The 288,358-nt window shown below is 39.2% G+C and overlaps 10 protein-coding genes, 1 long non-coding RNA gene and 1 pseudogene across 14 annotated transcripts in view; 6 read left to right on the top strand and 6 right to left on the bottom strand.

Moving 5' to 3' along the window:
• Window positions 1-23,897, bottom strand: part of nell2a (neural EGFL like 2a) — a 187,781-nt gene extending 163,884 nt beyond the window's left edge. The window contains exons 1-2 of the mRNA XM_088340362.1: window positions 23,487-23,897; window positions 23,211-23,339 (exon numbers count right to left, since the gene is read on the bottom strand). Coding sequence (XP_088196488.1) covers window positions 23,211-23,339; window positions 23,487-23,571 — 214 coding nt within the window. The 5' untranslated portion in view covers window positions 23,572-23,897. The remainder of the gene's footprint in view (window positions 1-23,210; window positions 23,340-23,486) is intronic.
• Window positions 23,898-30,380: 6,483 nt separating this feature from the next.
• LOC148362797 (uncharacterized) lies at window positions 30,381-74,941 on the top strand. The gene is made up of 3 exons (XR_015850898.1): window positions 30,381-30,424; window positions 73,026-73,222; window positions 74,809-74,941. It is a non-coding gene; the product is annotated as an uncharacterized LOC148362797 (long non-coding RNA).
• LOC148362796 (ras-specific guanine nucleotide-releasing factor 1) lies at window positions 33,857-95,156 on the bottom strand. The gene is made up of 27 exons (XM_088340361.1): window positions 94,441-95,156; window positions 79,563-79,669; window positions 79,162-79,309; window positions 74,786-74,878; window positions 73,042-73,295; window positions 67,984-68,063; window positions 67,714-67,907; window positions 65,257-65,366; window positions 64,204-64,322; window positions 62,960-63,120; window positions 58,610-58,673; window positions 58,305-58,447; window positions 58,096-58,178; window positions 56,358-56,606; window positions 49,434-49,804; window positions 48,184-48,303; window positions 45,738-45,908; window positions 45,546-45,652; window positions 43,910-44,022; window positions 42,983-43,043; window positions 42,506-42,609; window positions 42,347-42,431; window positions 39,262-39,459; window positions 39,109-39,188; window positions 38,917-39,034; window positions 38,763-38,831; window positions 33,857-38,104 (listed from the first exon to the last, which is right to left on the bottom strand). The coding sequence occupies exons 1-27, from the start codon at window positions 94,714-94,716 to the stop codon at window positions 38,012-38,014; spliced, it is 3,771 nt and encodes a 1,256-aa protein (XP_088196487.1). The 5' UTR covers window positions 94,717-95,156; the 3' UTR covers window positions 33,857-38,011.
• LOC148362798 (U2 spliceosomal RNA) lies at window positions 69,536-69,792 on the top strand (annotated as a pseudogene).
• A 35,803-nt stretch (window positions 95,157-130,959) lies between the features above and the next one.
• LOC148362795 (kelch domain-containing protein 10-like) lies at window positions 130,960-145,693 on the top strand. The gene is made up of 10 exons (XM_088340360.1): window positions 130,960-131,258; window positions 134,444-134,536; window positions 134,612-134,833; window positions 137,635-137,789; window positions 137,850-137,998; window positions 138,078-138,162; window positions 139,780-139,846; window positions 139,928-139,975; window positions 142,575-142,714; window positions 144,582-145,693. Exons 1-10 carry the CDS (start codon window positions 131,174-131,176, stop codon window positions 144,789-144,791), a joined length of 1,254 nt encoding a protein of 417 aa, XP_088196486.1. The 5' UTR covers window positions 130,960-131,173; the 3' UTR covers window positions 144,792-145,693.
• LOC148362794 (uncharacterized) lies at window positions 145,597-163,036 on the bottom strand. Of its 3 annotated transcripts, none has more exons than XM_088340355.1 (20): window positions 162,896-163,036; window positions 157,180-157,362; window positions 157,010-157,116; window positions 156,683-156,797; window positions 156,261-156,377; window positions 155,565-155,626; window positions 155,177-155,332; window positions 154,905-155,096; window positions 154,726-154,825; window positions 152,897-153,038; window positions 152,476-152,659; window positions 150,964-151,063; window positions 150,757-150,890; window positions 150,647-150,678; window positions 150,327-150,439; window positions 149,955-150,109; window positions 148,825-148,919; window positions 148,671-148,749; window positions 148,487-148,595; window positions 145,597-146,605 (listed from the first exon to the last, which is right to left on the bottom strand). In XM_088340355.1, the coding sequence occupies exons 1-20, from the start codon at window positions 162,978-162,980 to the stop codon at window positions 146,532-146,534; spliced, it is 2,334 nt and encodes a 777-aa protein (XP_088196481.1). In that variant the 5' UTR covers window positions 162,981-163,036; the 3' UTR covers window positions 145,597-146,531. The 3 variants fall into 3 exon arrangements, with proteins under 3 accessions (XP_088196481.1, XP_088196483.1, XP_088196482.1); XM_088340357.1 differs by having other exon boundaries at window positions 148,719-148,749; XM_088340356.1 differs by having other exon boundaries at window positions 162,908-163,036.
• Window positions 163,037-166,429: 3,393 nt separating this feature from the next.
• Window positions 166,430-175,729, top strand: LOC148362793 (zona pellucida sperm-binding protein 4-like). Its single transcript, XM_088340358.1, is given in 9 exon segments — window positions 166,430-167,551; window positions 168,987-169,171; window positions 169,263-169,360; window positions 171,185-171,372; window positions 171,441-171,633; window positions 174,677-174,824; window positions 174,892-174,967; window positions 175,040-175,121; window positions 175,123-175,729. Coding segments are annotated over 9 exon segments (2,100 nt in total). The 5' UTR covers window positions 166,430-166,464; the 3' UTR covers window positions 175,166-175,729.
• A 2,832-nt stretch (window positions 175,730-178,561) lies between these two features.
• On the top strand, window positions 178,562-181,457 carry LOC148362792 (zona pellucida sperm-binding protein 4-like). The gene is made up of 8 exons (XM_088340353.1): window positions 178,562-179,446; window positions 179,536-179,720; window positions 179,800-179,897; window positions 179,981-180,141; window positions 180,211-180,403; window positions 180,493-180,640; window positions 180,851-180,929; window positions 181,006-181,457. Exons 1-8 carry the CDS (start codon window positions 178,585-178,587, stop codon window positions 181,095-181,097), a joined length of 1,818 nt encoding a protein of 605 aa, XP_088196479.1. The 5' UTR covers window positions 178,562-178,584; the 3' UTR covers window positions 181,098-181,457.
• Window positions 181,458-181,552: 95 nt separating this feature from the next.
• On the bottom strand, window positions 181,553-185,541 carry tmem263 (transmembrane protein 263). The gene is made up of 3 exons (XM_088340354.1): window positions 185,374-185,541; window positions 183,453-183,518; window positions 181,553-182,750 (listed from the first exon to the last, which is right to left on the bottom strand). Exons 2-3 carry the CDS (start codon window positions 183,514-183,516, stop codon window positions 182,452-182,454), a joined length of 363 nt encoding a protein of 120 aa, XP_088196480.1. The 5' UTR covers window positions 183,517-183,518; window positions 185,374-185,541; the 3' UTR covers window positions 181,553-182,451.
• Window positions 185,542-186,534: 993 nt separating this feature from the next.
• LOC148362790 (NAD-dependent protein deacetylase sirtuin-3) lies at window positions 186,535-201,309 on the top strand. The gene is made up of 8 exons (XM_088340352.1): window positions 186,535-186,705; window positions 197,016-197,208; window positions 197,282-197,434; window positions 197,502-197,734; window positions 197,811-197,911; window positions 199,123-199,284; window positions 199,358-199,570; window positions 201,080-201,309. The coding sequence occupies exons 2-8, from the start codon at window positions 197,024-197,026 to the stop codon at window positions 201,170-201,172; spliced, it is 1,140 nt and encodes a 379-aa protein (XP_088196478.1). The 5' UTR covers window positions 186,535-186,705; window positions 197,016-197,023; the 3' UTR covers window positions 201,173-201,309.
• ric8b (RIC8 guanine nucleotide exchange factor B) lies at window positions 201,286-222,354 on the bottom strand. The gene is made up of 10 exons (XM_088340351.1): window positions 222,171-222,354; window positions 221,801-221,848; window positions 216,047-216,679; window positions 213,978-214,072; window positions 211,138-211,288; window positions 210,954-211,049; window positions 210,745-210,889; window positions 210,524-210,668; window positions 209,459-209,578; window positions 201,286-203,912 (listed from the first exon to the last, which is right to left on the bottom strand). The coding sequence occupies exons 1-10, from the start codon at window positions 222,252-222,254 to the stop codon at window positions 203,804-203,806; spliced, it is 1,626 nt and encodes a 541-aa protein (XP_088196477.1). The 5' UTR covers window positions 222,255-222,354; the 3' UTR covers window positions 201,286-203,803.
• Window positions 222,355-225,016: 2,662 nt separating this feature from the next.
• On the bottom strand, window positions 225,017-278,671 carry rfx4 (regulatory factor X, 4). Of its 2 annotated transcripts, none has more exons than XM_088340349.1 (18): window positions 278,397-278,671; window positions 257,591-257,677; window positions 257,422-257,482; window positions 257,163-257,286; window positions 253,527-253,588; window positions 250,772-250,985; window positions 247,977-248,054; window positions 247,732-247,895; window positions 243,360-243,460; window positions 242,969-243,027; window positions 242,710-242,854; window positions 242,513-242,607; window positions 240,429-240,546; window positions 238,782-238,901; window positions 236,595-236,744; window positions 236,299-236,482; window positions 234,282-234,420; window positions 225,017-228,527 (listed from the first exon to the last, which is right to left on the bottom strand). In XM_088340349.1, the coding sequence occupies exons 1-18, from the start codon at window positions 278,437-278,439 to the stop codon at window positions 228,249-228,251; spliced, it is 2,223 nt and encodes a 740-aa protein (XP_088196475.1). In that variant the 5' UTR covers window positions 278,440-278,671; the 3' UTR covers window positions 225,017-228,248. The 2 variants fall into 2 exon arrangements, with proteins under 2 accessions (XP_088196475.1, XP_088196476.1); XM_088340350.1 differs by having other exon boundaries at window positions 236,299-236,443.
• Window positions 278,672-288,358: the final 9,687 nt, after the last annotated feature.

Raw genomic sequence — 288,358 nt, 5'->3', positions numbered from 1 at the left:
AATCAGGTTGAACATGGTACTAGAAACAAGACCTCACTATCTGGCAAATATGAGCTGTGATATTTGGACTAAACCCAAGGTAATTTAATATAATACAGAAGCGAGTAAACTACTGCTTCCAATCCACATGTGGCTTTTAAGGCCATTTTCACACTGAACATAGCAGGGCACAGATATCAACCGGAAATTTCCAAAGGGGCTTTAACTTTGCAAGAACAAGTTGCTCACTTTACAGGTCAAGCAGAAAATAAGAAAGAGTAGTTCCCTAGATTTAATGGAGAGAGATAACGAGATTGGCCAGTGGGCAGTTTATTCGTGTGCAAGTAAATGTTCAGCCTTTTGCAGTCAAGACAGTAAAAAATTCTAATTAGTTGACGACATTCTGCTGCAGTAGCACATATCAGTATACATTCCAAATTTTTTTATCCTCTTGCTGGTGACTTCTTAAACAGTTTACTTGTAATTCCCTAAGGGTGCTTTGCAAGCAATCATGACTGTCTGTCTTAGAACAAAAGTCTGTTTATGGCACTCTAACTTGCTATTCTTTTCACTTTTTCAACTGAATATATAAAAACAACAAAACACAATCCTAAAGTGATTCTTGACTGACTGCAGCGATATTATATAAGACTTTCACTTGATGACTAAAAACAATTTGTTTGGGGCATGCATCTTTTACGTCGGGCGTACAACTTACACAAACGTCTCCGCCCGGGTGGCCGACACTTTTTCAAGGAAAAAAAAATCGAAAGTTTTTTTGTTTTTGTTTTTTTCAAATCAAACGTTTGCTTTATTCTGATTTCGAAATCTTCGTTTGGTTTGGAAGTTTCGGAATTTCGGTTCGTTTAGCAATTCTGCATATTCGGCAGCCGATCAGAAGCCCGCGTCGGATAACTTCGTGCTTTCGGACTTTCCCGAGCGTTATAAGGCCGCGCATTTGCATATCATTTACCAAAGTAGATGCACAGAGAACACAAGAAAAATGGATAAGTGGTTAGGAATCAAGCCAAAACCTCAGCCCCAGAAGAAAGATTCGAAAGAAGATATCAAAATTTATGACGCTACAAAATGTAAACGTGCATTAAAAGCATCGTGGAAGGAGGAGTTCTCGTGGCTTGTAGCAGATGACGCAACGCAAATATTGCATGAATGAAGATGAGTTAATAAAGGTACATACTGATGGCAGATGGAAAACAGCGATGTCATATACATGCAATGAATATTATAAGTTATTTATAATAAACTTAATTTTAAAGTGTTGTTCTGTAATAAATTCTGATTATCAATCCTTAATACTTAAAGATGTTTTTTGTTTTTTTTTGTGCGATTCTTCGTCTTGTTGTGTTTCAAGTTAGGAAAAATGGGGCAGACAACTTTATGACTGGTCAGGCAACTTTTTAGAGTTGTCTGCACTGGTGTCCGGTAACTTTTTGTCACGAGTTTCAGACACTGATGAAATGCAAGGGTGTGCAGATAGAGGGTGAGTGGTGCTTGACCACCTGTCTGCCATTTCTCCAAAAGGTGTCATGATCCAGCAAATCACCTTTCTTCAGGGGGTTCTGAAGAATCACCACACCTGCAGCCCATTGTCCACATTCCTTGCTTATCAGGGACTGCGCTGGCAATCTTGTTTGTCAGATCGTTGCGCTTCAAGCATTTCCTGCCTGCCGAAGTTTCTACTCCTTGTCGCCTCCGTCATGCTCCCAAAAGACTGCCATTTTTCCTCCAGCCAGCCTTGAGTTGTCCGAACTGTGCTTTGATTTGTGACCATCTGCCTCTTTCTCCCTGTGCAGAGGACTTTTTCGTTTAACTCCTATTTTCCCCCAAATAAAACTGTCAATGCTGCTCGTGTGTCCACATTTGGGTTCAACTGCCAAACTTAACACATGGCTTTCCATTTGTACTTTTTTAAAACACGTTTAGTGAGGTCAGTAATATATGATTATCTATCTATCTACCCTGGTCATATCCCTCGAGAGGGGTGACCGACAGCAAGGCAAACACATGCAAAAACAGAGAAAATAAAAAAGGTGAAAAAATTACCAAAAAACCCACAAAAAAATGTTTGGACTATGGCCAACCCAAATGCCCAAACACCCAAACAAGTTAAGCACCTCGGCACCCAAGTTGGTCATGCTTTCGTCCTTCCAGATGAAACGGGACACAAGTAAGCGGCCATGTCACTCGGGTCAGGGTGACACAACACACTCTTCTGTTCAACAGCAGTGCCTGCCAGCTTTCACAGGTTTACCCCTGCCGCATCATACGGGTGCCCTGCCCATCCCTTAGAACGCGTCTAAACATCCCACTATCATTTTACAACACCTCTCTACTCATTCCTATCACCAACAAGCGCTCTAGCTTCCAGTACATTTAGACAGGGTCTTGAATTTACCCTTTTCCCAACTCTCTGTATATTTTATAAATTATTTCATATATAAGATGATAAAATTGCTGAAGCTGAATTTTTCCAGGCAGTGAGTAAAAAGTGTTGATGGTCAAAGGGGGTGCCATGCTGTTTTTTCTGCAAGAAAATATTTTTACGGCGCTTACTCGGGAAAACCTAAAATTCTTGTAGCATGGACTCCCATCGCCATTTGCATATATTGACAAAATAACCTTTCCTATAAATATAAAAATAATAACATGTTACGAGAATTTTACAGATATTAATCAAATTACAAAGTGACTAATGAATTTTATATTTTTGTACTGTTAAATTGACCCTTTTAGAAAGAAATTACATGAGCGCAAAAGCACCATTTTTTCCCATCCCTAAGTCCCCTCAAAACGTCTTTGCACGCCAACTATGATATTTATCTTCTTTTATACATTTTAATGTAAAGCACAGTGCACGTATGTTGCAGTTTGTCGCAGCTACTGTCTTCCAGAGATACAGTCACGTGAGCTCGCGTGACTCCCTGTCAAAGAGTGGCAGTGTCAGCTTGCAACAGAAACCCTGCAGCCGGGGGGTTATTCAAACTTAATGCCTTTGATCTATTATTGAACCAAAAGAAAAAGTAATTATCAAAAATATATTATTGCATCTGACACGTGACAAAGCGTTGCTCAGATTTACTTGAAATGACTTAGAAAGACGTAAAAATATGCCATCGAATGCATTTTTCTATGGGGATTTCACCAGCTATGAATATTTGACAGCCTCTTGATCGTAACTGTTGAAGAATATAAATTTATAAATGAAAAATCAATCCCCAACTGATTTTAAGAAATCCATTTGTATTAGTGAAAAAAATGTCATAGCTTAAGTAAATACTTCATGCGCTTTAGCAAATAGTTTACTGGCTTGAGTAATTTCATTGTCCAAAAGCGATTGAAGAGAACAAGTCAAAGAGGTTGCGGTTCTACCGTCGGCAGGTCTTTCTTTGAGCACAGTAAGATCGGAGGCTGCTCCTCCCACCAGCGCCCAAATCTATTCCGACTTCTATGCTACTTTAATGGAGACATCAATAAATGATGGCGTTTCTCGGAAGCCATCACATCAACGGCTTCGCTTGCAGCCACGAGATGCATGCAAGATGCCACGGAGCTCAAAGAAGCTCGCATCAAAGCTTGCAGATGGTGACTGGTGCTTATTAGCACAAATACGGTAAAAATTTCAAACACACAGGACCAAATTCCTATAACCCTTTCTGTCAAATCAGGAATTTCACAGGATCCGTGACAGGCACAGTATGACCTTTTTCCTCCATTTTCTTATCAAGAATTGGATCGCGGGGGAAGCAGCCAAAGCAGGGAAGCCCAGACATCCCTGTACCCAGCCTTTTCATTCAGCGGGATCCCGAACCATTCTCAGGCAAGCCGAGAGACGTAGTATTTACAGCGCGTCCCCGGGTCCTCATGCCAGTGGGGCATCCAGGCGACTGCCCTACCAGATGCCCAAGCCACTTTAACTAGCGCTCAATGCACAAGAGAAAAGCCTCATTTTCTCTTACAATTGTATTTCGTTAGATATCAGACTCCACTTAAGCTGCCTTTTGGCATTGCTTATGTTCAAAACCTTTTCTAGGTGCAGTTGAGGCATGTACAAGGGTTACGGTTTGGCGGCCTTAGCATTGCAACACTGTTTTTGCAGATGATGTTAGTTAGACAGTAGTATTTAATGTAGAGGTAAGATCGGGTCTAAAAAAATTCAAGCCGACCTGATCCTGGCTGCGGGTATATGAGCCCGAACCCACCTGACCCTAACCGATAAACTTAATTTGAAGGACTTGGCCCGAAGTAAACGCGAAGCTTTACTTCAGTGCCAGAGTGTGCGTTTCGGCTGAAGTACACAGCTTTGGGTCAAGTGTGCAATTCGGAGTGCAGCGTCCGAATGAACAAAGTACGCATTTTGGCGAAGTGCAGCAAAATGAAACTGGGTGGAACAGCACTGAAAGTAAACTATTTTTTTGCAGATTACAAGACTCAAATTGCTAAATATTTGGCTGAAAAGCAAAAAGAACGTTTGGCAAGATTGTAAGCTATTGGCGAGAAGCAGAAATGACGTCTGACGTAACATACTTAGAGGTGGAAAAAGGAAGCGGCAATTCTTCTACCGTGACACAGAGAATGAACATTTCTGACAATTTTGTGGTTTGGAGGTAAAGGGATAGTTTGGTAAGCATGTTATTTATGATAGATAAATTTGAATAATATAACTTCAGCAGCGAACTGCAGCTCCGAACTGTATTAAAGAAAAGTACTGTTACTTCAGAAAAATATGACTCAAGTAGAAGTAAAAAGCCATCAATAATTACTTGGGTAAGAGTAAGTGCATGCTGTGCAGATCATCCACTAGGGAAAAACTTTTTGATGTCAACATTTATAGTTGCTTGTAAAGTTCTGGCTGTTATAATACAATATATTACTTGTCATCGTAGAAAGTGATACCATACATCAGGGGAGACGCATCCTGCCTCCACAGTTAAAGGTCGGCCCCTTTTTTAGACTGGACTTTGCTACAGATATTGAAAATGAAAGTTGAAAAACTACTTTTCAAGACATTGAAATTACTTTTGGGGGACTAAATTTAGACCATATTGGCTGAAGTAAACACAAACGACTAATTTAGAACTAAATTTGGACCACTTTGGATGAGCTAAACACAACCGAATTCTTGGCATCAATTTTAAGAGTAAATCAAGTCTATAAATGACAATGCAAAATTTAGCCTAAAACCTTATATTCTCACCAACTGATAAGGAAAAGAGATGGAAGTTCTTCTTAACCACAAGTTTATGTAGTTATATTTCCAGTTCAGTGTCATTCAAGTGTCATTGGCTACAGTAGGACAGATGGTCCAGCTACTGCAACCGGAGTTTGGCTTGGCAATAATTTGCTGCGTCAAAACAGCCTGCTTAAAAGCTCTATGCAAATCACAGAGAATTTGCCCCAAACGTGAAAAATGGATGACTTCGTGTCTATATCTCAACGGTTTTACACTCTTTCAGAAACTCGCCAAAAGGTCAGACCAAGTGAGCCAATATGCTTCGTTCAGCGTGTCGCCGCACCACGTGTTTAGCAAGCCTTGAGGCCGGCTGACATGAGAGAACCAAGCACAGCGTGAGCAGGTGTCAGGGCGGGTCTGTGCGGTGTGAAGGTTGATGAGGCAACCGGGGAAGTGATAGGGGGGATGGCGGGGAGGAACCATGAGCATTGGGCGGTTCCTCAGATTGGCAGCCACCAGCCTTTGATCAATGAGTTGATGACTCTCATAAGCAGGTTGAGAAGGAAAGCGGGGAAGTAGTGGTCGGGAAGGGGGGGTGCATGACAAGGGAGTTAACAGGGTCAACGGGTGAAAGCGTTTTCATGATGTTTGATGAGAGTGAACAAAGGAGCTGTGGACAGTCGTAACAAAATGCATGTAAGGGGAACTCATGGAATCTTGGACCGCTGTATCTGGGCACCATGCCCAGAATCATAAGATAATAGACCCTCATCAAAGGCCTTAATTGGTAGCATAGCAAAGCGCATCACAAAGCTAAACCCAATCAATGAGCTAATCAATCTCTGTTGTCCTGTGATTGATTGGCGATCGGTCTGCCTTTGAGTCAGCCAGGACTCTGAACCTGAACGAGAATAGCAGGAAGGAAAACGGATGGAGGGATTTTGTTGTTCTACATAAATTTGCTTCGGTCATTAGCTTTTAGCTTCTTTTCGGTGATCCAATCTGAAACAATTTTGTGGTTTTGACCAGGAATAATGAAGAGGAGCTTTGTCCGTTTTTATTTGCAGCCTCCTGTCGGTACAGTCAGTACAGCAATGGTGCCTGATCAATGGGTCTCTACTGAGGACAGCATTGTTTATCTATTGGCAGGGGTTTAAACGGCGCAGCCACCTGCCTCTTTACAAGCCTTCTGTGGAGCAATACTACCGCTTGGAAATAACCTTTTCCAGTAAGATTACATTGCACTTCTGTTTACAATACAGGCTATTGGTACAAGGTTGTACAAGCTAAACCATAGTCTCAGATTTACTGTAAGCAAGGTTGACTTTAGATTATGGCATTAACATATGGCTCTAGGGTCCTTTAATAGTTACACTGGGAAGCAATTTCCTTCCGTTTGCAAAACTTCCAATCCCAAGTTATGCGGTATTATTTTGTCAAAAGTACCTAAGCTTGCCATCCTTGCATCCCTGCAGAAGCACGTTAGCAACGCTGGGTCAGGCGCCTGCACTCACATTTAGCATTTAGAGCAGGTGCCCCGCAGCACAGCTTGCGAGTCCAGATACACCGGGCTTTGCAACAATCCCTTTCTCACACATTGCTGCCGCCTCTATGGCTATTTACAGCACAGAGGCTTTGTACTAAAGAGACGGAGAGAATCAATCTTAGCACTTTTTCGGGAGGAGTTTGCTGTCCCAAATGGGAAGATAAGGTTTACATTTGTAATCCAATACAAACGTTTGAGGAAACCAATACATTTGCATATAAGTTATATTACAGGTTTGGACTGATCATTAAGAATTTCCCGATTGGATTGTCCATTTTTGGGCAACCCAGCTTTGTTTTTTGAAATTAATCCATTACGAACTACAGTTGAAATTTTTGAACGTAGCCATTGTCGAACCAATTTTTTCTCAATTTCGTTTCAGCCAAGAAACACTTTCAATGAAAACATATTTAAGCTCACCACCAGAAATGTAAAAAGAAGAGAGGGAATCCACATCTATTGTTAACTGTGAGAATATAAGGCTATGCTTTTATCTAGATTTAGTTCAAAAAGTCACATGTACCATTCATTATGTTGGGCAGCTGTTTCATCAAAAAGCAACTAAATAGAATAGAATAGAATAGAATAGAATAGAATAGAATAGAATAGAATAGAATAGAATAGAATACAATACAATACAATACAACACAATTACAATACAATATACCTTTATTATCATTGTTACAAAATAGGTTGAACACATTGTGACTACAAAATTGGACGTGGCACTCCAGGTTCACATTTTAATGAGAGAATTAAAAAAATACGATAATTTACACGATATTTACACAAGAAAGTGTGGGCGTGTAGAAGCAGAAGATATTTACAAACAGTTTTGGGATAGTGCAATATGCGGTAGTGCAAAATAGGCAACATTGTGCAAAGTAAGCATAGGCATGAATACAATTTTACATCTGTATGAGGTAGTGTGTTTGCAAGAGTTTCAGTTTTTTGTGCAGTGTGTTTTTAGGGTGATGATGGCTCTGGGGAAGAAACTGTCTCAGAGTCTGTTTGTTTTTGTTTCGTGTCACCGGTAGCGTCTGCCGGAAGGCAGCAGGTCAAAGAGGTGGTGCCCGGGGTAAGAAGAGTCCTTGATGATGTTTTCTGCTCTGCTGAGGTAGCGAGAGCAAGCAATATCCTCCAGACTGGGCAGAGAGCAACTAAAGATTCTCTGGGCTGTGTTGATGACCCTCTGAAGTGTTTTCCTGTCTGCTGCCGTGCAGCCAGCATGCCGCACCGTAATGCAGTATGTCAGAATGATTTGGCAGTGGATTTTTTACAAAAAATTTTATGTTGTTTTTTTAGTTTAAGAAAGAAATGCTGCTTAAAATGATCGAAATAATTATCCAGAGGGACAAAATGTATGTGAAAATGTCATTTTCAAGCAAAAGTAGTTACCAACGTTATATACCAGCTAAGCAGATTTTTACATTTTAAAAAATATAATTTCATGCATTTTAGCTACTTGATCAGAAAGTACAGATTCTCCACAACAACAGACCTTTGTGAATAATTAACAATTGTGTGACACCAATTATATTATATCAAACAATTTACCATTTCACACCAAACAAGGTCTTGCAGAAAAACACCAAGCTAATTTTTCTCGTTTTATTCTTATTTTACTTACTTAACAAATGCATTTCAAGAATTGTTTTTTAACTATGAAGACAATACTGGAAAAAAGTATAACTTTATTGTTTATTTTTGTTAAACTATTTTTTTTTAATTTAAAAAAGAACTCATTTAAAATAAATTGCTAAAAATAAGTCCAAAAACAGTTTATTTTATGAGGAAAATGAAAATATAATCAGATATTAGAAATGAGCAAAATATCTGCATGTGCACATTTTTTGCAGTGTGGTTGGTGTTTATTGCTCTTCTCCATTAATAAATCAATACTTAAAAGTGACCTAGTAATTTTGTGTAGTAAAAATACTATCCTTGACTTTTAAAGACGGACGTTATAATTTTCAAGACCACCCTCTCTTTCAAGCCAGCAAAATGCACTTAAAGAGGCCAAGAGGGTTCGGGGAGAACATCGACAATCCAAACGGCAGTTGCGAACGCATCACTTTAATGAACCCGGCCGAGTGCAGTCTTTATTGTGTAATGCCGTTCATTCTAAAAATAACCGTGTATTTCAAACATCATGTTTTATGTGTCAGCCTGAGCAAAAGGCGATGATGCGAGTGGGAGGGTTCGGCTGGGGAACATCTCTCCAGAGGGATTAGAGTAATGATCATCTACTCCACCCGCACCCCGCTCAAAACCATTCATTTTACCCAACGAGAACACAGGTGTGGATAAAGATTTGGCTAGCCGGAGCTTGTGCAAGGAGGTCACACAATCAAGCACATGTTTAGAACAGATCCACATCCGATGGTACGACCTGCCCCTGCTGTGCCTTGACTTTCCTTGAAACGAACTCTAAACACAAGAAAGGGCACCTCCAGGATTGCTTGGGCCAGCAATTCTTAGTCGAGCTGCGCTATGGCTTTCCTCGACGGCCGCCTGGCTTGACATTCACACACGCGTCACACACAAAAGCTTGACACTGGGCCGGCCCGGCTGCGCCGGCGCCCCGGAGGACGGGGTAATGCTGGTGCGCGGCGGTCACCAGAATGCATGATTAGTCTTGCCTCCCAGGGCAGCCGGCTAAACAGACTTTGACCTCAGGCTGCGGTGCGTAATGTCACAGAGCAGTTTGGAAAGGTTGGCTAACTTTAGGGAGCAGTGAACAAAGGGGGCAGCGGCAGTTAAGGGAGCGCTATATTTCCTTGAAACAAGAGGATGGAATTTCAACCATCAACCCTGAAGCCATAATGGCCTAGTGCGGGGTTTGGGAACCTATAGCCCGTGAGACACATATGGTTATTTTCATTATTAAAATAAAAGTGATACATACATTTTCTGCTTCGTTTTAATTACAATTTTTGCAATGCCTAACTTTGCAATTACGAAGCAGAGACCCCACTGGATTAAGCAAAGTTCAGTCCAGTATATATAGGGTACAGTCCCAACTAAAGTTTGGATAGATAGATAGATAAAACACAGCACACTGGACTCCCTGTACGCTTTGATGTTTTTCACCAGCACAGCCAGTTCATCGGTCTTATTTGGCAGAGAGTTCACATTTACCATGATTACGGACAGTACCAAAGACTTATAACGCCGCCAGCCGCTTAGCCTTAGCTTCGGCTCTGCACCCACGATAGGGCCCCCTCATCACGCCGGCATGAGAATTCTTCAGGGCAAGGAGTTGATTCCTTGAATGAACACATTTTTGTGCAATAAAACCCATAACAATAGGATAGAAAGTAATCCAAAGTGTAGTTGTCAAACGGGAAGATAGGAGCAGACACTTAAAACAATAAATCACAAAAAAGAGCGAAATAACATGGAGCCGCTGGAAAGGCTGCCGCTGGAAAGGCTGCCGCTCGCGGCGGCGCCTATGATGTATGTACAGTATATTGATATGGGACACATGCACTGGCATTATTATTTCATTTGTTTTAGTAAATCATTAAATGTCACCCAGTGAAATAAAATGCGCTGAATAATTAGCATTTGTCTGGAGAGCGGGTTAGGTGGTTTTGTTCAATTTTGTCTTGCAGAAATATCTCTCAAAAAAAAAAAAGAAAAAAAAACATTTTTCTTCTATAGCTCTTTGAGTTAAAAAGGTGCCCGACCCCTGAATTAGGTCCACCACAAAATATACTCAGGATTTAGTAAAAATTACCAAGGGTATATGTGAATATGGGCAGCACGGCGGCGCAGTGGTTAGCGCATGTGCGGCACAGTTCTGAGGTCATGTGTGGAGTTTGTATGTTCTCCCCGTGCTTGCGTGGGTTTCCTCCGGGCACTCCGGTTTCCTCCCACATTCCAAAGACATGCATTTCAGGTGAATTGGCCGGTCCAAATTGTCCCTAGGTGTGACTGAGCGAGTGAGTTGTCTGTCCCCGTGTGCCCTGCGATTGGCTGGCAACCAGTTTAGGGTGTCCCCTGCCCACTGCCCAATGATTGCTGGGATGGGCTCCAGCACCCCCGCGACCCTACTGAGGATAAGCGGTGCAGCTAATGAAATGAGATGAGATATGTGAATATTACGTATATTCAGGGTTCTTTGACCTTTTTTCATAGCCGAATTCAAGCACTTTTTAAGGACTTTTAAAGCCAATTTACCATTATTCATTGATCCATCCATTATCTGCAAGGCTTATCCTCAGTAGGGTCGCCAAAGTATTGGATCCGATCCCAGCTATCCTGGGGGCAGTGGGCAGGCGACACCCTGAACTGGTTGCCAGCTAGTCGTAGGGCACACAGAGATGGAAAACTCACTTGCTCATTCACACCTAGGGACAATTTGGACCGACCAATTAACCTGACAAGCATGTTTTTGGAATGTGGGAGTAAACCCGAGTGCCCGGAGAAAACCCACGCAAGCACAGGGAGAACATGCAAACTCCACAGAGGAAGGTTCGATCTCATGACCTCAGAACTGTGCCACACACGCGCTAACCACTGCGCCGCTGTGCTGCATTTACCATTATTGTCTAACAAAATAAATTGTTTTTTCACAGAGGTTTAAGACCATTGCCTGCTTAGACATGGTCTCAGTGAGACAATAATAAAATATATTATAAGTAGAATAAATGATTAGTTGTTTTTCAAGTGCCCATTAAATATATACTTTAAAAATCAATTAAAAAAAAAAAATAATAAGTCAACGCACACTCAACTATAATGATACAATAAAAAATACACTTACAGTTACATTAACAAGTGATGTCGTGAATTAGCAACGGTTGACAATCCTTTAGCGATTTTTTCTTTAGTTTCTGATTTGTTTCACCATCTTGTATTTCAATGTTTGCATTTGGGAATTGAGCTAGGCAGAAAACAAAACATTTTGAAACAAGGGGGGGAAAGTTACTCAGTGCTCTTATTTCGGCTGTGGCTCCCTTCCCAAACAATTAAAAAACATTTGTAGAGCGGCAATGTGGACTCGCTACAAGACAGAGAGCATGACAAGCTTCTCTAAATATCATCGGGAAAAAATAAAAAAAAAACTCTACATTCTTTGTTTCGGCAATCTGCAAAACAGCCGATACGCAGCAAAAATTTTTTATAAAACGTATCTCAAGGGCAGAAAATGTTGCTCAATTTAAGTATACTTTTTCTTACTTTGAGGCGAGATGCCTCATTTGAGGTGTCCTCAAAAAGTGTTTCTTTTTCACTACTAAGTATGTGGTCATAATGCCCAACTGAGTTCAAGGAGCAATTATATATATTTTTTACACCACGCCTATCTTCATTTGTTTACCAAAGCTGTTCAGGGCTTAACACATTGGGTAGGAGGAATGGGGGCGACCAGAGATGGATAAAAAGTAACTCCATGCTCGATTCCACGTATTTATTATGTTTAATGAAACATGAAAATGGTGAAAGTAAGAAAAGGCCTGTTTTAAGTACAGTCCAAACGCAAACCCAAACTCCAAGATGAAAAAAGAATAGTTTATCTGAGCGCATCTAATAAAAGCATGCACTTGCACGTGCAACATAAGGAGTTCGACAGAAGGTGCAATGATCACACAAGATGGCGGCAGCGAGTAAAGTGGTGCCAAATTTTGTACAGCTCCTTTAAAAGTTACGCATCTGGGTCCTCCTCCTGTTCTGGTTCTGACATTTGGAAATACCAGCGATGATATGAAGCAGACAATGAATATCCATCCATCCATTATCTTCCGCTTATCCGGGGTTGGGTCGCAGGGGCAGCAGCCTTAAAAGGGAAGCCCAGACGTCCCTATCCCCAGCCACCTCCTCCAGCTCACCCTACGGGACCCTGCGGCGTTCCAAGGCCAGCCTAGAGACATAGTCTCTCCAGCTTGTCCTGGCTCGTCCCCGGGCCTCCTACTCGTGGGACATGCCCGGAGCACCTCCCAAAGGAGGCGTCCAGGAGGCATCCTTATCAGATGCCCGAGCCACCTCAACTGGCTCCTCTCAATGCGGAGGAGCAGTGGCTCTACACAGAGTCCCTCCCGGATGACTGAGCTTCTCATCTCATCTCTAATGGAAAACCCAGACACCCTACGGAGGAAACTCAGTTCGGCCACTTGTATCGTGTTCTTTTGGTCATAACCCAAAGTTCGTGACCATAGGTGAGGGTAGAAAAGTAGATCGACCGGTATATCGAGAGCTTTGCGTTTTGGCTCAGCTCCCTCTTCACCACGACGGACCGGTACAGGGTCCGAATGACGGCAGAAGCAGCAACCGACCCGTCTGTCGATCTCCCGTTCCATCCTACCCTCACTCGTGAACAAGACCCCAAGATACTTGAACTCCTCCACTTGGGGCAAGATCTCATCCCGAACCCGGAGGGGGAATGCCACCCTTTTCCGACTGAGTACCATGGTCTCGGACTTGGAGGTGCCTATCCTCATCCCGGCCGCCTCACACTCGGGTGCGAATCGCTCCACCAAGAGTTGAAGATCACGGCCCGAGGAGCCAACATCACCACGTAATCTGCGAAGAGCAGTGACGCGAAGCTGAGGCCCCCCAAACCAGACTCCATCCCCACCAAGGCTGCGCCTAGAAATTCTGTCCATAAAAGTTATGAACAGAATCATGAAAAAGGGCAGCCCTGGCGGAGTCCAACCCTCACCGGGAACAAATCCGACTTACTGCCGGCAATGCGGACCAGACTCTGGCACCGGGCATACAGGGACCACACAGCCCGGATAAGACTGTGTGGTACCCCATACTCCCGAAGCACCCCCCACAGAGCCTCCCGAGGAAGACGGTCGAATGCCTTCTCAGAGTCTACAAAACACATGTAGGCAAACTCCCATGCACCCTCAAAGATCCTGCAGAGTATGTAGAGCTGGTCTAGTGTTCTATGGCCAGAACAAAAACCACACTGTTCCTCCTGAATCCGAGATTCGACCTCCTGGTGTACCCTCCTCTCCAGTACCCCTGAATAGACCTTACCAGGGAGGCTGAGAAGTGTGATTCCCCTGTGGTTGGAACACAGTGTCAGTGAGATTGAGGAGGTCTTCGAAGTACTCCGCCCACCGATTCACAACGTCCCCAGTCGAGGCCAGAAGCGCCCCATCGTCACTATACAGTGTCGATGGCGCACTGCTTCCCCCCCTAAGACGCCGGATGGTGGACCAGAATTTCCTCGAAGCCGTTCGGAAGTCGGCTTCCCTGGCCTAATGGTAATAATTTCTGCCATAATAAATAAATAAATAAACAAAAAGACGAGCTAGATGAAGCAACATTCAAGTATAACTTAGAAATTTTAAATTTGGAAAAATCTACTTAAAATAAACAAAGCAATTTGCCAATGTGGTAAGATTCTTTTTCGCATCAGAGCTGAAAACATCCCTATCAAATGATCTTTTCCAAACACATTGAAGCATTGAATCAGGAAAAAAAAAGCTTTGTAGCACACACACGCACACACACTGGACTCTTTTATTATAAAATTGTCTCTTCCTTTCTGCAGCGCTTCAGAGAGCCGTCAGGGACACGCATACACTAAAGCGTGCGCACGCTTGGACACGCAACTACAGAGGATCCTTGACAACAGCCCAAAGGATGCTCTTGTGATGTTTGCACCTTGAATGAGTTCAGTCTGCGCGCTTGAAGCCAGCGCCGAGTTAATAATCATGTGGCTTGCAATGGGGGAGGGAGAAAATAATGGGTGTGGCTCCTATGCTTTTACTTTGTCCTCTTAATAGACACATAAGCAGCACGTGGGGGTGGAGGAACAGTGCTAATGTTGAGATGGTTTTGTATCGCTGGGGAGGGGCCGAGCATGGTTCTGTAGCTTGAGGGCTTTCTCCACATAGCCCATCCCTAAGGTCCAGATCTGCACTGTTGCCCTGACAGCTACTTGAAAACGCATCAGCGGGGGTGTGTTAAACAACTGTGCGCCCCCACTCAACAACATACACGGCCCCTTCTATCATAAAAAGCAAGTGCTAAAACTAAAGGAAATATAACACACATGAGCAATGCTGGAATGACTAACTGGGAAAACAAGAGACCTCCAGAAGGTCCGGCTCATGTCAAGGTGGAGTTTGGGCTGGATAGGAAAAATTATTTAAACATGTATCTATTTTTCAATCTTACTCATGCATTCATTCTCTAGTCAGTTATTTGTCCACATTCAGCACAACTCCAACATCATCTGGAGGAATTTTCCCCTCCCAAATTTGAAGTTGGTTTGGCCTTCCACTACTCTTCTTTGATATGAGTCAGGTATGATGGAGGGTAGAAAGGTGGTAGGTAGCATGGAGCCATATAGGCCAGGAAAATAAAAAGAAATGGGTCAAAAGGGACTGTTAGCATTTATTTCAGTCATCTTGCAGATTTTGCCTGTCAACTGTGTGTTCCTGGGTGTGTTGTGCAATGTGTCTTCAGAAGTTAGCAGTTAAACTGCCTTTACTGGGTAGCTCAATTAAGTTTCTAGTGATGGGAATTCTGTTTATTTTTCGAGAAGTGGCTGTTTCAACTCCGCTCACTAAAAAGAGCCTGCTTTTTCAGCTGCCAAAGCCTCTTCAAATTGTTTTTGTTGCTTTTATCCATACAGACACTCCCCTACATACAAACAATCGACTTACGATAAACGGTAGATACTAACAGTTTTTTCGGGATGTCGAAAAAAATCCGGACAGTGCTGTAAGTTAGATTGTGTATTGTGTGCACGTTTTTCCGAGTACAGGACATTACTGTCGTACTTCTTTCCGCCGCCACTGGTGTGTGGCACTGTGAGAGACCACCCAGCATCCACCCGGAAGAAACAAAATCCGCTTCCTCTTCCTGGTTCGTGTGTAAATATTCTATACTGTCTATACTATGTCTATACTGGCTTGACATTTTTAATTGTTTTAATATCCCGTGCATCCATTCAATATGGTTGGTGCAAAGTGTAAAGAAGAGGCGTGTCCTAATTACCGATGTGATGCACCTCTTTGGCGACAACTGCCTCGGACTCTGATTGGCTCCCTGTCACTATTTAAATCCACATCTATCTGTCATCTTTTGACAGTCCGTCTGCGAAACTCAGTTCACTCTAAGCAAGCTTTTTACAACCCTGACTCACACGTTTCTGCTCCCGTCTGTTCCCTGGCTTTGACCCGTTTTTGATCCTGACCTCGTCTACTCTCCTCTCTTGGCTTTCGACTCGTTTTGACCACGTTTTTTGCTCTCCTGTCCCGGCTACTGACCCGTTTTTTTCTGTTCCCGACACCGTCATTGCTCGCCACGGAGGTCCCACTCCGGCGTTCAGAGCAACCTGCTTCCCGCGGCCAGCGATCACCGGAACGTGGGTGCAACCCTTTCCTTTCTTCCAATAAAACTGAGAGAAACGTAATGCAAGTGGTGGGTCCTGTCTCCGTTCTGGTCTTGACAAGGCGAGCCGTTTCTTTTGAAACAAAAGTGGAATAAAAAAGCTTGAAGCGGTTCAGAAAATGGTTGGATCGCTTTTTTTCAGCTACTCTCTTACACGGTTGGTAAAGTATTTTCTGTTAACTTGTCAACATGTAGCTACAATTCTTCCTGTAGAAAATGCATCATATTAGCTCGCTGTTGCTCCATTCATCCAAAGTCCTCTATAACTAAGTGGGCAAGCTTTGGGTGTAAAACTCCTGGACTGAGAAAAGTGCCCCACTCCGGCTCTGCACATGAGCTAAGACAGTGTTTTTCAACCATTATCTGATGAGGCCTTGTCTGTTGTCCCTCAGAAATTGTATTTATTTCATTTATTCTACTGTATTTATTAAATCAGGTTGCACGGTGGATGACAGGTTAACACATCTGCCTCCCTGTTTGGAGTTTGCATGTGCTCCCCGTGCCTGTGTGGGTTTTATCCGAGTAAACATGTGTCCTACCCCATATAAAAAACACGCATGGAAGGTCAATGTGATTCAAGATTGTCATTAGGAATGAGTATGTAAATGAATCGCCGTCTGTCACTGTGTGACCTTTGATTTTCTGGCTACCAGTACAGGGTAATACCTGCCCACTGCTCGAAGTCAGCTGGGATTGATTTTAGCACCCCCTGAAACCCAAGTACCGGTAAGTATAAAGAGCTGGAAATGACTCAATTATTTTATTTATTTCCTTATTTTTCAAGAAAAAAAATCAGATAATGTGAAAAAAAGGGAAACTATTTTAAGCATATGTTTCCCCATGTTACAATAAAGCATGAAAGTATTATTAGAATAACTTTTTAATAACAACAAATAGAGTTACATTTTTTTCCTGTGAAGTACTACCTCCTGAGCTATGGCTACCTAAAATAGAAAAAATATATTCATGACACCTTGATCAAAAAAACGATTAAAAAAAAAAGTAGCCAAGAATTATTTTCTTTTAAAACATTTAGTACGCATAGCGTACCTGGAGATTTTGGTGAAGTTTGCCTTTGTTAAAAAAAAATAAAAAATAATAGCACTGAAGTAATAGCTATACCTCTGTAAGAAAAGTAAATAAACCCCATAGTTAAAATACTAAAAGTATATATTTGTTTGTGCGTCAATTACATTTTCCATTGGGTAAAAAGTTCACATTCTAAAAAAAAATACTCTCCTAAACATACATTAAAGGTCTGCAACATATGATTATTTAATGTTTGACTTATCTGGTGGTTATTCGTTGATGAAACAATCATTAAAATCAAATAAAAAAGCCTTTATTTCAATTCCTGAATTCTAAAAATGAAATTAATGTCAGAACCCGAACAGACGAGGGACCCAAACGCGTAACATTTTCACAACAAGCTTTACTTTACGGAAACAGGGCATTCATGCGCGAGAACACAACGCCAGCGATTCAGCGATCGCTGGGCAGACGAAGTGAGACAGAGAAGTCAGACGCGGGAAATCAGGAAGCCAGGGGCAGACGAGATCGAAACCGGACAGGACAAACGGGATTGATACCAGGTGCAGGATACACGAGCAGATACCGGACAGGACGGGATCGATACCCGATACAGGATGCAAGAGCAAGATACCAGGCAGGACAGGACAGACGGGATCGATACCGGATACACGAGCAAGAATCCGGACAGGACGGGACAGCCGGGATCGATACCGGATGCACAAGCAGGATACAGGACAGGCGGGATCGATACCGGATGCTGGATACACGAGCGGGATACCAGACAGGACGGGACAGACGGGATTGATACCGAATACAGTATGCACAAGGAAGATACCGGACAGGACGGGACGGACGGGATCGATACCGGATACTGGATACACGAGCAGGATACCGGATGGATTTAAAATGCTTGTCTTGCAAGTGCAGATGTTCGCTGATAGACTGACAAGGAGTGAATGAGAGCACTGAGTTTAAATAGCAGTGGAGCCAATCAGGCAACGAGCAGCAGCTGGTGCCAAACGAGCGGGAACAGGTGAGGGCTATGGGCAATCGTGACAATTATTTAAAATCAGCATTTCAGCAAATGGTAAAATTTCTGAAACCTCAAAAAACAGTGAAATTGCATGTTAAAGGTTTCCAGCTGTTAATGTTTAAAGATCATGTAGGTTTGATCACAAAAAATGGAAATTGTGCTAAATGAGGTTTCATTTCATCATTTTATTACTATTCAACGCAAAATTATCTTGTCTTATGTCATAGAAATCTATGAATATTTCCTGTTGAGAAGCTAAAATTCTGTGTATGTGGTGAATTTCCAATCCAAAAGGTACTTGATTGATTTATTTGGTATGATTAAGATTTGGAAACGTAATGATAATTGAGTTTTAATTGAGTAATGGGGGAAAAAAACAACAGAAGCTACACAATTCTTTGCCATTAAAACTAACGACGCTTTGCATACACCTCATCCCACACAAAAAGACAAGCATAAAAAGAAGATGTGTTCCAGCCAAATTTAGAAAACTTGAAATGAACATAAGTTTATTTTCACTAACGATAATAACCTTAATCACCTTCGTGAAGACCTTACCCCAGAAAAGAAACCATTACAGTGACAGTGCATAATAATTCACCACTAGAGCCTAACCTTGGTAAATTGTCTTTCTAATTGAGTAATAGTAACCGTATTCAATCTTGTTAGTCAGCACTAATAAACATTGCAATGTAATTAAATGACAAGTGCTTTATCCACAAGAGAGGAATGAAACTCATTGGACATTTTGGATATCTCTCCCACAATAACACCACAAACTATGCACATAGGTAAAGAAACTACAGTCAAGGGTCCTCTCTTTGCCTCCAGTCAGCATCAGCCTTCCCTTAAGGCAGGCGTCACAAGACAGGACACAGCCATGGAGAAATGTTGCCGGCCGTCTAATGAGCGCTTGAATGTCACCGTGGGCTGCCAGACATTGCTACTTCCTCATCCCTCCCTTTGCTATCCCGTTACCTCCTCCCCTCCCTTCCCACCACCGCTCTTCACCATTAAATTAAAACACAGACGCCATGAATATCTGCTATAAATAAAACGTCTCACATCTGGATGCAAGCGGAGGACGTAGAAGATGAGGAGGGATTAGAATTTGGCTTTTTAAAATATCGTAAAAAATGACTATAAGCCACACTTGAGTGTAAGCCACACCCATTACTTTTGGAAGGGAAAAAACATTTCGTACATACACACCTGACTACTGGACACAAGTGCCCACATAGTAACATGAACTATATACCAAGACAGACAGTACGCAGATATTATGTCTTAAAAACAGAAATTTTATGTAAGATGTTTGAGTGTAGTACCAAATCATTCTTTCATTTTATATTCAGTTTTTTTTTTGTGTCTATTTATTTATATATCTGGACTGTTGTCATTTATTCTTGTTGATTGGCGGCAGATGTGACAGGTTTATTACTTCTTTCTGTTATCGTTTCATTCATTTTCATTTTCGAATGAACTGAACATGGCAGTAACACAGCAGTAACACAACAGTAACAGAGTATTGACAGTTGCGTTGTTAAAAGAGCAAAGTTGTTATTTGTCTATATAGTTAAAGCACCCTCTGGTGGTGGGTTTTTTCATAGCATACCATTTGTAACGGCTATGTTTTTGCCCACCTGTAGTTGTTTCCAAGACCTGCTCACAAAAACGAGCAGAGAACGTTTTTAGTGAAGCACTCAAATTTCCCTACCAAATGAAATCCCGAGTTTACGGGTGAGGTACGTCGTTCGAAGGGTCCTTTAAAAGGTGAAATTTAAATCTGTACTCTATTAGGTATGTGCATTTTTTAGTGCAGCATGAAAATAGTAAAAGTAATTATGCCTTCTGCAGTGCAGTCCAAAAGCCAACCCAAACCCAAAGAAAGATTAAAAAAAAACAAATGTTTATTCAAATGCAGGTACTTTCATGCATCATGAACGAGCTGACAAAGGCTGCAATGATGACACAAGCCAGGAGATTGCAGCAGCAAGTAAATAAGTTCCAAATTACGTACAGCTCTTTTTAAGTATTATTAGTTATAAGAAAATTGAAAATAAGTGATGCATATTCGATTCAGTCAATGTTGCTGTGGTTATTCAGACATTATGCAAAGCCCATGCCAAAACACCCCCCACCCCCTTCTCTCCTGGGCCATTCTTCCTCCACCAGCACAGGTGAGAAGAATATCATCTGCAGCCGCCTTCAATCAAGGCAGCCTTCAAAAGCTGCTGGAGACAAGCAACCGGTGCTTAAACGTTGACCATTGTGGTTTGTAGAAGCCAATCCAGACTTCCTCCATGCTAAAAAACTGTCTCCAGCATCACCTTCACCCCACCTTTGCCACCCCTGTTTTTCAGATTCTTAAAGACCCCCTTTGGACACTGGCCTCCACCACTTACTCGTACCAATTCCTTCAATCTTTTCTTTTCAATAGATCCTCTCTTGTGACATTGACCTGTGAATAGGTTCCTTTGTGCTTGGCACATTTGACTACTTGTACCAGTCAGGCCTAACAACTTTATCCACAAAAATGGTCATATCATTGTATAATGGTTTAAAATCTATGAAAAAAGTCACGCCCTCTCATCAATTATTAATACTATTAGTGCTTTGGAATATCCAGCGCCTCGCCCCACCTCCTCTCCCCAACTCGCTACACTTGCACAAATAGAGGGTTTTCATGATGCCTGGTTTCAGTCTCCAAAGAGAACATCAATAAAGCTTGTCTTTGCAGAGCCATCTGGGAAAAGAAACTATGAAGAAGAACGACATAAAAAAATAAAGGTCCAGAGACAGCGTTCTAACTTGAAGCTGTCAGTATGGACATCATTCCAGTGAAGCCCTAAAAAATGGCACATTCTTTTTTTCCGGTTGCTGGTTCTTTGACAGATAACATTGTCCTTCCTGTGATGGATCATCAAGCTAGGAGGTTTTTATCAAAGTGCGTCCGGGCCTCCTGTTGACATTTTTTTAATCAACATAGATTTCTGTTGATGGATGAAGCTGGCCTTCCAGGGATAATGCAATTGGATAAGAGTGGTGCTGATGTCATAATGAAGGGGATCATAGACAGCCCACAAGGTCAGCCAATCCCGATTTGCATTTGAATCCTAGACTGACCCATTCTTGAATCTGTGAGTTCATACCAGACCTAGACGACAGATTATCTAAAACTGTAGAACAATTTTAAAAATGAATGATTAACCGAACCAAAATCATGTCACAAATCTAAATTCTGTTCGAGTTTCTGGTTGAATTAAAGCAAAAGGTGAAAGGAAATCAACCACACTTACAAAACGCATTTATTCAGTGGCAACCACTGATCTTTCAAGCCGCCTTTAACCAGTGCCATGACTAAAAGTTACCAGACACCAGGGCAGACAACTCTCAAAAGTTGCCTGCCCCATTTTTCACAACTTGAAAGACAATAAGAAGACTAATCGCCAAAAAACTAATTGTTGCAAAGTATCAAAGGATTGATAATAACAATATATAACAGAACTATTTATCTATCGATCTACCTTGGTCATATCCCTCAAGAGGGTTGACCGACAGCAAGACAAACACATACAATAACCAAGAAAATAAAAGGGGAAAAAAAATAAAAAATAGCAAAAAAACACACACAAAAATGTTTGGATCATGGCCAACCCAGTTGCCCAAACACCCAAACAAGTTAGGCACCTCGGCACCCAAGTTGGTCATGCTTTCGTCCCTCCAGATGAAATGGAGCACCAGAAAGCGGCCATGTCACTCGGGTCAGGGTGACACAACACACTCTTCTGTTCAACAGCAGGGTCCGACAGCTTTCACTGGTTTACCCCTGCCGCATCATACGGATGCCCAGCCCATCCTTAAGAACGCGTCCACAAGCCCACTATCCTTTCACAACACCTCTCCACTCCTTCCTATTTATATTTCAGAACAACACTTTAAAATTAAGTTTATTATAAATCTATTTATAACATTCATTGCCTGTATATAACATCGCTGTTTTCCATCTGCCATTAGTATGTACCTGTATTTACTCATCTTCATTCATGCAATGTTTGCGATGCGTCGTGTGCTACAAGCCACATGAACTCTTTCTACAATGCTTTTAATGTACGTTAACATTTTGTATCATAAATTTTGTTAGTTTCTTTTGAATATTTCTTCTGGGGCTGAGGCTTTGGCTTGATTCCTAACCACTTATCCTTTTTTTTTCGCATTCTCTCTGTGTCTACTTTGGAAAAAGATATGCAAATTTACGACCTTATAACGCTCGGGAAAGTCCAGAAGCACAAAGTTATTCAATGCAGGCTTCTGATTGATTGCCAAATTACTAAAAGAACCGAAATTGAAATTCCGAATATTCCAAACCGAACAAAGATTTTGAAATCGGAATAAAGCAAATGTTTGATTTAGAAAATAAATTAAAAAAACTAAAAAACATTTTTTTTTCTTGAAAAAGTTGTCGGCCACCCGGGCAGAGACATTTTGTAAGTTGTACACCCGACGTAAAAGATGCAGGCCCCCGCATCCAGGCAGACGTTATTTCAGACACTGCTTCAACCATTTAAATAAGCAGAGGTCCAAAAACCTATTAAATCCAAAATTGTGCTTCTTCTATTTGCCCATTGAGGGAAGTAAAACTATGAGACAGACATAAAAAAGAAGAGTTATGCAAAAGTTACTGAGAATTGTTATATTCACTGTCTATATGTGCTGCTGCACCAAAAAACAAATATCCACTGTGTAAAGGGAGAAGGCCAGTAGCCATTTTCAGAGAAAAAAAATACTCGTTAATTGTCAGGTTTATATATTTGTGACTATCAACATTATTTGGAGAAGCCCAAAACTCTAAAGCATCTGACAAACAGGATGGCAACTGTGCGTCCATCAAAATATTTAAAATACTGTATTCGTCAATTTGATTCCTGACAACAATTTTCTAGCGCATTGCCATTTAACGAGCTTATCTTTCAGCCAGGAATCTGCACAAAAAAACATGCACCAGTGGTTGTTCCACATCCACAACTTGAGTCTCAAACCCCCCAGAGCAATTTACAGAGTAGCCATACCTTGGAAGTGGAACGCTCTTGATTCCCCATGGAAGCCTTGGACTTGAGTAACTCCATCAAATCTATCTTCAGGCATGAGTTCATCCAACACGCTGATGCGCAGAGCTGGGTTGACCCCAAAACCTTGCACTAATTTGCAGAAACACAAACATTTTTGTCAATGCGGGTTGTCGTGAGTGTGAGCGAGCTTGCTTGGGAAATCAATGCAAAATTAACATGAATTAATAATGAGAGGTAACATGGAAGGATCATCGACGCAGGCAACGTCCTCCTTACCTGAGCAAGCCCAGAATAACCCGATGACCAGAAATAGCTGTAACAATTCCATTGTAAACGTATGCTTGAAAAAAAAATATTCCATATTTTTGTGTCCGTTTCTGACGTTCTGAGTTTGATGCTCACAAAATCAGGGATCCAGGATGCTGAGCGAGGTCATTATCCAAACTTTACATCCTCGTCAATCAAGAAAAATAAACGCTGGAACTCCAGTTAATATGACTCCATGAGGGTTGTGTGGAATGACGTTATCCACGAGCGCCGTCCAGGGCGCACAGGTGGATGAGAGGAGAAAGCACAAAAGGAAACGCTGCCTCTGCCTTTGCCTTCGCCAGCCCGACAGAAGGTCCTGCCGCGCGATGCTGCTGCCGTCCAGGATTGAGCGGAGAGCGAGGGAGGGAGGTACTGAAGAACTCCTTCTAACCTGATTGGAAAGCGAGGAGGAATGTGATGAAACCGCGCCCTCTAACGGAGAAATAATACAAAACGTCTGCTCGCCCGATACAATAAACAGGATTTCAGGTTTTAGGAATGTTTTAAATATATTTTTTCATTAAAAACACAAACACAAAATTATCAATTTTTCAATTATTTGTTCCTTGGAGGGTAGTTTGAGAGTTTGTTTCTTTTTCTTGATAACACTGACAAAAAAATAAATCAGCCCTTATTCTGTAGATACCGTACAAATGGGCCCCTATGCTTTTTAATAGAGATTGGCGGATAACAAGGTGTCAATGGTAATACTAGCCTGTCAAAGGTATCAATGCTCGATAGTTGTCAATAACAGAGTATGCCAAGGGACTCTAACCTTTTTCAAGCCAGACCTACTTTTTGTTACTAGTTAGCGCAATGTGCACCCAATTTGATATGCACTTCTAAAACAACATAACATGTTAATACCATGTTGTTACTATGTTATAAAAAGGTTAATTATTGGAAGTGGGGTTTAATACTCAATCAACCACAAAAAAACATGTACAGTACTAGAAAAGTACAACCCAGCACTGGTGAGTTATTTTCATTATAGGTCCGCAGGCACCTTAGCTGTCCATAGGGAGGGCGTGGGACTAAACTTAGCAATTGTAAAATACCATTAAATGGAGGCAATGTTGAAAAAACATAGTATGTTTGGATTTAAAGACAATTCCATATTAATGACTTTTCAACATTTGGGTATTAGTATTGATAGTGTTAATCACAATGACACATAACGTGTAATGATTACTGATGTGACTCAGCAGTGCCCGCTCTTTTGGCGCCAATCGCCACGGGTTCTGATTGGCTCTCTGTCACTATTTGAACCCAGTCCTGTCTATCCCCTGTTGTCAGCCAGTCTGCCAACCTCAGTGGATACTAGGCAAGCCTTTTTCGACTCTGACTCTCACCTGTCCTGTTTTTGCTCCCGTCTGTCCCCGGCTACGACCTGTTTTGCTCCTGACCACGTCTGTTCTCCCGTCCCGGCTTACGACCACTTTTGTCCCCGACTACGTCTACTCTCCCATTATGGCTTACGACTTGTTTCCGACCCCGACCACGCCTTGTTCTCCCAGTACCTACCAGTTTTTCCGTCCCTGACACCACCATCGCTTGCTACGGAAGATCCACTTCTGTGTTCGGATCACAATCTGAGTACGAGAGCGACTTGCTTCCCGAGTCCAGGGATCGTGGGCGCAGCCCTTCCGCTTCCTGCCTGATACCTGTTGCCGACCTCTTTTCTGAACTCGATACCACCGTTGCTCTCCCGTCCCGGCTAGTGACCAGTATCCCTGCTGTCTACGATTATCCTCGCTCGACACGGAAGTGCAACTTCCGCGTTCCAGCCATCTGCTACCTGTGTCCGTCGATCATCAGATCGTGGAAGCAAGCACTACTCTCCCTCTTTTTTTCAACAAAACTGAGTAAACGAACGCTACTGGGTCGTGTCTCTGTTTCTAGTCTGTGACACAAGAATGAGAACCAAAGTATCAAACAAACAAGTGGGTACTATACGACTAACAAAATGTTCAAACAAAAATCTAGAAACTTAAACCAAAACTTAACAAAGTTTAAATTAGAAACAACGAACAAAGGAACGATCGAGTAAATGGAAACGAGGATTAAAGTAACAAAGATACCGGAAAACACAGAAACCTGACATAGAAGTGAAAATGACACAAGGAGGATAACAGGAGAACTCAAAATTACCGGACAGGTCTTGCTGAACAAAATTGACCTTTTAAAGGGTTTAGTATGATCGGGCATGTGATAATTGGACACACCTGTACCCAGTTTAAAGCACCAGTTGGGGCCCTCTGGTGGTGGGAAGTATACCAGACCCTAACATGCAAGCCCCTTTTTGATGAACCTTCACTCTGGATAGTAGGAGGATAAACGTTATAGAAAATGAATTACCTTTGTTCCTCTTCTTTCAAAATACTGCTCAAGGACAGTGTAAAATTCACAATGCAGAAGGTCGTCCCGTCATCACTTCTGTTCTTTGACGAGTCATCATCAACCACTGTCAGCTGAGCTGTCTTTTATACACATGGCCATAATCTCGATTAAAATGGGCCCCTAGCCTATCTCTGTGACTCATCCTGGCAGAGATACTTTAATTTGAATTCAGTTGTTAGAGTTGCATCCCCCCGGTCCATGCATGGGTACACTAACCTTTCAGTGAGAGCCCTTGTGAAGGTTCTTGCAAGGAAATAAGGTTTCTCTCTGTCCTCCATGCTGAGAAATTATCCGGCCAGATGGACGGGAACAGAAGTGTTTCTTTCCGAGATTGTTTTCCGAGGCCATCCTAAATTGACAACAGGCTTCAGCCAATCCCTGAATGACTTGGAAAGACTTTTGTTGGCTCTTCTGGCTGTGTTGGAGGGGCTTGTCAAGTGATTCTGGGGAGTGTTCCAGATCTCTTCCCAAGCTCTTTTTTTTCTTCAGAACCCCCACGAGACCAGCATTTGGATCTCCGTCCCACACCACATTGTTTTCACTCATGCCAGCAACATGCTCTGTGATCGCTGTGTTTTAAAAATAGATGATAAAAAAAAAACAAGGAAGGCTCCGCCGCATCTTGCATTTTTGTGGCCCTCCTGCACTGTATACATTATTGATATATAACATTTCTTCTTGGTCCCCACAGGGAAATGTAATTGCTTTGTACTGCCCACAAGTTGTCAATTTCCGCGGTGCCATGGGAATAATAGAAGATATTGAAGCAAATCCCCAGCCAAGAATGAAAAGCGCACACCAAAACAGGGGTCAGCAAATACAGAAACATCTCTGGAGCACAGATTAGATCAACGCTATAACTAATGCATACAATCAATTATTCATTAATTCTGTGACCCTGATAACACGATAGAAAATAAGTGAATTTATATATATAATTGGACTACAATCAGCATTTTAATCTGATTTTGTCAGAACCCGAACAGACGGTGGACCCAGACGCGTACCGTTTTCACAAAAGCTGTATTTTACGGGAATGGGGCAGTCATGCGCGTGAACACAAACGCCAGTGGTTTGGCGATCGCTGGGCGGAAGAATTGAGATAGAGAAGTGAGGCGCGAGAAAACAGGAAGCCAGAGGCAGACAGGATCGAAACCGGAACGGACAGACAGGATTGATACCATCTACAGGATACACGAGCAGATACCGGACAGGACGAGATGGACGGATCGATACCGGATACTGGACAGGACAGGACCGATACCGGGTACTGGATACGACAGCAAGATACCGGACAGGACAGGAGAGACGAGATCCATACTGGATACTGGATGCACGAGAAATATACCGTACAGCAGTGATTTTCAACCACTGTGCTGTAGCACACTGGTGTGCCACGAAAGATCGTTAGGTGTGCCGTGAAAAATTATCCAATGTCACTTTTTAAAATTTAAATTTTTTTAAAACATTTATGAAACATTTTCTGCAAATATGATGTCATTATCAAGTGTCTTTGCTGTAAAACAGGGGGTATTATAAATTATATTGTAATTAAACATACTGCTCAGTGTCATTTTACAACATTTTTGGTTAGTAATGTGCAGCAAAATTTTTCCTATGTAAAAGAACGTGCCCTGGCTCAAAAAAGGTTTAAAATAATAATAATAATAATAATAATAATTTCCTTTGTATTGTCATTCTTTGTAACAATGTACACAGAACGAAATGTCGATACACCTGACCCGTTGTAGCGAGTCGATGCAGCCGCAGCCAGAGGGCGCCGCCATTATACCAATTAGGTATGTCTCGGTCGAGGCGCGAACCAGCGACCTCCCAGTCTCAAAGCGGGCACACTACCATCTAGGCTACTGAGCTGACACTGCCGCACAGGACGGGACAGACGGAATTGATACTGGATACACAAGCAGGATACCGGACAGAGTCAAAATACACGTCTTGCCAGTTCAGAGGTTCGTTGACGGACTGACAAGGACTGAATGAGAGCACTGAGTTTAAAAAGGAGGGAAGCCAATCAGACAACGAAAAGCAGCTGGCGCCAAACGAGCGGGCCCAAGTGAAGACAATGGGCAACCATGACAGATTTAACATAATATAAATACAAATAAATATTTAACGCATTTTTATAAATATAAATCTTTTCAAGCAGTATCATCTTCAAATTCCCAATAACCCAAGTGTAAGTAAACATAGAAAGAGGAATATCTTTACTTAGCTCCTCCAGATCTTTATAATAAATAGGCCTTTTGAATCATGTGAGAGGGGAGAACCCTCAAATATTAACAGGACTGTGGGCTCCCAAAGCACTCCAGTTGCCTAGTTCTGGCTTAATTACTGCAATTACCGTAATGCATACCTATGATTTGGTCAAGCTACAGGAGAAAAATCATTAATAGCTCCTGCAAAGCTTGCAAATGGATAGATAGATAGATAGATATATAGATAGATAGATAGATAGATAGATAGATAGATAGATAGATAGATAGATAGATAGATAGATAGATAGATAGATAGATAGATAGATAGATAGATAGATAGATAGATAGATAGATAGATAGATGGATGGATGGATGGATGGATGGATGGATGGATGGATGGATGGATGGATGGATGGATGGATGGATGGATGGATGGATGGATGGATGGATGGATGGATGGATGGATGGATGGATAGATAGATAGATAGATAGATAGATAGATAGATAGATAGATAGATAGATAGATAGATAGATAGATAGATAGATAGATAGACAGACAGACAGACAGGCAGGCAGACAGACAGACAGACAGACAGACAGACAGACAGACAGACAGACAGACAGACAGACAGATAGATAGATAGATAGATAGATAGATAGATAGATAGATAGATAGATAGATAGATAGATAGATAGATAGATAGATAGATAGATAGATAAGCCAGTAATTGTTTTCATCCCTTCGCACACCACCTTCATGTTGTTGTTCTGCAGCTTTTTCTCCAACTGCCTCCTGTACTGCTCCTTCCCTTTCCGGAGCTGGACTTTGAGCTCCTTCTGTACTCGTTTTAGCTCCTGCTGATCACCATTTTTAAAGGCCCTCTTCTTTTGGTTCAGAAGGCACTTGATGTCGCTCGTGATCCAGGGCTTGTTGTTGGCATAGCAGCGTATAGTCTTTATAGGAACAACATTGTCCATGCAGAAGTTAATGTAGTCAAAATGAAAATGTATCCTTTTTTAAATATTGTTTTTTAAAAGCTTGTATTTCCAAGCTGCCGGAATAACCTTGAAATTATGTTTTTTTTTGTTTTATTATTTGTATTTTAGCACACTTGAGCTTCCATTTTCTCCATTCGATTTTGATGCGAAATCGTGTAAAATTTTTACTCCAAAAACACACGATAATGCCGAAAGATTAGTTAAAAGCCTCACCTTTAAAAGAGAGCAAAATATTCTCCAAAACAGTTCAATAACAGCATTCAATTTACATTTGTTGTATCCATCCATTTGCCATCTCCTCAATGTCCCCACTGCTGGACCCTAGCAGGACATGCCAGTCCGTACGTCCAAAGCAGTCTCTCAGAGCCTGCTCTGCCTCGGTGGACCATTTTCTAAAAGAGCGTGTGGTTGTTGGTAGCCTCCTCACTTTTGGTATAAATCAGCCGTGTCAGATGAGCAAACGTCACATATGGATAGGACAGTGGCCGCCAAGATTTGCAAAATTCTGGCTTTACTATTTACTTTCAGTTGGCTCCCTAGAGTCGAAGGGGCACCATTTCCTGTGGGGTGTCTTGGGATAGTACAGTCTCGTGGCGCCCATCCCTCTCCAAGCCAATAAATGTTTCCACCCGGTCTTGAACCATTTCGCATGTCAATATATTGCATACATCTCATTTTGGCAAAGTACCCCAGTGACACTCATCTCAAAAAGCAGTCCAAGTTGACATCAAAAGCATAATATTGTTAAAGAAAATCCGGAATCTCTTAGTTTATGTTGTGATGTCTGAAGAATAATTTAGAAAAATACTTTTGAACTTGGCTGTGCGTTTTGGGCATTCATCAATAATGTCAAGAACAGGAACAAATAAAGGTATTGTATATTAATAAATGTATGATCATGAACATGGATAAAATAAACACATTTTTTTCATTGCCTACTTGTCAGCGCCATCTTGTGTCGGTGGTGGTTGATTCACCTTTTTGGAACTCGAAAACCTGAGAATGTAGAAACGATGAAACACCACGTTTTTGTAATCCGTCAAAAACAACCATATTCATACACAAAGAAAGACACGAACTTTTTTCCAAATTATGTGCAAATATGCAAACTAAGAGAGGATATTTTCCGATTTATTTGCTAACGTATCTGCCATGCCACCCCTTGTGAGAGCAATGGTATTGTCCGCCACCCATAATAGCGTCATCCACGAAATATTGGTCTACGTAGTTTTTGTAATTTGTATTTCTTTTTCTTCATTTTCCTCCTTTAATGCTTAAGGTGCCCGAATAGTAAGTAAGTGTTTTTGTTTTCTTATAATCAAACGCATAGCAGTGATGGTTTCAAGACAACCAATAAATTTAAAAGTGCCGTATTGTAGTTATAGTTTAAAGTTGAACGTTTACGCTTCATTAACATTGACAAATTAGCATTGAGCTAGATAGTAGACGTGCTGCTAGTTGTAAGAAGAAAAAAAAACGTTTACCATTGAATTTTATTTATTTATTTTACAAACGCATTGTAAAAAAATATTGTCCAATTGACACAGACCTTTACGAATTTCAGCTCTATTTTTCTGATTGTACATTTTGGGAAGTTCTTGAAAATTGTCCAACATAGCAGAGTTCCTCTTTTTTTACCAGAATAACAAAAATAATGTGGATACTCTTTCTTTTTCTCTTTTTTTAACTTTTTGGTTGGTAATCTGAGGTGAAACTGTCGCATAGCGGGGATAGAAACTGGTAATCATCTAATGCGTTACGGACCCAAAACTCCAGATAAAAGCATTAAAAGAAAAAATATTATCTTGTAGGCTAAGCACTGTTACTGTGGAATTCAAGTGCATACGAGTAAATAACACTAGAAATTCATGAACATATAAAGGGAAAATGAAATGTTATTTACCTTGTGTGACGTAATTTGAGCTGGTTCAATGGAGTAGTGGTTGAATGCAGATTAGTGGGAAGACTGTGTTGGTGGATTGAAAACAAAACTGATATAAACCCCTCTCTTGCGGGGATTGTCATGACCCTAGATGATTCCCTTGCTTTAATCTCCTCTTTATTTTATAATAATCCCGCTCATCAATTGCTTATAGCCATACAATTTACCAAAAGGAGCGATTTGTGTGCCCTCCTTCTATTTCCTGAGAATCGCAAGCTCTGTTTCCATAGTTATCATGTTTTTGCTTCTTCCCATAGAATCACTGGATGCCTTGGACCGATATTGAAAAAACACAGTACCAAAAACTTCTGTATTTTATCGCAGACTTGCAAAGTTTTAACAAAGCACATACGATTCTGAACTAAAGGAAGAGAGAGAAAGGCTTTGTGGGAGGTAGTTCAGTCAATATAGCAATGTATCAATATAACATGTCTGCATTTTCATGATGCCTTGACACAAACCAATAGCAGACCAGCATTTTATATGACGTTGACCCGTTACTTGCAGCTTGAATCTTATGTTTTTAGGCATGCAAAATAATTTATTTTTGTCGTCGTATTGTAGGGAAACAAAACATATTTTTTCACACCATAAATTGAAAACATTGTAAGTTGGACACGCCTTATCCAATTACGGTAGTCTACTTTTATATATTTTATTTTTTTCTAGTTTTATTTAATAACTAATACTAAATTATCTTGCATTATGTCACGAGAACACTATCATTTATTTATTTATACTGCAAAATCATCCCTAAACTCTAACTTTTTTTATTTTATAGTATGTTCTTGCAGGATGGAGGACTGCAGGATGCACAGATCATTCTTTTACCTTGTCTGAGTCTCCAAGGAAGGCATTAAATCATGCCACCAAACTTGCCTTGCACTAAAGTAAATACAAAAAACACGTATGCAAGCGCTGCCTATTCTGCTACAAGTTTTCAAAGTACGTAAATAAAGTAGGCATTGGGTACTTAAAGTAGCTTGCGAAACTATCTGGCCCCCTTGAATTTTGTGAACCTTTACCACATTTCAGACTTCAAACATCAAGATATTAACCTGTAATTTCTTGTGAAAAAACAACATTAAGTGGGACACAATCATGAAGTGGAACACACTTTACTGGATATTTTAAACTTTTTTAACAAATAAACGAAAACGTGGGTGTGCAAAATTATTCAGCCCCATTGAGGTAATACTTTCTAGCGGCACCTTTTGCTATGATTACAGCTGCAAGTCGCTTGGGGTATGTCTCTATCAGTTTTACACATCGAGAAAATGATATTTTTGCCCATTCCTCCTCAGTGAATGTTGGATGGAAAGTGTTTGTGAACAGCAGTTTTCAGTTCTTTCCACAGATTCTCGAATGGATTGAGGTCTGGACTAACAGTCTGTCATCACCACCAACCTAACACCTTGATATTTTTGGGGGGTCAACCATTCCATTGTAGCTTTTGCTTTATGTTTTGGATCATTGTCTTGTTGAAAGACAAATCTCTGTCCCAGTCTCAGGTCTTTTGCGGACTCCATCAGGTTTTCTTCCCGAATGGTCCTGCATTTGGCTCCATCCATCTTCCCATAAATATGAACCATCTTCCCTGTCCCTGCTGAAGAGAAGCAGGCCCAAACCATGATGCTGCCACCACCATGTTTGACTGTGGGGATGGTGTGTTGAGGGTGATGAGCTGTGCTGCTTTTACGCCAAACATAACGTCTTGCATCGTTGCCAAAAAATTGATTTTTTTCTCATCTGACCAGAGCACCTTCTTCCACATGTTTGGTGTGTCTCCCAGGTGGCTTGTGGCAAACTTTAAACTACACTTTTTATGCATATCTTTAAGAAATGGCTTCCTTCTTGCCACTCTTCCATAAAGGCCAGATTTGTGCTGTATACGACTGATTGTTGTCCTGTGGACAGATTCTCCCACCTCAGACGTAAACCTCTGCAGTTCATCCAGAGTGATCATGGGCCTCTTGGCATCATTTTTTTCCTTGTATGAGCTAAAAGTTTAGGGGGACGGCCTGATCTTGGTAGATTTGCAGTGGTCTGATACTCTTTCCATTTCAATACTATTGCTTGCAAAGTGCTCCTTGGGATGTTTAAATCTTGGGAAATCTTTTTTTATCCCAATCCAGCTTTAAACTTCTCCACAACAATATCTCGGACCTGCCTGGTGTGTTCCTCGTTCTTCATGATGCTCTCTGCGCTTTAAACAGACCTCTGAGACTATCACTGTGCAGGTACATTTATACAGAGACTTGATTACACACAGGTGGATACCATTTAGCATCGTTAGTCATTTAGATCCACATTGAATCATTCAGAGATCCAAACTGAACTTATAGACAGAGTTTGCTGTCCTGAAAGTAAAGGGGCTGAATAATTTTGCACAACCACTTTTTCGTTTATTTGTTAAAAAAAGTTTCAAATATCCAATAAAGTGTGTCCCACTTATTGTTGATGCTTCACAAGAAATTACAGTTTTATATCTTTATGTTTGAAGTCTGAAATGTGGCAAAATGTCTCAAAGTTCATGGGGGCCAATCGTTTTGCAAGCCACTGTACTTCTCCTACAAAAAAATAACAATGAAATCTTCATTAAGTAGCATTAAACATGTGACCATTAAATGTACATAAATTTAGTCTTTTTTTTCTGTCAAATTAAAACTGTTACTTTAATTTTACGTTTTCTTTTATTACTTTAAGAATGAACTCCCACGTAGAGCCATATACCTAAAAAAAAAAATCAAATAATTGCTACAAAAACACTTGAGACAAAATGCCCCTGAGACAAAATGGATTTATTAGCAAGAGGTAACTTGGAAACATAATTGTTTGTTAAAATCAGCAATATCTTTGATTTTATATGTATTTTTATATCTATTTAATTGTCTTACAAAATGGGGAACACGTCATTAGGTGTGGAAACATGAAGGTTGAAAGATAATTTTCATACCAATGGGTATTGCTAACAGCAAAAATGTTTATTCGTTCATATATCTTATAAGAGTATGTATGTGCGTGTATAAGTGTCTACAGTATAAGTATAGAGTATTATTTTGTCTGTGTCGCATGCCTGCCACGTGAGCTTCAAAAGTGTCCTGTACATACATAGTAAAAATACATACAAATATTCACAGAATAAGCACTACATTACTATAATTCCTGCTAACAGAAATGGTTATAAACAGGATTACAGTATAAATGCAAAACACTTTGTCAATTCCTACTCTAAAGTCATGGTTTCAAGACCACACCATTGTAGCGTTTTTGTACCGAAGCTTGTTATATGTGTATAATATTTGAAAGGATCACAGCGTTCCACAATGAGGGATAGCATGTACAAAATGTACATGACATGTCAGAGAAGTGAATAAGCAACAAGGTACAAAATACTTTCTCATGTTTATATAAAGAGCATGTCACTCTCAGAGACTACTACAAAAATAGTGTTTGAATGCTGCAGGCAGAGGTCATTCACTTACATTTTTTATCATGTTGTTAATAAACAGCAATGCATATAACAGAGTGCTATACTGTCACGTTCCACAACCACTGGAACAGCAAGATGGACAGATTGTCTTTTAATTACAGAAGAGCAACAACCTTTTTTTTACTTTTCACAAGTATCGCTGAACACTTACCGCCTTTTTATAAGGTATTAAAATAAACGTTAAAAAATGAATTCCTTTTTCATTTGAAACAATGGTGTTATACTCAAGTGGTGCAATCGGCTATTAACAGAAGAAGTGTGACTTAATGGGAGCCTAAGAGTGCCAAAATGCAGTGAAAAAACAGAACTGTTTAAATGAAAAGAGGTTAATATGAAATATTTAGATTTTTAAAATTGGGTGCTAATATTATGAAATATGTAACTGATTCTTTAAAATATTTTATTAAAATTGTTTCATAGTTGAATATTTGATAACTTATACCAGTGTCTGAAACTCGTGACAAAAAGTTACCGTAACTCTGAAAAGTTGCCTGCCCAGCCATAAAGTCGCCTGCCCCATTATTCACAACTTAAAACAAAGTAAGACGACTAATCGCAAAAAAAAAACATTGTTGGAAATTATTAAGGATTGATAATCAGAATATATAACAGAACAACACTTTAAAATTAAGTTTATTATAAATCTACTTATAACATTCATTGCATATCTTCCATGTGCCATCAGTATGTACCTGTATTTACTCATCTTCATTCATGCAATGTTTGCGTTGCGTCATCTGCTACAAGCCACGTGAACTTTCCACGATGCTTTTCATGTACATTTACGTTTTGTTGCATCATCAATTTCGTTAGCTTCTTTCGAATCTTCTGGGGCTGGGGTTTTGGCTTGATTCCTGACCACTTATCAATTTTTCTTGTGTTCTCTGTGTGTCTACTTTGGAAAATGATATGCAAATGCACGACCTTATAACGCTCGGGAAAGTCCGGAAGCACAAAGTTATTCGATGCAGGCTTCTGATTGGCTGCCGAGTATGCAAATTGCCAAATGAACCGAAATTCTGACATTTCCAAACCGAACGAAGATTTCAAAATTAGAATAAAGCAAATGTTTGATTTGGAAAAATAAATAAATAAGACATAAAGATTTTTTTTTTCTTTCATGAAAAAGTTGTCGGCCACCCGGGCAGAGACGTTGTGTAAGTTGTACGCCCGACGTAAAAGATGCACGTCCCGGCGTCCTGGCAGACGTTATTTTAGACACTGCTTATACATTCAAGAACACCAGACTTATTCATAATAATGTATTTTTTTGTTATTATATTGTTCAGTAAATTAAGTTCTGATTTTATAACCTCTTTTTCCATCATGACCTTGTTTTCCCAGAAGGCTGTATTTAGGTAGAATGACTCCTGCTGTCAATCAGAGTTATTGGGTTTGGCCTTTACTTGATCCTTAAGACCGATTAGTTTTCCTGGACATTGTTTTCATAACAAAGTATTTTATTATTATTATTATTATTATTATTATTATTATTATTATTATTATGTTTAATAGAATACATTTTATTTCTTACTGTGTTTTTCCATAATCGCCTGTTTTTACAGAAGGCTGTATTACGACAAAATGACTCCGGCTGTCAATCAAAGTTGGTGGATTGGGCTTAGGTAAAATAGGGTCTAAAAAATCCAGCCAGACCCTACCCGGGCCCTTAGGTATTAAAGCCAAGATCAGCCAATTGTCTTGATCTAAGGAAAGGTGCCCGGAGCAAACCCATCCATTATCTGCACCGCTTATCCTCAGTAGGGTCGCGGTGGTGCTGGAGCCCATCCCAGCTATCTTCGGGTAGTGGGCAGGGCACACAGGGACAGACAATTCGCTCGCTCATTCACACCTAGGGACAATTTGGACCGGCCAATTAACCTGAAATGCATGTCTTTGGAATGTGGGAGGAAACCGGAGTGCCCGGAGAAAACCCACGCAAGCACGGGGAGAACATACAAACTCCGCACAGGATCCCATGACCTCAGAACTGTGCCGCTAGCCACTGCCCAGCCGTGCTGCCCCCGGAGCAAACCTGAATTTTCATATTTTATTTTTAAGGACTTAGGAGAAGGAAGCGTGATTTTGTCCGACTTTGCTCCCCCTGCCGAGGGTGCACATTCGGATGAGTACGTTCTGCGCTGCGCAGCTTCTCCACAAAGAAAAGGAAACAATGAACAATGACGGGTGGATAATTTATGTTTGACATTTTTGGGCCCGACCTGAATTTCGAGCCTAAGATCTGGGCTTGTGCTTGATCCCTACGATCATTTAGTTTTCCTGAATATTGGTCTGTTCTGTAGCCCCGCCTCTGTGGTTTGTGAAAAAAAAAGTACTTTGTTCGAAAAATGATCTTTTTTTCTTTTTATTTTTAAATAAACCCCAAAAAAAGTATTATGTTTTGAAATTTAAAAAATGTGAAATATTTATTATGATAAAATGTCTCTTTCATAGAGTTTAGGTAATAGTAAGAAAATATTTTACAATAATGTCTCAGTGTTTTAGAATGAATCGCTAATTTACATGGTTTCCTTTTTTAGCTCATTTGATCTTTCCCCCAAATGTTTATTAGTTGTTTTTTTTTATTATCTCATTTTGGCACTCTACGGCTTCCATCTAACTTTTCTTGTTTGAGCGACATCTGACACTATATTTGCACAGTCAAGACAAGAAAACAAGAAACAGATTTATACAAACATAAACAACAAAAAGGTTGATAGCAACTTGAAAATATCGATGAGCATCACTTACCAAAGCTAATCTGCAGTTGCTGCCACAGACCCAACTGTAATATATATATATATATATATATATATATATATATATAAATTTGATATGATCTTATAACTGGTCAACTCAACAAAGTTACTAGTTAACAAGTTAACAGTCTGTCATCACCACCAACCTAGATTTTTTTTAATGTGACCAGGCACAATAGCTTTTGTTTCTTAATTTCTTTTTTTAAATCCTGGATGCTGTCAGTATAAAAATAGTCTATGGTGCAAAACATTTTGTTGCAGCTCAGAAATGAAGAGACAAACGTTTTTGTTTTGGTTTTGGAAGCATAGAGATGGTCGGCTTATTACCGAATGTCGTTCTCGGGTCTTCCTTGTTCTCTGTGCTCTTTGACCTGATTTGATGCGCTTTGTACAATGCTACATTGGTTGTGAAAGAACGAATACCGATAGATAGAACAGAAGTAACAAGATTGGCGGGTGTAAAGTTTGCACAAAACAAAATAAGGTCATCAGTCACGTTGATTTGATCGTGACTCAACAAGGCGACCTCGGTTATTATGCTTTTAAAAAAATGTCGAACATATCATCTGTCATAAAATACGTTTAAACGTCTACTGTACAGAAGGTCAAATATCTTGTACAACAATGTAAAAGTGGATGTGAACTGATAGGGATGATCATAGAAGACCTCTCCCTTTGTCTTTTCAATTGGAAACTTTGGGCTCGATTCTGAGGGATGCTTCGTACATGCTTTCTTCGTCCAGAACGCAGCTCCTATCCAGTAAGTACTGGGCTACCTGGATCAGAAAAGAAATTGGGCCAAATTTAACAGCAGAAAAGGCAGTAGTAGAATTGTTAGATGTAATGGATTACAGAGACCCCTCGCTACTTCGTACTACAATTATCTCTGGTTCACCCCTTAGCAGGGAAAAAAATGTTATTTAACAAAAAGATTAAAATAAAAAAACAACGAATAATATTGATAGAAAAATATGTTATAAATTGAGCAACCTTATTTGCAGCATGCATTGTGAGATAATTTCACAAAATCTGGATATTTGTTTTCTTATTTTAATATCAATTCATCTGTTTGAAATATACAGTATTGTATAACTTAAACTCATGCAAGAGGGTATTACATATTGAAAACCAATTGAAATAGAAGCATTTTATATAAAATGTGCAGCATTATCTGCAGTGAACTATGTCAGATAAATTTACTAATTTTATACATTGTTTTCTTATGTAAAACATTAAAATACTTAACAACTTAAATGTTTTTAAACCCCAAACCTAAAATCAGAAACAATGATATTTAAAAGGAGCAATCGTATCTGTTTATATGACAATACATATTTTTTTGGATAAATAATACTGCAGAAAAATGTATAATACTGTAATTTGTTATGTGAGTGGTTCAAATAATCCACCAAAGTTAAATTGTAATGGTCTAACCTTTGGTTGAAGATCAAGCTTGTATGCTGTCTGCTGAAACTGTCGTATTTCTCTGATGATGTGCGAAATCTGAAGATGAGCAAAATGGAAATAGTCATTATTTTGTCAACACAAAAGCTAATGCAGAGATTGAATATCAGTAGTAGCACCTCACCATCCTCATCTTTGAAAAGTTGACCAAATTGTCTTCGGTGTAGTTGGGTGTTCCCTCCTCTATGAAGGCCAGGTCAGTGAGGTACATCCCCAAATATGGCACACATGGAGGATCGCAGCTAGAGTTAGAAAGGAAAAAAAAATCTTTGTGAGAACAGTTTTTATGAACAAGTCAGTGGAAAGTCTTACTCACTTCTTCAGAGCCTCTCTCAGGTTTTTGAACCTCCCCTCTGAAGACACCAGCTTCTGCAGCTTGTCAATCAGCCCTTTTGTCTGCAGGACCATTGGATTTGCCATTTCACAAAACAAAAACCTACTGACGTCAATGGGGTCGCAAAATTGCTACCTGCTTGGACACTTTGAGCCAGGTCTTTTTGAGACGGAAGACGGAACTTCGGTTGAGAGATGAAGTGATCTCCAACACGGCGTTGTAATTATGGAGACAGCGGCAAATGTCGGCCACGGCAACCCATTTCTCAATTACAGCCACTCGAGGGACCACGTCATCAGAGCGCAGGATCTCTGTGGCGATGAGGTTACTTATCTAATGAAAGAAGCACCAAAAATTAAGTTTACCTTAGCCACTTTCAACTTAGGGCAGTGTTGAAACACCACCTTGTAAACACAGTATCCATCCCTCCAAGTATTCTTTATTTCATTTGAATAATAATGATACATTTTATTTCAAAGCACCTTTCAGGAGGCCCAAAGTTGCTGCACACAGAATATAAAATAGTAATATCAATAGAAACGATAAAAACAGACAGTAAGTACAAAAACCTGAAACAAAGTACAGTAAAAGGAAGCAGGGGAGACCATGTGAGGCAGTTTATGATGTAAAGGTAGATTTGGAGAGTATTGAAATACAGAATTTGACTGCATTCTGTTACAGTTACAGAAAAAATTACATAATCAAATCTTTTGCTAAATGGGAAATACGTTGCTGTATAAAACCATTATTGAAAACCTAGAATTACATATAATGTCACAGTTGCCATGGCACCCAATTGGCCCCTCCCGTGTGGCGCCAGCTGCGGCTCATTGACAGATTGGCTTTTCGTCTATTTAAGCTCAGTGCTCTCATTCATCCTTTGTCAGTCCGTCAACGAACCTCTGCCCCGCAAGACGTGGGTTCTGACTCGGTCCTGTTTTGCTGTTGGTATTTCCTGTCCGGTATTGTTCCCGTTTATTTCGTCCTGTTTGATATCGGTTTCCAGTTTCGTTCCCATCTATTTATGTCCTGTTTATTATTTTCTCCAGTTTAATTTTAATATCCTGTTTCATTATCAATCCTGTCTGTCCCCTCCTGTCCGGTATCGACCCCATCTGTCCGATATCTGCTCGGGCAATTGGAGTCAATCTCGTCGGTCTCTGGCTTCCTGTCTTTCCACGCCAGACCGCTGCCTAACATGCATGACTCCCCATTTCCCGTAAAATAAAAGCTTGTGTGAGAAAGGTCACGCATTTGGGTCCTGATCCTGTTCTGGTTCTTGACATATAAATAATGCACAGATAGACGATCTGTGTCTATCATCATTTCAATCACTGGCACGTGAGAGACAGAGAGAGATTTAGTTTGCACGTGACGTGCGCGAGCTGTATCTGTTTGTGTAGTCAGATTGTACAGACGGCCACTTTATCCACTGTTTGTCAAAGTGTGTTCCAGGTAAAAGCTCTTTTCTTTTCTTTTTATATTTTATTTATCCTACAACATAGCACTCATTTTGTTGAATTTGCGCAAGCCTGCAGTTTTGTGAGTCTGCTAACGTGTGTGTGCGCCTCCAGCACTGGGCAGCGCAGTTGCTCCCTAATGATGATTATTTCCTTATCCGCCATTAGATCACTGTATTGTTATGTTGTGAGAATGTTTTACTTAGCCTAGTAAATCCGAAAGTTGTCAAGAGGTTTGGCATCCCCACATCAAACAAGTCATTAGTAGTAATTGAAATAATAGTTACTTTTCTAAAATATTATTGTCTTCTGATTGCGTTGCTTATTCCATTTGAACAGGTTATTGGTAACTGTATTGTAAAGGCAAGTCTGAAAGCGCGGATTTTGTGTCACATTTTGAGGTATGTTTTGTTCTACTTGTTTATCTTAGTGTGCCATGTCTAATGTTTTGAACATTGTATATACATTACAACATACAATGTTGTAATCAATTATAATTAAGACTTTTCTATTTTAATTGTTTTGTGTATCGTATTAATGTTTTTAACATTGCCATTGTGTAAATTCCACATCTGTTTTATTCTTGTTAAAATTGTATAAGAAATTTCTGATTTCACCTATCTAACTTTATTCCCCTTATTTATTAGATTTAATCTTTTTCTCATAAACTGTACCGTAAACATGCAAAATATTCTGGTTTTGCAGATAGCAGATAAAGTTTTATTTTTCCTGGGTTCCAAATTTGAAAAATGACATTTCAAATAAGAAAGTTAATATTGCAGCTCATCTTGCTTACTTTATGTATATTTTTGGTAGAATAACACTTCAAATGAGTATTATCTCTGTTTTTTTCTTATTTTATTAATGTATCAAATGTATTCCTAGTAAAATATGAATCGTTCTATTATAAATAGATATGATTATGTAAAAATATTGTATTGATACAATATTTAAATATTACATTATTTATATATGAGAATATGTGTGTAATGACTAAAACAATGTATGTTTCTTACGTTACCATATAAGGTTGTTCTGTGGTAAAATAAAATAATTAACATTTTAAACCTTTTTTTTATTAAAAAAAAGAAAAACACTGTAAGATTAGCGGCCATTTTAAGTATTCGCTTTTTGTGTTTCAATAAGTAATTTTTTATTAAATTATAAAATAAAACGATATGGAAAGTGACAAAGTCATCTGGCTGTGGAACAAGAAAATCCAAATATTATTATTATTATTTTTTTACTTTTGATGCTACTTTTTTTCTAACTGGACTTGTCGCAAAATGCGTAGCTGGGACACCATGATGCATTAACTGACCACACAAATCAGTACTTTATTTTTATTTATTTGCATCTGATATGTATTGAAGCAATATAATTAAATAATTTATTACTGGAGTGGAGTTACTATGTTTGTATAATTAGAATCACTTAAGAAGTCTTGCGAGATTAAGATTTCCTTTAATTCTGAAAAGCGTGTTCACTGGAGTTTTAAACTGACATAACTCAGATAACACATCTAGAATGTCAGTGGAAATGTTTAAATCTAGGCTTAAAACACACTTTTATTCTATATCATATGAATAACCCATATTTTATGTTGCCAATATCTGTGTATTATTTGCCCTATGTAGGTTTTGGATCAGGAGATTGTGTCATAATACTCTGTGGTTTGCAATAATCTGTGGTCCCTGCAGCCCTTTGCGACTCTTTGAGATTAAGGGCGTCACAAATAAACATGACTTGACTTATCATACATCATTGAAGTGCTTTGTGGTCCTCATAATGAAGGGAGTCTTCTCATTCTTATCATTCTTCATCCAGCCTTGACCAAAAAATTCCCTATTACAATGAGAAATACAATGTTTAGAACAGTTGTATTCTTTATTAGATTGATACAAGGTTCTTGCACTCACTCATAAGGGATGACTTTAAAGACAAGATGGTCCAGCAGAGTGAGCTGCTCAGCAACCTCCAAGGCTGAATGGTTCTCGAAGGGGTCGGCCCTTCCTGATCCCACCTGAAAGGAATAAAGTACTCATCTTGATGATGCAACTTCTGCATATTAAAAGTTTGAGGTCACTTAGAAATCTTCATTTTTTTTACAAAAGCAAGGTTTGGAGGATTAAAAAAAAAAAACAGTCTTTCTAACCTTCTCAATGGTGCAAACGTCTTTTTTACATTGCACCTCATTTTTGAAAACACTAATATCTGGGTGACCCCGGACTTTTGAATGGTAGTGTATGCAGATTATTTTCATGCTGGAGCCCCGATGGTAAAAGGTAGATATTTTACAAGCATGGTATGAATGAAGGAAAAATATGAAATGGAAAAGGGAAAATTGGAGACAATAATCAGTGAAAAAAACAAAAGCTTATCTAATTTCAACTCACTAGTTGTGTCACATCTTCGAGGGCAATTTGATTATCACCGTGATCATCCTGAGTCAGCGTCCTAAAATTGGAAAGAAAAAAAGGTTACTCAAATAATTTCAATTTCGACTGACCGATTATTAAATTATTCATGTTTTTGAGAAAACTAATAACTCAATCATTGTTTGATTGTTTTTTTATTCTTATTTTTATATTTTCTTATTTTAATTAGAAAAACTAACAGTCAAATTTAAAAAAATCCAATACATATCATTATATTTTTGCGTACTTTATTATTATTTCTATTTTCTTAAACATTTTATTATAAGGATTATTTTGTTTTAAGCTTTATAATTATATATATTTTTTAATTAACTATATAGAATAGAAATACAGGAAAACAGAAACATAAGTCTACAGAATAAGTATCATCTGTGGAAGGAAACAGAATTCAATTTACACAAGTTTTATAACATGTTTTATAATAAAATAACAAAAATAATACTTTAAATGAACAACTTTATCTAAAAGAGGAACAAGCTTTTATTTTAATCTGTTTATATAGTGTAATAATCTGTGAAGCCCTTTGAGACTCTTCGTGATTTAGGGCTATACAAATAAAGATGACTTGACTTGACTTTATTTCTATTTATATAAGAAAAGTAATACTTGAAATAAGCAACAGCAAATCTTGTATGGCAGAGGACAGAATTGTATTCAGTATATTTTAACATTTTACTAAAAGATTTAAAATCACAAAACTTAGCTGGCAGTAGTAAAAGACAGAAAAACTTGATGATGATTTTACTGGTTTTACTAAATGTTTTCATAAATGTATTTTCCAATTTAAAAATAAATAATGCATGAAGGACTTTTTGCAGCATGTTAGGGGATGGCAACTGTGCAGCCTTTTAGAGTAAACATTAGCTTGACCATGAAATGACCCACCTGATGATATTGGCGGCTGCTTTTCTCTCTTGAGTCAGCAGCTCAGGATCGTGCATCACTTCCTCCAGGAAAGCGATGACTTTCGTTTTCAACTCGTTGTTACTCTCAAAGTCCTGCAAATGTTAATCAGTACCCAAATCCACTTGTTCAGGATTTTTTTTTATCGCGTTGATAATTGTAAGAGTAATCAAAAATAAGGATTTATATGGAGAGCAAATACTCTGTCTGCCAGGGTTTTTCAATAGTCTGAGACAAACTGGGTGCATAGGGAGGAGGAGACTATGGATCAAAATGAAAACAGATGATAAAAACATCCATTTGCAAGGATCACCTTGTCCTTAAAATAATTTGTCTCCTCAATTGCCTAATTTTTCTTAATAAATGTCACAATCAACAATTGGGTTATGATGTATGTTCCTTTTTTGCATTTCCTCAGAAGCGCAATCTTTATTTCCATGGTTATCATGTTTTTGATTCTACCTTTAGCCCCACTGCAAGCCTTGTTACCCATAGCTAATAAAACAGTACAAAAAAATACAATAGTACGTCACAGACTCGCAGTCTTTATAAAGCACGAGTTTCTGAACTGAATGAAGAGAGAAAAAGGCATTGTGGGAGGGAGTTCACCCTATGGCAGGTCGGGATATTTATGATGCTGTGACACAAGCCGATGGCAGACCAGCATCTTATATGACGTTGGTCAGAAGCAGACAGGCATCTTAGAGACTTAAGGCATGGTCACACAGCCTTTCACGGGCGTATCGAGGCTAAATCACGGCCAGAAATTTCTGCCCGTGAAGCAGACGCTGTTGGACGCTTTGAGATCGCGATACAGACGAGATACAGCCGTGCTTTACACGTGGTAAGAAATTCACACGCAGGCTGGCCGCGTGAAAAAGTTTTGCGCTGCTCAAAACTTTAGACCACGGGTAACCGCCGGCGGCACACGTGGTACACACGAGGTAAAGACACAGTACGAACGTGCTAGGACGTGCTACGGCCGCGGCCAAGACGTGGTTACACGCGGGTAGGACGCGAAATTTTAGCGGGTAATCGCAGGTGGAGCACGGTCATAGCACGTTTGTTCTGCGCCTGTATCGCGGTGTTATCACGTGCATTAGCGTGTGTACCGCTTGTAAGCACGGTCAAACGTGATGCAGCCGCGGTTACCAGCGATAAGGACACGGAACAGTCGCCGGCGTCTGTTTCGCGGGCATACCAGCGGGTTTAGCCAATTTTGCACATTTTCCACCACTTCTGGCTGTGATTAAGCTGCGATACGCCCGTGAAAGGCTGTGTGACCATGCCTGTAGGAGGCACATTAATTACTTGCACAGTCATACTCACAAACACCGCAAAGCTTGAATTTTGTAAAGTTTTGGTCATCAAATAGGTTTTTTTGTTATTATAGTCGTGAACATAGTCAAATAGTGAGGGTAGATAACAGTGTGTGCCACACTGTAAAGTGAAAACAGTTACGTAGGGGCGTCATATCCCGAGGCTCTACTGTATTTCTACAGGTCAGTAATAATACAATACGGAAGGACCATTACTGCTACATGAATTAATGTTGTTGGTTGAAACTTGTCTTAAAAGCAAGCTACGTCTACAGTCAATTTTGTGTAGAGGGACTTACAGGTGAGTGTTTGGACACCCAGTGTCTGAGAACGTTCAGAACTCTATTGGTCGCTGCTCGTCTGATCACAAACTCTTTGTCGCCATTCCTCTGATCCGTCGGGAAGCCTGTGTGAAATATTCAAACAGACTCATAGAATTATTCTTTGATGGAGGATGTGAGAGTTTAGGTCAAAGCATGTTGGATGCACACCTGTGCTTGCGAGCGACATCCTTCGATACTTTTCCTTGGTGGGGGTACCCTCATTTGCTCCGGCTGTAGCTATTGCAAAGGCAGAGGCAGCCGACAGGGCGCTTCGGTTGTTGTCCAGTTCTCGACAGGAGGACATCACCATCCCGTTGTTGTAGGAAAACAAAGAGAACTCTGGGGCAAGATTCAAAAAGCGTTGCGCTAATTTTCTTATACAATTCAAATACAATTGCCAAAATAAGCAGATCAAAAATCATATGACTTTTTTGCAAGTCAAATTAAGGACTATTCAATTCCAAAGCTTATAACTGTGACTATGTCAGACAGATGAAATTAAATGCATCTGTACTCTTCTGGTTTGCGGTATTTAGTGACATTTTTACGAAAGGACTCTGCTCGCACCTTGTTTTGTAACCAATATTCACACACATTAATTGAATTTCCCTGTTTATTTTCTGTACAGCCCTTTGAGACTTCTTGTGATTAAGGGCTATACAAATAAACATGACTGGACTGGACTATTCTCTTTTTACACTTACACTTGCAAAAGAGATTGCATAGGATGCCAGTACTCAATTCAAATACAATCGCCACAATAAGCAGATCAAAAATCAAGTTTATTCTCTTTTTAATATTGGACACTTGCAAAAAGAGATTGCATAGGACACCAGTTGTTTTACGTTGACTATTATACCTCACTGTTGTTTGTTAGTATGACTACATCATTGCCACTATTGCCCAATAATCTTGCTGTTTTTTGCTAGACACAACGAATTTGCTTTTTGTGATGTAGGAAATTTAACATAAAAGACTTTGCTCAGTAGAGGGCTTTTAGAACAGGTTGAAATTTCTTCTTAAGGGTTTGTGGCCTTCCTTGTTTGCTTTGCAATTTCAAAATCCATTTTGAGTGTCTACTAAACTTTAAACTTATTACGTCGACATTTTTGAAAGCCATTGCAACTTAATTGAGAAAATTATTTTCTTAAATTACATTCTTGAATAAATATCGACTTAAAATCTGCCTCGCATGAAATAAGTGTCTCGCAAATTAAATGCACAGTTTTGTTCATAAAAACATAAATGTCAAACCACAGCACTAAAGGGTTTAGTTTATTTGTATTTACAAATATCTATGTATATCGACATTATGCTTAAACATCTAATTTTGCACTATTTTACTCGCCGCTAGAGAGAGCCCAAAAACCAGCAGTGGAAAACAGGATGGCTTTGAGAAAATAGAAATTCTAATGAAATAAATATTGAATCAATTTACCATTTTGTTCACGGTTGATTTATTATTTGAATGTCTTTCAATAAACATATTATAAATTTAATATATATTTTTTACTTTTGTTTTTTTAAATGCACGTTTCTTTAAAATTTGAGTATTACATCTAAAAAGTAATTGTTATTAATTATGTTGTTATTATTAAATACTATAAAATAATGTTTGAGCCATTATTTCCATATATGTGTTCAAAGTCATCAGTATTGATGTTATTTAAAGTTAATTCATTAAACTTGGGGGTTGCGGGGTTATTAATAAGTGTCAAGATAAAGCAAATCAATTGAGGTAATTCTTAATACTCAGCCTACATAAACAATGTTTATATAGTTGAATTGTGAACAAATAATTTTTGTGTTCAAAACAAAAAACTAAATAATATCTATTAGTTTTTCAAAAATGAGCACTCCTTTGGATATGCAAAACATATGTCTAATATTTTTGGTGCAAAGTGACTGCAAGCTCTTTCTAGCGTCGCCACCAGGGGGCTTCACAGCCCAGCGTAGGCATCCTCCAGCCTCTCCTCTTTGGAAGCCTTTGGTATTCAAGATGGTTGCAGCTAAATATAGCCACAAAATATCAGCATAAGAGAGGAATCAACAGATTCTGCAATTTGCTATTTTCATCCCGAGAACATAAACGCCTCTCAAGAGGTGAGAAATCTTACATTGTGAAGGGGCACACGCGCTTTCACTCGATTCTAGGGAGATTTTGCGTTTTAAGACACATTTTCTTCCCTCCCCCTGCAAAGTGGTGCTGAGATTTAGGAGGCACAGATAATCTTGGCTGCAGTGAAACAGCCTTATTATCCGTGGGTGGAAAGGGAAAACACGCTCTGGATGTAGTTGCTATGACACAAGTTTCCCTGACACCTACTCAAGCCAACACTGGTTTCCCTTGCTTGTTTCTCACCGTCGACTTGTTACTTAAGCTTTTGACACGGTGCCACGTCTCCTTTGCGCTTGCTTTCGCACTAAGAGACGATTAATCGAATTGGGTTCGGCCGCCCAATCCCGAAGAGCCAAACTCATGCGTCTCTTTGTATTCTATTTATGTCTTGAGCGCTCCTGGCTGCTGAGGGTGAGTCGGGGTGAGGTACGCGCGTTTGTATAACACGCCGTCTTGTCGCCGTGACGTCACGCTACTGTTTGGAACAAAATGTACCTGAGGAGTTTTTGCATTTGATGTTTTTAGGGGTGGTCGGCGACTTGGTAGGCGAGGCTTCGGGGTCGGCGTCATCGCTCTGGTTTTGATCGTTGTCGCTTTCTTCACGCACGGAAAGATCTGCGTCGATAAAATCGAGAAAGTTGATTTAGGTTAGGTTCGGATCGATATTTGAATCAAATATTTCATCCTCATTACAGACACTGGTTTAAAATAGAAATGAGTACTAAACTGAGCTCACACATTCTGACAGCCTTCATTTTCATCCAAATTTAATGAATATTGTGAACCTGAAAATAAGCCAAGTCCTCCTTTGAAACCAGACTTGAAACATTCGAAACTGCTGGATTTTTTTTCATGTTAAAAATTGTTACCCTACTTGGAAGCCGCTGCCTTATTTAAAAGCTAACTTTAAAATCCTTATGCAACAGCTAAAATTGTGACATCTACCTGGAAGTGAACTCCTTTAAGGAAACCAAGCCTTGAAACCTTGAACCCTTTACAATTAGAGATCACAAATTCTGACAACTGCTAATAATAATTCATGTTTTAAACTTAACCTTTCAAACCCAGAATAAAATCATCATCAAAAGCTGTGACTCCGCTTGGAAGCCAAACCAAGATTTTAAAATGACTTGAACCTGAGATTAAACATTCTGACTGTTAAAACCTTTCAACGCCCTTTTAAAAGATTACATTTAATTTAATGGTCCCCTTAGGGAAGTTTACTTCCACCGACTGTACCGGGGGGAAATTTCAGATATTACATTACACAAACAGCAAAAATGACAAACATATACAACAATCTGGGACTATGAGGGTAGACTGATTGAAAGGGTCAGCCTGGCCTGTTGTTTAGGAAGTTGAAGTGGGGATCAGGTTTTTCCCGAGGCGGGTTATCCTGAATATTAGTGTTCTGTAGCTGCACCCTGATGGCAGTGGGATGAATTTTTGGTGTAGTGTGTGAGTGATATCCTGGACCTGTTATTTCTGTCAGAAATTTTCGGTCTGGGTAGGCCAGTGATTTTAGCTGCTATTTGAGTAAAACTGTTAAAAATCGTGACCCCCTTTTAGAAGCCAAACCCTCTTTTGAAACTATGATTTCCATACTTGAAAAGTCTTTCAAAATGAACTATATTAAAGGCCCTGGGCAGCTGAAACTAACAAGATGGAAATCTGATTGAACCAATCAATGTAACATCTGCATTATCCATTGGAAAAAATAGACAGTAGTATACTTTGAGGCTTACCCTGTTTGCATGCCGAAGTCTCCTCCACTTTGTCTTTCTTGTCCTCTCCCTCGTCGGCTATTTTGCTGGCAACGGGGCTGGACACGTAGAGTTTGTTGATGTCTAAGGTGGTCTTGCTGAAGGGGGACATGGACGAGTACATGCTTGCATAGCCGTTGGATGAGCAGCTGAGGGCGGCCAGGTCGAGCGCTTTGCCCCCAGTGATGATGGGGATGTTGAGGGAGAGCTTGCGCCTCCTGTTGGGCGACGAGTTCTTGGCGATGGCCAACGGTGGAGGGGAGGAGAACTTCCTGCTTGCCCTCGGGGAGCTCGGCGGTTCTCCGTACAGGAGTTTGTTATTCTGGCTGCTTGCGAAGAACAACTCCAGGGACCTGCACAACAGCCACAAATGCATTCCTTTAAAGCTCCATTGTATATTGCGTAGAGAAAACACTTCAATAAAACATTATTATTTCAAATAATATGCAAAGATTCATGTACTATTCCATGAACATGATTTTTTTAAAGACTGATAAGTTTCAAAAATGTCTAATTATCCAGTTTAAGACTCCCTTTGTAAAAGCCCTTAGGACCGTTCTGCAAAGCTACTTTACTTACATTACACAACTGAGCTGCGATGTTAAAAGAGTTCCGTGATCCAGGCGTGTTCCACTTTCCACTGTTTATACCCGACTTTCTACATGGTACCTATTTATTCATGTGTAATGTGCAACCCTAATTTTTAATTAGAAATTGTTTCAAAAAATGTTCCCATTTTTCTGATCCCAAACTTTGCATTTTGGTGCAACGAGATTCCCACCCAAGTCGTAACAGTGAGAACACTGTATTCTAACCACTGGACCACCGGTGGTATAGACGATACCTAATGCACTGGTGATCCAGTGGTTTGGGTTTGGCATTTTTACCTTGGGTTTGAATCCCGATCTTACCAATGTTTTGCAATGATATGGTAAAAACTCGTGTATATTGTGCGCTTAAACAAAATTTTTTGGGGGGGGTAAGAATAAATGTGCGTTAGACATGAGCACTTATATTAATTTTTACTGTAATTTTAGATTTGATTACGAGTTGAATGTGATTTTAGTGATCAGGAAGAGGTTTTATGGCTATTAAGGGTTAAATTATTAGCTTTAGGGAGGCCGGAACCGATTGGTTTTCAATTATTTTTCTGCTTGTTACACGGGCAATTCGAGGTACAAGCACTATCCTGGAACAAATTAAGATTGTATGTTGAGGTACCACTTTATATTGTTGTTATTTGCATGGATTAACACAAACTGTAATTTTCTTTTGCTGGCTGAAATTTATCATTGGTCATGCAAGAAAACATGGAAGACTAAAAAAAGTTGGGTCAAAAATAAAAAATTGGCCAGTCCAATATGCGGGTGAATTGAATCCAAAGCCCAATGTTTTTTTGCAGAAACACAAAATTGGTTGTATTAATTAATTAATTTTATTTACAACAACCAACCCGAAAATTGTGTAGTGTTGCACAAAATAATTCTGCAAAAAAATTACATATATATATTTTTAAATCCCTCCACAAAATTGATTCATTTTGTAGATAACAGTCTTCTTTAGAACAACCCAAACAATTGTCTTTTTTTTTTTTTTGTAAAACGACCTAAAAATGGTTCAAATTGATTAAAGTTATGAGATTGTCCAATACTTATTTTAAAGTGAAGTAGGCTTCAGAATTTTGCAAAGTGGTATCTTTTAAGCTTTTATAGTGTGTCTTCTTTGATTGCACATGCTTCACTTTAGAGATAAGCTCTTAAACCCAAGCCTGAGTCCCAGCCCAACCCGACCTGAATTTTGGCCGGTTGGGCAGAGCTACACTACGTAAAAATTACAGTGCGCTGTTTCGAGACCGAGATTAGTTTTGGCCACAAAAAACATGGTCGGCAAAAAAATAAAAGTTGCCCCATCACAACACTACTTTACTAGACTCTTGCAATCTCAATTCAAAGAACTCCTTCCTGTCTCTTCAATTATCTACCTGTCCTTTTTTCTTCTTTGTCTCTCTGCCTCTCTGCCTCTTTCTTCAAGAGCCTTACTCAATTCTTAAGAATGTACTGCTGCTGTGGTTTATGACTCAGTTTTCAACCCGAAAAAATGAATAATGGTCCGGTCAGTTCTCTTAAAATCCCGCAATAATGGCAAATTGTCGGTTAATGAAACCTTTACAGTCACAAAAATATAAAAAATGCAATCGCTTCTACTGTCTTGTTGAACTTGGATTTCGTTACAAAAGACAGTCTTTAATATGTTATCATAAATCACCTTTCTTTCTCCCGAGTCCTCACAAATAAAGTATTAAGTTTCGGGTTTCTTCTGGGCTCAGACCGGCAAATCAAGTTATTTGGTCGTACTCGGTCTGGGTCAGGCTGTTTTTACTCCCCTCCATACTGCTGCATCAGCTCCATTCTAGGCTAAAATGACCTCTAATGGTGAATTATTGCACACTGTTTAAAATTCCTCGCTTGGGAACGTGTCTGAGGTAGCTTTGCTAAATACACATCCCTCCTGAATTATGTATGCAAACCCAGTCTATTTGCCTCTGTGTCCGGTCGATTTGGAGCAACATAGGGTACAAGCTGCAGTGTTGCTGGAAAAGGAAGAGAAAAAAAACTCTCCCACTCTCTGCCACCCTCCTGGCGACCTCATGGGTTCCCATAAATAGCACCGCGAATGATAGCGCGCTTGGCCGCCGCTGACACAAGCAGTGGAGTGGAGGTGTCTCATAGTGACATGACAAGTGCTGTGGGGTAGGTAATGCTGCAGGGCACCTGAGAGGTGCCTGATCATAACCCCGCAGTGGGTGGTATGGGTGGGAGATACCGGAAATTTTCGTATCGATCCAAGTAAATACAGTGCCATGAAAAAGTATTTACCACGTTCCTGAATTCTGTGATTTTTGCATGTTTATCACTTACAATGGTTTAAGATTATCAATCTTATTTTAAAATTACACAGGCAACCCAAAGAAATACAGTGCCGTTTTGAGATGTTTATTCCATTTATTAAGGCACAAAAATCTGGCTCTATGTTAAAGAGTAATTGTTCCCTCCTTGTTAATTCACAACTTATCTGTGACTGACCACAGTTTTTGAAAAGCTGAGGGCATAGTCAAAATCGATTCCAGTCGTCTGTATTGAATCAAGAAATACCTTAAATTGAACCTGTTAGAAGGGTAGCACGGCGGCGCAGTGGTTAGCGCTTGTGCGGCACAGTTCATGTCATGGGAACCTGTCGTGGGTTCAAATCCAGCTCCAGAGTTCCTGTGCGGAGTTTGTATGTTCTCCCCGTGCTTGCGTGGGTTTCCTCCGGGCACTCTGGTTTCCTTCCACGTTCCAAAAACATGCATTTCAGGTGAATTGGCCAGTCCAAATTGTCCCTAGGTGTGAATGAGCGAATGAGTTGTCTGTCCCTGTGTGCCCTGCGATTGGCTGGCAACCAGTTCAGGGTGTCCCCTGCCCACTGCCCGGAGATGGCTGGGATGGGCTCCAGCCCCCCCGCGACCCTAATGAGGATAAGCGGTACGGCTAATGAGATGAGATGAGATGAACCTGTTAGACCAAGTTAGCTACAACATTTCAAGAACACAAATGAAGAAGAAATTGGTAAAAAAATGATAGAAATCTATCAGTCTGGAAGAAGTCACAAATCCATTTCCAAGGCTGTAATGGAGAAAACTGGGAGCAGTGGCAAACCTTCCCAGCAGTAGCTGACCAACCAAGATTACTCCAAGCGTGCAACAATGGTTTAACCGAAAAACATCCAAGGAACTGCAGGCTTCGCTGGCCTCAGTTAAGGTCGGTGTTCATGACTCCGCTATGAGAAAGACACTGGCCAGAGAGGTCCCAGGCAAAAACCACTGCTGTCACCAAAGAACACAAAATGTTGTCTGACATTTGCCAAAAAGCATCTTGATTATCTTTAAGACTTTTCGACTGATGAGTAAAAACATTAACTTTTTGGAAGGTGTGCAGCCCATTACATCTGGCCTACAAATAGCATTTGACAATAGCATTAAAGAAAAAGAACATGCCGCCAACATTAAAGCATGCTGCCTCAGGAATAGGACAACTTTCTGTGGTTGACAAACTAAATAATTCTGGTGTTCATAAAGAGATCCTGAAGAACAACCGGCCATTAGTTCATGCCCTCAAACTCAAGCGCTCCTGGATTACGCAGCGAGACAACAATCCGAAACACACCAGCAAGTCCACCTCTGAATGGTTCGTAAAAACAAAATGAAGGCTCTGGAAGGGCCAAGTCAAAGTCCGGATTAAATTCTGATAGAGTTGCCGTATTATGACCTTAAACAGACAGTTCTTGCTAAGAAGAAGAAGACAACTACAGAAGATTAAAACCATTTTTGCAAAGAGTTGGCAGAAATTCCTCCGCAGTGTTGTTAAAGACTCATAACCAAATGTTGTAAACTTTTCATTTCTGTTATCGCTGCCAAAAGTGGCCCAACTAACTATTTGTTTTAGGGGGCAATTACTTTTTCAGATAGGTTTTGATGGGGTTTTTTGTGCGTGTTCGGTAAAGGTAGTGTCCATGACTTCAAAATATTCTACTTGGTTACCCCATCTGGCTCAAATCATCATTGCAGTCTCTGTCAATCTATTTTTGTTGCTCAAGCAAGTATGTAAAATTCTTAGATGCACTTGAATAAACTATTTCATCTTTTTGGAGGTTTGAGTTGGCATTTGGACTGTATTTGAGACGGTCCAGCGTAATGGGCTCAGTGGCTGAACAGGGGAAAAAAACGTATATAAAGGGTCTTTGAACACAGTTGGGGTTTAACACATACTTAATAGAGATAAAATTTTATTTTAAACTTTTTAAGAACACAGGTACCTCACCTTTAATAAATGACATCAACATTTCAAAACTGGATTTTGTATTTCCTTGAGTTTTCTTTGTGTGATATTAAAATTGCTCTGATGATCCGAAACCTTAGTGAGTGATGAATATGCTAAAAACACAGAAATCAGGAAGAAGGCAAATCATTTTTCACGGCATTGTACATCAAGAATTGGCCTTTTTGTGAAATGTGTGCAAGAGCGAACTATCGATCCAATGACAATAGTATTCCGGGACAAAAAGAGTCAATCTGTTTCAAGTATTTGCTCCGTATCGATATTTGGATCGATCCCCGCATCCCTAGTGGATGGGTGTGGGGAGATTCTTCTACTTGTGGCCTCACAGTTAGCGGTGAGCCCCACCGCAACGCTCCATCAATATTTCACGCCCGCCGCCGAGCTTTTCACAAGGAGGCGAGGGTGGGTGGGGTCTTGCAGCAGTCAGCTTGGTTGCCATAGCGTGAGGGGAGACCAGTCCAGACACTCCCAGACAGCGGAGAAACCGGGCCTAATTAGCGGCTTTGTTTCCTCTAATTAACTCTTCCTTTTACTTTCGTTTGATCATTGTTCGCTTTTGTTATTCGATATGAAAACATCACTGAAAATCAGTTTGGGGATTTAATCTGCTGGTATGACTTGCATAATAGCAGATTTTCATAGACATTTTCTTTGTACTGCTAAAATAATATTTACCCATGGCCAGACAATTTAGCTTATTTTATTCGTGATTTTCTATTCTTAAGATGATCATTTTGACATAATTCTTAGGAGAAAACAGTTCTTAAAATGAGCAAAATAATCTTTTGATAGCGATATAAATAGACAATTTATTGTATTTCAACAAATTATTTTTCTGATTTTCGCAAGAAAAAATATCTTGAAATAACAAAAATTACAATTCAAATTAGCAAAATTATATACCATCCGGTCGATTGATTGAAAGTTTTGCCTCTTCTAAGGTGTTTTTGCAACAAAAAAAGTAAAATTAAACCTAAAATGAGAAACTGTTAACCATCTTCTGAATGACTAGAATATTTTTCTGTTTTTTTAAGGATCTTGTGTTTTGCAATAAACTAGATAAAATATCTTGAAACAAGATAATTATACTTAAAATGAGCAAAACTATACTATCTGCTAGGTAATTTTAAAACGTAGCAACAAGATATCGCTAATCAATAAAATTATACTTAAATTGAGCAACATTATATACCACCTGCTAGATAATTGTAACATTTTACTTGTTTTGAGGATATTTCTTTTTTCTTTTCTTTTTTTTTTTTGCTAAAAAACGGATAAAATATCTTAAAACAAAGATAGATGCTTAATATGGGCAAAATTATCTTCGAGCTATTTGATCATTTGACCATTTAGCTTGTTTTAACGCTATATTTTCATAATATTTGCTTAAACAAAATAAAACATCTCAAAACAAGAAATGAATACTTAAAATGAGCAACTGATCCACCATCTGTTAAAACATGCTTGATTCAATAATATCCTTTTTTTTTGCAGGAAATAGAATAAAATACTTTCAAACAAAAATAAGTTATACTTCAAATGAGCCCAATTACCATGTGCTTATCAGAAAAAAAATGCTAATTTTAAGGACACGGCTTCCTTTTTTTTCAAAGAACAATAGTAATAAATTCATTTTAAACAAAGAACATTCAAATTAGAATTACGAAATCATCTTCCATCCAGTTAAATTTCATTCCCAGTTTATCTCATCCCTGAATGCCAGGCTTAACAAGTTTTCTGGTGGAAACCCTTGCTGCTTAGTATATTCAGACACTTTGTGTACTTTTAGACGAGCAGAATCGTTTGGGAATTTTATTAAGACGGATGGATTTTCTATTTTCACCATGAGTCATGAAACATCTTTTTTAAGTAATTATTTCCTCCCGGATCACATAATTTCTCCTATGTGGCCCATTACTCCTCCCACTCCACCCTAATTTCAGATCCGATCAAGAAGGATGTCAAACTTTACGACGATTCCATTCGCTATTTATTAAAGCTCTCGATAATCGAGCGAAGTTGTGTGACTCACCGAGCAGGAATGGCGCTGATGGGTTTCTTGTAGATGGTGATGAGCTTATCCAGAACCACGTCGGCCGTGGTGAACACGCGGTAGGAGTGCAGGAATGTATTGAGGAAGTCAATGGATAAGAATCTCAGGTCGGTCAGTCTCTCCAGTAGACGTTCTACACTAGCGTAGCGGATCTGCAGTACTTTGCAGGAGTTCATCATCTTGCTGAAGCGGATGTCCACGTCATCGCAGTATAGGCTGGAATCGGACCTGCGCACGAGGATTTAGTTAGTTTGGGATTATGATTCGAAAAACTGGAACAAAGGCAATGAGGTAGAACCAAAAGAGATCGAGATTAACCCCCAAATTATTGTTGAAAATATGTGGTGTTTTATGCCATCCACCAGTTCAAATGCACTAGTTGGTTACATATTATATTACTAAAACATGGGAAATTATATTCAAGTGGTGAAACCTGAGCCACCTATAGTCTATTTCAACTCCACAAGTGGCAAAATGTAAGCCGAAATGGAAAAAATGTATGCATTATATTGCCCAATTTTATTTTAACTAAGACGGTTGAATATTACATAAAACTTGAAATGTTTGGGTTGTACCTTGTTACTATTTAAAAAAAAAATCACTGGAAGATTAGTTTCCTAATATATACTGTTTTTCTATATTGAATTTTATCCCCAAATATATTTAAAATGGGCATAATTTTCTGCCAACGGAATAAATTAATTCATTGATATTTACATTAATTATAATAAAAATTCAATCAAATGCAATTTGCCCCAAAAGCTTTAACTGTGTCTTTAAATTGTATTCACTCTGTATTTCGAGTTAACTTCCATCCATCCATCCATTATCTGCACCGTTTATCCTCAGTAGGGTCGCAGGGGTGCTGGAGCCCATCCCAGCAATATTTGGGCAGTGGGTAGGGGACACCCTGAACTGGTTGCCAGCCAGTCTCAGGGCAGACAGAGACAGACAACTCACTTGCTCATTCATACCTAGGGACGATTTGGACCAGCCAATTAACCTGACATGCATGTTTTTGAAATGTCAGAGGATACCGGAGTGCCCGAAGGAAACCCACGCAAGCACGGGGAGAACATGCAAACTCCACACAGGAAGGTTCGATCTCATGACCTTAGAACTGTGCCGCACATGCGCTAACCACTGTGCCGCCATGCTGCCCTAGAGTTAACTTGAAAGTTAAAAACAAAAGTTAGAGCGTTAAAGCTTTACCTTTAACTGTATGCTGACAGAAGCTTTACAATTTTCCCCCCGGGGCCATTACCACACTAAACAAGCGCACAAAACTGAAAAAATTTATGAATTGTGACTTAGTTGGGATTTTTTGTTGCTTCTAAATAATTCAGCACTGCTTTTCATTGCACCATTGTAATGATGCACTATTTTTTCATTGCACGATATTATAACTTACTCCAGTTTCTGAGCACTTACGTTGTAGATATTTTGTCCTTTTTATCATGACAGTTTTTTATCTTCATTTCTCTTACAATTCTTTATTACATGTCTTTCCTGGATTGTCGTGTCTAATCTTGTTGCATACAATGTATCACCATGTTGATATCAATGACAATAAAGACAATTCAATATAACTCAAAAATTAAGTTTTTAAGCTGTATTTTTGGGGAGTTTAACTTTTGAGTCAGAGCTTTAGCTTTAAATCAACTTTGGCAACGGTGTATTATGGATTATTTTATGTTAAAAGTACGTAAGAGCTTACTTGATCATCTGCGGGACAGTGACTTTGGAGTTCTCCTCAAAGGCATTCATCATGAGTCCATTGCACCGGATGTTGTCGATGCACTGTGAGACACAAGAGCAGATCACATGACAGGTTAAGCTGTGCAAGAACATTACCTTTTAAAAAAAATAAATGATGATAATAATAATAATAATAAAAAGGGCCGCAATGGATGCCCGAAGCCTTGCCTGGCTGATGTCGCTGGTCCAGGCAGACTTTTCCTGCCTGGACGAAGCCACCAAAATGACTGTAAATGACTGACTATCCTTTGGCTCCACCACAATCTTGAAATCCAGGTGTTCCATGTCTTGGCCACCTTTGTCTGATTTGGCTAGAGAGGTTATAGTAGATGGTATAGTCAGATTCTTTTGTTTGTTTTGTTTAAAAACAAATGTAAAACTGTTCGTTAGTGTAAAACGTCATGTTTTTAGGTCATAGACAACAATCACCATATTACTACATTCCAGTAATGTGTTATAAACACCACACTCACACTCATCATCAGTCCCTTCAGGCTCTTCCATCAGAGTGCAGTCTATAAGGGAGACTACGCCATTCTGCAAACACATCACATACATTTTTCTTGCGATGGATCTGTTTACTTTCATCTACCACAGAAGGTATGGCTCTCATAGGTCTACACAATGAGATGTAATAAAAGTGATGGACGTAGTATTATGAAAAAAATACAAACAATCTTAAAGATAAATGAGATTTATCCGAAAGCTTTTAGTCCATTTTAGCTGCACTAACATCAATATCCTCTTGAATGTTCAATAATATAAAGTAGAGTGTTCCCTCGCTTGTAAGCAGTTTGACATTCGTGTCTTCAGTGTATTGCAGATTCTTTCTAAGAATAGGTTCCATGAACAAAAACATAATGATAAGCAAATCATTTGGTGTTTGTTGGCATTTATTTCTGTTGTGGTTGCTTACAATAAAGAATGACTTCTGTTTTTACCATCTGATCAGGATGTTGCTTAGGATGCCACTGTTGTTCATATTTTTGACTATTATTGTGCACAGTTGTTCAATATTCTTGGCTCACTATTGTTTGTTATTTCAACTATTATACGCTGTTTACATCATTGACACTGTTGGCCAATCATGTTGTTGTTGTTTGAGTTCCAAACCATTGATCTAATTTTGTTCTACCTTAAATTTTAATAAAGACAAAGGGCTCTGGGGAGGACCTTTAGAACGGGTTGGAATTTTTCATATTGGCCGATTGTCCTCTCAAAACAATCGAAGAACTTCCTTCTGTGTCCTGTCCACTGATTGGAACAATCAGAATCAATCCTTTACCTCAAGGGTCGGGAAACTATGGCTCGCGACCCACATATAGAATAGAATAGAATAGAATAGAATAGAATAGAATACAATAGAATATACTTTTATTGTAATTGTTACAAAATGGGTTAACATATTGTGACAATGAAATTGGGCATGACACTCCAGTTTCACACATTTACAGTGAGGTAAATATATATGCCTCTTGTCATGAGTACGTACGACTCAGAGACAAAATTGACTATGCAATTTTTCTCCATGTTGTTCCTAATTGAGTGAGTGAGTATATATATATATATATATATATATATATATATATATCATCTCATTAGCTACACCGCTTATCCTCAGTAGGGTTGCGGGGGTGCTGGAGCCCATCCCAGTATTCATCAGGCAGTGGGCAGGGGACACCCTGAACTGGTTGGCAGCCAATCTCAGGGCACACGGGGACAGACAACTCACTCGCTCATTCACAACTAGGGACAATTTGGACCGGCCAATTCACCTGAAATGCATGTTTTTGGAATGTGGGAGGAAACCGGAGTGCCCGGAGGAAACCCACGCTAGCACGGGGAGAATATACAAACTCCGCACAGGAAGTATGGAGCTGGATTTGAACCCACGCAGGAGGTTCCCGAGACATGAACTGTGCCGCACATGCGCTCACCACTGCTCCGCCGTGCTGCCCATACATATATGTATACATATATGTATATATATATATATATATATATATATATATATATATATATATATACACCGTATTTTCCGCACTAAAGGGCGCACCGGGTTATAGGGCGCACCCCCAAAAAATAGTTTTTGGTCCTATATCTTCCGTAGATAAGGCGCACCGGATTATAAGGCGCTACAATGGGAACGTCGACAAAACAGTCAGATGATTCAGTCCAACTGATTACCCCCTTAACATTCCCAAAGCTTGCAAAGAAGCAGATACACGTCATAGACACGTGCGGATGCGGTGTCTGTACGATGTCACTCAAATGCATCATTTCAAATATCATTCGGAAGGTTAAAGTCTTGGGATTCAAGAAATGCCAACCATTCCTTAGTTTCTATTTTCTTTTTCGTTCGCAACGTTACTGTGCATATGACAATAAACACTTGGAATTGAGTTTAATTCACTCAACTCATTACAGCAACATCAAGATCGTTCTAAAACAAGATACCGGGAAAATATAAAGCCGCATAGCTCACCTAAGTTCTCACGTTCAATAATGATACGCAATCATGGTCTTCTTACAACCGTGAGTGTAGTAAATCCAGGAGAGTAAAATGTTTACAAATACAGACTAATGAAACATGTTTCTTTATGGCGTAGTTTAGCAAGCTTGCTATTCAGTCATCTTTTTCGGCCAATTGCAGGGTTTGTTTTGGCCCTCTAGCCTATCCGAGGCTCCGAATAACTTCAGCCAATAGCGATCGATTTAACGGATGATTGACACATCTTTTTCAGCCAATTGCAGGGTTTGTTTTGGCCCTCTAGCCAATCCGAGGCTCCAAAAAACTTTAGCCAATAGCGATCGATTCAAATGATGATTGACACATTGGTTAGCCAATGAAACGCCGGTATATAAATCCCAGCATACACCGCGGACTACTCCACGTTCGGGGGAAAATCGAATCGGCGGCTGTTGCGTAACTTGCTAGACCTTGCGATTTAATATTGAGCTATATATAAGGCGCACTGTATTATAAGGTGCATGGTCAGCTTTTGAAAAAAATTAAGACTTTTAGGTGTGCCTTATAGCGCGGAAAATACAGTATATATATATATATATATATATATATATATATATATATATATATATATATATATATACATACACACACATATACATACATATATATATATATATATATATATATATATATATATATATATATATATATATATATATATATAGATAGATAGATAGATAGATGGATAGAATTATTTTCAAATTAGAAAACTGCTTAACATTTAATAATACAATTTAATAGCATAGAAATATCTGTTTCATCCGTACACAACATTTCCCCCGCTGAAGTTGAATATGGTCACTTGACGGGGCTGCTACGTTTGATTGGTTAAACATGGTAGAGCCTGGCGGACTGTTGAGTCAAAGTAAAGGCGCCTTTCGGAGACAAACAGACGCGTACATACGCGAAGGGGATTAATTAAGCAACGAAGTAACGACAAGTAAAAGTACAATTTTTCTTCACAAATTTACTCAAGTAAAAGTAAAATTTATAAAGATTTAAAAATACTCCTTGAGGTCCAAAATTTTCGAAAATTTACAAAAGTTAATGTAACGGAGATTATGTACTCTGTTTCTACCCACCACTGCACTGAAGCATTGAGTGGTACTGTCCAGTATATATAGGGCACATTTTGAACGACAATTTACAGTCTAGGTGTAACATCAAAAAACTCGTTATGGCTGTACAACAATAAAGTATCCTTTATATGGGAGCTCATGAAACAATCCGTGTTCACTGTTGAGACACCTTATGATGAAAATCCACATAACAAATTGTAAATACGCCAAAACACCAGAAGTGCACCCAGAGCAATTTAATTGGGTAAGCGGTAGGGAAGGGTGGAGCTATGCAATGAAGGCAACCACCCCCTCCTGTCTCTCGCCATGCGCCATCTGGGCCAAAAATAAATACGTTGTCATCCTTGTTTGCCGAATTTTGCGACGCTTGCACCATGTTGGGAAACCATTATTTATGAAGAAAGGTCAAAATGAGCCTCAACAATCTTGAGTAATTGTGGGAGGGAGACAATTTTAAGTCAAAAAGGTTCCCGACCCCAAGTTTACATGATCAGTACCCCTGTATTTATGCTGTTTGCCAGCAATCGAATTGGGGGGCAATTATGAGCGACGTCATTACGCAAATAGACTTCTGTTTTTCAATTAACCTTTGAGATGGACTATATGGTGATTAAATTTATGTTATTCTCAAAAATCACCAATTTACCGTGGCTTTCCGGAAGCATATTTAGATTGATACAACTGTAAAGTCCACTATTTGCATAGATACAACTAGCATTTTCTTGAAAGGGGTAGAAAATACAAAGGAAATGTCCCAGAGAAATAAACCAACACACATGAGTGCATGTATCATTTTTCCACATAGCGTCACGGTATACAAACATCTCAGATGAGGGAAACTGCACATGCGCAGTAATTCACACTACTAAACATATTAATTGTCTTATGCTATTAATTGAATATATATGGTTCCTATTTCATGAAAACTTGCTTAAATAATGTCTTTCAAGAGCAGATTAACCGCCAAAATCAAGGAATTACTGTAAAACTGTAATTCTCTACTGCACTGCCAAAATTAAAGTGACACACCTTTAAATGCGAAACGTCACTCAGCGAGCGTTTAATAGGAACACTCACGTCTCCTCAGTGGTCACCCGTACTGATAAAAGCCATACCTTCATCACCCAACCTTCTGATGTCCCGTAATCCGCTCAATCTGAGCTCACGGGACGATTGGGGATATTGAGAAAGCTCGGTCAGCATTGGAGGCCCACCTTGGTGAGATGGAGCTTTCCCCCGGACCCTCGGGTGCAGATGATTAAATGCTTAGAGAAGAGAAAGCACTGCCTCTCCCCTTCCTTCTTCAAAGACAGAGAGCCCAGGCGCCCACGAGTGATCTTGCCCTTCTCGCTTAACGGAACCTGGATGAGAGAGCCTGGGATTGCAATTCAGACACAGGACAGAGGCATGCATTGCTTGTTAATACATGTCATAGTACAAATCTACAATTTGATAACCTAAAATCAACCACTGTCACCTAAGAAAGCAGTGTATTGTATAACGGGGAAGGAAAAACATTTTTCATGGCCGCTGTTAGAATTCTGATTTGGGGGTGAGAGTCTTTTTTTTTTTTTTTTTAGGGGGATTTTTTAAAAAAAGATCTTTTTCAGAATATGATCAAAATTTTGAATTTTTTCAATGTCTTTTCTGTTTTTTTTTTTAAATGGGAAGACAAGTACCAAAGACATACCTAAACCTTTGATAAAGACGGGTAGACATAAATAGACAGTGTGGGACATACAGAGAATATAAACACACACACACACACACACACACACACACACAGAACAAGATAGGACTCAGAAGAGGGAGAGAGACACAGACAGACAGACACAGGGAAAACAAGAAAGACAGGGACAGAAAGATAGGTACAGACAGAAAGAGACAGACTGATACAGAGAAGAGAAAAGGGGGGAGGGGGGATACAAACAGAGGAAGACAGAGACACACAAGAGAAAGGCAGAGGTAGAGATACGGATGGACAGGTAGATAAAAATAGAGGCAAATTTTTGGTTCTATAATCATTGCTATCACTTCAAGTGAGCCGGATTGTACCTATTATAATTGTGTTTCTTATTTGAGTATCCCTGATTTGTTATCATTTTGCCTCTCACAGGGGTGGCATTAGCTCAGGAGGTAGAGCGCTCGTCTTGGGATCAAGAGATCACAGGTTCGATTCCCGGCTCCTCCGTGTTATATGTCGAAGTGTCCTTGGGCAAGACACTAAATCCCTAATGCCCCCAATAAGCAGGTTGGCAGCCTTGCATGGCTGCATGGCCGCTATTGTGTGAGTGTGAATGGGTAAGTGTGAAGCACATTGTGAAGCGCTTTGGGAGGTCATCATTGACTTGAAAAGCGCTATATAAATGCAGACCATTTACCATTTACCGGTACTTTATATTCAAACATTTTCAGTGTGGTGTACAATCTTTCCATCAATCATTTTTAAGGGTTTTACCTTGTCTTACAAAGGTCTGGCTGGTGTCTAGGAGGATTTCGCAGCCCTCTACGATCATGCGCTCAATGGCAAGGTTCTTCCGGATGTTCTCCGTCTCGCTCACTTCATCGTGCATGATTCTGACAAAAAGAACAATTGTTTTAAACTTGAGTATTTTACCGTTACATGTAATCATATCCGAAAGAATTGTGTAAGTTGAATGCAATTTTTGTCATGATGATGATAAAAATAACCATATTTAACAAAATAATTCATTATATAATTGTAAATTATAATTTCACAGATAACTGTGTAATTATAATGTATGCAAAGGCTTATATTTTAAGGTTATTCATTTTTATTATTTGATTTTAAGCAGTTTTTCTAATTTGGCACAATAAATATCAAAATAATATATATATATTTTCAATGAATAAAGTGATCTCACTGCTATGTCTGCCTTTAACTTCTGCCAGTTTCCTGACTACTTGAGTCAGCTAGGAGTCAAAAATAGCCAGGAATGGCCAAAGTTCTCAAAAAATTTATTTTCTAGAGCACGAATACACTCACTAACATGCAAGCACAATTTATATTATTTTAGTTCATTTTATTATTTTTTACAAAAAAAGAAAGAGCAATGATGCTATGAGAATCAATCGCGGATCAGATTTTGAGCTTCTGATTTTTTTTTTTTTAAACTGAGTAGAATAAGTTTATGTATGCTTTTTCAGAAAAACATATGTCATGTGTCTCTTGTATAGTACAACAAAAATAAAATGTTGAATATAAGTAGCAATTAAAATGAGCTAAATTATAAGCCAGTGGAAAAATAGGTTGTTTTCTGCGATGTGAGTCACTTTTCGTCCATTGGAAGAAAAATGTTTTTGTTTTGTGTATCTTACTTTTCTAATAAAATGGGAAAAAATCGAATTAGCTAAATTAACTAAATAATCAAGGAAAAAATATTATTATTTCGTCACATTATTCACTTCATTTATTATCTGCACTTCTGGTATTTATAGATTCCCTTTTATTCTCATCCAAATGCATCTGCATTGATTTCCTCGATTTTACCTGGAGAGTTCTTCCAGTTTGGATTTGGCGTAATCCAAACTGTTTCTCTCTATGTGTTCATGAGGCGTGTGGGCCAGAAGTTCGTGAAGTGTCAGGATGTAGCGGGGAATCTGCAAAAAGCAATAGGGTAATCGCTCAGCTATTACAGCCAACCTGTGAATTCGTGCACTCCCGAGCGCACCCATGCAAAGGTGCGCAGACGTTTAATGAGAGGCGAATCGGAGGTGAGCGTAATCTCCGCTCATCAGCAAAAAATATGATTAGCAAAGCAGCGCGCGGCCCCAGCAGAGCCGACCGTTGGCATAGTGCACATCTTGCCGAAGAGGCAAAATTAATAAAGAGCTCCAAAGATAAAACTCTAAATAAACACAAAAAACAAATTGACATTAGGTTAGGGTACTAATGGCATCCTTTTTTGAATTTACATTAGTATGATAAAAACAACAACTAAAATAATTATCCTTGTGGATAGTAATTAAGATGTAAAACATTGAGATACGTTTAGGGGAGGCGGGTGAGGCACAAACTTAAACTATAAAATATAAAAATATATAAAATGGTTATATTTATTCAGTGTTAAAGTTCTTACTCTTTTGACTTCACAATTTGTATATTTTATTTTCTTCAAAATCGCTGAATGTTCACGATTTATTGCAATTATTATTAAAACAATTAGTATGTTGCGTATTACTGTGCTGAGGGTCTGCAGATGCAGAGTGAGGAACGCAATGTCACGACCAGAATAGAAAGAGGACTCAGATGCGTAACGTTACTCACGAGTTTATTGAAATATAGAGGAAAGGCAGCGTATCAGAGCGTTTTCCTTAATGCGGAAGTGGATCTTCCGGAGCGGGATTTCGTAGCGTAGTTAGACTTAAAAACAGGTCATTAGCCGAGACGAGAGATCAGATCATGGTTGGGGTCATAAACAGGTCGTTGGCCGGGACGAGAGATCAAAACGTGGTCGGGGCCAAATACGGACGAGTGGAAAACGGGTGAGAAAACGGGATTGACGGGATTCAGAGTCAAAAATGCTTGACTTGTGAAAACAGAGGTTTGCTGACGGACTGACAAAGAGCGAGGGAGAGCGCTGAGCTTAAATAGAAGGGGGAACCAAACAGGTAACCAGCAGCAGCTAGCGCCAAACGAGCGGGCACAGGTGAGTGCCATGAGTAATCATGACACGCAATTATCTTGCCTCGTAGCAGAGGGCGGTAGTAAGACCAAGGATTCTGATTTGGAGCTCAATTACAATAATAGAATAAAACAAACAATATAATTAGTTATAGTATTAGCAAGTCAAGGCATCCAGTATTTTTTTTTTCTTATTGCAAGGACCTTCTTTCATGATGGAGGATTACTTATCTATTGATGCTTTTATTCAAAAGGAGCAGTGCATAAACTTCGTTTCTAAGTTTGTCACGGTTGCCATGGTGCCCAGTTAGTCCCAGCCGGGTGGCGCCGGATTCTGTTGCGGTTGCCACGGCGCCCAATTGGCCCCGCCCATGGTCACCGGCTGAGACGCATTGACTGATTGCTCCCTGGCAGTACTGAAACGCGCTCCTTTGAGCTGTTAGGTGTCTGAGCGTTTGTGAAACTTCTGTGATACTTCTGTAAGACTTCTGTTAAACTCTGTTAAATGCCTAGTTCTGTGAATCTGCCTGTGTTTGATCCTGTTTTATTTTTGGCCTGATCCGTTTGTTTTTGACAACTTTTCTTTTTCGAATTTGAATCCAGTGTGCGCGCCCCCCTCCTCTCCCCAATAAGTTGTAAGTACGTTAGGCGAGTGGGTTCTAAATTCTGTTTCCTGTCTTGGTCCGTGACAGAACGCTCAGACCAGACATGAACCCAGCGAACGCTCACACAAGCGCGGATTGGGGGAAGCTAGATACTCCCTACGCTCTCCAGCTGAAAAACTCAAATAATTGGAGTAATCAAAGTTGGTGTAATTGGGTAACTATAGCACCTTGCGGGAGAAGCTCCTCAAAAGCAATGAAGCACTATTGATTCACAAGGAGCAGCTAACAATAACAATGGTGGTTAGCAGCGAGCCGTAACTTGCAGCCAACTGGCTAACATGAGTGGCTAGAAAAGGAAATCGTGGAAAAAAGTGTCAGAAGTCTGAATCACTGGACTTATCAACATTCATATGCATGGCTCATCTGTGTAATGTTAGTGGTCACTGGTTGGTTGGGACAAGCTACAGTCGCAAAATGGTCATTTAGGCTTCCGTCGTAGCAAGATGGCGGCCAAATATGTCAGCTTCTTTAAAGGGTGTGTCAAATTGTGTAATTTAATTATGTATTTCTAAACTTAGAAATCTTAAAGCAATGATATGGTACATGCCTTTTGGCTTATTATTTGTTTTATTTAAATGAATGAAGTATTGTTACATCACAGAGTCACTGATTAATACACACTGGGGCCTCATTGATAAGGAAATTTAAGATTGGTCACCTGGAACATGGGGTAAGTGAGGAAGGTCTCCAGGGTTCTCTCCTCGCAGTCGGGCTTCGCTTCGTACTGCTTCAGTAGTTTATCGAAGTCTCTGTTCTGCTTGCAGTGGGCCAGGATCTGGAGGCTGTACTGGTGGTTCCTTACAAATTCTTGGTAGATGTTAAGCATGGGCAGCAGGATGTCGAACAGGTCGGCTGGCCGAGGAAATTTTCGTTTGTAGCGTGGCGGCCAATCTCATTACGTTTTCAACGGAATAAATGTTGTCCTTACCCAGTACCAACGTTGGCCAGCTGGCTATTCTGGCTTTCAACCCCTGGTAGAAGATTTGATGTAGGAACATGATAGTTTCACTGGAAAGGAAAAATAATAAGATTCAAATTAGTCTGTAGTCAAGCAATTTTCATCAGTTTTCCAACATCCTGTGAAGTTGTACTGCAGTGCTGATTGAGACTGGCTCCGTGTGAGCATGAATGTGCGCCGATGAGCATGTGGGTGGATTTCCATTAGGTCAATGAGGGGTACATGCAGATTAATGTGCAAGATGAGTATCCAATGTTTGTCTGAAAGGATAGGAGGACCAAAATATAATATGATTCAGGACATAGTACATTAATAAAAGCGTAAAATCTGCCTGTTTAGAGGCCTCAGGGTACAAGGCAAAAACTCCTCGTAATTAGCATGACTAGTAATTCTGCTCCAGTGTGTTTCCAAGGTTCAGGTATTATGTGAAGTTGGTGAAATCAAGTGAAAAGTGCTTCTGGGGAAAGTGTGGATTAGCAGTAACAGGGGGTAAAAGAAAACAATAGATTAATAAAATGAGGAGCATCTGTGTATATATATATATATATATATATATATATATATATATATATATATATATACATATACATATACATATACATATACATATACATATATATATATATATATATATATATATATATATATATATATATATATATATACATATATATATATATATATATATATATATATATATATATATATATATATATATATATATATATATATATATATATATATATATATATATATATATATATATATATATATATATATATACCTTAAAATCCGGACTATAAGCCGCTACTTTTTTCCCAAATGTTCAGCCCTGCGGCTTATTCAGCGAAGCGGCCAATACATAGAATTTTTCTAACGGCCACCAGCGGCGCTGGAGTACAAAAGGTAAGATTAAGACCAGTAGAATATGTGCACCAACTAAGACTGCAAACTCTATGTTTAAGCATGCATTGTCTGTAAAGTTAAGGTATCTTCTGACAATGAGGATGACACCCTTAATGGCAATAGTTATGAGGAGGAAGTTGAAGACTTTCTTCCGTGAGGGGGGTATATTTTTGTAATGTATTTATTTTAGAGATTTATTCTGTTATGTGTTCTACGGACGAATCAAAAAGAAGAGGCGGATCAACCGCGGGCTGATGGGAATGAAATGAAATGAAATGATGATGGAAATTGAGGTAAAGCTGAGTTACCGGTAGATCTGTCTGTTGTCGCAGCGGACAATAGTGGATATATATTTTTCCCACCCTTAACTTTGGAAATATACATTTTGTTTCCTTGGATTTCAACGGGACCCGGACTTTACAAGTCTGCATCATACCTTAAGTACGGATATCATTTTCAATTGTGATGTCACAAGTAGTTCGAAAATTATGTACCAACTGTGACGGTTCTGAATTTGTGTACCATTTTCTCTGTCCACTCCACGTATCGGCTCGGTATTGCAGTACCTCCGGGAACGGTGCATTCGCAATGAGCGCAGCAAGGCTTTAGGACTAGGACCTTAGCTTGGCCTTTTGGCTGAGAGTAAGTGTCCCGGCTCCTAGGCTTTGTAGCGTATTATGAACTGACGGATAATGGATAATGAATAACGAAGATATAACAATAACCCTTAAAAAACCCCGCATAGGTAGTTACAATCGTGGAACTTAAATGTTATGATTGATTTTTGCAATGCGGAGATGGAATAAGAGCTTGCTCTGTCCACTCCATGCATCAGCCCGGTATTGCAGTACCTCTGGGAACGGTGCATTCGCAATGGTCGCAGCAAGGCTTTAAGGCTAGGACCTTAGCTTGGCCTTTTGGCTGAGAGTAAGAGTCCTCCTTGGCTTTGTAGCGTATTATAAACTGACTAATAACGGATAATGGATAAGTAATAAAGAAAATAGAACAATAACCCTTATAAAATCCCCCCCCTACGGTGGAAATTATGGTCTGGCCTGCGTGAAACTTGTGATTGTGTCACAAGTGTTAGTGCGGGTGCCTGCGGCTTATGCATGGGTACGGTTTGTGTAAGTACAAAAGCAGTAAATCACCTTTAAAATGGTGGGTGTGGCTTATAATGAGGTGACCTCTATAGCCCGGAATTTACGGTATATAGTGTATGTGTGTGTGTGATATAGCTGCAAATAAGTATTTGAATGTTAATATTTAGTACAGTAGCCTTTGTTTGCTATTACTAAGGTCAAACCTTCCCTGTAGTCTTTCACCAGCTTTGCACACACTGCAGGAAGGATCTTGGCCCACTCCTCCACACAGATCGTCTCCAGATCAGTCAGGTTTCTGGGCTACAGCTGAGAAACACGGAGTTTCAGCTACCTCCAAAAATTTTGTATTTGGTTCAAGTCGGGAGACTAGCTGGGCCATGCTTGAACATTGATATGCTTCTTAAGGAGCCACTCATTTTCGTTTTCCCGGCTGTGTGCTTCGGGTCGTTGTCGTGTTGGAAGACCCATCTTCAATGCTCTGACTGAGGGAAGGAGGTTGTTTCCCAAAATTTCACAATACACGGCCCCAGTCATCTTCTCTTTAATGCAGTGCACTCGTCCTGTCCCAAGTGCAGAAAAACAACCCCAAGCATGGTGATACCATCCACATTCTTGAGAGGAGGGATGTTGTTCTTCGGAGTGTACTCTTCATTCTTCTTCCTCCATACACGCTTAGTGGAATTATGACCAAAAAGTTCTGTTTTTGTTTCATCTGACCACAAAACCTTCTCCCATGACTCCTCTGTATCATCAAAATGGTCACATGCAAATTTAAGACGGGCCTTGACATGTACTGGTTTAAGCAGGGGAACTTTTCGTGCCATGCATGATTTCAAATCACGACGTCTTACTGTATGACCTACAGTAACCTTTTCAGGTCATTGACAAACTCCTGTCCTGTAGTTCAGGGCTGATTCCTCACCTTTCTTAGAATCATTGAGACCTCACGAGGTGATATCTTGCATGGGGCTCCACTCCGATTGAGATTGATCCTCATGTTTAGCTTCGTCCATTTTCTAATGATTGCTCAAGCAGTGGACCTTTTTTCACCAAGCTGCTTGCCAATTGCTCTGTAGCCCCTTCCAGCTTTATGGAGGTGTACAATTTTGTCTTTGGTGTCTTTGGAAAGCTCTTTGGTCTTACCATGTTACAGGTTAACATCTTACTGATTTTATGGGGTGGATAGGAGCCTTTATGTAGCTAACAACCTCAAACAGGTGCATCTGATTCAGGATCATACATGGAGTGCAGGTGGACTTTGAATGGGCGGACTAACAGGCCAGAATTCTAGTTGATACACAGTTGTTCAAATACTTGTTTGCATATCTATCACACAAATACATTGTTATAAATCATGCATTGTGATGTCTGGATTTTTATTTTTAGTTTATCTCTCTCACAGTGGACATTTCAGACCCCTTCATGACTTCTAAGTGGGAAAAATACCAGGGTGTTCAAATACTTATTTTCTTCACTGTGTGTATATATATCCATCAATCCATTATCTGCACCGTTTATTCTCAGTAGGTTTGCGGAGTGCTGGAGCCCATCCCAGCTGTTTCGGGAAGTGGGAAGGACACACCCTGAACTGGTTGCCAGCCAGTCGCAGGGCACATAGAGACAGACAGCTCACTCACACCTAGGGACAATTTGGACCACCCAATTACCCTGACATGCATGTTTTTCGGGAATGTGGGAGGAAACCAAACTGCCCGGAGGAAACCCACGAAAGCAGGGGGCTAAGTGGTTAGCAAGCCCACAGCACAGTTCTGAGGTTCTGGAGTTTGCATGTTCTCCATGGCTTGCGTGGGTTCCCCCGGGCACTCCGGGTTTCTCCCACATTCCAAAAACATGCACGTCGGGTTAATTGTCAAATGGTCCCTAGGTGTGAATGAGCGAGTGAATGGTGAATGAGCTATCATACCAATGTTAATATGTATCGATCTATACATAGGTTGATAAATTTGTACTTCTTTTACAATACTTAGTAGTAGTTACTGCCATGTTCGTCTGGCATCTTGCTGATACGCTGTGCTCATTTGGCAGTTTTTTGTTTGCATTAGACAATACAGTGCCATCTTGTGATCAATGTACCTTTCAGAAATTACTCGCACTTGTTGACCAGGAGATAGAAGTGGTCTATTTATTTTCATTTTTATAGTGTAGTTACAAATACAAATAACTGAGAAATTAAACACATTATGGAAAATTCAATCGCTTATGAAGTGCTCCCAATAACCTTAAATCAATTGAACTAGTTTTACAAAAATTGGAACAAAATTGAGACAAAAAAGAAACCAGGGGTCACCACGCTTGTGGGCACCAGGTAGTTGCCTAAGAACAGCTGTGGAGTTACTGGTAATGGGTCATTGTAATTTACTGGGAAATTTTAGTTTTCTAATTGTCAAGAGAAGTAATTGTCATGATTGCTGATTCGGGGCACCTGCGGCTGCCCCGTTGGCGCAAGAGCCCTGAGCGCTTATTGGTTCAGAGACTCTTTTTAAACCCCGGCTTCCAAGAGGAAGCCGTCAGACCGTTTGCGAACCTATGCACCCAGCCAGGCAAGCTCATAGCTTCCGACATTTTCCTGCCCTGTTTTCTCCTGTCTGATACCTGTTGCCGACCCGCTTCTGGACCCGTTTCTGCCCTGCTCTGCCATCCCGATCACCGACCTGTTTTGCCCTGTTTCCTGCCTGATACCTGTTGCCGACCTCTATTATGGACTCGATACCACCCTGGCTCTCCCGTCCCGGCTAGCGACCAGTATACCTGCTGCCTACGATTATACTCGCTTGACACAGAAGAACCACTTCCGCGTTCCAGCCACCTGCTACCCGTGTCCATCGATCGTCGGATCGTAGAAACAAGCACTGCTAGTAATATGATGATATTATAGAAACCAAACTGGTAGCCCTTGTTGCTAAATGGTAACAAAAAGATATGCTCTCAGCTTCTATAAGGTTGGTGACCCCGATTTGAATAAAAATTAAGTTTGAATTCCAGCTAGAGAGGTTCCAACCTGTTGAGGAATATACTGCTGACGTCGTCGTGGGTGATGGGCGGCTTCTTGGAGCTGGCAGCCATGCGGAGCGGTCTCAGAAAGTTGTTGACCAGGATGTGCAGCTGCTGAACGTACTCTGCCTCCGAGTCCAACATGCTGAACACGACCTGGTTCCTCTTCCTCATGCTCTCGGCATGAGGTGAGCGGATGTAATCCTGGATAATGGTCTTCCACTTTCTCCTGCAGATCCAGCCGCGCAGGAAGCTCTGGACCTACAGCCACATGACAAACACGCAGAAATGTGATTGTTGTTTACAGTGCAGTGCTCCAGCCCGAATCTTTGTTTTTTTGCATATTCTTCACTCACGAGGTTCCAGATAATCAAACCAATTTTAATATCATACAGCGACAACCCAACCAAATACAAAATGCAGTTTTGAAATGTTGATTGCATTTATTAAGGAACAAATAACTAGGCCTATGTGGCTCTATGTAAAAAGTAATTGCTCCTGTTTGTTAAATTACAAAGTAACTGTGACTAACCAAAGTTTTGGGAAAGCGTGGTTCAGGCCACACCCAAAATTGATTCCCACCACCTATGTTGAAAAAGTGAAGTTGGTTAAAGAATCTCAAGAACACAAGTGACTACGATCCCCAAAAAATCCAGAAAAAAATGGCGGAAAAAGTGATTGAAATCTATCAGTGCAGAAAAGGTGGCAATGCCATTTCCAAGGCTGTAGGGCTCAAGTGAACCACTGTCAAAGCCATTATCCACAAATGTAGAAAACCGGGAACGGACGAAAACCTTTCAGAAAGTGGTTGACCAACTAAGATAACTCAAAAAGTGTGATGTCCGCTCATCCAGGAGGTTAAAAAGAAACTCGGAAAACATTCAAAAAACTGCAGGTATCGCTGGTCTCAGTTAAGGTCAGTGTTTATGACGCCACCAAAAAAAAAGACAAAATACACTGGCCAAAAATAGTATACATGGGAGAGTTCCAAGACGGAAAAGAAAACTAAGAGTTTCCTTACATTTGCCAAAATGCATCTTAATTACCCTAAAGTCGTTGGAAAAGTGTGCAGCCATTTAAATCAGGCGTAAAAAGACACAGCATTTGTCAAAAACAACATAATGCCAACAGTAGAGCATGGTGCTGGCAGTGTGATGGTCTGGATCTGCTTTGCTGCCTCAGCACCAGGACAACCTGCTGTGGTTGACAGAATAATGAATTCTGGTAGTTCCCAGAAAATCCTGAAGGAGAACGTCCGGCCATCAGCTTGTGCCCTAAACTTTAGCAATCTTGGATCATGCAGCAGAACAACTTTTCAAAACCCACCAGCAAATATACCTCTGAATGTTGAGGCCAAAACAAAGTCCAGATTTAAATCTAACAGAGCAGCTATACTGTGACCTTAAACGGCAGTTAATGCTAGAAAACTCAAATATGGCAGATTTCAAACAATTTTGCTTAGAAAAGTGGGACAAAGGTGGCCCAACTTTCTATTAGCTTCAGAGGACAATTACTTTTTGACATAAAGTCAGATAGGATTTGATTTTTTGTGCCTTATTAAACGAAATCAACATTTCAATACTGCATTTAGTATTTCCTTGGGTTGTCTCTTTGTGATATCAAAATTGGTTCGATGATCTGATTTTATTATCTGTGAGTGATAAAGATGCAAAAAACACATATATCAGTACTTTTTACTGTTGTGTATTTAAAAATAATATTAAAAAAACAGCCATAAAAAAGAGCTATACCTTTTTGATCTTTTTGATTTCAGAATCATCTTCAGTCGGAGCAGCCGTGGGACTGGCATGGATTTTCACATTGTCTTTTAACAGCCCACCAATCTGCCGAAGGATAATTATCATCATTGGTATTTGAGCATTTGAACAAAAATGTTTCTTCTCCAAGTGGATTTCTTACTCTTTGTCATGATTAACTGTATTGAAGTAGGTGAAATGTTGAAAGGCAGCTTTACTTAACTTATCATTCATATTATTTTTTTGCAAAAATATTCCAATATAAATGTATTTAGATTATTAATACGGTTTTCATCAAACACAATTAGCATATATATGTATATATATATATATATATATATCTACCTCTGAATGTTATGTTTTATATATATATATATATATATATATATATATATATATATATATATATATATATATATATATATATATATATATATATATATATACTAATTGTGTTTGATGAAAACCGTATTAATAATCTAAATACATTTATATTGGAATATTTTTGCAAAAAAATAATATAATTGATAAGTTAAGTAAAGCTGCCTTTCATTATTTCACCTACTTCAATACAGTTAATCATATATATCTCATCTTCTCATCTCATTAGCTACACCGTTTAGCCTCAGTAGGGTTGCGGGGGTGCTGGAGCCCATCCCAGCAATCATCGGGCAGTGGGCAAGGGACACACTGAACTGGTTGCCAGCCAATCGCAGGGCACACGGGGACAGACAACTCACTCACCCATTCACACCTAGGGACAATTTGGACCGGCCAATTCACCTGAAATGCATGTTTTTTTTTGGAATGTGAGGGAAACCGTAGTGCCCGAAGGAAACCCACGCAAGCACGGGGAGAACATACAAACTCCGCACAGGAAGTCTGGAGCTGGATTTGAACCCAAGCAGGAGGTCCCCAAGACATGAACTGTGCCGCACATGCGCTAACCACTGCCGTGCTGCCCATATATATATATATATATATATATATATATATATATATATATATATATATATATATATATATATATATATATATATATATATATATATATATATATATATATATATATATATATATATACAGTATATATATATATATATATATATATATATATATATATATATATATATATATATATATATATATATATATATATATATATATATATATATATATATATATATATTTTTTTTTATTTCCACTATCTAAATTTCTCCGCTCTTAAACATGCTGTGCCTTTAGGAAACAACTTGATGTCAATGCTTTTCCTTTGGACATGCATGTTGAGTCCTGCTGAATTCTTGGCCCGAATGATTCAGCATGTCTCAAACTATCCGCCTAACCTCTTTTGCAGCGTGCAAGTACACTAGTGCTTTATCTCTTTGGTCTGTGGGAAGTATTTGGGAAATGTGGAGCACATTGTAAAGCGCTTTGGGAAGTCATTGACTTGAAAAGCGCTATATAAATGCAGATCATTTCACTTCATTTATTTTCTTTTAAAAAATGACTTTCTGCCTTTCCTTAGTTTAAAGAATCAGTTTGGATTTGTTAGTTTATACAGTAGTGTGGCATTTTTTACTTTCAGTGTAAAAGTAAAGCAGAAATCAAATGGATTAAAATCTGACTTTAAGAGAATCTCTCTGCATCTGGTTGGGTATGATATTATACAAACTTGATGTTAGCAAAAAATGCTGAATCTCAGGACAGCTTCATTCCTAGGGCCATCACCAACTGTGAAAACATATATTGGTTCTGTGAAATTGTATACCCTGTAACTTATTTTGGGGGCGTTGTTTCTGCTAAATGTTATTGCATCTCATTATTGCACTAATATTATAAAGCACTATTCTTTTTCATTCACAAATATCATAACGCCAGTCTCTAAGCACTACCTTGTCAATGTTTTTTCTGCCTTTTATCCTCATAGTATTTTTTTTTTCTTTAAAGTCTTTACTACGTTTCCTCTGGAGTGCCATATCTAATCTCATTGCAAACAATATATCAAAATGTTGATATGAATTACAATGAAGACAATTTAGTTCAACATAACAGATCCTAGACTTGCTAGACTAAAGTGGATTTCTATAGTATACAGTGTGTAGTGTAGTATGTCTTTAGCAGCTGTCCCTTTAAGATTAAACCTGTAATTTATTTTTTTTAATTCCCTCAAAAATCATTTTTTATACTATACTATATTATATACAAATACTGACTCTTGATCATTTTAGTCACATAGTGTGATTTCATTACAGTGCAGAGTAAGTATTTTCACCTCATACGGTTAAATACATTATGTTAGAATTGGTAACTGTTTGATACCTAAGGGCCTCCATTTATTTTCTAGCACAGCAAAGAGGAACTAATTGCTGTTGCATTTTATTGAAGAGATGCGATATAAAACAGTGTTCATGCATATTCCCCTTCTCCTAATTCCATTTCACAGGCGTCACATTAGCACATGAAAGCAAAATGACTATTTGATGTGAAGAATGGGAAAGGCAGCCCTGTTGTTGTTGAGAGGACATGCAAAGTGAAGAACTGAGCGCTGCGCCCACCCATGACATATGCTCCAGTCTGGATAGTAAATTCAACCAGAATCATGATCGCTGAGTGACAAAAACAAGTACAGGTACATCTGAAAATTGTTTTTCTAGCCTTCAAAATTTTTAATTTTTTTGAAGGTTAATTTTTCAAACAATAAATTTATTAATTAATTATGGGCCCAAATCAGAAAGACGTACTTGCCAAACCTGTGTGACTGAAAATCTGTACAGGTCAAGCTGAAAAATTGGATGGCAACCTATGACACGCGTGCAAGCAGTGGCACGCGAGGGGTTAACCCGTGGCACGCGAGCGCACGGCACAATAATCATGATTATATTTTAAAAATGCGCATTTTTCCTGAAATGTAGACATTTTCTGTTGCGCGCCGTGTTATTTAGAGGTTCTACGTTAGCGCCTCTCCTCCTCTGCTTCGTGTGTGTGAGTGTGTGTGTGTGTGTGTGTGTCCACGCTGCGCTGAGGAGAGGAGAGATCCGTGTTTTAACCCAGCCAACGAAACACACGCTCGTGATAAATGGACGAATCATGACGGCTCCTCTTGCGAAAAAATCACGTTTTTTCCAGCCAGCGTGGACAGATGAATGGGGCTTTGCGCAACAAATGACCATGCTGTTTGTGCATTATGCTTCGAGAGCGTTGAACCTCGCACAGCAAGTGTTAAACGTCGTTACGAGACGAAACATGAACATGAATTCAAGGATGAGTCTGACAAGGCGGAGACATTAAAACGCGCTGTGTCTAAGTATGGCAAACTAACACGGAACCTGAAAACCTTTGTCATTGCTAAAAACACCACCCCTGAAGCAAGTTATCACATTGAGTACTGCATAGCAAAGCACAGAAAACCATTTACTGATGGTGAATATTTTTAAGAGGCGCGTGTGTGCGTGTGTCCGCACGCGTGCCTTATGCTATGCTGCTTATTTCAAGTTTTGATATTTTCTGCAAGAAGATATCATTGATGAATGGTATGGTAGCTGTCCATACCACTTGTTTTCTGATTGTAGTTCATTGTTATTGAGAATGGTTGATTCTGGTTCATTCTTGTGGCAAAAAGTTGAAGTCGTGGATGGCTGCAGGCCTTTCCACTTGTTATTCACATTCCTTTTTTAGTTGATTGACGAACAAGAATAGTGGAAGATAAATTGGTCAGTTATACGATTAAAATGTATATCCATGTTGTATGTTTGGACTGGTGTAAAATGACAACTCTGTTGGATATTAAAAAAATGTTGGGCGAGTCATTAATCTTGGTGTAGCACACTGATTTACAAGGAAATTTGAAAGTGGCACTCCACACCAAAAAGGTTGCTGACCCCTGCTCTATAACAGCTCAAAAATGGGACCAATCCAATACTTAAGTTAATTTGACTAATTTCTCTGGGTCGTTTTATACAAACCAAGCCAATTGTTTGGGATGTTTTGAAAAAAAGTGAACCAGACTCTTTAATATAAAAAAAAACAATTTTAAGTATGGTTATTTGAAGCAAAAATAATCTTTTTTTATGTTGAGTTCTTTTGTCCAACAATTTTAAAACATTGCACATTTTTGTCTGGTTTGTTTCTGCAAAATAACCCATGGGGTTGGTTCAATTCTAACCCAAACTTGGTTTATTTTTAACTGTTGACTGTTTTTATGTGACATGTATAAAAATGGTTTATCCGGGGGGGAAAAACACTAATTATTGCCTTTATTTTACATTAAAAAAAAACCTTTGAGGTCATGTAAAAGGAATGCATATTGACCAATGGGTTTTTCCTCTAAATTTTGCTTCACTGACATTGAAAAACGAGTTGACTTTTACCTCTGACTTAAGCCTCTCGATCTCGATTTCCCCATCCTCTATCTGTTGTCGAAGTTGCTTGGCAACCGTTTTCTCCGTCTCAACAATTTGAAGCAGATGAAGATACTTCTGCATGAGGGTCTCGTGCTCGGTGGCCAAGTTTCTGTAACTGTAAGCGGCGCGCAGGCGCACAAACACAAACAAGCAGAAGGAAGGTCCCGTCACTCCATTTCACATCTCCCGAGTGTCGCTCTTCAAATCGATGCAATCAGAATTTCCTGTGAACAAAGCACTCGCTCCGCCATAACTTGTAACCATGGCAACGCCGCCTCCCTTACATCTGAGCACATCAGTCAAATATGACTGGCCTCCGTCGACAACTTCTAATTTTACATTTCACGGACATGATACTTTTTCTTTACCTGGCGTGTGATATGGCAGCCACCCATTCATCGCAGTCCTTCACGTCCTCTGTGCGTAACTCCAGGGCCTTTTGGTTTTCGTGAGTGAAGCTGATGGTGAAATAATACTGCAAGAAAACATGTTTTGCTGGTTAAAACACAGATCCACAGTGGAGAGCATACTGACAAACGGCAACACAGTCTGGTAGGCCAGGTGCACGGTGGCAGACAGGAAAATCGTACAGAGAGTCATCAACACAGCCCAGATTATTGTAGGCTGCTCTCTGACGTTATGGGTGTCGCGGTTGCCATGGCGCCCAATTGGCCCCGCCAGTGTGGCGCCAGCTGCAGCTCGTTGACGGATTGGTTTCTCTTCTATTTAAGCTCAGTGCTCTCACTCACCCTTTGTCAGTCCGTCAACGAACCTCTGCACCCGCAAGACATGGGTTTTGACGCTGTCCGGATTCCAGCTTGTGTTTCCTGTCCGGTATTGTTCCCGTCTATTTTGTCCTGTTTAATATCGATCTGCAGTTTTGTTCCGGTCTAGTTTATCCTGTTTAATTTCGATATCCAGTTTTGATATCAATTCTGTCTGTCCCGTCCTGTCCAGTATTGCTCCATCTGTCCGATATCTGCTCGAGCAATTGGTATCGATCTTGTCGGCCTCCTGTCATTCCACGCCAGACTCGTGCCTTACGTCTTCCGCCCAACAAACGCTGAATTACTGGCGTTTGGGTTAACATGCATGACTGCCCCATTTCCCGTAAAATAAAAGCTTGTGTGAGAAGCGTCACGCATTTGGGTTCTACTCTAGTTACGGTTCTTGACAATAGGTCCCTCAAAACAAAGACTAAAGCTAAGAGATTTCTTCCTCAGGATTATTGCAGCAAAAAAGAAAAAATAAATAAAAATATCTTGACCGTGTTAAGAAAAATCTATTTTTAATCATTCATTCTTTTATTTATTTTTGCACAATGTTGCTGTTTATTGTGCTATTCTCTGACAAATACATCATTTAGGTCAGTCTACAACTGCTACCTTGTGAATGTTACCTAGCTACCCTTTTATTATTTCTTATTTGTATTTCTGTCTTTTAAGTATTTTTTTACATGTTTATCCTCTAGTTGTAAACAATGTAAGTAATCAACGACAGGAAAGACTTAACCCAAATCTCTTGTTATAAAAATAAATAACAGTTGACCTGGATGAATGGAGTTGGCGAAGTGGGAAAACAAACCAGTAGATCTTACGTACATCAAAAGAAATAATTTCCAAAACTTGTTATTGGTGGAAGGATAAAATTACACTAGTGTCCACCAAAAATGAATTCAGGAGATAAATATTTATATTTGGGCAGCACGGCAGCGCAGTGGTTAGCGCTTGTGCGGCACAGTTCATGTCATGGGAACCTGTTGTGGGTTCAAATCCAGCTCCAGACTTCCTGTGCGGAGTTTGTATGTTCTCCCCGTGCTTGCGTGGGTTTCCTCCGGGCACTCCGGTTTCCTCCCACGTTCCAAAAACATGCATTTCAGGTGAATTGGCCAGTCCAAATTGTCCCTAGGTGTGAATGAGCGAATGAGTTGTCTGTCCCTGTGTGCCCTGCGATTGGCTGGCAACCAGTTCAGGGTGTCCCCTGCCTACTGCCCGGAGATGGCTGGGATGGGCTCCAGCCCCCCCGCGACCCTGATGAGGATAAGCGGTACGGCTGATGAGATGAGATGAGATGAATATTTATATTTATTTTTTACAAAAATAATTGACATATTTTGGCAACGATACATGTTTTAATTGACATATTCAGATAGCAATTTCTCGTTAAATACCATTTAAAACCTCCAAAGTTGAAAATTTATTGGTCCATTTTATATTATTGAAATCTATTTAATATTTTATTAAATTCATTGACACATTCATTTTTTTCTTAATGTGAATCTACTGCAAAAAGTAAAAAAAAGAAATGAATCAATCATCATATCAATCAAATCATATTTCTGGGTAACCTTTATTTGTTTAGATCGGTAAAAACATTTCTTTTGTTTTTGTTAATTGAATGACTAATTTTTTTCCTATTATGTTTGAAAAAAATTATAATCCTATAAAACTTGCAGAACAGTGCTCAGATTATGTCCTTTCAAGGAAGGAAACGAGACGCGTGATATTTTTCCGCTGAACATGGAGATCTTCTTTATCTCTTCAGTAAACCTCAGTAATGTCAATCACTCTATGCAGGCGATAAATAAAATCTCATCTCATTAGCTGCACCGCTTATTCTCAGTAGGGTCGCGGGGGTGCTGGAGCCCATCCCAGCAATCATCGGGACATGAATTTCAGGTGGATTGGCCGGTCCAAATTGTCCCTAGGTGTGAATGAGTGAGGGAGTTGTCTGTCCCTGTGTGCCCTGCAAATGGCTGGCAACCACTTCAGGGATAAATAAAATGTTTTTCAAAATATTTCTTGCTTAAATGCTTGGAATTTATTTTGATTTTTGGTGAGCATTAATACAGTGCCCAGCAAAAGTATTGCTATAAAGGCTTAAAAAATGTTTGATAATGGAAAAATAAGCAAAGGGTGAATAAATTATATTTTAAACACAACTAACACATGACTAATCTTTCACTTAAACCAAAAACTAACCGTCCAGGAAATAAACTTGGGCTTAGCAGCAACTCGTATACAGTTACATGAAAACTTAAATAGCTCCCTCAAGCAAAAATTAATTAAAAGTTCATGGACCTTTTAAGGAGGGGAGGAGTTGCTCCTTTTACCCAGTTTTAAATATAGTTAATCGGTCGGGTGAATGAATAAGAAAGCCATTACCGATATCCGTCAAACTCTCGGTTGACCTCTATAACAAAGTATTAACTTAATGGGGGGCAATATTTTTGCAATGCCTACTTTTCAATGTTTTTATTAGCCCATTATTAAATGTCGGTTAAGTTTGATTTCTTTTAATAATTGTGTCTCACGATTCTAAAAGAATATTTCGAGTTTTTCGTTTTTATCTATACGTTTGGAGCCTGAAATATGGAAATGTGTTAAAAAGATCTTGAGGGGGGTCAATACTTTTGCAAGGCACTGTATAACATGATCCTCCAGATGTCAGGACCAGAACGGAAACAGGACCCACTTGCGTGACATTTACCATAAGTTTTATTGAAAGAGAGAGGAAGGACTGCGCCCACAATCCAGTGTTCGCCAGGCACGGTAAGCAAGTCACTCTCGTACTCGGATTGTGATCCAAACACGGAAGTGGATCTTCTGTAGTGAGCGATGGCGGTGTCAGTGGCGAAAAACCGGTCGGTAGCCGGGACTGGGAGAGCAAGACGTGATAGGTGTTGGAAATGAGTCGTAAGCCAGAATGGGAGAGCAGACGTGGTCAGGATCCAAACAGGTCTTAGCCGGAGACAAACGGGAGCAAAAACGGGACAGGCGAGAGTCAGGGTAAAAAAAAGGCTAGCCTAGTATACATGGAGATTCGCAGATGGACTGACAATAGGGGATTGACAGGACTGGGTTTAAATAGGGACAGGGAGCCAATCAGAACCCGCAGCGGTAGGCGCCAAAATGAGCGGGCACATCGGTAATCATGACAGAAATATGTACAGTGGGACCTCGCTACTTCGCTCTTCGACGTTCGCGGATTCAGAGCTTCGCGGGCCTAAAAAATAATAATAATAAAATAAAATAATTTATTATTATTTTTATTCTTTAGCATTTTTGAAGGGGCGTTGCTACTTCGTGGTTCCATGTTCGCGGGTTCAGAGCTTCGCATGTCTAAAAAATAATAATAATAGAATAAAATAATTTTAAAAAATAATAATAATAATTTTTAAGCATTTTTGAAGGGGCGTCGCTACTTCGTGGTTCCATCTTCGCATGTTCAGAGCTTCGCAGGTCTAAAAAATAATATTATTAGAATAAAATAATTTAAAAAAAAAAAATTAAGCATTTTTGAAGGGGCGTCGCTACTTCACAGATTTTCACTTATCGTGGGTGGTTTTGGTCCCCATTAACCGCGATAACCGAGGTCCCACTGTAATCCTTTATTTTCATGTTTATCATGTCAGTAAATTCCAAGCGTGACATTGCTAGATCAACAAACTCCCACTTGAAAAATCTTGTACTTTAAACATAGAGAAGTTGCCAAAGGTTGGCTACGCAACAGATTTCGAAGAGTAAGAGGGCCTGGGGATGCCTTGTGCTCTTCTTCTTCTTTATGGTCGCCCACCCATGCAACGATGAGGGAAGCCTCCCCCCAGCTTCGATGTTGCTGGGAGGGATCACGAGAAACTGAGGGCGGATCTGCCAGCAATTATGTAACTGTACGACATCTGTTTCCTAGCAACTCAGCTCCACGTGAACGTCGCGTTTTTGCAGCGTCACTCGAGTCTCCACGGGCGCATTTTTCTCCTCAGGTATATCTATTGGTATTAGGGTTGTTCGATACCATATATTTTTGAGACCAGATACTCACATCTTGAAGAGAGTAAATAGAGGATGTGTTTGAATACCTTTAAATCGAAAGAGAACATTTCACCTGAATACTTCATTTATCTGATTCATTGTTCCTTTAATTTCAGGTTCCTGAATGTTTGATTTTACATTTATTCTCTGTGAAGACGAGAATGGAGACAGGACCCACTTGCGTTACATTTCTCTCAGTTTTATTGGAAGAAAAGAAAAAGTTGCTCCCACGATCCGTTGATTGCTAGACGCGGGAAGCAGCTCGCTATGAACGCGAAAGTGGGACTTCCGTGGCGAGCGAACGCGATGTCGGGAACGGAAAAAACGGGTCAGTAGCCGGGACAGGAGAGCAGAAAACGTGGTCGGGATCGGAAACAATTCGAAAGCCAGGAGAGGAGAGTAGACATGTTCAAGATAAAAAAACGGGTCGAAGCCGGGAAACAGACGGGAGCAAAAACATGTGGGATTCAAGGTCTAAAAAGCTTGCCTAGAGTACACTGAGGTTCGCAGACGGACTGACAACAGGTGACAGATAGACGTGGATTTGAATAGTGACAGGGAGCCAATCAGAGTCCGAGGCAGTTGGCGCCAAAGGAGCGGACACAGGTGCATCACATCAGTAATCATGATAATTCTCCAAAAATTAATTGTTGAAGACTTTTGACCATCGTTTTAAAAGTTAGATATCATGTACCTGTTTATTACATCGTTATAATAGTAACTTGGAAGTCACCGCAGAAAAAGAAATAGGTTCAGTTACAATGCATGTTTGAGATTTTAATTTTTTTTTTAACTTTTTTGTAACCCTTTTTCCTACTGACTTTCAATCAAACATTATATAAAATAATGTCCCTATCATATGAAACCATATGAACCAGCTCGGTGGCCACAGGGGTAGGGCGCCTGCCCCAAGACTGGGAGGTTGCTGAAATCCCCTCCTCTGTATCAATCTCCAAAAAAGAGTCAAAAATGTAAATGTGTTCTTGACTGTAGCCACCTCCCACTAGGGGGATATGGCTCTGGTGTACAGTATGTTATATATAGTGGCATGCGAAACTATTTGGCCCCCTTGAACTTTGTGACCTTTTGCCACATTTCAGACTTCAAACATAAAGATTCAAAACTGGAATTTATCGTGAAGCATCAACAATAAGTGGGACACGCTCATGAAGTGGAACACATTTTAAACTTTTTTAACAAATAAAAAAACGAAAAAGTGGGTGTGCAAAATTATTCAGCCCTTTTACTTTCAGTGCAGCAAACTCTGTCCAGAAGTTCAGATAAAATCTCTGAATGATTCAATGTTGATCTAAATGACTAACGATGATAAATGGAATCCACCTGTGTGTATCCAGATCTCTGTATAAATGCACCTGCACTGTGATAGTCTCAGAGATCTGTTCAAAGCGCAGAGAGCATCATGAAGAACAAGGAACACACCAGGCAGGTCCGAGATACTGTTGTGGAGAAGTTTAAACCTGGATTTGGATACAAAAAGGTTTCTCAAGCTTTAAACATCCCAAGGAGCACTGTGCAACCAATAATATTGAAATGGAAGGAGTATCAGACCACTGCAAATGTACCAAGATCGGGCCGTCCCCCTAAACTTTCAGCTCATACAAGGAGAAAACTGATCAGAGATGCAGCCAAGAGGCCCATGATCACTCTGGATGAACTGCAGAGGTCTACAGCTGAGGTGGGAGAATCTGTCCATAGGACAACAATTAGTCGTATACTGCACAAATCTGGCCTTTATGGAAAAATGGCAAGAAGGAAACCATTTCTTAAATATATCCATAAAAAGTGTTGTTTGCCACAAGCCACCTGGAAGACACACTAAACATGTGGAACAAGGTACTCTGGTCAGATGAGACCAAAATTGAACTTTTTGGCAACAATGCAAGACGTTAGGTTTGGCGTAAAAGCAGCACAGCTCATCATCCTCAACACACCATCCCCACAGTCAAACATGGTGGTGGCAGCATAATGGTTTAGGCCTGCTTTTCTTCAGCAGGGACAGGGAAGATGGTTAAAATTGATGGGAAGATGGATGGAGCCAAATACAGGACCATTCTGGAAGAAAACCTGATGTAGTCCGCAAAAGACCTGAGACTGGGACGAAGATTTGTCTTCCAACAAGACAATGATCCAAAACATAAAGCAAAAGCTACAATGGAATGGTTCACCAAAGACATATCAAGGTGTTAGAATGGCCAAGTGAAAGTCAAAACCTCAATCCAATTGAGAATCTGTGGAAAAAACTAAAAACTGCTGTTCACAAACGCTTTCCATCCAAACACACTGAGCTAAAGCTGTTTTGCAAGGAGGAATGGGTAAAAAAAGTTTCTTTATGTGCAAAACTGATAAAGACACAACCCGAGCGACTTGTAGCTGTAATCGCAGCAAAAGGTGGCGCTACTAAGTATTAACTCAATGGGGCTGAATAATTTTGCACACCCACTTTTTTGTTTTTTATTTGTTAAAAAAGTTCAAAATATCCAATGAAGTGTGTTCCACTTCATGACTGTGTCCCACTTATTGTTGATTCTTTACAAGAAATTACAGTTTTATATCTTTATGTTTGAAGTCTGAAATGTGGCAAAAGGTCAGGAAGTTCAAGGGGGCCAAATAGTTTCGCAAACCACTGTATGTATGTATAATTTATATATATATATAAATTATAATTTGCATTAGTCATTTGCAGTCCAATTATTCTTTACATGACCTGAGTAAAAGTAACCAGGCTAGTTAGTTATACATGCTTAACATTTATATACTGTTAAATTTTTATTTTGTTTAAAATGAGTATATTGTGACTGTCATGTGAAAAAAACCTTTGAGTTTTCTATCATTAAATATTTCAATTTTAAAGGGACAGATATATAATTTAGCCCCTCTTAGTGGTAAAAAAAGACCTTCGTTATAAAAAAAAAAACATAAATGTAAATAATAAGCAAAATACATGAACTATCATATAAATGTGCATTTTTTAAATACTTGTAGGTCAAGACAATTGGATTTATATTAATCTAAGATGAGGCTCACCATCTTGATGCTAAGGATACCCAAAAACTAAAAGAATTGACCGTAGAAGATGTCAGATACCGCTGTATCGCTACTTTTAAGAGGCTGGTATGGGCTTTTACTGCATATCGATATGCGTGTTATCGGAACTCCTTATTGGAAATTCTTACAAACTGTTTCTGATGTACAGAAAACCCACGTTTATCACAGTTTGTATGTGATAGGCGGAATCCATGAAGTACAAACCTTTATAATTTTACGATCAATAATCAATTTTATACTTTTGTCGGTGCAGGATTTTTTGACATTATAGGTTTTAGATCATCTTGAAACTTTAGAGAATGGTAACGTATGTAACTTATATTTGATGGGTGCTAGGACAAAGGCAATTTTCAGAAGTGAAATTGACAAAGATATCGGCTCCCTTTGAAAATGCTATCTGCACTGATATCGATACCTGATATCAGTACTCAGTTTAAAGTTAATAAGGAGAGAAAATCGATTTTGAACTTGCAAGACGAACAAGGGAGCCCAAACATGAGATAAGAATTTCCAACCTGTTCTAAAGGCCTTTGCTTGTGCCCTTTCTTTTTTTATTAAATCTCATAGGTTAGAATAGCAGATCCTCCTTAAGGGTGTTGTAATCAGTAGCATAATTGGCCGGAATTGACAATGATGCAAACAGTACATAATCGTAAAACCAATTAACAACCGTGCGTAATAATAGTCAAAATAATAAACTGGCATCCTATGCGATCTCCTTTGCAGGTGTCGAACATTAAAAACAGAATACAATTATACAGCCAAACGCTTACAAACCGCCTTTGATGTATGCATTTGCAATCTCCTTTATATAAAAACTTAGAAGAACCCTAGTGTGTTAAATGCTATCAAATTTGACTTTTTAAGGTCAGCGCCACCTGAAAGCGTCATCTCCAGCAATATTTAACCCTGAATGTCTTCAACAAGCACCTCTCAACCTACGAACGCTCGCTATTTGTGGCTGGTTGCTCCTCTGTCTTCCATTAGGTATTCATTCTAGTGTCAAAGAGAAGCTATTTCTGGCAGACATTCACGCATGTTGTTGTACTTTTTCCCTCCTCCAAGTGTGAGCTTGGAAGGAAAATGCGCGCTCCGCTACCCGATTCGCTTTTACGGCTGAGTCACGCGTCTTTAAAATCATTACGGGCCCTCAAGAGTCGGAGATGTGCGAAAGAAGACGATGGCGCAAAGTCTCCGTGCTGAAGTCGTCACAGGCCATGCTATTGTTGATAGCCGTGAAAAGCGTAATTGATTCTGAAAGGCTTTTGGTGACTATAATCAAAGGAAATGGAGGATTGTGGGCAAAAAAAAGGGGGACGGGGGTAACATGCCTTTAGATGTGTGGATATCTCAGCCCTGTTGAGGTCAAATGTATGTAATTTTAAAAAAAAAAAGAAAACGAAAACAGTAATGGTTATTGCCACTGTGAGAAAATAGTCTCCCCAAATTTTGGGGGTTGATCATTATCAAAATCATCCCTGAATTGTTTATTAAAAGCATTTTTTCTAAATTCGTAAATATAAAATGCATTCAGCTTCTCACGGTTGCCATGGCACCCAATTGGCCCCGCCCGTGTGGCGCCAGCTGCGTCTCGTAGACAGATTGGCTTTCCTGCTATAATATACCCAGTTCTATCACTTTTGTTTGTCGGTCCGGCTGCAAACCTCTGTTATTCAAGGGAAGCCTTTTTTTTCGACCCCTGACTCCCGCCGTTCTTGCTCCCGTTTGTCTCCGGCTACGACCCGTTTTGATCCCGACCACGTCTGCTCTTCCGTCCCGACTTACGACCCATTTTTGTTCCTGACCACGTCTGCTCTCCCGTCCTGGCTTACGACCCGTTCCTGTCCCGGCAATCGACCTGTTTTTCTGTCCCTGACACCGCCATCTCCCGCTACGGAAGATCCACTTCTGTATTCGGATCACAATCCGAGTGCTAGAGCGACTTGCTCCTTGCGTCTAGCGAGCATCGGATCATGGGCGCAGCCCTTCCTCTTTCCTCCAATAAAAATTGTGAGAAACGTCACGCAAGTGGGTCCTGTTTCTGTTCTGGTCCTGAGACAGTTTTCATGTAATATATATTTCCAATGGCTGGAATATTTGTGTTTTTGTCATTCTTGGGAAAAAAAAGATCTTTTTTTTTTACAGTGTCGATATAGTTTAGTGTTTTATATCTACACTATGGTAGTAGTTTAATCAGGTTACAATTAGTTTACCTCGCTATTGAGAGGCAAGCAGTTGGCCAGTAAATAAAGCTGCGTGCAGATTGTTACAATATTGATAATATTTAGACAAAATTGTATATTTGTTCCATCTTTGGTTCTAGTTTTTTAATTTTTTGTTTTTTTCTTTACTTTCGGAAAAGGACAGGGTTTTTTTGTTTGTGTTTTTAACATTCACAATATTTTGAAATATTTTTCATGAGGGATGTTGGATACCACTTTTCTATCAGGCCGTTACAGATACCAATTCCGATACTCGCCACTTGACTAATCATGGATACGATTAACGCTAGTACATATTACTTAGTACATGGGTCATCCGTATAAATCACCTAGTGCCCTTATAAAAAGTATTTTTAGTGGTTGACTGGGCCTATTTTAACCCTACTTCTAATGATTACAACCCGGTAATAACTTGGTAAAAACATTGTAATAAAGTAAGTTGTTATTTAGGTGTCATATTTGACCCCAATCCGTCCTTTCAAACACATGTTAAGAATATTACTAGAACAGCTTTTTTCCATCTTCGCAACATTGCTAAAATTCGCTGTCTCAGTCCAATGCGGGTATTATAATTCACGCGTTTGTTACCTCCCGTCTCGATTACTGTAATGCACTACACTCCGGTCTCCCAAAGTCCAAAATCAAGAGCCTTCAGCTGGTGCAAAATGCAGCAGGGAGGCTTTGAACTAAGACAAGAAAGTTTACTCACATTACCCCGATTTTAGCTAACCTGCATTGGCTCCCTGTTGGCTTAAGATGTGATTTTAAGGTTCTGTTGGTCGTATACAAAATCATGCATGGACTTGCTCCCTCATATCTTTCAGATTTATTCTCCCACTATGTTCCGGTCCAGAGCCTTTGCTCTGAAAATGCTGGTCTACTATTTATCCCAAGAGCCAAGAAGAGATCTGCAGGTTGGAGAGCGTTCTCCATTCAGGCCCCAATGATGTGGAATGCTCTGCCCTCTGAAATTCGATCTGCAACCTCAGTGGAACTGTTTAAATCTAGGCTTCAAACCACTTAAATTCTATAGGTTATGAATGACCTATATTTTATGTTGACAATAGCTGTGTGTTATTTGTTATTGCAACATCCATAGCAGCCTGGTCATCCTTGGAAGGGGGATGACTTCATGTGTGGTCCCTTCTCAAGGTTTTTTCATTTTCCTCATGTTGAGATTTTAGAGGTTTTCCTTCCCCTGATGTAGGTTTTAGATCAGGGGATAGTGTAATAATAGTCTGAGGTTTGCAATGATCTTAAAAGTACTATATTGGTGATACCAGTGTTGGCATCTACTTGTTATCAAGAGATATCAAGGCGAGATTTTTTCTGTACATAAAAACTAAAGTGAGAAGTATTAACATGCTGCACTCAAAATATGCCTGCTACTATAACAAACATAATAGGTAGAACATAATTCCCCACTTGTGCTATATTGTGCGTGTCCTTTCAGTTTCGCTTATATCAGCCTCATGCAAAAAACATTGGGACTTGTCATGTAAGTGTATTTTTATCCACCACAATATGACTCATAATGGCATTCTCACAGCATGACATAGAAATCATTTTAAAAAGAGTTGCATTAGTTTAAATAGCCCTTAAGAACACGAGATATCAAGCATAAGAGTCATTTCTGCATAGTGCCAAAATGGATTTTTTAAAAAGCCACTTTTTGAACACTGTTCGCAATTTTTCTGCAAGTATACCAAGCTTCAACTCTCTCCGTGCTTTGTGTTCAAGTCCAATCTAATCGGTTGTTAAGTGCAAAACGTGAGGAAAAGCACACCAGCCTTTCCCGCCGAATCGTTCTTTAGGATGCAAGTGAGCGTCGCCATAGAAACCGTGAGCTTAAATGTCTTTTCCGGTAAGGGAAAAAAATGTGCAGGGACGATGATGAAGGAGATGAGTGAAATAGGAAAACGTTGTACAGCGTCATAAAAATTTGTTGCAAAACTGGGACTGCAATGTACTCACTTTTGGATCTCAGCGTCATACTAGCCTGACGTCAATGATGACCACGCTTTAGTGGTCATGTTTAAGGAATGTTAATTTTGTTAAATGCTAATACTAACATTTATTTATGATTTTTGTCATTTTTGAAAGAAAAAAAGGTTATGAAAAATATGAGAAATAATAATTACAAATACTAAACATATTATAATTAAACAGCTAAAATGCCATCATGTGATTTTTTGCAAAATGAGAACATACTAGCAGAGTGCATTTCTTATCCCAATGATGCATTGCTTAAGTTAGCATTGAGCTCTTATTTTTCCTATTTTACTATCATGTGACTTGTTTAATGCATTTTTGTGACATACTAATCGTTGCATTGAGTTCTTATTTTTCCCATTTTCCCAAAAACAAGTTTAATTATTGTCAAATAAAACTAATAATGACTACAAACACAAACAAAAACAAGTTAATGTCAGGACCAGAACGGAAACAGGACCCAATTGTGTTACGTTTCTCACACGTTTTATTAAAGAAAAGAGGGCTGCGCCCGCGATCCGGCGTTCGCTAGGCGCGGGAAGCAAGTCGCGGGAAGCAAGTCGCTCTCGTACTCAGTTTGTGATCCGAACACGGAAGTGGCTCTTCCGTAGCCAGCGATTGCAGTGTCAAGGACGGAAAAACAGGTCGATAGCCAGGACGGGAGAGCAAAAACGGGTCGTAGCCGGAGACAGACGGGAGCAAAACGGGACAGGTGGGAGTCAGGGTCGGAAAAAGGCTTGCCTAGTATACACTGAGGTTCGCAGACGGAATGACAACAGGGGATTGACAAGACAGGGTTCAAATAGTGACAGGGAGCCAATCCCAGCTATCTTTGGGCAGAGGGCAGGGGACACCCTAAACTGGTTGCCAGCCAGTCGCAGGGCACACAGAGACAGACAACTTACTCGTTCATTCACACCTAGGCACAATTTGGACCGGCCAATTAACCTGACATGCATGTTTTTGGAATGTGGGAGGAAACCAGAGTGCCCGGAGGAAACCCATGCAAGCACGGGGAGAACATACAAACTCCACACAGGAAGCTTTGAATACTCAAACATATTGATATGAATACGTCTTTGCTAACTTGCTATACAATTCTTATTTGCTAGTGTCAGCTTTGAGTTTTTATTTTCTCATTTTACTTGAAAAATAAGTTTAATAATTGGAAAATAAGAAAAAAAAGGTAAATGAAAACACAACAAATAAAGTTAACTTATAATGAAATAAAAATGTGAATAATAATAATAATAAAAGTAAAATAGCATCAAGTGATTATTTTTTTATGATTTTATTATAGTTTTACTTGTTTTTACTCAAATAAAATGAGAATGACTTTGTTATGGTACTGCAATGCAAAGTTTAAGGATTACAAAAAATAACTAGAAATTCCCCAAAAAATAAATTAACAACAATCCAGTTAATAACAAGAATAACTAAAACAAACATTGTGTGATTATGTTTCTTATTTTATCCTTTAAAATCCTAGTGGAAAGTCTTTGAAATGTTAATGCTATGCTAATGCTATTTATCATTTTATTGTAATTTACCTTGTTTTATAATGAGAACAAGTTAAACAAAGAAAATAGAGATATAAACAGTAAACAGTAAAAGAGTACAATTATAGTAAAGTAAGAAAAATGATAGCTCAATGCCAACAAGGGGAATTTTATTTTCTTAATGTACAGTAAATGTTTTACAGTACTTTGAGTGGCAATTCATTGACTGGAAAGTGCTTTACAAATGCATTTTAATTTGATTGGATGAACACTACCTCAACCAGTAGGGCAAGAGATTATGTTCAGATTTATTTTTAGTTTTTCAGTCAAACGAAAGCATCCCGCATGATCGAAGCCTACTTTTGTTTGAAAACTTACGTCATCTTTCATAAGGTGCTTTTGTTCCGCAGTTTATGTTGGCGGACATGACCTATTTTATTTCACGGAAAATCCATTTGAGGTGCTTAAATCAGAGCTGATCAACGGAGCCCTGCTGTTTACATATTCTTGTAGTCCTTCAATCAAATATTTTGCCACACAATAACACTGTTGCAACTGCAAACCCTCCATTTTTTCATGAAGTGCCCAACCAATGCAAAATATATCACACAATTGAAGAATTATGATAGAATGAGAGTTTCAGGCCCCTGCAATAAAATGAAAGTGAAAGACAGAGTCTGTATTATTTGACCACTAGATATCACTGTTTTCTGCCGTGCAACTGAAAATGAGTGTCAAAATTATCAAGAGAGAAAACAATCTACGGAGACCATTCATCTTGTTTATCTAAAACTAATCCAAACTACCACATTAATCCAGATTTCTGTGTGTGTGTGTGTGTGCGTGTGTGTTTGTATGTGACATATAGACTCCAAGACGGCTAAACCGATATTCGTGACAGCTTACCCAGTTGAACTTTTAGCCTCCACAAGTGTCTTTAGCTAGGTTTCATGTCAAGGCAACACAATAAATTCCAGCAAAATCAATAAACGTCTGCTTCTGTGGGGTCTGCTTTTTTAGATTCTCTAACGCCCTGGCCTTCAAATTGGGTACTCCACCTCCTGACCACCAACTATTCTAAGCAGCCAAATCCAACACATTGATTGATGCAACTATTTTCATGCATATGTTTCAACAAACCATGACCCGCAACTTCAGGCACGTTCTATTTGGGGTAAGGTAATTATATTGATTCTTAATGTTTTTATTTTTATATCTTATTTTGTGTGGGGAATTAAAAAAAATACTATTTGAGAACAGTTAAGTGTTTTATCAGAACTTTTTTGGTTGAAAACCTGATTTTGTGAGGTTCACTCAGACCCTCAGTATATTGAGTTTAGAACCCTTCTTTAATTAGTTATTTTTGTTTTTGCGTCTTTATAGACAGAAAGGATGAACCGCTGGATTGATGCTCACAAAAATAGCAGAAGACTGCAGCAGGCATTGGCTTTATATTGTTACCTCATCATTAATGTGATGCGTGGATTACACAACGCGCAAAAAAACAAGCTGCAAACGCGTGCTCTCACCTTCATTTCATTTTTTATTAATTTATTTTGAGGAGGGGGCACTATATTGAGGTCATCATGCATTTGACGAGACATGCACGTGTAACGGCGTGCACGTGTGTTGCGTGCGTGGTGTTTTTGCGCGCACCTGCTTTTCCAAACACTCCTTGGCCGAGAGCGACGGTTTGGGCGAAGGCGCCCTGTCGCATATGCATCCCTCCAACAGGTACAATCCCGAGGGACGAGAACTGGACTCGTTCTCGAAATAAAAGAGCACGTTCTGCAAAAGCGCAAACCACTTGGTGTGCCATTTGGTGTTGTCCGAGCTCTTCTTGCTCAAGCAGCCGCGTCTTGTCCCGTCTTTCTTGGCCAAAAGCCCCAAATAGGTGACATGACCGTCGTTCAGTCTTATTCCCTTCTGCATTTTCTTTCTTTTTTGGGGGTCGTGGGGGGTAGAGAAGAGAAGACTTGAGGCGCGCTGCGCTTTCGCGGTCCTTACATCATCTTTCCGACGAGGGTGAAAGAGGAGAGTCGCAGAAACGAGACTTTGAAGTGAAAAAGCGAGCGCTGCATTGTGAGAAGGAGCCCTCGCAGGTCCACGTTGTCCGCGGGTGACGGAGAGACGAGATGAGGAGACAGAGGGGGGGAGAGAAGGCAGGAGGTTGTGCGCTCTCCTACCATGGAAAGAAAAAGGGAAAAGAAAGAAGACAATCAGGGGGAGAAAAAAAAGATCTCCAGAAAGCAGCAGCAGCAGCGGCGGTAGGCTGCTGAGTGAGGCAGAGCTGGTTTAAATCACGTGACGCATGCTTGGAGAAGCAGATTTTCAGCACCTTGGACAGCGAGCGCTCCACGCCGTGCTGCACCAAGTCCTCCTCTCCTCACAACCCCCCGCCCCCACCCCCCTCCAGACAAATTTGAGAGAGAAAAACGCCTTATATTGCTTAACACAGTTAAATGACCGTTTAAGACAACCTTCATAAAGCTGAGAGCTACTTTTTTGTTACTGATAAGCGCGAAGGGACCAGTTTCATGAGCATTTCCAAAATAACTTATTATGTAATTACTATATTATTACCATGTTATAATTATTAGAAATATAAATAAAATCGGCTTGTCAACAACTAAAAGACCTGTCGTCTATAAAGACACTGAGTGATGTACATATGTTAGTTATTAGCTAATTTTAGAAGAGATTTTGGAAGCAGATATAAAGACATTGATCATATCAATGATTTCTCATGACAGTTAGAAATCAAATCTCCTAGAAAATTGCAATGACCCATCACTGGTGAACTGTTTTCAGAACTAGTCGGCAGGCTATTCATGTGTTCTTAGGAGGCTACCTGGCACCATGTTGGTGACCCTTGGTTCAAACAATACTGTACTTCAGGGGCACCATTGTAGTAGCCCCCTAGGAACCTGCGAAAATATTCTGAAAATAACTATTTGATTGTTGTGATTTTCAAGGTAATTTGCGAAATCAGTTACTTTGAATACATGCCCATAATTTATACATGTTCCCTGGCACAAGACGAAGGTTTCAGTGGTTGCTCATGCCTATTTGAACCCTACTTCAAAAATAAATTACAGCCTGGTTATAACAGAACAGTAACATGATAATGTTATAGTAATTACAAGATACATTATTTTAGAAATGCATATCAATCTGGTTGGCAGCACGGCAGCACAGTGGTTAGAGTGTGGGTGGCACAGTTCTGAAGTTATGAGATCGAACCTCCTGTGTGGAGTTTGCATGTTCTCCCCGTGTTTGCATGGGTTTCCTCCGGGCACTTCGGTTTCCTCCCACATTCAAAAAACATGCGTGTCATATTAAATTGGCCGGTCCAAATTGTCCCTAGATGTGAATGAGTGAGTGAGTTTTCTGTCCCTGTTTGCCCTGCAACTGGTTGGCAACTATTTCAGGGTGTCTCCTGCCCACTGCCCGAAGATAGCTGGGATGGGCTCCAGCACCCCCGCGACCCTACTGAGGATAAGCGGTGCAGATAATGGATGGATATCAAGCTGGTAGCCCTTCACGCTAATCAGTAACAAAAAAGTAGCTTTCAGCTTTGAAAAGGTTGGTGACCTAAGCCCTACACCCTTTTCCTGTGCGTCTATTGTGATTTATTCCAAAAATAAATAGATTATGTGCTCCTGGCCTTTTGGTGGGAGGGTGCTTCCCTCATCAATTGGTGCGGAGTGCATTCCGTTTTTACTTTCATTCCAGTATACTTTATTCAGTTTCAACTTTTATTTATTTTGAAACTTTGTAATAAATTCCTAAACTAAACTGCTTCTCTCCACCTCATTTTTCCTTTGTCCGAATGCTCAGTCTGGTCTCGCAAATGAACACGCGGCGAGACACGAATTGTCTCCACTTTATAGGTTGCAGCTAGCCCGGAACGGTAACTCTAAACACAAAATCTAATCTTAGAAGATGGTTTTGGTTACAGAAAAGTAATTGAATCATATAGTGTAAAGAAACAGATGACCAAACATTACTAGGATATTCAGACATCAAAGCTACTCTAACACAGGTTTGTCAACACATATCTGCTACATAATGCTACATAATTAACGAGATATAAGTAAAAAAAAGTTTATTTTGGATGATTTCTAATGTGTTTCTTATGAAAAATCTATGCATTTTACAGATTTTATAATCCGGATCTTTGGACATTCCGGGTCGAAATCCTAATAATTTTGATCCACTCAAATCCATTTTGCCATGTCTATTCCGTAGTCGTATTCCAAATCAATATGTGTCACCGTTGCCCATTTCCCTCACTTGGGCCTGCCCGTTTGGCACCAACTGCTGCTTGTTGGCCGATTGGCTTCTCTCCTATTCAAACTCTGTGCTCTCATTCACTCCTTGTCAGTCCGCCAGCAAACCTCTGCACTTGCAAGACTTGTATTTTGACTCTTTGACTTGTCCAGTATCTTGCTCCAGTCTCTAGTATCCGGTATCAATTCCGTCTGTCTTGTCCTGTCTGGTATCTTCCTCTAGTCTCCGGTATCCGGTATCGATCCCATCTGTCCCGTCCTGTCCGGTATCTTCCTCGTCTGACCGTTATCGATCCCGTCTGTCCCGTCCTGTCCAGTATCTTCGTGCAGTATCCAGTATCGATCCCGTCTGTTCCGTCCTGTCCGGTATCTTGCTTGTGTATCTAGTATCCTGTATCGATCCCGTCTGTCTTGTTCTGTCCGGTATTCTGCTTGTGTAACCAGTATCCGGTATCGATCCCGTCTGTCCCCTCTTGTCCGGTCGCTTGCTGTTGTATCCGGTATTTATCTCGTCGTCCCATCCTGTACAGTATCTTGCTCGTGTATCCAGTATCCAGTATCGATCTCTTCTGTCCCACCCTGTCCGGTATCTGCTCATGTAGCCTGTATGTCACAACCAGAACATAAGTAGGACCCAGCGGCGTAATGTTAATCACAAGTTTATTGAAATCTGGAGGAAAGGCAGTGCCCGCGATCCGGTGCTTGCTGGACGTCGGAAGCAAGCCGCTCACGGGATCGAAACGTGTTCCGAATGTGGAAGTGGATCTTCCAGAGCGGGAGATCGTAGCATAGTAGACGGAAAAACAGATAGTTAGCCGGGACGGGAGATCAAAACATGGTCGGGGTCAGAAAACGGGTCGTAGCAGGAGACAAACGGGGAAATCGGGAATGGACGAGTGGAAAACGGGTGACAAAACGGGACCGACAGGAGTCAGAGTAAAAAATGCTTGCCTTGTAAAAACAGGTTCACTGACGGACTGACAACAGGCGAGTGAACGGACTGAGCTTAAGTAGGACGGGGAACCAATCAGGCAGCCAGCAGCAGCTGGCGGCGAACGAGCGGGCACAGGTGAATGTAATGAGTAATCAAGATAACATCGGCTAATCCGGATAATTTTCCCGGTCCATTTGGAACTGTATTAACCGAGTTTTATTGTACAAAACAAGGCTGTTTGATTCAAAAGTAACAAGACCAAAACGGATGACAAACATTTTTATACTAGGAGGGGGATGAGCCTATAACAAGAGACACAGCGACCACAAGAAAGCAATGTACAGAGAGAAACAAAATCTTACAAACCTGTGGAAGCTGTGGTTGCTCCAATATACTCCTAATGATTCTCCATGACAACATATCTTTAAGATTTCAAAGAATAAAATACCACTAAAAGCATCGAAACACTTGACATGACAAAATAGGAAAAGAATTTTGAAGAAAACAAGGTTGTAATGTAGGATTTAAAAAAAAAGACAAAAGTATTAGCACAGTTACAATACATATAGAATAAAAAAAAGCAGATTTTAGTAGAATTTAACAAAAAGAAAAAAAGAATCAGTGAACAAGCTGAAGAGCCAATCTTGCTCCGTGAGCATCCAATTTGTTTAAGAGCAGCGTCTCTGATCTGCTGCTGTCAGTCCTTGGGCCACTTCTTAGCAGGCTTTATTTACGACCGCATCTCCATTGTTATCCTTTCAGTCTTCAATCTAGCTGGCCATAAATTCGGCGTTCTGCTGTGATTCAGCCAATAAGTCCCTTATTTTCATTAGGTTAGTTGCGCCCCGTGGTTTAAAATGTTACACGCCAAGAATTTGCAGCCGGGGAGTAAACTAAGTGACTGCGTTGTCTTCATTGTTTGGGTGAAACTTAAAAGGTGCAAAAATATTACATGAGAAAATTCAGTTAGTCGACCCCATAACACTGCAAAATTAAAAAAAATAATAATGTTGCCAAATTGGCAAATAAATGAGCGGATTCTATTACTTTTATTTTTTCTTATTTTACAAGATTCGACTGCATTGGTAAACTGATATTCCAGTGAATTCCCAAAAAGTTCCTAACATTTTTTACACGCCTAATTATTGAAACATAGTCTTTGCTAACATGTCAATGCTTATTTTGTAAATGCTAGTGTTAGCATTGAGTTTTTTCTCATTTCACTGAAAAAAACACGTTTATTTAATAGAAAATAAGAAAAGTAATACTACAAACACTACAAAAGAAGGGTACAATGAATAAAACAATATTATTAAGGATGATAAAAGTAAAATAGCATTGAGCTATTATTTAGAACTTGTTTTACTTTATTTCAACTAGTTTGCAGTAAAATAAAAAAGATATTAGCAGAACGCTTTTGTTATGCTAAATGCTGAACTCTTATTTGTCTCATATTTGTCAGGACCTGAACTGACGGCAGACCCAAACACGTAACGTTTTTCACACCAAGCAGTCAGAAGTCGGAAGTGAAGCAGTCAGGGGGCAGACGAGCAGGATACCGTACAGGACAGGACAGACAGGATCGATACAGGATAAGGGAGCTTGGATCAGGGATCTATACGGAATACGGGATCGATACTGGATACAGGATAACGGATAACGGGGCTTGGATCAGGGATCGATACAGGATACGGGACAGACGGGATCGATACCAAATACAGGATAATGGGGCTTGGATCAGGGATTGATGCAGGATCAAGGACACGTGACAGACGGGATTGATACAGCATACGAGACAGACGGGATAACGAGCAGGGTACCGGACAGGATGGCACACATGGGATCGATACCGGATACAGGATAACGGGGCTTGGATCAGGTATCAATACGGGATACGGGACAGATGGGATCGATACCGGATACAGGATAACGGGGCTTGGATCAGGGATCGATACATGATACGGGACAGACGGGATCGATACCAGATACAGGGCGGGGCGGGAACAGAACGGGAGCCAGAGTCAAAATGCATGCCTTGCAAGTGCAGAGGTTTGTTGAAGGACTGAGAAGGAGTGAATAAGAGGCACAGGTTAGGGTAATGGGCAAATCAAGACAGTTTTATGGTAATTTAACTTTTCAAAACGTGTCTTATTCTGCCAAATATTTTTGCAAAAATGGAAGAATAATACATTAAAACCCTAAAAACAAGTTAAAAAATAATGATAAAATAATTCAAAATATTGCATTATTATTTTTTTACTTTCTTTTGACTTTCAGTAAAATGAGAAAAATACAGTACTAGCAAAGTACCTTTAACATGCTAATACCAAACAATGCTAATGTTAGCATTGAGCTTCTATTTTCCTTATTATATTACTACTTAACGTGTTTTGTGTGGGTAAAATATAAAAGATAATAGCAAGAAAAATAAAAGCGAACCCTTTTTTTATGCTAATGCTTTGCTATGCCAATGTTAGCATTGGGCTTTTACTCATTTTAACTAAGAGTTTCAGGAGTGAAATAAGAAAGATTACGCTAACATGAACGTGTAAAAATAAAACAATCAGGTCGTTTACAAGTCATTTAGCACCCGACTCTCCACAACAAGTGGTGAGCGGTTCATTGGAAAGGGGGCTCCGTTCCAACACCCTGAATGTTGGGCTCCGTTCCAACACCCTGAATGTTTACCTTAATGTTCAACGTAAACATAATGCTAACCCAGGCTAATCGTACGTTTGCGTTATCGTAATCTTCCATACGAAAGATTACGCTAACATGAACGTGTAAAAATAAAAAAAAGGATAAAGAAAATAATGATGTTTAGGATTTCTTACCTTTGTGGTGGTCAGCAGAAGGCGCAGGTGGACGCTCGGGTATTCCCTAGCAAGATCAGACACTCCACCTCCTTCATATTTTGCTATTATTTATTTCTTAAATGCAATAGTTGTACGCACTACTTTTCTTTTTTCACCTGTAGCAACTTTGCTGCTTGCACTGACTTCCTTCGGAGGCATAATTAGGGGCTAAAACACTTTGTACACCTATATTAAACACCTATATTAAAAGCGAAAGCAAAATGAAGCACGTCCGCACGCGATAACAGTTGGTCAAGAAAAGAGCGATCTACACCTGTACGCCGCTCAGCATCGCACCCTAGCAGACCCACTCATGCATTACCGGCGTTCGATTTTTTTGACCGAACAGCGAAGCAAGAATTTCTCGAAATTTTTTGGTCGGACTCCGATTTGTTCGAACTGAGAGGCGTTCGAAAACCGAGGTTCCACTGTATTAAGAAAAAATATGTAAGAGAAGATAATTGTCTTTATTGTCATTGATATCAGCGTGGTGAAACATTGTATTCCTGAATAAACATGTAAAAAAGTCTTAAAAGAAAAAAAATATATATATAAGATTGTCAGAATAAGGTGAAAATACATTCTCAAGTACAAAACATTACGCAAATTTCTCACTTCTTTGGCTCGTTACCAAGTTTATCAATTTCAAACACCGTCACCCGATACTGCGAGTATCAGATATCTAAGACCATCATTAATTCTCTGTGTTAATTAATTGTGTGTGCTATTTCAATTATCCTGGTTCATTGAATCCATTTTCTTGGGATTATTAATTCATATCAGAACTCAAGGAACTCAAAGTAATAATGTGATTTAATTTTCATCAGTGTAGGAAATTCTATTATCCTTTAGAGACAAAAAGGATTTATGGTAGAGCACATGCAACACCCAGAGGCAAATTCGGTCACTGACTGCAATAAACAATAATTCGTTTCAATCCTAACGATTTTCGAAATTAAAGCTAGAAAAATCCCTACACTGGACAGAGCAACGAATGGTCTTCTTTGCTGCGTTGAGTCCTGTATGTTTTTCCTGTCTGTTTTTGCCCTGTTTAATTGCATTATTCTAAGTACATTTTGTATGTGGTAATTTCCTTCGGGCGCTCTTCAGCCTAAGTTCATCCGTGCTTGTCGTGGAAGACTTGGGGAATGTCTTTTCTGAAGAATGATTCATTGCGGCTTATTGTGAAGCGAGTCGAATGGAGGAGACAAGCGTCCCTGTCAGTCTTGTTTGACGCTCTGTGATCGCTTCTGCGTGCATTTCGTGCGCATATAAGCCAGCGGGAATGTCTTTCTGTCACTGTGCATGTATTTGTGTATGATTGTGTTCAAGAGCGTGTGTCATGCGGTGTTTTCCGCTGCTGTCACGTAGGACATCGCCTTCCGTGGTGTCCTTTCCAAAGTCGGAAGCTGACATCCTAATGACATGATCCGGCACGCTTCTAATTCGCCGTCTCCCTCTCAAATGACATTTACTAATGACTCTTTTCTTTTTTTAGAAACACTCTCTTTGTTTTTATGCAAACGGGAGCTCCCCTTAATACTTGTTGTGGCAGTCACAGCCCGCTGGAAAGGAAAACGCAAACAGGCGTCTTAAATCCTTTTAAAGCATGATGGCGTGTTTAACAATCTGGATTAGTTTGACTCGGGATGAATTTGTGTGTTCTGTGTGTGTGTGTGTGAATTTGATAGGGTGGGTCAGTGTGGCTCTGCAATGCAGTAGAGTCTAAAAAGTTGCACTGCAAAAAAATCTAATCTCACCCCATTGGCGAAAAATTGTGCTTTATTTCAGGTGTGTTCTTACTACTTTTAATCTCTTACTTGTTTGCCGAGTACTAGATTTGCCCCCTCATATCTTTCAGATTTAATTTGCCCTATGGTCCGGTCTGGAGCCTTCGCTCTGAAAATGCTGGTCTACTGGTGATCCCAAGAGCCAAGAAGAGAACCGATGTTGTGGAACGCTCTGCCCCCTGAGATTCGATCTGCAACCTCAGTGGAACTGTTTCAATCTAGACTTAAAACACACTTCTATTCTATAACTTATGAATGACCTAGATTTCATGTTGACAATATCTGTGTATTATTTGTTATTGCAACATCCATTGCAGCCTGGCTTCCTGGAAGGGGGATGACTTCATGTGCGGTTCCATCTCAAAGTTTCTTCATTTTCCTCATGTTGAGGTTTTTGAGTTTTTCCTTGCCCTCATGTAGGTTTTAGATCAGGGGATGGTGTAATATTAGTCTGTTATAGTCTGGTTTCTGCAGCCCTTGGAGAGAAAGGTTATACAAATAAATCACTTGACTTGACTACTGGGGTCAGGAGCTGCACGAGGCTCTATAGCTATTGGCTCTCTGGGACTTTTCCAAAAATGTTTACAAATTGAAAAAAAGGGAAATATATTTTATATATGTTTTATAATATGTTTTCTATAAGACAAGCATGAAACAAACAAACGTTTCCAATGCTGTAAAAACGTGTACAATGAATACTCCGATTCAACTGCGGGTGTTACCACACAACTGAGACGAGAGGGGATTCAGCTCCTTTGCTTGTATCCTCTCTCCCGTCTTTCCTGTTTGAGCCTTTTAAAGCGGCAGCGTCACAATTTAATGCTGCACTCCTCAATTCAACACAAAAGTCACGTTAAATGGGTAAGAGCACCACGCTGTCATAAACACTTTTTAGTAACAAAGTATGTGTTTTTATTAAGTGAGTTCTGATTTTTGTCAGTTAATCTTTTAAAAAACCTTGTGGATATTATTTATGTTTTGTTGCTGAGGCCTAAGGATGGCTGCTTTTGGTATCAAAAGAGAAAGAGAAGAGTATGTTGCTTTGTTTTACCCATGCACTGAAATCAATCTTAAACTCCGTAATGTGATTTTATTTCCTTCACCTTGTCGAAAGGCTGTTTTTTGTTTTTTTTATAAATGCATGCTATGTTTTATTCCACATTTTTAGTTGCCCAGATAAGCGGCACTTTATTATGGTTCGATTCTGTTTTTGTTTTTATAATTCTCCGAATGAAAATGTCATAAAAAATTGGATGTCTTTATTTGATTTCTTTAATTTTATCAAATAAATGAAACATACTCAAACCCATTAATATTGTAATGACTTAAAACTTGAGGAGGTATTGAATAATAGAGAAGTCACGTGAGGCACCATTGTTCATTGTAATTTTAACAGAGCGGAATAGAATATAATAGAATAAAATCTTCTTTTATAATGTTAAATGCCCTATTAGGATATCGCAAGCCAGCAATGTCTTCTAGACTGGGCAATAGTAGTGAGCTAATTTAGCTAATTTACATACGCAGAGTACATGTTTCATTCATTATAAGGCTTATTGTAGGCTAAATGGAACTATAAATGTGTGTCTTTTTACGTTATCAATTCAGATCGAGGGTGATGGGACCTTATATTCAACCCATAATAACAATGTATGGTCTCCCTGGCCTTCTGCTGATAAAACCCAAGGTACCAAACATATCCTGCTGTCTTCAATAATATACTTTCTAGTTAAAATTGCCTCAAGATAGCAAAACGACATCCGGCCATTTGTGCTTGAGTTTAAATGCGCTGGCTTGTTCTCAAAATGGTATCTCTTGTTTCACACCTCTGTGAAGGTCACCATTGTTCATTGTGTTTAAGGTCACGATTCAGCTGTCTTCAATAATTGATTTCCTAGTTAAGTTTCAAGTCATATCCTGCTTCGCACTCTCACGACTGGAAGTGCCAAAAAAGGCAGAACAGAGACTAGTTAATATTCGGCAGGCTGCATTATTTTGGTGTCCTTCTTGCAAGAAGCTAAATGAGTGTCACTCCGATCCGAACTCAGACTTCTGTCTTTATATTTTTGTTAAAGTAATAGGTTCGGATCCCACATTTATAACCATCCATCCGTTATCTGCACCGTTTAACCTCAGTAGGGTCGCGGGGGTGCTGGAGCCCATCCCAGCTATCTTCAGGCAGTGGGCAGGGACACTCTAAACTGGTTGCCAGCCAGTTGCAGGGCACACAGGGACAGACAATTCACTCGCTCATTCACACCTAGGGACAATTTGGACCGGCCAAAAAACCTGAACTGCATGGTTTTGGAATGTGGGAGGAAACCGGAGTGCCCGGAGGAAACCCACGCAAGCACTGGGGAGAACATCTAAACTCCACACAGAAGGTTAGATCTCATGATCTCAGAACTGTGCCGCACACGTGCTAACCACTGCGCCGCCGTGCTGCCCCCACATTTATATAAAGGTTTTAATTATTTTACTGCTACAGAGAAATTCGTTTGTTTGTTTGTTTTTTGGTCCAATGTCACATAAATATATCTATAAAGCACTTTTCAGGCAATACTATGCCACTCGAAGTGCTGCATAAAAACATGCACTGTAAGATAAGACAATAAAATCCCAGCCCAACAACCCAAACACCCAAAATACGGACAAACACAATGGTTGAAATACAATAAAAACAAAATAAGCAATAATAGTAGAAAATGTGATAATGACAAGGCACAGATCAACCATGTGAGGAAAGGGACCTAAGGGAAGGTTATCCCTGGCAGCAAATGGCCTCAGTATTTCAGCCATTGAACCACACCCAACCAGTGTTGGCCTCCAGCACCGCCGCAACTCCAGTGAGAATTGCGGTGAAGATGTTGGATCTAATATTCGATATTTTTGAAATCACAATATTCTTCAAGTCCTCCAGGATTAGATATGGTTTTACCAACCACCCCTCCGTTTAACAGGAACTCACCATGTTTTGATAATGTTTTAACCATTCTTCGATAGAAGGCGAGTTCCTTGGACTAAGAACGGGGGTGGGGCTCTCTAAAGGACTGAAAGCGTACTTGTGGCTTTCTCTGTCATGTGTCAGTTGCACACTGAGATATTTTTCCATCCCGCTCTCGATGTGACACAGGCAGCGATGAAAAGGATGCATTGTGCCGAAGTCGGCGTGAAGTGGCACTTGAACTCAGCACGGTGCACTCGGGGCCACTCGGGCCCCTCCCGTCCTCCTCTGCTGTGCAGCTGACACCGAATTTGTGGGTGTACACTCTGAGCTGATGAGAACTATTGAGTCTAAGTTTTTGAGGCTTGTCAATAGGAATGATCTCTCTCTCTCTTTTTTCATGTATTTTGTCACATACAGTGGAACCTCGGTTCTCGACCATAATTCGTTCCAGAACCCTGTTCGAAAACCGATTTGTTCAATCACCGAAATCGTTTTTTCCCATTAAAAACAATGTAAACTCGTTTTAATCAGTTCCAACACCCTGAATGTTTACCATGAACGTAAACATGAAGCTAACCCAGGCTAATCGTACGTTCGCGTTAGCGTAATCTTCCGTACGAAAGACTACGCTAACATGAACGTGTAAGAATAAAAAAAAGGAATATGAATAGGATTTCTTACCTTTGTGGTGGACGGTGGGGAGAGAAATATCATCAAAAGTTTTTCAACCTCTTCCAAAACTTGCGGCAGTTGCTTGCTTATAGCGCTAACTTCCTTAGCCGCATCACTCGATTTCACAGCCTCCTTATTCTTTACTATCGTACTGATAGTAGATTTAGCCATGCTGTATTCACTAGCAAGATCGGAAATACGTATGCCTCTTTCATATTTAGCTATTATGTCTTTCTTAAAGGCAATAGTTGTACGAACATCTTGTCTTTTTTCACCTGTCTTGCTTGCACCGACCTTCTACGGAGGCATAATTAGGGGCTAAAACACGCCACTCAGCATCGCACCCTAGCGTACCGGCGTTCGAACTCCGATTTTTTGACCGAACAGCAAAGCAAGAATTTTTCGAAATTTTGGGTCGATTACCTATTTGTCCGAACTGAGAGGCGTTCGAAAACCGAGGTTACAATGTATTGTGTCCCATATTATGTAATGAACTGTTTTTTGTATTTTGTTGTGTATATTGTGGTGTATTTTGTTATGTCCTTTTTGTGTAATTGGTCAGGTATTTTGTCATGTATTCTATCGTGTATTTTGTCACATGTTTTGTCCCATATGAAGTAATGTACTGTATTTTGTTTTTTTGCAGTGTATTCTGATTTGTATTCTGTCATATACTGTATTTTGTCATGTATTTTGTTGTGTAATTGGTCATGGAATTTGTCGTGTATTTTGTCACATATTGTGTCCCATATTATGTTATGTACTGTATTTTGTATTTTGTTGTGTATTTTGTGGTGTATTTTTGTATGCATTTTTGTGTAATTGGTCAGGTTATTTTTTTTGTTGTGCCTTTTGGTATTTCTTTTGTCATCTATTTTGTTGTGTAATTTGTAACATATTGTTTACCATATTTCGTCAGGTACTGTATTTTGTTGTGTATTTTGTTTTGTATTCTGTTTTGTATTTTGTCATATATTTCTTTGTGTATTTGGATGTGTGTAATTGTTCTGATATTTGTTGTGTATTTTCTTATGTATTTTGTCGTTTATTTTGTTATGTATTTTGTCATGTATTGTGTCACATATTGTGTTTCCGTATTTTGTCATGTACGGTGTTTTGTTGTGTCTGTTGTTTTGTATTCTGATTTGTAATTTGTCAAGTATTCTGTCACATCTTCTGTCCCGTATTTTGTCATGTATCTTCTCGTTTATTTTGCCATGACTTTAGTGGTTTGTTTTGTCATGTGTTTTATTTTATATATTTTATCATGTTGAGTATTTGGTCATGTATCTTGTTATGGTATTTGTTGTGTTTATTTTGAGTATTTGGTTGTGTCCTTTTTCATGTATTTTATCTTGTACTGTATTTTGTCGTGTATTTTGTCATAACTGTCATTTATTTTAGTATTTGTATTTGATATTTATGGTATATGTCATGTTTATCTTAAGTATTTTGTTATGTTTTTTTGTCGTGTATTTTATCACGTACTGTAATCTGTCATGTATTTTGCCATCTTGTGTAATTTGTCATATATCTTCTTATGGTATTTGTCGTGTTTATCTTCAGAATTTTTGTGTGTTTTTTGACTTGTATTTTATCATGTTCTGTATCTTGTCGTGTATTTTACCGTGTATTTTGTCATGTATTTTATGACGTACTGTATTTTGTCGTGTATTTTGCTATTTTGTGTATTTTGTCATATCTTGTTATGATATTTGTCGTGTTTATCTTGAGTATTTTGATGTGTCATTTTGTCGTGTATTTTATGATGTACTGTATTTTGTGGTGTATTTTGCCATGTATTTTGTCGTATATTTTATTTGTTTTGTCGTGTATTTAGCTATCTTGTGTATTTTGTCATATATCTAGTAATGGTATTTGTCGTGTTTATCTTCAAGTATTTTGTTGTGTTTTTGCAGTATATTTTATCATGTACTGTATTTTGTCGTGTAATATGATATTTTGTGTATTTTGTGATATATATTCTTATTGTCACAGACCAGAACGGACTCATGACTCAATTGCATACGTTTCTCAGATTTTATTGAAAGAGAGTGAGATTTTAGGCTTGCTTGATTGCTTGATCCAAAGACTGGCGGAGAGCGGAATCGAGCAAGGCGGGGATGACACTTCCGTGTCGGAAGAAGGCAGGCTGGAATGTCACGTAGTTTGACCAGGGCTGGAGATCAGAGACGATGTCGAGTTCATAATAGTGGTCGTAGGCAGGCGGCAGGCAGAACAGACGTAGTCAGGTTCAGAAATGGGTCTAAGACGGGAATCAGGCAGAAAACAGGTTTAGCAGGGATGGAGTCGAACAAAAACGCTCACTGAGTGAAAACACAACAGCTCGCAACCATCTGACAAAGTTTGAACAGAAGACAGGGGCTTAAAAAGGGTGTGGCCACCAATCAGCTTGTCCTGGCTGTTGGCGCCAATCAAGCTGCCACAGGTGTGCCAAATAGGGCAATCATGACACTAATGGTATTTGTCATGTTTATCTTGAGTATTTTGTTGTGTTTTTGTCGTGTACTTTATCACGTACTGTATTCTGTCATGTTAGTGATAGGAATGAGTGGAGAGGTGTTGTGAAAGGATAGTGGGGTGATTGGACTTGTTCTAAGGGATGGACCCGTATGATGCGGCAGGGGTAAACCAGCGATAGCTGTCGGGCCCTGCTGTTGAACAGAAGAGTGTGTTGTGTCACCCTGACGCGAGTGACATGGTCGCTTTCTTGTGTCCTGTTTCATCTGGAGGGACGAAAGCATGACCAACTTGGATGTCGAGGTGCTTAACTTGTTTGGGTGTTTGGGCATTTGGGTTGGCCATGGTCCAAATATTTTTGTGTGTGGTTTTTTTTTTTTTTTGCTAGTTTTTCCTTTTTTATTTATTTTTTTTCTGTCGGTCACCCCTCTTGGGGGATATGACCAGGGTAGAATATAGATAGAGATAGATAGATAGATAGATAGATAGTATTCTGTCTTGTATTTTGCTATCTTGTGTTTTATGTCATATGTCTTGTTATGGTATTTGTCGTGTTTATCTTGAGTATTTAGTCGTGTGTTTTTGTCGTGTATTTTATCATGTACTTTATTTGGTCTTGTATTTTGCTATTTTGAGTATTTTGTCATATATCTTGTTATGCTATTTGTTGTGTTTATCTTGAGTTTTTTGTTGTGTTTTTTTGTTGTGTATTGTCGTGTATTTTGTTGTGTATCTTGTCATATATTTTGTCACAACAAAATGATATTCAAATGAGGGGGCAGGCAAACTGGCTAAGCTTTTTACCTACAGCTGATTTGTTATTGTGACAAAATACCCAACAAAAACACACAAAAATACACAATATCATACATAAAAAAAAATACAGAAAAAATGACAAATAAATGACAAAATGCAAAAATAAATAAATAAATTGCATTTATGACATATTTATAGGGATTACACAATTTTGTAAGGGTTTATTTATTTAAATGGCATATATTTGTACTTATTTATTTATGTACACATCTATTTCTACAGGATCGGTCCTCCTTGGGCAGGCGGATGCTATCAACTCGCCCTCTTTCTGTGCTGTCAAGATTTGTTAGTCGGCCTGTCAATCACAGTTTACGACGGCTGAGGGAAAACTGGACACGCCAGACATGATGTTCTGACAGTAGCGTGACTGTATGGCCGCCGCTTTCTAAAGTACCTGGTTCTATTTATGTTTCGAGCATGGTAATTGCTACAAAACTCACATCTCCACTGTTTTTATTGTAGACCAATGCGCCCACGTATCGTAGCACGGTTGTGTAACAGCGCCGAGACGTTCTGGCGTCCCCAGAGGATGCTGAGTCTTGGCCAATTCAAGTGAGGCTTGTTAAGCAAGATTAGCTAGTTCGCGTGTATGATTTGTTTCTCACGGGAGGCTTTCAGCAAGATAACCGGAGTTAGTGTGTATAATACATTTTTTATGAGAGGGTCATTTGACAGATTAGTCAGAGTTAACATGTGTAATTTATTTCTGTCACTAAAGCAACGAAAAAGACAAATACAAGAAGGAAAACACTACACAAACTAATTCAAGTCGAGTCATGCACAGTATATTTGTATAGACCTTATTAAGAGAAAAACTCAAAAAGCTGCACAGACCACGATTACAGCGTCCCGGTTTAAACCATTAGGGTTTGTACGGGCACTTGATATCTTGAATTCTAATGTTGTTTTTTCCAAGGATTGAAAATGCTCGAATTTTGGGTAAAGTGCTTGTAAATGCTTGCGATTGGTTTACTTGAGAAGTATTAGTATGACTTTAAATTCTGTTTTCGTACATTTGAAATTTATAACGTAAAACAAAAATCATTTCTTTTAGCTTGTGTCATGTACCTCTGTGCATTTATATATTTTTTTAAAAGTATTTGAGTTTAAATTCAGTTTTTGTACATTTGTTGTTGCAGTTGTCTATATATATATATATATATATATATATATATATATATATATATATATAGATAGATAGATAGATAGATAGATAGATAGATAGATAGATAGATAGATAGATAGATAGATAGATAGATAGAGATATATATTTGCTTTCGTTTCGAAAACAATAAAATAGTATAGCAATACTACGAAAATACTACTACAGTAATACTAGAATACAAAATACTACTACAGAAGTATTACCCCAGAAATACTACAAATATACAACTACAGTTATAATACAAAAATACAAAATTAATATAACAAAATTACTACTATGGAAATACTACAAAAACATAACTAAATACTGCTTGAGGAACATATAAAAAATACTTCGACAGAAATTCAACAAAAATACCACTAAATATTATAGTACAAAACACTACGTAAGAAATATTACTCCAGAAATGCTACTGCTACGCCTAAAAACCTAAAAAAAAAAATAGTAATAATGTACTACAAAAATACTACAGATATACAACAAAAAATCTACAAGTGAAATACTACAAAAATACTCGGAAAAAATAATACTAAAGTAATACAACCAATGTTAGGGTCTGGCATGTCTCCTTCCACCAGGGGGCGCTTAATTAATTTGTAACTAGGACAGGTGTGTCCAATCACCCCACACCTGTCTCTTATTAGCCTTACCCTTCATGAGGACATTTTCGGACAGTTTTCAGTGTCAGGTGATTTTTATTTACACCTTAGTTTTTTACCATCGTATTTTCTAGTCCATCCTGCTTTCTGAGGTTCGTTTTATTGTTGTTTTTTTATTCAGACAGTTTTCTTGTTTTTGTTCGTTTGTTACTTTATTGAGAATTTTTGGAATTAAATACATATTTGAGTACTGTGAGGTTCCTGCTTCTTGGATATGGGTCCACCACAAATAATAGAATAGAATAGAATAGAATTAACTTTTATTGTCATTCTTTGTAACAATGCACACAGAACGAAATAAGAACAAAATGCTAAAATCATACAACTACTTACTTCAAAAAATACCACAGATTTACAACAAAAATACTACCAAAAAACCCCAGAAAAACAACACACATAGAGCTACAATGATACAATAATACTAAAAAAAAATGACAGAACTTTGACCCAAGAAATACTAAAGATAAAATACTAAAAAATAAAACTACAATAATACTTAATATCAATGAAGTGCTTAAAAGAGGGACCTAATAAATGATTTGTCTTTGACTTGCCGTTTCAAAACCAATTTGATGAGACCAATCTATTTAAAAAAAAGAAAAACACACAATAATGTAAATACTACCAGGCCTCCCTACTGATGAAGAGTTGCATGACGCAGTAACTCAACTCTTGTTTTGCTGTGGGCTTAAGGTTCGGTGACAGCTTGGGAGGAGCAAAGTGGGATGAATGTGAGTGTGTTCTTGACTATAGCCAACTCCCACTAGGCTGATATGGCTTCGATCGATCGATACTGTAGATAATGTATTTGGATACTGTAGCTAGATAATGTAGGTAATGTACAGTGCATCCGGAAAGTATTCACAGCGCTTCACTTTTTCCACATTTTTTTTATGTTACAGCCTCATTCCAAATTGTATTAATTTAATCTCTTATCTCAAAATTCTACACAAAATACTCCATTATGACAATGTGAATTTTTTTTTTTTTTTTTTAATTTTTGGGAATTTATTAAAAATAAAAACTAAGAAAGAACATTTACATAAGTATTCACAGCCTTTGCTTAATACTTTGTGTATCCACCTTTGGCAGCAAATACAGCCTCAAGTCTTTTTGAATATGATCCCACAAGTTTAGCACACCTATCTTTAAACAGTTTTCCCATTCTTCTTTGCAATAAGTCTCAAGCTCAATCAGGTTGGATGTGAGAAGTTTGTGCACAGCCATTTTCAGATCTCTCCAGAGATGTTCGATCGGATTCAAGTCTGGACTCTGGCTGGGCTATCCAGGACATTCACGGAGTGGTTCTGAAGCCAATCTTTTGACATCTTGGCTGTGTGCTTTGGGTCGTTGTCCTGCTAAAAAATGAACCTTCGCCCCAGTCTGAGGTCAAGAGCGCTCTGGAGCAGGTTTTCATCCAGGATATCACTATATATTGCTGCATTCATTTCTCCTTCTATCCTGACTAGTCTGCCAGTTCCTGCTGCTGAAAAACATCCCCACAGCATGATGCTGCCACCACCATGCTTCACTGTAGGGATGGTATTGGCCTGGTGATGAGCGGTGCCTGGTTTCCTCCAAACATGGCGCCTGGCATTCACACCAAAGAGTTCAATCTTTGTCTCATCAGACCAGAGAATTTTGTTTCTCATGGTCTGAGAGTCATTCAGGTGCTTTTTGGAAAATTCCAGACGGGCTTCCATGTTCCTTTTACTAAGGAGTGGCTTTCGTCTGGCCACTCTACCATACAGGCCTGATTGGTGGATTGCTGCAGAGATGGTTGTCCTTCTGGAAGGCTCTCCTCTCTCCACAGAGGAACGCTGGAGCTCTGACAGAGTGACCATCGGGTTCTTGGTTACCTCCCTGACTAAGGCCCTTCTTCCCCGATCGCTCAGTTTAGAAGGCCGGCCAGCTCTAGAAGAGTCCTGGTGGTTCCAAATGTCTTCCATTTACGAATAATGGAGGCCACTGTGCTCAGTGGGACCTTCAAAGCAGCAGCAATTTTTCTGTATCCTTCCCCAGATTTGTGCTTTAAGACAATCCTGTCTCGCAGGTCTACAGACAGTTCTTTTGACTTCATGCTTGGTGTTTGTGCTCTGACATGCACACTCAACCGTGGGACCTTATATAGACAGGTGTGTGCCCTTCCGAATCATGTCCAATCAACTGAATTTACTGCAGGTGGACTCCAATTTAGCTGTAGAAAGTTCTCAAGGATGATCAGTGGAAAAAAGATGCACCTGAGCTCAATTTTGAGCTTCATGGCAAAGGCTGTGAATACTTATGTAAATGTGATATCTTAGTTTTCTATTTTTAATAAATTCAAAAAAAGTTTAAAAAAAACGTGTTCACATTGTCATAATGGAGTATTTTGTGTAGGATTTTGAGATAAGAGATTAAATTAATACAATTTGGAATGAGGCTGTAACATAACAAAATGTGAAAAAAGTGAAGCGCTGTGAATACTTTCCGGATGCACTGTATAATGATACATACTGTAGATAGATCAGACCTGGGCTCTCCGGTCGTGGAGGGCCGTATGTTCTGCATGATTTTTGAGGTTTCTCTGATCCAGTACAGGTGATTCCAATCACCAGTATTGTTAACAAGCACTTGCTAGCTTGCTGACGAGGTTATAATTTGTATCACCTGAGTTAAAGAAGAGCAAACTTCAAAATCTGGCAGGACGTATGGCCCTCCAGGACCGGAGTGCCCAGGTCTGAGATAGATGATACTGTAGATGCATAGACTGTAGATAGCTAGATAGATAATGTAGATGGCTACTGTAGCTAGATACTGTAGGTAATGTATAATGAGAGAGAGAGAGAGAGAGAGAGAGAGAGAGAGAGAGAGAGAGAGAGAGAGAGAGAGAGAGAGAGAGAGAGAGAGAGAGATAGTTTCCACCAACTCCAAATACACTTGCCCACCCCTGGACTAGGACCCATCTCCAAGTAAATTCTAGTCAAAGGTGTCACGGCGGTGTTTCCTATTTGCTCAGAAAATTTCAAATACTTTGACACACAACATCTTTTTAAAGTCACGGAAAAACTTTCCCAGGCAACTAGTTACTTTAACTATAGAGTAATTCACTTACTAAGAAATAGTGAGTCATTATTACTACAGTGGAACCTCGGTTCTCGACCATAATCCGTTCCAGAACCCTGTTTGAGAACTGATTTGTTCAATCACCGAAATCATTTTTCCCATTAAAAATAATGTAAATCGTTTTAATCCGTTCCAACACCCTGAATGTTTACCATGAATTTTTAACGTAAACATGAAGCTAACCCAGGCTAATCATACGTTCGCGTTATCGTAATCTTCCGTACGAAAGATTACACTAACATGAACGTGTAAAAATAAAAAAATCAGGTCGTTTACAAGTCATTTAGCACCACAAATGGCTAGCGCTTCATTGGAAAGGGGGCTCCGTTAGAACACCCTGAATTTTGGGCTCAGTTCCAACACCCTGAATGTTTACCTGAATGTTCGACGTAATCATAGAGCGCACCCAGGCTAATCGTACGATCACGTTATCGTAATCTTCCGTACGAAAGATTACGCTAACACGAACGTGTAAAAAAAAAAGATAAAGAAAAGAATTATGAATAGGATTTCTTACCTTTGTGGTGGTCAGCAAAAGGCGCATGCGGTATTCCCTAATAAGATCGTAAACTCGCACACCTCTTTCATATTTAGCTATTATGTCTTTCTTAAAGGCAATAGTTGTACGAACAACTTTTCTTTCTTCACCTGTCCTGCTTGCACCGACCTTCTTCGGAGGCATAATTAGGGGCTAAAACACTCCGTTCACCGATATTAAAAGCAAAAGCAAAAAGAGGCAAGTGCGCACGTGATAACAGTTGGTCACGAGGGGTGGGGGCGATCTACACCCGTACGCCACTCAGCATCGCACTCTATCTTACGCAGTCGCGCATTACCGGCGTTCGAACTCCGAATTTTTGACCGAACAGCGAAGCAGGAATTTCTCAACATTTTTGGTCGAACACCGATTTGTTCGAACTGAGAGGCGTTCGAAAACCGAGGTTCCACTGTATTACATTTTTATGGTAACATACTGATTATGAATAAATGTGTTTCGAAAGGATCCCTTTGCGTTATATTATCTAGAGTAGGTTACTAATGTAGGCTGAATGATAAAGCACAGTATTAAGACACAAAGCTCAAAATTAGGAGTTGACATTCTTTTGCTGATCTGGGCCCCTGAGAACAGAATGTCTTTATGCGGCCCCTGGAGCCAAACTGAGTGTGACATCCCCTGTTCGAAAGCTTCCGTGAGCTAAATAACTTGGTATTTTCAGATTTGACTAAGTCCTTGTTGTAGTGTGTAAGTTTTTTCCTCCATTTTTTTTTCATGCCGGATGAAACAGTGTGTACTGTTGAGTTTGCTATTCTTAGAGCGGGACATGAATAATAGAGCAACGGGGCCAACATTGTGTGTTACTTTCCCTTTTCGGCTGACCTGAGTGCGCTGACAAGATATCTATGTATAAATAAATACACACATTCGTTAATATATACAAATGAATACTGTATGTATATATTTATGATAAAGCTTTGAAATTAAGCATTTCATGCGGATTTATCTCTCATCCTGCTTTGTCTTTCTTTTGTATTTTTGTTCAGTGAGTGTTCTGGCAGTTAGGTGGACGGGGGGTTAGCGCGCAGCCCTAAGGTGCAGAGGTTCAGGGTTCAAGTCTCCGTGTGGAGTTTGCATGTTCTTCCCGTGGTGCCTGCGTGGGTTTCCTCCGGGCACTCCCACATTACAAGTCAAGTTAATTGTCCCGAGGTGTGAATGAGCGAGTGAGATGTCTGTCCCTGCCTGAAGATAGCTGAAATTGGCTCCTGCAACCTCGCGACCCTACTGAGGATAAACGGTGCAGATAATGGAGGGATGTTCTGACATATTGTCAAATTGTCTTTTTTGTTCTGTTTTGATTTTCAGTTAGAGTTAGTAAATATTCCAAAATAGTCTACATTGTCTTGCTTCCTCTTTTTTTGTTTTTGTTTTTTTCCAATTCGACCATACCTTATCAATTATTTTCTGTCACGTCCTCCTCGGAAGAAGAAATCCTCTCATGACCTCCAAAATTGATCGTATTGATAGGGGACAAAACGACAATTGCTCGGTATGATGGTAACACGTCACCTCCAACCAATTTATTCGGCTTCAAGCTGTCTGCTTTTTTACTTAGCAAGTAATCCAGTCTTTGTTCGTCTCCCTCCTTGGTCGCAGTGAATTGCTACAGGAGGACTTTTATTTCAGGCTATGGCTCTGGAGTATAACTGCCTAAAATAATGAGTTATACTCTTCCTAAAAAACACTACTAAATCATCAAGGAAGGGGGATTACCTCATGTGTCCCTTCTCAAGGTTTCTTCATTTTCAGTTTTTGAGTTTTTCTTGCGCTCATAGAGTTTTTAGATCAGGTGATGATTTAATAATAGTCTGTAGTTTGAAATAGTCTGGTCTGTACAGCCTTTTGAGACTTCTTGTGATTAAGGGCTATACAAATAAACATGTATTATTATTGTATTGACTTGTGGGGGCTAAATGTAAACAAAAACACCGAGATGGCCAACGCCCCCTAGTGTTGTGGAGATGCCATTGCACTTTTTTTCTGGGAAAAGTTGAGAAAAGAAGTTCCCCGGAGTCAAGCATGCCTGACAGTGCCTCATGCATCCCCTACTCTTCTTTTGGTTATGTTCAGTTAGAGTTAGTCAGTGATTCAACATATCCTGCCTTTAGTTTTAGTGTTCCAACATAGTCTTTGTCGTCTTTCTTTCTTTTTTTTCAGTTAGTTACTGGTGCTGCACATCCTGCTTAATCTTCCTTTCATGTTTTTGTTCAGTTAATCAGAGTTCCAACATGTCCTGTGTTTTCTCACGTTTTTGTTTAGTTAGTCCCAATATCGGCAAGTGTCCTTTCTTTTTTTGTGTGTGTTAAGTTAGACTTAGTGTTCCAAAATATCTTGTTTTCGCCCTCTTTCATGTTTTGTTCCTTTAGACTAAGTCAGTGTTCAAAAATATCCTCCGTTGTCTTACTTTCACTTTTTTGTTCAGTTACATCTAATGTTCGTGCGTGTTCTCTCATTCATGCTCAGTTACACTTCCTGCTCAAAATATCCTCCCTTGTCATTATTTTACCACTTCAGCTATAGCCGGTTAGTGTTCCCATGTGTGCTTTTTTTCATGTTTTGTTCATTTAGATCGAATGAGTGTTTTTGTCACAGGGTTGTGTTATCAAGCCCTATTGTAGAATAGTTTTGATGTCTTTGAATTCTGACACTTTTCCTATTCCTCTGATCTATTCAATACTGATTCTTTTTCTGTAAAGCAATCTTTTCCAATATCAAATAGTTTAGAGTTCATCAGAGGGTGAATAGTTGTGCCTTTGGCCCCGGGTTCAGGGTCGCGATCTTCCAGGTGGGGGATGCCGGCTGTGACTGTCACAGATTGAAGGCAAAATCTGCATGCCTCACAGGGAAAAGTCCTCCCGTGATTAAACATTACCAGCTGTCCTATGCTGAGTGTTGTCAACTTTTCGAGGCGTGAGATTCGGGTCAGCCTCACCTTGAAAGTCGATGGCCCGACACTGTTGACTTTACGAATCATTTCAGGGAGTTACGGGCCTATTAATTTTCATTGAGATTATTAAATATTGTATATCGAGAGCAATGAGAGTGGTTGTTGATTCGAACCAATAACCTCCATATTTTTAATACTCAGACAAAAAAAACAAAAAGACTAATTACAGTATGTCCAAGGGAAGGAAATAACCGATTCCAGCATTATTTTTAAGTATTGAAATTCTGCTTCTGATGACAAAGTGTCAGCTGCTTTTTTTCTGTTCATTTTGTGGTGTATGTTGCAAAATACCTACAAATGAATGATAAATGTGAAAAAAAAATTAAAAATAGCACTCCCACCAATGCGCGACAACGAGGCAGTCTAATGAGGCCCTCTCACCTTACTATCCCAAAAAGTATTGCTAACTAGTATGTTGACAGTGGATACGTTTACATGTAAGCAATAATCTGACTTTTAACAGTTTAAAGATTATATAGTTATGTAAACATGCACAGTAATCCGATTACGTTCTTAATACGACTATGAGTTTTCGGGTAAGAATAGTTGGGTTAGTCCCTTTATTTTACAACTACTCCCGAAAGTTTACACATTTAAGAAATCCAATTGTGCACACCTCCTGGGTATTTTTAAACCCCAAAGCACTGAAGTACTTATACAGAGATGAGTGATACAGGCAAAGGCTTGTTTCTATTGGTTGGTTTTGAAAATGCCACAGTTGTGTCCATCCATGTAAAGTGTAAGTCTATGCAGCAATGGAGCACACTTTTAGAGTAAGGTCAGTACTTTGTTGAATTGTGTGAGAGACATGAACCATGGCAGCTTTTATTTAATGTCTTATGTCAAAAATGGATACAGCGTTCATTTGCATAATGACTTCACATTCACTTTTTGCATTGGGAATACTGTCAAACGCGATGTATCCGGGGTTATTCGTTTGTCTATACGGCAGGGGGTGTGAAACCCATTTTCACTGAGGGCCGCATCTACATAAAGTTAGTCTGCAAAAGGCCTAATGCAACATATGAATGTAAAAAATGTATGTAAAACGACCAACTCTTCCTTTGTGTGAAAACACTCAATCTGTTAGTAACTTAAGACACAAATATTACAGTTACATTGACAGAATGTCTCTACACACATACTCTATGAAATGTTATAAAGTAAATACATCGAAATAACAAAATATTCCGGGGCATTTTTGGGATCATTTATTTCTCAATGCCAACCTTTAGCAATTATATAAACCCACTGCAGTTAACTGGCGCTGGGCCATCAATTTGGGGGTATTGCAGTCAACAGGCCTTGCAGGAAATGTAGTCTTTGGTCAAAAACCTCTTTTAACTTATTGATTTTTGCACGCAGCTCTCACGGGCCACGTAAAATGATCTGGTAGGCCACATCGGGTCCATAGGCCATGAGTTTGACGCATGTACTCGAAGGAAACTGTTTGAATTCCTTCAGAAATCTACTATTCCATTTTGGATTATTGCCTGCATGTAAACAAAGTCATTGCTAGCTAACTGTAGCTAGCTACAGAAAACCATACCATAATATAACAGACCATTAAACACATGTTTTTGATTAAACTCAACATATGTGTAACGTATTTTCAAACATTTTGAACTGTATTGAATTTAGAACCGTTTTTTACATGGTGCTGCCACCCCCTGGTTTGGATTAGCATTGCATCCTCTCTCAAGGTCCTTATGTTGCTCGTGCAAGTAAAAGCATTTCTTAAATAAGGTATTCTTTTATGAATCTTTTTACTAGTCTGGGTTTTCGTTTGAACTGTACGTCAAACAAGCCTTTTCTTTCTTTTACCGTTTTCATCCTACTAATCTCCTTCTTAAAATAAACCTTCCTTTTGACTCCACCTGGTGTTGGTATGATTCACAAAGGATAAAAAGCCCAAACTAGACAAGTATTGGTGAGTTTGTCTCAAGTCAAGTCACATTTATTTGTGTAACCCTTAATCACAAAATGTCTCAAAGGACTGCACAGGTTGTAATTACACCATCCCCTGATCTTAAACCAACATGCGGGCAAGGAAAAACTCAAAACCTCAGTACGAGGAAAATAAGAGACTTCAAGAAGGGTCCTTACAAGTGTTCATTTCTCTATGTCCCTCTCGTCTTAATAAACTGGTGAGGAAAGCGAGCTCTGTTGTGGGCACAGAGCTGGACAGCCTGACATCGGTAGCTGAGAGACGGGCACTGAAAAAGCTGCGGTCAATCATGGACAATTCATCACATCCACTACACAGCATCATCTCCAAACGGAAGAGCAGCTTCAGCAACAGACTGCTGTCACAGTCTTGTTCCATGGACAGACTGAGGAGATAATTTCTTCCTCATGCCATGAGGCTCTTTAACTTCACCCGGGGGAGTAAAAGCCCACATTAAACCTTACCTTCACATTGCATAATACCATATTTTTATTACAGTGTGTATTTTATGTAGCACTATCTAAATACCCTATATCAACACGTTACATTGGGTATGTATGTATTATATTCCTTTTACTTTATTATTGTTTTATTTCCAACACAAAGATATTGCTGGAAGTGTGAATTTCCCTACGGGGATGAATAAAGTATCTATCTATCTATCTATCTATGTAGTTTTAACAACTAGAAAGAAAATAAAAACTGTGCAGGCAAGCATGTAGTGTATCTCCACCGTAGCTTCATACACACATTCTTTCTACCTTTTGTGTTTGGCTCCAAACAGCTACAATTAAGATAAGAGCAGATAGAATGTAGGGCCTCTTTGAACTCAGTTGTGCATTGTTAGCACATACTAAAGAGAAAATATTCTACTTTTAACTTTTTGAGGACACCTTTCCTATTTCTAAATTTGTGGTCTTCCTGCTACTGTACAAATTCACGAGTAGAACGAAAGCCGGACTAAAAGTAGGCTGATTACGAGTCCCCAAGAATAAGGACAGTAATGCATTGTGGCAGAAGCCAAGAAGAGCAGCGAAGGCAGGGTGTCTTCTATCAGCTAACATGAACTCATAGGGGACACATAAACAAGCCCCCTCCTTTACATTACATAACTGCGATCTTCCTCCAGGAAGCATCTCTTATTTTGTAGACCCACCCACTCTTTCTCAGCCTTTCTGGCACGGAAAATGTTTTCCTTATCCAAAACATTCAACAGACCTCCATAGGTTAACAATCACTCGATCAATAGATCAAATTCAGTGCCTCGTCCCCCTCCGCGTCAATTTCCGGGTTCCCAGCAACGACAGACGCTTGAACAAAAATCCGAGAGCGAGGCGGAGGGACACGCCGCAGGAAGTATTTGCAACAGGGGCCCCCCGTGACTCAATCAATGTCCAGATAAAATGCGAGCGCGACGGATGCTGCCGGTGCAAGGCGGGTTAGGGAGGTCAGATTAAGATCCATATGCTGACCTTCTCCTTCGGCTCCTTCCTTGTTGATGCCGGACTGGTCGTCAAGGCTATCAATAGGAACTAATGAGCTTTAATGGTCCTACACTCCGTGGAACCGTAAGTCGGGACAATGCGGACCGTGGTAGTGCCGTCATAAGCCGTTGTTTTTTTCTTTTGGAGTTGAATAGAATTGTCTTTATTGTCATTGATATTAATGTGGTGAGACATTGTATGCAATGAGCTTAAACTTGGCACTTCTGGGTAATTTTATAAAGACTTTAAGGATAAAAAAAAAGGTAAAAGACTTTCAGAATGAATGCGCAAAATATTTAAGACGTAGTGCTTAGAGACTGGCCCAAGTTGTAATAATAGTGCAAAAAAGAATAGTGCACCATAACAATAGTGCAAAGAAAAGTAGTGCAATAACATTACCAGCAACATGAAGTGCCAAATAAGTCACAAGATACAGCGATCCCTCAGGTTTTGTGGTCAATGGGACCATGAACCACCCGCAAAAATTTAAAATCTGGGAAATGGTGTCACATCTTTTTTCATTTTGGGGATATTTATATATATATATAAGGTGGCACGGCGGCTGAGTGGTTAGAACTGGTCCGGGGAACAGTTCTGGGTTCAGCTACTGGCCTTCCTGTGCAAAGTTGCATGCTCTCCCTGGGCCTGCGTGGGTTTCTTCCCATATTCCAAAATTAAGCATGTCAGGTTAATTGGCCAGTCCAAATTGTCCCTCGGTGTGAGTGATTGAGTTGTATGTATCTGTGTGCCCTGTGACTGGCTGGAAACCGGTTCAGGGTGTCCCCTGCCCACTGCTCAAAGCAGGGATGGGCTCCAGCACCCCCGCGACCCTACTAAGGATAAGCAGTGCAGAAAAAAAAAATATATATATATATTATTGTTATTATTATTGGTCTTGAATTAAATTCCAAATCATTTGTCAACTGAAGTAATTCAAATCATCTTGATGAAACAAAGGAGAATTTATTTTTGGGAAAAAATAAAAAGCATTTTTGGTTCATTAAAAGTTGCTGCATTCCTAAATAATATTGCTATTTTATGAGGTTATTATTTTATATGTGACACAGCTTTAGCTGCAGTAATGTTTTTATAGCCATAAAATAGTTTGTGAGAGTTGGATTGATACTGAAGGCCTAGGTGTGAAATCCATACACATATACCTGTATATACATATACATACATACACATATATATACATATACATACATACACATATATATATACATATACATACATACATGTACATATATATATATATATATATATATGGGCAGCACGGCGGCGCAGTGGTTAGCGCTTGTGTGGCACAGTTCATGTCATGGGAACCTGTCGTGGGTTCAAATCCAGCTCCAGACTTCCTGTGCGGAGTTTGTATGTTCTCCCCCTGCTTGCGTGGGTTTCCTCCGGGCACTCCGGTTTCCTCCCACATTCCAAAAACATGCATTTCAGGTGGATTGGCCGGTCTAAATTGTCCCTAGGTGTGAATGAGCGAGCGAGTGAGTTGTCTGTCCCCGTGTGCCCTGCGATTGGCTGGCAACCAGTTCAGGGTGTCCCCTGCCTACTGCCTGGAGATGGCTGGGATGGGCTCCAGCCCCCCCGCGACCCTAATGAGGATAAGCGGTACGGCTAATGAGATGAGATGAGATATATATATATATATATATATATATATATATATATATATATATATATATATATATACATACATACATATACACAAACACCTTATATATATATATATATATTTATATATATATATATATATATATATATATATATGTAGATACACACACACACACACACACATATATTTTATATATATATATATATATATATATATATACATATATTCACTGTAATTCTGAATATTTCAATAAGCCTGTTATGAACAGTAATGAGCAGTGATTAGTGAATGATGGGATTGAAATCAAAGATCACGTAAAATACCAAAGAGAGAAACGGCCGACGTGTCGTAGAGGCAGGGGGGGACATCTTTTTCGCAAAACCGTCACACCCTCACATCGACTTGTCCGAGTGGATCAGATTTGGAGGCGTTGTTGCGCACTGCGGGCGGCTGCTAGTCGCCTTTGAGTCTAACCCAGGCAGACTGAGCGAGGCTTATTAAACCCTGGGCTGGCTGCCCTATTCCCAGGCAGCGCAAAAGTACACTCCCTGACATAAATAGCCAGCTATAATGTTTACCGTCATCTAAATATACAGTAGCAAGTGCACACGTTAAGATGTGGCAGGCTCTGCGCACAAGTGTTATTAATAGGGGCTGACATTTTCACAGTTCATGGCTGAATCACTCTTTGCAAGCCTTGGTGAGCCTGCACATTTTGTAACACGATGCATAAAAGCTCACCCAAGGCTCCCGATGTGCTCATAATTGCGTTCAGGAGAATAGACAAAAGATGACCAACTGAGGCGGAAGTGCAATTGGACTTTTTTTTTTCTATCTATCTATCTATCTAGTATCTATCTATCTTGGTCATATGCCTCAGGAAGGGTGACCGACAGCAAGACAAACACATACAATAACAAATAAAATAAAAAGGGAAAAATAGCAAAAAATAAAAATAAATAAAACACACGCACAAAATTTTTGGGGACCAAGGCCAACCCAAAATGCCGAAACACCCAAACAAGTTAAGCACCTCGGCACCCAAGTTGGTCATGCTTTCGTCCCTCCAGATGAAACGGGACACAAGAAAGCGGCCATGTCACTCGGGTCAGGGTGACACAACACACTCTTCTGTTCAACAGCAAAGCCCAACAGCTATCGCTGGTTTACCCCTGCCGCATCATACAGGTGCCCAGTCCAAACATCCCACTATCCTTTTATTTTTATTTTTTCTAATGTCACTTATTTCATTTGCAGCTGGAAAAATGAGGGAAGCATCGGTATATGTGCTCGTTACATTTTGCGGGTGGACCCAAATTCAGAGAACAGAGGCTGGCTTGCTCAAATAGGGACGGTACAGTGGTACCTCTTTATATGAGAACCTCTAAAAACGAGAAGTTCGTTATGTGAGTTTTTTCAACAAAAAATCTTGCTCACAATAATGTAGGAAAATCCAGTTCACGAGCAGTCCCTTAAGCCACTCCTGAGGACGGCTCACCACCTGTGACTGCTTACTGCCAGCTTCAGCTCGTCCAGTTTGCGCATGCAAACTACTACAGGCAAAAAAATACTGTACTTGTATTTAAACTTATAGTAGCTACATTTTCAAGTGTGCAGTAAGTGCTTACTTATCATCAACAGTCTCTTGATCTCAGAGAGCACAGAATTCAGGAAGGGGGAAATCATTTTTCATGAGACTGTAATTACCATCCTTTGTTAAGCACACCTGCCTCCGTTCCAGCTTCCACGGATTTGGATCCACCCGCAAAATGTGACAGAATGCCCAGAACACCTAAAATACCCCGCAAGAAACTTCTGCATCCCAGTCCCTGTGGGGAGGAGAGCGTCACTTGGACACTTCTCTACCCTGTCCCGGCGGTGAGGGGAGGGTCCCTCGGTCACTTCTGCATCCTGTCCCGGAGGCAATGGGAGGGTCCCTCGGCCGCTTTTGATGCCTATCCTGGTGATAAAAAGGTCACGCGGCCGCTTCTGGCCCTGTTTCGGCAGGGACGCTGTGGTTGATTTGAGATCCGGTTAATTTGAGTTTGTTGTTCCTGGTTTGTTGTCAATGAATACCATACCCACTGGAAAAACATGACAGAAGGCCTGTTTTGTTCACATTCACATCATACAATACACATTGCATTACTTGAAGGATTCGTATTTTTCTTGGAAAATATCAACTCTATGGCGATGACGGTATGTCTGTTGCGATTGCGTCATATTTTAGAATCAAAGGCAAAATACAGTCATTAAAAATACAGAAAGCAAAACAAGAGTTATTTCCGGATTCCTTGAAACAACGAAACCCTCTCAGTCGATTGCACGTCCGCTAGCAATCTGGACTCATGCAGCCATTTATTTGCACGCCTTGCCTGAGGCCTAATTCCATCTGCACAATTCACAAGGTCCTCGGTGATCTTCGGGACAGGGCTCCCGAGCGGAACGTGGAAATGTGAGGCACGTGAACGCAACACGCGTGGATCGAAACGACTTCTAACAGAAGCTTTTGCGTTTGCACCTCGAGGCTGTTTTGCGCCAGGCGCATTCATGTGCACGTGCACGCCAACAGCGTACAGATGAGCATAAAGAGACAGAGAAGGAAGCACAGTTGACTTCATCCGCCGTTCCTCACACCTGCAGTAGGATGCAATCTCCATAGCAACAAGACTTGGCAACAGTGTGCAGAGTTGATATTTGAGGTTGTGATCTTCAATAACCCCTACTATGCTCTCCTTTTCTCCCCCAATGCAATATTTGGCAGAAATGTGTTTTCCTAGCGTAACACTAAAGTTGCTTTTGTTCTCATCATTAAATATAGCGTTAACACTTACTAAAATCTGGGGGGGGGGGGGTAAAGTTAGAGTTTAAGGGCCACATCCAGGCTTTTTAACGAAAATGGTCTAAGTTTATAGTCCATCCATCCATCCATCCATTATCTGCACCGCTTATCTTCAGTTGGGTCAAGTGTATAGTGTTGCAAAATAATGTTATAGTATTTGAAATGTAAATATCACAAAAAGCACATGATTACGTCAAATGAAATTAAAATGTATCAATGTTGAAGATATTTAAATTCAAAAGCATGAGGATTATGTTAACAGTGTCTCGGATGTTTAATATGCGCACCGTCTGAAACATAGCATACGTCAAAATCGGTTAATCTAGCTCCTGCCATACACGCTGAAGCATATCTTGGGTAACAGTCTCGGGGATTACTATTTTTTTTTTTCTTTTTGTATAGAAATGGTCTGCTCGTGAGTAGCTACAGGGAATTACATATATTTAAGTCAAGTCAAGTCATATTTATTTTTATAGCCCTTAATCACAAAAATTTCTCAAAGGACTGCACAGGATTACAATTACCTGATCTTAAACCAACATGCCAACCAATATTTATTATTTCTTGATATTCAAATGATAGCCATTTATGATGTATACTATATACAGACTGAGAGAGAGAGAGAGAGAGAGAGAGAGAGAGAGAGAGAGAGAGAGAGAGAGAGAGAGAGAGAGAGAGAGAGAGAGAGAGAGAGAGAGAGAGAGAGAGAGCGCAATCCCACGGTACGGAGGACCAGGGTTCGATTCCAGCTACCGCAGTCTCCGTGTGCAGAGTTTGCATCTTCTCCCCGTGCCTGCGTGGGTTTCCTCTGGGCACTCCGGTTCCCTCCCACATTCCAAAAACATGCATGTCAGTTTAATGGGATGGTCCAAATCGGCCCTAGGTGTGAAAGAGTGAGTGAATTCTATGTCTCTGTGCCCTGCAACTGGGACAATACAGAGATAGAGAGACAGATAGACACACACAGACAGACAGACAGACAGACAGACAGACAGACAGACAGACAGACAGACAGACAGAAAGAAATGTATGTCAGGTTGATTGGCCGGTCTAAAATTGTCCCTTGGTATGAATGAGCGAGTGAATTGTCCGTCTCTGTGTGCCCTGCGACTGGCTGGCAACCAGTTCAGGGTGTCCCCTGCCCACTGCCCGAAGATGGCTGGGATGGGCTCCAGCACCCCCGCGACCCTACTGAGGATAAGAAGAGAAAATGGATGGGCTATTTTCCCCAGATTTCTCCCCATTATCCCTTTGTGTGTCTACTTCAAAATGACTACAAAGCTAATGATCAAATTAAGTGCATAAAATCAGTTACTTTATGTATTGTCTGGCTTACATTTTAAAAAGAAATACTACATACAGTATTCGTTTGTAAAAATACCACTACAAAACGAGAGAGTTACTACCAAAATACTACTAGAGATATACTACAAAACAAATCAAAAGAAATACTACCGAAATAATATATTCTGATATTACAGAAATACGAGAAAAAAATGCTACAAAAACTACAAAAATAAAATTACAGTCATACTACAAAAGTAAATATCAAATTAAGTGCTTGAAATAAGGACCTAAAATATTGATTTGCCTTCATTGCTTCTAAAACCAATGTAGTGGTACTAATTGTATTTTAAAAAAAATAACAAAATGTAGATACTGCTCTTATATTCATTTAGAAATGAGAAGGATTTGATAGGTCACCAGGAGGACAGGCCCCTTGGCCAAATTCTTAAACCCGAGCGGCCCCCGGTTCAAAAGGTTTCCCAACCCTGTATTAATGCAAAGTAAAATTGTTTTAGAGGCCTTGGGCTCTTTAAATCCACAAGAAAATACATAAATTAGCCAAACTGATCGTATTGAATTGTGTACAAAACGTGACGCTTGATAGGGGGAAATATGCTGTGTGTTGTTTTTGCAATGGCCGACTCAAACAAAAACGATTATAAAGATTCTTAATAAACAGCTTCAGCGAAATCTTTACAGCAGGTTTGAAAGTCATATTTAGTTTTTGTACAACAACCTTGAATTTCTGCTAGCTTTCGTCTTTTCCTCAATCCTTTTTCAATATTCTTTAGCTGGACTATGTTTGGAGAAATGCAGCCTCATCATGTGCTAATAATGAGACCCGCGGATACAAATCCCACAGCTACCAGTGGATGGCTTGACAGCGTCCTCTAGTGGCTATTGGCGTGGAATTGTTTTTGTTTTCCGTTGGCCTCTTACGGGCAGGTGAGAAATTCTGGAGAAAGGTCGGCTTACCTTGATTTGCAGAGGACCCCAAGGAAAATTTTCCGAGTTGGGAAATGCAATGTGAACTTATCGTAAAGCGGGGGGTAGAAGCCTGTGGTAATGTGTTCCAAAACCCTGATACTTCAGATAATAAAGTCATGTTCATTTTTTAGACCTTAATCACAATTCAGATTCAGATTCAGATTCAGATCTACTTTATTGTCATTCTAGTACACGTGTATACAGAACGAAATGTCGATACATCTGACCCGCACAGTTTCCTTCAATGTACAGATATAAGTGAAAGTTGTATTGTATTATGGCTACGTATAGTATTTTACCATAGTGCCGATAGTGCAAGAGGAGTAGCTAACCGGATGTGCAAAATGGGCAGTCAGGTTAACAAGTCAGGTAAACAGTAACATTAACACTGTAACAATAACGCTGTAAGTACAATAGTGCAGAGAGCAAATGTGCAAGGAGTGGCAAGCTATAAAGAACTGCCAGTAGTGCAAAAAGTCAGATTAGCAGCCTTTTAGATTTAGGTTAACTATATGTTAGATTGACCATTTAAGAAGTTTCAAATAAAATTAAAGTTTCAAAATATCCTCTTAATACTGATTTTGAATTGTAAATCGTTGTTCCAACGAGTTTCTTAAATACAGTGGTTTGTAATTAGTATAATTGATCATAAATGATTCAAATAATAATTTAAATTTGTTTTAATAAATTGTTCGTGATTTAAAAAAAACGCATTTTTAATTTTTGAATTAGTTGACGTTAACAAAAAAAGTTACTTGCATGAAAATCGGTTGAAAAGTGATTTATTATCAATGTACTTATATTGGGTTAACGGTGACCGGTTCGACCAATGTGGCCGCCACATAGCACGCTAGTTAGCAGGCTGCTGACGTATTAGTCTTCGATTGACCCTTTCTACACACGTGACCTAACCACGTGACGACACCATGACGGACGGTAGTATATTAAACAATGGGCGAGGCCGTAAACTGTGGATGACAACAAAAAAAGGCATCATTGGCAATTACTAGTCAAACGAGTATTGTGCAGCTGTCAGATGAGGTGCCTTACCTTGGAGGATGCTGCTTGGGAGGGTGGGATGGAATCCCACTTGAGAAGACAGAGCTATACCCTTGCACAATAGTATTGCCCTTTACACATTGGTTAACTGCTGTTAAAAGTGTCGATAAAAATTGTTCAAACCTCATATTGTTAGAATATGATATAATGAAATTGTGAATGTATTTAATTGCTGTTAAAAGTGTCACAATTTCGTTACATCTGACAATATGACGTTTCAACAATCCTTTCCGACATCTCCAATAGCAACCAAACACACAATTTCATTATATCATATCCCAACCAGGGTTGGGTAGGGTTACTTTAATTTGATTACTTTCAATTACTTTTGGATTACTCCAATACCAAATATGCTAATAAAAGACAAAAGAAACTAAATATGAACAAAATTACTAGATTTTGTGCAGGCTTGGGGAGTAACGGAATAAGTGGAACGGCAAAAATGATGTTGGCAAGCTGTTTGGATTTATTTTCATTTTGTTTCTGTCGCATTTTATGTTAGTTTTGCCGGAGATCAAAGAGATCAAAGCCAGGAGAGAAAGCTTACCACGTGTTGTGAGTCATAATTGTATTCATATTTAGTTTCTTTTGTCATTTATTAGCATACTTGGTATTGGAGTAATCCAAAAGTAATTGAAAGTAATCAAGTTAAAGTAACCCTATCCAACCCTGGTTGGAATATGATATAATGAAATTGTGTGTTTGGTTGCTGTTGGAGATGTCGGAAAGGATTGTTGAAACGTCATATTGTCAGATGTAACGAAATTGTGAATATGCTTTAATTGCTGTTGAGATTGTCGAGGGGAATTGTTCAAACCTCACGTTGTTTGTTTGCTGTTAATAGTGTCAATAAAATTGTTCAAACCATTAAAAAAAAAAACCTTGTCAGAAAGCACAAAGGGCGCTGGTTAGAGAAACTGAGAATAGCATTAGCAATGCTAGCTACCAAACCATACAGTCTGACATATTCAACCATCTAAACTAATCGTCTAGTCTGCCTGACTTCAGTCCACACGATATGTACCACGATATTGTAAATGGAGTATCCCCATACACTGGTGCTGATCTAAAAGCTCATAAAAGTCTGGATGCTTACCAGTTCGTCACAGCTGGTAAGGGTAACTGCCGATAAATGCACCCAGAATTAAATGAAACAGCTACAAACTTTTAATGCTAGAGAGCAATACATTACAGTAATCAAGCCGAAAAGTAATCAACACATGAATTGGCATCTGATTTGCCACATTATTGGGTGAATCTTTGCAATATTACGGTGGTGGAAGAAAGCTATTCTAGTACTAGTTTTCATATGTAACGGAGCCGACTGATTATGATCGAATATAACTCCTAGATCTGTATAGAACATTTGTCTAGGTTCAGAGCAGTGCTTGAGAACAAACCAAGACAATGAGCTGGACCAGCAATCAACATCTCGTTCTTTTTCTGCGTAAAGGCGCAAAAAGTTAAGTGTCATCCATCTTTGTATCGGAGTAGGGCAGGCCTCAAGATTTCTACAACTTAATGAAGCAGTTGTCTCCAGGGCAGATTCAACTGCCGTGCACTCAAGTACCTCTTGCCGTCCGTCATGGCTCTCATTCTGCCACAGAAGGTATTGTGACGTCACGTGCAGAGGGTCAATAGATATCTGAGTCTCTCAATATCATACACTGCCCCTTTAAGCGTATACAGTAAACAATGTTCCTCTCGAATGAGAAGCAAAAGGGTCCTCTCCTCTGATTTGTCAGAAGCGATCAGCTGACCGCGGTGCTCCACGATCAAGCAGCAGCAGCTGGCGTGTACGTTCTTGCCTGAAGCAACCGCATTCTTATTTCTGATCATGTTTCGTTTCTGATGGTGTTTCTCTCCAAGAGACGTTTCTGGGGGTCGTGGTTTGAATCCCCGGGTGAAATTTCTTATTTTGAGCCCCCGCCTCGTCATCATGTCGACGCCGGTGCAGGACGAAAGCTGCAGTCAGCTCAATAAGTTCGAGAAACTGTCGTGGAGGCCCTCCAGTCGAGATTCAGGTGTGTAAACAAAACAAGAGGAACAAAAAGAAAATCTGAGATAACATGGTTTCTTTTTGAGTAGTCGGTGTTATCATCATCTGTGTTTTTGTTTAGAGCGTTTCCGTCTTTTCGTATGCATGCAACTTGCACTTATGCTAATGCTAGCCACGTCAAAGCCAGTCTCTATTGTTGTTATATAAATGCAAATTTCGAACACGTCATTTCAAATGAAGGGGCATTAACGTTTTGGCCTCTACTAACATGCACCTGTGAAGTATTTCGCAATCCAAGCTTGGTTTATTATTATTTTGCATATCAAGTCATATTAATTTGTATAACCCTTAATCAAAATGTGTCCCAAAGGGCTGTGCAGACCACAGATTATTGCAAACTACAGACTATTATTACACCATCCCCTAATCTAAAACCTACATGAGGGCAAGGAAAAACTCAAAAACCTCAACGTGAGGAAAATATGAAATCTTGAGAAGGGACCGCACATGAGGTAACCCGCCTTCCAGGATGACCAGGCTGCAATGGATGTTGCAATACAAAGACATCCTCAACATGAAATATAAGTTATTCATAGATAGATAGATAGATAGATAGATACTTTGTTCATCCCCGAAGGGAAATTCACATTTCCAGCAGCATCCCTGAGCTGAGAACAATCGAGAACAATCGAAAATAACACGGGAGCTGCTGGAGTGGCTGCCATTCGTGACGGCGCCGGAAGAAAAGATTCAATTTGAATCATGTACAAACAAACAAACAATTGAATCATGTACAAACAAACAAACAAACAAAATATTCATGTTTCAATAAGTGGAGTGTTAATAAAATGGGGGGAAAATAATTTCTGATACTGATATAACCAGGTAAAACTAATTTTAAGTTACCTGTCCAAATGAATGTTGTGCCATCTCACCTTTCCCACTCTCTCTCCTCTCACCTTTCCCACTCTCTCTCCTGCAGTTGACTTGCTGCTGCTCGCTCCTGAAACTAATACTTACCTCTTTGTGTATTGTGCAGTCCCTTCTCAAGTTAATATGCACAAAGTAACACAGAACAATTCACGTTACAACTTTCTTCAAAAATAATCTTATGTATATATATATATATATATATAAATATATATATATGAGAATTAGTTCAGGATGTCCCCTGCCCAAAGATGGCTGTGATGGGCTCCAGCACCTCCGCGACCCTACTGAGGATAAGCGGTGCAGATAATGGATGGATGGATAAAATGATTACTTGTCTTTGCGACTCGAGTCCGTCTCAGGTCCAACCAAACTGCCAGGTCTTTTTCTTTCAATGGTTCCGCTGTCATAATCCAGATGGTTGTTGGACGAGGGAACAGGCATTGAGAACATGCCAGACACATTGAAGTCCACATCCTCGGGAAAGAACCATAAGCAATAGCATAGAATTGTGTTTTAAGCCTAGATTCAAACAATTCCACTGAGGTTGCAGATCAAATCTCAGGGGCCAGAGCATTCCACCAAGGCCCGAATGGAGAAGGCCCTCAAACCTGCGGTTCTCTTCTTGGCTCTTGGGATCACTAGTAATTTCAATACTGAAAAGTTAAAGCATATCAGTCTGGTAATTCGAAACAAATTCATTTTGTGGCTGATGCATGTATTTTATTAAGCAATTAACAATATGACGACCTGCGTAACAAAAATGTTTAGTTTGCCTATGTAATTTTCTTTTTCTATTTAGATTACCATTGCATATGGTAAAAGTCTGTAGTTTACTATTTCATTTAGATATCTTCTTAAACATGTTAGCTCATATCTCGTGAAAATATCCAACTTCTTCTAAACTCTACATCAAATATATAAATATAACTTTTAAAAGTATAACGCTGTTATAACCTTGCCTGTTTTTTTCTTTTGTGTATTATTTTTACTATTTTTCTTGTACAGTGAAATATATGTGCACATTTGTTTGAGGAATTTGGGGCAGGAAATATTTTTAGTTTGTATTCATTTATTTATTCATTCATTCACCTTTTTCTGTGTGTCTGCGGATATGACAGAAAAAAAGGGAACGTTTCTTATGGTACCTTAAATGTTCTTAGATAGCTCATAAAGCAGCATTTTGGTGTCTGAAAACAAATTTTTGATTTGATTTACCCGTTTCTAGATAAAAGGCTTAATAGATTTCAAAAATATTGATTATTTTTGCATTTAATTATATGAATCACAATATATTGAGATTACAGTTTAATGGATTTTTTTAAATTAAATATAATCACAACTGGGGAGCACGGCGGGGCAGTGGTTAGCACACGTGCGGCACAGTTCTGAGGTCATGAGATGGGACCTTCCTTTGTGGAGTTTGCATGTTCTCCCCGTGCTTGCGTGGGTTTCCTCCGGGCACTCCGGTTTCCTCCCACATTCCAAAAACATGCAGTTCAGTTCAGGTTAATTGACCGATTCAAATTGTTAGGTGTGAATGAGTGAGTGAGTAAATGAGGCCGATATTGGTACACGCAATGTCAAATGATACCGCTCATCCATTATCTGCACTGCTTATCCTCAGTAGGGCCGCGGGGGGGCTGGAGCCCATCCCAGCTTCGAGCACTGGGCAGGGGACGGGCCAAACTGGTTGTGGGGCACACAGAGACAGACAACTCACTCGCTCATTCACACCACATTTAGAAACAAACAATTAACCTGACAGCCATGTTTTGGGAATGTGGGAGGAAACTGGAGTGCCCGGAGGAAACCCACGCAGGCACGGGGAGAACATGCAAACTCCGCATGGGGAGGCTGCGGTAGCTGGATTTGAACACTGAACATCTGCACCGTGGGCCTGCGTGCCAACCCCCCAGCCGCCGTGCCGTCCTCAAATTATCTTAAAATAGTGCGGAATGCAGATATCAGTCTAAGAACGCTGCTCGGCATCAGTACTCACTTTTTCCTGGAAATGGGCAAATATCTTAAAATGTTTTGCATTAGTACACCTAATCAATTTTCTGACCAGAGTCTAGGCGTTTACTAACATAGCTGCTATTTTTCTGTGCAAGGTTGAATACGTTTAAACACAATTCCGCTTAGATGTCTGTGAAAAGTGTGCCGAGTTCACGCAACCACATAATTCCGGCATTTATTGTGCTAACTGTCACTTTAAGGGTATTTTAGCAGGTAACATGGATGGGATTTTAACTTGACCACCTGAATTGTGTTCAATAGGCTTGAAAATGCGGGCACGTTGGCTCCAGGCTCGCCGACTCCTATCCCCCGCGTTCCCTAACCTGCGTATCCCTAATAGATTTCTGAGAGAAGGTAACTCTTTTGACTTGACTTGACTTCCCAAACTTCCTCTAAAGCCGATTTACTTTTGTGTTGAAATATTTTTAGGGCCTTGGGTGCCCTCGGCCCGTAGCGGACACCGCTGCGTAGCGGACAGCACCCACTTGTATGTGTTTGGCGGCTACAACCCGGATTTCGAGGAGGCGGGCGGCGCTGAAAATGAAGACTTTCCTCTCTTCCGGGAGTTGTGGAGGTTTCATTTTGCCACTTCCACTTGGCACCGTGTTCAAACGGAGGGTTATATCCCCACGGAACTGGCTTCCATGTCCGGTAAGGGCTGTGAAATGCTCTGTTGTGGATACTGTGAGAAGGGCAATTTATAAATGAAATGTTGTGTGTTACTGAAAAACAGTAATCGGTTACTGGTTACTTCATTTAAAGAGTAATTCAGTTACCCTCCAGATTACTGACACCGAAAAGTCACTATCTATTTGAAGCGGCAGTAGCTCAGGAGGTAAATGGCTTGTCTTGGGATCAAGAGGTCGATTCCCGGCTCCTCCGTGTTATATGTCAAAGTGCCCTTGGGCAAGACACTGAATCCCTAATGCCCCTGATAAGCAGGTAATTGTCTTGCATGGCTGACGCTGCTATCGGTGTGTGAGTGTGTGAATGGGTAAGTGTGAAGCACATTGTAAAGTGCTCTGATAGATCTTCAGTAACTTGAAAAGCTCTATATAAATGCAGACCATTTACATTTACATTTTTATCTAGTTACAGATCACTGTAAAACCGCTTTAACCCCTTAACGTTTCGACGCCCAGCCGGTGGGCCAGGCTGCTGTCACCAGTCACTGAAATAAAGCTTGAACTCTTGGGACTCAAGATATGATGACAACTATAAAATGTACTCATCACAGAAACCTCACAATCAGTCCGAAACAAGATACCTGAGAACTGTAAAGCCGGTATAACCCACCGAATAAGTGGAATAGTATTTCGCTCATGAAACGATTCTTCACAAAAATGGTCACGTTACTTTCTCGACATTCCAGTGAATCCAACTGTGTAAAATAATTGCACCAAAACACACGATAGTGCCGACAGATTAAAAAAAAAAAATCCGCCTCAAAGTATTCTTGCATTGTTTGACGGTCCTTTTTGTAACCACTTGGTTTCACTCCATATTTCCCCTTTATAAATAAATGGACTTCTCAGTTGATCAAACAACATGGGCGTTAGCCTGTAATGTTTTGAATGACACCAGTCTCAGCAGGCCTTTTTTCACGGTCCATTGCCTGCGATAGCCTATGAGTGCCTGTATTGGGAAAAAAGACGTGACAAATTTGGCTTTAAAAAATTTAGCCAATGATGACTGCTTCAAACTTTGATTCACACATTGATTAGCCAATGCAATTTCCTGAATAATTTATGCAATTTTACAGGGCGTATTTAAAGTCAGAGCCGAAAATGAGCGTGCGTAATTGCAACTCGGTACCTATTTTTACACAGATTTATCACGCGCAATTGTGCACAGTGAATGACTTCTGGAAAGCATTGTCAAACATTTACAACTCTTTCACAATGTCTAATAGTTGGCCAAAGTAAAATTCCAATGTGCAGGCGGCTTTAGGGCTGTAAACTGGTAATTTCCAAATGGCCACTTTTGGAAATGCTTTGACATAACTTAAGAAAAAATTGTCGTTTTTCAGATTGTGATCAAATTTGACCTGGGACCATATAAGGCTTCATGCTTTTGTACCAGCTGTTTTGCAGCTAGGATGCCCATGTTAGACTCATCTGCAGCCGTGTGATTGCAAAATTCTGGCTCGAATAAAAAACCTTTTTCTGTGTGTTCCTACTCCGATGACTCAATGTTAGTAGCACTTGCAGTGATTGTTTCATTTTCGGACAGAACTTCAGCGTGTTACCTTTCAAATGAGACAAAAAACGTCTCCATTCTCCAAATCGTTCAACCAAAGCATTGAATTTACTTTGGGTACATTGGGATTTTGGAGGAATTAAAATGGAACGCCAAGGGGTTGACGTGTTAGTCCCAACACTGGTTATTTTTGAAGAAAAATATATCAACGTGACAATTTTAAGCAGACTGAGTGTGTGTGTGTGTGTGTGTTCGTAAATTCAAGTTAAATATTGAGGGTTTTTTATAGACAGAGAGAGACACACCATTAGGAAAAAATTCAACAAAACCGCCAAATCTCCCTTCCAGACAAAAGCTAATTCTCCAGCGTATTTCTTCCCTGTGTGACATGATTTTATAAAATTCATGATATAATATTAATGCCAGTGTCTGTGTACCACATCGATATAAACATACCATTTGAAATATGTCACTCTCCCACAGTTATTTAAGAGTGTTGAGGCTCGTTGTGACCTTCATTTTTGTGCTAAATAAGGATTTTTTAAAAAAGGTGCGAGCAAAGTTCTTTTATAAAAATGTCTTAAAATACTGCAAACGAGAATGATACTGACGTATTAAACTCCGGCGCATTTTGCTCTGTGCATTTTTATTTTTAAGTGTCTTAAAAGTGACTATATATTGTTTAATGAGCTTCCATGTAAAGGATTCCTTACTGACGTACAGCCAAAACTGGGTCTGTTGGTGTGACATCCTGACTGCAAACTATAGTTGAAACTCAACTCTATTTATATTGAAAGCCTTTGTGGATTTAAGTCAAGGTCCGTCCGGCTTTGCGCATACCAAAATTCGGCTTTATGCCCATCAAAAGCGGAATGCTACCAAGGGAATTTTCAAAATCTAAATGTGATCAAACTTTAGTCAGTGTTTCCGTAGTACCGTGGTCAGCAGATCCCCCGAAACACGAAAAGTCTCCGGTTTGAGACCGGGTGGAAACATTTGTTGGCCTGGAGAGGGATTGGAACCAGCGGGATGTGCTTACCCAAGACACACCCCAGGAAATGGTGTCCCTAGGGCCCTAGTGGTTAAAGATCCACTTACCCATCCCTCTCATAAAAAGAGCCATAGGTTCCAAAACCTTGCTACAGATTATCTTCTAACTAGATTTGAACTTTGCTTACATGAGTAGATGATTGTGAAACATTCTCAGAAATTGGGCTGGTTATTAATGTCATTTATTATTTTTATTTTTATAGCTGTCTTCCATGGTAACAACCTGCTCGTGTTTGGCGGCACTGGCATTCCATTCGGTGAAAACAACGGAAACGACGTCCACGTATGTAACGTGAAATACAGGCAATGGAACCTGTTGGGCTGCAGAGGGAGCAAGCCCAACAAGATCTACGGCCAGGTAAGTCTTAAAAGGCTCGTGTTTAGCAGAAAACCCACAACCACCCTTGTCACTTTACAGGCTATGGTCATTATAAACGGTTGCCTCTACGTTTTTGGAGGGACAACGGGGTACCTTTACAGCACCGACTTGCACAGGTTAGACTTGACTACCAAAGAGTGGAGCCATCTCAAGCCCAACAACATCCCTACTGATTTACCAGAGGAGAGGTGAGTATACAAATCAGCCCAACAACAAAAAAAAAAAGCATCCAAAAGATGTGATCTGGTCACATCTGTTACATTACAGGTACAGACATGAGCTAGCTCACGATGGACAAAGGATATACATTCTAGGAGGCGGGACTTCCTGGTCATCCTATCGGTTAGACAAGGTAACTTTTTGTTAAAATACTCTTCCTTGTCATTGATAACAACGTAGTGAGAATTGTTTACAACAAGATTAGACGTGGCACTCCAGGATAAATGTTATAAAATACTTAAAATAAAAATGAGACAAAATAGAATGTTAGGATAAATAGGCAACTATTTACAAGGTAGTGCTTGAAGACAGGCCTATGTTTAAACTGCATTAAAAAACCCTTGACATTTCTGTAAAATTCGCCTAAAATCCCAATCCGAGACGTTCCCAAAGTAAATTGAAGGCTGTTCTTAACTGTTTGGAGCATATTGACCGTTTTGGTCTATTTTGAATGGTGAGATTTTTTTCCCTAAACTGAAATAATCACTGCAATTGGAACACACAGAAATAGGTTTTTATTCTTGCCTGATATTTTTTGCAATCAAATGCCTCCAGATAAGTGTACCATGGGCGTCATAGCTGAAAAACAGGTGAGACAATAGCTTGAAGCCTTACCTACTACCTTGTCATATTTGATCACAAACTAAACATTGCATTTTACACATTTTTATAAGGGTTGGTTCAGTTTACGACACTAAAAACCTCTGCAACTTTGTATTTTACTTTGGCCAATTATTTTTAGATATTTTGAAAGAGTTGTAAATGTTTAGCTTCCCTTTTCGCATCTCTGTCATTATTGTGCACACTTGCGCGTAATTATGGTGCGTAAAAATGAATCCTGAGTGGCGTTAAGCACATTTATTTTGGGGTCTAATTTGCATTCACTCTGTAGTCCGTACATCCTTGTAGCGTTCTTTTGAGAATTTCATTGGTTAGCCAATGTGTCAATAATCATTTGATTCAATTACTGCTGCCTATAACCAATGTGTCAATAATCATTTGATTCAATTACTCCTGGCTAAAGTTATGCTAAAGGAGGCGAGGCCAGTTTTAGTAATTCAGTCCTTCTTAGGCTAATGCAGGCTGGGGACCGTAAAAAAAGCCTGTAATTTGCCAACAGTGGCAGCCTCCGACCTTTGAATTGATGACGGCTATATTGGAAAAAAAAATTGACGAGTCTGTTTATTTGTAAACAGGAATTATGTGGCAAAACAGGTGGAGTTCAACAAGGAACTTCCAACAATGCAAAAATGCATTTAGGCATTTTTTTTAATCCGTCGGCATCATTGTCTGCTTTGGAGTAAAATATGAATACATGTTTTTCACTGCGTAGGTATATATATTTTGTCAGTCTAGTGTGCTTGTTTGGGGCGGTGATGTCCCAAGGGAATAAAACTGCCTCTGAGCTTTAATCTTTTTTTTTAAGGGATCTGTAGGGTATGTCCGAGAGCCGCAGGTCAAAAGAGGTTGTATCCCGGTACGAGGAGACCTTAGCAATGTTGTTGGCTCTGCTGTGTTATTGCGAGCCAACAATGTCCTCCAGACTAGGCAGAGAGAAGCCGATGATTTTCTGGGCAGTGTTGATGACTCATTTGTTCAACACAAATCTACTGAATAAACTTGCATCAAATCCAATTTTTCCATTTAAATAAAATAAAATGATATGAATGTATGAGTCCTTCATTATGAAAAGTAGCACTTTATGTATAAAATGTAATTTAAAAAGGTCCTTAATTCGTGTCTTTTTCAGATTCACGCATATAACCTGGAAACTAATTACTGGGAGGAAATTGTCACCAAACCCCACGGAAAACTAGGTTTGTACGATAATTATCCAAATGGTGTTTTGCTAAGGTCTCTGTATCTTATTGTCATCATTTGCATTTATTTTATGACAGGGTATCCTGCTGCCCGGCGCTGTCACAGTTGTGTGCAGGTTCAACAAGGTGAGTTACTGTGATATGAAAAAGTATGTAAAGCCTTTTAGAATTTCTCACATTTCTGCATGAAATCACCATCAAATTTGTTTTGATCTGTGTCAAAATCACAGATGGTAAAACATGCTTTAACTTAAATCACCCAAACATTTCTAGGTTTTCATATTTTTATGAGAAAAGCATGCAAACAATGACGAAAGGGGGATGAACAAGTAACTGAACCCTCTTCCTCATGAAACTCTCAATCAAAATCTATTATTACTTTAAAAAAATGTAGGTTTCTCTCTTTCTCTTTCCCGCCAGCCCACTATAAGCTCTTTCCGTGTCAAACGTTTCTTTGAATAGGAAGTGCCGTTGACAGCCAGAATTTGCCATTTTGACTCGTATTTGAAGACCTACAGAAAATTTAGCTCTGTAGCTATATAGGCATAGGGCACATCAAGAAAAACCTTCAAATTTTAGTTTGCTATGCTTTTATCTTTTACCATTGTGTCGTAAACAACAGTTGAACATTCCTGTTTTTTAAAAATTTGTAAGAAAATGACTCTGCGTAAAATGATTCATTTCAAGTAGAACTTTCAACCTGATTATATTTATATATATATATATATATATATATTAGATTCCTAATATCTAAACAATGGTTTCCATAAAATCAAGGGCATTTTGCTTGCAAAATAACATTTTATTGCAAGAACACTGAATTTATGCATGAACGAGCCATGAACTTTGCATGAATTATTCAGCCCCCTATGTTTCCGGTGTTGCAATCTTATGATTCGGGTCGTCATGGCGATCGCGGAGGTAAACTAAACATCATCCCTCTCCGTCCCGACTATTAAAAATGCACTTTGTCATCTTTTTCCGAAAGATTAAAGCTTTGAAGCGTTAACAGTCTCTCCTGACATCGTCACTTTTATCAACATACTATCGGGCAGGCACCTACACACTGCTGTATCGAATGTATTACCCTGTACAAGAACGAAACCAGGCACTGAGTGTTGAAAAAGATCTGATCAAGCCCACCCCTGCCATCTCGTGGTAATTTATCATACTGATATCACTCAGAGAGGCTCGATACCTACACTAATCATCAGCACCAAAGCCTTTGGAATAGCTTAAAAATACAAAAACGGATGTTTATGTTTTGGAACTCGGGGACAGTGCTTCTGAAAACCTATTTATACGTTATGGCTCTTAATGAGTTAAACACACACCCATTAAGAATTGCCTTTATAAAAAAATATTGTCAGAGCCAGTGTTCGCTCTAAGCTGCGCGCGTGCGCAATGGCGCACTGCTTGCACATTCTCAGCGCACAAGAAAATCAAGCCAGCGCACAAAAATCAGGGCTCAAAATTGCTAATTAAGAAGCGACTTAAGTCAAAGTTACAGTGCATGAAGGTAAAAATACATGGGTTCCCCTGACGTTGTGTCCTAAATGCAGTATTTTGAGGTCAATGTCTAACGACGTTGAAAAGTAAAGTCAGTAGAGTTTGTCGAGAACCGGCTTCTTCGGCTCGGCTCACTAAAAGTAACCGGCTCTTTCGGGTCCTAAGCGGCTCTTCGGGTTGTTTTTGCTTCTTTAATCCCAACATGACCAAATATTATGTAAAATTATGCACAAAACGACTTAAAGGAAGGGGGGAATAGAAGAAAAAAGAAAAAAATACCAAAATGAAAAAGTAGTGAAAAGCTGAGAAAAAAAAAGAAACAAAAGGAAGAGAAAAAAAGGACAAATTTAGAAAAAAGACAGACAAAAAGAAAAGAAATGTAGGAAACAAGTAAATAGAGAACAAAAAGAAAAAGTAACAGCTCGAGAAAAAAACACAATGAGATTTTTTTTAAGGAATTTAAAAAAAAAAGTAGAAAAAAAACACTGAAAAAAGAATAGTTTGTGTTGCATTCAAATTATTTCCAATTATATCAAGTGAATCTTGTTGCCAAAATTGTACTTCCACTAAAAAATTTGATTAAGTACGGTTCTGTATCTTACAACCGACTCAATATGCCCCCAAAAATGTTAATATTATGCGACAAAATATATCAGGAAATAAAAAGAAATGGATATCTTGTGAAAGAATTGTAAGAACAAACGACGTTTGTAGGCCATACAACCTTTGCAATAGTAAATGAGTCAATTCATTCAAAAGAGAAAAATAATTTTGCATTGCCGGAAACTCAGCAAAATGTAACTTGATGTCAAGTTTTGGACATGTTTGATAATTAATTATCTTGCCACACTTGGGATTATGGTTGCTCACTGTTGTTTCAAGCGTTGCTCACCGACTTTGTGTGAACGCTCAGACCCGTGGAAAATTAGAGGGAAGATTGGTCAGAGCGCTAGAGCTGTCTGAAGACCTGCCATCAAGAATTGCTGATCTGTGTAAAGCTGGGAAAGGATACAAAACTATCTTTAAATGTCTGACCGCTGTGGGATTTTGATAAAGCGTAGATAACATTTGATGATTGTATGCAGAATACTGAGAAATTCCACAATTTTCCATACCACCATAGTTCCAACTTGACCCAGATATAATATTATTTCCTACCTCCATTGTTCCTTTTTTTCCTATAACGCTTCTTTTACTTCTCTCTTTCCCTTTACAGAGGTGTTTATATGTGGTGGCTATGACGGTCAACTGATCATGGCCGATCTGTGGAAACTACACCTAGCTACTTTTCAATGGACGAAGCTTCCTGCTGTCATGCCAGAACCAGCCTACTTCCATTGCGCTGCCGTCACGCCAGTGAGTCATTGCAATATTAAATGGGTAATGACGAATTTGCCTAGCATGACCTTGTTTTCCAGACTACAAGTCGCGCCGGAGTATAAATGTGTGTAAAAATGTGTAATAAAGTAGGAAAAAAACATAAGTCGCACCCAGAGACTATAAATCGCATTTTGAAAATTATTTGATAAAACCTTACACCAAAAATATACATGTCATCTTGAAAAGCAATTTAAAATAAAAAATAAATTTAAAAAACAGACTGAATGAATAAGTGTACAGTTTTTTAACATTCCAGTTACGTGCATATCTCAGACACGCTCGTATACGTTAGAAACGACGAAACATGTTGAGTTATTCAGATTACTCTAGCATAAAGAACATGCTTACCAAACTATCAGCTTGGCTCAATCCTCTGTATCACTTTTACCGGTTAAAAACTCCTTCAAATCGGAAGGAAAACAATCAGCTGCTTCCCTCTTTCGCCTTCTATGTCGCGGTCAAAGTTGAAATGATCAACACTGGTCTAGACCACCCTCTTGCAGTTAGGTGTGAAAATAACATGTGAAATGATATACCTGGTAAAAATGTGTTGTGAATACTTACCAATCATTGTTATTGTCGCCCCTGAAGCACATACAAACAAAATTCCAAAAACAAAACAAGTTAAAAAAAGATGCACCAAATAATTTAGTAATTGGTAATTTCCTATGTTTTGCAGGGGATCCTTGCAAAACGCATAAATTATCAATTAAAATATTCACAGATTTATATAAAAACTAGTAAAATACAAAACAATTTTAGATTTTTACACACTTAACATATGTCTAAGTTTAGCTATATTTTATGCTGTTTTCCTCATGTTGAGGTTTTTGAGTTTTTCCTTGCCCTCATGTAGGTTTTAGATCAGGGGATGGTGTCATAATAGTCTGTGGCTTGCAATTATATGTGGTCTTTGCAGCCCTTTGAGACTCTTTGTGATTGAGGGCTATCCAAATAAACATGACTTGACTAAGTCAGACAAAACTACAAAATCACTAAAATTAAGAATAAAATATAAATTTGAAATATTAATTCTTCAGTGCTTAAACTATGATAAAATGCAAAAATATATACTATATACAATTCTTAACCAATTTAGAAACATCTTCTGAAAAGTAAAACATAATCAAAAGATCAGTTGTCTTAAAGATTGAATGCACTCGGCTTTGGAGCAATCAACATCATTAAAATGAGTCCAAATTAGTCTCATTTTTCTGTATATTATACGCACAGAGCCTTTATTGTGTTTATAAACATGTGCGACGTGGTGAAGCTGCACATGCTTTGTTGAAGCAGAACGACAGCATGTCAGTTTAGAGCAGCCCATTGACACAAAAAGATCGAGGATTATAGAGGGGCGGCAGTGGCTCAGGAGGTAGAGCGCTCGTCTTGGGATCAAGGGATCCCAGTTCGAATCCCGCCTCGTCCGTGTTACATGTCGAAGTGTCCTTGGGTAAGACACTGAACCCCTAATATACCCCCAATAAGCAGGTTAGCGCCTTACATGGCTGCAAGGCCGCTATTGGGAAATGTGGAGCACATTGTAAAGCGCTTTGGGAAGTCATTGACTTGAAAAGCGCTATATAAATGCAGATCATTTTAGATCATTTCATTTCATAACAGTGCAAAATAGCATAAAGCATGTGCTAGCAGCAAGATGGCGACTTTATTTAGTTGTCAAAGCCAACAAAAACATTCTCTTGTTAAGTGCTGGATTTGTTTTCCTTATATGGTGCTGAAAATATTGAAAATGGTCTTGAAAGTGCTTGAATTTGCCCATGAAAAGGTTGTACGAACCCTGGTTTCATCGCCCATGCCTTATTTGTGTTTTATATTTCCTCAGGCGGGCTGCATGTACGTTCACGGCGGCGTAGTGAACATGTCGGGTAATCGCCGCACGGCTTCTTTGTACAAAGTGTGGCTGGTGGTTCCGAGCCTGCTGGAGCTGGCCTGGGAGAGGCTCCTAAAGACTGTGCCTCACTTGCCTCAGCTGTCCAAACTGCAGCTGATCGACCTGGGATTGCCACACACGCTCATCCATCGGCTCAAGTAGGAGGAAAATCCCACACAGAGCCTTGCATGGTGAATGCCCCCTTTGATTTTCGGTTCTTTTAGCACTCGTGAATGTTTTTGATTCTAGACATTCTGTTCAGCTCAGCTCGTCTGAACTGATTTATTTTTGTGACTCGTGATTTTATGGCCTCGATAATCCTGCCTTTCATTCTTAAAAGGTAAACGCTGGCGTCTTCATTTATAAATGTTCTATTTGTTGTATCGTTTAGTTTTTTTGTTCTTTTGGGTTTTTTTTTTCAACAAAACTGCATGTAACTGACTAATAAGAGTACAGTGGGAAGGGTGGAGCGTTACATTCAGCTGTGATAATTCCAGTTCATTTTTTATGGCATCACTGTGACTTTTCTAGTGCCTACTCTCAATTTAATTTTAATCGTTCACTTGCAAAAATCTTTTTGGTCACGTCTCCATCTGGTGCCTTTCGAATGCTAAAAATTCTAGCGACGGTGCTGGATACACTTCCAAGCTAAGTTCATCTTTTCTGTTTTTTCCGATCACTTTCATGTATTTTGTTTTTAATAAATGTTGCCATTATATGTAATATTGAACATTGTTTTATTATTTATTTTTTAACATGGTTAAAAGGTACTGAATAAAAAGCACATGTTTTAATTGTATTTTTACTTCTTGGTACACATTGCAACAAGTTTTATTTTTCACATTGCCACTTTGTTGCTCTATGTAATATAATTGTGTCGCGTCGGTGTCAGATGTTTTTGTGACATATGTGACCTCTTCTGCATGTCGGCATGCCAATGTGCTGTACACAAATGTTTACTGAAAGGGACATTTGATGATGTATTTTATTTTTTATTCCTGTTGTGCAATAAAAGTCGGGCAGACATATTTTTTTTCAAAATACAAGACTTGTTTTGAGTGGTACCACGTTTTCTAGCATCAATGTTTCTAGTTTTAAATATATTATCTTGAGGTAGAAAATACTGCAGATCGTATATTAATTTAGCTTAAGTCAAGAATACATAAATTTGAGTGCCCCACAGAATTGAGATGCACATTAAGTAACGGTCATTACAGTGCTGAATGAAATAAAGCTAGCACCAATCCTAGAAACATAACAAACAAGAATCTAGACCAGTGGTCACCAACCTTTTTGAAGCTGCAAGATACTTTTTTTTTTTTTTTTAGTAATTAGCATGAAGAGCTACCAGTTGTATAGGTATTTCTAAAATAACATGTTATTGCTATGTTATTACTTAATTATTGAAAGTGGGGTTAAAATAGTCTCATTCAACCAATGAAACTTGCGCGTTAGAAATAAAGTCTACCAGAAAATCACAACAATCATCACTGGTGAGCTATTTTTAGAACTAGTCCATGGTCTACTCTGCTATTCTTAGGAAAGCTACCTGTTTCCCGTGGACCAAATGTTGGTGACCCCTGCTCTAGGCATGAAATAAAGAAGACATTTTAAAACATGGAGTAGTAATTGAAATAGTTGCGTATCGGAGTATAATGTTATACTTGTGTCAAAGTATCAATTTGTGTGGTTTAAAAATAACCACAATAAAAGGTAAGTACTAATGGGTAAAATTTCACAATAAACTTGAAATGGACCGTAACAGACAAAAGTTTAAAGGTCAGAATTTTTATAAAAAATGAGTAAGGTTTATCAAAGATCCTCTTTGGTTGTGTTTTTTTCTTTGTATCAGTAGTACTTATTACAGTAGCATAGTTTTTTTTGTTGTGTTGGTTCCCGAAGTCAGCAGCCTGCTGGCGATGGGGCAAAATAATAAAGAGCCAATAGAATCAGATACACCACGACCAGGGCTGTACCTGCATTAAAAAAAACAATGTTAGAAAAGGGTCATATTTCATTTTTCGAATACTGTACTAAGTAGCTGGATTTGATCCCATGACCTCAGAACTGTGCGGTGGAGGCGCTAACCACTCATCCGCTGTGCCGTCGTATCTAATTCTATAATAACTTAAAAATGTCTACAGATTCTACCTATCACTGGTTTGGGTTTTACACATATAAAAATGTGGATTTTTGCTCATTAATTTGTTTACTTTTACCCATACTGAATAAAAATGAGATCTGTTCCGAATTACCTTATTGGTGTATCTTAAAAAGCATTTAATTAAATGCGAACGGATTAAAAAAAATTGTGATTCTTGGCTTCTTGAAAAACAAATCACAAACCTTCGCCCATCCCCATTCTATCATGTACAGTGCACAGACAATAGCGTATTTTTGAACAGTAGACCCTCAAGATGCGATATGAATTTGTTCTGAGGTGGGGATCGCAAAGTGAAATTGCTGTAAATTGGGTAAAGAAAGCTACAGTATTTAGCTACTGTAGGGCAAGTAAGCCCATCACAACGACTACTCTATTTTTCCTTGTATCCTTTTTGTGTTTTGCCACGGACCTGAAAAGACCCATCTTTACACCTAAGACCTTCCTCCTTTTTTTAATATTTCAAAGACTCTCCTTCTTCCTATGCATTTGTTTTGTCAGTAATACGTTTGCCCCTTTTATGTTTCATTCCATCCTTTTGGTTGTGAGTTTTTATTACTACAGACAGAACAAACTGAACTTTCGCATTCCACTTCTTTGGGGGTTGTGGAATGACTGTGCCCCCTGATGGACAGTCCCTGGACGTACCCAGGTCTCATCACAGATACCAGAAATCTTCAGCGGATTACAACCAAGTCTGATAACCTGAAGTTTGTAATCATAATTAAAACTTTCTCGACTATGTATAATTCATGGTGAATGATGCGACTTGTTCATAACATGAGTAGTGTTTAGGATATGCAAATGTACTAGATACTTAATTAGCCGCCCCCATTGTCTTCAAAAACAATCCCCGCCAAAAAACACGCTTTACCCCAAATCCGACCCCTAGAGTGTAATTTTGACAACAGGTAATGGTCCTATAAAATGGAGCAGCATACAGGTTTCAACTCTTTTCTTGCCTGTTGGTCAGACAACGCGGAGTACAACTGAGCCATAGCCGAAATAAGATCGCTTTAACGGCTCGTTGTCCCGTGCTTCAAGTCTGACAGACCTCACCAGTCACCAACACTGTATTTCGGCCGAGATGTAAATTTTCAAGATTCTGAGAACCTTAAAGGTGACGGTCGCAATTTTCCAACTCATGCTGCTCGGTTCAAGGGCGGGGTAACTTTAGCGGAATTGCCCGTACAAATTAATATCCTAAATTAATCGTATCAAAATAGAGATCCAGTTCCTTTTAGATAATATTAACGTCTTTTGTTAGTGCCTTAGTCTAGAGTCACTCAGCCGTTGGCTAATTCCCTTCCCTTTGCCACGTTAAAGACACGCTCAGTTGGTTAAAAAATTACAATACTGCGTTGCAGACATGCAAAATCTTAAAAAAAAACAAGATTCTAAACTATACAAACAGAAGGGAGATACTTTGGCCAATAGCGTATCAGCATTTTTGTGATGCCGTGATGCAAACCAATAGCAGACCAGCATTTTATAATAATAGACGGGCATTTTAGAGACTCAACTCTTTATAGTAATACCTGCAAACTTGATGTTGTATTGTAGGGAAAGTGCCATAAAGGGGGGGCGGAAAAACATGTTGGTCTACACCATAAATTGAAAATGTCGTTAGGCGGGGACGGTATATCCTGAGGGTCTACTGTCTTTGATGGTCATCAAACTACACTTCAACACTTACCTTGAAAATAATCTGACTTGCCATCCATGAAGATGTAGTTGACCAGAATGACGCTGAAGATACTGGTCCATAGATGCAAATCGCTGAACAACAGCACAAAGCCCACATCCTGAACAAACAAAGCAAGTTATTTAATTCCAATTCAACAAGTGAATGCTTCACATTAACATTGAGAAGAGCATACATAAAAGATGTTGAACAAGACGAGAATTGGAATCTGAAGCATGCAGACCTGCACGGCGATACAGCTTCCCACTTCTAAGCTGTATGCAAAAAAAAAAAATAGAAGATTGAAATTGCCATAATTCACATTTAAAATGTGTTTTTCATGATGGTACCTGAGACTTATATTGTTCTGAAGTGCAAACTGGATACCATTGACAATCTCGGGAATCTCGGGGACCATGGCGAGAATTGTCACCCCAATAAAATACTAAGGAAAAACAATAAGAACACACACTCTGTGAAGCATTCCATAAAAAAAAAAATCAAGCAAGCCAGTACACCATTCTACTATGGTGGAAAGCAACCCAGGAAAATAAGTTGTTTCTAATAAAGTAGAATTTTCTACTGTGTATCGACTCTGTACAAGAAAAAAATAGATATGTACAATCTATTCCTTTCTTTGTAAAAGTATGTTTTTAGTATTTTTATTACTCAAAAAAATAAAAAATAAACTGATAACAAAATTCATTAGGAGAAATCTTAGGGGCCTTAATGAAGAAAGACAAAAAGGCCACCATGGACCTCATATCATTGCTTCTCCCTTTAGCATCACTGCAAGCTTTAGGACTCACAGCGAACAAAATTCAGTACAAAAATGACAATATAGACTAGATAATTTAGCCTTTAAAGTATTGCTAGACTTTGTTGGCCACAAGTATGATTTGTGTCAGGCCTTTATCTGCTGATTTTTTTTCTGTAAAAAAATTAGAATAATCGCTTAATAGTCCATTTTTAAAAGCTGATGTCTCCCGAGTTAAATAATTGGTCCAGCCAGGATGTTTTTTATGCCAGGTGTCACCAAAAAGGTACCCGTGGGCACTAGTTAGTTTAAAAAGATCACCTAAATAGCGGGACCGACTCTGAATATAGCTCACCATTAATGGTTTATTGTGATTATTCATGAAATTTCCGACTGGAAGTCATTGAAATGATCAGTGTCTATAAATGCATGATTAATTATTTTAAAATTTGTTTAACAATTACCCTATAATTTGTATATGTAAATCAGCCAGAGCCCTAATACAAGGTAGATGTTTTAGTGGTTGACTGAGCCTAACTTTACTCCAAATATTAAAATAATTGTAATAACAGCATAGGAATAACGTGATGAGTGATAAGAAAATGTATATCCATCTAGGAGTCCTTTGCAATAAATAAAAAAAAAGAAGTAATTTTCAGTTTCAAAAATGTTGATGACTCCTGTTCAGAACACCACAGGTGTACTATATCCATATACGCCAACCTGGGAGATATTCGGTTGGTTGAGGATGGGCTGGATATGTTCTGTGGCCAGGTCGGCACAAGCAGAGGTGAGCACGGTGGCCATGATAAGAATCAATGAAGACCTCCATCGGGACCAGTGAACCACAGCACCACTATGCTGGTGTTCGCTGCCCCCTAGAATAGAATAAAATAAGTCTTTATTGCCATTGATTACAATGTAGTGTACATTTTTACAAGATTAAACGTGGCACACAATGATAAACATGTAATAAAAGACTTAAAGGATAATAAAGAGAATTCTGTTCTGGGAAAAAAGACCTTGTGAATTAGCACCAATTATCCAATTTAAATCTTAGTGAGCATGTTTTACTAGAGCATAAAAAAGCTCCACCTTGGTTGTCTCCAACACGGATGTCATAGATGTCAGAGTGTGTCTTGAGTGTGAATATTAAACCAATGATGTAAGCCACAGGCAAGAGAGCAGACACTGTGTACACCAGGGGTCTACAAAGAGAAATACAGAACTGTAAATCCAGCTACAGAATCGTATCTTATCTGATTGTAAACAGACTCACACTTCTCTAGGTAAATAAATCAACATGAAATTATGATCATTCATTTTTAGGGGTGGTAGACCAGAACATCAGATTTTTGGGGGTGAACCCCAGACAAAAATAAATATAATGCTTAAAGAGAAGAAAAATATCTTACTCAACATGGTTATGGAACAGTGTGCCATTATGCTGTTAAAAAGAAAAGACAATTACACACATAATAAGTCAACTTTGAAATTATTTTTATCTAGAACTGGGGACCCTTACCACGTCATAGTGACAATTACGGCAGATGAACGCGCCACTGCTGTTGCCCGTGCTGTTTGCGGATGTGTTGTTGTTGCACGAGTCACACACAAAGTTCCCATAAGCCTTTGAGAACAGGGTTGGGGCAAAGACGCCTGCACACATGACAGTTTGTACTGACTAGTAGGCCTAGGTAGAAAATGTGCACATTTAGTCCCTCCTTATTACCTCCAATAGAGATAAAGAGCAATGCAGAGCTCACTCCAGTGCAACGGCTGTTGAATCTTTGCTCACGATGTTTCAACCCTCCAATTATCATACAAATGCCCTGAGGGAGGAAATTGTTACATTGCTATGAAACCTTAGAAATGTTTCCATGTGTGTGTGTGTGTGTGTGTGTTCATTGCTGTTCAAAATAATAGCAGTGCAATGTGACTAACCAGAATATCCCCGGTTTTTAGTATATTGTGTATTGGTACATCCCAGACAAGTTACTAGTAGATGACAAACAAGACCCAGCATTTATAATTGGCATGCTCCGAAGGCTGTGCAATTGGGCAAATTGTTCAAAGGGGTGTGTTAAAAAAATAGCAGTGTGGCAACCAATCTCCGAGTTCAACAATTTTGGTGAAGAAAAAAAAACAAAAACAGGTAGGAATCAGGTGTGAATCGTGTGGCGCCTTTTTAAGGATGAAAAAGGCAGCACAGGTTGAACATGCATTTGAGGAAAATGGGTTGTTCAATACACTGCCCTGTGTTAAGAAATTTATTTCTAAGAATCCCACGGGAAGTCACTCTGTAAAAAAAAAAGGCACGCGTAGAAGAGGTTACAATTCACCAAAGAACACATCAACTGGCCTAAAAAAATAGAGGAACGTTTTGTGGACTTAAAATAGTCCTTTTTGGCTCAAGGGGCCACAGAACGTGTGAGAGGCGACCGCCAAACTCTGAATACAGATTTCAGTACACATTGAAGACGGTGAAGCATGGTGGTGTAAGTATCATGGTCTAGGCATGTTTCTCCTTCTCTTGTGTTGGGCCCATTTATTACATACCAGGGATCATTGATGAGTTTTTGTATGTTAAGATACTTGAAAAAGTTATATTTCATTTTGCTGAAGAGGATATGCCCTTGAAATCGGTGTTTCGACAAGACAATGACGCCAAACACACCAGTAGACTAGCAAAGTCTTGGTTCCAAACCATTAAAATTAATGTTATGGAGTGGTCGGCCCAATCCCCCAGATCTCAACCCAAGAGAACTTGTCAAAAATGATGCTTGTTAAGCAAAACAAAGAAATGTAAATTAATTGTGTAATGTTGTTAAGCAATGATGGAGTGAGATAAGAACTGAAAGGTGCCACAAGTTGGTTGACGCTATGCCACACAGATGTAAAGCAGTTATAAAAATCTGTGGTTATGCAACAAATAATTAGGATTAGAACCTACTTTTTGGGGGAAATACAAAATAGGTTTGAGTTTCTACAGTCAACAGCAGGCACTGCTATTCTTTTGAACACACCCCTTTGAAGTATTTGCCCAATTGCACAGCTTTCAAAGCGTGCCTATTATAAATGCTAGGTCTAGTTTGTTTTCCGGGAATCTTCTGCACCTACTGGTAATTTGTTTGGCATGTGACAATAAAAAATATACTAAAAACCTGAATTATTCTGGTTAGTCACATTGCACTCCTAATTTTTTTTGAACAGCACTGAAAATGTACAAAATTTGAAATCTCACAGGGATGAAGAGAATGCACCCTAGGAGCGTGCCGGTCAGCGCCGCCTTCACGACTTCCTGCAGGCACGGGTTGGCTGCCCGGTGACCCCTCAGCAGAGCCGTGATGTAAAAAGTCAACTCGGTGATGGAACCGAAGGTGGCGTTGACGACGGCACCCACAGCAAAGTTACTCTGGGCTGAAATGCTGCGAGAGAGTGCCAGAATGAGCAGTTTAATATTAAAGCTTAAAAGTGGTCAATATTTCTTCTTATACATTGAAGCCATCCAAAAGCTGCAAAACACTACAAAAAACCACGTGTCTAGCATTAACTAGCATTAAATTATAAAGGATATCCTTCAATCATAAAATATCACTGTGAGGCATAATTGTCTAAAAATCTTTTATTTCCATTCGCTCTAAAGTCAGGATAAGAGAGCTCACCTGGCAATGCCCATGCCGATGTAGTATGACAGAGGTATGATGGACACAATTGCGATGGCAAACTTGACATCAGAGCTGGCATACTGGTTTTCTTTGTCAATATACCCAATTATCAGTGCAATTATGACCAGTGGAAGGAGGTCTGGGAGGATGGTCAAAGGTAAATAAATTGAAAAAGACTGACTAAATATGAGATTAATACTTTATAATGCAATAATAACGATCAAATGTGCAACAAATGCAACCATGTTTGGTCATATGGCATAGACACAAACATTAAGTTTTTAATGTAGGCATAGCTCAGGAGTGTTTTTCATATACAGTCAAAACTACAATTATTAAAAAAAATCAACAACAAAAAGATGGATCAAAACCCTCAAGTGAATCTGAAAAGTAAAAAATATATATACAGACACCCTTATTACTTTGCGCTTCCTTCCTTTCCAATTTAATTGTCCTTATTGTCATTGATATCAACGTACCATTCCTTGTGGTCAGAGAGAGCACACGGCAAGTGCTGCACAGGGCAGATTATTTGTGCGTATATTGGTTGTAGTGACTGTTTGCATATGTGACTGTGATAGGCTGTTGTGCGCAGTCTACGTCTCAAAACAAACTGGGAAGGATAGCGACCGCTAGCTTTTATCGGCTTGTTACAATGAAAATAAATTAATTAATTAAATTGGACTGTGATGCAAGTCAAAAGAACACAAAAGATTGCTGATCCCCACCGGGTGGTCCTTAGATTCTTATTGGGTCTGAGAATCAACTGAGACGGCATTGAGAGGGAAAGCAATAGCGAGGCTAAGGTTAATGCTAAAGCTTAGCTAAGAACACTCACAGCTACCCCTGTGGAGCCTGTATTTCAGCAACGCCATATTAACCATGAAATAAATGACCTGGAGCTACAAATCGTAGGAAACCGCTGCATTTGGGACTCTTGTTTTTTAATCATTGCATAAACTTGGCTCAAACCGAGGACACCCGATAATTGCTTTCTTATTCTGAAACGAAAAGCCTTCCAATTTTGTTTTACTTTAGTATAATGACAATAAAATCATTCAATAGCAAATATGTGCTGTTTGTTATTATTTGTAAATGTAAATGTACTTTATTTATACAGCCAACAATCCTTTTGTTGTACCAAAATGCTTTAGAGCAACAATTTTCAGCTTGTTAGCAGGCTTTGAGAGAGATTGATAACGATCCAGGTGATTGGAATAACCTGTATTGGAGCAGAGAAACTTCCAAAACATGCGGGACGTGCGGCTCTCCAGGACCGGGTTAGCCACCCCTGCTTTAGAGTAATAACATAGAAGCAAGAAGTAAAAATCAAACAAAACAAAACAATAAAAAGACAATTTGAAGATCTATAGTTGTTATTTTTTTACCGTTTTATATGCTTCACCGGTAAAGACGTAATCTCGTGGTAAGTTAGACCCTTTTAGGCCTTTTATGTTGGTGCAATTCTACTTCGCAGATTTTCACTTTTCTCGGGTGATTCAAGTCCCTATTAACAGCAAAAACCGAGGGAAAAACTTGGGCCAGTGCAGAACTATGAGAAGTAAAAACATTGGGGGGAAACTTCCAAAATGAATAGAAAATTCCAAAAGGTATTGAGCAAAATACTTTTTTAATTTGTTTTAAATTTATAGCCAAATATTGTATCGTGTATGGTTTATCATTTTGGGATAACTTTTTATATATACTGTCTTACATGCTAACTGGAAAAAATGCTTGTAAATGGTTGTCAATCCTCCAATGGAGATTAAATTAAATTGAATTTAATTGAAATTAAATAAATGAATGCTCACAAAAGTAAAGGATACTGACAGCAAATACATTGATCCCATCCACAGTATACTTGTAGTAGTACCAGTTAGCCGCATGGTAGAAGCAGAGCAGTGTCTGGCTCTTGTAGCCTTCACGCTACATCAAGAAAAAAAAAGGGGGGGATACAATGTTTATAACTTCTGTCATTATGATAGAAAACAAGCCATTCCCTTACTTTCCTCTGCGAGGTGGCTGACACCAACACATGTTCTGGAGGCAAGAGGAGGATGACGGTAAAAGTGCGTGCATTAATCTTGGCTATTGGGATGGTGAAGACCAGGATCCAAGAGAGGAAGCAGACCAGAGAGTGAAAAACCACTAGAGGAGGATATCCCAGCAACAGCCACACATACGTCGAGAATCGACACTGAAATCCAAAGGTAGCGCTCAGTAGGAAATTCCGCTATTATATTAGTATAGGTGAAGTAAACCAAGATTTAGTGTTACCCAATAGCGAGAAGACACTGGTTGCTCTGATATCTCTTCTGGGATGCGACTCTCAGTGGGAGAAGGCAGCAGCACCGGCGAGCTGTCCTGGATCCACTCCTCAGTGCACTCACAGTCAGGCATTTGCTCACAACACTTGCGAAACCTTTGACCGATCTGTACATACCCAATACCCAACAAAGAACTAGGCCATTATAACAATGTATAAAGCACTGTTACCTGAGTAATATATTGTATTTATAATACAATGACAAGGATTATTTGACATTAGTTTGTTCAATTAGTTGCGTAATGTTTTACTATTAACCAGCCCAATTGATACTTATTTGTGAGAGACAATAACTCCATGTCCATGTCTTAATGATACACGCAAATAAAGAAATATTACCTGGTGAACCAACTTTCCAAACGGCCACAGGAAGTAACAGGAAAGCTTCCAGCATAGCTTCCCTTCAGACGTAAAAAAGAAAACAACAACCGAAAATGAAGTCATTTAATAAAACCAGCGGAATATCAGAGTTAATTTTTTTGTTGAGCCATGTTTTTTAAAGTGCAGTAGTTTGAAAGTTTATATATTGATTCATTTAACACCAATGCTTGTGAAAATTATTGCTTGATAAAAAGCCTCATGTGTATTAGTTGATGTATCAGGTAAGGTTCTCTTTTATTTTCTGCTCCTCAACATACATGCCTAAGGTGTATCCATCGATATATAGATGGCCTCACAGTTGTATACACACATATATAGTGTACGTATATGCTTCTGGGAAGCCAAAGTAATACCCATTTTGTAAACACAAGGTATATAGCAATGGAGCTAATTTTTGGAGCAAGGAGGAAGCAGCGTCAGTACTTTGTTGAAAGGAATGTCAAAAGTTAAATACGGAAAGTGTATCTATTTGCGTAATGACATCTATCTTGCTTTGCCCCTAAAATCGGAATACTTGCAATGCCATGTATATATGGTTACTCGTTTTGTCGCCTGGCATGTAAATCATTCATTCGGATTGAAAAACAAAACAAAATTCTGATCCCGTTTGGACTATTCCCTGCATGTAAACGTAGACAACAGTGACACACCTACCGTAAGGAGCACCGATGACAGTGAGGAACATTAGTATTCCCACCAACAGATACATCAGGGAAAGCCACCAGCCAAATAGAAACAAATACAATACATTTCCACATGTGAAGAGGTGACCTGCGACCAAAGGAAATACATGAAATATATCACTTGTAAAATAAACATCTTAAATCAAAAATAATAAAAATAAAAAGGAAGCCAATCCAAAATCTTGTATCACAAAAATAACCCACAACAGTTAAAACTTTACATTACGATTAGCATTACATTCACGAAAACCAAAAGCCTAATAATATTTTACCTACAGTAGATTCAGGAATGAAGCCAACTGTAAATTTTGCTCACAAATATGCATTTGGCAAGTAGCCTTAGGCCAAGCACTGTCTTATATTTTGGGGGAATAAACCAACCAAACTGTGTACCTGAACCAGTACGTGGCTTAATGACGTTGAATTCTGAATAAAGCTCTTTCACCGCTTCAGACCTGTCCTCAAAAGGACGTTCTGTCACATGGCTCTTCCATTTTCTAAAGCCAAACTGCGGAAGATCAAAACACGATTATGGTAAATAACACAATACAGCTTTATTTATATCTGTACACTGAAGGACACTGAGGGAAACTGTGGGAGTCAGATCCATCGACATTTCGTTCTGTATACACGTGTACTAGAATGACAATAAAGTAGATCTGAATCTGAATCTGAATCTGATTAGTGCTTGTCAATATCTGTATTTAAATAACTCCATACCCTGTAGTTGTTGACCAGCTTATTCGCTTCCACTTTGTTTTCGGCCCTGATGGTCCTGATGTTTTGAATTTCCTCCCAGCTATCTTCATGAGACTGATGTCTTGGTTCTGGACGGTTCACGAAAATTGATTAATATGATCTAAAGTGCGTTGCAGAAAGAACAAACAAACCTTTCCAGGACTTAAGAGTCTGCGGTGGTAGGTATTTTTCTGCACATTGTGCAGGACGTATGGGCTGGTGAGCAGCAGAGCAGCCCTCTGCCAAGAGATATTGTGGACCTTGGATTGAATATGCATAAAGTTGTGCATCATTGTAAGATTCCTGGTCACTTTTGTCTTGTTCCTGTGACGTATCTGCAATAAAAATATGCAATAACAACTGACTTTGAGGCAAAAGGTAAAGGTCCCTCTTTACAGATCATTAGTCAACAGCAAAAAACAATAATCAAATCAGAGAGCACCTTATAATGGTTATACGGCAGCAGAACCAACAACATTATAAAGGACACCAGTCACCTGGGCCACCACCCGTTGCCCTCGGGCAAATCTTACAGGCGCCTTAAAACAAGGACAAACAGGCATAAGGACAGTTTCTTCCATTGGGCCACCTACACCCTAAACATGCACACAATACTGTAAAAAAAATTATAGATACATATCTTGCCTATATGTGAAAAAAGTGTAGTCATATTTCCTTTTTCAACTCTTATTTAGGAAATATGTTGCTCTACTTTTCATTAGACTATTGTTCTAATGCATCTGAGGCCAAGCAGTACCTTGTAAATATTTTAAATTTAAAGTACACTTCTTATTCATATTTTGTGTCTTTTTGTAATGTGTAGGAGTGTATAAAATTAAATACTACTACTTTTTATGGAAAAAACGTTCTGGTATTATAACAATTGTATGTTCGTTTATCGATCCCGAATCTATTATAATTGAGTACGAAGGTATTACCGTATAAGAATAGCACCATTCATGGATTTAGAATTCATGTTTTGGGAGAAAATTCCTTGCAATCACAGATTGTTGAAAATCTTACTCACTAAGATTAAACTTAAAAGAGACACATGCCACTGCTAATATGAAAAAGGATGGAAAACAAATAATACACCAATATTGTCAACGTGAAAAATAGGCCATTCATAATCTATAGAATAGAAGTGTGTTTTAAGCTTTGATAAAAACATTTCCACCGAGAATGCAGATCGAATCTCAGGGGGAAGAGCAATCCACAGCACCGGGGCCCGAATGAAGAATGCTCTCGAACCTGCAGATCTCTTCTTGGCTCTTGGGATTTTTAATATTGTGTGTGCACTCATCAAGACCTACCACGTCAAGACCTTCAGCAAATCGCAAATATTTTGTGGATCTTAACAATACATGTGTAAATATTTTTTAGACAAATCTCCCCCCATCTCCAACGTGTTGGGTAAAAATGATATGGGGCTTAAATTTTCAGTTGCAGGAAGCTCTTACCACTACAATTTACCACTGGTAAATGCTCACCCTATTTTTTTCATGCTCCAAAATAAACGTCCATAATTGCCACATAATCCTTGCATTAATGCACATCTCATAGAGCCCTGCTTGGGTGTATTATTTGTTATTGCAACATCTGTTGCAGCTTGGTGATCCTCGAAGGGGGATTACCTCAGGTTTCATCACTTTCCTCATGTTGAGGTTTTTGAGTTTTTCCTTGCCCTCATGTAGGTTTTCGATCGGGGGATGGCGTAATTACAGTCCGTAGTTTGCAATAATCTGAGCCCTTTGAGACTCCTTGTGATAAATGGCTATACAAATAAACATGACTTGACTTGACTTGACATATCTGTGTCAAAAATTGAATAAATAAATCATTTACAACTACTTAATAGTGATCAGAATATTCTTGGAAAAGAAAAAAATGCAACAATTTTATTCTGGATTTCCCTCATATAAATTCAGAGTAGACTTACTATTAGTTCCATAAATTAAGCCCAAATTCAATTTGAAAGATTACAAAAATGTCTGGGCATTCCAATAATGAGCCTATTCCTAATAACAGAGGAGTTTTGGTCAAAACACGAATTGTTAAAATAAATACAATATCCTCTACGCTCATTCAACTGATGTTCTTCGAAAAATGGAAAATCGTGACTTCAATATTGGCTATTATTCTACAGTATTATTATTCAATCGCACATGTGTGTCAAGTGCTAGTAGGCACACTGCTTTCAAAAGAACATTTTGCAAAATACTATCAACTTCTCCATTTTGTTATTTCTGAAATCCTCTTACCTCCGACTTCAGCAGAATGGTAGACCTTTTTTTTTTAATTTCACTCACTTAATTGGAAATTCTGAGCAATACTTTTTTTTTTTAAAAGTACATTTCCTATCATGCCTCAACTTTTTGGAAATTATAGCCCACAGTCATTGATACACTTTCTAGCACATGAGCACAATGAGCACATTCATAAACGAGTTGCTGTCAGTTATTTCTTAAACCCAGTTGTCACATGCAGACAAGTCGTGATAGTAAGAAAAATATACTGAAAAAAACGCTTGTTTGCAATGAAATAAGATCAGTACTGGGCAATCAGTTAATTTTTCTATTGGACACTACGTGTGTTCACTAAATGCAAATTTGCTACGCTCACACCCAACTTTCAAGTCTGAAATCTTCCTAATGTTTACATGTGTTTGAGAGGAGAAAATACAATGCTTTAATGTTGTCACGACCGGTACAAACAGGGGACCCAAATGCGTAACGTTTCACACAATGCTCAATAAGGGATCGAAACAGCAAACAGAATCAGGATACGGGTAGCTGGGACAGGAGAACGGAGCTTGGATCAGGGATCGAAGCAGGAAACAGAATCAGGATACGGGTAGCTGAGACAGGAGAACAAAGGTTGGATTAAGGATCGATACAAGAGACAGAATGAGGTTACGCGTAGCCGGGACAGGGGAACGGAGCTTGGATCAGTGACCGATACAGGAAACAGAATCAGGATATGGGTAGCTGGGACAGGAGAACGGAGCTTGGATTGGGGATCGATACAGGAAACAGAATCAGGATACGGGTAGCTGGGACAGGAGAACGGAGCTTGGATTGGGGATCGATACAGGAAACATAATCAGGATACGAGTAGCTGGGACAGGAGAACGGAGCTTGGATTGGGGATTGATACAGGAAACAGAATCAGGATACGGGTAGCTGGGACAGGAGAACAGTTTTTGGATAGGAGATCGATACAGGAAACAGGTCGGGATCAAAACGGGAGCCAGAGTCAAAAGTGCTTGCCTTGCATGCGCTGAGATCACAGACGGACTGACCATGAGTGAATGAGAGTACTGGGTTTAAATAGGAGGGGAACCAATCAGGAAACGAGCAGCAGCTGGAGCCAAACGAGCAGCAGCTGGAGCCAAACGAGCGGGCACAGGTGAGGGCAATGGGCAAATCATGACAAATGTTGTCGATGGATGGAATATACATCCAGCCATAAGCTAGCTTGGAAGCTTACTTCCTGTTGTGTATTTAAAGAGTAGTATAAAAACGACTTAAGAAAACAACAGGGTACTGTATTTCAATATTATATGGTGTGGCCTGGGACGTAACACAAGGAGAAAGAGCTGTTTAGTAAACAGGGAATATGTAGAGATGGAGTTACAGCCATTGATTTGCCTGTTCCAGTAGTAAAATACAGTACACACCCAGGATACAGCAACCCCGCCTTATAACGCTTTCACTTTGCGGTGTGGAATAAGATGTTTTTTTGGCCCATCTGCACGGAATCTTACCCACTATTCGACATCAATTAAAAATGTATTTCACGGTGCTTGTATGGATGATGGGTTACTTCTCTAAGATCCCTGTCTGTCTTTGGCTGACTTCAAATATAATGCTGGTCTGCTATTGGTTTGTGTCAAGGCATCATGAACATGCTGATATTCTATTGCAGGGGTCGGGAACCTTTTTGACTCAAAGAGCCATAAAAGCAAAATATATTAATTTTATTTTGGGAAAGAGCCATATATTATGAGACAAATTTACTATAATGCTAAACACGCGCCCCAGACAAAAACTTAGTCTTCAGCACATTTATTTTTGATGATTTGATAAAAATTATGAAAAGAGAATAATGCCAGAGCCCGTGTCCCAAAATCAACAAACATACCAATTTAAACTTGTGTCTTTCTTGCAATTACTCAAGATCGGTTAAACTCACTTTGACCCTTTTTTTTCATACATATTGGTTTCAAAACCAGATGTAAGCAGTTATTTCGTAAAAACGTCACAACATTCTGCAAAAAGGGAGCCTGATGTGCCTATCTATGGTGCAGACGGCGTAGGGCGAGAGATGGGAGGGAGTGCTTGCACTTTTTGCATAGCTCCACCCATCCCTCCCACTCACCCGATCAAAAAACTTTAAGTTCTCTTCCTGTGTTTTGGCGTATTTACAGTGTGTTCTGTGAATTCATCATAAGGTATCTGAACACTGAAGACAGATAATATAGTGAGGTTTTATATAACGGATTCTTTAGCGATGTACAGCCAGAATGAGTTTTTTTTTTTTTTTTTTTTTTTTCGTGTGACACCTTGACTGTAGATTGTAGTGAAAAACGTGCCCTATATATTCTGCCAAGCACTGCTCCGAAATCAGCTTTGGTATGGCTTTGTGTGTACCTGAACAGGATTAGTAGCTTAGGTTTTGGACGAGATGGAGAAAATTAGCATGCAATCAAATTTGTCTCCGAGCCACAGGTACTCATAGAAAGAGCCATATATGGCTCGCGAGCCATAGGTTCCCGACCCCTGTTCTATTGGCTGAACTACCACTCGCAATGCCTTTCTGCTCTATATTCAATTCAAAATATTTGCAAGTTGGCAAGAAAATTCTGTATTGTTGCAACAATAGTTTATTCAATCCCCACATTATGCAGTGTTAATCTAATCAATCAAATATACCATGCATAATTGAGTAAATGCTTTTACATTGATTGGGTTATTCTTAATATGGGTATGTGCGAAGCGCTTTAGGAGGTCTTCAGTGACTTGAAAAGCGCTATATAAATGCAGCCCATTTACCATTTATGAATTTGCTACAATTTAAGGCTTGCAGTAAAGATAAAGGGAGAAACATGATAACCAATATGAAGAAGGCATGCGGATGGCTATCGTCACTAAGTTGCATGGCTGTAACCAATCAATGATTGGAACTTTTATTTAAAACAGGGCAAATAAAGTGTGAAAATCTTCTAAAGTCATGACAATCGTCACAAGTATAGTTTTTAAAATCAGTTTCATTTTTATTCCGCTGTAGCTGTATCCTCTCCCCTCTGCATCTACCCATTGCTCCACTGTACCAACTAAAGTCCTGACACACTAAGGTTAATAGAATGTCCTTTTTTTCACGTATATTTATTTATAATGTTATTTAATCATAAGCGTGTTTATTACACATAGGTTATCCTTACCATATACTATTTTGTTGTTTGAATGTGTATATCTGGTGTCCTGGGTTCGGAGCGAAATAAAATACCGGTAGGTTTCAATCCCTCGCTATAGCAACTTAGAACTACTGTAATGTATGGGAGGAGCAATAAATAACGGACGGCCAAATACACTTTTTTGTCCCCACCGCCTTTTAGAAGTAATAATATCAGCCGAAAATATACCAGTCTCCAAAGGCAATAAACCAAGGCATGATTATCAGTCTTTGCAAATAATTTAGAGAACTATCTTTGACGAGGTACTCACTAACAAGTTTTTAAATTGACTTAAAGGAACCTTGAATTTGAGTCCACGCGCATTTTATTTACACCTGCGTGACAAATATTACCACTTTACAACGGGTTATTCTAAGTCATTGTGTGGTGTGCGCCGTTGCCAGATATTTTACTTTGTTGCTTGCCTTGGGTGTTTTCATTTGGCCTCCTCCTTCTGCGGCTATTTGCGTCCAAGTCTGGCGGAGAGGAGCGAAACATTTTGGGCTTGCGGAGAGACGCGACAGCCGCAGCCGAGCCGCTTCGCTCCGGCTCAAGTGGATTGACAGAAAGTAAGAGCAGTGGGTTGTGGGAAATGTATTTTAACAAGAGTTGTTCACTCTTAAAGGGAAAGCTCCCATATATACTGTGCAATTAACAGTATGAATGATAGATAGTGGTGGTGGTGGTGGTGGTGCTCTGCATTTATAAAGCGCTATTCTAGTCACTGAAGACCTCCCAAAACGCTTTACAATGGGCTTCACGCTTACCCCTTCTCACACACACTCACAAGCCTTATAATGTCAAGTCAAATCATCATACCTGTCAACCTCCACGGCTCCATGCCCTTACAAAATGTTGTATTTTCCCTTACAAAATACAAAATAATCTTACACCATATTTTTTTCAAACGTGTTTATTTATGTAGTTGAACATGTTATATTGTACATGTTTTATGTTATATCATGTATCTCATCTCATCTCATTAGCCGTACCGCTTATCCTCATTAGGGTCGCGGGGGGGCTGGAGCCCATCCCAGCCATCTCCGGGCAGTGGGCAGGGGACACCCTGAACTGGTTGCCAGCCAATAGCAGGGCACACAGGGACAGACAACTCATTCGCTCATTCACACCTATGGACAATTTGGACCGGCCAATTCACCTGAAAGAAGAAAAAACATACAAACTCCGCACAGGAAGTCTGGAGCTGGATTTGAACCCTAGACAGGTTCCCATGACATGAACTGTGCCGCACAAGCGCTAACCACTGCGCCGCCGTGCTGCCCTGTATCATGTATATTGTTAATTAATATTTTGTTATGAGATACTGAGTTGCCGACTTGAATGAGGTTTATTATAAAAAAAGTTCAAAAATAAAGTAGCTTGGACGTTCGGTGTAGAAGGAAAATATACATGCCGATACAATTATGTAGAATAATACATTTTCTTATTCAAATTATTAATTCATTTTCTGCATTCGATTATTGTTGGTAATATACTGATTAAAGGGATAACCACAAACCTGTCTTTTTCATTTTCTCATTTTATACATCCGTTTTTTCTTAACTTCTTTATACACCAATAATGATTCGTAATATAATGCATTAAAGCAAGTGAGCCGTTTGAGAGCCGGCTCTCTTTAACAAATTGAGCCGAAAAAGCTGGTTCTCTAAAAAGAGACGGCCTTCCTTTCACTACCACATGAAATCCAAGGCGGGAGATGCATGCGCACAGTAGCATCAAACCGCTCGCTTTGTTTGCACCGAAAAAAAACGATACAGAGATACAGGCAACGGCGGCGAACTCGTTTGACTTGATTAATTTGCCATTTCGTCATCGTCGGTGTATACCGGATAGCACCCATAATTGACAAATTTGCGTTTTTCCGTACAGATTTTCTTGTACGTCGTACACGTCCTAAAATGCATAATAAACGTACTTTGTACAGCAAAAACATACAGGTTGACAGGTATAAATCATGTTTGTTTGTACAGTATAGCCCTTAATTAAAAGGAGCCTCAAAGGGCTGTACAGACCACAGACTATTGTAAACGACAGACTATTATTACACCATCTGATCTAAAACCTACATGATCTCAGTTTCTTGCCATCTCTTTATTTTATTTTTTTGCACTTATTTCATTTTAAAGATTACATTTTTTTTTAAATGACAAAATGGAGGTCTTTTCAGAATAGCAGAAACAATATATTTATATTTACTATCACTTTAGTGTGAATGTGTAAATGCCTGAATAATATCCACCGTAAATGTGTCTATAAGGATTACGTTTTGTAATAGTTTTTTTGTTGTACTTAGAGACATAATGCAACACATTCTGTACCTCTATAAAACTATATTAACCTGCTATCAAAATGACTAAATTGAATGCAGCAAATACTGTGGAGAGGATGTGACTACTTTGTTGTGTAATACCGCCTCAAATTTAACTTTGTTACAATATTAATGAATTATGGAATGCTGAATTGTCTTGATAAAATGAAAGAAATCTAATTAGGAAATCCAAATTTTGATGTCATTTTGATTATGAAGATTGGAAAACTCAACAACAAAGGTGCCTAACATGCTCATTATCCAGCCAACAAAAACAGTGCAATACAACGCAGCATGCATTTATAAAGATAAGATAACATCATTCTGAAAAGTTAAAGTACGTAAAATCACATTAATACAGTTCAAGTTTGATTTCTATGCAGTTATTTCTATTAGTTATCTTATCTCTGCAGTCGTTGGCAGATCATACACACAGACGTTGCGGCTCCTTTAAAAGGACTAGTTTACAGGCTGGGGGCGTCGCTGCTGTCATGCACTTTCTGGACAAATTTTCAACATGTTACTTAGTGTTTACTATGTTTTTGTACTCTAATGCTAAATGTAATTCACCCTGGTCATCCTGGAAGGGGAATACCACTTGTGAGATCCCTTTTCAAGGTTTCTCTTTTTCCTCACGCTGAGGTTTTGAGTTGTTCCTTGCCCGCATGTTGGTTTAAGATCAGGTAATTGTATCATTGTAATCCTGTGCAGTCCTTTGAGACATTTTTGTGATTAAGAGCTATATAAATAAATTTGACTTGACTTGACTTGGCTCTGGCCTGAAAGCTGGCTCTCACAGGTGTCACGGAAAAAAACAAAAGAAAAAAAATGTGCGAACTTAAGTAACGGGTTTAATGGAATACAATGGAGCCGAGTAAGAGTAGTTTCTTCTTCACAAGTAAGAGTAAAAGTATAGTGATTTAAAAATACACCCAGAGGTACAAATGTCCCCAAAACTTACTCAAGTAAATATAAATAAATGTTATTCCTTACTACTCATATCTGAGTATGAGGTATTATTCTGTATTCAATTTTTTTATTTTAAAATAATGTTTTAGTCGCTCTATACCAAGAAAATTCAAGTTATAAATAATAATACATTCGCCCCAAATAGACTGATAAAGCAGTTTAGTTTTATTTATCGCTCCTGTTGAACACCCTTTGGGCTGGATCTCAATGTAGACCACTTTTACAAACAACCTGAAAAATATACTGCATTGTGAATCATAGAAATTGCATTACCACATAATTGATCACCAAGTCCCCTGTTATGCTTTGCATCACAGTGTCATTAAAGCCTTGAACTGTTGGCGTTCGCTGAAGCAAGATAACATTTAACTCTGTGTTTGTTTTTCTGGATTGTGTTCCAAATAAATGTTTATTATCAAATAGAACTTGTGGTCACAAAGGCCTTTTGAAAAGTTTAAGTGACCCAAAGGTCAAGCTGTCCTTTTACCTCATGAGATGCGACACAATTTCCATCACTGGCCTTGTGAAGTTTACACAGACTTTGGAGAGAAAAGCGCCTCGATTGGTGAATATTTTACCAGAAGGGGTGGTGCTATAAAAACTTCCAGTCACTTCAAATATAAGTATAGTGGTACACACACATGGCGCACTCGGGAGGAGTCTGGATCAAACTTCAGTCAAGCCATGATCAAACGCGGGAGTGCCATCGTGTTGGTGGCACTGGCACTGTTATGGTGCTTGACTAGGATAAAGGTCAATGCTTGGATACTGACGTCTGGATACCCACTGAACCTACCGGATCTGCCTTATGAAAACCCTTACGACCCACAAAAACCACCTATCCATAATCAATTTCCAAAGCCGCAAGCCCCAAATCAATTACCAGGGCCTTCCTCCCCAGGATTGAACAAACCTCCTCACCATGGGCCGCAGTATCCTCCTGACAGCGGCTTTCCTCCTTACCTCCCCGTTGGTTCAAATTATCCGCCCCCGAAACCCGAACCACCTAACGGCAATCCCTGGCCTTTTCTACAACCTCCTCCATTACAAAATCTTCCAAATCTACAAAAGCCACCTCCTGGAAACCAACATAGTCCACATGGGTTGGGCTCATACTTCTTCTTAAACCCCCAAGACCCACTATTTCACCAGCCCAAGCCACCATTGTGGAACTATCCTCCCCTAAACTATCCGTTGAAGCCTTCAGAACCCGAAGTGCAGCCTCCTTGGCATGGTTCTGTTTACCCTGAAACATACAATCTGCCTGATTCTTCGTATTTTCAACCAAAGCCAAAGCCAGGAAAGCCTCCAGCACTTCCCCACCTCTACTATGATGTCTCATCACCTTTTCACAATCCTCCTCCAGGTTATCCAGGACCCGGGGGTCCATCCAACCCAAAACCTTCAGATCGATCAAACAAACCCTTAGTTCCTGGTTTTCGATCTGAGCCAAAACCCAATAAGCCTTCGCGCCTTATGAATGATTACTCCTTATTCTCCCAACCGTCTTTTGGCCCAAATTATCGAAAACTACAAGATGCGTTACCGCGTGGATTTTCTTTACCTTATTCTTCCCAGGAACCTAAGACACAGACACCTGGGAAACAAGGACCAGTCCATCAACACCCAGGCGTGAAGGACCCGAATATCTTGAACTGTGATGTGCCGGGAGTCGAAAGAATCCCCTGTGGAAGTTATGGCATTTCTGCTGCTGAATGTGAAGCTATTAGCTGCTGCTACGACGGCTCTGGTTGCTACTTTGGGAAAAGTGGTATGTCATTGGGTTTTTCTTCTGTCAAATAGTATTTTGCTGTAAGACTCAATGAGGGTCTACACAGATCTAACTTAAAGGAGATATAATAGACTGAATCCAATTTTTGAGGTGTTATAAAATGTCAAATCCTCATGAAACCACAGCCAACACTGTGTTTTGTTCCATTCACCCATTTTTGAGAATTTCAGCACATTATTGTAGTCCAACCAGCGCCCCCTCCTATCTTGTGAAAACAACAGGGTATGTACAAATGTGGGGACATTTCACCTTCAGTTAGCTATTACAGCCGTACTCGGGATAATAATGCATTTCAAAGTGAAGCTCAAATTTAACACCTAATTATAAACAAGTACTTGGACGACAAACACCTAAATCATAACAAAATTTGTTCAGGCAGTGCGTCTGGTCTTTAAAAGCACCGTGAATGTAGTAAATTAATGCAGTTACCTATATCACAAAGTGTATCGCAGGGGTCACCAAACACAAGTGGTTGCTCTGACTAGGGGAGTCATATCGTCAAATATAACATTTATTCTTAGAAAAGGCCTCACAATTTCGCAAAAGATAAAGCTGATTAAATGCTAGAGAAGGGGTCGGGACCTTTTCCTTTCTGGCTCCTTTCATGAGTAAGTCTGGCCTCGGAGATGAAATACTACTTGCTGGTTATTTACTTTTGCACATTCAAAGCCGGGACAATACTGAAATGGTGTTGGGGTTGGTCCAGCATTTATAGGGCACAGAACAAACTGTAAACCCCCCAAAACTCACACAAAGCACCCAAAACAATTTTATTGGGTGAGCGGTAAGAGCGAGCAAAGCTATACAGACAGCCCAGGAACTCCTTCTCCCCTTGCCCTGCGCCCTCTGCGCCGAAATACGTTGCAGTAATTTGTGACGTTTTTAAAAAAAGAACTTCCTTCTCACCTTGTTTTGAAACCATTGTTAAGGACAAAAGGGACTCTTAAATAACTGTGGGCTGGGAGATTAATTCTAAGTGGTAAGTTCATGTTGATATTGGACAAAGGCTATGGCTTTTGTTATTTCATATTTTCATAGATTTTATCAAATCATCAAACACCACACAATAAGATAAAATGTGCTGAAGAATTAGGTTTTGTCTGGAGAGCCGGTTTGGCAGTTTTGTTGAACCTTGTCTTAAATGGGGGGTCTCTCAACAAAAAAAATAAAATGAAACATGTTTTCTTTTATGGCTCTTTGGGTCAAAAAGGTTCCCTAACCCTGGGCAAAAGTCTATTATGAAAATCCAAGAATACGCGTCCTTTATACAGATCACGTTAAATCTAGTTCAATAGTCTGTAGTGCACATGTGAGCCCCATAAAAAAATACTATTTTTGTTATTGTGAACGTATTTCCTTGCTTATGCACAATAATGTGTCTGAAATCAATCACATTGTTGCTGTATTTCTTTAGTGACGGTCCAGTGCACCAAAGATGCTCAATTCATTTTGGTGGTGGCCAGAGATGCCACTCTTCCAAACATAGACACCAATACAATTTCACTGATGGCAGACGGTCCTGGCTGCTCAAAGGTTGACTCCAATTCTGCTTTTTCCATCTACCAGTTCCCTGTGACTGCTTGCGGTACCATCGTTTCGGTCAGAACTTTACCATGATCTATTTTTAAAAACACACTCACACACCATAACATGGCATATGCGTATTTGTCTTTTTCTAACATCTTTGCAGGAGGATGCTGGTAAAATCATTTATGAAAATAGGATGAGTTCCTCATATGAAGTTTCTATGGGGCCTCTGGGTGCCATAACCAGGGACAGCAGCTATGAGTAAGGAGTTTTTTTTCTTCAATTCTCACAAAATTTGCCTCACATTAAACACAATAACATTCAACTTATTTTAGAAAACGCATTTCCAAATGATTGGTATTTGTTTTTTATGCTGACTTTATAACAGATTGCTTCAAAGAGGCTGATAAGAAAAACCTGATATTACTGTACAACTCCTTGTTAGTCTCGAGCATTTTTTTTGTTGCAGTATTTGTATAACTGCTTTTATTGTTTACAAATACAATGTTCAGTTATGTATATCACAAAGTGCATAGCAGGGGTCACCAAACATTTTGGAGGTGAGTCCTAAATTTTTTTTTGCTATTGATTAGCTCAAAGGACTAGTAGTTTTAGATGCATTTCTAAAATAAGAACTTATAATTCTATTACTATGTTGATATAATGCTATTATTATTATTTTATTGCTTGATCATAGTTATTAAAAGTAGGGATAAACAGGCTCTGTCAACTACTAAAACATCATGCCAGCTAGAAAAAAACAGGTTTCTAGAAAAATGCAATGACTTATTAAGGGTGAGCTATTTTCAGAAGCAGTACGTGGTCTATTCAGGTGTTCATAGGGGGCTACCTTGGGCCTGCGGGCATCATGTTGGCGACCCCTGGTGTGTAGGTCTTAATGGCTATAAATATTGTTTTTGCAAATACATTACATTTTTTATTTCTAGTTGATGCCAATACACATATTCAAAAGTTTCCATTTTTAACTTTAATGTAGTTAGTATTGATAAGTATAAATATATATAATATTCAATACAAAATTAGAAATAGCAAGTTAATTATTGAAGGTTTAATGTTATTTTTGTCAAATTGTGCATTCATAATTGCATTTCAATAGAGTCAAGTCATGTTTATTTATACAGCCCTTAATCACAAAGAGTCTCAAAGGGCTACACAGACCACAGACTATTGCAAACTACAGACTAGTATTACACGATCCTCTGCTCTAAAACCTACATGAGGACAAGGAAAAACACAAAACCTCAGCATGAGGAAAATGAAGAAATCTTGAGAAGGGACCGCCCATGAGGTCATAAACACTTATGTATTGACAAAATTAGCATATTTTTTGGAAATCCCTGTGTACATTACCTATAGGGAATCGTGAGATATAAAGGAACTACCGTAGTTTCCAGATTACAAACTAAAACCTGACTCTAAGCCGCACCTAATATATTTTGAAATACATAGATAATCTGGACCTGACTCACATTGAAACATGAAAATCAGCACCAGTGGTCTTGGCGTTGAGCGCCCACCCAAGACTTAATATACCCATTGCCTCCCTGCTAGATGTAAGGAGTTAGAATTGGGTGGTTTAGTTACCTCATTACAAAAACAACTTTGACACATTCAATATTTACATGGAAAGAGAGTACACAAAAATAGTTCTCAATGTTTTAATAACGAAAACACACAGCAAAAAGGCACAAAAACAAGGCCACATAGGTAACACAGGAAAAAAGAGGGATGGTTAAAAAACACACACTTGTAGTAAAAGTCACTAAGACGCAGCAACAAGTACTGTACCATAGCACAACAGAAAACAGCAGGAACAGGAGTAACACAGCGCTGATAAAAAAAAAACAACTAAAAAGGAATAAAATCATATATTAGCCGCATTTATTCATTAGCCGCAGGATAGAAATTGTGTGACAAAAGTTGTGACTTATTGTTCGTAAATTACGGTACATTTTCAGATAAATTTTCTCAAGAAACAAAAAGTATCGAATTATCGAATTATGCAATGAAAGATGAATTTTGCAAATGAATGCTAATTTATGTAACGCAACCTTTTTTTCCCAGTTTACTTTTCCAGTGCCGATACTCGGCCACTTCGGTTGAGACTTCACATTTGGCCACTTCGGTTGAGACTCTGATTACGGAAATACTACCGTTTCGAAGTCATCCTTCTTCCGTAGCTGCTCTGGGTCCCATCAATGTGCAGTTATTGTTGGGTAATGGACAATGCCTTACCAAGGGTTGCAATGAAGGTACGCATGCTCCTCAGTGGTTTCCACGTTCGACACAATGCTAAATAATTTGTATGTCCTCTTCACAGCGGAGGTGGCCTACAACTCTTTCTACTCGGACCACGACTACCCTATAAGCAAGGTGTTGAAGGACAATGTGTTCGTGGAGGTCCGAATTAAGGACAGGACTGACCCTCAGCTTGTCCTCTCCCTCAATCGCTGTTGGACCACCACCAGTGCCAGTCCTCATAGCATGCCACAGTGGGATATAGTGATCAACGGGTAAGTGTGAAAATTATTTTAGGCTGAGTAATATTTATAGTTATAAATTCAATAGTTTCATTAGATGAACGTATAGATCTGCTGCTGAAATTATAAATTAGGGATGTTTGATGTCAGATCAAGGGCAGCACGGCGGCGCAGTGGTTAGCGCTTGTGCGGCACAGTTCATGTCATTGGAACCTCCTGCGTGGGTTCAAATCCAGCTCCAGACTTCCTGTGCGGAGTTTGTGTGTTCTCCCTGTGCTTGCGTGGGTTTCCTCCGGGCACTCCGGTTTCCTCTCACATTCCAAAAACATGCATTTCAGGTTAATTGGCCGGTCCAAATTGTCGCTAGGTGTGAATGAGCGAGCGAGTTGTCTGTGCCCGTGTGCCCTGCGATTGGCTGACAACCAGTTCAAGGTGTCCCCTGCCCACTGCCCGGAGATGGCTGGGATGGGCTCCAGCCCCCCCGCGACCCTAATGAGGATAAGCGGTACGGCTAATGATGTCAGATCTTATGAGGCTAATACATGTACTAACACCAACATCTGGAGATTGAAGGTTAAAGTTGTATCAGTAATTAGTTACATCAACGCTAAAGAATTTGACTTCAAACTAATGTAATTTATTTTTCAAATAAGGTTCTGTGTAAGATTGGGAAAAAAAAGTACAGAAAAACAGCCTTAAGACCATCAAAAAAAGTGATGCACTAGAAATAAAAATTCTTAAAAAATAAGAACAAGTTGTTTAAAGGATACTCTCAGATTTATATACAGTATACTTTTCACAAGTCTATATTACTGAAGAGTTCACATTTTTGTGTGATTGATTTAAAATTGCGGCGGATGAGTGGTTAGCGCGGCCGCACCACAGTTCTGAGGTGATGGGATCAAATCCAGCCACCTGCCTTCCTGTGCAGAGTTTGCATGTTCTCCCCGTGGTTGCGTGGGTTTCCTCCGGGCACTCTGGTTTCCTCCCATATCTCAAAATCATGCATATCAGGTTAATTGGCCGGTCCAAATTGTCACTAGGTGTGAATGAGTGAGTGTGTTGTCAGTCTCCATGTGCCCAGCAACTGGCTGGCAGCCAGTTCAGGGTATCCCCGGCCCACTGCCCGAAGACAGCTGGGAAGGGCTCCAGCACCCCGCGACCTTACTGAGGATAAGCGGTGCAGATAATGAATGTATGATTTAAAATTGTTATTCATTTCGGTTTCTTTATTTTTCAATTGTTTCTGATCTGGGCAGCGCAGCAGATGAGTGGTTAGCGCAGCCGTGGCATAGTTTTGAGGTCATGGGATAAAATCCAGCCACCAGACTTCCTATGTGGAGTTTGCATGTTCTCTCTGTGCTTGCGTGGGTTTCCTCCGGGCACTCCGGTTTCCTCCAGGCACTCCAGTTTCCTCCTACATTCCAAAAACATGCATGTCAGGTTAATTGGCCGATCCTAGGTGTGAATGAGCGAGTGAGGTGTCTCTGTGTGCCCTGCGACTGGCTGGCTGGCAACCAGTTAAAGGAATCCCCTGCCCATTACCAAAGACGGCTTGGATGAAATCCAGCACCCCCGTGACCCTACTGAGGATAAGTGGTGCAGATAATGGATGGAGGATTTATAATTGGACTTTATTTTAGGGGGTGTAAAAGTGATGGTTATAGGAGTAGCCTAATTGTACCCATATGTATGTTTTAAATTGTCATTTTTTTCTCCGATATTTTATTTCATGTTTACATTATTTTAAGTTTTTACATTTATATTAAAACGTAATTAAGATTCAGTATTTTTATGCACATATTTCTATTATTTTCCTAAAATGACTTCACAGAGAAGACCCCTTAAGCTATACAACATACACTAACCCAAGCAGATTAATTAGAATAAAAGACCATCCAAATGTTTCTTCTATTTTAGCAACATTTCAGTCTTAGAGCAGCATTATTCCATAAGACATACACATTTACGATAGTACAATTAAAAGATTTACTAGTTATTGATCTTTTAGGTAACGAGGCATTGTTTTGTTCATTCCAAAACCAAATACAGTACAACCATTTGACAAAAGAATTTGATGACCGTCTAAAATCTCAAGATTATCTTATTGTTTGCTGTCTATTTTTGTTATTTTTCTTGTTTTATTTTAAGTTATTTTATTTTCTTCATTTTTTTTGTTGCAAAAGCAAAGAGATATCACAAAGGAGAGAGTAGATCACAAAATGTTTTTCTAGTTCTCCAAAATAAACATATTCATTTATTGTATACGGCCAAAGATTAAATTCAACAAAGTTGGATACATTGGATAAATTGAAAATAGAATAGAATAGAATAAAATAGAATAGAATAGAGTTGCTTTTTTGGCATTGATCAAACAATGAAGTCTACATTGTTTACATTTAGATTAGATGAGTGGTATGTTTCCATAGTGCAGTGCTTAGCAAATTCGCACATCACGCAATTTGAGACCCAGTGGAAACATATGTTTGACTGGAGAGGGATGGGGGCCACCAGGCTATACTTGCCCAAGACACACCACAGGAAATGGTGCCCGATGACTCGTGTGGTTAAGTGCTCAAAATAAGCAGAGAAGACATCAAGGGATTTTGAACTTGAAAAGAGATCAGGGGAGTTAGCCCGAACTTCAGATAATAAATCCTGATCTGTTCTAAAAGCCCACCCCTGTGACCTTTGCTTTTATTAAATCCTTTAGGTTACCAAAGTAGATCTGCCCTGAAGAGTGTGGAAATCTAAAAACAACCATCGGTACATTATTGGCTAATAGTGACAATATTGTCAAGAATTTATAATAGTCAAACAATAGTCAGAAATGATAGTCAAAATAATAAATTATAAAATTGAATCTCCTTTGCAAGTGTCCGATAATAAAACCCAAATGAACTTATCAATGTGACACTCCAAAATAAACATGGCATGAAAGCAATGTAAAAATTGTGTTTGTATGGCTAGGCAATATTTGTAAGATAGTGCTTACGTTCTTAGTGCATCAGAAAATAATGCATAAAAAAATACTGCACTAGGAAATGTTGGTACGATTAAAAGATTTTCCTTCCAGGTGTGCCAACATTGACGACCGCTTCTCAGCTATGATGGTTCCTGTTAGTCCTGGCTCCGGCGTGCACTTCCCAAGTCACCACAGGCGCTTCATTTTCAGAATGTTCACTTTCGTAGATGCCAGCTCGATGCAACCGCAGAGTGAACATGTAATGTGCTAAAATCTGCATTTATTACATGTTTGGATTGCCGTCCTAATTCGGTTCTCTTTTCCAGGTGTACATTCACTGTAGCACATCTATTTGCAACGCAGCCTCCGGCTATTCCTGTGAGCCCTCATGCAACAGGAAAAGTAGGGAACTTGCTTATAATTTATTTTGCATAATTTGTAATGCTCAATGGTATTGAATGTCTGTCCTCACAGAGAGAGATGTGACAGCAGTGGCCCAGATGAAGAACGAAACGAAGTTTGTGGTCTCTACTGGACCTCTGGTCATGATCAAACCCTGAACAGCAAACAGAGGAAATCACCATTTGCGGGAACATTTAGCTTGTTTAAAAACTGAACACTGTTGGGTGGTGTGGGGTAACCGGACAAGTTTAACATTCTAATGACAGAGCGGAAAAAGCAATTACACGCAAAGCAAAACTACTCAAGAAGGGCTGGAAATGGTTGATGTGATTAACAGCACAAAGGCTATCTAGCAGGGCCAAAACACATGAATGAAAAAAATAAGGACATACCTAAGATTCTGACAACATTGGGTACAAAAAAAGGATAAATTCATTTTGCATAAAATGTATTACAAAAAAACTATAACATCACAGAAAGTCCAATAACTGCTATGTATTGACAAGTGTGGTGGAAATATTTGCATATTTAACTCATTTACTGCCCTTGACAGCTATTTACCGTTACGTCAAAGTAATTCACTGCCATTAACAGGTATTCACGTCAAAGTTTTGTTTTTGTGTAACTGTGCTGCCTTTGAATGAGATTATTGATTACAACATTGTTGTAATCACAGCTGTTGCATTATCATTTGTCATTGTGATGTTAACAGATGGATGTGAAGGTTTATTGTACCCCATTTAATGAATAGTTAATTTTAGGACATGAGTGAAATTTCTTCATTGGGGTTGGAAATCCCTTGTAATCTGAAAAAAAATCAAATGCATTTTCATAAGATCCAATAAAAGAGTTATACAAAACTGACTGTTGATGTTGAATATTTTATTTTTTGAACACATTTGTAGTGGTCAGAGATTGGATGATGCTAACTAATTACTTGGAGGGACATATTGATTTAATTTCTGACTATTTTGTAAAATAAATAGTTCTTTTAAAAATCACACTTTACTACAAACAAGCTAGGATATGCTGTATGTTGTTTCTATGATAGATAAAGTTACTCATTTTTTTATTTTTATACAATACCCATGCGAACATTCACAATTACACAACAATGAAATTAAATACATACACTTACAAATTTTTTCAGGGTCGATTTTCCCGGGAACTGGAATCGGCTTCACCTCACTCATGACCCTAAAAATAACAATGTTTTAAATTAAGAAAGAATGACTTTAAAAAAATAAAATCTGATTGACATGGCAATACTTTGGAGGAGTGATGCTCAAATAAGTCAAGTCAAGTCATGTTTTGTTTGTATAGCCCTTAGTCACAAGAAGTCTCAAAGGGCTGCACAGACCACAGATGATTGCAAACCAAAGACTATTATTACACCATCTCCTGATCTAAAACCTACATGAGGGCAAGGAAAAACACAAAAACTTCAACAAATAGACTCAAATAGACTCCATTGTCATGGTCGCCGTGGCGACCGGTCTGCCCCGCCCCCTGGGCACCAGCTGAAGCAGATCAGCTAATTGCGTGGCTGCTATTTAAGGTTGGGCTGTGGGTATTGCGCGTGTTGGCTCATACACCTTTTCTGTTCTGTTATGCCTTGTCCTGTTTAGTTTAAGTCGGAGGAAACCTGTACCTGACCATTCTGAGTGTAAGAATGTTTTTGTTCTGTTTTTTCCCGGAGTTTTTGGACAACTTTTATTTTGATAAATAAAAGCTTTGATCATATGCAATTGAGTTCTCCCTTCCTGCCTCTTGCCTCTGTTCTGGTCCGGTCACCCCTTCCACTCCGTGACATCCATATGATATGTAAGATGTTAATAATGATAAAAAAAATAAGCATTGGAATCAAATCAATTCTAAAGAAATTATTAAGTATTGTAATTATTTATACCAAAATATAAGTTTATAAAAGTATATTTTATATGTCTTTCAATTTCTAAAATCTGACTGTAATTGAACAGTTCAACCTGTTATAGGGCTATCTGGCATCATAAAAGTTAAGTTAATGTCTTTTTCTAAAAAGAAGGACATGTAATGATAAATTATATATATATATATATATATATATATATATATATATATATATATATATATATATATATATATATATATATATATATATATATATATATATAATCAATAGCGACAACATTTAAATTTGTGAGCCGTAGTTTGCATAATACTAATTTAGCACAAAATGTATTTCTCCAACTTGGAGTGCGTGGTCGCCAGGTAGGCCCACAAGAGCACCCAAGTAGCCCCCGGGAAGGTTCTGAAAATAGCTCACCAGTGATGGCTCATCGGAATTTTCTGGTAAATTTCATATCTTACTGACGTGATATTTTAGTGGTTGACTTAACTTTTAAAAATATCAACCTGGTTATAACATAGTAACAACATGTAGTACAAATAGTAGTGTACCGAACGTGGTATAAATGCTGTGCCACTAGATGGCAGAAAGAGACAAAACAATAATGCTGTTTATTTTCAACTCAACAGACCTTGATCTCACATTATGAAAGACGATTTTTGATAAATCAATAGAATTCTATCACTGCTTTACTGCGATATGCCGCTTTGTTCAATAAAACTTGGAAAACATGCAAAAACATGTACCGGTAATTGTAAATTTACAAAAAGTTATTGACATAGAAATGTCCAGGAACATTTTCCTAAAATGGTTGCAAATACCTTAATTCAGATCTTGTGAGATGATATTCCTTATTCTGCCACACGGATTGTAGATCTCAAATTTGTTTTTTCTGTCACTCATTCTATCAGGTGGCTTTTCTTTGGAGCTGGTTGGTCCTCCTGGAGCCAACAAGTCACAGTGACCAGCTGGTCAGTGTCCATGGTCACCCCTGAACAGAACACTCGCACCCTAGCAAAACCTTTGGCTAGCAACCTGCCTGATAAGTTGTACAGCATATCAAGTCAAAGCTCCTTTTGAAATGTCAAATCATAATGAATTTATTTTAAAAAATCCGTTTCGTCAGAGCTGTGGCGAAAATATGTCAGTTAAAAAGCCAATTTGCTTGTTTACTAACAAATTCAAATGGTAGGTCACAAGCCTTAAAATAAAAAGATTGAAGATATAACCTTGCTTCTATCATATAGTAAAATACACAAAAAGGCCAAACAAGTGCGGTATAATAGATTATAACTATTAAGTCTTAAGCGATTTAGGACTGTCTGCCCAATAAAAGCTTGCCATGATACCGGTTCAAATATAAGATCAATATCTCTGACGCTATGCACCCATTAAATAAACTCTTGGCAGCCAACATGGTTTACAAAGACCTTTGAGAAGGTTTTTGTGACATAAATAGTGCTGGTAATGTAATGTCACAATGCCACTCGTCACCAGGAAGCTGACCTTGTGAAGCTTCCAAAAAGCTTCTCACATCACCTAGTTAAAAAACAAACAAAAAATAGGCTTACATAATCAAACTTTTAGGCCTCTGAGTGGCCAGTGACTAAAACGGACTCGATTTCAGGAGGTGTGGTTGTCAAGTCATTGGCTATGGTCACATATAAATGTATCAGCTCACATGTACAAGCCATTTGGGGACTGGCCAGGGCTAACAAATCGTGAAGCCATGGCAAACCGCTGGGGTGTTTCCTTCTTAGTGGCATTAGCGATGCTGGTATGCTTCACAAGGACAGGAGTAAAGGGCTGGGAATCCAAAAATACACCTCAGAATCCCTCAGCCCAGAAACCCTTGTATCCTCCTGATGGCCCATTTCCCACAGAACCTGTAGATCCTTTACATCCATGGCATCCTGGGCAGAATCCTGAAGGGGAGAAACCTGGCAATTATTATCCAGGTTGGCTGGATCAAAATCCAGGAGAGAATAAACCTGTAAATCAAGACTATGGTTGGCTAGGACAGAATCCTCAAAATCCTGGAGGGCAGCATCCTGTTCAAAATCCTGGAGGGCAGCATCCTGTTCAAAATCCTGGAGGGCAATATCCCGGAGGACAATATCCTGGAGGACAATATCCTGGAGGACAATATCCTGGAGGACAATATCCTGGAGGAGAATATCCTGGAGGACAATATCCTGGAGGACAATATCCTGGAGGACAATTTCCAGGAGGACAATATCCTGTTCAAAATCCTGGGGGCCAGAAACCAAACTGGAATGGTCTTCCACCACCTCCACCAGGGCAGAATCCTGTTCAAACTCCTGGAGGCCATGGTCTTAAAGGTGACTGGCCTGCTCAGAAAGGGAAAAATCCCTTCCAGAATCCTCATTCTCCCCAAAACGCTTTAGTTTACGATCAGTCGGGGAAACAAACCAAACTCCCTGACCCCAATACCCAAACGTCTATCATGAATAGTTGTAACGTGCATGTAAACATTCGAGTCCCTTGTGGAAGTCACGATATCTCAGCAACGGATTGCGAAGCCATTAACTGCTGCTACGATGGAGGCATGTGCTACTTTGGCAAGATGGGTGAGTTTTTCAGCAGCAATCTTTTTCAGTAATTAAGTCAGGGAAAAGAAAATGTTCTAACGTGTATCAACATCTTTGTGTTCTTTTAGTGACTGTCCAGTGCACGAAAGATGCTCAGTTTATCGTAGTAGTGGCCAGAGATAGCACACTGCCCTACATAGACCTTGAAACTATTTCACTGCTGGGAGAAGGTCCTGGATGCACAGCTGTTGATTCAAATTCTGCGTTTGCCATTTACCAGTTTCCCGTGACTGCTTGCGGCACCGTTGTTGCGGTTAGATAGAAACAAAAAAAAATAAAAACAACTCTAGTACAGATTCTGTGTGAGATTGATCCCCAAACATCTCTTGCAGGAGGAGCCTGGAAGGATAATATATGAGAATAGGATGACCTCCTCATATGAAGTGGCAATGGGACCAATGGGTGCCATAACGAGGGATAGCAGCTACGAGTAAGCAATTAGGATGCAACGTGTTTTCACACTCAAACGGAATGCTATACGACCATCCTCTCATGTGATTGTTTTCGGTTCAGTTTACTTTTTCAGTGTCGATACGTCGGTTCTACAGTTGAGACACTGGTTGCGGAAGTTCTACAAATAGATGCGCCTCCTATGTCTGTCTCTGCAATTGGACCTATAAGTGTGCATCTGAGATTGGGTAATGGACATTGCCCTACGAAGGGTTGCAATGAAGGTACGTTGATGTATGCCTGTTATCAACTTTAGCTTTGAGACGGAACGTAAATAGTTTGACCGCTCACAGCGGAAGTGGCATACAACTCTTTCTATATGGCTGAGGACTATCCTGTGACCCAAATCTTGAGGGATCCGGTTTATGTGGAGGTTCACCTAATGGACAGGACTGATCCCCACCTTGTCCTCAACCTCAGACGCTGTTGGACCACCACTAGTCCAAATCCTCACAGTTTTCCTCAATGGGACATCCTTATTGATGGGTAAAAAAAATGTTCCAAGCAATTGTTATGTTGTCCCAATTAGACAGACTCTTCGTTAATTGCTTTGTACTGAATTCTTCCTTCTTCAGGTGCCCTAACAGGGATGACCGCTACAGGTCCACTCTGGTTCCAGTTGGTTCTAACTCTGGTCTGGGCTTCCCAAGTCATTACAGGCGTTTCATTTTCCAAATGTTTACCTTCGTGGACCCCAGCTCGCTAGAACCACAAAAGGAACAGGTAACCCATTGAGCACCAGAAAAGTTTGAAGTCCTGCATTCAAAATAACTTTAAAATGTTGACTTAGAGGCCACAGTGGTTGACTGGTTAGCTAGTCTGCCTCACAGTTCAGATGTCCTAGAATCAAATCCAGTTACCAGCACCATGTTCTCTCTGTGGCTGATTTCCAGAAATAAGCAAAGGTATAAATGCACTGTTCTCCTTGTCCAGATATATATTCACTGCAGTACTTCTGTCTGCAATGCTGGAGCTGGCTTCTCTTGTGAGCCCAACTGCTTCAGTCGAAAAAGTATGCGAATTGCATGATCAACAATAGCTTATAAATGTAAGAGCTTAATCTAACCCTTTGATTTATGTTCCCTAAGGGAGAGAAACCAATGATGAGGCCAAGACTCTAACTGAACGGAGAATAGTGGTCTCCTCTGGACCCGTGCAGATGATTGGACCCATCGAGTAAACAGTTACAACAGTTGACATTTCAAAGAAACAACAAATTGGTGCCAACTTTCAAGTGTGAGATCTATAGTCAGCCAGAAGGCGCGCATGTTAAATATGCACTGCAATGACAATGAAATGGATTTCCTAAATTCTTTAAGCAAACCATATTAAAAGTGCTCTTACTTGCTTTGAATAATTGTATTTTGTGTTCTAGAATACATTTGCAGTGTAAATAATATAATAGTAACAACTGTAATTCAACAAATTTGTCTGTATATCCTTAAAAAACTACTAGAAACAGTTATATTGAATTTAAAAAAAAAAACACAAAAACATCCATCTTATTCCCTTGTAAACGTTAATAAAATGTTGAATTGTCTACCCTTATCATATTGTCTTTGTGCAAGTGAAACTATTATTACTCATAATTGTTTCATTTGCATTTTTCATTGACTCACACACAATTTCTTGTGGTATTTTTTTCCATTGATTTATTCAAAAGTAGAAGAGTTTTGTCAGCATGAAAAACGACAAATAGAAAAGAAAATCACCTTTCATGAGAAATGTGAACAATGACCCTGTAAACCCAAATAGAGAAGGTGGTATCTGAGGACTGAAGTTATTGGATTCAGGAGTAAATCAATGATATGCTTTTCTTTAATTGAGATACTTTACTCACAAATCATTTGGTATTGAGTTCAAAGATAATATTTTTAAACACAGAAATATGCCTAGCCTTTTACATGGATGGTAGCCTTCTCTTAATTTTGAAAGAAATTGTAAGACTATGTTTCATTATATTTTGTATTATTCTAAAGAGCTATAACCAGAGCTGAAAAGATATAAATCAGATAAAAACGTAAATTTACAGACAGCTGGATGGAGGTCAAAGATGTACAGTTGCCAAATTTTCGTCATTACAAAATTCCAACCAAACATTCCATTCTTTTGTGACAGTACATGCCTAAAAACGCTGGGAAAAAAATGGATGTTCAATTTTTTATTCGCATTCGTGTCCGATTGTCTTGCTGGTGCTGTTCAAGTTCTTTTACGTTTAGACTTCTGCAGCCTGGAGTGAAAACAAACCTCAGGCTTCCGACCAAAATGTGGTACGGGTATTTTATTGGACCACATGGTGAAAAGAAGAGTGTTCCTCTCACAACAACTTCGGACAGTCTGAGTCGGAGTTTATGAACACGCCATTATGCTGAAGAGCAATTGAATAAAAAAAGCGGAAAACACCACATTCACATTGCTTGAGTCCTGTGTTGTTCGCCACCCGCTCCTAGGACCCGGTTCTATCTGATGCCGGGACAAGCTGACTCTCAGTGTGATTCACAGTCAGGCGGTGGGCTTTATTTCCCATGTTGCCCTCAATCGGACTTGTCCTTCTTTTTGCCTCCTCCGATCGGCACTTTGCTGGCGACGGCGGATCCTACGGCGGTCACACCTCCGGCCACAGCGCTCACTCCTCCCTTGACCAGGCCTACCCCGGCAGCCGGCACGGCGGCCACGGAGCTGACGGCAGTCTTGGTGAGGTCCAGGCCTTTTCCTCCAATCCAGGCCACGCCACCCACTGTGGCTCCAACAGCCCCCTTGGTGGCGCCGTATAAGCCCCCCGCCAACCTGCCCAGCATACCTGTCTGTGCTGGTGGGTGCTCTTTGAGGGTATCTGGTGGATGCATGTAGAAAAACAATAAAATGTCTGTTATATGACTGGCAAGAAGTGCATTAAAACTCACAGTGCTGTTGACTCTGTATGTGCCAATGGAGGAAACTGAGACGGATGTTAATTGATTGCGTCTCAACCCCGAAAAAACTGAACCGTTTATTATTGGTCCACCTCAACGTCGTAATTTGTTCTCAAACTCCACTCTGAAACTTGAAAATGTTATATGACCTTAAGTGACTCGATCAAAAATGTAGGTGTCACATTTGATCCCTCCTGCATCTGTCAAGATTATAAGGCAGTAAGCTGTCCTCTGGATAATGTTATTACCTATAGTTAATGTTGGTGATATATGTCTATTATCCGTTGATGCCATTGCAACATCCATTGCAGCCTGGTCATCCTGGAAGGGAGATTACCCCATGTGCAGCTCAAAGTTTCTTCATTTTCCTCATCATGAGGTTGTTTTAATGTTTTTGCCCTCGTGTAGTTTTCAGATCAGGGGATGTTGAAAAGGTAGTCTGTGCAGCCCTTTGAGATGTTTTGTGATTACGGACTATACAAATAAACATGACTTGACTTGAGCACACTAAGAACTTTTTCACATTTCTACATCCCCATCATGTTTAAACCGGTCTTTTTTTAAATGTAAAAAAAATAATACATGTGTGCATGTAACTCATTTTGAACATCTTCTTTACTGACCTGATTCTGTTTCATTATTAAGGTCAGCAGGCGTGCCCTCAACCACCTGCTCTGTCTGGCTCATTTCTGTAGGAAAATAAAATAAACTATTACAAAAGAGTCAAGGAAAGTTAGTGATTTTTGATACTACATTTTTTTCCAGACCTATCTTGAGTAGTTGCCAATGCCACGTGCCTACACTATTAGCCCATAGAATTCCCTTCCCTTCGCAAACAAAATAATACATACATTATTGAATAAATAGCTCATAAATAATACTTTCCTTAAAATATAAATTATTTAATGGTACTTTACAATTTGTATAATTTGAGGTGTAAAATGCCCACTTGAAAGAATCACCGATACCTTTAAAATTACTGGTGTTGGTATACGTACTAAAATAGATTTACGCACACATTGTCAAGGAACAAACATATAAAGTATAGACAAATCAAAACAGTTTTACAACATCTGCTTTAGTTTGGGATAATATCAACATTTTGCGAAGTCATGTTGCTGACCAATCCATTAATTCAATTCAAATCAACTTTGATGTTCTCTTCCACTTCATTAATATTCATTAAATGCAAAACAAATCTAAAACTCTCTATTTATACATAAATGTCCAACTGTACACACTTTGTTTTTTTTCAACGATTTTGTTGTTTTTCTCAAGATTTGAAGTTAAATCCTAATAGTCTTAAGAGGTAACAAAAATGTGGTGTTGAAATAAGTTAAACAATTATAAAGGGTGTCAATGGAAAAAAAGGTTGTCAGGTAAACGATAATTAGTGCAAGTTATTTAATTCTCAAAAAAGACAAATTAACATGCAGTAGTCCCAATAGAAGTAGAAGTTGTCCTACTAGTGTTCGTAAATTGTAGCATGGACTTGCTCCCTCATATCTTTCAGATTTAATTTCGCCTCATATTCCGGTTCGGAGCCTTCGCTCTGAAAATAATGGTCTACTAGTGATCCCAAAAGCCAAGAAGAGATGCGCAGGTTGGAGAGCTTTCTCAATTCGGGCCCCGGGACTGTGGAATGCTTTTCCCCCTGAGATCTGCAACCTCAGTGGAAATGTTGAAATCTAAGCTTAAAACACACTTCTATTCTATAGCATATGGATAACCTATATTTTATGTTGACAATATCTGTGTATCATTTGCCCTCATGTAGGTTTTAGATCAGGGGAGGGTGTCATAATAGTCTGTGGTTTGCAATAATCTGTGCAGCCCGTTGAGACACTTTGTGATTAAGGGCTACACAAATAAACATGACTTGACTACTAGTGTGCATAAATTGGAAAAGATGGTACCTACAGAAAATAAGGGCATAATATGAAATAGTGCTTTGAAAACATTTGCAGTTTGCTAACGTGTGCTCTCGATCTTCAATAAAGGCTGATCCCGTTTACTGCAATGGCGAACGAGACCTTATATTACAAAACAAACCCGATAAAATGCAACGAAGTACGGACCTGCAGAAAGGTGTTTTCAAAGAACACCAACATCCCTCGCAGTAAAAAGGGACACGCCGTTACTTGTTGACATATGCATGGCGGCGACGTGGCAGTATGGAACGAGGGTTTAAAGGATTTAAGCAAAGCATTGCACGCTGGAAAAAAATAAAATCTAATGGAAGAATTTTTTTTTCCATTTTAGTTCAATATTACATAGCTGCAGGAAAGTCGAAATCATTGCGAATTCTGTCGAACATTCTAGGTCAAATAGCAGACGTCACTTCGCCCGCCAACAGAAAAAAAACCCATCAACTGGATGAAGAGCGAATTTTATTTCTCTATTTGTATTTTTTTATGCCCGTGTTATGTGAGGTAAAATTGGCAAAACATATATTTGCGAGAGCGTTTTACGCAGTTTATTGGATTAGAAGCCTATGTTGTCATTGTGGCTAAAACCTTGCAAGGAACTAGAAGAGCAACTTACCTTCGTTTGTAAACACCCTTGTAAGAAAGGGACCCAAAAATCGTGTTAAAATAAAAATAATAGCATGAATTTATATAATCGAAGGAGAAACAAGTCCGTCCCAGTAGGTTGTTTTTTTTCTAGGATCAGTTAAGGCTCCACCCCCGTGCGTGTATGTGTCCGTATGATTGTCTTCGTTACGCTGTGGTATAAATACAAAAATATATCCAAAAATAAGTTAAAAAAAATTGTCGAACGATTTTTATCAGATACTCCATTTCTGTAGAGTAAAAAAATGATCGTAGTTATCAAATAAAATATGTTCTTAAGGCAACTTTCCCGCAATTAAATGCAACTCAAAGTATTGTATGAATGCATTCAATATAAAAAAAAATGTATACTTTTTACAATCCCAATATTGAAGAAAGGTATGTATACGAATACACAAAATGATTATTTAAAAGTATAGCAAAAATTATTTGTACAGGTTATAAACGGAAATTACGTTTATTACGGAGATTCCGGTTTATTTAAAGTGCAGTACTGTGCAGTACCTGTACACGCTTTACCCGTTATTTTCCTCTTGTAAACTGGTACTATACTTTATTTTATTTTTTTATTATTACATTAAAAATGAACTATGTTGTATAGCAAAAAGGAACAGGAAAAAAATGAACATGTAGCTTGTGAAAGCCAGGAATCAGTCATTGAACTAAGAGCTATGTGATTTTTTTGAGTTATTTAAACTGTGCATAGCACTGGTTAAATTTAAAATTGATTTTATTTTTCTTTTCTTAAAACGCTGTTCTTGAAATGAAAGACAACTCAAATTGCCGTATTTAAGAATTCAATAAAACAAACAATAACACTCCATCCCATTCTGGCCACCCAAAGACAGTATTTTTATATATATCAATACCGTACGCAAAAATTGTGATTAGAAACATTTTAATAGTAGTTCCACAGTCATACATTGAATGTTCATGACAAATTGACAATGAAGACAATCTTGAATACGGTGGTCATTTTTTCATATTAGTTTTAAAATATTATAATTCTGTATGATTTTTGTATTTTTATTAAAATCTCAATTTAATCAAAATCTAATAATGAACATAACAAAAATAAAAAGGAACTATAAAACGGAAACTCTGTACCACGTGACATCAACTCCACGGTTCCCGCCAGTGTTTGTAATAGCTTCGTGAATGTCCGGAAGCCGCCGCTGAAATGACAACTACGTGCGTTATATTGGACCTTTTTATTTTGGCTAACATTTTTTCCCTTCCAAAAAAAGTTTTTATCTCATCTCAATTAACTTCTTGCCCTCAGAAGCTCTACTCTGAGACAAAGGTACGTAACGTCGTTTCAAAATGTCTGTTTTTGTCACCACAACTGTCTTCTCATATAGGCTAACACAGTTAGCTTGGACGTTTTCTTGCTAATGTACGACGAGGCATTTCATACTTATTGTTTGTTTAATACATCGTATGTTTAATTTATGGAGCTACGCAAAAAAATTGCGTGCCTACTCGATTACTAGGTTTCATTATTATGCTGTTAAGGTGTCAATTTGAAATATATTTGTAAACTACAGTAAAGTCAATAAACATGGGTCCCGTGTATCCACGTGCAATATGCTTCATGTTCCAGTAGATGGCAGCATAAGCCTTCTGTTTTTAGTTGGTCAGATCAGCGTTGATCAACTCTTAATATTTTAACAAAAATGAAAATATATTCAAAGGGCTATATTTTAAAAATACAAGTTAAGATGTTTTGCTCATATCCACGATCACCTGCATTGCAAATATATGACCCTATTAGTGGATAAGTTTGGGCATTTTTGTCCTTTTAATTTGATTTCTTTTTTGGAGGACAAGGAAAACAATCCTGGAAATGAGATTAACATCAATGGCTTTTTTTGTTGGTGCTATTTTAAATATGTTTTTCCACTAACATACAGAAATTAATCTTTTTACTTTTAAACAAAATGTATTTGAAGCAATATATATATATATATATATATATATATATATATATAATCTATATTCATTCAATGTATTAAGGACCTGCAATGGTTTTGTTGACTATGTTTGCATATGAATGAAATACTACAATATAATTTAGGTTCCAAAGTTTGAATGATCGAACATATTGATCAGAGGTCCCCAACGTGTTGTCTGCAGGCACCAGGTATCCCTCAAAGAACACCTTACAGACTGGTTCTAAAATAGCTCACCAGTGATGGGTCATTGTGAGTTTCTAGTATATTTCTAATTGGCGTGATGTTTTAGTCAGGTCAAGTCAGATCCAAGCAAGGAAAAACTCAGAAACCTTAGCATGAGGAAAATAAGAAACCTTGAGGATGGGCTCCCCAAGAGGTTAATGGTTGACTGTGCTTGTTTAAACCCCATTTCTATAACTGGTAATAAGTTAATAACAGCTTGGTAATAACACTATAACTAGCTGTTTAAGAGTTGCTTATAAAACTTGTTGCCCTTTGCGCTAATCAGCAACCAAAAAGTAGCTTAAAAAAGGTTTGCATCACTAAAAAAGGTTGAAAACCCCCTTAACTGTTTTTTTTCTGTAATGTAAGTTCACCATCCATTAACCAAATAAACTTCCAAGTAATTATTCTTGTAAACATGTTTTCAATTTTTACAATTTGAGGTGAAAGTGCATACAGATCCAAACAGACAAATTTCTGGAAAAAATGCTAACATTTGTCTCAATTACTAATATATAATATAATATTTACTAATCTGTCACGGTTTATGGATCCCTTAACTCAAGGGTCGGGAACCTATGGCTCGCGAGCCATATATGGCTCTTTCTATGAGTATCTGTGGCTCAGAGACAAATTTGATTGCATGCAAAATTTCTCCATCTTGTTCAAAACTTGAGTCGTCTATCCTATTCAGGTACACGCAAAGCCAAATCAAAGCTAAATATCACTGTATTACTTCGCAGTATATATAGGGCACGTTTTTCACTACAATTTACAGTCAAGGTGTCACACAAAAAAAGGGGGAAAGAAAACTCGTGTTCGCTGTACAACGCTAAAGAATCCTTTATATAAAAGTTCACTATATCATCTGTGTTCAGTGTTCAGATACCTTATGATGAATCCACAGAACTGTAAATACGCCAAAACACCGGAAGAGAACTTAGTCATTTGATTGGGTGAGTGGGAGGGATGGGTGGAGCTATGCAAAAAGTACAAGCATTCCCTCCCATCTCTCGCCAAAGGTAAGGACATAAGGCTCCCTATTCTCAGAATGTTGTGACGTTTTTACACAATAACTGCTTGCATCTGGTTTTGAAACCAATATGTATGAAAAAAAGGGTCAAAAGGAGTTGCAAGAAAGAGACAAGTTTAAAGTGGGTTGTTGATTTTGGGACAGGGGCTCTGGCATTATTCTCTTTTCATCATTTTTATCAAATCATCAAAAATAAATGTGCTGAAGACTAAGCTTTTGTCTGGGGCGCGGGTTTAGCAATTTAGTCAATTTGTCTCATAATATATGGTGTGGCTCTTTCCCAAAATAAAATTAATATTTTTTGCTTTTATGGCTCTTTGAGTCAAAAAGGTTCCCGACCCCTGCCTTAACTGCTAGGGTTGTGGGGGCACCACTTTCTGTGGTGTGTCTTAGGCAAGTACAGTCTGGCAGCGTTTATCCCTCTCCAGACCATTACTATTACTGTATAGACCGATTAAAAAAAACATTGTGCCATAAGATTGCAGTGTGTGTTTAATTTTATGCTGCATTAAGGCCAAAAATAACGGCGCTCGTCTTGGGATCAAGAGATCGCAGTTTGAATCCCGGCTCCTCTGTGTTACATGTTGAAGTGTCCTTGGGTAAGACACTGAACCCCCAATACCCCCAATATGCAGGTTAGCGCCTTACATGGCTGCACGGCCGCTATTGGGAAATGTGAAGCACACTGTAAAGCGCTTTGGGAATTCTTGACTTGAAAAGCGCTATATAAATGCAGATCATTTCATTTCAAGTCAGACTTTTGACACCTAGATTTAATGGCGTGACAAAATCCAGCCTCTGAAAATCTAGGGAAGTGGTGTTTTTTTTAAAAAAGAAATTAACAGAATTACCTTGACTTAAACCTTTTGAATTCTTAGAAAAAGCAGAGAGAATGGGCTTGTTTCTACCCTTTGAAGCCCTCTGTATGGACTTTAAAATGGAACTTTTATCAGTAACATACTTTTCAGGGTAGCAGGATAGATGAGTTATTTACTCGACCCCCTTCCCTTGCGAGACATTAACCGATATGCTAACACAAATTAGCACGTGTGTCTTTGTGTCGGTTTAGGGCCAAACAAAAGCGTTACACACACTGATATGTCATTAGCGAGCAGGTGGGCAGGGACGCCATTGAGCTATAGCCTCTCTGACCTAGTGATGAAGACGTTCCCATGCCGACCAAGTCAACATGCCTCTGGCGTAAATGGCAATGCTCCCATAATGACGTTCAATTAGTCAAAATTGAATTTGACTTTGTCTTCTGTCACTGTTTTGGTAACTTTGCAACTCGTCAGTTATTTTAAACTAATGCAAAGTGTGCAGTGTTGTAAACATATCAACACCGCAGTGTTTTATTTATTATAGGCAATACTGAAGATGCTGTCAAAGAATATTGAACAAAAAGTAGTTGTCCAATATCCCTTATTTTTGATACCTTCATTTGGCCACATTGACAATTGATACACCTCCAATTTGATACTAGAGAGTTGACAGTAGAGTGGTAAATGATAAAACACATCTATGCTTAAGTAAGGTTCAATTTTTGGTAATGAAGGTGCCATTGTTGCGCTTTTTTTTTTTTATGTTCAATTAAATCACACTCGTTAAGCAAGAATAATAAAATGGTTTTCCACGAAATGGCCGAAATTCTAACACGGGGTGTGTCTAATCTTTTACTGTGAGAGCCATTTCCCAAAAGGTACTTTGACGTTTTAAGACTTCTTTAAAGCTAGTGGGGTGCGTTGTTTTAGGTGTCCTTAAAGAGTTGAATGTTAAATATTTTCTTTGTTAAGAAAATGTTAACAATGCCTAACTGAGTTCAAAGAGTCCTTATGCTTTATTTTGCACTTATGTTACTTTTATCCAAGCTATTCATGACAGAACACATTAGGTTTGAGAAGGGGGCTGAGTGATAATGACAAAATCCTCGTCCCAGAAGGTTTTTTTAAAATTATGTATTTGTCAGTTAAGCCAGAAAATTGCGAAGCCTTTTTTAGAGTCAGAACGCCAACTCTAACCCCAAGAAAGGTGAAAAAGTAGAGTTTATTTGTGGTGTCTAAGTAACGTACATACTTAAACGTGCGTCATGAAAGAACCAACAGAGGCTGCGATCTTTACTTTGAGACAGGAGATGGCCGCAGAGAGTAACAAAGTTCCAAATTCTGTACAGCTTATTTAAACAAGTAGCATTTACTTGAGTGTCATTATTTAAAACATTCACAAAACGGAATTTCAAACACACAGCGGAAAGCTGAATAAAATGTTTTTGTTTTTTTTAAAAGGCTAACATATCTTGAATTATGAGGAAATATAGAGAAAAAAATACAATTATAAATTAAAACTAAGCGTTATAGTAATCAATTTATTCCTAAAAAAAATAGCTGTAAAACAATTTTAATTACCAACAAACCTCACCAATCACACATTTAAATACAATATTGTTCAAAAGTTACAATTTAGGATAAGAATGACTGAGTTTAGAACACTTTTAAAGCATAAAAAAAGTTTATTGTACGGCCCAAAGAATGGCTTACCTGTTGTCCTGTGTTCCTAAATGCCAGAATCAACTAGCAACTAGAAACTTTGAGTGATTCAAATTAAACTTCTACTAAATTCCTATTGTAGTTTTGAGGATCTGGAGACTTAGCAAATATGGAGGTTGTATTAAAATTAAAAGTTAATCAAAATGATTTTTATTTTTTTGCCCAGTACTATTTTTCGGTTGTCTCAACACCATACCTACACTTTTTCAACAACCATTTCTAAAACCGTATCTGTTTGATTTATTTAAAAAAAAATATTAGCTGAGGGTTGCTAAAAATGGACAGCAAAGCCTCCCCCCAAGCTGAAGCTTGGACACCCCTGGTTTAGACTCTTTTGCCATTGATAGTAAAAGTTGGTGGTTAAATGCCTATGCGTCAGCATTTTTTAAAATTAATTTTTACATCTCATGGAATGTTTTTTAATGTAAAATGTGAACCCGATAGGTTGGGAAATATTGTTCTGATTTTGACCTTTGGTTTGATAAGGTTCTAATAACACTGTTAAAGCAGCATTCGCAACATGTGTCTTTTTTTCTTCTTCTTTTTTTAACACCGATTTGCTCTTTGTGCCCGTTGGGGTCCTTGCCCCTCCTGCTTAAATTGTAAAAGGATTATCTTTTTGGGTGGGAGGATGGCTATAATGACGGGCAGTGGAGTGCGCCCAGTGTTGAGGGCCGAGGTCCTAATAAGATCACCGTTGCCCTCATGTGAGCAACGACACCGCTGGTGGTCTCGAACGCTCGCTGGCTAACACACAGGCCCTTCCACTTCTCCACCGTAAACTGCAAAGTGTGTGAAAGGCCAAACCAGGGAAGGGCGGGCGGAAAGGGCCTTTCACTCAAATCCCTTTTAAAAGACCTTTTGTTATTTATACAAGGATTCTTTTTCCGTTTAAGAATGATAAGAGTGTTTTATCGTCACAGTTTGGCTTTCGCTCGCCGATGCCTCTGATGTTTGTGGCTGAACATGCTTGATTTAGGAAAATGTGAGATTTAAAAAAAAAAAGATTGTGTGGGTCGGTCAATTCCACTTTAATAACGTAGCAGGCGGCTGATTTATTGCCTGTACTCAGCAGCACTCTCTGACAGGGGGGTCCACACAAAAGCCTGCCTTAATGTCCCTGGTTTTAATAGATGGTTCTTAAGATGTGCTACAAATAAAGAAATGCGTATTTGTGTGTCAGCGATATTGCCATTCCAAATGGCTCTGATAAGTTAGATTTTATGAGGCTTAAGCTTTAAAAAACTGTATACGGTTGACATACTAGTGTTTATGAAATACAAACATAATTAATGATTTGTTTTTGTCATAGTCTGATATAAATCCACAAAGCTTTGCATCTTATTTGGTTCCAAATGTGATTTTATGTTATCCATGTTTGTGTTCAGAAAACAATTCAGAAGTGATTCTATCTTTAAAATGACAATTTTTCGAAAGAAATGATCGTATAAAAATCAATTGCAACTTGTGTCATAAAAATAAAAAGCACAAAATCCATGGTAAAAGCTTTATTACTTTAATTTTGACCGTTGCAACACATGACACGAACGAGATGAACATGTAAAAGAAATCCCTTGACCAGATATTTTTTACACATTGTGTATTTATAATCAATATAGTATTAAAGTGAGTTGAATACATTTGAAAGTGTTTTAAAATGTATATCTTTGCACAGCTAGCTGTACTAGTTTGCCTTTTCTATTCAGTCATAGGGATTTAGGAAATTTCAGATTCTTAAAAGCATCGTTTTTCTAATGTGAATGGATCTGAATTGATTTCAGGGTTTATACAGGTGGTTGAAATTATTGAAAATGCTTGAATTTTAACATTGTGTTATCAAAGTCTGGAAAATGTTTGAATTTTTGAATAAATGCTTGAAATTGTTGCCATTGCTGTTTCTTGGCAGTCTGACTTTATAGACCACGCAATAAATGATTAAAACATTTCTAGAAGGGTCAAAAAATGCCGCTCACGTGCCTGCTCTGGCGGCTTGTCATTATGACGTTGTCATGTGAAGCGTCACTGCCTACTGGTTGCCCCCAAGAGGACAGCCCTATTTAGAAAACTAGCTCTTTGGGCTTGGCTCCCAAAACAGCTCCACAGATTTTTTTGTTTTTAATTAATGACATATCAATAAAGATACTTTATACACCCAATTATTTAGTAATTAGTCATTTCATGTTTTGCAAGGGATCCCTGAAAAAAGATGAAATATATTTTAAAACATTCACAGAACTACAAAAAAATTGGCAAAATACAAAACTACTCTAGCTTTTTACACACTGAACAGAATTAGTGTGGAACAATAATACAAAATCCTTGAAAATGCAAAACAATAAAGTATAAATTAAAAATATTGACACTTCAGTGCTAAAAAAAGGATACAATGCAAAACAATTAACTATTCACAATTGTATTCTCACCAGTTTATTTTAGACACAAATCCTCTGGCAAAAAATGCGAAAAATTAAAATCTAAGTATAGCAAAAGATTAGCAGTCGATTAAAAGATTGATTTTGGAATTTTTCCCTTTTTTTTGCTGGAAAAATAAAAGATTTTGGCTTGATAAGTGCTTGAATTTGGCCATGAAAAAGGCGCACGAAACCTGTGGTACACAACGGTCAAAATTTGGATTATTAAAATGTCAATAAAAATGGTAAAGAAAAGCAACACCCAGATGTCTTAGCAGATGTTTGAACATGCTTCAGCTCATTTATTTTATACACATGACATCTAAAAGGCGACATCCACAAACTGGTGTAATCATTTTCATTAAAAATGGAAATGAAAAGCAACAAAAACACTTTTTAAAATTCAGATCCGAAGTAATCATTTGGTACTTGAAATAAGTCATGGGATGCTACTTTGAGAATTTGTAGTCTGCATGAACTATCTTGGAAATGAGTTCAAGACTCAATGTTTTGTCACAATTGCACAGTTATTAGAAATGTTTAAATCTTAGTGAGGAATTTTTATGGAATAATTTAACTACTGTTTCACAATCTTAATGGTAACCCTTAAATCTTAATTATAATCCAGTCGTATAGTATCCAAAAATTCCCACTCCTACAATCCTGCTCAGTCATAAAGACTGTTTTTACCCCCCAAATGGTAACTTTTACCAACCAATATTAGCGCTTAACTAATAATCTCAGAAAATGATATTAAGTACCAATACCTCTCGTACCAAAAAAGGATCACGAGATACACAGTTTAGCTTCATTGGTAAAATCTTGTCATTTTAAAATGGAAGGCAAAGAAATGTTCTTACAACTTTGAGGCTTGTCTGCCTGCTAAGTATCTGTGAGTCCTGTGGCCTTAGGAGGGCGCTTAGGGGCCACCGGATGTGAGTAGCAAAGGCCTTATCTGGAGGCAGCCTTCTTGTTGGGCTGGTAGCACCTTTTGTTCGCTTCCTCGCTGATCACTCATTCCTCTCCGCCCAGAATAGCTTTGGAAAAAGAAGACCCCCTTCCTCCTTTTGCTCTTCTGTTCCCTTTATTGAATCCCGCCTCTGTATCATTTATCTCTGCGGTCCGTGCAAAGAAAAGGGAGGGGGCAAAGGGGTGATATTCTTTTTCTGTTCCCCAGCTGGGTTTGTTGACACATGGTCAATCTCGGTCCTTTTTTTCCCCGGGACGTCCCTCCACCCTACCTCCGCCCGTCAGCTAAACCCTCTCGCCTTTCCCTGAACAGTAAAGCTGCCACAGCTGTGAACTGTATTAGTGGAGCTTCTCAGAAGTGAGGGGTGTGTAAATGTGGTGCGGGGCAGCTAAATTATTGCGGCCATTAGCTTTTGTTCGAAGGTTGGCGGTTTTAAAGCATTTCACAGCACTGAGGGTGACCACGGAAGAGTTGATTCCACACCAACAGCTTTCTAAATATTGCCCCAGAGGAATGATTGTGCTCCACACATCAAAGTTTAACATGCGTATGATTTTTGGTTGAGATCTTAATTTAGGGAGCTGAAGTTATGAGACTAGTCAACAAATTCACTAGTGTGCGCAGACGCTTGCAAACTACTTATAAATGTGTCCAGTGTGAATTGTTATAGTAGTTCGATTTGTTCTGTCAGCCTACCCTAAAATGAAAGTCTATACGTGTCTATGGTAGTAAATGTGTTAAACCAGATAGCCCATCTTGTTTTTTTTAGTTGATGGTCCGGACAAGATGATGCATAGAAACCTTTGAGTAGAAGTTGGAGCTATAGCTTGGAAGGTTTGTGCGAACATATACCACTCTTAAGCCCTGTGGACTCTTATGGATCAGCATTTTGCGGTTGGTATGCGGTTGCAATTTATGGAGGAAAACCGTGCCAAAGGCAGTCTCAAATATAGGCATTTGATTTTCGGTCACAAGATTCTGGGGAAAACGCTTAGACAATATTATAAATTCTAAAGACCGGTTGTCATCTGAAAACATTTTAGATGACCTGCTGGAGGATAAATTAGTTGATAATTGACAAAATTACCTTTACCTTAGATGTCAGGTGGTCCCCAAAATGTTAAAACAAGGAGAAACGGCCCAAAAATATGGTACAGTGGCAACCATTGACAACAAAAAATGTGATGGTGTTGCAAACACGACAGTTACGGGCTGCAACTAACGATTATTTTCATAATCGATGAATCAGTCAATTATTTTTACAATGAATCGGGTATTTTAAAGAGATCTTTAATTTCTTCTTAACTAAAATATTGACATTTTGAACAGATGGGAAAATGGTGCATAAAACCACAGAACATTCAATAATAGAAAACAATACAAAAATCCAAGTGTTTGTCAATTAACTTAAAAAGTAAACAGAAATACGTAAACATGTATTCTATACATATATTTTCTACCACATTATGCAAAGATCATATTATATTTTTATTATATGTGTAGCAAAAAAAAATATTGGCAAGAAATTTCAAAAATGTAAACCCACTCTTCAGAACGTTGTCAACAAATGCATTTGGTGAAATTTTTGAGTATGTTAAACGTTCCCAATATGAAAATGATGCCAAATATGCTTCAGATTCTGCCCCCTTGTAGAGTTAAACATCTTATTATTAATTTTCTTTTTACTTATTTTCAGATTTGTTTTTCTCTGTACTTCTGTTCGCTTGAAAAACTTTCAAAAGTCAAACACAGTCAAAATTGAAACTTGTGCTCATTATGTTTAAAATTATTGTATTGTTCTGTAAAAACAAGTGATAACTTATTTATAAAATGGGTCTTGGGACCCTCTGCCGGACTAAGGTAGGACTACAACGTTCGACGTAGCAAAGGAATTGTGTGCACTCATATTTGCATTGATTTAATGTACTTAATGGCTCATGAATTACGTGATACAACGAATCGGTGATCTAATTAGTTGCCAACACTTTTTAAAACAATCGATTTTATCTATTATTTGTTGCGGATCTAGACGGTACTTTTCCACAGTAACGTCAGTATGCTGTATTATTTTAGCATATTTTGGCATTTCTTGCAACTGGGTGATGTGTCTGCAGAAAACCTTCAATAATATCCAAACATGTTTTCAACACAACTTGAAGCAACTGAAAACTAAAAAAAAACTGATCACCAACAGCATCTCTGTAATAAAGTCTCGCCTGTGCGTTGCTTTAGCCATCTTACCATCTATCAGCAATAGTACAGAATAGAAGTAATATCTTAAGCTTGAACCCAAACAGAAACTCGGGTCTGGTAGGGCTTAAAATAATAAATCATTACTTCAAGGTTTGCGCCGGGCTTCTCTCTCGCAGACTTTCTGAAAACAAAAAAAAATCCGTCTTTTTCTTGGTTTATCTTTCTTTGTGGAGAACCCGCGCGGCCTCTCACGCAGGACAACCCGTGTTTTCTCCAATGTCTGTAGTTGCCAGAATGAACAAGCCAAATGAGGATAAAAGATCCCTGCGCCCTACAGTCATGCGAATAAAACAAAGAACAGTCTCTGAGGACTCTAGACTGGACCCGCCTAGGAAACGGCGCAAAAAGCAGTCTGATCTGGCCCTCGCCCAAAACCTCCTTCCGTCGAATGTAGGCGGGCAGGAAGGCCTGAAGTCAAGGTAGGACAAAATCTGATACTTTCTCAGTCGAAGGACGCCATCTGGGATAACTCATGTCATTTTCTGTCCACAGTGAAGAAAAACCGTTTAGTCCTCGTGGGAATGTGGCTAAATCTTGTGGCGGGCTCGCTTCCGTGGTCCGCCTGATGAAGCTGGGTCGTTGCAAGAACGTGGTGGTTGTTACCGGCGCCGGAATCAGCACCGCAAGTGGAATTCCTGACTTCAGGTAGAAACACTTTCCGATCTAACTCAGGACACCCAAATTGTTCCTCGACCGGCTACTTTCTTGTCAGAACTCCGAAGACGGGCTTGTATGCCAACCTGGACGAGTACAACATCCCCTACCCGGAAGCCATTTTCAATGTGGACTACTTCTCCAACGATCCGCAGCCTTTCTTCTCACTCGCTAAGGCGCTCTATCCCGGCAACCACAGGCCCAACTACATCCACTACTTCATTCGTACGCTGCACCACAAGGGGCTGCTTCTGCGCATGTACACTCAGAACATTGACGGGCTGGAAAAATGCGAGTTGACGGAAATGCACGCTTGGCTAGCAATTACAAGCCCCGCGTCACTTACAATTCTTGTCGGCCTCTTCAGTGTGCGGCATCCCGGATGACAAACTGGTGGAAGCCCACGGCAGTTTTGAAACCGCATCCTGTCACCTGTGCTACACGCCGTACCCCGCTCAGGAAGCCAAGGTGTGTTTTAAACCCACACAAATACAGTAGACCCCTGGGATACGGCGTTAGTCAGTTCTCGGCTGAGGAATGCAAAGTGAAGTTGACGTCTGGCAGGAGATAGAAACCTATGGTAGTTAATTCCAACCGCCCCAGACAAAAACACTAAAGTGACAAAATAGTATACAGTAAGTACTGCTCATGTGTAACATATATGCATATAATTTAACAACCTTAAATATAAATATACATGTATTATTAAAAACAACTTGATTTACCTTCGGTGTGACGTTCCTTGAACTGGTACAGTGGAGTTGGTGGGTGGATGCAGAGAGGTGAGCAGAAACAGATTTTAAACCTTTAATTTCCTTTCGTTAATCATCCTATTTTAAATAAGTGTGTGTTGGGGTGTTATCTTATTTGAGTTCTGATTTTTTTGTCCTGTCACAGATGTATTCATTAGAGTTGTTTGAATACCAATGGATTGTTGTACTTACGTGTAACACACGTGCATATGATGAAATGACATTGTTGATGAATATACATTTTAGGGAAAAATAGAATTCTAATTTGGGGCGGCAGTAGCTCAGGAGGTAGAGCGCTCGTCTTGGGATCAAGGGATCCCAGTTCGAATCCCGGCTCGTCCGTGTTACATGTCGAAGTGTCCTTGGGTAAGACACTGAACCCCTAATACCCCCAATAAGCAGGTTAGCGCCTTACATGGCTGCAAGGCCGCTATTGGGAAATGTGGAGCACATTGTAAAGCGCTTTGGGAAGTCATTGACTTGAAAAGCGCTATATAAATGCAGATCATTTCATTTCATAATTACCTTAGGTGTGACGAGTGACGTGACTTCTGCTAGTCAAGCGGAGTAGTGGGTGGATGCAAAGGGGTGGCAGATGGCGGATTATAAACGAAACTGATTTGTAGACTTCCACTTGAGAGTATTGTCATACGCTTAGAAGGTTTTCTTGAGTAATGGACTCCTTATTTTTTCTCTGCTTTCATGATTTTCATGGTTTTGCTTCTCCCTTTAGCATCACTGTAAGTCTTGGTACTCAAATACTTTATTGTATAATTTGTAGTCAATGCTCTATAGTGCGGAAAATTCTGTAAAGACTCGCCAATGTATTTCAGACGGTATAGTGAAAAGGTCGTAAGGACGGGGTGCGGCATCCCCAGGGGTCTACTGTTCTTCGAGATATAACTGACAGCGTTATCCGTCCATTAGCACGCTATCATGAACGGCGGCGTCCCCACGTGCAGCTTCTGTGCTGCCACTGTAAAGCCCGATGTGGTCTTTTTCGGTGAGGACCTTCCTCAGAAGTACTTCCTCCACACCCAAGACTTCGCCAAGGCCGACCTGCTCCTCATCATGGGGACCTCGCTTCAGGTGCTTAGATGCGTCAACGGGGGCAGTAGAGATCCTTGGAACTTTCCTAAATGTTCAACTCTCGTCGTTTCAGATCGAGCCTTTCGCCAGCCTGATAAATACCGTGCGCTGTAAAGTGCCACGCCTCCTTCTCAACCGGCATGCTGTGGGTCCCTTCCTGAGAGTCCCTCTGCGTAGGGGAGATCACGTAGAACTGGGGGACCTGGAGAACACGGTGCGGACATTTGCCCAGATGCTGGGCTGGCACGACGACATCGTGGAGCTGATGAAGGGTCGGGAACAAGAGGTTGGCCCATAAGTACAAGCCATGATTTGGGTTTTCATACTAGATCTAATATATTGAGATTTTCATAAACCAGCATTTTATCGACTACACATTAACGACTAGCTTCAGACACGGCCACTGACTTGGCAGCCAGCATGGTCGACGCTTGGATGTCAGCACTGGCGGCTAGTTTCAGACGTTAACGTCGACTAGCTAGAGTTGCTGATATCACCACTAGCATTAGCCTTTCATGTCACCTTACTTATGTAAGCTCTAGCGGCCAGGTTCACCTTAAAAAATGCTCGCATAAGACTAGCCAAGGCTAGCATTAGCTGCTACATTGAGGCTGGAATTGCGGTTCACGGCACCAATGCAGATGCATTGGGGCTGGAGTGACATCATTGCTAGTATTAGCTGTTCATGTCACCTACATGGATGTTGGCACTAGCGGCTAGGTTAACCCTAAGAATGCTAACAGAGACTTGCCAATGCTTGCATTAACTGTTACACAACAGCTAGAATTTTAGATATCAATGCTGGCATTAGCTCTCCATGTCACCTACGTGGCTGTGAGCACTACAGGCTAAGTTCACCCACATGGATGAAACAATAGTGAGTAGTGATTTCTAGCAATAGCTTTCACTCACGCCAGCATAAGCTGCTCACGTCACCAACATAGATGCTAGCGTTAGCAGCTACCTTCACACACACACCACTTTAGCTGCTACATTGCTAGTAGAGTTGCAGATATGAAATGAAATGAAATGATCTGCATTTATATAGCGCTTTTCAAGTCAATGACTTCCCAAAGCGCTTTACAATGTGCTCCACATTTCCCAATAGCGGCTTTGCAGCCATGTAAGGCGCTAACCTGCTAATTGGGGGTATAGCCTAGATGGTAAGGCGCCCGCTTTGAGACTGGGAGGTTCGGGTTCGCGCCCCGGCCGAGTCATTCCTAAGACTTAAAAAGTGGTCGGCGGCGCCCTCTCTTGACTGCGGCTGCATCGGGTCAGGTGCAATCGACATTTCGTTCTGTGTACATTGTTACACAGAATGACAATACAAGGAAATTATTATTATTATTATTATTATTAGGGGTTCAGTGTCTTACCCAAGGACACTTCGACATGTAACACGGACGAGCCAGGATTCGAACTGGGATCCCTTGATCTCAAGGCGAGCGCTCTACCTCCTGAGCTACTGCCGCCCCTATCAATGCTAGCCTTAGCTGATCATGTCACCTACTTGGATGCTAGCACTCGTGGCTAGGTTCGTGATCGTGGGTGCTAATAGACTGGTCGATGCTATATTGTGGCTGGAGTTTGTTAGCAATGCTAGCATCAGCGGGTTAGGTCACAGACATCGATAGTGGGATATATGGCTAGAGAGACTAGCCAATGCTAGCCTTAGCTGGTACGATATATATCAATCCTAGATTATAGCAGCTAGATATTTGATGAAGTCAAACTAAGAACGTCCCAGCATGCGTTATTGAAACCGATCGAGCCGACCCAATCATTCTTTCTGCAGCGTATCCCGACCTCGGTGGGTGACGGAAGCAGAGCCGGCAGCAGCGGCGACGAGGATTCGTGTTCCGAAACGGGCAGCAAGTGCTCTGCCTAAAGTACCATTAGTACTACTGTTCATGCTTGCCACACGTTTTTAAATATTCTTGTGAAAGATTGTTATACACAGTAAAAACACCTAAAAGCGATATTTAATAAAGCCAGTGAATAAACTGTTTTTACTTTTTTATTAAACACATTGTTTCTTTCAATGTTTACAAGATAAATTAAATATAGTGATGTTTATAAGTGCAAAAATAACACATTCTCCCCAGGGAAAAATAAAAAACGTACAGGTGTGTGACATGCGTAAAATGGGTGTATGCAGAGGGTTCCACAATGAGTTTGATCAAAGGAATGTTGTACAGTGTTGGGCCTCTGTGCCTATTTAAAATTTACAGTGGCAAGTTGACTCCAGACGTGCCTAAATTACATTGTATCGAAACCCGTATATTTACCTGCTACCATATAGAAAATACATGCAAATCAATCCAAATCAACGTTATAATATTGCAATTATAAGCCAGGGAGTCATGCTTCATTTTTAGAAATACACGGGCAGATTTTTACACTGTTCAAGATGTGTTTAGTGCTCAAGAAGTGCAGACCGCGAACCTTGTCAAGAAATCATTTAAGTTCCTTCGCCTTTATTTTGACCTTGAACTTAAAAAGTAACTTTTCCTACGAAACCAGTTTGAGTCCAAAGATAATGTTTTGTTGTGTGACCAGAATGTTAAAGCAGAGATAAAGGGAAGCCTCTGAGGGTCAAAAACAGGCGTCGGGTCAAAATTTCAAATCGCATTTAGTCATTTTTCACATTTTCGAACAATGTCTACATTTTTGGTTCGTGTTCAAAGTACTGACCACAATTTAGTGTAGGAAGAGATCCTTGCTGCTGCAATGCAGAGACAAAAATACTTACTGTGAATAAATGTGCTCTATTTAAATGTCTAGAAGCTGAGTCAAGTGTCCATCACTGTTTTTCAAGTTTTGACCAGAGGCCCATGAAAAGCACCTCTCTGCTCCTCAGGAAGAAAACGGTAGACATCAATGTAGTAGAAACAGTACAGGCGAGGGAATGATTTGTTATCTCAATAACGCCTCAACTTAAAACGAAGAAAACACCGAAGGAGCAACAGTGGACTTTCTCGGAATCCTCATGACCCTGCGCTATCTACGCTGTGTTACACGACCCGGGGTTAGATCCTTCAGGGAAGGAGTCACCGACATGACTGGAAAGCGCACCAGTGATTCTGTAGGTAAGTGTGATATTTTTCAGGAAAATGGTTGATGATATCTAACTGACATCCCCTGTGTCTTTAAATACAAGATCAATTTTTTCAAAAGTCTTTTCAGATTTTGCCTTAATGTATAACCCTCAGTGACATTCATTCAACGAGCCAATAACATAGTAGCAACATTGTACTGTACTTTCCGGACTACAAAAGCACATCTGATTAAAAAGCTGCATGCGCAAATTTAGGGAAGAAATCCAACTGTTTTTTTTTTTTTTTACAAGCCACACTGGATTTTAAGCCGCAGGCTTAGCCATGAAAAGGAACTCATTCGCGTTCATTTTGTAGATTAAAAAAAAAAAAACTTTACGCTGAAATATAGAGTACGTTTTCATCAGAACATAACCCCAGCGTGCCAGTCGGCCAGCTGATTTGGTTTTATATAATAGTGACAATACTTGGCCTGAGATTAAGATCAGTTGCGTGGCACAAGACGTGTATTGTGGATTTCACAGGCTTCTAAATTTTAGTCATTTCAGAATATTGAGTTTGAGACCATTTTTGCCGCACTTGGGCATATACGTTACTGCCAAGTAATTAAGATTGTCCACAGACAAGTGCCTTGTTCAAAGTACCATGTGTTACTTTTCTTTACTAGACATTTCCCCGCTGATTTTACCAAGATCGTGATGTTACTCCATAGGGACAGTAGGAATTTTGTTAATCCATTCAAGTCCCTAATTAAATGACCAGAAGTTTAGCTACCGAAATGAGTCATAACTTCTGCTGCTTACCCGCATTTTATTGAATTTCTTTACTTTGACATTAAGAGCAGTTGGCAGAAATCAAAAGGCTCTCTTTTAATAAAACAGTCAGATTCCCCTGGTCCGCACCAATTCAAGCTAGGCTTCCTCCGGCCGCACTGACTGTCTAAGGAGCGCCGCTCTGTTGATGCGGGGCCCAGTTGGGGAGATGCGTGAAAGGGCTCGGCACTAACCCAAAGTCGCCGCCGTTACCCTTGCGACCATCCGCCTCGTGGAAAAAAAAAATGCTTTATCATGTTGTAGGCCTCGGTGTTTAAAATGTAGGGGGATTACCATTTGATTGCCCCTTATCAAGTTTTCTTTTTACCTCGTGAGTTTTTCCACGCCCGTATTTTGGTTTCAGATCAGGAGATTGTGACATTTTAATCCTGTGCGGTCCTTTTGAGACATCTAGTGTTTCAGGGCTATAAATATAAATGTGACTTAACAAGTACTCTTTACTTGTTACTGTAAAGAGATTTTGTCCTGATCATTTGTGCTGTTCGACTTAAGTGACACACTGAATAAATTTCGTGCTCGAGTTAGAACACCTCCTGAGGGATCCAACCCTGAAATGTGACACAGCGTTGTTGTTTTTGGCCCCTGTCCCATCACCCACTTGCTCCAGCACCTACATACGAGCGTTCTACTCTAATCAGAGTCCGATGCAGGGTCGTCTTCTGGCGGCGCTCTCAGCGTTTCTTCCAGCGGTGCCAATGTCCCGTCCGACTTGACTCCCATTGGACGGATCAAACTTTGCCTGTGAAGAAATACAAAATTATTTTGTATGTTTCAGAGACCCCACACTCGCACACTCAGTCCAGACTGCCCCTCACCCACTTTCTCTCACCCCACTTTCCTTCTCCTCTTCAGTGGCAGTTTAATTACAGGATCAGCACTGGGGCTAATCTCCTCAAAGCCACGACTACCCCTTCATCCTAATCCAATTATGCCTCCTGTGTGTGTGCCCGTGTGTGTGTCACCAGTCTCTTCAAGATAACCAGACTTAACTTTTAGTTTTATAGTCGCTAAACTTCTCTTAGCCAATTACACATTGCGCAATTAATAAACGAGATCGAACAGCTGTCAAATTCAAAGGTGTCCGTAATAAACTTTTTTTTCATGATTTTGGAGGTTATGGTTGGCATTCTAATTGAAACTGTCTATTTCTTACTTTCACCATTTTCTTCCTAGAACAAAACAAACAGGGACTACACGCTTGAAATCACTTTTCAACCCCCATCCCCTCAGTCTCCTTACCTCCGGCATAAGGCACTCTGTGGCTGGAACACGGATGAAAGGTCAAAGCAAACAGTCGTGAAAAAAAAAAGCATCTTTGAACTCAGTTGGGCATAGTTACCACATACTTGAAAAAAAAATAAACTTCTAAACGTTTTTAAGACACCTCAAACTACGCACCTCACCTTTTAAAGCCTCAGTGTGATTTTATGTGGCCATTACTGTTCCTTGGGCTTCTGTAGAGACCGATACCCAAAGATAACAGCAAAAATCTACGTTGTCTGTCAGTTGACCCCAAAACATTGCCGCCATCTTTAAATATTTTGAGCAGACATTTCATATACATTTTCCAGGGGACTGTACAATGAGGTTGTAAGTCATCTCTGTGATGTGAAAAAAATTCTGAAAAGGTTTTGGGCTTTTTTACCCAGGAAGATAAAAAGAAGATAAAATTGACATTGAGTAAACATTTACGCTAACTGTTAAATAGGAGGGAATATTCAGATGGACACATTTCCGAGGTTTTTAATTTTTACGCTAGTCTGTAAATGTAAACAAAAACAACGTCAATATTGTGTGCATGTTTTCTTTTAATACCTATTAAAAAATACCCTATTGGGAGAAATATTTGCTCATTTTGAGGATTATTTATTGTTTTACAACGTTTTAAACTCATTTCTCAAAATTATACGGGAGTTTGCTGATTTTCTTGAAAGTTTTGTATACAATAATATCTGAATTTGCATATGATATATATTTTTTAATATATATATATATATATTTTTTTTAGCTTTTTGGTAGAAAAAAGGAATGAAACAAGATGGATTATTGTTCTTTATTTTGCATAAAGCAAAAGAAAATTAACCTAAACTTTTTTGCCGACACGGTAAGATTTTTTACGAGAAAAGTTAACCAAAACTTTGAAAATACAGTAAAAAGGAAAATATTTAATACAGACGCTCCCCTACTTACGACCATTTGACTTACATAAAAAGGTAGATACATTTTTTTTTCGGAATGACGAACAATATCAGGACATTGCTGTAAATTGGAAAAAGATGCACACAACACAAAATCTGAGTACAGGACAGTACTGTAGTGCCTCTTTCAACCACTACCGACCCGTGGCGCCGTGAGAGGTCACCCTGCACCCACCCTGGGGAAATCAGTCTTCCTCTTCCTAGTTCGTGTTTAAACATTCTATAAAGTATCTTCAGCGCGCTAAGAACTTGGATATTTTTATTGTGTAATATCTTGCGCATGCATTCAATATGATTGGTGTAAAGAAGAGACCGTTTCTTTTAAAATGAAAGTGTAATAAGAAAGCTTGATGCGGCAGAGAAAATGGTTAGATCGCTTTTTTCCCGGCCACTTTTTACCACTGAGGAGGAAGTAGCCCAACTCTTAAAGTTAATCTTCCAAAAGTAAGGTAAACTTCACTTTATCTATCTTTATAGAGCATATTATTTAAAGAAAGTTTTTTTTAGTACAAAACTACAGGTTACGCATACAAGCCTTGAACATACAAAATATAGCACTGAAAAAGGTAACTATTCTTGCCAGTAAGTGGTTATTTTAGTTTATTGTATAGCATGCAGCATTAAAATAAAACAAAAAATAGGCATAGTTTTATCCAAAACAAAAGCAGGAAATTAAAGGTAAATCAAAATCTCATATTTTTAAGTCACAATGTTTATAATTATGCAACCAGTTATAAGAGCAGAACTTTTGATAAAACCAAATACATTAACATATAAATTGTTATACTGGCTGTGTAAGAGTCACAAACCTTGTCGAATCTGAGAGCTATTTTTTGTTACGGTTTAGCTCAAAGATTTAAGCATTTCTAAAATAACATGTTATTTATTTATGTTATAACCAGTTTAAATATAAGTAGTGTTAAATAAGCTCAGTTCACTACTAAAACATCGGCCTTGTATAAGAGCACAAAGTGATTTATAAAAATTATAAGCTAACTTCAAAAATAATTTTGGAAGAATTGATCCTTTCTTTAAGGACATGGATCACAGCGTCACAATAATTTCTCAAGACATTTGTAGAAAACAATTCCAAGAAAACCACAAGGACACATTATTGGTGTGCTCTTTGCAGAACTGGTCCACAGGCTCATCAGGTGTTCTTAGGGGGGAAAGCTGGCCCCACATTTGTGACCCCTGATCAAGTACCTGCCAAAGGTTTACAAGCACCGGACGTGTCATTAGACTCTTGGGATTCAAGTACTGCCGACAGATCTCAGTCTCGACCGCACTGACGCCAGCGAGTGTTCCCCGAGTCAATGACCAAAAGTCAGCATATCCGCCCGAGCCTATCAAGATGTTTACCCGTAGAGGCGTCAGACATCTCGTCGACCCAATTAACAACAACACGCCAATTGACAAAAGGTGTGCAGGTAGAGAATGTGCTAATTGGACGAGCAGTTAAGCAGTTAGTGTTGGACATTCTTTCCAGGTGGATTCATCCCCTCGGAGTTTGTTTGTTCTGGAGTCGCGACACGGGGATGAAAGAAAGGAGAAGCCGGTCTCGGAGAGGAATCTTCCTCTTTGGGCGCGCACGTGCCTCATTACCCGTCGGGCCGCGTGACAATAGACGGGCCCTCGCAATTGTTCGCCGCGACAACAAAGTCGGGACACTCGCTTTGCTGATTATACTCATGAATGGGAACCTGCGCCTCAGGTCTGCTTCACTAATTAGGTGGAGGCTAATTAACGGAGCGGTCTGTTTCATTTTGGCGTACCGTCACCGACTAATTGACGCGGGGGAGATTCTTGCCGGGTCGACTCGGTTGGCAGGGAGCGGCGAGATGGGTGTTAGGACGCCAGCGCGATAAAAGGTCAGCGCTAATATAAATCCAGGTGCCTCCGTGTTGCTGCTGGTTAACACACTGTCAACGCCTTTGGATCAAATACATCACCGAGGGGGGGGGGGGGGGGGGGGGGGGGAGGCGTACAAAACAGAAAAAATGCCTCAAAACTAGGTTTGGTGCATCAAAGATTGGTTTGTCATTTGACGTTTAGTCTTTCAATTCATGTCATGTGCGGAGTTGATTTGAATTGAAACAATGTAGTCAAAATTGTTTCCAATGAGATTAAACGTGGCACTCCAGGGTAAACACAAGACTTAAAAAAGAAAAATAAGATAAAAGAATGTCAGGATGAATTGGCAAAAACAATCACTAGTGCATTGGAAACTGGCCTAAAGTTTAATGATAGTGCCAGTGGAGTTTGCATGTTCTCCCCGTGGCTACGTGGGTTTCCTCTGGGCACTCCGGTTTCCTCCCTGAATTATCGAGTGAGTTGTCTGTGTACCCTGCAACTGTCTGGCAACCAGTTCAGGGTGTCCCACTGCCCGATGATAGCTGGGCTCCCCGTGACCCTACTGGGGATAAGCGGTGCAGATAATGGATGGATGGAACAATAAATCAATGAAAAGTAGTGCCAAAAATAAAATAAATTAAAATTAAAAACTAAAATAGGCAAGATACGAGTACATCCATTTCAATGCAACTGGCAACATGCATATCAGTTTTGCGCTCCTTTAGGGTAGTGATAGGTCTGGGGAAGAATTTTGTTTTATTTTGGGTGTGAAAGAGCTACATTGTATTTTTCAATCTATTTTTTGTGTGGATGTCATTGTGTTTTGTGTGTTTAAACAATGTACTGTAAGCCAGGGATTCACCATCAAAATTAAGAGCCTTCAGCTGGTACAAAATGCTGCAGCGAGGTTTTGAACTAAGACAAAAAAGTTTGATCGCATTACCCCGAGTTTAGCTAACCTGCATTGGCTCCCCGTTAGCTTAAGATGTAATTTTAAGGTTCTATTGGTAGTATACAAAATCATGCATGGACTTGCTCCCTCATATCTTTCAGATTTAATTTCCCCCTATATTCCGGTCCGGAGCCTTCGCTCTGAAAATGCTGGTCTACTAGTGATCCCAAGAGCCAAGAAGAGGTTCGAAAGCGTTCTCCATCCCGGTGCTGTGGAATGCTCTTCCCTGTGAGATTCGATCTGCAACCTCAGCGGAACTGTTTAGAAGGGTGTTTTGTCTTTAGATTTTTCCTATAGCATATGAATAACCTATATTTTATGTTGACAATATCTTATTATCATTATTCGTTATTACCACACCCATTGCACCCTGGTCATCCTGGAAGGGGGATTACCTCATGTGCGGTCTGAGTTTTTCCTTGCCCTCATGTAGGTTTTAGATCAGGGGATGGTGTCATAATAATAATAATAATTTCCTTTGTATTGTCATTCTTTGTAACAATGTACACAGAACGAAATGTCGATACACCTGACCCGTTGTAGCGAGCCGATGCAGCCGCAGCCAACAGAGGGCGCCGCCATTTTACCAATTAGGTATGACTCGGCCGAGGCGCGAACCAGCGACCTCCCAGTCTCAAAGCGGGCACACTACCATCTAGGCTACTGAGCTGGTAGTCTGTGGTTTGCAATATTCTGTGGTCTGTGCAGCCCTTTGAGACTGTCATTAAGTGCGTCACAAATAAACATGACCTGACATCATGGATTGGTTTTAAAAATAGCCAATGTTATTTTTAACTGGCATGAAAAATCTGGAGCGGTCAGTGTCTTTAAATGCATGATAAACATTTTGAAATTAGCCAACTATATATAGATGTAAATCACTGCTCTTTTATAAGGTGGATCTTTAGTGGTTGGCTGAGCCCATTTTAACCCCTGTACTACACCCTGATAATAACATTAATAACAGCATATTAATAACTTACGTCATTTTAAAAAGGCATATCAAACCCCTCACGCTAATCACTAACACAAAGTAGTTCTTACACCAATGTCTAATATTTTAATCAAACTAAAAACATAAATTACCCCCCAAAACGACTTAATCAAACTGACAGTTAAATCGATTAAAAACAAAATTTTACGAATTGGAGTTAAAAACACAAAAACAAAACAACTTTATAACAAATCGGTAACCCTGGTAAGTACTTGGGCATAAAATGTGGCCAATTGTGCCCCCCTTTTTTTATCCTGTTTGATAAACAAAACCGTTGCCGTGGTTACCTTGACAGCTTGTCCAGCATGTTGACAAGCTTCTGGGCTTCGTACTCCTTTTGCTCTTCGGTCATTTCCTCCATGGGATTTGGCATGGGCTCCTCCACGTGACCAGTGATGGGGTTAATGCTAAATAAAAATATATATAAATATTGATGTTTATGGTTTGACCTGACAGTTTCACTCATATTGTTATAAATTTAGAAAAATGAAACCATTGGTTCAATACTTTCTGGATTCGCAGTCCATACAGAAGACCCCAGGTTACAGCGTCCCTACTTTAGGATGTTTTCACATTACCATGTGGAACTCTATATGACATAAATTATTTAGTGGGACCAATATCTTTGCGGTATTGGTGCATATGCCTGTGCGAGTCACACATCTCTAAGATGCCAGTCTGCAATTAGTTTGGCTGAACTCCTCCGCACAATGCTTTTCTCTTTGTTTTAGTTCAGAATCGCCTGGACGTTGTAAAGATTTTGCGATACAAAACTGTACTGTCTTTATTTGCTATTGGCCTGAAGATTTGTGGTGAGGAAAAAACAAGATAACCATGGAAACAAAGTTAGCATTTATCAAGAAATACGAAGAAGGCACACCCTTGCTAAGGAAAATGGCCGAAACCAATGGACGTTCGGGACAATTATTAAGGATAAGAATGCGATAAATGCAACAAAGTATTCTATGGGCTACATAATCCTCACAAATGTACGTTTTAAAATCGGTTTTAATTTGAATCTGCCATCTCCTCACCACTGTGCATCCGACCAGCACACCACTCTACCAGGTCAAAGTCACGTTAAACCAAAGGTAAATAAAAAATAAATTGTTCCGTATATACATATTAAATCATGTACACATATACTACATACTATTTTGTTATATCTTATATTCCATATCTATATAGAATTGTAATGTATTTAACTGGGGTACCAGGGTTTGGAACACGCTAATTACCATAGGATTCTTTCCCCCACCATATGACAATTTCACCTTGTGATCGCTACCTCACAACGGTTTAATGCCGTATCCTGGAGGTCTACGGTATTAATATAATTCACAATCACTCACAAAGGTTTGGCCGTTTTGTACTCTTCTGTGTCAGAGTCTTCGTCCGGCGAGTATTCCGTCTCCCCTCTTCCTCCTCCTAGCAGCCCCCGTGCCATCAGCAGTCCCGCCGCATTCCCGTAACCCGTGTACTTCAACAGGTTGTCCACTAAACACAAACAAATGACATTTCAAAACCCAATGTACTTAATGTTCCGACAAGAACCCACGTCACCCCTCCTTACCACTCTCTTTACACAGAACAAAGAGAAACTCTGCGGCTGCCTGCTTGACGGCCATCTCCACGTGCGTCATCAGCCGCACCAGTTTGTTCCTGGTTGTGGTTCCCACCTCCGGCCTCATCTTCACATCGGTGAGAGGAGGAAGTACCTATAGAGTGCAGATGATTAGAAAATCACACATTTGATGGTGAATGAGGTTTGGGGTGCAGCACCTGTGCTTTGATATATCTGCGGATCTCTCTGTGGTGTCTGGAACCTTCCGTCAGCAGGCTGAGCACAGGGGTGAGACCCTCTTTGTAGTTTGAACCCTGAAAAATACATCTCATGACCTGCATGTCTTTATAGTACCGTTGTGGCTTGAAAAAAAACAAATTACCACCAAATCGGATATTTTACCTTGTCTATCCGTTTCTCCATAAAGTCGAGGAGCACCTGAATGGCCTCCATGTTTTTGCCACCATATTCCTCCAGTCCCCCTCGTATGGGCAGGTCGATTAACGCGTCAAGGCAGGACACTGGTAGGTTGTTTAGTAGGTTGACAGCATGGCTGTGGGTTACAAGATAGAAGTCAATTGTAGTTTTCAATGTAGTGACCCCTGTAAACAACAGAAAACCATTTAAAAAAGAAAAATGTTTGCTAAGGGTATATATTTCATCCATCCATTATCTGCACCGCTTATCCTCAGTAGGGTGGCGGGGGTGCTGGAGCCCATTCCAGCCATCTTCGGGCAGTGGGCAGGGAACACCCTGAACTGGTTGCCAGCCAGTCACAGGGCACACAGAGAAGGAAAACTCACTTGCTCATTCACTCCTAGGGACAATTTGGACCGGCCAATTCACCTGGCACGCATGTTTTTGGAATGTGGGAGGAAACCCACGCAAGCACGGGGAGAACACTCCACACAGGAGGTTCGATCTCATGACCTCAGAACTGTGCCGCACACGCGCTAATCACTGCGCCGCTGTGCTGCCCCAGGGTATATATTATCTGTACTCAATTATTTTGTTAAGTATTTTCTTTTTGTTTGTTTTAATGGCTCATTTTAAATATTATGCCTCTTATTTATTGCATTTTCACTTTTTTTTATCAAGTAAGAAATGAGGAAAAAAATTGTAAAAAATATATATTAATATATTTGCTCAACTATATTCTTGCAATGTATTGTTTTTTCAATAAATTGTTCCACAGGCTTATTTTTATTTCAAGAATTTAAAATATATTTTTAGTACAAAGAAAAAATTCTTCAAGTACAATGATTGACTTTTATGAAATGAATACATTAGCTCATTTTGGATATTTTATATGTTGTGATTTTAAGTCAATCGTTCCACGGGCTGAAATTTGAGCTCATATTTTATTTTTTTCAGAATTTTGAAAATATTTTTAGTTCAATATAAAAAATAATTACGAAGAGTAAAATTATTGATATCGCCGTAGCAAATATATTTGCTCATTTTAAATAATTTATTAAGTTTTTAGGGTAAATTGTTCCACAGGCTCATTTTGAATATGATTTTTACTTCAATAATCTAAAAAATCTTTTTACGAAAAAAATTAGGAAAATAAAAGAACTGCATAAAATTTCTCATTTTAAGTGTTTTTTTAAGTAGACTTTACACAATAAATGTTGAACTGTCACTGTGCTGCTGTTTAAGTTGATCCGAATTGTCATCCCACTTCTAAAGATTTAGGGAACGCCTTTGTCCCCCGTGTTTGTGGTCTCACATTCAAACTATTGGTGATGACGTTAAAAATGGCGTGTACTTTTTCTGAAGCCTCCGAGTTTGTCTTTGAAGCTAAGACAAAAGCTTATTATGCAGTCACTTCCTGAGTCGTCGCTAAGCGCTTAAAGTTGAGATGAGCTGCGGGGTTTATTCTGTGACAAGATCACTTGGCAGAATAGATTCTACTCGTGTTGTGGCTGAACAGAGCAAGCCAAAGCAAGCAAACTGCTCATTCTACACTTCACATTTTATTGGATTAAGTCAAATCCTTACTAGGGCTGCAACAATTAGTCAACGTTGTTGAGAAAAAGCAATAATAGGAATACTTTTGTCTCCAAACACATTTTTCCAACAGCTTGAGGAATCCCACATGATTATAATCTTTGCTGAGCAGTCGCCTATGTGCAATAACTTCTCTGTCTCGAAGGGTAACTTACAGAAGTGGAGACATCGAAAACAAGCACGCGTACAAAAAAGTAAGAAGTTTGGAAGCATTTTAACCTTGGTACGTTGAATAAAAAGACTACAGTAATCCCTCGGTTATCGCGGTTAATGGGGACCAAAACCACCCGCGAAAAGTGAAAATCTACAAAGTAGCGACGCCCCCCTTCAAAAATGACCGACAGTAAGACAAACACATACAAAAACAAAGAAAATAAAAAGGGAAGACTAGCAAAAAAAAACGCACAAAAATATTTGGACCATGGGCAACCCAAATGCCCAAACACCCAAACAAGTTAAGCACCTCGACATCCAAGTTGGTCATGCTTTCGTCCCTCCAGATGAAATGGGACACAAGAAAGCAGCCACGTGACTCGATTCAGAGTGACACAACACTCTTCTGTTCAACAGCAGAGCCCGACAGCTTTCACTGGTTTACCCCTGCCGCATCATACAGGTGCCCTGCCCATCCTTTAGAACGCGTCCAAACATCCTATTATCCTTTCACAACACCTCTCCACTCCTTCCTATCACCAACAAGAGCTCTAGCTTCCACTACATTTCGATCTCTTTCCTCCAGTGCACTCATAACACCATCCATCTACGTCAATAACGGCCTTCCTCTCGGTCTCCTTCTATTTATATGTTCATTCTAACGTGTATATTTCGCCATCAAAGAAAGATGGTTATCCCAGACTTTGCCTAAAACACGTATTTGATATGAAATGCATGCAATCCGAAAAACATACGACAGGTGTTAAAACTGTTTTATTTAAACCTGTTGAAAATTGTGAAGTACTTTTGTTACAGACTTTGCAGTTGACAACTGAATGTACACTTTTGTTTTATTTGATCAATTCTTATCAGATTATTTGACTAATTGTTTCAATAGACGGTGACCATTCAGCTATTAAAACAGTCATTAGTTGCAGCCCTTATACTGAATGCCCAACCTACTATCAATTTTAATAAAGTGGGAAAGTGACAGTAAGCCATTTCTTGTCATTGCTTTTTTCAAATAATGATGGGACCAACTTAACATGGACGCACGAGTCGTTCAGGTTCCCCACCTGTGTGCTTCCTCTGTTTTCTCTTCCATTTCAGTTTGTAGCATCAGCACATGGCGCAAAATTGCAGCGATGACTCTGTACTGGTGGTCATCCTCCTTTGAGAAAAACAAATGAAGAGCACTAGTCTAAATATTCTGTTCAGTATACTAGTAAGTTTAGGAAATGTGCTGCTTAAGTGAGACAAAGAAAGATGCATATTAGAAATATCTTTAGAAGACAATCTTTAAAATAGGAACACAATGAATCTAGTTTGCAGATTCTTCACATAAACGAGTGAGTTTCGCCTACAGGTGACGGAGACTTACCCTAAACCCTAATGGCCACCTTGAACCCTACCGTCTTAAGGTTTCAACTGGGAAGCTTAAAAAAATCTTCGTATGGTGTTCAATGTTCTTGCCTTACTCTACGCTACGAAAAGTACTCATCACTAATATTTCTAACAAAGCTTCACTAGAACTTTCAAGAAGTTCAGAACATCTCTGCTAGTCTTTGCTTACATTTGTTAACATTGTTTACATTCCGTCCGTTCAACAAGATACTTCACTTTTATAGCTTTGACTTCCCGTTTATTTGACATTATGTTCCAACATTTCAAGTTAAGGAGCCCTCAATGGTCATCCAAACTTATTGAAAAAATATCATGTTAATTGTGTTCCATTTTATTTTGTCAAGTGATTACCTTGACCTTAAAATAAATGGATAAAACATCATTAAATGCATTGACGATATATGAGAATTTAAACGCATTTCTTTAAAAGATTAGTTAATTTTCCGGAATCGTGCCTGTACTAGCATATTTTTTGAGGAATCGTACTCAATACAAAAATATACTAAACAAACAAAGAGCCCTTGAGCATTTATTATGTCACAAAAGTAGAGTTAACATCAACACTTTGATGCAATGTATATTGTACAATGTGAATATGAACAAAACAGGCCTATTCTAAATTTCGAGATGAATGAGTTTTACCCCAGTGAATCTAGTATGAGTATTGGCACACACTCCTGCTTGTCAATACTGAAGTCCAGCTCATCTATGAAGAGCAGGATGATGCTTTACACTGGCGACGAGATGATGAAGGTGCTGCACCAGATTAGAAGGCTTTTACTGTTACTGGTAACCATGGAAACCAAATCTATCTGTTTCACGTGGGAAAGCAGACACCTGCCCCAAAAATCGGCATAAGGAGAGATGGGATGTACTTTCCCAAGACACAATACAGAGAGTAGTTCCCTGATGACCCTGGCAGTTATAACCTCTGTGAACTGTCATAATAAATAACTTTGGGCGCTACTTGTTTTTTATTTTAGTACAAAATTTGAAAAAATGATTTTTTTTGAAAGCGAAAACAATAGTTAAAAAGAAAATATGATGAAAATGCACCTTATTTTTTTGCTTAAACTGTATTTCTTCGTACATACACGCATTTGTTTTTACCCCAAAAAAACAACTTTATGTTTGGCTGCGCCCTATACCAAGGTTTTGCGATATTATATAACCGTCCTTAAGCAATGAGTCGACAATTATCGCTGATCACATTTGCTCAGCTTTGGTTGCAATGGGATTCGAACCCAGCACGCGGTGGTGACAGCGCCAAACCCTCACTACTAGGCAAGAAGAATTGTAATGGGACATTATGGGAAAGAGTACAGCCAAAGCATGGTAAAACGCGGTACCATAAGTAAGATAGTGTGATAAGATTTAATTGAATGCCTTTTTCTATGCTGTCCAGACACCTAGTGGTCTAGTTATTACACAGTCGATTCAAGCTTATTATGATTAATCTTGTTATTATAACTAATAAACATATTATTCCAATTATAATACTATTACAGTTGCATCTTAACTCCTTTTGGGAGATTGATACAAAGGAGGGGATTGCCAGCCCTCTCGCTCCGCCCTATTTAAGACGCCTCTTACGTCATGCAAGAGATACAGTAGGAAAATTCTTGGTTTTCTGGAGCAGCACATGGATGGATGTAAGCCTATTACTCACACCGCATGTCTCTCACAAAGAAGAATTAGTAAAAAGATTTGAAAAATCATCCGGCCTTACGACCATTCTTACCTTACCGCCAACATTGCACACAGTGAGGTTAAAAAGCGCTTTGAGAGCTTCCATGGCTCTCTCATTGTCCTCAGCGGGCAGGGGAAGGGCCTGCGGGTCAGGCCGAGCAACTTCATAGGTGCCGTCCCACCTGACGTCCAAGGTGTGCTCCAGCACCTCGGCCAGGAGCTTCAAAACCTGCTTCTCCCTCCTCAGCTCCCCCCGCAGATCCGAGCGCAGCGCCGACAGCAGGAAGAGGAGGCGCAGCGTGAACAGGCCCACCTCGTGGTGCCAGGCGGCGGCCGTGCGCAGGCTGGCGCACAAACCGTGAGCTAACTTCACGTCCACGCTCACTTGCTGAGCCGCCGCGCTGTTGTACACCACGTTGCACAAGCACTTCAGGGCCTCCACGACCACCACCCTCTCTTCCTCGGCCACCGGCGCGCTTGGCTGCGGGGGTTCCTGGGCATCGCCCGCCGTGGCCCCGGTGCCCAACCGGGCCATCCGGGCCAGAGTCAGCATGCCTTCCCGGGTGGCGACGGGTGCCAGGACGCATTTGTCGCGGGAGAGGATGCGCAGGGTCTCCAGGCAAGTTTTTTGACAGCTGGGCTGCACTTGCATCCCGAGTACTATTAACACACTCTGGCACAGTTTCTGAAAAGGCAAAAGACTTGTATTGGCAAATTGGCATTAGAACAAACGGAATGTTTGATATTGATTACAGAACTTGGTAATGGTAATGTACCAAAAACATTTGCCGAATGGCAAAATAAAGAACAATTAAAAATGTAGTACAGAGATCCCTCTGTTTTCGTGGTTAATGGGAATCAGCACCACCCTCAAAAGGTGAAAATCCGGCAAGTAATGTCGCACCTTTTTTTCTTTTTTTAGGGGGGCGACCTTCATTACAAGGGACTTGGAGACTTACCGACTGGGAGAGAGAAAGAGTGAGAGAGCGAGAATAAATAGAAAACAGTTTGATTTTCAATGTAATTTATATTTTAATTAGTCAGGGTTTCCTTTGGTGTGCCTTTATTAAGGCATACTTGTCGACTAATTTGAATTTGTCTATATTTTTGGCTTTCGTGCATGCTCTCAGGCCTCTTTGCTGATGAAAGGTTGCCTGGCACAGCAACTCACCCCTTTTTGTGCTGAGGGTTTAATGTTGGGTTGGGAAGAGCAAGGTGGTGGGTGTGTTCTTGAATCCTCCCCACTAGATTATGGCTTCGGGATAAAGATAGATTTTTGTTTTGTTTTTAGCGCACCTTGATTACAGCCTTACCATTGTAAAGCAAAAGAAAAAGAACAAATAATTCAGCATGACGAAGGGAGACAAACACGAACTCTTCTCACTGAGATGCAGAGGGAGGGAAGCAGAGCAGGTGTCCATTCACAATAAAGTATGAAATACGGTATGATATGAAACATGAATTGGCCAATTGGCATTGGAGATCTCAAGTCAAGTGGTGCCGGCCAATCAGCCTGAAACTTGGTTCTCCGAAACTTTCCTCGGTCGTATTATTCAAACTTTTATTAATTTAATATATGTTTTCCTGCTAAGGAGGGAAGCGGCGATAACTGAAGCACAGAGTGGCAAGGGGTCTCTGTAGTGTCTCTGCAGTGCTAAAAGCTTAGCACCAAGTACATGAAGGATTAACTATGTCTCCTGCTCAAATTCTCCAAATGCACCAATAAGAAAAGACAGAATTTGCCATGCCGGCCAGCGCTAGGGAAAAGACAAGCGACGCAAATGGAATCAGTAATCATGCACAAAAAATATATTTCATCTTTTATCTTTTTAGAATTTCACAAGAAATTATATTTTTTGTGAATGGAACACTTTCTTACATAGCGTTTTCATTTTATAGTGTGGAATAAGATGTTTTTTGGCCCCCTCTTTACAACATTGTCCCCACTATACAACATCAACCACAAATTATTTCACATTGCCAAAAACTTTTAAACGTTGCAGTGTTCATGCGTATGACAAATTTTGTCTCCAAGATGCATTTCAGCTATTGGTCAAAATTATCTAAAATGTTTTTTTTGCTATTGGCTTGTATCACGGATTCACGGCATCTTGAACATGCCGATATGCTATTGGCTGAACTAACTCACACAATGCTTTACTTTTTCTTAATTTGGTTTAGAATATTGTGTACTTTGTAAAGTCATTGTACTGTGAATGGGTGGTTGCACTCAGCCTCACGGTGCAGAGGTCCAGGGCTCGATTCCAGCTACTGCAGTCTCCCCGTTCGGAGTTTGCATGTTCTCTCTGTGCCTGCGTGGGTTTCCTCCAGGCACTACGGTTAATTGGCCGGTTCACATTGTCCGTAGGTATGAATAAGTGTGTGAATGGTCGTATGTATTCGTGTGCCCTGTGACTGGCTGGCAACTAGTTCAGGGTGTTCCCTGCTCACTGCCTAAAGATGGCAGGGATGGGCACTAGAACCCCCACTTCCTTAATGAGGATAAGCGGCACAGAAGATGGATGGTGCTAAAGGGCTAAAATCATGAAAATGTTTTTTGAAATGTTTATTGAAGGTATTGTTGGATACATTAATCAAAACATGACACAAAAAGAAAAACTAATGCTGAGAGTGAGCATGGCCAAATATGGTCACCTTACGCCCCCTCCCCTAAGGAAATTTGACAGATCTGTTTCTGCCAACCTTTGCTTAAAGGTTTGCACCGTATTTGCACTAATAACCCGGTCAGGCAAAAAATTCCAAATTTTTGGTATCCTGAAAGAAATAAAGTTTCCGTGCAAGTTGCTGGTAGGTCTAGGCACCCGTAACTTATATCTGTGACCACGTAAACCATCAACACGACAGAACTCAAAAAATTGATCAAAAGGCACATCGATCATTCCATGCAGTACTTTGAACACAAAAATTAAATCAAATCGAATTCTACGGAGCTCCAAAAAGTCCAAGTTCAGTCTTTGTAGTCTTTCCGGATATGACCAGCTGTGCATACCAGGTATCCGCATCGTATACCGTCGTTGAACTCCTTCCAGTAGGTTAATGTCCTTGAGTAAGTATGGGTTCCACACAACGCTGTTATATTCTAACCCGGGTCTAACATAAACGCAAAACATTCGAACTAAGAATGCTGGGTTCTTGTTGTAAAAGTTTCTGTAAATGTTTGATGCTATGTTATTGGCTTTGTTGGTAATTTTGGCGATATGCGTGATAAACTTTAAGTTTGAAGTAAGAGTGACACCCAGATCCTTATGTTCAGTAACAACATGCAAATCATGATCATTAATGTTATACAGCGGAACAGAACCATGTAAAAACGACTGTGCTAAGCATTTATGAGATGACAATTGCAGTTGCCACTTTTCGGACCAAAGAAAAACTGATTTAATGTCATTTTGGAGAGAATCAATTGTTCCATTCACCTGGGTTTTTGGTAAGAAAGCCGACAGTTTAGCATCATCGGCAAAAATTGAGATGTCACTACTTTGAATGGCCTCAGGTAGGTCGTTCACAAAAAACTGAAATAATAATGGTCCTAGTACTGAGCCCTGCGGTACCCCACTACAAACTTCCGACCACGCTGAAAGAACATCATCAATTTTTACGCATTGTTTACGATTTGACAAATATGCTGTTATCCATTCAAGCAGTTTTCCCCTAATACCATAGCATTTCAGTTTTTGTAAAAGCTTGTTATGAGACACTATATCAAAAGCCTTGCAAAAGTCTAAGTAAACAACATGACCAGCCATATTGTGAACAAAAAACATACTGGTAATATTATTCAAATGAGCTATTAAGTTAGTCATGGTAGAATGTCCTTACCTAAACCCATGTTGTTTAAACGTAAAAAGATTGTGCTCCTGTATAAATTTCCATATGGCATCTGAGATAATTTTCTCAAACACTTTACAGACGCAGCTAGTCAAGCTAACTGGTCTATAGTTGGCTGCACTTGTTGTGCTCCCCCCTTTAAAAATCGGTATGACAATAGCACTGAGCCAGTCCTCAGGCAGCTGTGAATCCTTAAAAGATCTAGAAAACAGGTAAAATAATGGTTCACATAAAAAGTCAGCTAGCTTTTTAAGCAAGAAATTTGGAATTTTGTCAGGGCCGGCTGAAAATTTGCTGGGAAGTTTTATCAAGTATCTATGAATTAACTCCTTTGAAAGTTCCACAGAATTTAGAACAGCTGAAGTTCTGCTGGGAAAGTCGGGTGAAACCCCATTGTCACGACCAAAAACACTGGCATACTGATCATTTAATATACGGACATTGTCAGCATTATATGTAGCAACAGTACCGTCAGATGCGTACAGGTTGGGAATAGATGCCCTAGAAATTAGTTTACGGTTGATGTATGAAAAGAATTTACGAGTATTATTAGCCTCTAAAACTTTATTTTCCTCGGCCACACTTTCCCGCCTGATGGCCCTCCGCAGTTCCCTTGAAGCATCTTGATAACTTTCCAAGTATGCCAACTGATCACGTTTATAAAGCTTGTGAATAAACTGCTTTCGCCTATGCAATTCAGCTATATCACGGTTGACGTGAGGTGTAACAGCAACTGAGGGTACGTATACGGATATCAAAGTGTAAACAACAGATTTAAATATTGCCCACATTTCTTCAATATTCCCACAATTATCAAATAAGAGGTACCAGTTGACACTAGACAGAAAGTATCTCATGCCATGTAGATCACAGTCTTTAAAATTTATGTAGTTCTGAGCAGCGGTATCTTTTTTAAGAGCCAGGTTAAGTTGGAAAGTAACAGAATCGTGATCACTGGTAGAGAAACTCGGCCCAACGTCAATGTTTTTAATCAGATATCTGTCAGTGGAAAACACAAGGTCTAATATGTTGGACCCCCTGGTTGGTTTATCGACATGCTGAAAGAAACCTGCATTTGAAACCAAGTTTTTGAACATTGAAGTTAGATTAGTATCAGAATTTTGAAGAAAACTGTGGTGAAGGTCAGGAAAGTTAAAATCACCCATAAGTAGAATTTGCAATTTAGTATCAAAAATAGAATTCAGATGTTCGGACATAGCGACGTTGGCCTGAAAAAGGAGTGAGTGGAAAATTGTGATAACTATGAAAAGGAAGGGGCAGCACAGCGGCGCAGTGGTTAGTGCGTGTGCGGCACAATTCTGAGGTCATAAGATCGAATCTCCTGTGTGGAGTTTGCATGTTCTCCCCGCGCTTCGCGTGTTTCCTCCGGGCACTCCGGTTTCCTCCCACATTCCAAAAACATGCATGTTAGGTTAATTGGCCGGTACAAATTGTCCCTAGGTGTGAATGAGCGAGTGAATTGTCCGTCCCTGTGTGCCTTGCGACTGGCTGGCAACCAGTTCAGGGTGTCCCCTGCCCACAGCCCGAAGAGAGCGGGGATGGGCTCCAGCACCCCAGCAACCCTACTGAGGATAAGCTGTGCAGATAATGGATGGATGGATGAAAAGCAAGTTTTTTTTTCTCTAAATGACAAGAAAGCACACGAGTTGCTACCGCAATTAAGTTGCATAGCCGTAACCAATCTATTATCTGTATTATTGTTAAAAACGAGGAGGCGACAAAATCAAGTAAATCAAGGAAAGAGGATGAAAATCCCCATAAATGGAATTTTGGAAATCAGTTTAATTCTCCCTGAAACTTTATTTACAAAGGAGTTTGGTCTGACCCATTGCCTATCTCTTTAAGTGAGCTGGAACAAACTCAAACTGCACCCTTTTAAGAGCAAACCCTCCAATTGATGGATGCAAAACATAACACAATGATGACATTTGCTTACACTGCGCAGTGTTTCCTCCTTCTGGTCGAAAGTGAAGGTGTGGCTGTTCTGAAACGAAACCCAAAAAAGTAATTAACAACCGAAGTTATCGGTGAAACAATTCCATGTTCACTACAACGTTAATAACTGCATGTGTGTATTGTTTACAATTGGAACCAAGTGGAGTTTTTACTTATTACGATGCACATTCAAAAAAAAGCGTGATATGTCGAAATTAAAAATCACGAGGCTCTACTTTTGTCTTTAGGAAGCTTATCGGGATAACTCGCTGACTTAATAGGCAATCCTCTTAATTAGCAAGGATGCTAGCTCACGCTCAAGCTTCGTTTGCTTTTAGCACAGGTAAAAGAATGAAAAACACAATATCTACCTCACGGTTGAACTCCCGGAGAAGCTCCTCGATGTTAACCTCGTTAGCGCTTTCGAGTTGCGATAGTACATTATTTAAATCCATGACGGCTTTTGAAAGAAACTCTACGCGGCGGCTTGTGTGGTTTTTGGGCGACTGGCCAGCTAGCTAGCTGTCAAGCTAGCTTGATGCGTTTACGTGTCGCTTTGCCGGTTGGGAAGTTCCGCGACTGTTTGAAGGGCGGATCTTCTGCGTCTCTTGTGGTATGTTTAAGGACAGTTCCTAGCATCGGAGAGTGGAATTTTATCATCCCAATTGCAACAATAGTTTGAAAATGTGTTGTTTTTTAATTATTTATATTGACCAAATTTCTACTTTCTATTTCATTTAGATAAATCATATTCAAACAAATCCGTTTGCTCAATGAATTTGATTAGTTTATTTGATTTGTTCATTTAAAAGATGGGCAGCACGGTGTCGCATTGGTTAGCGCGTGTGCGGCACAGTTCATGTCTTGGGAACCTCCTGCGTGGGTTCAAATCCAGCTCCAGACTTCCTGTGCGGAGTTTGTATGTTCTCCCTGTGCTTGCGTGGGTTTCCCCCGGGCACTCCGGTTTCCTCCCACATTCCAAAAAACATGCATTTCAGGTGAATTGGCCGGTCCAAATTGGCCCTAGGTGTGAATGAGCGAGTGAGTTGTCTGTCCCAGTGTGCCCTTTATTGGCTGGCAACCAGTTCAGGGTGTCCCCTGCCCACTGCCCGATGATGGCTGGGATGGGCTCCAGTACCCCCGCGACCCTACTGAGGATAAGCGGTGCAGCTAATGAGATGAGATGAGATTTCCATCTTACCCTGCCTTTTAATTATATCCTAATAAAAGCCAAATAAATTTGTAAAAAATACAATGTATGCTAGAAAAAGTGTAATTAAATGTCAGCACCAGAACGGAGACAGGGCCCACGTTATTGGGAAGAAAGAAAAGGACTGCACACACGATCCGGTGATCGCTGGTTGCGGGAAGCAGGTCGCTCTGAACGCAGAAGTGGCACTTCTGTGGCGAGCGTTGGCGGTGTCGGGAACGGAAAAAAATCGGTCAGTAGCCGGCACAGGAGAGAAAAAAACGTAAGCCAGGAGAGGAGAGTAGACGTGGTCAAGATCAAAAAACAGGTCGGAGCCGGAAAACAAGGGAGCAAAAACAGGAATGAGTCAGGGTCGAAAAGCTTGCCTAGAGTAAACTGAGGTTCGCAGACGGACTGACAACAGGACAAGTAATTGTCCTGTTAAAAAAAAATAACAAAGTATATGATTTAACTTAATTGATCAAAAGAACAAACTTTACTGAGCAAAGAATGTTTAATAAAATAAATCAAAACTATTCAATATTTGGTGTAGAATATACATGTCCTGTATTTCTTTTAGTCCAAAAAAACGTACAATTTAAGATTAATTATTTGATAGTCTGCCACACTAAACTGGAAATTTGAAGGCCTTCCTCACTGGGATTAAATATTGGATGTCACTCAACTTCCTGTGCCTTAACTCTGAAAAGATCAAAATGTTAGTTATTGGTCAATCTAAACTCTGTGACCTGTTCTCAAAAACTGCTCGGAACATTGACAAATGTAATATCACCCAGAGTGACTCAGTCAAAAATTTAGGTGTCATATTTGACCCAAATCTGTCCTTTCAAACACAAGTTAAGAATATTACTAGAACAGGTTTTTTCCACCAACATTGCTAAAATCTGCCCTATGCTGTCTCAGTCATATGCAGAGAGTATAATTCACGCGTTTGTTACTTCCCGTCTCGATTACTGTAATGTACTACTCTCCGGTCTCCCGAAGTCCAAAATCAAGAGCCTTCAGCTGGTACAAAATGCTGCAGCGAAGCTTTTAACTAAGACAAGAAAGTTTGATCACATTCGCCCTATTTTAGCTAACCTGCATTGGCTCCCTGTTTGCTTAAGATGTGATTTTAAGGTTCTGTTGGTAGTATACAAAATCATGCAATGACTTGCTCCCTTATATCTTTCTAATTTAATTTCCCCCTATGTTACGGTCCGGAGCCTTCGTTCTGACAATGCTGATCTCCTAGTGATCCCAAGAGCCAAGAAGAGATCCTCAGGTTCGAGAGCGTTCTCCATTCGGGCGCTGGTGCTGTGGAATGTTCTTCCCCCTAATATTCAATCTGCAACCTCAATAGAAATGTTTAAATCCAAGCTTAAAACACACTTCTATTCTAAAGCATATGGATAACCTATATTTTATGTTGACCCATATTTTATGTATTATTTGTTATTGCTCTTGTGCGGCCCCTTCTCAATGTTTCTTCATTTTCCTCATGTTGAGGGTTTTGAGTTTTCCCTTGCCCTCATGTAGGTTTTAGACCAGGGGATGGTGTAATAATAATCTGTGGTCTGTGCAGCCCTTTGAGACTCTTTGTGATTAAGGGATATGCAAATAAACATGACTTGACTTGACTTGATAGTGAAATGTAATAAAATGTTTTTTTTTGATTGGACAACATATTAATACAGTTTTATCATGTGCTGCACTTATAATTAAACCCCTTGGAAAAATATTAGATACTGCTATTACAATTCATTTAAGAAAATCATTTCCTATTTCTAGTTATACAAGCTTATATTTACAGAATAGAGAACTTAAAATGCTTCAGTTAAATAAATAATCAAGAGAAAAAAAAATCCATTACAAAGTTTAAATACATAATTCTAACAAAATAAAACACATCCAAATAACTCACAATAACTCATCTTTAAATGTGAACATTTTAAAACACGCACCTCCCAAAATAATGCTCTTTTTTTGTTAAATACAAGAAAGACAAAAACGAGTCAGCAGTTTTCAATATTGAAATCCTTTATGAGGCAACATTTTCCCATTCGACTGCCATCCTCCGACATTCACCGCAGAAACCTTTCCAGTGCTTGCATTGAACAATGTTACAGTACATTTTAATAATTCCCTTTTTTATTTTTGTATTTTAATATAAATACCCATAGGGTAATAGGTCCTCAGTATCATTTAGTGCATTATAAAAACACACAACCCAAGGTTAATGTACTAATCGTTTTACAAAACAGAACAATCGAGTACCATAAAAAGCAAAGAATACACAAGGTTACATAGTTACAGAAAATACACAGCATAGATATATAGAATTTTATCACACATATAAGCCACGCCACACACACGATTTCGATCCTTATGTTTTGGGTGTTTGGAAAAAATTAAGGCAGTGCTGGTGCACGTTATCTGGTGGGATTTGCACCGACGCCTCCAGTCATTTTAGGCATTGCGGGCTCTGGCAAAGGCGGACATTACTGAAAACAAAGGCACAGCTTGGCGGCAGCGTTGCATGAATCTCTTGCAGATTTTTTTCATGATAATGATATAGTCATGTAACAAAGTATTGCCCTATACCAATTTATGTCATCTTACGTGAAAACAAAATGCAATTTCTAACTTATTATCGTACTGTATGGGGACCATGAGCGTCGAATTTGTTGTAAGTCAATATAGCCGTACTTTGACATGTGCTCATTTCTGTAACTTGGATTACCTGTAAATAAAATGTCTCTCCTATTTTTCCTAATTTGTAAATAAAAAATATTTAAGAAAGGTTGCTTTACATATTAAAACATGGCACCGTTAAACTTTACATGAGTTAAATGTATTTAAATGACCTACAAAGAAATGACAGCTAATATGACCATTCACAGTGACTACATTGACATACAGGCAATAGTCCGACTAGGATCAGGAATCCCATTTTTGAGGCAATCCGAATAAATTGTGAACACAATTTGAGACAGACGGATAACCCGTATACATGTTGTTTGCGAGTATTCTGATTACAAGGACAAAAAGAGATCCATTATGCTATTAGAAATAATTTCCACACATAACTTTTGACTTTAAATCTAAGATTGATTTCTTTAACAAAATACTGTGCTAGTTTTCTCTAAAAGTATGCTCCATTTCTGCATTCTCTGTTCTGCTCATAGGTAGCTTGCCAAAAGCATAGATTCACTGTACAATATATATGGATGGATACAATTGTGGCATTTATAATATAAAGATGGTTTCATTCAATTATTGTGAAAACGGTTTAGACTGTCAAGGGGAGGGGACGAAGATAAACTCTGGCTTATTCCCCTCAGCCTATTTTTCCTTTTGTCTTCTTAACCTTGTTGAAATGAAACTCGTTATAACCCTGTATCTGGTGAAAAGAGGGGAAACAATGACAACCAATAAGTCATTCAATGGGGACACCAGTGAAATTTTTGCCTCCAGGGAACAAAATAAAACACAAATGCCCCAGAGAAATCAACTGATACACTTGAGGCTCTTTTTAGCAAGGAATCTGGAGTTTGTGTGTATCATTCGTCTTTGTACTACAAGTCCCATGGTGCTTTGTGGCATAGAAATATCTCAGATGAGAGGAAACAGTGCATGTGCTCAACTAATCGGATCACTCGCACGAATAATGGGAAAATAAAAGAACAAACCCAACCAATGTTCCCTCTAATTTTCCACGGGTCTGAGCGTTCACACATAGTCGGTGAGCAACGCTTGAAACAACAGTGAGCAATAGCAATCCCAAGTGTGGCAACTAAGTCATTATCAAACATGTCCAAAACTTGAGTTTCGGGCATTGCAAAAAAAATGTTCACTTTTGAATGAATTGACTAATGTATTATTGCAAAGGTTGTACGGCCTACAAACGTCATTTGTTTTTACAATTCTTTCACAAGATTTCCATTTTTTTTTACTGGTATCTTTTGTCGCAAAATACTAACATTTTTGGGGGCTTATTTAGTCGGTTGCACGATACACAACTGTATTTAATCACATTTTTAGTGGAAGTACAATGTTGGCAACAAGATTGACTTGGTATAATTGGAAATTATTTGAATGCAACACAAACTTTTTCTTCTCTTTCCCTGTTTTTTTCAATTTTTTTTAATTCCTTTAAAAAAAATCTCATTGTGTTTATTTTTTTCCTAGCTGTTACTTTTTTCTTTTTGTTCTCTATTTACCTTTTTTTCCTTTGTTTCTTTTCTTTTTTTTCTGCCTTTTTTTTTAATTTCTCTTCTTTTTTTCTTCCTTTTGTTTCTTTTTTTCTCAGCTTTTCACAAATTTTTCATTTTGGTATTTTTTTCTGTTTTGTTCTATTCCCCCTTCCTTTAAGTCATTTTGTGCATAATTTTACATAATATTTGGTCATATAGGGATGAAAGAAGCAAAAACAACCTGAAGAGTCGTTTAGGACCCGAAAGAGCCGGTTCCTTTTAGTGAGCCGAGCCGAAGAAGCCGGTTCTCGAAAAACTCTACTGACTTTACTCAACTTCGTTCTACTTCGACCTTGACTTCCAAATACCGCATTTAGAACACAATGTCAGGGGAACCCTTGTATTTTTACCTTCATGCACTGTAACTTTGACTTAATTTGCTTCTTAATTAGCAATTTTGAGCCCGGACTTTTGTGAGCTGGCTAGATTTTCTTGTGCGCAGAAAAGCTCTGGGTAGTGCGCAATTGCGCACACACGCAGCTTAGAGGGAACATTGCGCTGGATAGATTTTCTTGTGCGCTGAGAATGTGCGGGCAGTGCGCGATTGCGCACGCGCGCAGCTTAGAGGGAACATTGAATCCAACCATTGCAATTGGAATACTTGCATCAGATTGAGACCTTAATCAAACGTGCTCGTTTACATGGCTTGAAGTAATCGGATTATTGCCTCAAAGTGAATGTACCCACTGATAACCTTACTTATGTTTTAATATTGATTATGGTATGAATTGGAATGTATAAAACGGTACATTTTGCTTCACGCTAGCAATATGGCTCAGAGGGATGCCAGGCATGCTAATTTGTAATATCCGTTTTAGCTACAGTGGGAAACAAATGTGAAATGTGACTAAAGGGCAGACACTTTTCATGGCACTGTACATGATTTCACAGATTTCCAGTCACAAATTAACAAAATGCGAGAACTGTAGAAACGCCGCCGCACCGATCCCACGCAAGAATAACAGTTCATCCTGGCTCCTTTAGGGTACAAGAGTTGATGAAGCCTACTTGGCCCAGCCAGTGGCGGCGGCGGCCTCTCCGTTGATGTAAGCAAAGCCGGGAAAATGTTGCGAGTGCTCGTATTCGGAGTTTCTACGAGGAACCAGAGACGAGTAAACGTCCCCGGACGCGGCGTAGCGTGACGAGTGCATAGGCGGGCTGCCGTAGCAGCCGTTGACCGAGGACATATCCGGCCAGCGGGGAGTTACGGGTGCCGGGTGCAGGCGGGGAGTGCTGCTCATCAGGCATGGTTCCATGCGGGGCATCTGACCGTTGAACTGGTACTGTGGGGGGGAATGAGAATTCAAATGTTAAATTGGGTGCAGGAAGTGGTGGGCTTGCAAGGCCTTCTCTACTGGGCTAAAAATATCAGACTATTGTGATATTAATTCTATTTTGTCCATGAATACTTATTGAATAATTCCACATTGTCTGTCAGCTTCCTTTAATTGATTTTCCCCTGGTAGTGCTGCTTCCAGATGTCTGGTTTTATATTCAAGCTTAAAACTACAGTTTCAGCCATTACTTGTTGCCACGGATTACTAATCTGCCCGGTAGCCTTTAGAAAGACTTCTGAAGGCTCTGTGGCATGATATCAGTGTACGATAAAGCTGTTGGTGTTAGGAGCTGGTACATCTCCTACCACCGGAGGGCCCTTACCCGGGTTTGAACTGGGCACAGGTGTCTCCAATCACCACACACCTTTGTCACACACCAATGTCCTTTGTAAGGCCATTTTAAACACACATCATCGAGTCATTTCCATTTAATGTCCACCACACCAGGTATGTTTGTGTTTGTTTCTGGTTTATTCGTTACTCTGCCCCTTGCTTTTTTCATTTCCAGTTTTAGTCTTTGTTTTTGGTTTGGACTTTGTCACGTTTGGACATTTTGTTGTTTTGTGAACATATGTTTGGTTGTCACTTTTTACCTCCTTATGTTGTCAAATGTAATCATTTTTTTCTGAGCACCCCGGCCTCTCCCACATGGGCTCATCAGCCTCAAAAACATAACAGTTTTGTTATCCAATCAGATTACGAGTTGGGGGAAGAAGGCCTGCTACAAGGCGTAAGGAAATGTCAGCTAGGGTGATAATGCAACAGGGTAACTGCTGTTAAACTTAAGGACAAGATGCATAAGCACATATATTGTGTCAACCCACAATCGCTGAAAGAGATGGAATGGATTTGGTAGCAGATTTACTGTGAAAGCCACTTTCTAGAGAGACTTAATTTATAAAGGTCTGACAACTGCGAAACCCGACCGACTAACTTGAATTGAAGGACCGAAGACGGAGGCAAAACCAAAATGTTTTATTTTATTTGTGAGGATTCTGGAGGGGGAGAGGTGATATACCCCGGTCCCAACCTTTCAGCCCAGCTTTCTGGGTCTGCCGGGCGCAGTCCATGCGCAAGGAGCCGGCAACTGGGACTGCGCGAAGGGGCCCACGTACCCCGGACAAGCAACAATTAAAGCGTGCCTTTTGTAACAAATTATAAGTTAAACAAGACTGTAACATATTACATACATATTACATATTATACATTTCTGTGCCTGCAGAGGTTACATTGACCAAAGTGTTTCAGTGACAGATTTTTTTTTTGAGAGCTGACAGGAGAATTTTAAGGCTGTCCATCATTTTGACGGGTTCAAAACTGGGCTATTGACTACAACAGCAATATGTCTTTTAGACACAGCACTTAGAGAGGCAGCGAGACAAAAAGGAACTATTTCAGGTGGATAAGAATAATAATTAAAGAAAAAAGAAAATCAGCAAAAGAGAAGCCAAGCACGACCCGAAGGTAATGATTGACAATTTTGGCTCGTCGAGCTCAGGCTTAAGATTTTACCTATGCTGAAGGCCTAGGTGTAAAATGCACGATCTAACACTGTTATTAAATAACAATCACAAAGGCATTCTGATCCGATTATGAATACAAGGCAGCGGCCACAAAGACCCTTATTGTAATGATCTCAAAATAAAAGATTGATAAGGACATATTTTGCAGACTACAAGTCACTCTGGAGTAAAAGTAACAGTAAGCAAAAAAAAGCCAAAATAAGAAAGGAAAATCATTTTGAAGTTGTTGCGCTTTACAATGTGACGCTTGTTTGCAAAGTACAAATAAGATAAAACTAAATCTAGTTTTTGGCACATTTGAAGTACATCCTAGTTTGTATGAAATTATTTTCAGCTCCGGAGTATATGTCGCTAGGAAAACCAAGCTATGAAAAAAACTAAGCTAACCTTGTTTACTCTAAATTTGCGCAAAACCAGGTTCAATTCTTTTAATAAATTGCAAAAAAACATCAGCAACTGTTATTGCCTTTAAAAATAACAGCAACTATCCATCCATCCATCCATTATCTGCACCGCTTATCCTCAGTAGGGTTGCGGGGGTGCTGGAGCCCATCCCAGCTATCTTCGGGCAGTGGGCAGGGAACACCCTGAACTGGTTGCCAGCCAGTCTTAGGGCACACAGAGACGGACAATTCACTCGCTCGCTCATTCACACCTAAGGACAATTTGGACCAGCCAATTAACCTGACATGCATGTTTTTGGAATGTGGGAGGAAACCGGAGTTCACGGAGGAAACCCACGCAAGCACGGGGAGAACATGCAAACTCCACACAGGTAGGTTTGATCTCATGACCTCAAAACTGTGCCCCACACGCGCCAGCCACTGCGCCGCCATGCTGCCCATAACAGCAACTAGCACAGCACAAAATCGTTGATTCCAGTTTAGCTTACTCTGAAATCAGACAAAACCAAGCTGAGGTTTTATAGCCTTGCCTTCAACTGGAACGCCTTTTGGTGCTCTGGATTGAGAAACACTTTAAAGTTCCTTTTCAAATTAACTGTGTGTTAATATACACTGATTCGATTTGTGCATTAGCCCAAAATGATTTTTCAAAGACATAAATAGGCTTTAAAATCCTGATTACCATAATGTTTTCATTTTTGCCAGCATATTACATTTTGTTGTGTGATGTTTAGTTGTGTGGAAATTTTAGCAAAGGGTGACAGTTGCCGATGCTTGCTCCAAAATATAAAATCAAGCAGCACGTTTCTGAAATTACGCAGCATCTGGAAATAAAGCTGTGTTACTATGACGACAGATGCCAAACAACACCCCAGAGTATGTACATGCCGACAACCATATCTCAGACATTACACAAAGTCCAACCTCTCCCAGGCACAAAGATGCCACATTGTGCCCGATTTAAGCCCAAAAGCGCCCGATAAAGAGGAAGTACGTGTTCACGTTAACAACGCCACAGTCGGCTCCATTATGAGCCGCCGGCGTTCGGAAAAAATTGTCAGTCCGGAGGAGTCAAAGGGCAGAGCTGGAGGCCTCCCAGCTGAAAAGGGAGCATTGAATAACAATATTTTAGTCAAAAGTAGGAAACTGACAGCTGCTTCCGCTCGCTGCACGCTGGGTAAAATGGGCGAGACACTGAAGATACCAAATTTGAGAAAACATTTTTTACCCTTGAACCAGTGTAACATTACACATGCTCGTCTTCCTGGAACTTAATGACTTTTTTCCGTACTAAGTAATTTAACGTGTTCTTAATAACGTTTTCTAACTCTTGTGTCATTCTCATTATGTGTTAGTACGTTATTCCACTACTTAACAAATGCAGTTCATAATTTCATAGATGCTGTCATGGTTGCCATGGCGCCCAATTGGCCCCGCCGGTGTGGCGCCAGCTGCAGCTCATTGACATATTGGCTTTCTGTCTATTTAAGCTCAGTGCTCTTAGTCTTCCTTTGTCAGTCCGTCAACGAACCTCTGCCCCGCAAGACGTGGGTTTTGACTCGGTCCTGTTTCCTCTTGGCATTTCCTGTCCGGTATTGTCCCCGTTTATTTTTGTCCTGTTTAATATCAGTTTCCAGTTTCGTTACCGTCTATTTTTGTCCTGTTTATTATTCTCTCCAGTTTTCGTTCCCGTCTAGTTTGTCCTGTTTTATTTCAAAATCCTGTTTCATTATCAATCCTGTCTGTCCCGTCCTGTCCGGTATCGACCCCATCTGTCCGATATCTACTCGGCAATTGGTATCGATCTCGTCAGCCTCTGGCTTCCTATCATTTCACGCCAGACTGCTGCCTAATGTGCATGACTCCCCATTTCCCGTAAAATAAAAGGCTTGTGTGAGAAACGTCACACATTTGGGTCCTGATCCTGTTCTGGTTCATGACAGATGCGACAGCGAGCGCTAAGCCACACCCACAATAGTTACAGTATCTGCGCATAACCAGCGGCACAAATACAGCGGCCGAAACTACAACAGCAAGGGAATCCTTAATCGATATTCCTGATAGCATAACTGTATAATTTCTTCTGTATTATGCAAACTTATCTCAAAAGTCAGAGGATCAGAGGAAAAGGGTCCCAATTATTATATGCAGTGTTAAATTCATGGCATCAAGGTGTCCAAATTCTCTAACCTTGAAAGGGTAAAGTCTAAATGTTGATGATCTATGAGGAAGTCAGAAGCCCCGTATCACCCCCACATAGAAATAGATTCAGGTTTGTCAGAAATAATGGTATATAGATGATATAGGATGAGTGAGCCAGTATATCAAATTTATAAAACCAGCGGTTTGATTTTCATTTGTTCCGGCTCTCGAGTGGGAAACATGATAATAACATCACGACTTTCATAAATTTGATATACTGGATAACGAATCCCAGATTTCACAAGTTTTATCTTAATTACGAAATGCCAACTTTGCTTGTATTTGTTTTTGTCATATGCCAAAGAGGGTGCAGTGATATACTCAAAGGAAGTGCAATGAAAATCGCCACAGTAACTTACAAACTTCACGCAGGTAAATGTAGACCACATTGGTTACCATGGATATTTATTTAACTAGTACAAAACACAACAATTAAATTATCCGTTAATTTTAAACAAATTAGAAATTATTATTTATACACATTAAATACTGGAATCCACTGCGTACGCCGATCTCTGATGTCACATCAGACAAAGTCAATGGCCAGAAGCTCACGGTACCATATTCTCCCACTGACAACTAACCTACCCAACAGCAGCGTAATAAAAATAAAACACTGTTGAACAAGTAACTTTGTTTCAGTTCCCATCGATCCTATGAACATTGAGTTGATCGTGAAGCCGCCCGAAAGCCCTTATCCATCTCAAACAATTCTCTAAATTAGAAGGGACAAACCTCGCCCCTACCAATAGTTCTGGATACCTCTGATCTACATTACAAGTGCCCCAGACACATTGTCCAACCATTTTGACACAAAACACTGTACGAGTGTATGGATCACATGTTTATTGTCTGTGATACAAAGATGGCTGAGCTAAATCGGCAGCGACGGGCTATCGTCAGCCTCGCGTTCTGATTAGCTGAAGCAAGGTTCACTGCTTTCACAGGTCGATGTACACGTTCTCTTCTATTTCTTCCATAATGTCCGCTTCTATGCAAGTATATGTGTCATGATTATTGATGGAAGGCACGTGAGTCGGCTCCTTTGGCGCCAGCTGCCTCGGACGCCGATTGGCTGCCCATCTCTTTTAAAACCCTCACCTTCCTGTCATCCATTGTCAGTCCGTCTGCGAACCTCAGCCCCACACTAGGCAAGCTTTTTTTTACCCTGACTCTCTCCTGTCCTGACTACCGTTCGATTCCCGGCACCTACCCCTTTTCTGAACTCGATTACGTTTCTGCTCCACCGTCCCGGACTTCGACCTGTTCTCTCCCGCTCTCGACACTGCCTTCGCTCGCCACAGTGCCACGTTCCAAGCGATCTGCTACCTGTGAGCGACGATCACCGGATTGTGGGTGCAAGCCCTTTCCTCCTTTATTATTTTTTAAATTATGTTACTAAAAACTATTTACAGTATTGCTTTTCAGCCACGCGCCCAACACTGCCCCTGACACAAGTTCCAGCAGTTGTAAACATTTCAAATCAGTCTTTCAGGTTCGTAACCTCCTGCATCTGTAATTATAATTCTATGGAAAATCATACTGACTTTGGATTTGAACCAGAGACTGACCTGTGCAGATGAGCGGTGGTAGGCAGAATAGTGGAGCGGTGGTGGGATAGCGCCGTCGTGTGTGAGGCCTGGATACTGGCCAGGGATGGTGTGCGGATGCTGATTGGTATAGCTTCCGTAATTGTAGCTGCCCGTGTATCTGGAAAAGGCATTTTAAACAGGCTTGTTAAAAGAAAACAGTGACACTGTAGCCGATTATTGCTTGCAGTCAGTGTTATTTTAAAGGGACAGTGTGTATGATACAGACCAGGGGTCGGAAACCTATGGCTCGCGAGTGTAGAGTTTAGCTGGCTAGGAGAAAAAAAAACCTCACTTTTTAACACATGTAAGTGCAAAACCTTATCTCTACAACTAGCGACGAAGCGCTCTAGCACTATTCTACCTTTAAGTGTGGTAAATAGAGGGATATGCGCCACCAGGCTGTACTCACCCAAGACACACCACAGGAAATGGTGCCCCTCCGACTATCGTGGTTAAAAAAATCCAACCACCCAACCTCTTAGCCAATAAGATGCAACAGAATACCCACGCGAGTGAGACATCTGCCTACTATCACTTCCTACATTTTTCTCCAAACAGAAGTTATGAAAAAATTATGAATTGATAACAATGCGCTTAAGGACTTATAAGACAAATGTTTGCAGATTTCAAAGATGGCAAAGATTTGCATCCATAAAACGTATCATAGGACAAATTTTGACCACACGACTCCCAAGGTTTGAACTGTGAGTCCCCATAGTTTGTATTCTTCCTTGTACTTTATAGCACTCGTTTTAGTAGTTTTCTGAGACTGTGCGCTAACTTTATATCTACGCAGACAATTACATTTTGTGGGAAGAAGAAATATAAATGAAGTGAAAATGTCAAAGTTAGCATTATCACTTAACTTTGTGGCCACAGATAAATAAATACAGGTACATTTTAATTGTTATGTATAATACTTAAAGGGACAGTGTTTATTATTTGATCACTAGATGTTGCTGTATTGCAGGGGTGAGCAACCAACGGCCTGCGGGCCACATGCGTCCGGCTTTTAAATCTGGCCCGCCCAATAAAAAAGGTAAAAATATCACGATGATATATATAATGGTAAAAAAAGGTACTGGTAAAAAAATATAATTGTTTTGGTGCCATTCTCGTCCCCAGTGTCTGTTTTTGTATCCCTACTTAAAAATCATTTTTTATGAAGCCTCAGTAGCCTAGATGGTAAGGCGCCCGCTTTGAGACTGGGAGGTCGGTGGTTCGCGCCCCGGCCGAGTCATTCCTAAGACTTAAAAAGTGGTCGGCGGCGCCCTTTGTTGGCTGCGGCTGCATCGGCTCGCTACAACGGGTCAGGTGCAATCGACATTTCGTTCTGTGTACATTGTTACACAGAATGACAATACAAGGAAATTATTATTATTATTATTATTATTATGTCTACTACATTCAAGGCCAGCATTCAAATAGCTGTCTACAGTTCTCTGTAGTTGCAAATGAGTGGTTAGGGCATCAGCCCCACAGTTCTGAGGTCTCATGTTCAAATCCAGCTACCGGCCTTCCTGTGCGGAGTTTGCATGGTCTCTACGTGCCTGCATGGGTTTTCTCCAGGTACTCCGGCACTCAAAGACATGCATGGTGTATCAATTGGTGTGTCCCCTGCCCACTGCCAAAAGATAGCTGGGATGTGCTCAAGCACCCCTGTGACCCTAATGAGGATAAGCGGTACGGCTAATGAGATGAGATATATATATATATATATATATATATATATATATATATATATATATATATATATATATATATATATATATATATATATATAAGTGGACATTTGTTTGGAACTGTTTTTTAATTTTTTTCTTGTGGAAAAACAAATTTGGCCTAACCAAGCTCTGGCTGCCCCCAGGTGAATTGAGTTTGAGACCCCTGCTACACACTGTCTCTTCAAACTCATAAGTTAAAAAAACACTTTTAAGTACTCACTTTGTAGGGAACGAGTGAAAAGTTCTGTGAAAAATCAAAAAGAGTAATTTACCCATGTTCCTCTCTGTGTGCGTAGACGGGTAGCCTATGGGTAGGGGAAGGCGGCGGCGGCGGCGTGCCGGCAACGTTGCTGCTGCTGCTCCTCATGCAGGACAGCTGCTGGCCGACGTCCGGTGCTGAACCACCTGCTGTTGTCACTGTGTATGTAAGGGACCACGTATATGACTGAACGGCGCCTGCCAGACACATACACGGAGGTGGCTAAAGTACGCACACTCTGCACCTATGTACAGATACTTGTGTGACAAAATAATCTGAGAAAATTGGAAGCAAGGTGAGCCCTTTTACCTGTGCTGGACGGGTGGTCTGGCGACGGGTCAGCAGGGGGTGACGAGGATGGTACCGCGGCTGAGTGGACTGAGCGGGCAGGTGAGAAAGCACCAGGGGATGGCGAGGAGGTGGCGGTTATTGCCGTCAGGGTGAATTCTTCATCTTGCTCTGTGGGGAATCGACATGAATGTTATAGGATGGATGACCTCTGTGAAGAGGTACTTCAGTGTGCAGGACCACCAGGTTCTGCAACAGCTTTGTCCCCCTGGCCATTAGACTGTTAAATGGTCAATCATACACATAGTAAGCCTACACAGCTACTAATCTGTACATCTTTTTGTTTTTTTCTTTTTTTGCACTACAGGCAGTTCTCTTATACCTAGCCACTCCTTTGCACATCTGTTCTCCTTTTGCATCATACTCCAGTGTTATTGTTATTGTATAGTGACTTGTTTACCTGACTGCCCATTTTGCACATCTGGTTAGCTGCTCCTCTTGCACTCTTTGCACTACTGTATAATACTATACATACCTATAATTATTTAGTATATTATTAGTACTTCAATACTCAATATAACATTTTATTTATATCTGAACATTCAAGGAAACTGTGCGAGTCAGATGTATCGACATTTCGTTTCTGTATGTCATGGTCGCCGTGTATACACGTGTACAAGAATGACAATAAAGTATATCTAAATCTGAATCTGAATATACACCATTACGGTCATCAAATATGTACGTTCCTGGAACGCGATTACTTTTCTCAGTAACGAGTACAGTACTGTAATGCGTTTTTGATTTGGCTTTGTAATTCTACATGGTGCATTACTGCGCTATTCCGCTACATCTTAAAGAAAATCTCAAATTACATCGTAATTAAGTTGCTCCCTTCACTTGCATCGTTCGCATTGTCACACTCAATCACTCGATCAGCCAACAAGAAAACAGAAGAGTGGGCATGTTCATATTTGCCGACAAGGTCCAACTGAATACAGTTATGGTAGCGCCGTCTCAAGCACAGAGTACAAGCACGCTGAATTTGTCATCATGGAGATGTTATCCCTACCGTGTAACTTGCATCCAAACTAAATTTGTAACTGTAAAATAGAATATTCAAATTAGGCTGTCAGCTCATGTACACATATTTGGTTGTGTGTCACCATTAGTACATGGTGAGCAGCACGTGGGGGTGGGCGTGGTTTGTACAGGGACATCAAACAGGAAATCATTTGTACAAACGGGAGCGCCGTAAACTTTTGCCAAATGGCATTCTTTTTATTTGTGATTCTTTTGCAATACACCATGCCTGGATAAAAAAGGAAAACATCTTGGACAATAACCAGAAATAGAGAAATATCTTCGAGCGGTTTGAAGCCCAGAGACAAAATTGATATGGAGTGTCTCAGTTAAGTGTTCTATTGCAAGCTCTAAAAACTTGGTGGAAACCTTTTATTTTATTCAATTTATATGTGGCTATTTTCAAGCAGTTTTAGGGGGTTGGCTTCTCTGCGAATATATACGGTAATTTGTAACTAGAGTGTTACTTTCAGTGAAATGCACAACTTTTGGGAGTCGGTAATCTGAGGGGTAACTGAATTTTTTTTTAAATAAGACAACTAGTGCTTAAACCTTCACCAAATTTAAATATCTTGGAGCTGTCGTATTAGAAGAGGGGTCTCATGCAAGCTCTAGTTATTTCCATCTTCCTTTACGCTTGCGAGACATGGACTCTCCAGCAAAACTGGAAAAGAAAATCCAGGCTATGGAGATGTGATGCTAGAGAAAACTTGAAGGCATCAGCTACTAAGCCCATGTAGGCAACACCATCAGAGACCATATCAGACCGTACGCAGAACTGTTGTCAACTGTGCACAGACAAAAACTTCAGTGTTATGGTCATGTCAAAAAATCATTAAGACTGGCCAAGATACTTCTCCAGGGCGCAGTCCAAGGCAATAGGAAGAAAGAATACCAAAAAACAACTGGGCCAACAACATTAAGGAATGAACGGGTGCCACGACCCAAACCAGGCCAGGAACCGTTAGCAGTGGAGAAAGCTGTCCAGATTTTCCCCGACAACCCAGGCGGTTAAGGGATCAGTAAAAACTAGACTAGTAGCTGTAACTAATTACTGTTTTCCAGTAACACTCCCAACACTGCTCCTGAATCTGAGGGTAGTCCTTGTTTCCCCGCCATTCTCACCTGTGCCACCTTCGGCCTTCATGGCCCTCATGAGGTCGTTGGCCCTCTCCTGGCAGTGCAGCGACTCCAGCAGATACAGGACATAGTCGTCAAACATCAAGTGGATGAGATGGAAGGAGCCTGTGACACAACGCAGAGTTATTAGTGAATAGGAAATTATTTGGAACTCAAAGTCCGATTTCTTCGTGATCCGTGTCAGTGCCAGAATTAGAATCTGCTGACCTCTGAGTGTCGGTGGGGGTGTGAAAGCACCACAATTGTGACATTGTGCGAGTGTGACTGCATGATAAACACTCGCCGACTATACTGGGGAGTCTGGTGCAATCCTAAGCTGTCATAAAATGGATAGGCATCGGCAAACAACAGGAGGGGTTGTTAATTAGCTGTTTGTGCACATAAAGCCGCTTTACGGAAACATGACAGCCAGCTGTGTCTTTGATATTGAAATGGACCGCCTAAGAGAAGCGCCGGGGAACGAGAGGTCACTTTCCCTATTCATTTTATGGTGCCTTAATGATACAGGTCACGCCTACTTCACCTGCAAACCAATTGTCTTAATTTATGTGGTCGCAACAGCAGATTTTTTGTTCAAATCATATAAAAACTAATTTATATAGCACTTTTTGGATAAAATGCAACTCAAAATGCTGTATCAAAATACGTACAGTAGGTAAATCATATCCCCTGCTTTTTCTAACCAACCAACAACTCAGAATGAGAAATACAGTTAAAATAGAAAAATAAAAAAATAATAACTTTAATGAAAAAAATAATAATATTGTTTTTAAACTTAAGGAATGGCTTATTTCCTCAGTGTGTTCCAATATATATATATATATAGAGTATATACATAGAGTTAAAGTTAGATGGCAACTCGGGCTGTGAAGAGGAAGCGTTTATTTATCTGGAAGGTAAATAAAATGAAAAAAGAACGACGAGGGATGTCCTGAAAGATAAATTAAAAATAAGAAGCACAACAAGGGATGTCCTAAAAGATAAATAAAACCCCCCAAAAAGCACCACAAGGGATATCATGAGAGACAAATAAAACCAAAAAAGCATGAGAGCAACTATTTGGTGTATCTGAGGACGAATCAGACTTTAAAGGACATTAAATCAATATTGTAAATTTAATTTTGGTATTGTGTTTATAGTTTACATTGTAGGTACATGACGTTTATCATGGCTGCACAAATTCAGGATGTTGGTTACTTACATACTTGGGTTGAGCCAAGAAAAAGTGAAACAAAATTTGATACCGATATCTAATCAAAAATTCAAGATTCGTGTTGTACACATGTGCCAGTTATACACAAATAAATACGTACTGAAAATGGGCTTCTAGCCAACTATCTACATATTGTATATGTTAAAAAAGAGACAATTGCCGCTTAAAAATGTATTTACCACATCGACAATGTATGGAGTGTATTTCTAATTAGTTTCATGTTATCTTTATTTAAAACATTTTTTTGTCCTTCAAAAATAAGGATTTTTCCAAGCGACCCTAAAGTTTTGAACAGTAGTGTGTATGCATACTTTTTTTTATTCAACTTGGCACAATTACAATATTACATAATCATAATAAAGTGGGTAAGCAAAACGTTTTATGACAAAAATATTGTTAGGCTAGTAGTAGCAGCTCACCAAAGCTAGGGGCGCTGTGGAGCGTCATATCCCGGATAACTCGGGTCCCGAAGCAGGACCACATCAGCAGGAACTGCTGGGCCAGCTTCTTCAGGCAGCCGGGTCTCTTTCCCGACACCTACAAGGAGAAAACGTCCATTTCCATGAGAAAAGACAGCAAGGGTGTGAGGATGGGGGGAGCAGTCAGGATGCCGACATTAACCCCTCGCCCTGTGTTTGAGGCTTAACCCCTCCGGGACCAAAAAACATGTCAACAAGTCAACTATTTAATTTGCCCCCGGGGGACACGCCTTCCTATTGAACCTATTGTCTGGCAGGGCTGAGGCGTTGCCAGGGAAACCACATTTTACAAGGCAATATCGGGCTTATAATGGGCGCAAATGGGAAGCTTGTAGACATCATTAACAGGGAGGATTGCCGTGTGAGTGAGGGAACAGCAAGCTCAAAGTCACAGGTGCCTTTCTTACAGAACTTCAGGCTTTGAAAAATCAGTAAAAGCAAAATGAAACTTTTGAGTCTAATCAGGGTTTGTACACCTTTTTCACAGCCATATTCAATCACTTTTTAAGCACTTTCAAAGCCAATTTTTAAATTTCTTCAGACCCCGGCATTTAAGTCTCTTCACCTGTCTTGGCACGGTGCATAGGGGGCAATGAGGCTTCATAGGACAACGAAATACAAACTAATGCCAGCTGTCATTAGTCACGAGGGACGAAGAAATGCAATGGCAACGCAAAGCCAACAGAAAAGGCGCTCAGCGTCTTTTTCATGCAAACTTGTCGTGAAACATGGCAACAATTTTAAGCATTTAACAGCACTTCACCCAAAATTCAAGCACATTTCAAATACAATATTGAAATTCAAGCGTTTAAGGATTTCATATGTATGAACTCTAATGTAACGAAGATACATTTTTTTTCCTTTCCAGAATCCAACACACTTGCTAAAATATTCTAAAGCAGCGCGGTGCCCCCCTAGGGCATGCTCACCAGTGCTGGTTCATTTTCATTTTCTAGTAAAATTTGTACTTCAGTGGTTGACTAAGTCTATTTAACTTTACTTCCAATAATTAACCTGGTAAAAACATTTTAACAACATAGTAATAACATAAAATAAAGTTGTTATTTTGGAAATACATTCAAACCTGGGTGCTCTTCGCACTATTTACTAACAAAAAGTAGCTTTCGGGGCTTGATAATAGTTGGAGATACCTGTTCTAAACCGCAGTTGTCTTTATCATCTTGCCCAAGTCTCAGGAACAAGTCTCCTTTAAAGACTCTCTTGAGTTCCAGTAAAATAACAAATAAATCCAACGGAGTCACATTGGCCAATAAGCTCTGGCATGATGATGTTCTTCTCAGCCTGGAACTGTCAAATGCTTAGGAGTTAACCCACAGGTTCACAGTATAAAACTGCCAAAATTATGGATATAAGAAGAATAGAGGGATAGATAGATTTCTGAATTTCATTTTATGTATTTAATTTGACGTTTGTTTATTTCAGTATTTATTTATGTATTCATGATTTAATTTGCATTTATTTAATATTAAGTATTTAATGAACTACTGTAATCCCTCATTTATCACGGTTTTTAACATGTGCTCTGCCAGCCCCAATTGTCATCTGGGGGATAATGGATCACGGCCACAAGGGTGCTATTCATTTTAGGTTCAAAAACCGGGAAAAAAGAGCCGACACAATTTTTCTTCTTCATTGAATACTTGTAATAGGATAAAAATGCACTAGATTAACACATGTGGAACTTTACAAAGGGAATTCCTTTATTTTGTTACCTTATTTGGATATTTCACTTGTCTATAAAGAATGTTCTCTATTGATTATTGTAAATAAAGTCATATCGGTGAATGGATTCAAACAGAGTGGTTTACACGGCCTTATTCCAACACACGATCTCTTTACAGAAACCCTGTGGGTGAGGCCTAGGCCACTTTAAATCAATATTGTTGTGTGGTACCCGGGTAATCTTGGACCCGTCACATCCGCAGGTTTCCATTCTGGGACCTGGCACTTCTTTTTTTTTTCTAATAAAGGGTTCATTCTAAACAAATGGAGGCCGGCCTTACTTTGACAACGCAGCGGTCCACCATAGAATCGAGCCACTCAATGTAGGCCTCAATAGGTGACTGCTCCTCCAAGAGGTGATCAAACTCCTGGTACACTGAGACAGAAGGACAGTTTTTATGCTTTTATCAGTCAGTGTCACCGTCTTGCGGGTTAATTCTACACTTTATCTTTCTGTTTGCAAATTACACATGCTTACGGTGTATGATGAGCTGCCGGTGCTGCTCTTGCGAATCTTCCATAGTGTAAAGTGTCTGCTTGGTAATGCTGTTCAGGTCTACGTTCCTCCAGTCCTCCAGCATTTGGAAAGTGATATCGGCGCTGTTTATCACCGTGCGTGATGCCTGCCGACAGCCACACAGACTCTATTGCTGTTAATGCGCATACTTATCTGGAAGATCGTGTTTTTCTTTTTAATAAAGATTTTATTAAAAAAGCTCTCGGGTTACAATACGCACCTGGCACAGATGGTTTAGAGACGTTTGCCGTTTTAAGATTTGTGAGAATCTCCTTGACACTGAAAATGAGAATAACAAGGTGAAGTCTGATATGTTTTCTTTTAAAATTACATACCAAAATTATTTCTTAACCCAAATTGGATATTTATAAGAGGCTAGAATGCTAGCTACTGACTTGTAAATGAGCCTAGCCTCCCACTCTGGGTGTCTTTAAATATTTTAGAATATGGCCCGTTTTATAAAACTATCAATTATTGCAATGGAATTTCAACTTTTAAATATGAAAAAAAAGAGAATTACTGGCAGGTCTTCTCAACAGAACTGAGTATTGAATTTTGGACAAGGACTTGAACATCTTTGAAAGGGCACAAGTAGCAGGAATGTTACTTACACTCAAATTTGATATTCCTCAGGTTCTCTGGGAGATCATGAAGTGCAATTTTGAGCCATTCTTCCAATTGTTTGGCAAATTTCCGGATCACCTGCGTCAAACTGTGGAATATCAAGGTCAATTCAACTTAAAGAAATACACTTAACACCTGAAGTTTGATCACATTACCCCGATTTTAGCTAAGCTGCATTGGCTCCCTGTTAGCTTAAGATGTGATTTTAAGGTTCTGTGGGTAGTATACAAAATCATGCATGGACTTGCTCCCTCATATCTTTCAGATTTAATTTCTCCCTATGTTCCGTTCCTGAGCATTGGCTCTGAAAATGCTGGTCTACTAGTGATCCCAAGAGCCAAAAAGAGATCCGCAGGTTCGAGAGCGTTCTCCATTCGGGCCCCGGTGCTGTGGAATGCTCTTCCCACTGAGATTTGATCTGCAACCTCAGTGGAAATGTTTAAATCTAAGCTTAAAACACACTTCTATTCTATAGCATATGAATAACCTATATTTTATGTTGACAATATATGTGTATTATTTGCCCTCATGTAGGTTTTAGATCAGGGGATGGTGTCATAATAGTCTTGTCACGAGGCGTGGTGGCGTGGAAGGGGACCGGACCAGAACGGAAGCAGGAGGCATGAAGGGAGAACTCAAATGCGTTGACGATCCATAAGTTTAATTTAATAAAACAAAAGTCGCCCAAAACTCCGGGGCAAAACAGAACAATACAGAGTTCCTCCGGCACGAACTCAACAGGACAAGGCATAACAGACTAAAACAGTACAAGGCATAACAGACCGGGATTGTGCATAATAAGTAATGAACCAGCACCCGCCAAACCCAAAATCCAGCCTTAAATAGCAGAACAGCAATCAGCTGATCTGCTTCAGCTTGAGTTCGGGGCGTGGCATACTGGTCGTCATGGCGACCGTGACAGAGCCCCCCTCTTAAGGGACAGCTCCCGAGGTCCCAAAAAAGAAAAAATTACTACCTCGCGCCCCGGAATGTTGACGATCGCGATTGGGGCAACCCTGCTCCCTCCTCCGAACACGCAGGAACGGGGAGAGGCAGGCGCCATCTGCGTCGGGCGGATCGGAATCGGCGCTCGGCAGGGGGGGTCTGGTGGCCAACTGGACAGGGGATGACAGACAGGCAGAACCGACGAGAACAGGACAGGTAAACAGGACAGGCCTCTACAGAAGAGTCGCACTCAGGACAGGCCTCTACAGAAGAGTCGCACTCAGGACAGGCCTCTACAGAAGAGTCGCACTCAGGACAGGCCTCTACAGAAGAGTCGCACTCAGGACAGGCCTCTACAGAAGAGTCGCACTCAGGACAGGCCTCTACAGAAGAGTCGCACTCAGGACAGGCCTCTACAGAAGAGTCGCACTCAGGACAGGCCTCTACAGAAGAGTCGCACTCAGGACAGGCCTCTACAGAAGAGTCGCACCCACGTCAGGCCGATGCAGAAGAGTCGCACCCACGTCAGGCCGATGCAGAAGAGTCGCACTCAGGTCAGGCCGATGCAGAAGAGTCGCACTCAGGTCAGGCCGATGCAGAAGAGTCGCACTCAGGTCAGGCCGATGCAGAAGAGTCGCACTCAGGTCAGGCCGATGCAGAAAAGTCGCACTCAGGTCAGGCCGATGCAGAAGAGTCGCACTCAGGTCAGGCCGATGCAGAAGAGTCGCACTCAGGTCAGGCCGATGCAGAAGAGTCGCACTCAGGTCAGGCCGATGCAGAAGAGTCGCACTCAGGTCAGGCCGATGCAGAAGAGTCGCACTCAGGTCAGGCCGATGCAGAAGAGTCGCACTCAGGTCAGGCCGATGCAGAAGAGTCGCACTCAGGTCAGGCCGATGCAGAAGAGTCGCACTCTGGGGGTTCAGGTTCAGAAGAGTCGCACTCTGGGGGTTCAGGTTCAGAAGAGTCAGACTCTGGGGGTTCGGGTTCAGAAGAGTCAGACTCTGGGGGTTCGGGTTCAGAAGAGTCAGACTCTGGGGGTTCGGGTTCAGAAGAGTCAGACTCAGGGGGTTCGGGTTCAGAGTGGCGATTCAGACAGGACAGGCGGAATCAGAACAGGCAAGACATGAGAGGGTCAAAATCAAAACAGGCAAGACATGAGAGGGTCAAAATCAAAACAGACAAGACATGAGAGAGTCAAAATCAAAACAGACAAGACATGAGAGAGTCAAAATCAGAACAGACAAGACATAAGAGAGTCAAAATCAGAACAGACAAGACATGAGAGAGTCAAAATCAGAACAGACAAAACAGGAGGAGCGGAGTCGGACTGGCAGGCAGCGGAGTCGGACTGGCAGGCAGCGGAGTCGGACCGGCACGCAGGGGAGACTGAATAGCAGGCAGTCGGCACGGGAGTCGGGCAGGCAGGCGTCAATTCTTCCTGGGACCCCATTCGAGGCACAGCAAGGGCCACGACGGGCGGGGCCGTGGTTCGAACGGGCAGGGAAGGCCAACTCAGTAGGCGCCTGCCGAACTGCGCTCTCCAGCTCTCCCCAAGTCGCGCTGGGATCGTTCGCTGAGTTCTATTTGTTGGCTGGTTCATTCTGTCACGAGGCGTGGTGGCGTGGAAGGGGACCGGACCAGAACGGAAGCAGGAGGCATGAAGGGAGAACTCAAATGCGTTGACGATCCATAAGTTTAATTTAATAAAACAAAAGTCGCCCAAAACTCCGGGGCAAAACAGAACAATACAGAGTTCCTCCGGCACGAACTCAACAGGACAAGGCATAACAGACTAAAACAGTACAAGGCATAACAGACCGGGATTGTGCATAATAAGTAATGAACCAGCACCCGCCAAACCCAAAATCCAGCCTTAAATAGCAGAACAGCAATCAGCTGATCTGCTTCAGCTTGAGTTCGGGGCGTGGCATACTGGTCGTCATGGCGACCGTGACAAGTCTGTGGTTTGCAATAATCTGTGCAGCCCTTTGAGACTCTTTGTGATTAAGGGCTTCACAAATAAACATGACTTGACTTGACGAGAAATTTTTCTTGACTTGTGCGTGGTGATAAACAAACATCCATTGAGCTCAACAATTTTCTAAACCGAATGCAATAAGGAGGGGGAAAATACCTGAATCTGGTTTACAAATATTGTTTTCTAAATAATACAACAATTGGGCAGACTTATAGTCTTAATGAAAAACTACAGAAAATGACAATTATTGATTTATAGAGGAAATGTAGTCTAATACTTTCCTCTTGTGGCCACATACAGGAACAAATCTTGTTATTTTTCTTTTTGTTTGGCCCCTAATAGATTCAACACTTAATTTCACAAGTGTGTTTAAAACGAAAGATAAGTTTTATGAGAATAAATGTTTTTTTCGAATTCATAAAATGTTTTTTCTGTATATTAAAATGTTTCTATGCTTATAGTTACTTGTTTAGGTTGATCATCAATTCTTTATAAATACGTTTTGACAAATTAAGTATTTTTCAAAATAACTTCTCGGTAACGACTACTACTGTAACGTGTTTTCAATAAATTTATGTCACTCACTGTCATTATAACATGCTGCCTTATTCTGCCATTTTTTTCTTAAAGCTAGGGTTGGACAAGAATGCTTTCTAGCTACGTACGATTCTTCTTTATTTCACAAATAAACATACAACATTCAATCTCCCAGCAACGCAAGGCTAAATATTAATTTATGGGTGGCCAAGTACATAACCACCTACAAAGTACAACTGAATACGTCTCAAGCACAGAGTCTGAGATATTGTAATTTCTCCCTTCTAATATTCTCCCTACCGTATATACTCACATCTAAGTGGTATTTACAACTATAAAAGAGCATACTGAAATCAGGAGGTTAGTTTATGTATGCATATTTGGTTGTGTGTCACTGGTAGTGAATGATAGGCAGCTTGTGGCGAGGAGGCGTGGCTTATACAGGAACAACGAAATAAATGGGGCAAAACATGAGCACAGAATATGGTAAAATAGTGCTGAGTTTTGTTCTTTTTAATTTGTAAAATTATTTTTAAAATACACTATACCTGGAGCAAAAAAAAAGCATCTTGGACCCAAAAGTGGGTTTAAAACAAAGGAAAAAATGGATATGGAGTGTCTCAGCTATGTTAGTTTGCAAGCTCTAAAGATTGCACAAGCCAAGAAATATGAAGTGTTCAACGCTTCCATAGGATTGTGAACACGATTTCTTATTTTCATTTCATTATGTGGCTTTGTTTGGTAGTTTTAGGGGGTTGGCTTCAATTTGAGTATATGCAGTAATTTGTAACTAAAGAGTTTCTTTCAAAGTAACGCTCTGCTTTTGGTGGTCATAATAAAGACAATTACCTTTTAAATTTAGTAAGTGTAAATAATGACACTGGCTCTCACCAGCTCACCTGTCAGGTAGCGCCTGAAGGACGGTAGGCATGAGTACCCCGGAGATGGCCTTGTAAAGTATTGAGTCACACACCCCGACGATATTGACCACAGTGGGCGAACTCAGCACGGGCAGCATGTGGGGCGGCATGCCTTGCCAAAAGTGCAGCAGGAAGCTTTGGACCTACACACACACAGTGATATCCATTGTTGTCTTTCTGCCCGAAATGCGCTTTGCAATAAGCTCCAAAACACAAAGCCTCGCCTCGTCAAAGTTGGCCCGGATGACCGTGTCCAGGATTCTCTGACAGTGTGTTCTGTACATCATGATGAAGGTTGACACCTGTGGGCGACAAGCAGGGTATTGATTGACGAAGTCCCAAAGGGGACGAGCAAGGAAAACAAGGAGATAAATCCCAGCGTTAAGCATGGGAACGGCCCGAATTGGCGTTACAGCACAGGAGCTATAAAGCAGGCTTTAGAGATCAGCAAAAACAGTTCAAATCACAGTGCCCCCCCCTACCCTGCATGCGTGTCAAAAGGCGGACAGCTAGTGCCAAGTCTTTGTCTGTACCGAGATCTTATTATCTAGCAGCAAAGATTAAGAGTTAGCCAGGAGCCAGCGCGTAAATCCTGAGGGTCTGTCTCCGGGTTCCAAGCCAAAAGCTGCAGCGGGAAGCCTCAACACTGAACTTTTAACTAAAAGAACACATACTTGTACAGGAGAATACTTAACTCAAAGTAAAAATGAAAACCCTATGGCTTGACATATACAGTGATACTATTCCCAATCCTTATAGCGCACTGCAAAAATATATTTTTATACCACAAACTGATAATTTAGAACATAATAACGCAGTTTACTTTTCATGGTTATGCTACATCACAGATTTGCATCATGGAATGTGTTTGGCATTCCTATTGGCTAAACAGTCTCCTCGCTTTTCATTATTTGACGGAAAGTATTTACTCGTAAAAAAAAAAAAGAAAAAAACTACCGTAATAAGAAAACATTTATACAGTATTTTCCTTTGTTAACAGAATGCATCAGGCTGTAAAAGGGTTTGTTCTTTGCTTTAACAAAGAGTATTTAATTGTATGATAATTCTAAAAAAAACAATTGGGGGTTTCTGCTTCACAGATTTTGCCTACGATTGGTTCTTCTCGTATTTTATTGTATTTGTAAAATAATTTAAAAACAATTCTTGCAATTATCTACATCTCCCATTTCAAGTGTTATTTTTATTTTTTTGTAGTAAAATAAGAAAATTTAAAATGTGTAAAGTCATCTACAGAAAAATATTACGATTAAACAAAATATTTTTCAATCATTTTCAGCAGATTATTTTGCACATTTGAGGTACTATATTTTATTTTATTTTACTCTATTTTTAACCATTTTTCCTACTATGAAAAAACATATTGTTAAATGTGGAAATTTATCTTAATTATGCACCAAAAATATTATTTAAATTGAGCAAAGCATTTTTGACATGTTTTTTTATCATTTTCCTTATTTTACTTTATTTTAATGAATTTCTAGAAAATAGGCAAAAACAACTTAAAATAGGTCAAGTTATATATTTCAATTGAGCAAAATAATCTGTATAATTTTATCTCGTCTATATAATCTATAATGATCTTCTATAACAGTTAATTTTGCAGATTTGAGGATTTTTTATTCTTAAGTATTTTTTCCACGTTAAGAGAATTCATACTCAAAATACTTAAATAAAAATCTAAAACTAAATCAATTAGATTCAGCAAAAAAAAAATCTACCATCTTCTATTATAATATAATATAATATAATATAATATAATATAATATAATATAATATAATATAATTAATTAATCATCTCATCTCATTAGCCGTACCGCTTATCCTCAGTAGGGTCGCGGGAGGCTGGAGCCCATCCCAGCAATCATCGGGCAGTGGGCAGGGGACACCCTGAACTGGTTGCCAGCCAATCGCAGGGCACACAGGGACAGGCAACTCATTCGCTCATTCACACCTAGGGACAATTTGGACCGGCCAATTCACCTGAAATGCATGTCTTTGGAATGTGGGAGGAAACCGGAGTGCCCGGAGGAAACCGGAGTGCCCGGAGGAAACCCACGCAAGCACGGGGAGAACATACAAACTCCACACATGACCTCAGAACTGTGCCGCACACGCGCTAACCACTGCGCCGCCGTGCTGCCCTATATATATATATATATATATATATATATATATATATATATATATATATATATATATATATATATATATATATATATATATATATATATATATATTAATGATATACACTATAGTATATTTTAAGTATTTTTTATTATGTTAAAATGGGAAAATAATATCTAAAATATAGTAAATGAAAACATACTTAAAATATACAATATTATCCTACCTGAAAAACAATATGTTAATGTGGCAAATAATTATGCAAATTTGGTGTTGTTTTTCTTATTTAAAACATTTTAAATATTTTTTATCTCCAATGAAAAAAAAAAAAAAACTTCCAATGTATAATATTATGTGCCATAAATGAACATGCGCCCTTTAAAAACGATTTGATAATATTTAATGAGAAATTTCGAGGGAACATTATCTGCCAGTGAAGCAAAATAACTTCATTGAAAAGATTACTTTTAATGTGTTTACGACTGTGTTTTGTTAGATTTTAACTGGACTTATTTTCAGTGTGTGATTTAAAAAAATAGGATTTAATATTGAACATAATGTAAATGTCTTTAATCTGGAAAAGGAAAGTCGAAATCACATATGCAGGCAAAAGCTGCTGCTGGCCACAGCTCACACTCAGAGACTTAAGCACCTCTTTGATACCACACAGCATACAGCTTCATCGTGCTTTGTCAATTTTGATGCATTGTTTATATTGTGTTAAAAATGATCCTTTAATGCACCGGGATAAGATTATATTATATAAAAACCCGAAATTACAGTAAATAGAGAAACAAAGCATTCGTACTTGGTTATTTGGCACCACTGCTAATGATAAAAAGGTGAAAGAGAAAAAAGAAATGTGCATGTTTACCCGCTCTTCTGGCAAACTGGCAGGCAAATGAAGGTCTTTGACATTTGGGAACTCTGGCAGCAGCGTCCCAAGCTTGGATCGAGGTGAATACGCTACTGTCTGCTTGGTCACCTCCTTCTTGCCAGCCTCGTTCACCCACGCCGCACCCTTTTTCGAGTACATCACATCGTAGTACTGCGACGTCTCCTTCACCGCAATACCGTAGTAGTGGTACCTGCAACGAGAGCCATCGCAGTGAGGGTCCTCGTTTTTCAAAATACCTTGTTTTCCGGACTATAAAAAGCACTTAAAAACCCCAAAATGGTCAGAGGTGCGCCTTAAAATCGGGTACGCCTTATGTACCGAAAACACAGTGGATACAATTGAAAATCCATCATTACAATTGCATACGGTAACTGTTCTGCCTTTGAGAAACATTTAGAATGGTATTTGGGTGCCTTTTTGTGGTTAACATGTTCATTCTTTGTTGCTTAAAGGAAACAAAGGAGAAACGTGGTATCCAACCCCTAATTCATTCATTGTTTTGAGGTTTTTAGACTGTAGTTCTTGATAAACGCAGAGCCTATACCAGGGATGGCGAACAAGTTTGACACAAAGAGCTGAAATTTTTAACTGTGAGACTCAAAGAGCCACACCACGGACTGACCTGCCATGACAGACAGACACACACAAACACACACAATTAAAAATACATCATTTTCCATAACACACTCCTCTCCTTACAATACAACCAGTATTATTCTTGTGTTGATTTCAAAGAAAGTGTCCACCCTCAATACACACAAAAACTAAGCATAAAACAAGGCAAAGAGCCACAGTATATAGAAAATATGATGAGGCAAAGAGCCGCATTCTTATTGGCCAAGAGACGCATGCGGCTCTCGAGCCACGTGTTCGCCACTCCTGCCCTATACTGTATATTCGTAGTCAATACAAATTAAAGACTTTTACTTTGAAAATATGTGACAGTATCCTGATTTTTTTTTTACTCTCACTTACTCTTTTTCCCTATTAAACAGAATTAATAATGCGTATATTTGTATAAATAATGTTTTGCTTTTTTGGGCAAGAAAAACACTCATATATTAAAACTTGTAAATTAAGGACATTGTCTTATTTTTACTCACGACTGTCACAGTTGGCCTCGAAGGGAAGGTTTGTATTATTTTTCCCTTAGATGTCGCTGTACTGCAGGGGTGTGCAAACTTTTCAGAAAGCAGGCCAGATTTGGTAAGCTGAAAATGTCTGAGGGTTGACTATTCAGTCTGGCATTCTTTAAATAGTCTTTAATAAATTTACCCTGAGGGAAAGGTTTCCAGTGCTTGGTGATCAGCTTTGCGACCTCGGAGCTTGCCTTTGTAGCATTTTCATTTGAATTGCAGGGTTACAATCTCTTGGCAAATTTACGATTGCCATGTCGAAAATGGGGTGGGCTAAAATTATCACAGAATGCTAAGGGCTAAATCATTGAATCATTTATTGACATTGTAAACTATGAACACAATACCGACATGAATTTTACAATGTATTTATCTAATGTCCTTCAAAGTCTGATTGAACAGATCCCTCAGATACACCAAAGAATTGTTTTCCTCGTCGTGCTTTTTTGTGTCCATTATATATTTCAAGATGACTGTTTCCTCCATTCCATTTGTCTCCCTCTCTTATTTACTTAAGAGTGTTGGAACTAATTTTAACCGTCATTTTTGTCCTAAATAATGGTTTTAAAGCAAGGTGCCAGCAAAGTTCTTTTGTAAAAATGGCGCTAAACGCTGAAAACAAGAAGGATATTTTAGTAATTACCTTCAGTGCAGTCTCCACTTAGCAAGAGAAAGAAGCGAGTACCATGCGCTTTGGGCAGAGATCCGCCCACCTCTACCGCTCACCCAATCAAATTGTGGTTTTCCGGCATTTTCAGTTGTTTACAGTTTGTTTGTGGGTTTTAATCATAATGTCTCTCAACAGTGACATACATAGTTTAATGAGCTTCCATTTAAACGTTTTCTTAGCGACCTACTGCTTAAACGGGGGAACTTGGTGTGAGACCCTGACTGAATACTGTAGTTGAAAAGTGCTCTGAATATACTGGATTGAACCATCACTTACTCAGAGATGCCTCAGCTTTGCTTGTACCAAAATCCGCATAAATTTCTACAACTTTGGAACGCCACAGTGAAATGTGCTGCAGTCATTTTTGTTATTTTTGAGCCGTACAGACTCAGGAAAAGAGCCATAAATGAGCCATGTGCCATAGGTTCCCAACCCCAGGTCGGCAGACTTGCGAGTAGGGCGCCCGCCCCGAGACTGGGAGGTTGCTGGTTCAAGCCTCAGCCGGGTCATACTTAAGACTTACAAAATTGGTACCCATTGTCCCCTTGCTTGGCGCTCGGCATTAGGGGTTGGAATTGGGGGGTTTGATCAAAACACATACAATTGGCTTTCAAATAGACCCATGAGAATCTCATTGAAAGAATGTGGTACCATTAAAACTAAAACCTGGTCTTGTGGTTAGAATTTAGCCCTCTCCCCGCTGCAACCCGGGTTTCATTCCCATTGCCTCCTATGTTTTTGCGATTGTGATCAGTGATATTCTTCAAACACATGAATCATTGCACAAATGAAAAACCTTCTGTATAACCCTACCCAAACTTTTGAGTTATTTCTTAAGGAAAAAAATCAAAAGAGTGCCTTATACACGAATAAACACGGTAACCTAATTGAAAGTATAAGTGAGGCAAAATGATTAGCGACTCACTTGGACTGCCCTCTGGTGCCGAGTCTTCGAGTGGTGAGGGCCGGAAACTGTTGTCGGATAATCTGTTTAAAAAAATAACAAAAAAAGATGCTTAGCGTGCACTTCTCACAGCCGATTCATTAACATATTCGATGACGCAGAAACACTGCCTTTACATCTTACTGGCCAGCCATAAATGATAAGTTTCCCACTATCCCCCCACTTCTTTTTGGTGGCCTCCTCCAAGGATTGGGCGGCGGGTGGAGGAACTTTAGCAAACAGTGTTGCTCTCCATTGTGTGGCTTGAAAACAGAGGCCAAGCTGTGAACTTTCTGTCAGGCCCCCCGCTTGATAAATGAGCAGAAAGGGCCCGCTCTCTCCTTCTCCACTCCTCTCCCTCTTTTTTTTGTCCCGAATCAATGAAGCCTTCCTAAAGGACACCCCACACCGCTCCAGCCACTGATCTAACATTCCGCAACATCTCACCCTTCCAAATTTCCTTTAATTACACATTAATCCCGGCCCCTTCTCTTTTTCAATATCTTCCGACGGGAGCCGCCGAGAGGAAAAGCGGGGAAGGGAGGGGGTGAAGGCAAGCGTTTTTTTGGGGAGGTGTACAAGCTTTGTAGGGGTTGTGAGAACGGTACATATTCGTCGGCGGGTTAGGATTCTACCGCTGAGGGCTTCATGCTGGGGCCAAGCGGGGAAGTTTTGCCCACCTTGTTTAACCCAAAAACTCATAAAGTGCGAAACTGTGCTGAGGATGGGGCTGCAAAACAAAATGATGGAGCTCAATATTCTGCAGAATCATCATGAATTCGATTTTTTTCTAAGCTCATCAATTATTTATTTTACATTCAATTGAAGAAACAAATTTTGGAAGATCTTCGACAGCCAAAATTGTTCAGCCAGACGATCATTTAGTCGAATTATAAATATTGAAAGTTAGCATCTCCATGACTGAGACATGACCAGGGATTTCATGACTTTCCCTATGTTTTAAAGTGCTGTAAAAAATATTTGCCCCCTACCTGATTTGTGTTTTTTGCATATTTACCACTCTCAACGGTTTCAGATCATCAAACCAATTTTAACATCACACAGAGACAACCCAAGTAAATACAAAATGTACTTTTGGAATAATCTTAGTTGGTCGACAACTCCTGGGAGGGTTCGCCACTGTACCAAGTTTTCTCCATTTGTGGACGATGGCTTTGACAGTGGTTCACTGGAGCCCCAGAGCCTTGAAATGGCTTTCTGACCTTTTACGGACTGGTAGATTTCAATTACTTCTTTTCAAATTTCTTTTTGAATTTCATTGGATCGTGGCATGTCAATGGTGTTCTTAAGGTTTGGTAGCTTCCTTGTCTTTGTCTAACAAATTCAATGTAAGTGATTTCTTGGTTGAACACAAGTGGGGCAATCAATTTTGGATGTGGCCTGTGGAATTGAACTGAACTTTCCTAAAACTGTGGTAAGTTACAGTTCCTTTGTGATTTAACAAGGGAGGCAATTACTTTTTCACACAGGGCAGCATAGGTTTTGATTTTTTGGGTGCCTTAATAAATAGAATCAACATTTCAAAACTTTGTATTTCCCTGGGCCAGGGTTGGGGGTATTATTTAAAAAATGTAATCCGATACAGTTATTACAAAATAAACGACAAATTAACTAAACCTAAATTTTATTTATATATGTATACATATGCATATTAGACTCATTAAATCGTTATTTCGTATTATTGTTTTGTTAGCTAAAAAATGAGTAAATAAATCATCTGCTAATTAATAAATGTTTTTTTCTTTCTACTTTATGATTCATTTCCCAAAGATTATTAGTCACGTACTCAATTTCTTGCCCCAAAAGCCATGACTTTTTATTGAGAAAAATGATCTTTCATTGATTTACAGTTCAACCAATTTTTTACTCAATTGTTTGTTGTTATCATTATGTGACAGGTATCTAAAATAAAATATTTTTACTGTAAAATCAAATGTTGAATAATGTTTTACTGTAAATTGCTCTGAAGTATTGGTCGCTGGAGGCAAGTAACACATAATCAGGCATTTTTTTAAAAAAGCACACAATAGTCGCACTGCAGTATAAGTTGAACATGGAACGCTTTGGCTCTCAGTAGCACTGATACTTCAGTTTTCCCGCAAATGTTCACGGTTCACGATCCCTTAACCACGTGGGTCGTCGGTGCACCAACAAGGATGCAACTCTGGACAGCCTTCTCCACTGTTGACGGTCCCTGGCCTGTTTTTGGGTCGAGACAAAGTTAGCACCAGTCAATTCCTTAATGTTGTCGGCTTAGTTCTTTTTGGTATTCTTCTCCTCCTGTCCCCTTGAATTGTGCCTTGGAGAATTATCTGGTTCAGTCCTGATTATCGTCTGAAGTGACCATACCACTGAAGTTTCTGTCTGCGCACAGTTGACAATAGTTCTTCATAGAGTCCATGACAGCTCCAAAATACAAAAATTTGATGACAGGTTCTAGATTTCTGTGGATGATGGTGATATCTGTGGTGATAATTTAGGGATTGTTGGTCATTACTTTTGTTTTTTCTGTGCTAATTTCCATCCTTTACGGGGTTGATGCTTTGTCCAGCCGATTGACCAGATCTCTAAGTTCCTGTTCTTCTCCTGCCAATACGGGAATATCATCAGCAAAACGGAGGTTAGTGATTTTGTGTCCCCTAATACTGACTGTACCTTCATGTTGCTCCAGAGTTTCAGACATGATCCTCTCCAGCAAGATATTGAATAAAGTTGGGGAGACAATGCAGCCTTGTCTCATACCGACTGTGGTTCAAAACCACGCTCCCATTGTATCATTGATCCGTACTGCACTATTGGCATTCAATTGTTTAATGGTTGGAACTAGTTTTTGGCCCATGTTTTACTTTCGCATTGCGGCCCATAAAGCAGCTTGCCAAACTGTATCAAACGCTTGATTGAAATCAACAAAAACGTGATAGAGGTTTCTCAGGTGTTGTTGAAACTTCTCACATAGGATGCACAAAGACAAAATCTGTTCTGTGGTGCTCCTTCCCTACCTGAAACCTGCATGTTCTTAGGCTAGGATGTTTTCAGAGTGTGGTTTAAGTCTATTCAGTAGGACCCTTAGCATAACTTTAGTCGGATGCCTGATGAGACTGATGGTTCTGTAGTTGGAGCATAATTCAAGGGGTCCTTTCTTTGGTCGCATAGTTACTAGCGATTGTGTCCAAGTAGATGGCCACAGTCCTGTTTGCTAGATCTTTCTGCAAATCTTTGTCAAGATGTCTATAGTGTGCTCACCACCATTTCATATGAGTTCTAATGAGATGTTGTCTATTCCTGGAGTCTTTCCGTTCTTCAGCAAGTTAAATGTTGACTCTATTTCTTCTCTGAGGATATGGAAGTCTTCACTTTCCCCAGGGCTGGAATTCTTAAGGACCCAAGGGTCTCCCTGTGTCAGGTGGTTGTAGAGTTTGGAGCCTGTTTTGCTGGTTTTGTTTGTGTGAGATCTTTAACAATCTGGAATGCTTTCTTTGAATTGTTCTTGTTGAGGCGCTCTTTTAACTCCGAGCATTGGTCTTTTTTCCACTTCTCCTTTGCTTCCCTCAAGCTTTTTCTAAAATGTACATTTTTGCATGATAAAAATGTTTGTACCTTCCCGAAGCTGGCCGCGTTGACCGGTTGCGTGTCGTGTTTCTCGCTGAAGTCAAGGTAGTGCATGTAGAGGGCACTTCTGGGGATGCATACGCCTTCTGCAATCTCATAATTCTCCTCCAACCTGGACCACATCAAGAACACATCGGAATCAAAAGGGTTACATCCTGCAATGGACATCTCATCACACAGTGAAGCTAACATTTGTTTTATTCCTTTTCACTTAGCTAATTGGACGCATAGGCAAATCAAAACATACCACTCCAGAGTTGCAGGTGTTGAATGTGGTTTGGAGGCCCTATTATTTTCCTTTTCTTCATCTAAAAGAAGGCAAACAGAATTTATAGTGATCAACAAATGGCTCCTGAGTGTAAAATGGCATCTTTGTTGCAGGAAACCACCATGACATTATTTATGAAGGGACTAACGTTCATCCGTGGACATGCTGCCCAGGGACATGTGGCTGGAATAGCGTTTGCTCTCGCTCTCGTTGAGGCATCGCTCGATCCAGCTCTCTGCACGAACAAGCAAAGAGCTTAGCAACAGACTTCATCAGAAATCATGCATCCAAAACAAGTATATTCAAAGTTTAAGTTAACATGTATAGCTGCTGCAATGAAAGTAACTCCATCCTCATCCCCACGGTTTTCTTTTGGTTTATATGTGTTAATGTAACATGAAAATGGTGAAAGTTAGAAAAAGACAGTTTCAAATAGTCCAAACGCCAACCCATCTAAGAAATGCCTTTTACTTGCACACGCAAAAAAAGTAGCTTGACAGAGGCTACAACAATGACACAAGCCAGGAGATGGTGGCCGCAAGCAAAAAAAAAGTTCCAAATTCCGTGCAGCTAAATTATTAGGATGAAGTACTGGCTTTTAAAATTCAGAATGGATCTAAAAGAATATTATTTATCTATGATACCGTTCAACTTTAAGGTTTTTGTCTTATCATTTTGGCAAATAAAAACAAGCAAACTCTAAAAAGATGAATGTTTAAATATTCTGAACAAATCACAAAATTAAAGGGCCAATTGTCACTTTGACAGAAAAGCTGCATTTAAACTTTTGGCCAGAGATGTAAACGTAATTATTATCAGATTTAGAAAATATTGAAGTTCAGTGTGTGTTAATTTGGTTCTTTTTCTTTTATTCCTCGTTCGCAATAGCTTTATTTACATTTGCCATGTCCTTTCGCTCCTCTCTCCCTCTGCCTCATTCCACACACACGCCTGTTTGATATGATTGGAAATAACTAGTCATTTTTATTGAAAAAAATATTAGAGCTTAATTTTAGGAATTATTTTCACTAATAAAAATAAGCCAATTGTAATTACATGAACATTTAATTATGAACTCACACAAATTTACAGAAAAAAACATGCACCACCTTGACACAGGAACTGCTTTAAAACTTCAGGTGAGAGGCAGTAGTTGGAAGAAAATATTACATTAAGTTGGTAATACAAAGCAACAGTTACGCTAATTAGCATCTCGCTAATTGTGTGAGATATTTGAACATCTTTTAACAATTATATTTTCTAAACTATGAGGCACCCCCAGAAACCAAATATTTTTAGGAATTGTAAAGTGTTTCTTAAATTACAGTTAATAAATTGTCATAATCTTGAATTTGGGGGAGATTTAAATACCTCATTTTACAGACTGTGATCCGTACACAAAAACTGAACATTTCAAAAGCTCGCCTTATAATCCAATTCATCTTATAGACAAAAATATATTAAATGTAATTATTTTGATTTGTGGGGGAAATTAGAATAATGTATTTTCCGGTCCTTAAGTTACACCCCAAATCCCCCAATTGTGTTTGAAATTCAAAAATGTGGGCCTTATAGACCGAAAAATACAATATTTTTTTCGGCCAAACTTCTTTCTACTGTAAATCAAATCACACCTGCAGAAGAAGTTGTTATCTAGAATGTGCAAATATCTACCTAGCTACACAATATAAAGTTGCTGTTTTCCTGACCCACTTGCTGAGTAGCTTGGTTCAGATAGTTTTACCTCATTTTGCATACAAAAATTGCCAGAAATCTGAATGTCCGCCTCATAATGCAGTGCACTTTATAGACCAGAAATACGGTCAATAAAATCGGAAATACATAAAAATGCAATCAAATGAGATGTACCGGTATTTGTAAAGCACTTTTCATGCAAAAGGATGCCTCTCAAAGTGTTGTATAAAAGCATTCAGCGTACAAGACAATAAAATCCCTTGTCCCCTCTCCACACAACAACCCAAAACACCTCATACACAAAATACAATAAAAACAACAGAAATAGTAAAGGAAATCAAATATGATTATGGCAAGGCACGGACTATCCATGTGAGGAGGGGACCTGAGGGAGGCTTATCCACACTGATAAGGATGGCAGAAGATGGCCTCAGGATTTTCATCCATTGAACCACACCTTACCAGTGTGGGCCTCCCAAATGAGGAAACACTGTATGAATAACATAGACCGCAAAACAAAACAATAAAAAATGAATTAAAAAAGCAAAGTATGGTACAGTAAAAGATTACAAGTTAAACAGATCAAAACTAAATAAAAATGATCAATTAAAAGTCATATTAGGTATTGAGCCTCCCATTCTTGAAAATTTTAAAGGTCTTTGCAGACCTGATGTCCTCCGGCCGACTGTTCCATAGTTGAGGACCAAAGTGGCTGAATGCTGCCTCACCATAGGTGTTGGTCCTCACCCAAGGAACAGTCAACAAACTGCTGCCAGAGGACCTCAGGGACTGCAAGGGCAGATCTAATAAAACCAAATCAGACAGATAGGATGGCCCAAGAACCCTTAAGACATTTCACAACTAGTAAAAGCACCTTATAATTGATCCTGAAACGCACAAGGAGGAAATGCACCAATTTTAAAACTGATGTATTGTGATCCCTGCTCCGGGCCCCCGTAAGCACTCATGCTGCTGAGTTTTGTAATAGCTGCAAGCTGGCAATGCTCTTTTTTGGGAAGACCAGAGAGCAGGGCATTACAATAACCTAAATGGGAAAATATAAAAGCATGCATCAGCACCTCCATGTTTGTCTAAAAAAGAAATGGGTTGATAAAACCCAATTTTAGTTATATTTTTGATACATGGAATAAAACTCAAAAGTCAAAAATAACGCCCATGTTTTTAATGCAATTGAATGGTCTGAATTCTTGTAGTATTGGTAAAAGTTTCTCTCTCTGACTTTTAGGACCAATGACTAAAACGTGTTTTGGACTGGTTGAGTTTTAGGAAGATCTCTGCCATCCACGACTTAATATCTGGAATGCATTTTAAAAGGATATCTACAGGATGTCATTAGGGGTCGCAGCTCTGTAGAGCTGGGTGTCATCAGCGTAACTATGGAAGTTGACTCTGTATCTCCGGATGACATCCCAAAGAGAAAGCATATACAGGTTATAAAGTACTGGACCTAGAATTGGACAATAAAATCACAGGCTGAAGGTAAGACGTCGACAGGAGTGTCCTTTAAAAACTCGATAAGCTGGCTGAAAATTTAGAGTTAGGTATCGTTTCCTCACTCTTCTCACCGAGGCTACCTGGTATTTAAAAGTACTGATGTTAAAAATGACACAGCAATGATCAGCCAGATCGCCAACAGAGGACACGCTTATGCTCAAACCATCGGTAACTACGAGATTAAGCCGTAGTTACCGATGTGTGTGACATGCTGTTAAAAATCTAGGTCGTTTAAAAGGATTAGAGAATGTGTCCGAGGTGTCCTCATGTAGTACATTAAAATCACCAGCTTTTAAAAATTGATCATCGGTAGAGTGTAAAACTGACAAAAACTCTGGAGGTTCACTGAAAAGGATGTCTGGGGAGGTCTGGAAAGGATATTGCAGAAAATGGAAAACGAATCAAGTAATTTTAGTTGCAAAACCAGATCTCAAAATAATTTTGTGCTGTGAAATACATTTTTTTTACTAAATTATTTTCTGATGGGGTTTTTTCAAATGCAACCCTGGCTCTTTGTTTCTGTTTCATGCGCCCTACGGTCCAGTGTGCCTTATGCAATCAATTATTATGATCCAGTGAAGTTAGATTTGGGCGAGTGCTTTTTATGATAGATATGAGTTGAAATGGAACCACATTTAACGTAACATCCTGTTGCCAGGCTTCTCTGCTGATGAAGTGTCGCATGGTATGGCAACTCACCACTTGTTGAGCTGTGGGCTAAAAGTTTGGTGTCAGGTTGGGAAGGGCAAAGTGGAATGAATGTTTAAAAAGTGTGCTCTTGACTCGAGCCACCTCCCAGGAGGAAGATATGGTTTCAGTATAGAGAGATAGATCGATGGATCGATAGATAAATAGATCCTTAGAAAAAAATTTGTGGAGCTGGATTTGTATTTCTATAGTTAGCCACAGCAAAACTGATAAGTTTCTATTTGTGTAGCTCTAACCCATCAGTAAGTGTACTTTAAAGGGACACTGTGTAATATTTGACAAATAGATACGGCTGTATTGTGTAGTACAATGTTGTAGAAAGTTGTAATGGAGCATGGTGGGAATGAATTCAGCAGAAACAACTCTTGTACAATGATTGCGCAATCGCGTGCACCTTCAAGATAAAAATAAATAAATAAATAAGAGACATAGTGGTACCTAGAGTAAAAATAGTCTGATGGTGAGATAAAATCAAATGCTTTTTCCTGTATCATCAATGGAGCTCTCATTGATGTCATGTGATCCAGGCTTGTAGCAAATATTGAGCATATTTTATCAGAGGAATGAGTTGGCTACTTAATTGTTGCCCAAATATTATAATTTACCACCACAAAATTGCACAAACAGAGGCTATTATTATTATATACTTTAACAACCATCCCATGCAGTTGGTACTTGGTCCAAATCTTCAATACAGCTGACTGTGAAGAGCCCACATCTTTGGCAACCATACGAGAAGAGTTAATTTCTTCAAGAAGTTTGACAATCCTCTCTTTGGTCTCAAGAGACATCACTCTTGTTAGGGCCATTACTCTTGCCAATCCACTTAGTCCAGGGGCCCTCCAAGGTGTGATAACTGCACTGTTTTTAACTGCTGACTAATGAGCAGACTTAACCTAAGCTAGGTGCCCAATTAACAAAACAAAATTGACTGGGTGTGTCCTTATTTTTAATTTTCCCTTTTTTATTTTATTTGTTTTTGTATGTTTTTGTCTTGCTGTCGGTCACCCCTCTTGAGGGATATGACCAAGGTAGATAGATAGATAGATAGATAGATAGATAGATAGATAGATAGATAGATAGATAGATAGATAGATAGATAGATAGATAGATAGATAGATAGATAGATAGATAGATAGATAGATAGATAGATAGATAGATAGATAGATAGATAGATAGATAGATAGATAGATAATCCTAATTTTCTACTCAAAATGCACTGATTCCAAATTGTTTTCCTCGGAATGGAGTGATTCTTTATTTAGTTCCCTGCATTTTCTCTATAAAAGTAACATTTACTGACCATTGCAATGTTCTTTCTTAATTAATTTTAGTGTTTCTGAATGCAAATATGTTACACTTTGGAATGACCTTGAGATTGTTTTGTTTGTGATCTGAGTTTCTTCTTCAAAATAAAATGTCTAAGTGAGGGCTTCCCCAACACTGGTGATTACACACTTTTTGCTTGGGGTATATAACATAAGGAAACAGGTTGTAGGGCTGTACCCGACTCGTGATGTTTGCGAACGAAAATGTCTCTATGAGCTGGCTCTTGGAAGTGAACGAAGGGATTGGTTGGAAGGCAATCAGCAGCTTGTTCCCTCCGAAAAGCCTTTTTTTTCTTGTGATCGGTCAATACTTATTATGGTGGGATTCTGTGTTGACTTTCAATTTGTTGAGCATATAAAAGGTTCAATTGTTTTGTATTTTATTTATTTTTGTAGATTTGTAAATATTTTATTTTTATTTCCTGTGTTTTCATCGTTAATTTGTTTTTGTAAAAATGTAAAGTTTCTTTTTTTTCTTCAATTATCTCTCTCTTTCCTTCTGTTATTGTATTTTTCTTTTTGTTTCTTCTTTTCCATTTTTATCTTTTTTTCTTTATTTTTTCCCCCTTTGTAAGTAATTCCGTCGATAATGTCACATAATAATCGGTAATGTAGGGATCAAAGCAACAAAAACAACCCGAAGAGACGTTTGGGACCCGAAAAAGACGGCTCTTTTGAGTGAGCCGAGACGAAAAAGCCGGTTCTATAAAAATAGTCGGAATTCGACTCTCTACAAGTAAACGCGGTGAACTTTTCAAATTCTTTGACAAACAACTTCTTTTTAGTTATGGAAATTGTTACTTTCCCCGGTAACTAGTTTACTTTTACTTCATAGAGTAATTCACTTACTAACTCAGTTACCTTTTGGAAGAAGTAGTGAGTAACTATGACTAATTTCTTTTTTAAAGTAGCATGGGCAAAATATCCCTTATTATGCAAAGCAATATTGTATTTTGAATTAATGAAGATTCTTTTCACCCCTAAAAGGAACTGAATAATACACGATATCCCCTTAAATTCAAAATCCTTAACCTAATGGACTGGGCCATAACTGTTTATCATGCAGTTTCAGTAGTGCAGATTGCGAACGTGAGGATAAAGAAGGACCATGCCGTCTTTGCGGCCTCGCTTCTTGGATGTGCTCGTAAGCTAGCATTTGGTGTCTCCGTCATCAAGGCCGTAGCATAAATGCTCAAACGGATTGCAATGACCACGGCTCTATTCAAGGAGCTTTTTCATCCGCACGGCAGGAATCCACCAAACATTGTCCGCCCACACCCCACCCCAACCTTGCGACCCTTGGGACCCTGCTACTCCATAAACCTCCCCTCCCAGCCTTATTCCTCCCCTGGGAGAAAATGACGATGGAGTACTCCGGCTTAAAAGAGCCTGGGCACATTTAGTGTGAAGGCCATTGTGCCATTTTTTCATTTTCAGCTCAACAAGTGTGTTTGAGTGGCGCCTACTGTGAGGGTCAATCTTGGAATTTGAAAAAAAACAAAAAAACAAGAAGTATTAAATTAATTAATCAGTCTTTAAAGACTTTTGCTTGTCTGGTTATCGGGAGAAAATTTACATTTTAATCAGTTGGCTGGAAGCATAGGCAAGCTGAACACCTGCTAAGTGTCCCCAACTATCACATTAGGGGATCCCCAAGGAGAAATTAACGGTCAATAGAGCTTGTCATTTTAAAAATTTTTTTAGAGGATTACAATATGGACAAGGAGGACCATGAATACTCAAATTTTTTAATTAAGTTAGCTTCCCCCATTCCCTCACACACATTTTACATACCATACTTTCGGACTATAAGGCGCACCTGAAAACTAAGAACTACCAAAAAATGTGCCGGTGCGCCTTATGGTCCAGTGCGCCTTATAGGCCAGAAAATGTGGTAAATAAAACGAAAAATGCACGATTACAATAAAATGCTACTTAATATGGTAACCATTTATGAAAGAATATGTGGTGAAACGAGATTTCATAAGGATAGTTTATGTTCTATAAAATAAGTTTTATCCAACAGCAGTAGCTCCAAAATAGAGCAAAGCGGTTGCAGGTTCGATACCTGGCTCCTCTGAGTTAAACGTCAAAGTGTTCTTGGGCAAGACACTGAACCCCTTATGCCTCCGATTAACAAGTGGGCGCATTGCATGTCTGACTTTTTTATCAATGTGTGAGTGTGTGTAAATGGGTAAAGTGTGAAATGTATTGTAAAGCGCTTTGGAGCCATATAAATGTTGTCCATTTACTAATTTTCTGATGTTTGTTTTTGACGCAACCTTCGCCGTCACAGTAGTTTTAATTGAATGCTAAATATTTTACGAAAGACTATTTTTGAAGGTCCGCCTATTATAATGTGTGCCTTATAGTCCAGAAAATATGGTAGTTTTGAATTTACACTACAAAAAAATGCGGTACTTCTGACAGACAAATTTGCATTATTTCTAAGGTTTCTTCAATTTCCTCATGTTGAGGATTTTGATTTTTTCCCTGCCCTCATGTAGGTTTTAGATCAGGGAATGGTGCAATAATAGTAAATCAACTGAAACACAACTCTACAAGTAGTGTCTTGAAAAAAAAAAGTAAAGTGTACCATTAGCGACCCCAAGCAGAATAATACTAAGATACATGAAGGAGACATTCTCAACTGCTTAAGATGTAGAGGTTGAAGAATGGACGCCCCTTGATACAGTACTGTTATTGCCGGTCTACTTATTTACTTTAGTGTTTAGGTACAAGTTGTAAAACGATCCTCAATTCTCTCATATTAATGCTTATCTTCATTGCACTATTGTTACAAAGCACTATTCTTTTAATTGCATTACTACTATAAGCCAGTTTTTTTGGAATTATATATATTTTCTCCTATTTATCCTGTTAAGTTTTTTTATCTTTTTTTTCTTCAAAGTATTTATTACATGTTTTACCCTGGAGTGCTATGTTTAATCTCTTTGCATATAATGTTTCAATTCTAGTTTCATTAGCTTGATTTTGCTTTATGTTGTAGCAGGGAGCTAATGTTTTGTTAGTCAGTGATAAGGTTGTGGTTTGAATTGTTTGTTTTCTGTTTATCAACCTTCAAGTCATTCTGTTGAACCATTCTCTGCATATACCTTTTAAAATTAGAAAGCAACCAAAAATGTGCAAAAAAAACAAACAAATACATTTTACATTCAGTTACTTTTATATTCAGTACTACATTTGTTGAGTTGTAATTTTTGAATGCTAAATTTAAACTAGTATATCACACACATTGGGTGATTTTTGATTGTGAGGTATCGAAAACAAACAGTAAATATCATTTTGTTATTTGGATAATTATCAGCACAGGATTATGCTCCATTTTCTAAACTAAAGTGCGAGACATGAGAGATATCTAAAAAATATTCAAATTAGATTTTTCTGAAAATTAAAAAAATAAACAGATTCACACACATTTAAATAGTATTCGTAGTACATGTTCTCAGTCTCTTGCTGCCAAAATATGTGCAAGTATCTAATAGCATAATTTTAAGAAACAAAATAGACAAAAAATAATCGCATCAGTTTAAGTCAAGTCATGTTTATTTGTGACGCCCTTAATCACAAGGAGTCTCAAAGAGCTGATCTAAAACCTACATGAGGGCAAGGAAAAACTCAAAAACCTCAATATGAGGAAAATGAAGAATGTTATGATGACACATAAAAAAATGAAAGAACATTGACTGAATATCTTGATGCTAAAATGTGTCATGTCACAAAGGGTCTAAGCTAACGTTCTTAAAAAAGACAGACAAAGAGCAGACAAAGATCCTCTTCGATATTTTGCGGCACAATAAAGTCATCTGTCCCCTCAAAAGGTAAAAAATGGCTTAAAATATTGCATTTTATATTAATACTCTCATTCCTTTTCAAAAAACAGTAATTTATTATATTAATACTCTCATTCCTTTTCAAAAAACAGTAATTTATTAATTTATTTGAATGAATTAACTAATTACAGTAAACAAAACCTTGAAATTTTGACTGGAACCAGTATGGATTCTAAAAATGCAGCTAACTCAACGCTTAGTCCAAAAGGTAAACTGTTAGGGCTGGGTTACTCAAACACAACCCAAGCAGGTTCCATACTGGTAAAGCTCCCCAAAAATGAGTTGGCAGATTTAGCTACAGCTATGGCTAGGGTTGTTACTTCGAGATTTAGCATTTTCCAAGAAGAAGAAGAAGAAGAAGCTTTTCTGTAATGTCCATGGACCACAGAAGTATCTTTAAATAGTTAGCAATTAAATGTACTTATTCAGAGAAAATCATATTTATTTATTCCCCCTCCCGTAGCTATTAATTGTTTTTCAACCACACAATCACAAATTAAGAATATTTAGGCTTGTTTTCCCAAATTAAGACTGAAAAAATAATCGAAAATAAATCATGCTTTGTAATTCCACAATTTGGAAAACAAAACGGACACCAAAATGAGACGTTCAAAAAGGAGAGTCAACAATTCTATGACACAACATGTGTAAAAATACACATTCATAGCCATTTGAGAGGGCAGCCAAAAGTGACACAATTCAATTATTTTCTGGAGTTGGTCATGTGATGTAAAATGGTAAAATGTCCGCGTCTGAGGAGGATAAAAATTAGTGGATTTTGCTGCTTAGGTAATTCTCCACGATGGCAATATCAATCACATTACAGCTTTTAAACTACGGACAATGTATTTTATAGATTTTTTAACTTTCATTTCCGATACAAAATTATCAGCTTATTTTAAAAATCTTTCTCATTTGTAAAAGAAAAAGAAAACTGAAACAAAATGACGCGCTCTTTATATATAAAAATTTTTACTATACAATTTACAAAAGACATTTACATGATCGACTATAACTCATTCGAATCTTTCACCAACACGAATCAAACTTGGAAATGGAGAAAAAAACACGTTACGCCTTTCGGTAATTAATCAAAATTCAGGTCTCACACATAGCTGTTTTTAGGTAAAACAAATCACCTACGAACTGCTGACATTTATATTTGGCTTTTATAAAGATTTCAGAACCACCGGCACAACGCCAATTATACGTGTCCAAAATAATAACTTACTCGGCCTGTTCTTATACGTTGTTCTCCCATTTTGACATAAAGGTCCAAAGCTTTGGTCAATCCAATTCAATTTAAAGCCCCAATGTTTAACATTTGACCACTAGATGGCATTGTGTTGTCTGGGGCGAGCGAGGGCCAGTGATACACGGCAGGATGCCAGCCCAAGTGGGGATTCTACGGTGTGAAAGAAATACACATTTTTCGGCCTAAGATTTTTCATAAAAAATAACATTGGTATGATAGTTCATTGCCCTGCAACTGGCTGGCAACTAGTTCAGGGTGTCCCCTGCCCACTGCCCGAAGATAGCTAGGATGGGCTCCAGTGAGGATAAGCGGTGCAGATAATGAATGATAGTTCATATATTTTTGCCTAGCATAGGTCTGCATTTTTATATAGCGCCCTTCAGGTCACTGAAGACCTCTCAAAGTGCTTTACACAGGGTTCCCACAGCTTAAGGCACGTTGAATTCAAGACTTTTTAAGACTTTTTTTTTTTAAAGCCTTCGGAAATAAAATTTAAGACAAAGTCCACACAAGAACCCCACAATTGAAACAAAAACAAAACAAAAGACCACAAATGTTTCTTACACTCATTAAATGTTCACTTTTCAGGCATGGTTCAAAGTAAAGTTCTGTGTCAGAAGTTGCTATGTGTATTGTGGGTAGAGCTAAGATATCCGTCCGACTGAAACCACATCACTGTTTTGATACTTCCGTTACTGTAGTCACGGAATGTTGCCACCAAAGTAAACCTGTCAATTGTTGAAAAGGACAATTGATAGATGTTACTAGATCTTTTTAGTTCAAACAAATATAAATCTTATTCATGTGTTCACATTTTTAAGACTTTTGAAAACTGGATTTAAGACATTTTAATGCAAAAGAAGGCCTTATTTTTAGAATAATCAATTCAATGCCTTTTAAGACTTTTCAAGGATTTGCAGGAACCCCGTTTACAATGTGCTTCACACTCACACTTTCACACGGATAGCAGTGACATTACACTTCAAATCAATATGTCTTGGGTACTAGATGAAAGTTTTTTGTACCACTAGGAGGCAGTAAGTATTACATACTGTTCCTTTAATATACAAAGAATATCCACAGAACAGTTTTGCCTTTTCTGAAGCAATAAAAACCGAAGCTAGGAAATTCATAATAGTTCGTACACAACAAAAAGCTTATTTGGCCTTGAGGAGATATAACCTCCAAAATAATTCATTGGAAATGTTGCAATGTGTTGAATATTTTCAATGTGGCATGTTGAAAATGATTTCACAATAATAATTTTTCAATAACTTTTATGATTTGTCACCCTTAATGTACTGATCATAAAAATAAATTAAAAAACCTAATAAAATCAAAACTTACACTAAATTCTTCACCCGATTCCCTGTACTTACAGTATTTTCCTCCTAACTAAAAAATAATACTTCTCCCAAGTTTGAACAAGGAACAAAGTTAAAAGGAGAATTCTTTACTTTCTACTCCTGAACATTCAAAAACAAAGAAATGAAATGATCTGCATTTATATAGCGCTTTTCAAGTCAATGACTTCCCAAAGCGCTTTACAATGTGCTCCACATTTCCCAATAGCGGCCTTGCAGCCATGTAAGGCGCTAACCTGGTTATTGGGAGTATTAAGGGTTCAGTGTCTTACCCAAGGACACTTCGACATGTAACACGGACGAGCCGGGATTCGAACTGGGATCCATTGATCCCAAGACGAGCGCTCTACCTCCTGAGCTACTGCCGCCCCGAGCAGGCCATAACATTTAGTACACATTTAATAAAGGTATAATCGTGGTTGTAAACAATATCAACGCTTGCCAAAAAAATCATTTCAAAATGAAACAGAAATCAGGAGCAAAGATCAGCCATCTTTTTGAAAGCATTATATTTAAAATTTTGGACAATTTGCGTTATTCGGTGAACACTGAATTGCCGTCCTTTTCCAGCAACGTGTTTAAAGAAATGCAGTTCAATTGCCAGCAGTAAGAAAAGGCAGAGAAGGTTTCAAATTAAGACACAGTTATATTTGGTCCTTTAGAATACACTCCAATGTGTAAAATACTGTAATCATAACAGTAAAGTAGAATAGGAAAATATTAACGGACACTCCCCAACTTACGACCATTCGACTTATGTAAAACGGTAGATACGAAAAACATTTTTCGGGATGCCGAAAAATATCCGGACATCGTGGTAAGTTAGATTGTGTATTGTGTGCACCTCTTTTCCGAGGACAGGACATTACTGTAGTACTTCTTTCCGCCGCCACCGGCGTGTGGCGCTGTGAGAGGTCACCCAACATCCAGCCAGAAGAAAAAAACATCCGCTTCCTCTTCCTAGCTTGTGTGTAAACAGTCTATACTGTCTATACTATCTCCAGCGTGCTAAAAACTTTTTATTGTTTAATATCGCGTGCATCCATTCAATATGGTTGGTGAAAAGTTGCAGTTTCTTTTGAAATGAAAGTGGAATAAGAAAGCTTGATGCGGTTGAGAAAATGGTCGAAACGCTTTTCTTCGGAGGACCTCTTGAAGCGCATCTTCCAAAAGTAAGTTAAACTCAACTTTATTTTTCTTTATAGAGCATATTATTTTATGGAATGTTTACCTTTTAGTACAAAACAATACAGGTTACTTCTACAAGCCTTAAACATACTTCACAAACCTTCAAAATATACCACTGAAGCAACTTAGGAACAAATTCAACTCACGAACGATCGTCGTAAGTAGGGCAGCGTCTGTACTCATATATTTAGTATAATATACCTTTATGTGTGTAACTGTTGGATGTGTTTTAAAATAGGAATTTTAAATTAATAAAGTATATACGATTTAAGCTAATTGCCTTAGGCTGTTTATGCAATTTGCTTATTTGTTAGCACCAAGCTAATATGAATAATGCAGTATGGATTAATATTATGTCATTTTTAAAGTGTTTAAAACCGTTTGTCACAAAATTTTAACATGTGTGACAAATACTTTTGGTAGTGTTTTTAAGAGTATGGTAAGGAAAAACTGAACGAAAACAATTACATAGAAATGTTATCTTTATAGCTATTAAACATTGTTGAGTCTGGTCGTTTTACTTCTTATAAATGTGGGTCGGCTTACTGACAATACTTAGCGTTTTATTTTTTTTGATGAAATTATCTTGTGCAGTTGTATAATTGTTAAAACAAAAAAGTACAGTATCTAAATATTATCTCTACAAAGCTAATTTCCATCTTTTAACACTCACAACACGTTTAAGGCTTCTGACGATACATAGCTTTTTTTAAAAAATCTATATTTTTTTTAACAGTCATTTGATTGTAAAAACAAAAAACAAAAACGTCTTTCTACATAGCTAATTATTGTTTTAAAAAATCAAACTGGTCCTTGTACCTTTCATAAACAAGGGTTAGGCTTTTTGGAGCAATATTTTTTAACAATTGTTTAATTGTCCATAGAGAAAAACAAAAATAAATATTTACTGTATATACTCTTGCTACCTTGCTTTTTTTTTTAACAATGTTCAGTTTCATCAGCTTTTATAAACCGTTTAGGCTACTGATAATAAATATAAGAATCCCTAATGCCCCCAATAAGCAGGTAGGCACCTTGCATGGCTGACTCTCTATTTGTGTTTGAGTGTGTGTGTGTGTGTGTGTGTGTGTGTGTGTGTGTGTGTGTGTGTGTGTGTGTGTGTGTGAATGGGTAAGTGTAAAGCACATTGTAAAGTGCTTTGGGAGGTCTTCATTGACTTGAAAAGCGCTATATATATATTTACCATTTATAAGCAAAAATAGTAAAACAATCTAATGACAATACCTATAATAGTAAATAAAGTTACACAAAAAAAAACATTTTGGGTTTTGTTGGTGCCACATTTGTCCCTATTTTCTATTTGTGTGTCTACTACAGAAATACTACGACAGAAATATAAAAATACTGCAAAACAAATGTAAAATTGAGTACCTAAAAACAGCTTTTATTCTGGGGAAAAAAAATAGAAAATAAAATACTACTACAGTACTACTAAAATATAAAAATACTTCTACAGAATTACTACAAGAACAACTACAATAATACAATAAAATGCTACTACAGAAATACTAAATAAATATGACCACGGCACCTTTACAAAAATAATACTTTCGTATTAGAAGAATACTACAATAGAAATACTATAAAAATACTACAAAACTAAATATCAAATTTAATGCTTAGAAATGGGGACCTAAGATGTTATTTTGCTTTAATTGTGAGCGTTTTAAAACTAATCCATTTTAAAACAAATATAGAACATATAGAAGATATTTGTATGAAAATTAATTTGTAAGTGCAAGTGAGGAATAATTGGATGAGTCCACAGGCCCTCGGCCAAATTTTTGGACCCACGAGTTCAAAAGTTTGCCCACTGCTGATTTAAGTCTTTCTACACAGCTAGTATATAAACAAAGGTTAGACTGTTGGTAATATATATTTATATATTTTATAAATCAATAATGCTTTACACTTGAAAACAAAAAAACAAGTGTCATATTTGGACCATGATAAATAAGCGACTTGTTCGGAAACCATCCTCAGTATGACGCCACCCGAGCACAATAACAAATTAAAAAAACTCTTGGAAAACTCCATAAAAAACAAGTCGGCATGGGTTTTTGTATTAAACCTCTGCGCTGGATTAGTTTGCTTTACAAAAGTCTTCTTTGCGCTAGTATGCTAATGGACGCTACACAACTTTCAAAGCACCCTTTGTTTTTTTTCGTCAGGCAACAGCACAAACAAACATTTGGGCCTCCTGCGGCAGATTGTGATCTTATTTTATCGCTGTAATTTGATTAAAATTCAGCTTCAAAAAGGGAAGAGGGGGTGATGTGAAGAAAGGGGGGGAAAGCAGCTGAAGTAAAGCTAATTCTCCACAGAGGCTTCATTTGCCTCGGGGGGAAGATAAGTACGGGACGGAAATAATTGGATTAAAGTCGATCAACAAGTGGGATGGATGTTCGCGCATTTCTCAACGCACACCGAGGGATAAGTGACCCCACGCTCAGTCGACGTGGACCTGCATGCTCAATCGCTATAATCATTTGCACAATTAGACACATAAAAAGGTATAATGATGAAAACAATTATTGTTTACGGCGTTTTCCAGTTCAGGTTTGATATGCTGTTAAAATAACTGAAATGACACTTAACATTTTGTCAGCGTATGACTTTAGTTTAAAATAATTCAATGTCTAAAGAGCCCCTCCATCCATTTTTACATATACTTGAATATTTCTCTAAAACAAACAAAAGGGCTGCATTTCAAATAAGAATACAGGAGACCCGATTCAAACGGGGAAAAAATGGATGGACGATAAAAAATAAAGACACCACTTCCGAACGATGAAGGCTGGACTTTGAAAATGACTTGATCATGTACCGTTAAAATACTTTATTTATACAGCCCTTTTTGGTATACCAAAGTGTTTTACAGTCAATAATAAAAGTGAAACAATAAGGAAAAAAACAAGCACGGTAGATAGAAACAATAATGGACAATAAAGAGAATAAAACAAAACAGGATCAAATAAGTTAAAATATGATGAAAGTGTCATCATACTTATGGTTTTTAGCCTGGGTTTAATAAGCCGGACACATACTGTTGGTAGAAATTATTATTGATCATATACTGTTATTGGATATTCCCAACAATGCAATGTAACCCAAAAAAAAGAAAAAAGGGAAAAATAACTGACTAAGTAGGAAAGACCTTGCAGTCAGTTTGGAGTAGATGTACTCAACTAAAAAAGAAATCTGCGCTAAAAAAGAAAGTTACATGAATAAATAGAATGTTAAGAAATAACGAAAACCAAGAAAACTATGATACATGGTCTTATACTGATGCTACTTTAAATACGAATAACATTTTTTTACTTAGAATTTAAAAAAAGGATTTTACCACTTAATTTCTGTCAATGAGTATTTCAACAACTTTTAACCCCTTCTAAAAGTTTGGAATCTTTTTAACTGCTTTTTGCGTCCATTTAAAGTTTTATTTTGAAAGGTGACCCTAAATTTTCTGTTGCACTTAAGACTTAAGCCAGTCTTTAAACACTACCTAAACTTTCTTTTTGATATGATTTTTTTTCTTTTAAATGTTTTATTACATGTTTACCCTGGAGTGCCAAGAATAATCCCATTGTACAAAATGTACACATCGATGTTCTCTGACAATATTTTCATTTCTAAAAAGAAACAACTCAAATATGTTTATATTATTCTACGTTTATATTACATTTGCAAATGTGTTCAACTCCAAAAGAACAGAGAAAAAAATCGGTAACAATAACAAAAAAACGTATCAATTTACAACAGAAAAGAAATAAACTTTGCCTTACATTTCGAGTTTGCATATTTATTTATCAAAATAATTTAAAATTACATTTAAAAAAGAGAAAAAAAAATTCTAGTTGACATACTATATATCTCATCTCATTAGCCGTACCGCTTATCCTCATTAGGGTCGCGGGGGGGCTGGAGCCCATCCCAGCCATCTCCGGGCAGTGGGCAGGGGACACCCTGAACTGGTTGCCAGCCAATCGCAGGGCACACAGGGACAGACAACTCATTCGCTCATTCACACCTATGGACAATTTGGACCGGCCAATTCACCTGAAATGCATGTTTTTGGATTGTGGGAGGAAACCGGAGTGCCCGGAGGAAACCCACGCAAGCACGGGGAGAACATACAAACTCCGCACAGGAAGTCTGGAGCTGGATTTGAACCCACGACAGGTTCCCATGACATGAACTGTGCCGCACAAGCGCTAACCACTGCGCCGCCGTGCTGCCATACTATATATATATATATATATATATATATATATAATGCATTGTTTTTCAACCCTTTTAGAACCAAGGTACACTTTCATTTATACAAAAGTGCCGAGGCACACCGTCCGTCGAAAATGTTTGAAAATTAAGTTATGTCAAATATTTCACGGTATTACCTCATAGGCAGATAAATAGTATATAAAAAGAAGAAAATAATACTGAAATAAAAAGGAATGATGTGCTTTATTCATGTTTTTATTTTTTTACAGTGCAATCTTAAACCGCTTTGTTGAACAAATTAAGTTATTAAATGTACTGTGCTACCTCAAGAGCAGATAATTAGTAGAGAAAAAGTATATAAAATCTACTGCCACCTACTGATATGGATGACTATTACAGTTCCTCGTCTGAAGATAGCAAAAATACTGAATAATGGCCTGATTTTTTTGGAAAGATAAAATTGGGCAAATTCCAGCGGCACACTAGACAAGACCTTACGGCACACTAGTGTGCCCCGGCACACTGGTTGAAAAACACTGCTATGATGTATAAATCACCTTGTAAGGGTGACAATTCAACCCGATTTGTTTCCATTCTTGAGTATAAAAAAGCTTTTCTTTTGAGCAACAAAAAAAAACTGGACGTTAGCCAAAGACAGGCCCTTAACTGAAAGACTGATTAAAAATAAATTTGATCTTCAAAGGCTATTTAAACCTTCTGAAACTGATCAAATTTAGCAGAAAAAAGAAGGAACACAACAAAAATAACTACTATTCAAATAAAATAAAGTAACAACTATTCCAGTAATACAACTGTAGAAGTTAAATTTAACATCTCTCAGTCCAAATAAATTGAGTGGTCACCTGAAAAGAGAAACCAGTTTACCCTGTAAAAAAAACTTACTTTAAAAAATAAACAACCTTAACTAGAAAAGACTAGTGGGGGGGGGGGGTGAATTCCAGACTTAATTGTAAACTTCAACGTCAATTTTCCCTAATCGATGGAAAGGTAAACATTCTAAAAGTGGTTACATTTAGCAGAAGATAAAGCAGAAAAACAACAAAAATAAAATAATAATAGAATTTAAATTGAACATCTTTTTGTTGGAAAAGAGTGTCCACTTCAAAAGAGTAACAAGTCTTTTAAAACAAAATAATCCAAAACTGAAATTTTGCCAAAAACAGCCGCTTAACTGAAAAACCAACAACCTGATTGAATTGGAAACCTAAGCGCAACCTTCCCCTATCGAGGACAGTTAAACCTTCTAAAAACGATAACATTTAGAAGAAAGAATCACTGACGCAACAAAAATAATATAAAACTGCCGTATTTATTTGTGTGTAACGCAAAAAATAACTCAACGTTTGGGTCCCCACTTTATACAAGGTTTTACTGTATTATCGCAAAACGGGCTGTAACGGGATTCAAACCTGGGTTGCAGCGGTGAGAGCGCTGAACTGTAATCACTGAACAACCAAAAATATAAATGACATGAAAACGGGTTTTATTGGTTTTACACCATCACACCATCTTTAGTCACGGTGCCAGAGACAAATGTTTATTTTGTTGTGCATTTCACATGTTACCATTACAATAACTTAAAATACTTGGAATAGATTAGAAGAATAGAAGAGAATTGAGTCATTATGGCATGTAAAACACACAAGAAATTAAACATCTGTGTCTGGTACCATGAATAAAAAAAATCACGTGACGAGGTAAATATCGACTGCCTTTTCGCGTGTAATCACGACCAGTGGTTAGAATTCAGTGTTCTCTCTGCCGTGACCTGGGTTCAATTCCTATTGGCGCAAAGTTTAATTTTTGGAAAAAGAGAAACAACATTTTGTACTGATTCCTAAACAAATAACAGTGGTGCCCATTATACACAAATAAATATAGTATTGTAATAATAAAATTGTAGACGTTGGATTGAATGAACACTGTTCTGTCAAAATTTGGTCACCTGAAAAGAAGTCTTACGAAACAAAACAATCAAAAACTGGACGTCTGTCAAAACCCCAGCTTCCCTGCATTTTGAGGTTAACCAGGGCCATCACCACCCGAAACAAGCACGCAAAACTGTGAAAATACATATTTTGCTAGTTATTTGGTCATATTTATTGCTGCTAATGTTATTGCACTACTCCTCATTGCACTGTTGTTACGATACACAATTCGTTTATTGCACTATTTTTAAAACTTGGCCCAGTCTCTAAGCCAGGCGTGGGCAAAAGTATCCATCTTCTTCTTCCGGCCAACCAAATGAAAATGGTGAAAATATAATGACAATATATATAATAATCAATAAAGTACTAAAAATGAAAAAACATGTTATTTTTGTCGTCATTGTTCCTTTGTGCGTCTACAACAACAAATACTACTCCAGAAATACTACAAAATGACTATTAAACCAAATATCAAATTTAGTGCCTAAAACATGGACCTAATGTATTATTTTGATTTCATCATGGAGGGAAAAAAAATACTACTACAGTAATACTATTATATAAAAATAGTGCTACATAGATACTACAATAGAAATTCTACAAAAATACTACGATGTAAATACTTCAAAAATATCAGTATAGTCCTGTAATACTAAAATACTAAAATACTACTACAGAAAATATTACGACAAAAATATGACAAAAATACTACTACAAAAATATCGAGACAGAAATACTACAAAATGCCTATTAGACTAAATATCAAATTTAGTGCTTAAAACGTGGACCTAATGTATTATTTTGATTTCATTATGGAGAGAAAATAAATACTACAAAATTACTACTACAGTACTGCTATTATATGAAAATAGTGCTGCATAGATACTACAACAGAAATACTACAAAAATAGAACGATGTAAATACTTCAAAAATATCAGTACAGTACTGTAATACTAAAATACTACTACAAAAATATCGAGACAGAAATACTACAAAATGCCTATTAAACTAAATATCAAATTTAGTGCTTAAAACGTGGACCTAATGTATTATTTTGATTTCATTCTGGAGAGAAAATAAATACTACAAAATTACTACTACAGTACTGCTATTATATGAAAATAGTGCTGCATGGATACTACAACAGCAATACTACAAAAATAGAACGATGTAAATACTTCAAAAATATCAGTACAGTAGGGTAATACTAAAACACTGCTACAGACATATTACGACAAAAACATTACAAAAATACTACTACAGAAATATTGGGACAGAAATACTACAAAATACACCAACAGATTCACATGAAACATTGTATTATGGAAATACTCAATACTACAGACATACTGCTATGGAAATACTACAAAAATACCACTGCAGAAATACCACAAAAATAAAGCGCAGTAATTCTATATAATTAATACATAAATACAAAAATTACTAAAAGAAATATACACCTATTGTAAAACTACAAAACTAAATACCATATTTATTGTTTAAAACAGGAACCAACTCTATGATTTTGCTTTATTGAAGAATAATAATTTTGATAAGAGAATCTATTTAAAACCAAATATTTATATGTCGATGTCTCCATGTATATTTATTCATAAATGAGAAAGTTTGGATAGGTGTCCAGGACTGGACCTTGGGCCAAAATTTTTAACCCGGTCCACGACTCTAAGTGCTATGTTGAAACTAGTATTCTGCCTATTTATTTCTTATTACTTGTTTTACCCTGGAGAGCCATGTCTAATTCCGTTGTTTCCTCATGTTGATATCAATAAATAGAATTCTATTCCATTAGAACTCCGTTTGGGACCTGGGGGTATGGAGTTCGGGTCCCACTAACCTGTTGAATCCATGTCAGGCTCCTCCAGCAGCCCGCAGTGCATCCTCTTCCCATCCAGCAGTCCTCAGAATCGAAAAACGGCCTAGATTTTCCCTTCCCCTTCTCCTCATCCACCTGCTCTCAATCCTCGGCCGGCTCGCCGTCTCCGCCACCACTGGCCGAAGAACGGGAGATGCTGATTTTCTGAGCAGACGAGAGAGAAAGTGAGTAGGGGAGGGTAGGTGGGGAGGGGGTATTTTAGAGGGTCCTCCAGAAATCCAGCGGGGGCAAAGGCAGAGCCGTCAAAATGTTTGCTGATGTTTCATGGGAAAGGGGGCTGATTTTTATAGGAGCCCTGATGGGGACGTGTCATTGATAGGCTTGCGGGGCTGATGAATGGCCCCCCGAGTCAGATGGGGATGTGGCAAGGCTCACTGGAAGTCTTTTGTGGGCCTCTTTTGAATAAGAAAAGCTCCCCTCCCAAGGAAAAAAAAGTGGGGAGTGTTAAGGGGGGTTGGTGGGTAGGCCTCCCCATCCTCCATGATGGCATTTCATACGCTTTCACACCACACACAGCTCCCCGCTTTACAAAGTAGACCGAGTCGCTTCCGCACGTTCGGACTCATCGTCTTTGAAAGCGGGGTGCGTCGTTTGCTGTGTACTCAAAACGTTGGTGGAATATTTTCACTATCAAGTATGTGATAACAATGTCCAACTTAGTTCAAAGAGCCCTTCACAGTTTTTGTTAGTGTAGCATTAAAACGGTTAAAGTAAAAAATAACTGCTTCCAGTTGAGTCATAAAACATACCTAAACCCCAAGAAAAGTGAAAAAAGAAGAGTTTTTCAATGAGTCTGAGAAATGCATGTACTCGCACGTGCATCATCAATGAGCTGACTGAAGTTGCAATCATGTGACAAAAGTTGGCCTCAGCAATTGAAAAAGTTCCAAAATCGATAGAGCACCTAAAGGAACTGAATTTGGGACTTTGCTAGGTATATCTGAGGAATATACCGATACGTAGAATAAAACTATCCTTTATGACAGTGGTGTCAAACTCATTTTAGCTCAGGGGCCAAATGATACAAGAAGAATTCCGACTAGTACCCTATTTTTCGGACCATAAGGCTAACCCAAAACCCCCAAATTCGACAAAAAATTGAAAGTGTGCCTTATATTCCATGTTCTCTATGAGTGTATATTTTGCCTACCCACTTTACCTGCTGATTGAACATTAAGTGCTTTAAATTAGGCAGACTCAGTTTCATTGGTAAAGCCTAGTTGAGAGCATTGTACTGAGTGTCATGGTTGAAGGGACAGTGTGTATTATTTAGCGCCTCCTAGTGGTATTAAAAAAATCCTATGTATCTATCTATCTATCTACCCTGGTCCTATCCCTCGAGAGGGGTAACCGACAGCAAGACAAACACATACAAAAACAAAGAAATTAAAAAGGGAAAAAGTAGCAAAAAACACACAAAACATTTTTTGGACCATGGCCCACCCAAATGCTCAAACACCCAAACAAGTTAAGCACCTCTGCTCCCAAGTTGGTCATGCTTTTGTCCCTCCAGATGAAACAGGACACAAGAAAGCAGCCATGTCACTCGGGTGAGGGTGACACAACACACTCTTCTGCTCAACAGCAGGGCCCGACAGCTTTCGCTGGTTTACCAGTGCCGCATCATACAGGTGCCCTGCCCATCCCTTAGAACACATCTAAACATCCCACTATCCTTTTCCAACACCTCTCCTTTCATTCCTATCACCAACAACAACAACAAGAGCTCTAGCTTCCACTACATATAGACCTCTTAAAAAAATAAATAAATAAAATGAAATAAAATAAAATTTAAAAATCCAAATTCTTCAAAAAATACATGAACTATCATATAAACGTGCATTTTTTCAAATATTTGTAGGTTGAGAAATTTGTATTGATTCTTTTATAACATAAAGGTCACCTAGAGGGAGTTGACATTATTGTCCGCCATCTTGGTGATAAAGGTACCCTCGAAAACCCCAAATTTTGTAAAATGCTGGACAAAAAAAACAAGAAAATGGTGCAGTTTGGTCAGATTGAGTTTCTGTAGTTTGTACTCTTCCTTGTACTCTTTAGCACTCATTTTGGGTTGCACTACTACAATACAGTGACACCTAGTGGGCAAATATTACACAGTGTCCCTTTAAAGCACATAAGTTAGCACTGCACAAATAGGAATTTGTTAGTATAGCTGTGGCTAATTAGAGGGCTGTTTGAGATATCCATACCCATTAAAGTTTTCTAAGGATGTTAGATGAAATCAGGATCCATTTCAACTCAAATTTGTCTAAGGTCAATTACCCAATCCAACTTTAACTCAATACTAGATCAAAATAACTTACCAAAACTATAAAAGTAAATCATCCAAACCCATACCTGTCAACCTGTACGTTTTTGCCATACAAAGTACGCTTATTATGTATTTTAAGACGTGTACGACATACAAGAAAATCTGTACGGAAAAACGCAAATTTGTCAACTGTGGGTACCATCCAGTATACACCGCCTATCACGGAACGGCAAATCAATCAAGTCAAACGAGTTTGCCGCGGTAGCCTCTATCTCGGTATTGTTTTTTTCGTTGCAAAGCGAGCGGTTTGATTCTACTGTGCGCATGCGTCTGCTGCGTCGGATTTCAGTTGGTAGTTGTGTAGTAAAAGGAAGTCCATCTCTTTTTAGAGAACTGTTTTTTTCGCCTCAACACATTAAAGAGAGCCGGCTCTCATACGGCTCGCTTGCTTCGATGCATTATATTACGAATTATTATGTTGTATAAAGAAGTTGAGAAAAAAAGGAAGTATAAAAGGAGAAAATGAAGAAAGACAGGTTTGTGTGTATCCCTTTAATCGGTATATTACCAACAATAATTTAATGCAGAAAATGAATTAATAATTTGAATAATAAAATGTATTATTCTACTTAATTATACAGGGAGTGCAGAATTATTAGGCAAGTTGTATTTTTGAGGATTAATTTTATTATTGAAAAACAACCATGTTCTTAATGAACCCAAAAGTCTCATTAATATCAAAGCTGAATATTTTGGAAGTTGGAGTGGGGCTTTTTTAGTTTTAGCTATTTTAGGAGGATATCTGTGTGTGCAGGTGACTATTACTGTGCATAATTATTAGGCAACTTAACAAAAAACAAATGTATACCCATTTCAATTATTCATTTTCATCAGGGAAACCAATATAACAGCTCAACATTCACAAATATACATTTCTGACATTCAAAAACAAAACAAAAACAAATCAGTGACCAATATAGCCACCTTTCTTTGCAAGGACACTCAAAAGCCTGCCATCCATGGATTCTGTCAGTGCTTTGATCTGTTCACGATCAACATTGCGTGCAGCAGCAACCACAGCCTCCCAGACACTGTTCAGAGAGGTGTACTGTTTTCCCTCCTTGTAAATCTCACATTTGATGAGGGACCACAGGTTCTCTATGGGGTTCAGATCAGGTGAACAAGGAGGCCATGTCATTAGTTTTTCTTCTTTTAGACCCTTTCTTGCCAGCCACGCTGTGGAGTACTTGGATGCGTGTGATGGAGCGTTGTCCTGCATGAAAATCATGTTTTTCTTGAAGGATGCGGACTTCTTCCTGTACCACTGCTTGAAGAAGGTGTCTTCCAGAAACTGGCAGTAGGACTGGGAGTTGAGCTTGAGTCCATCCTCAACCCGAAAAGGCCCCACAAGCTCATCTTTGATGATACCAGCCCATACCAGTACCCCACCTCCACCTTGCTGGCGTCTGAGGCGGACTGGAGCTCTCTGCCCTTTACCGATCCAGCCACGGGCCCATCCATCTGGCCCATCAAGACTCACTCTCATTTCATCAGTCCATAAAACCTTAGAAAAATCCGTCTTGAGATTTTTCTTGGCCCAGTCTTGACGTTTCAGCTTGTGTGTCTTGTTCAGTGGTGGTCGTTTATCAGCCTTTCTTACCTTGGCCATGTCTGAGTATTGCACACCTTGTGCTTTTGGGCACTCCAGTGATGTTGCAGCTCTGAAATATGGCAAAACTGGTGGCAAGTGGCATCTTGGCAGCTGTACGCTTGACTTTTCTCAGTTCACGGGCAGTTATTTTGCGCCTTGGTTTTTCTACACGCTTCTTGCGACCCTGTTGACTATTTTGAATGTAACGCTTGATTGTTCGATGATCACGCTTCAGAAGCTTGGCAATTTTAAGAGTGCTGCATCCCTCTGCAAGATATCTCACGATTTTTGACTTTTCAGAGCCTGTCAAGTCCCTCTTCTGACCCATTTTGCCAAAGGAAAGGAAGTTGCCTAATAATTATGCACACCTGATATAGGGTGTTGATGTCATTAGACCACACCCCTTCTCATTACAGAGATGCACATCACCTGATATGCTTAATTGGTAGTAGGCTTTCGAGCCTATACAGCTTGGAGTAAGACAACATGCATAAAGAGGATGATGTGGTCAAAATACTCATTTGCCTAATAATTCTGCACTCCCTGTATTTGCATGTATTTTTTCCTTCTACAGTGAACGTCCAAGCTACTACATTTTTGAACTTTTTTTATGATAAACCTCATTCATGTCGAGCAACTCATGATCTCACAACAAAATGTTAATTAACGATATATATGATATAACAAAACACATGTACAATACAACATGTTAAACCACATAAATAAACACGTTTGAAAAAAAATATGGTCTAAGATTATTTTGTATTTTGTAAGGAAAAATACAACAGTTTGTAAGGGCATGGAGCCGTGGAGGTTGACAGGTATGTAAACCAAGCTACCAGGCAGATGAGCCAGGAAAACAGCAAAGTGGTGACGTGTAGCTAGCTACAACTTGTGCATGCTACCTGAAACTTGAATGAACTCACAGTGAGCAGAAGTTTGATGGGTAAATAAACCATATTTTCCCATATATAAGGCACACCTGAATATACTCATGCACTGAAAAAATTATCACGTTTGGGTGCACCGACTAGTCAAGAAAATACGGTATTTTAATCTCTTATCTGTTATCCGGCTGCTACGGGTAACCCCCGAAACAAAAAACCTATGCAAAAAAATAAGAAGAAAAAGGTGCAGTTTGTACACTACAGTCTCAGAAGTTTGTATTCTTCCTTGAGCTCTATAGCACTCTTTTTTTGTTGCACTACACAAAACAACGACATCTACAGGTCAAGAGTCCTGTAAGAGTAAAATAGATGAGGGTTAATAAATTGGACAGAAATAAAAGAAGAAAAAAAAAGATACAAAATCAAGATTAAATTGAAAAGTACAAATATTTTGATTATTTAATAAAGGTATTTAATTGTTTTGAAGTTTATTAAAATTTTAAAAAATTATAAACCTTGACTTTGTTTGAAAAGTTGAACGACTTTAGCTCAAATAGAATTGATTCCGGAGAGTAAAATATATAAAGACAAATAATTTGGATGCTAATTTAAAAAAAAGGATAGAATATCAGAACAACATTTAAAAGTACATATAATCAAAAATAAAAATTATACAGAATATTTTAAAAAAAAGTACTTATTTTTTTTTAAACTTTTTAAAATTCAAAAATATATAAATGTTTATTCTGCTTGAAGTTTAGCGACTTTAGCCCAAATCGACCTGATTCCGGAGAATAAAACGGATGAATATAAATACATTAGACCCAGATTTTTTTTTTTAAAGATATAAAATGAAAAGAATGCATACAGAGATACAAATTTTAGAAAAAATGTTTAATTTTTTTTTTACAAGTTTATTAATAATAGATATAAGTGTATATTTTAATATATATATATTTAATTCGTTTTTCAAGTTTATTCATAATAATTCACGCAGGTCGGCGCCATGCATGGCTGCATGGCTGCTGTTGGTGTGTGAGTGTGTGTGTGAATGGGTAAGTGTGAAGCACATTGTGAAGCGCTTTGGGAGGTCTTCATTGACTTGAAATACAGACCATATAACATTTAAAAATAATTGCAAATTTTAAAAAGATATTGATTAATGTGTAAAATATATTGATACATAAATTATTTTATAAAAAGCTGTGAAAAAGCATATACAATTTTTCAAATATACGTACATATGTTCAATGTTTAATTCATTATAATCATAACATTTAATTCAACTGTTCAATATATTTGACAGCATGACCGAAAAGCAAAACATTTGATAGCTGCAACTCTCATGTGCGGTCCCTTCTCAAGGTTTCTTCATTTTTCTCATGTTAAAGATTTTAAGTTTTTCCTTGCCCTCATATAGGTTTTAGATCATAGGATGGTGTAATAATAGTCTGTGGTTTACAATAAACTGTGGTCTGTGCAGCCCTTTGAGTCTCTTTTTGATTTAGGGTGTCACAGATAAACATTACTTGACTTGACTATTTTGTAGTATACAAGGCAAAGTAGCATTTATTATTTATGCTAACAAGTTCCACCAGCTCCAATTTTTATTTAATCTATTCTTGATATATATTTAGAAATATCAGTGAATATTACCTAATCAAATGTATTTATTTTGTTTTCAAAAGAATGCTTATTTCTCTATTCTTATTAAAGTCATTGTAAACGTTGAAATATATAAATTCAAGTACAGTAATCCCTCGGTTATCGCGGTTAATGGGGACCAAAACCACCCGCGAAAAGTGAAAATCCGCGAAGTAGCTTCAAAAATGCTTAAAAAAATATATATATTTTTTCTATTTATTTTTTTCTTAATTTTTATTATTTTTGGGACCCGCGAAACTCTGAACCTGCGAACGTTGAACCGCGAAGTAGCGAGGTCCCACTGTAAATGCTTTTTTGTTGATATTTCACTTTTTACTGCGCATGTATTCATAGAACTGAACTCAGCTCGATGGAATATTCTATTTAAACCCGTTTTCTCAAGACTGTGGATGGAAACGGATGAAATAAACAAAATGAAACGAATGATCTCTCAACTTCGTATATGCATTAAAGACCTGTAAACAAACTCGCAGGCATTTAGTCTCACAAAGTGTGCTATAGTGCAGTAATACTGATTTCCTGTCAGGGGTTTATCACCTCAACCTTATTCTGGCGCGCCTGGGACAAGCAAAAAGGGGGGTACAGTCACAAAAGAGAAGAGAAAGTGAGTGAGAAAAAGGGGGACTGTGGGGGTAAAAGTGTAAAGCCCCGGGCTGGTCGGGGCTCTGATGGAGTGCCTGAGAGCTAGAGAAGGGAAAGCTGTGATTAGAATATGAATGGAACCACAGGAGAGGAGGAGGAGGAGAAGAAGAAGAGGAGAAAGGAGGATTATGGCTGAATTACTCACCGCAACGTAAAGGACTTTTTTTCCGCCTGACTATTTTTTGTTTTCCGAACCTGGGAGCCACCTGGGACGAGGCGAGACAAACTCCTAAACAAGCAAGACATGTTTAGAATGATTTGTAATATACAGAAGTCAGGAGGACATTAATTGTGGGCAATTAACAAGGGCAGGTGCATCTTTGCTCTTATCGCGTGCACGGCCACAAACGGATGTGCACGTCTTTTGTCCCTTTGCCAAAGTACCCCGATTGTGTGTGTGTGTGTGGCATTCAGGCTTTGATGGGAGGAAATCATACAAGCAGAAAAAAAAAGGATTTTGTCGACTTGACATCAATGTGGCCCCTGCACAAAGCGGGTTATGACATCATCACGGGAGCTTTTATCGGCCGGGCAAAACAAACAAGTCGTTTTAATTCATGGTTTCGATTCAAACAGGGAGAGATCGGGAAACGTTATGACGTCGGCTTTGTTCAACTGCTTTGTTTTAATTCATTGAATAAACGGGCGGAATTGTTGATTCGGGATTTACGAAATTGCATTGAATACATTTATAAAAATGGAGTCGACATTGGACTTTGTTTCTAGATCTATTGACGTACCCCAACGCATCGTCAGTGAGGTTAATATTTTCTTTTTATCTATCTACTCTGGTCATATCCCTCGAGAGGGGTGACCGACAGCAAGAAAAACACATACAAAAACAGTAGCAAAAAACACACAAAATATTTTGGACCATGGGAAACCCAAATGCCCAAACAAGTTAAGCACCTCGACATCCAAGTTGGTCATGCTTTCGTCCCTCCAGATGAAACGGGACACGAGAAAGCAGCCATGTCACTCGGGTCAGGGTGACACGACACACTCCCGTGTTCAACAGCAGGGCCCGACAGCTTTCACTGGTTTACCCCTGCCGCATCATACGGGTGCCCTGCCCATCCCTTAGAACACGTCACATCCCACTATCCTTTTACAACACCTCTCCACTCATTCCTATCACCAACAAGAGCTCTAGCTTCCACTAGATTTTGACCTTTTTCCTGCAGTGCACTCATAACACCATCCATCCATGTCAATCGCGGCCTTCCTCTTGGTCTCCTTCCATTGACTTCTGCTCTGTAGATCCTCTTCAACATTCGTTCCTCATCCATCCTCTCCATGTGTCCAAACCAACAGAGTACGCTCTTATCCACACGCTTGCTCAGTTCCACAACTACTCCAGTTCTCTCTCTCACAATTTCATTTCTCAATCTATCCAATCTTGTCACTCCTAACATACTCCTCAAACACTTCATCTCAAAAACATTTAATTACCTTCTCAAATATTATTAGATTATTAATATTTTCTTTTACTTCACCTAAATCTGTTCTTCCAAACACACGTTAAGAATATTCCTAGAACAGCTTTTTTCCGTCTTGGCAAAATTGCTAAAATTCGCTGTCCCAGTCCGATGCGGAGATTAAAATTCATGCGTTTGATACCTCCTGCCTCGATGACTGTGATGGATTACTCTCCGGTCTCCCGAAGTCCAAAATCAAAAGCCTGCAGCTGGGACAAAATGCTGCAGCAAGGATTTTAACTAAGACAAGAAAGTCTGATCACATTACAGTTTTTATTTTGGGGGTTTTTCATTTTTTGGGGCTTTGATTTTTGGGTCGTTTTTTGGGCCATCTCAGTGGTTTTTCAGTCATATTTTGGTCGATCTTTTGTTGATTGGGTGTTTTTTTTACTTTGTGTTTTTGGTCGTTTTTCTGTCGCTTTTGTTTTTTTAATTCAGTAAGTTTTTGGGTTATCTTGTCATCCATTTTCAAGAGGGGTAGTTTTTTTTTTGGGTCATTTTTAGCTAAGCTGCATTGGCTCACTGGTTGCTTAAGATGTGATTTTAAGGTTCTGTTGGTAGTATTCAAAATCATGCATGAACTTGCTCCCTCATATCGTTCAGATTTAATTTCCCCCAATGTTCCGGTCAGGAGCATTTGCTCTGAAAATGCTGGTCTACTTGTGATTCCAAGAGCCAAGAAGAGAACCACAGGTTCAAGAGTGTTCTCCGTTCAGGCCCCTCAGGAACTAAATAAAAGCAAGGGTTTATTTGTTTTCCTCAGTCAATTTAAGTTTAAGATGAAACAATTGAGCTGACACGCGGCTGTTGGAGAAACATGGTAATACAATAGAGTTCTTCTGTACAATATTACTTTTTTGAAATCTTCGCCTCACTCTGAAAATGCTGGTCTACTAGTGATCCCAAGAGCCAAGAAGAGAGCCACAGGTTCGAGAGCGTTCTCCATTCAGGCCCCGGTGCTGTGGATTGCTCTGCCTCCTGAGATTCGATCTGCAACCTCAGGGGAACTGTTTAAATCTAGGCTTAAAACACACACCTCTATTCTCTAGCTTATAAATGCCCTATATTTCATGTTTGCAATATCTGTGTATTATTTGTTATTGCAACATGTGTTGCTACCTGGTCCTCCTGGAGGGGGAATACCTCATGAGCGGTTCCTTCTCAACATTTCTTCATTTTCCTCATGTTGATGTTTTTGAGTTTTTCCTTGCCCTTGTGTAGGTTTTAGATCAGGGGAAGGTGTCATATTAGTCGGTGGTTTGCAATATTCTGTGCAGCCCTTTGAGACTCTTAGTGATTAAGGGCTATAAAAATAAACATGACTTGAC

The sequence above is a fragment of the Urocampus carinirostris genome, chromosome 7 (assembly GCF_059441175.1).
Source record: "Urocampus carinirostris isolate Australia breed hairy pipefish chromosome 7, RoL_Ucar_1.0, whole genome shotgun sequence".
In the NCBI taxonomy this organism is placed as follows: Eukaryota; Metazoa; Chordata; class Actinopteri; order Syngnathiformes; family Syngnathidae; genus Urocampus; species Urocampus carinirostris.
This window is presented reverse-complemented; position numbering and strand designations above follow the sequence as displayed.

Coding starts and splice junctions, on each gene's coding strand:
- LOC148362796 (XM_088340361.1), bottom strand. CDS start 94,716: ATGCAGAAGGGAATAAGACTGAACGACGGTCATGTCACCTATTTGGGG. Junction 67,908..67,983: donor CTGGCCAACGTTGGTACTGG/GTAAGGACAACA, acceptor TTCCTCGGCCAG/CCGACCTGTTCGACATCCTG. Junction 42,610..42,982: donor TCGAAGATGTGACACAACTA/GTGAGTTGAAAT, acceptor TATTCCTTTCAG/GTGGGATCAGGAAGGGCCGA.
- LOC148362795 (XM_088340360.1), top strand. CDS start 131,174: ATGTCGACGCCGGTGCAGGACGAAAGCTGCAGTCAGCTCAATAAGTTC. Junction 137,790..137,849: donor CCAACAAGATCTACGGCCAG/GTAAGTCTTAAA, acceptor GTCACTTTACAG/GCTATGGTCATTATAAACGG. Junction 139,847..139,927: donor CAAACCCCACGGAAAACTAG/GTTTGTACGATA, acceptor ATTTTATGACAG/GGTATCCTGCTGCCCGGCGC.
- LOC148362794 (XM_088340355.1), bottom strand. CDS start 162,980: ATGTTTCGCTCCTCTCCGCCAGACTTGGACGCAAATAGCCGCAGAAGG. Junction 155,097..155,176: donor CAGTGTCTTCTCGCTATTGG/GTAACACTAAAT, acceptor TTTGGATTTCAG/TGTCGATTCTCGACGTATGT. Junction 154,826..154,904: donor CAGCCACCTCGCAGAGGAAA/GTAAGGGAATGG, acceptor TTCTTGATGTAG/CGTGAAGGCTACAAGAGCCA.
- LOC148362792 (XM_088340353.1), top strand. CDS start 178,585: ATGGCAAACCGCTGGGGTGTTTCCTTCTTAGTGGCATTAGCGATGCTG. Junction 180,404..180,492: donor TGGGACATCCTTATTGATGG/GTAAAAAAAATG, acceptor TTCCTTCTTCAG/GTGCCCTAACAGGGATGACC. Junction 180,641..180,850: donor TAGAACCACAAAAGGAACAG/GTAACCCATTGA, acceptor CTCCTTGTCCAG/ATATATATTCACTGCAGTAC.
- tmem263 (XM_088340354.1), bottom strand. CDS start 183,516: ATGAGCCAGACAGAGCAGGTGGTTGAGGGCACGCCTGCTGACCTTAAT. Junction 182,751..183,452: donor TAATAATGAAACAGAATCAG/GTCAGTAAAGAA, acceptor TGCATCCACCAG/ATACCCTCAAAGAGCACCCA.
- LOC148362790 (XM_088340352.1), top strand. CDS start 197,024: ATGAACAAGCCAAATGAGGATAAAAGATCCCTGCGCCCTACAGTCATG. Junction 197,209..197,281: donor CAGGAAGGCCTGAAGTCAAG/GTAGGACAAAAT, acceptor TTCTGTCCACAG/TGAAGAAAAACCGTTTAGTC. Junction 199,285..199,357: donor TCATGGGGACCTCGCTTCAG/GTGCTTAGATGC, acceptor TCGTCGTTTCAG/ATCGAGCCTTTCGCCAGCCT.
- ric8b (XM_088340351.1), bottom strand. CDS start 222,254: ATGGATTTAAATAATGTACTATCGCAACTCGAAAGCGCTAACGAGGTT. Junction 221,849..222,170: donor TCCGGGAGTTCAACCGTGAG/GTAGATATTGTG, acceptor GTTTCGTTTCAG/AACAGCCACACCTTCACTTT. Junction 216,680..221,800: donor AGGAGGAAACACTGCGCAGT/GTAAGCAAATGT, acceptor TTGCCTTTTCAG/AAACTGTGCCAGAGTGTGTT.
- rfx4 (XM_088340349.1), bottom strand. CDS start 278,439: ATGCACTGCGGGCTGCTGGAGGAGCCTGACATGGATTCAACAG. Junction 253,589..257,162: donor ACGCGGCCAGCTTCGGGAAG/GTACAAACATTT, acceptor TTTTTTAAACAG/ATTATCCGACAACAGTTTCC. Junction 247,896..247,976: donor TCCGGGCCAACTTTGACGAG/GCGAGGCTTTGT, acceptor GTGTGTGTGTAG/GTCCAAAGCTTCCTGCTGCA.